The sequence below is a fragment of the Oncorhynchus masou genome, chromosome 5 (assembly GCF_036934945.1).
Source record: "Oncorhynchus masou masou isolate Uvic2021 chromosome 5, UVic_Omas_1.1, whole genome shotgun sequence".
NCBI lineage: Eukaryota > Metazoa > Chordata > Actinopteri > Salmoniformes > Salmonidae > Oncorhynchus > Oncorhynchus masou.
The window spans coordinates 57,231,613-57,472,943 of NC_088216.1; the positions used below are offsets into that span (position 1 = coordinate 57,231,613).

General features: G+C 43.2%; 5 protein-coding genes, 2 long non-coding RNA genes and 1 pseudogene across 7 annotated transcripts; 2 read left to right on the forward strand and 6 right to left on the reverse strand.

Moving 5' to 3' along the window:
* Positions 1 to 50,569: 50,569 nt before the first annotated feature.
* LOC135527452 (uncharacterized) lies at positions 50,570 to 51,963 on the reverse strand. Its single transcript, XR_010453436.1, has 4 exons — positions 51,720 to 51,963; positions 51,292 to 51,366; positions 51,023 to 51,094; positions 50,570 to 50,817 (listed from the first exon to the last, which is right to left on the reverse strand). It is a non-coding gene; the product is annotated as an uncharacterized LOC135527452 (long non-coding RNA).
* A 2,245-nt stretch (positions 51,964 to 54,208) lies between these two features.
* LOC135539931 (isotocin receptor-like) lies at positions 54,209 to 77,923 on the forward strand. The gene is made up of 3 exons (XM_064966201.1): positions 54,209 to 54,284; positions 54,773 to 55,941; positions 77,557 to 77,923. The coding sequence occupies exons 2-3, from the start codon at positions 55,020 to 55,022 to the stop codon at positions 77,808 to 77,810; spliced, it is 1,176 nt and encodes a 391-aa protein (XP_064822273.1). The 5' UTR covers positions 54,209 to 54,284; positions 54,773 to 55,019; the 3' UTR covers positions 77,811 to 77,923.
* Positions 77,924 to 79,842: 1,919 nt separating this feature from the next.
* LOC135527460 (caveolin-3-like) lies at positions 79,843 to 82,653 on the reverse strand. The gene is made up of 2 exons (XM_064955983.1): positions 82,370 to 82,653; positions 79,843 to 80,833 (listed from the first exon to the last, which is right to left on the reverse strand). Exons 1-2 carry the CDS (start codon positions 82,484 to 82,486, stop codon positions 80,492 to 80,494), a joined length of 459 nt encoding a protein of 152 aa, XP_064812055.1. The 5' UTR covers positions 82,487 to 82,653; the 3' UTR covers positions 79,843 to 80,491.
* Positions 82,654 to 111,865: 29,212 nt separating this feature from the next.
* Positions 111,866 to 115,392, reverse strand: LOC135529453 (caveolin-2-like). Its single transcript, XM_064958182.1, has 3 exons — positions 115,177 to 115,392; positions 112,389 to 112,576; positions 111,866 to 112,016 (listed from the first exon to the last, which is right to left on the reverse strand). The coding sequence occupies exons 1-3, from the start codon at positions 115,390 to 115,392 to the stop codon at positions 111,866 to 111,868; spliced, it is 555 nt and encodes a 184-aa protein (XP_064814254.1).
* A 9,290-nt stretch (positions 115,393 to 124,682) lies between these two features.
* On the reverse strand, positions 124,683 to 138,776 carry LOC135539933 (probable G-protein coupled receptor). The gene is made up of 2 exons (XM_064966202.1): positions 138,361 to 138,776; positions 124,683 to 128,214 (listed from the first exon to the last, which is right to left on the reverse strand). The coding sequence occupies exon 2, from the start codon at positions 128,134 to 128,136 to the stop codon at positions 126,841 to 126,843; it is 1,296 nt and encodes a 431-aa protein (XP_064822274.1). The 5' UTR covers positions 128,137 to 128,214; positions 138,361 to 138,776; the 3' UTR covers positions 124,683 to 126,840.
* A 9,223-nt stretch (positions 138,777 to 147,999) lies between these two features.
* On the reverse strand, positions 148,000 to 163,130 carry LOC135529469 (protein mono-ADP-ribosyltransferase PARP3-like; annotated as a pseudogene).
* Positions 163,131 to 175,888: 12,758 nt separating this feature from the next.
* LOC135539934 (metabotropic glutamate receptor 2-like) lies at positions 175,889 to 235,793 on the reverse strand. Its single transcript, XM_064966203.1, has 5 exons — positions 235,260 to 235,793; positions 193,130 to 193,970; positions 185,065 to 186,128; positions 176,598 to 176,775; positions 175,889 to 176,286 (listed from the first exon to the last, which is right to left on the reverse strand). The coding sequence occupies exons 1-5, from the start codon at positions 235,791 to 235,793 to the stop codon at positions 176,213 to 176,215; spliced, it is 2,691 nt and encodes an 896-aa protein (XP_064822275.1). The 3' UTR covers positions 175,889 to 176,212.
* Positions 187,558 to 189,021, forward strand: LOC135539935 (uncharacterized). Its single transcript, XR_010455682.1, has 2 exons — positions 187,558 to 187,814; positions 188,682 to 189,021. It is a non-coding gene; the product is annotated as an uncharacterized LOC135539935 (long non-coding RNA).
* Positions 235,794 to 241,331: the final 5,538 nt, after the last annotated feature.

Sequence of the window (241,331 nt, forward strand, 5' to 3'; positions counted from 1 at the left end):
CAAGGAACTTGAAGCTCTCAACCTGCTCCACTGCAGCCCCGTCGATGACAATGGGGGCGTGCTCGGTCCTCTTTTTCCTGTAGTCCACAATCATCTCCTTTGTCTTGATCACGGCCTGGTCTCTGACCTCCTTCCTATAGGCTGTCTCATCGTTGTTGGTGATCAGGCCTACCACTGTTGTGTCATTTGCAAATTTAATGATGGTGTTGGAGTCGTGCCTGGCTGTGCAATCATGAGTGAACAGGGAGTACAGGATGGGACTGAGCACGCATCCCTAAGGATGTTGAGGATCAGTGTGGCGGATGTGTTGTTACCTACCCTTACCACCTGGGAGCGGCCCGTCAGAAAGTCCAGGATCCAGTTGCAGAGAGAGGTGTTTAGTCCCAGGGTCCTTAGCTTAGTGATGAGCTTTGAGGGCACTATGGTATTGAAAGCTGAGCTCTAGTCAATGAATAGCATTCTCACATAGGTGTTCCCTTTGTCCAGATGGGAAAGGGCAGTGTGGAGTGCAATAGAGATTGCATCATCTGTGGATCTGTTGGGGAAGTATGCAAATTGGAGTGGGTCTAGGGTTTCTGGGATAATGGTGTTGATGTGAGCCATGACCAGCCTTTCAAAGCACTTCATGGCTACAGACGTGAGTACTACGGGTTGGTAGTCATGTAGGCAGGTTATCTTAGTGTTCCTGGCCACAGGCACTATCGTGGTCTGCTTAAAATATGTTGGTATTACAGACTCGGACTTTGAGAGGTTGAAAATGTCAGTGAAGATACATGCCGGTTGGTCAGCGAAATCTCGCAGTGCACGTCCTGGTAATACATCTGGTCCTGCGACCTTTTGAATGTTGACCTGTTTAAAGGTCTTACTCACAAGGTCTTAGTCACCCCCTTACTGAAGAAGCCCAACCTTGACCAACACATCCTATCCAACTACAGGCCCATTGTCAAAGCTAAAATACCACCTCTGCAGGATTAACAATTAAACTCACCCCTGCCTACCCAATACCAGGTCAGTTATCAGTCCTCATTAATCCCTACAGATCTGATAGAATATTTTCCGGTCAGCCTCAGAGAACAACATTGACCTATACGCTGACTCAGTGAATGTGTTTATAAATAAGTGCATTGGAGATGATGTACCCACTGTGACTATTAAAACCTACCCTAACCAGAAACTGTGGAAGACAACAAAAACAAAAACAGCCACCTCACGGACACCGACGTCATGCTTCCAGACAAACTAAACACCTTCTTTGCCCGCTTTGAGGTTAATACAGTGCCACTGTCGCGGCTTGCGAACAAAGACTGAGCCCTCCCCCCTTGCCTTCTCTGTGGTTGATGTGAGTAAAACATTTAAACGTGTTAACCCTCGCAAGGCTGTTGGCCCAGGCGGCATCCCTAGACATCGATCATACCGGCCACCCTAGACCCACCTCAGTTTGCATATGGCACCAACAGATTCACAGATGACGCAATTGCCATCACACTGCACTCTGTCCTATCCCATCTGGACAAAAATAATGCCAATGTCAGAATGCTGTTTATTGACTACAGCTCAACATTCAACACCATAGTACCCTCCAAACTCATAATCAAGCTGGAGGCTCAAACCCGCCCTGTACAACTGGGTCCTGGACTTTCTGACAGGCTGCCCCCAGGTGGTGAAGGTAGGAAGCAACATCTCCACTTCGCTGACGCTCAACACTGGGGCCCCACAAGGGTGTGTGCTCAGCCCTCTCCTGTACTCCCTGTACTCCCTGTTCACCCACGACTGCGTAGCCATGCACGCCTCCAACTCAATCATCAAGTTTGCAGAAGACACAACAGTAGTGGGCCTGATCACCAACAGCGACGAGACAGCCTACAGGGAGGAGGTGAGGGCACTCGGAGTGTGGTGTCAGGACAACAACCTCTCTCTGTACGTCAACAAAACAAAGGAGTTGATCGTGGACTTCAGGAAACAGCAGAGAGATCACCCCTCTATCCGCATCGAAGGGACAGCAGTGGAGAAGGTGGAAAGTTTTAAGTTCCTGGGCGTACACATCACAGACAATCTGAAATGGTCCACACACACAGACAGTGTGGTGAAGAAGGCGCAACAGTGCCTCTTCAACCTCAGGAGGCTGAAGAAATTTGGCTTGTCAATGAAAATCCTGACAAACTTTTACAGATGCACAATTGAGAGCATCCTGTCGGACTGTATCACAGCCTGGTACTGCAACTGTACCAGCCTCAACCGCAAGACTTTCCACATGGTGGTGTGGTCTGCACAACGCATCACCGGGGGCAAACTACCTGCCCTACATGACACCTACAGCACCCGATGTCACAGGAAGGTAAAAAAGATCATCAAGGACAACAGCCACCTGAGCCACTGCCTGTTCACCCTGCTATCATCCAGAAGGTGAGGTCAGTACAGGTGCATCAAAGTTGTGACCAAGAGACTGAAAAACAGCTTCTATCTCAAGGCCATCAGACCCCTAAACAGCAATAACTAACTCAGAGAGGCTGCTGCCTACATTGAGACCCAATCACTGGACACTTTAATAATCAATCACTAGTCACTTTAAACAATTCCACTTTAAGTAATGCCACTTTAATCATGTTTACATATCTTACATTACTCATAGCACATGTATATACTGTATCTTATGCCATCTATTGCACTTTGCCTATGCCGCTCAGCCATCGCTCATCCATATGCTTACAGTATATGTACATATTCTCATTCACCCCTTTAGACTTGTGTGTATTAGGTAGCTGTTTGGGAATTGTTGGATTACTTGTTAGATATTACTGCATTACTGTCGGAACTAGAAGCACAAGCATTTCACTACACTCGCATTAACACCTGCTAACCATGTGTATGTGACCAATACAATTTGATTTGATTTGATATAGTCTACAGGTATGGACTGTCCCTCAAGCTCAACAGTAAGGGCCTTACAGTAACGTGTGCAATCCCAGAAGTCAAGTGCCTACGCTCCCTCACCCTGAACCTTATAAACCCAGCGCCTTCTCAGGATGGTCCGGACCAGAGTTTCAACCTCGGCACACCATGAGAGGGACGCGCTCCTCTGGTTTTGCTTTAGCCCAAAGACACCCCTCCATGCAACTCATACCAATGCACTCAGTAACTATAGTTGGGTCTTAGATTAGGTTCCTTTACACCAGCTACTCGGGTTCCCGATTTTATGAATTACCAAGAAAATTAGCTGGAGAGCCTATTTAAGAAACGACTATTTAAGAAACGAGTAAAACGACATGTATGATGACATAGGGTTTCCGAACAAAAAAGCAATTATTCAAAATTCCAGAAACAGGCATAAAAAATCCCAAACCAATCAATCACAAATCAATCACAAATCAATGATTAGCATAAATTGACAGTATATTTATTTTATAGACAAATTTCAGCACCCTTAATTAAACCCATGTTGGGGTGTGCCAATAAAATTTTGTCTGTTACAATTTTATGGAAGCACAATATTGAATAACAAAAAATATGGTTTATTACCTTCCACAACTCTACAAACTGTTTTGTGTGCTCCCACCTCAGGATGATCAGTTTTTCAGATGGCATCTAAAACTAACAACCTCACACTTCTATCAATGAGGTATCCTTAAGGATTCCCCCAAGAATTTTACTTTAGTGTAATAGAAATCTAAATCTAAGTATAATGCTCAAAGAAGATTTTTGCTGTACCTTTTTAGCTTAAAGTATATTCTACAGAAAAAATCTTCTTCCAGCAGTGGACAGGTTCTTCTAGCAAGTTCAAAGAGAGATTTTTTTCTCCCAAAAATCATATCCCTTTTATACCCTCCGTTTTCCTTTCTGCTAGCTCATTGTGGTTAACGCCTACCCTAATGATGCATCTAGTGGTTAACACCTAATGCGGCCCTCATTCAAAAAGGTACATCTTCAGCTGCCTTAACCCCTAATCGTTCTAACCTGGGGATTTCCAGATCAAGCTAACATCCTTTATTAATGTGCCTTATTATTAACCTTAACTTTTAAACATTCATTCTTAAAGATTAATCTTCCTTACCCCACTCAATTACAATCTTACTCCAACCAAATGTATCACTCTCATTACATCTTAAACATTCACCAACTTAAAAATTTCATCAATACAACATTTCAACATTATCACCTTCCATTATTAACCTCCTACAGACCCTAACGACTTGGTCCCCTAAGCTTAACAAGCGTAGTCTATATCAGTGGTTCCCAAACTTTTTATAGTCCCATACCCCTTCAAACATTAAACCTCCAGCTGCGTACCCCCTCGAGCACCAGGGTCAACGCACTCTCAAATGTTGTTTTTTGCCGTCATTGTAAGCCTGCCACACACTATACGATACATTTATTAAACATAAGAATGAGTGTGAGTTTTTGTCACAACACGGCTCGTTGGAAGTGACAATGAGCTCTTATAGAACCAGGGCACAAATAATAATATATTAATAATCAATCATTTTGCTTTTTATTTAACCATCTTACATATAAAACCTTATTTGTTCTTCGAAAATTGTGAATAACTCACCACAGGTTAATGAGAAGGGTGTGCTTGAAATGATGCACATAACGCTGCAATGTTGTGTTGTATTGGAGAGAGTCTCAGTCTTAAATCATTTTCCACACACAGTCTGTGCCTGTATTTAGATTTCATGCTAGTGAGTGCTGAGAATCCACTCTCACATAGGTATGTGGTTGCAAAGGGCATCGGTGTCTTAACAGTGTGATTTGCCAAGGCAGAATACTCTGAGCACTGCCCAATCCAGAAATCTATTTTCGCAGAACCGCTGATTGCAATTTCAATGAGTTTCTCTTGTTCAGATATCAGTAAGTGGACTGGAGGCAGGGCATGAAAGGGATAACGATTCCAGTTGTTTGTGTCATCTGTTTCGGGAAGGTAATTACACATCCAACTTACTCAGATGCTTCGCTATATCACATTTGACATTGTCCGTAAGCTTGAGTTCATTTGCACACAAAAAAATCGTACAATGATGGAAAGACCTGTCTATTGTCCTTGTTAATGCAGACAGAGAAGAACTCTAACTTCTTAATCATAGCCTCAATTTTGGCCCACACATTGAATATAGCTGTGGAAAGTCCCTGTAATCCTAGATTCAGATCATTCAGGTGAGAAAAAAACATCACCAGTCGTGTGAGAAACTCGTCATCATGCAAGCGGTCAGACAAGTGAAAATTATGGTCAGTAAAGAAAACATTAAGCTCATCCTTCAATTTAAAAAAAAACGTGTCAATATGTTGCCCCTAGATAACCAGCGCGCACATATGTTGTAAAAGCGTTACATGGTCGCTGCCAATATCATTGCATAGTGCAGAAAATACACGAGAGTTCAGGGGCTTTGATTTAATAAAGTTGACAATTTTCACTGGAGTGTCCACAACGTCTTTCAAGCTGTCAGGCATTCCCTTGGCAGCAAAAGCCTCTCGGTGGATGCTGCAGTGTACCCAAGTGGCGTCGGGAGCAACTGCTTGCACGCGCGTTACCACTCCACTATGTCTCCCTGTAACGTCTTTTGCTCCATCAGTACAGATACCATCATGAGCAGCAGCTACGTTTGGCTACATACGGACCGTTACGGTCTGGAGAGTAACTGTTAATGAGATTGGATGCTAATTATTTGACCTTGTGTTGTTATTTTGCTGAACACTAGATGGTTTCATTTCATTTTTGGCAGTGAAACGAGGCTTCTCAGGCGAGAAAAATACCTCACCCAAATGTGTAGCCCCGTTGCAAAATATAAATGGACTGTTTGAAGATGTGAAGAATTTTAAAAAGCATGTATATATATATTTTTTACATGTGAATCACATTTTTGGGGGCGTACCCTCAACAGCATTGCGCGTACCCCAGTTTGGAATACCTGGTCTATATGAATCATACCTTAAAGCAAACAACATTATAACATTGTTATCTATTTCACTAAATTACTTTAATCACACATTGTTACCCCTTTACTTTATTACTCTAATCACTCTTTAATCGCATCTTCCCTTATACATGTCCCTCTGCTTTCAAACTTTAACATTTAACATATTTAACCTTTAATCATTATTTTAATAAATTCTAGTCCCAATTCATTTATTTGACTTATTTTTTTTTCCTTAGTCAATGTTAATGCTCTCTCGATGTTCATTCTTCTTTGTGCTCCGTGTGTGTGAAAGTGAAACTTCTTCATAATTGTGTGTGTGGGTGTATGCAAATTAGTCTATAAAATGTCACAGAGAACTGGGCCTCAGCCTACTACTCTTGACACCATCTCCATCCTCCCCTTCCTATCAAAAGTGCTGCAGAAAGTGGTTGCAAACCAGCTCCAATCCCATGTGTCTTCCAATCAGCTGTACAAAGTTTTCCTGTCTGGCTTCTGACCCTTGCACTGCACTGAAACAGCTCTGTTGAAAGCTTCCAATGACCTACTGATGGATGCAGATTCTGGATTCCCTCCTCTTAGCCTCCTCCTCCTCTTAGATCACAGTGCTGCTCTTGACACCACAACATCCTCCTGGGGTGTCTCAGAAAGAACAGTGATGTCTCTTGAACTGCTCTGAACTGGTTCTCCTCCTAACTCGCCAATAGGAAGCAATAAATCACAATTGGAGAGTCTAAAGTCATATGCGGTGTCCCAAAGGGGTCAGTGCCGGGGCCTATTCTGTTCCTAATCTACAGTACATCTGGAAAGTATTCAGACCCCATTGACTTTTTCCACATTTTGTTATGTTACAGCCTTATTATAAAATAAAACAGGAGCTCCGGTGGATCCTGTTTTCATTGATCATACTGATTTTTACAACTTGATTGGAGTCCAATTGTGGCAAATTCAATTGATTGGACATGATTTTGAAAGGCACACACACCTGTCTATATAAGGTCCCACAATTTACAGTGCATGTTAGAGAAAAAACCAAGCCATGAGGTTGAAGGAATTATCTGTGGAGCACAGAGACAGGATTGTGTTGAGGCATAGATCTGGGGAAGGGTACCAAAAAATGTCTGCAGCATTGAAGGTTCCCACGAACACAACGGTCTCCATCATTCTTAAATGGAAGAAGTTTGGAACCACCAAGACTCTTCCTAGAGCTAGCCACCCGGCCAATCTGAGCAATCGACGGGAGAAGGAACTTGGTCAGGGAGTTGACCAATAACCCGATGGTCACTCTGACAGAGTTCCTCTGTGGAGATGGGAGAACCTTCAAGAAACCTTCCAGAAAGACAATCGTCTCTGCAGCACTCTACTAATCAGGCCTTTATGGTAGAGTGGCCAGACGGAGGCACTCCTCAGTAATAGGCCTATGACAGCCCACTTGAAGTTTGCCAAAAGGCTCCTAAAGGACTATTAGACCATTAGAAACAAGATTCTCTGGTCTGATGAAACCAAGATCTCTTTGGTCTGAATGCCAAGTGTCACGTCTGGAGAAAACCTGGCACCATCCCTACGGTGAAGCATGGTGGTGGCAGGATCATGCTGTGGGGATGTGGTCTCACTCATCAGAGGGGTTTTGTAACTGGAAGAAATGCTTTAGAATTGACTCACAGACCCCATTGATGTCATCCAAAAAGTTAATTTCATTGTGAATGGTTTCTGTTCCCTTTGAATGCAGTCTAGTGCCAGGGATGTTTGGAGTGCCTCTCCAATCAGCCACTAGACAGCCTGTAATGGACTTTGATTCCCAATAGCCACAAAGCAGGAAGCGTTCCCTCATTTCCCCTGAGCAGATCAAAGCTCTGCTCGAGTCCACTGTCGCCATGTTCACTGGGTGAAAGTGATAATGATAGAGAAGAAAGAATTTCTTTTCCCTCATTAGAGAAACTTCATTTTGGCTGCTTGGCACAGCGAGGGAGCAAGAAACTGGATTATTAAAGTAGTTGATGATTGCAGTTGGTGATTAAACTTTAAAGTAGGCCTAGTTGATGATTAGAGTTGGTGATTAAATATTTAACCCCTGTATTCTCAATCCCAGATCTATCTTATTGTTAGCACAACAACTGCGTAATAACACATCAACATAGATTCATAAGCAGATTCCCATAGATAGGGGTCCCTCAAAGACTTTCTTTGCTGACATAAGCTTTATAAAAGGCTATGTGACAGCTGGTAGAGAGGTGATTCAGGAAGACATTATGAAGCCAGACATTGTCCCTAAACTCAGATGGATAACATGAGCAGTAAAAAGACTGAATCTCTCTGCTCCAGAACTTAAATTCAGCCCCCCTGTCAGCCCTCCTTCTCCTCCCATGGCTAGTTAGCGGCAGCAGGTAGCCTGGCAAGTAAGAGCGTTGGGCCATTAACCGAAAGGATGTTGGATCTAATCCCAAAGCCAACAAGGTAAAAATCTGTCATTCTGCCCTTGAGCAAGGCAGTTAACACACTGTTCCCTAGGCGCCAATGACGTGAATGTCAATTAAGGCAGCCCCCCCCCACACCTCTAATTCAGAGGGATTGGGTTAAATGCTGAAGAAACATTTCAGTTGAATGCATTCAGTTGTACAACTGACTAGGTACCCCCATTTATTAACTAAGGTGGGGGGAGGGGTCTGGGGAACCAAAGCGAGACACCTGCTAATGAAATAGGCAGGAGGTTAATTGGCAGATAAAATAACTCCTTCAACGCCTCTTCAACCCTCCTTTTACAAACACGATCATCGCTTCATCCACTTTCATCATAATTAATTTTGAGGGGAGCCCTATATCTGGTGACATTAGTACATGTTGAATATGAAATATGAAATCCAATGGATTCTACTTTACACATGTACAAAAACTGTAACATCTTATGCTTCACGGAGTCGTGGCTGAACGACGACAATATCAACATACAGCTGGCTGGTTATACGATGTACCGGCAGGATAGAACAGTGGTGTTTGGTAAGTCAAGGGGTGGCGGTCTATGTATTTTTGTAAACAACAGCTGGTGCACAATATCTAAGGAAGTATTGAGCCATTGATCGCCTGAGTTTCTCATGATAAGCTGCAGACCACATTACCTACCGAGAGAGTTTTCATCTATATTCTTTGTAGCTGGAGGACCGAGCACACCCCCAACGGGGCTGTAGTGGAGCAGGTTGAGAGCTTCAAGTTCCTTTCTGTCCACATCAACAACAAACTAGAATGGTCCAAACACACCAAGACAGTCGTGAAGAGGTCACGACAAAGCCTATTCCCCCTCAGGAGACTGGAAATATTTGGCATGGGTCCTCAGATCCTCAAAAGGTTCTACAGCTGCACCATCAAGATAATCCTGACTGGTTGCATCACTGCCTGGTACGGCAATTGCTCGGCCTCTGACCTCAAGGCACTACAGAGGGTAGTGCGAACGGCCCAGTACATCACTGGGGCTAAGCTGCCTGCCATCCAGGACCTCTACACCAGGCGGTGTCAGAGGAAGGCCCTAAATATTGTCAAAGACCCCAGCCACCCCAGTCATAGACCGTTCTCTCCACTACCACATGGCAAGCGGTACCGGAGTGCCAAGTCTAGGACAAAAAGGCTTCTCAACAGTTTTTACCCCCAAGCCATAAGACTCCTGAACAGGTAATCAAATGGCTACCCGGACCATTTGCAATGTGTGCCTCCCCCAACCCCTCTTTTTACGCTGCTGCTAGTCTCTAATTATCATATATGCATAGTCACTGTAACTATACATTCGTGTACATACTACCTCAATTGGGCCGACCAACCAGTGCTCCCGCACATTGGCTAACCAGGCTATCTGCATTGTGTCCCACCCACCACCCGCCAACCCCTCTTTTACGCTACTGCTACTCTATGTTCATCATAAATGCATAGTCACTTTAACCATATCTACATGTACATACTACCTCAATCAGTCTGTCTAACCGGTGTCTGTATGTAGCCTCGCTACTTCTATAGCCTCGCTACTGTATATAGCCTGTCTTTTTACTGTTGTTTTATTTCTTTACTTACCTATTGTTCAGCTAATACCTTATTTGCAATATTGGTTAGAGCCTGTAAGTAAGCATTTCACTGTAAGGTCTACTACACCTGTTGTATTCAGCGCATGTGACAAATAAACTTTGATATGATTTGATTTGTTTACATACCACCACAGTCAGAGACTGGCACCAAGATAGCATCGAATGAGCTGAAATCCGCCATAAGCAAACAAGAAAACGCTCACCCAGAGGCGGTGCTCCTAGTAGCCGGGGACATTAATGCAGGGAAACAAAATTCTATCAACATGTTAAATGTGCAACCAGAGGGAAAATAACTCTGGACCACATATAGTCCACACACAGAGATGCATACAAAGCTCTCCCTCACCCTCCATTTGGCAAATCTGACCATAATTATATCCTGTTCATTCCTGCTTACAAGCTCAAATTAAAGCAGGAGGCACCAGTGACTAGATCAATAAAAAAGTGGTCAGATGAAGTAGATGCTAAACTACAGGACTGCTTTGCTAGCACAGACTGGAATATGTTCCGTAATTCATCCAATGGCATTGAGGATTGCACCACATCTGTCATTGACTTCGTCAATAAGTGCATCAATGATGTCGTCCCCACAGTGACCATACGTACATACCCCAAACAGAAACCATGGATTACAGGCAGCATCTGCATTGAGCGAATGGCTAGAACTGCTGCTTTCAAGGAGCGGGTCTCTAACTCGGAAGCTTCTAAGAAATCCCGCTATGCCCTCCGACAAACCATCAAACAGGCAAAGAGTCAATACAGAACTAAGATCGAGTTGTAGTACACCAGCTCTGACGCTCGTCGGATGTGGTAGGGCCTGCAAACCATTACAGACTACAAAGGGAAGCACAGCCGAGAGCTGCCCAGTGACACGAGCTTACTGGATGAGCTAAACTAGTTCTATGCTCGCTTCAAGGAAAATAACACTGAAACATACATGAGAGCACCAACTGTACCGGAAGACTGTGTGATTACACTCTCCACAGCCAATGTGAGTCAGACATTTAGACAGGTTAATATTCACAAGGCCGCAGGGACAGACTAATTACCAGGACGTGTACTGCGAGCATGCGCTGACAAACTAGCAAGTGTCTTCACTGACATTTTCAACCTCTCCGTGTCTGAGTCTGTAATACCAACATGACTACCGACCCGGAACACTCACGTCTGTAGCTGTGAAGTGCTTTGAAAGGCTGGTCATGGCTCACATCAACACCATCACCCCAGAGACCCTAGACCCACTCCAATTTGCATACCGCCCCAACAGATCCACAGATGATGCAATCTCTATTGCACTCCACACTGCCCTTTCACACCTGGACAATTGGAACACCTATATGAGAATGCTATTCATTGACTAGAGCTCAGCGTTCAACACCATAGTACCCTCAAAGCTCATCAATAAGCTAAGGACCCTGGTACTAAACACCTCCCTCTGTAACTGGACCCTGGACTTCCTGACGGGCCACCCCCAGGTGGTAAGGGTAGGTAACAACACATCCGCCACGCTGATCCTCAACACAGGGGCCACACAGGTGTGTGCTCAGCCTCCTCCTGTACTCCTTGTTCACTCATGACTGCACAGCCAGGCACGACTCCAACACCATCATTAATTTGCAGATGACACAACAGTGGTAGGCCTGAACACCAAAAACAACGAGACAGCTTATAGGGAGGAGGTCAGAGACCTTGCCGTGTGGTGCCAGGACAACAACCTCTCCCTCAATGTGATCAAGACAAAGGAGATAATTGTGGAAAAAGAGGACTGAGCATGCCCCCATTCTCATAGACGGGGCTGCAGTGGAGCAGGTTGAGAGTTTCAAGTTCTTTGGTGTCCACATCACCAACAACCTAACATGGTCCAAGCACACCATGACAGTCTTGAAGCGGGCACGACAAAACCAATCCCCCTCAGGAGACTGAAAAGATTTGGAATGGGTCCTTGGATCTTCAAAAGGTTCTACAGCTGCACCTTCGAGAGCATCCTGACTGGTTGCATCACTGCCTGGTATGGCAACTGCTCGGCCTCCCCAACTGCAAGGCACTACAGAGGGTAGTGCGAACGGCCCAGTATATCACTGGGGCCAAGCTTCCTGCCATCCAGTACCTCTGTACCAGGCGGTATTAGAGGAAGGCCCTAAAAATTGTCAAAGACTCCTGCCACCCTAGTCATAGACTGCTCTCTACTACCACACTGCAAGCGGTACCCGGAGTGCCAAGTCTAGTACCAAAAGGCTTCTAAACAGCTTCTACCCCCAAGCCATAAGACTTCTGAACATCTTGTCAAATGGCTACCCAGACTATTCACATTGCCCCCGCTCCCCTCTCCACACCACTGCCACTCTCTGTTGTCATCTATGCATAGTCACTTTAATTAACTCTACCTACATGTACATACTACCTCAACTAACTGGTGCCCCCGCACATTGACTCTGTACCGGCACCCCCCTGTATATATTGTTATTTTTTTACTGCTCCTCTTGAATTACTTGTTACTTTTATCTCTTATTCTTATCTGTATTTTTTTTAACTGCACTGTCGGTTAGGGGCTTGAAAGTAAGCATTTCACTGTAAGGTCTACACCTGCTGTATTTAACGCATGTGACTAATAAAATTTGATTTGATAAAGCATTAGAATGGCCATATAATTAGGTTATAGCCTCTAAATGTCTGTACAAGTCGGCAGTGCAAGTGAGTCATTCGAGCCTTACTTAGCGAGAAAAGGTGATGTGATTACATTTTGATCTCTGTTTTACAGCATCGTATTTTTTTATATGTATTTTTTTATTTCAACTTTATTCAACAAGGTAGGACAGTTGAGAACAAGTTCTTATTTACAACAGCGACCTGGCCAAGATAAAGCAAAGCAGTGCGACAAAAACAACAACACAGAGTTACACATGGGATAAACAAATATACAGTCAATAACACAATAGAAAAATCTATATACAGTGTGTACAAATGTAGTAAGATTAGGTAGGTAAGCCCTCTCCTGTACTCCCTGTTCACCCACGACTGCGCGGCCACGCACGCCTCCAACTCAATCATCAAGTTTGCGGACGACACAACAGTGGTAGGCTTGATTACCAACAACGACGAGACGGCCTACAGGGAGGAGGTGAGGGCCCTCGGAGTGTGGTGTCAGGACAATAACCTCACACTCAACGTCAACAAAACTAAGGAGATGATTGTGGACTTCAGGAAACAGCAGAGGGAACACCCCCCTATCCACATCGATGGAACAGTAGTGGAGAGGGTAGTAAGTTTTAAGTTCCTCGGCATACACATCAGAGACAAACTGAATTGGTCCACTCACACAGACAGCATCGTGAAGAAGGCGCAGCAGCGCCTCTTCAACCTCAGGAGGCTGAAGAAATTTGGCTTGTCACCAAAAGCACTCACAAACTTCTACAGATGCACAATCGAGAGCATCCTGGCGGGCTGTATCACCGCCTGGTACGGCAACTGCTCCGCCCACAACCGTAAGGCTCTCCAGAGGGTAGTGAGGTCTGCACAACGCATCACCGGGGGCAAACTACCTGCCCTCCAGGACACCTACACCACCCGATGTTACAGGAAGGCCATAAAGATCATCAAGGACAACACCCACCCGAGCCACTGCCTGTTCACCCCGCTATCATCCAGAAGGCGAGGTCAGTACAAGTGCATCAAAGCTGGGACTGAGAGACTGAAAAACAGCTTCTATCTCAAGGCCATCAGACTGTTAAACAGCAACCACTAACATTGAGTGGCTGCTGCCAACACACTGACTCAACTCCAGCCACTTTAATAATGGGAATTGATGGGAAATGATGTAAAATATATCACAAGCCACTTTAAACAATGCTACCTAATATAATGTTTACATACCCTACATTATTCATCGCATATGTATACGTATATACTGTACTCTATATAATCTACTGCATCCTTATGTAATACATGTATCACTAGCCACTTTAACTATGCCACTTTGTTTACATACTCATCTCATATGTATATACTGTACTCGATACCATCTACTGTATCTTGCCTATGCTGCTCTGCACCACCACTCATTCATATCTTTATGTACATATTCTTTATCCCCTTACACTGTGTATAAGAAATTAGTTTAGGAATTGTTAGTTAGATTACTTGTTGGTTATTACTGCATTGTCGGAACTAGAAGCACAAGCATTTCGCTACACTCGCATTAACATCTGCTAACCATGTGTATGTGACAAATAAAATTTGATTTGATTTGATTTGATAAAGCAATAAATAGGTCATAATGGTGAAATAATTACAATTTAGCATTAACACTGGAGTGATAGATGTGCAGATGATGATGTGCAAATAGAGATACTGGGGTGCAAAAGAGCAAAAATAAATAACAATATGGGGATGAGGTAGTTGGATAGGTGCAGTGATAGGTAAGCTGCTCTGACAACTGATGCTTAAAGTTAGTGAGGGAGATATGTCTCCAGCTTCAGTGATTTTTGCCATTTGTTCCAGTCATTGGCAGCAGAGAACTGGAAGGAAAGGCTGCCAAAACAGGAGATGGTTTTGGGGATGACTAGTGAAATATACCTGCTGGAGCGCGTGCTACGGGTGGGTGTTGCTATGGTGACCAGTGAGCTGAGATAAGGCGGGGCTTTACCTAGAAAAGACTTATATGATGACCTTGAGCCAGTGGGTTTGGCGACGAATATGAAGCGAGGGCCAGCCAACAAGAGCATACAGGTCGCAGTGGTGGGTAGTAGATGGGGCTTTGGTGACAAAACGGATGGCACTGTGATAGACTACATCTAATTTGCTGAGTAGAGTGTTGGATGTTTTTGTTAAATGACATCTCCGAAGTCAAGGATCGGTAGGATAGTCAGTTTTACAAGGGTATGTTTAGCAGCATGATTGAAGGAGGCTTTGTTGCGAAACAGTAAGCCGATTCCAGATTTAATTTTGGATTGGAGATGCTTAATGTAAGTCAGGTGCGGTGCGAGCAGCAATTGGTTGAAAAGCATGAATTTAGTTTTACTAGCGTTTAAGAGCAGTTGGAGGCCATGGAAGGAGTGTTGTATGGCATTGAAGCTCGTCTGGTCGTCTGCGTAGAGGTGTATCAGAGAATCACCAGCAGCAAGATCGACATCATTGATATATATCCATAGAAAAAAGTCAGCCCGAGGATTGAACCCTGTGGCACCCCCATAGAGACTGCAAGAGGTCCGGACAACAGGCCCTCCGATTTGACACACTGAACTCTATCTGAGAAGTAGTTGGTGAACCAGACGAGGCAGTCATTTGAGAAACCAAGGCTGTTGAGTCTGCCAATAAAAATGTGGTGATTGAAGGCCTTGGTCAGGTCAATGAAGACGGCTGCACAGTACTGTCTTTTTTTGATGGCGGTTATGATATTGTTTATGACCTTGGTGGTGGACCCATGGCCAGCTCAGAAACCAGATTGCATAGCGGAGAAGGTACGGCTGGATTTGATAACTGTGTGATCACTCTGTGATCTGTTTGATAACTTGGCTTTCGAAGACTTTCGAAAGGCAGGGCAGGATGGATATACTGTAGGTCTATAAACATTTGGGTTTAGAGTGTCCCCCCCTTTGAAGAGGGGGATGACCTCGGCAGCTTTCCAATCTGTAGGGATTACAGACTTTACGAAAGAGAGGTTGAACAGGCTGGTAATAGGGGTTGCAACAATTTTGGCGGATAATTTTACAAAGAGAGGGTCCAGATTGTCTAGCCCAGTTGATTTGTAGGGGTCCAGATTTTTCTGGATTTGGGTGAAGGAGAAATGGGGGAGGGAGTGTCGGGTAATTTCTGCTTGGGCAATTTGCTGTGGGTGGTGCAGAGCTGCTGGCCGGGGTAGGGGTAGCCTGGTGGAAAGCATGGCCAGCTGTAGAAAAAAACTTATTGAAATTCTCGATTATCGTGGATTTACCTGTGGTGACAGTGTTTCCTAGCCTCAGTGCAGTGGGCGGCTGGGAGGAGGTGTTCTTGTTCTCCATGGACTTTACAGTGTCCCAAACTTTTGGGAATTTGTGCTACAGGATGCACATTTCTGTTTGAATAAGCTAGCCTTTGCTTTCCTAACTTCCCTGAAAAGTTGCATTTTGCGGGGGCTATTCGATGCTAATGCAGTACGCCACAGGATGTTTTGTGCTGGTCAATGGCAGTCAAGTCTGGAGTGAATTTAGTTCTTAGTTCTACATTTTTTGAATGGGGCGCTTATTTAAGATGTTAAGGAAATAATTTTAAAAGAATAACCATGCATCCTCTACTGACGGGATGAGGTCAATATCCTTCCAGGATACTTGGGCCAGGTCAATTTGAAATGCCTGCTCTCTGAAGTGTTTTAGGGAGCATTTGACAGTGATGAGGGGTGGTCGTTTGACCGCGGACCTATTACGGAACTGGTAATGAGGCAGGGATGGCTGAGATCCAGGTTGAAGACAGCAGAGGTGTATTTAGAGGGCAGGTTGGTCAGGATTATATCTATGAGGATGCCCGTGTTTACGGATTTTGGGTTGTACCTGGCAGTTTCCTTGATAATTTGTGTGTGATTGAGGGCATCTAGCTTAGATTGTAGGATGGTCGGGGTGTTAAGCATATCCCAGTTTAGGTCACCTAACAGCATGAACTCTGAAGATAAATGTGGGGCAATCAATTCTCATATGCAGTCCAGGGCATTAGGTTGCATCCCAGCCCCCTTTGGCAGTTCTATCTTGGCGGAAAATGTTGTAGTTGGGGATGGAAATTTCTGAATTTTTGGTGGCCTTGCTAAGCCAGGATTCAGACACGGCTAGGACATCAGGGTTGGCGGAGTGTGCTAAAGCAGTGAATTAAACACACTTAGGGAGGAGGCTTCTGATGTTAACATGCATGAAACCAAAGCTTTTATAGTTACAGAAGTCAACAAATGAGAGCGCCTGGGGAATAGGAGTGGTAGTGGGGTCTATAGGGCCTGGGTTAACCTCTACATCACCAGAGGAACAGAGGATGAGTAGGATAACGGTACAGGTAAAGGCTATAAGAACTGGTAGTCTAGTGTGTTGGGAGCAGAGAATTAAAGGAACAGATTTCAGGGTGTGGTAGAATAGATTCAGGGCATAATGTACAGACAAGGGTATGGTTGGATGTGAGTATAGTAGAGGTAAACCTAGATGATGAGTGACGATGAGCGAGGTTTCGTCTCTGGTGGGACCAGTTACGCCAGGTGAGAGCTCTGCATGTGTATTGCGTAGATAATACAGATATTACCTCAGTGCATAATGAAATACAGTGCAGCTCATCTTTTCTTCTCCAGTTGGAGAGGAAATTCAATTAGGAAGTGGAGAGAGAGCGAGTGTCTGAGAAGCGTGTTGATAAACAGAGACAGCCATCATGGGGTGATGATTCCGAGCCTCCCCACTCTGCTCTCCCTAGCTCACACATCTGAACATACTCTACTTTTTCCTCCTTTTGTATATAATTGTCGTTTCGTTTGGAGGAAGCAGGGAAGCGCACCCACCGTCCTTTCCATCCTAGACCCGTCTGTCTATTTTCATTCCTGCAATCATCACACTTCAAGTTAATTAATGTTCTGTTTTTGTTAGACAATGGCAACAAAGAAAGCAAGATGACGAATATAAAACCATAAATGGACATGTAAATTATCAAGTGGGTGACACTCACCAATCATTGCTGTTTTAAGTAAATCATATCTAATGTAAGCTTTGTGCCTAGCAAAAGTAAACTGCGACCTTCTATACTGCATTTTGATTAGGCGAGGTGGGCCTTTTTAGGTATTGACTGCACACCTTATATAGCCTAGCTATACATTCAGACCATGCTATCTGCTGACTCAATGCAATTGGTTGGGTGATCTGCTCTTCAAATGCATTCATTTGTGAGGTTCAACTAACCATTAGAACTGGCCACTTAAGAAGTATTGATTGAGCCTACTTTCCTAGAAACAAGAACATACAGTGCATTCGGAAAGTATTCAGACCCCTTGACTTTTTTCCACATTTTGTTACGTTACAGCCGTATTCTAAAATGCATTAAATAAATGTTTTCTCCTTCATCAATCTACACACAATACCCCATAATGACCAAACAAAACAGGTTTTTAATTACAGCCTCGAGTCTTCTTAGGTATGACACTACAAGCTTGGCACACCTGTATTTGGGGAGTTTCTCCCATTCTTCAGATCCTCTCAAACTCTGTCAGGTTGGATGTGGTGCATCGCTGCACAGCTATATTAAAGTCCAACCAGAGATGTTCGATTGGGTGATAGGACTGCGTTGTCTAGGCTGTGTGCTTAGGTTTGTTATCCCGTTGGAAGGTGAACCTTCGCCCCAGTCTGAGGTCCTAAGCACTCTGTCATGTGCCTTTTACAGAGGAGTGGCTTCCGTCTGGCCACTCTACCATGAAGGCCTGATTGGTGGAGTGCTACAGAGATGGTTGTCCTTCTGGAAGGTTCTCCCATCTCCACAGAGGAACTCTGGAGCTCTGTCAGAGTGACCATTGGGCTCTTGGTCACCTCCCTGACCAAGGTCATTCTCCCCCAATTGCTCAGATTGGCTGGATGGCCAGCTCTATGAAGAGTCTTGGTGATTCTAAACTTCTTCGATTTAAGAATGATGAAGACCACTGTGTTCTTTGCGACCTTCAATGCTGTAAAACTGTTTTGGTACCCTTCCCCAGATCTCTGCCTTGACACAATCCTGTCTAAGGAGCTCTACAGATAATTCCTTTTACCTCATGGCCTGGTTTTTGTGCTGACATGCACTGTCAACTTTGGAACCTTCTATAGATAGGTGTGTGCCTTTCCAACTCATGTCAAATCAATTGAATTTGCCACTGGTGGACTCCAATCAAGTTGTAGAAACATCTCAAGGATGATCAATGGAAACAGGATGCTCTCAACCAGCTTCACCTGTCTGACCGCTAGGTTTTATGGGTATTTTGAAACCTCTTGGAGATTTATTTACGTGTGGCTGTGCGTTTTGTTGCCAACCTTACTTTGCTACCTGACAACTTTACGTTTTTACTTTTTAATTACTGTTTATATTTTTGGTTTTTCCCTCACTCAAATTTTTTTTTCATTCAACCTATTCACTCCGGACGCTTTATCTGGACATGGTTTGTCAGGACTTCCAACAGCCGAAGCTAAGTAGTAACATTAACATGATGCCTTCTAATTGCAGTCGCTGTACTCATAATATACAGGAGAACGATCGCTGATATGGCGAGGATAGCGTTAGTCAAGGGTAATTTCAGTGTAGGAAAGTATGAAACAGCGTCTGTGCCACCAGTAAGTATAGATAGTAACATTAGTATAAATCCCCTCGCACGGTCCCCGCAGCCGGACAACTTTCTCATGGCTTCTGGTGGGAAATGCTGTAGGAATGCTCAACCGGTGTCGCTCATTCAGCCGACAGAAACTTTCAACCGGTTTCCCCATTAAGCAGAGAGTCGGAGTCTGAGGCCAAGCCTTCTCTTGTCTCTACTCCTCCCGTTACGAGGTCTGAGACGCCAAAGCTTCCCACCATTAGCTCTGACAAATTGAAAACCCAAGTCATTGGCGACTCCATTACCCGCAGTATTAGACTTAAAACTAATCATCCAGCGATCATACACTGTTTACCAGGGGGCAGAGCTACCGACGTTAAGGCTATTCTGAAGATAGTGCTGGCTAAAGCTAAAACTTGCGAGTGTAAAGAGTATAGAGATATTGTTATCCACGTCGGCACCAACGATGTTAGGATGAAACAGTCAGAAGTCACCAAGTGCAACATAGCTTCAGCGTGTAAATCAGCTGGAAAGATGTGTCGGCATCGAGTAATTGTCTCTGGCCCCCTCCCAGTTAGGGGGAGTGATGAGCTCTACAGCAGAGTCTCACAACTCATTCGCTGGTTGAAAACTGTTTTCTTGCCCCTCCCAAAAGATAGAATTTGTAGATAATTGGCACTCTTTCTGGGACTCACCCACAAACAGGACTAAGCCTGGCCTGCTGAGGAGTGACGGACTCCATCCTAGCTGGAGGGGTGCTCTCATCTTATCTACCGACATAGACAGGGCTCTAACTCCTCTAGCTCCACAATGAAATAGGGTGCAGGCCAGGGAGCAGGCTGGCTAAGTGGAGTCTGCCACGAGCACAGAGGATGTAGTCTGCTCAGCTATCCCCATTGAGACCGTGTCTGTGCCTCGACCTAGGTTGGGCAAAACTAAACATGGCGGTGTTCGTCTTAGCAATCTCACTAGAATAAAGACCTACTCCATTCCTGACATTATTGAAAGAAATCGTGATACCTCACATCTCAAAATAGGGCTACTTAATGTTATATCCCTCACTTCAAAGGCAGTTATAGTCAATGAACTATCACGGATCATAATCTTGATGTGATTGGCCTGACTGAAACATTGCTTAAGCCTGATGAATTTACTGGGTTAAATGAGGCCTCACCTCCTGGTTACAATAGTGACCATATCCCCCGTGCATCCCGCCAAGGTGGAGGTGTTGCTAACATTTACAATAGCTAATTTCAATTTACAAAATAAATAATTTTTTTGAGCTTCTAGTCATGAAATCTATGCAGCCTACTCAATCACTTTTTATAGCTACTGTTTACAGGCCTCCTGGGCCATATACAGCGTAACTCACTGAATTCCTATCGGACCTTGTAGTCATAGCAGATAATATTCTAATTTTTGGTGATTTTAATATTCATATGGAAAGGTCCACAGACCCACTCCAAAAGGCTTTCGGAGCCATCATCGACTCAGTGGGTTTTGTCCAACATGTCTCTGGACCTCCTCACTGTCACAGTCATACTCTGGACTTAGTTTTGTCCCATGGAATAAATGTTGTGGATCTTAATGTTTTTCCTCATAATCCTGGACTATCGGACCACCATTTTATTACGTTTGCAATCTCAACAAATAATCTGCTCAGACCCCAACTAAGGAGCATCAAAAGTCGTGCTATAAATTCTCAGACAACCCAAAGATTCCTTGATGCCCTTCCAGACTCCCTCTGCCTACCCAAGGACATCAGAGGACAAAAATCACCTAACTGAGGAACTCAATTTAATCTTGTGTAATACCCTAGATGTAGTTGCACCCCTAAAAACTAAAAACATTTGTCATAAGAAACTAGCTCCCTGGTATACAGAAAATACCCGAGCTCTGAAGCAAGCTTCCAGAAAATTGGAACGGAAATGGCGCCACACCAAACTGGAAGTCTTCCGACTAACATGGAAAGACAGTACCGTGCAGTATCGAAGAGCCCTCACTGCTGCTCGATCATCCTATTTTTTCAGCTTTATTGAGGAAAATAAGAACAATCCGAAATGTATTTTTGATACTGTTGCAAAGCTAACTAAAAAGCAACATTCCCCACGAGAGGATGGCTTTCACTTCAGCAGTGATAAATTCATGAACTTATTTGAGGAAAAACAATGTATACGAAAGGCTTCAGTCTGGTTTTAGACCCCATCATAGACTGCACTTGTGAAGGTGATAAATGACCTATGAATGGCGTCAGACAGGGGCTCTGCATCTGTCCTCGTGCTCGTAGACCTTAGTGCTGCTTTTGATACCATCGAACACCACATTCTTTTGGAGAGATTGGAAACCCAAATTGGTCGACATGGACAAGTTCTGGCCTGGTTTAGATCTTATATGTCGGAAAGATATCAGTTTGTCTCTGTGAATGGTTTATCCTCTGACAAATCAACTATACATTTCGGTGTTCCTCAAGGTTCCGTTTTTGGACCACTATTGTTTTCACTATTCACTATATTTTACCTCTTGGAGATGTCAATCGAAAACATAATGTTAACTATCACTGCTATGCGGATGACACACAGCTGTACATTTCAATGAAACATGGTGAAGCCCAAAAATTGCCATCGCTAGAAGCCTGTGTTTCAGACATAAGGAAGTGGATGGCTGCAAACTTTCTACATTTGAAGTCAGACAAAACAGAGATGCTTGTTCTAGGTCCCAAGAAACAAAGAGATCTTCTGTTGAATCTGACAATTAATCTTGATGGTTGTACAGTCGTCTCAAATAAAACTGTGAAGGACCTCGGCGTTACTCTGGACCCTGATCTCTTTTGTAACGAACATATCAAGACTGTTTCAAGGACAGCTTTTTTTCCATCTACGTAACATTGCAAAAATCAGAAACTTTCTGTCCGAAACTGATGCAGAAAATGAATCCATGCTTTTGTTACTTCCAGGTTAGACTACTACAATGCTCTACTTTCCGGCTACCCGGATAAAGCACTAAAATAAACTTCCGTTAGTGCTAAATACGGCTGCTAGAATCCTGACTAGAACCAAACAATTTGATCATATTACTCCAGTGCTAGCCTCCCTACATTGGCTTCCTGATAAGGCAAGGGCTCATTTCAAGGTTTTACTGCTAACCTACAAAGCATTACATGGGCTTGCTCCTACCTATCTTTACGATTTCGTCCTGCCGTACATACCTACACGTACGCTATGGTCACAAGACGCAGGCCTCCTAATTGTCCCTAGAATTTCAAAGCAAACAGCTGGAGGCAGGGCTTTCTCCTATAGAGCTCCATTTTTATGGAATGGTCTGCCTACCCATGTGAGAGACGCAGACTCGGTCTCAACCAACCTTTAAGTCTTTACTGAAGACTCATCTCTTCAGTGGGTCATATGATTGAGTGTAGTCTGGCCCAGGAGTGTGAAGGTGAATGCAAAGGCTCTGGAGCAACGAACCGCCCTTGCTGTCTCTGCCTGGCCGGTTCCCCTCTCTCCACTGGGATTCTCTGCCTCTAACCCCATTACAGGGGCTCAGTCACTGACTTACTGGTGCTTTTCCATGCCGTCCCTAGATGGGGTGCGTCACTTGAGTGGGTTGAGTCACTGACGTGATCTTCCTGTCTGGGTTGGCGCCACTCCCTTGGGTTGTGCCATGGTGGAGATCTTTGTGGCCTATACTCGGCCTTGTCTCAGGATGGTAAGTTGGTGGTTGAAGATATCCCTCTAGTGGTGTGGGGGCTGTGCTTTGTCAAAGTGGCTGGGGTTATATCCTGCCTGTTTGGCCCTGTCCGGGGGTATCATTGAATGGGGCCACAGTGTCTCCTGACCCCTCCTGTCTCAGCCTCCAGTATTTATGCTGCAGTAGTTTATGTGTCGGGGGGCTAGGGTCAGTCTGTTATATCTGGAGTACTTCTCCTGTCTCATCCGGTGTCCTGTGTGAACTTAAGTATGCTCTCTCTAATTCTCTCTTTCTTTCTCTCTCTCGGAGGACCTGAGCCCTAGGACCATGCCTCAGGACTACCTGGCATGATGACTCCTTGCTGTCCCCAGTCCACCTGGCCGTGCTGCTGCTCCAGTTTCAACTGTTCTGCCTGCGGCTATGGAACCCTGACATGTTCACCGGACGTGCTACCTGTCCCAGACCTGCGGTTTTCAACTCTCTAGAGACAGCAGGAGCGGTAGAGATACTCTTAATGATCGGCTTTGAAAAGCCAACTGACATTTACTCCTGAGGTGCTGACTTACTGCACCCTCGACAACTACTGTGATTATTATTATTTGACCATGCTGGTCATTTATGAACATTTGAACATCTTGGCCATGTTCTGTTATAATCTCCACCCGGCACATCCAGAAGAGGACTAGCCACCCCTCATAGCCCGGTTCCTCTCTAGGTTTCTTCCTAGGTTTTGGCCTTTCTAGGGAGTTTTTACTGGCCACTGTGCTTCTACACCTGCATTGCTTGCTGTTTTGGGGTTTTAGGCTGGGTTTCTGTGCAGCACTTTGAGATATCAGCTGATGTAAGAAGGGCAATATAAATACATTTGATTTGAAATTTGATTTGATGCACCTGAGCTCCATTTAGTGTGTCATAGCAAAGGGTCTGAATACTTATGTATATAATGTATTTCTGTTGTTTATTTTAAATAAATTTGCAAACATTTCTAAAAACCTGTTGTTACTTTTTTATTATGGGGTATTGTGTGTAGATTGAGGATATTTATTTTTATTTTTGTATCTATGTTAGAATAAGGCTGAAACGTTACAAAATGTGGAAAAAGTCAAGGGGTCTGAATACTTTCGGAATGCACTGTACATCTAGTAGCAGCAAACCTTTTTCTTTTAAATTAAGCTTTCAGCATCATAGGAAATTTTCCCAGGACTTTTCCCACGTTCTTCCCACGTTTCATGTATTTGTTTCATTAACTAGTTCCTCTATCAATGTATTCACTCTCATATTTTATGTCTTTAGAATGTAGCAGAAATCCTTCATCAATATAGAATGTTGAATTCATATCATTAAATGTTCAAGGCCAAGACAACCAATAGACTCATCTGAGCCGTTCAAAGATGACATACAGGTAGTGTTTATGTTTTGTGGCGGTCATTATAGAGACTAGTACATACAGAACCATAGAAGACAGCGGGGACTCTCAGTGGGGACATGTTGTTTTTTGTTGCACTAATCATATATCTCTGAGAGTGAGGCAAGTAGGCAGACCAGAGGAGGAGAGCCAGTAGAGGGGGAACTAATTAAATGCCATGTGAATTTCAACCCATGGACCCATATAGACACTGGCCCAGTGTTACATTTAAACGCTCGCAGTGTTGATTTAACACTGGATCATTTGCCGTGTAAGTAAGCTGGACCTTCAGTGGATAGCAATTATGTAATCAGATTATGTCAGTGACTTTATTTTATATCAGGTAATTTGATGCCAACACAATGTTATTTAATTTATTAAAATGAAATACTACATATTCAACTAACTGACAAAATAAAGGAAACATTTGAGTAAGTGTGTAACGGCTTTCTTCTACCTCCTTCTCTGACGAAGAGGTGGAATAAGGATTGGACCAAAATGCAACGTGGTTCATTCGATACATCTTTAATTATGACGAAACACGAACAATACAAAACAAAACAAACAAACGTCGAAAACCGAAACAGCCCTGACTGGTGCAACAAACACAGAGACAGGAACAATCACCCACAAACACACAGTGAAACCCAGGCTACCTAAATATGGTTCCCAATCAGAGACAACGATAATCACCTGACTCTGATTGAGAACCGCCTCAGGCAGCCATAGACTAATCTATACACCCCACACAACCCCAAGACGAAACACACTACAAATAAACCCATGTCACACCCTGGCCTGACTCAATAATTGAAGATAACATAATAAATATAGACCAGGGCATGACAAAGTGAGGGATACAAAGTATATTGAAAGCAGGTGTTTCCACACAGGTGTGGTTCCTGGGTTAATTAAGCATTAACATCCCAGTATCCTTAGGGTCATGTATAAAATGCCCAGTTGCCCATTATTTTGTCTACCATGGCTAGAAGAAATCTCAGTGACTTTGAAAGAGGGGTCTCAAAAGAGCATAGGGGGTTTAACTTCTTACGACTAGGGGTTCCGCTAGTGGTTTACGGCTAGGGGTTCCGCTGAAAATGCTGCTCCCCATCCCAAACAGGTTAATGTGTGTGTGTGTGTGTGTGTGTGTGTGTGTGTGTGTGTGTGTGTGTGTGTGTGTGTGTGTGTGTGTGTGTGTGTGTGTGTGTGTGTGTGTGTGTGTGTGTGTGTGTGTGTGTGTGTGTGTGTGTGTGTGTGTATCACCAGATCTCAACCCAATTGAACACTTATGGGAGATTCTGGAGCAGTGCCAGCGATTTCCATAAAAATAACCCACTAAACGATGGAATTTCATAGACTAAGATACAGTACAATAGAATACAGTATGGTGTCGCATCCCTCCAATAGAGTTCCAGACACTTGTAGAATCCATGTACACTGAAGCTGTTCTGGCGGCTCTAGGGGAACCAACGCTTTATGTTGATGTTTCCTTTATTTTGGTTACTTGTACATTACACCAATCAAAGAGAAGAAAAACAGAGTAAAGCCTGAAAATATCATAGAATGAAACACAACAGGATTTACAGTATGTGAAATGTATTTTGTTAATTCATTAATATTTTTACTTTAGCACTTGAGTGTGCATTCTATTGTAGATATTGTCACCCTGATGGCACATCTGTGTTTACCATGCTAATTTGGGGGGCTGGAGGGCATGTAGAATGTAGCAGCCTGTTACCACCTGCAGGACAAATCTGCAAATATGTGCTCCAGTGCACGGTGTTTTATGTTGGCATGTCTGGAGCTTGCTCAGTGGATGATTGATTTCCACCCTGGCTCTTTGATTATCCACGGTGGCATCATGAAGCCCTGGCAGCACGTACTTCTGCTTCCTTGAGGATGGAAAGGTGGATTTAGAAAATTCCAGACATTACGAAAACACAATTGTTTGGACGAGCTGAAATACTCTATTGAATGCAAAAGTTTATCTTTAGCTTTCTTGTTGGCGAAATGGAAGTTGTTCATTGCAGTATTTTCATTACGAGGAGCTAATTAAACAGAGGCAGAATTGGGGTCATCTGTAGACTTAAACTATAAAGTAATAGTGCTTTTCTTTAATAGTCTGAATATAGGAATTTAAACCGAGTGCTATTTATAGACTAGTAATGGAAAAAGCTGGATGATTTTATGATTTTTATGACCCAAGAATGTGAGACTATGCTAAAATACGTTCACTGGCAGCATTATTGGACTACTATTGTGTTACTGCCACAGTGTGATGTGATAATCATACGGAAGCCACCTCTCCCTACTTGTGTTTACAATGTGAAACGGTTTGTGTAAATATGTGCAAGGAGAATCCTGCCGGCTGAATAGAGAGTCAGCACTGACAGTCCTGCCACAGTCCTGCACTCGACTTGTAAGTGGGTATGTGTATTCTGTGTTATTATTTAGTTAGCTAGTAAATAAATAATTCAACCAATTTGTGTAGTACTGAATAATGCTCACGGCTGGGGTTTTGCGCATCCAAGAAGGTTGCAACCGTTCAGATTATTATTAAAGTGACCAGTGATTTCAAGTCTATGTATATATGGCAGCAGCCTCTAAGGTTCTGACCTGGCCTTGAGATATAAGCTGTTTTTCAGTCTCTCGGTCCCAGCTTTGATGTATCTGTACTGACCTCGACTTCTGGATGATAGCGGGGTGAACAGGCAGTGGCTCGGGTGGTTGTTGTCCTTGATGATATTTTTGGCTTTCCTGTGACATTGGGTGCTGTAGGTGTCTCAGAGGGCAGTTTGCCCCCGGTGCTGTAGGTGTCTCAGAGGGTAGTTTGCCCCCTGTGATGTGTTGGGAAGACCGCACAACCCTCTGGAGAGCCCTGCATTTGAGGGTGGGGCAGTTGCCGTACAAGGCGGTGATACAGACCGACAGGATGCTCTCAGTTGTGCATCTGTAAAAGTTTGGAAGGATTTTAGGTGCCAAGCTGAATTTCTTCAGCCTCCTTAGGTTGAATAGACGCTTTTGCGCCTTCTTCACTACACTGTCTGTGTGGGTGGACCATTTCAGTTTGTCTGTGATGTGTACTCCAAGGAACTTGAAGCTTTCCACCTTCTCCACTTGAGGATCAGCAAAGTGGAGATGCTGTTTCCTACCTTCACCACTGGGAGAGGCCCATCAGGAAGTCCAGGACACAGTTGCGCAGGGCGGGGTTCAGACTCAAGGCCCCAAGCTTAATGATGAGCTTTGAGGGTACTATGGTGTTGAATGCTGAGCTATAGTCACTGAACAGCATTCTTACATAGGTATTCCTCTTGTCCAGATGGGATAGGGAAGTGTGCAGTGCGATGGCTATTGCATCGTCTTGGGGCGGCAAGCAAATTGAAGTGGGTCTAGGGTGTCAGGTAAGGTAGAAGTGATATGTTCCTTGACTAGTCTCCCAAAGCACTTCATGATGACAGAAGTGAGTGCTACGAAGGTCATTTAGTTCAGTTACCTTTGATTTTTTGGCTACAGGAACAATGGTCGACATCATGAAGTGAATATGTCCGAAAACACTCCAGCCAGCTGGTCTGTGCAGCTAGGAATGCAGTCTGGGCTGGCAGCCTTGCGAGGGTTAACACGCTTGAATGTCTTACTCAACATCGGCCACGGAGAAGGAGTTCCCACAGTCCTTGGTAGCGAGCCGCGTCCGTGGCACTGGGTTATCCTCAAAGGAGGCAAAGAAGGAGTTTAGCTTGTCCGGAAGCAAGACGTCGGTGTTCGCAACGTGGCTGGTTTTCTCCATGCTGATGTTTTGCTTGTTTGATTGCCTTACGGAGGAAATAACTACACTGTTCGTATTCAGTCACCTTGCCATGGTTAAATGTGGTGGGTCGGGCTTTCAGTTTTCTGCTAATGCTGCCATCTATCCATGGTTTCTGGTTAGGGTAGGTTTAAATTGTCACAGTGGGTACAACATCTCCTATATACTTCCCTGTCCCGTTGGTGCCGGCCGCGATTGAACAACTCTGAGCACCTACAATTTGATCCGCATCCGGGAAGAGGATGAATAGAAGATGGCCTTCAGCACAATATCTGGTCAATACGAATACTTGGTGGGGCCTTTTGGATTAGCCAATGCTCCATCAGTGTTCCAGGCATTTGTCAACGAGGTGTTCCGGGACATGCTTGAATCCCAGGTGGTCATGTATATCAACGACCTGGAATGCCTCCTGGCCAACCACCTGTACGTCAAGGCGCAGAAGTGCAAATTCAATTAGGAGGAGGTCTCCTTTTTGGGTAACCAGATCGGCCTGCAAGGAGTCATGATGGATGAGATGAAGGTTGATGTTGTCGGGTCATGGCCAGTCCCAACCACTATAATGGGGTTACAATGTTTTTTGACATTTTCCAACTTCTACCCCCGATTGATTAAGAACTTTAGCTCGATCGTCTCTCTTCTCACTTCTCTCCTCAAGCCTTTCAACTGCTGAAGGGTTGTTACACCTCCGCCCCATTGCTTACACATCCAGATCCTATGCTGCCCTTCATGGTGGAGGTGGACGCATTAGAAGTAGGTGTAAGGACTGTTCTGTCCCAACGTAAAGGTAATCCACAGAAATTGTATCCATGTGCATATTATTCAAAAAAGCTGTCTCCTGCAGAAAGGAACTATGATGTTGACGATCGGGAGCATCTTACGGAGAAGTTGGCATTAGAGGAGTGGAGGCACTGGCTAGAGTGCACTGAGGACCATTTCTCATCCTCACTGACCATCGGAACCTGGAATACATACGGACAGCGAGGTGACTGAACCCGCACCAAGCCAGGTGAGCCCTTTTCTTCACCAGATTTAATTTCAAGCTGACATATCGCCCAGGTTCAAAAAACATCAAAGCCGATGCCCTGTCCCTTCTTTATGATTCGGGAGAGGTTCTTGTCTTTAGTGCACCCATAATTCCACCCTCTCGAGTCGTAGCCCCCGTGTTCTGGGACTTAGATGTGGACATTTGCCAGGCCCGGGAGAGGGAACCTGCACCTACTGTATCACTTGTCCTCCTGAGTGGGAAGTTTATATACACCTTAGCAAAATACATTTAAATTGTTTTTCAGAATTCCTGACATTTAATCCGAGTACAAATTACGTCTTAGGTCAGTTAGGATCACCACTTTATTTTAAGAACCTGAAATGTCAGAATCATAGTAGAGAGAATTATTTTTTTCAGTTTTTATTTCTTGCATCACATTCCCAGTGGGTCAGAAGTTTACATACACTCAATTCGTATTTGGTAGCATTGCCTTTAAATTGTTTAACTTGGGTGAAACATTTTGGGTAGCCTTCCACAAGCTTCCGACAATAACTTGGGTGAATATTGGCCCATTCCTCCTGACAACTGGTGTAGCTGGGTCAGGTTTGTAGGCCTCCTTGCTTGCACACGGTTTTTCAGTTCTGCCCACACATTTTCTATAGGATTGATGTCAAGGCTTTGTGATGGCCACTCCAATACCTTGACTTTGTTGTCCTTAAGCCATTTTGCCACAACTTTGGAAGTAGGCTTGGAGTCACTGTCCATTTGGAAGATCCATTTGCGACCAAGCTTTAACTTCCTGACTGATGTCTTGAGATGTTGCTTCAATATATCCACATAATTCTCTTGCCTCACGATGCCAGCTATTTTGTGAAGTGCACCAGTCCTTCCTGCAGCAAAACACCCAATGATGCTGCCAGCCCGGTGCTTCACGGTTAGGATGGTGTTCTTCGGCTTTTAAGCCTCCCCCTTAATCCTCCAAACATAACGATGGTCATTATGGCCAAACAGTTCTATTTTTGTTTCATCAGACCAGAGTCTTAATGACTCCAACCTAAGTGTATTTAAACTTTCAACTTCAATTGTACTTTCCCACGGGGATAAGGGATTGGCTATTGACCAGGACACACACAGCTGTTGTCGCTGGACATCCAGGTATCACCCGCACCATTCAGTCCATCTCTGGAAAGTATTGGTGGCCTACCTTGGCGCAGGACAACACTCGTTATGTCAACTCCTGTTCCTTATGTGCCCAATCCAAATCCCCCTGGAATGCTCCAGCAGGTAAAACGCCTTCCCCTTCCTGTGCCTCAGCGTCCCTGGTCTCATCTGTCCATTGACTTTGTCATTGATCTCCCCTCTTCTGACCGGTTGACCGATTTATGTGTGGATTAATTGGCGGAGTAGAGGACCTTGTGCCTTTCAGGTAAAATATCAACTCAATGTTTATATCCCAGGACAAATTAGCTAGCAACAGCAAGCTGGCTAAATAGGACAAATTAGCTAGAAAGTGCAAGCCAGCTAGCTAAATTGCCATAAATGTTTAATGCTTATCGCCCTGTCCCCAATTTAATATAATTGGTTCAGAGTTTGTTTTGATATTTTAACCTGAGTGTCGTGATCACGTTTGGTGTGGGGGGACAAAATATATGTATGCAAGATGGCGCACGCGCACAGCCGGTTTGGGTTCTGTGTCAGTCTAATGGGCAGGTGGAGAGGATGAACCAGGAGCTGGGGAGGTTCCTGAGGGGCCACTTCCAGGTCCGGCAGGGGTAGTGGAACCAATTCCTTCGCCGGGTTGACTCCATTCCAGTCTGTTCTGGGTTATCAGTGAGCCCTGGCTCCATGGACTCCGAGCCAGACCGAAACTCCTGTGGTGGACGAGTGGTTCAGGCACACAGATATGAAACGATTCCCATTTGAGACTCCAAGAGCAGGCGGATTGCCACCACTGTCACATTCACTTCTGTTTGGTCCTGGCAACCCATCTTTACGCATACCTGGCAACCTTTATTTCTCACACCTGTGTCTCATTATCAATCATACCTGGACTTCATTACTCCTTTGATTACTTACCCTTTATACAGCATTCTGTTGTTATGAGTCATCAGGTAGTATTGTTTGTTTCCATATCAGACTCAACTCTTGTTTTGTATTGTTCCATGTTCATTGTTATTAAACTCACTAACTAACTGCACCTGCTTTCTGACTCCCTGCGTCTACGTTACATGCAGAGAGGAACACACAGACCCTCCCAGAGGTTCAAAGGGCAGGAATGTATCAACAGTACTTCCAGACCATATAGAATTACATTTACATGTTATGATGTTTATCTTTTGTGTATTGAGGGGCAGTCGGCACTGATCCCTCTCCACTGCTATTAAACAGTGTGGGGAGATTTACTAGATGATTCAAGTGCACGGAACATTGAGGTTCACATTTCTCTCTTGGGTTTGGAGATCACGCAACCACAACTTAATTCGGAGAAACACAGATCCTATATGCACATCTGTCCAGAGTGAAAGTATTAATTTGTGTACTGCTATATTCCTATAGCCAGACTGAGATGTACATAGTGATTAGGTCGAGGTTTAATAAGGTTTATGAGTGTGAGATGGATGCAATAAAAAATCTGTCAAGTGGCGTGCTTGTCTGTTCTGCTTGTTGGAATGGCTGAGCGCTAAGCTGAGCACCTCTCTGAATCACCCCCAGTTGTCATGGGGATTGTAAAGGAGCATAATAAGATGAGGGTAGAAAAGAAGCCATCAGAACTATTGTTAATCAGTTCAGAACATCGAGTCTTTAATGATTCCAATGTTTGGGAAATTAAATGGGTCCGTAGCGACAGCAAATTATATTCACAATGTCGAAGCTGTTTAACTGGAAGGCTGCTCAGCTCACCAAAGACATGCTCTTATAATGCTGTGTGTTGTGACTATGTAATTGTTCACAACCACTTAGGCTCCTTAACATGTTATTTACTGGATTGGTTGCCATAATTAGTTTATGCCAGACGAGGGAAAGAGATGGGCCAGGGGAGATTGAATTCCCAAGTCTGCATTTACTGACAGTCATGCATGTGGTAGAGGTATAATTTCCAACTGCAAATGACTACTATATCTTCCTACCTACAACATAATATGGTGTGGTCACGTCCATAAATCCTCTGAACCATATGCATCTACCAACATGCCGATGCATCAACACAGACCTACCATTCAAAGCATGTAATTCACCGACCCCAAACCTTCACTATGTGATCTCCTTCCCCTGTGCTTACATAGTTATATTTAACTTCGGCCCTCTCTTCGGCATTGCGTCACATTTTCCACTGAATATTTTAGAACAAATTGTCCATTCCACCAAGCAGGTTGCACACTGGGAGCTGTCCTCTTGTGGGAGGTTCCAATATTCCAACAATATTCCAATCAGAACTCAGAGGAATGCTTGGAGCATGCTTTTAGCATGTAAATCTTGGTGGGGCCCAAAAAAGAAAATGTGGGATGAATGCCAGCAAAGCCACTACACAACACAACACAAAACAATACATGATCTGCACTATAACGGTGACAAACGGTGCCCACCAACAGTTAGGGCCTACATAAAGCTGTCTCAACAGCAGAGTCCCAACAACAGTCCCAACACCTTACCACTGCTACACCTGGCTTTCAGTGAGCCTTGTCTGGCAGTGAAACAGTTCATTCAGCCTCATTTACTGCCTTTACAAAAAACATAGCTAATATGGATGACTTGCTTAAACAAATGTGGTTTCTACTAACAATTAAGATGTACAAACTATGGCATAAGGGGACGACGAGTGGATAAGAGGCAATCCGTAATTTCGATTAAGACATTAATGACCGATCGATGACGGACGTAGTCAATATAACTATTTGTTCAGCACTTTTGAAATGCACAGCGACAGAATTCAGAACATGGGCCGTTCTTACAGTGTACTACTATCAGTAGCACTGTCAAAGCTACACACAAAAAGTTTGCAAACAAGCACACACCGGTCACAAACGATGTGTTAACATGTTGAGTTCGTGAAAATTAAAATTAAAATAGATTAAATTATTAGGGTGAGGCACATGGGCTACACAATTTTGAAAATGTATTTAACCTTTATTTACCAAGGCAAGTCAGTTAAGAACAAATTCTTATTTACAATGACGACATACCCCAGTAGCTATTATAGTAGCTATTACAGACGACGCTGGGGCAATTCTGCGCCGCCTTATGGGACTTGCAACCACGGTTAGCTGTGATACAGCTTGGATTCAAACCAGGAACTGTAGTGACAGCTCTTGCACTGAGATGTAGTGCCTTAGACCGCTGTGCCACTAGGGAGCTTAGTATTACTGTCTTAGCTACAGTATACATATCTCTCTGGCATCCTACAAAATTTATGAAGCAGCATAAGAAATGTTTGGACTCACATTGCTGTGATGTGCTTGAACAGAAAAGTGTGGCGGTGGTCCTTCGTGGGGAAATTTTGTCATCAAAGAGGAAGATGCCAGATTAACAATTCCAAGTTGAATGTCCGTTCAAAACGTATTATTCCCGACATGCCAGTTGCAATGCTTGCAGTTAGCCACTGTCACTGATTCCTTACAAACCACTCATTGCTGAATTTGCGATCTCCAAATTGTCCAATGGCCGATGAACACCGATACTTTTTATCTATATTTTCTCTTCATTATTTCTCTACATATGCCAGGATTAAAAAGGATTTGCCATTAGATTTGATTCATGATGATGACTGCTAGCTAAGTTTGTGAAGGTAAGATGTTGACATGATCAGCGCAAAGCTACTGTACATATAACGCGATTTGACGTAATTTCTGTGGCCACGTTTTTTAAAAACTTCTTCAGAATCGGTGTCCCTTTCACTGGACGGTTGAGCTAACGTAGGCTAATGCAATTAGTATGAGGTTGCAAGTAACAAGAACATTTCCCAGGACATAGACATATCTGATATTGGCTTAAATTCTTGTTAATCTAACTGCGCTGTCCAATTTATAGTAGCTATTACAGTGAAAGAATGGCTTGCTATTGTTTGAGGAGATTGTCACGAATATTCTGAAGGTGACTCCCCTTCTTGTTCGGGTGGCGCTCGGCGGTCGTCGTCGCCGGTCTACTAGCTATCACCGATCCGTTGTTCTGTGTTCCTTTGGTTTTGTCTGATTGGTATCACCTGTTTCTTGTTTGGTTGTTAGGAATAATTTTGCACGCCCATTTTTTCAGTTTTTGATTTGTTAAAAAAGTTTGAAATATCCAATAAATGTCGTTCCACTTCATGATTGTGTCCCACTTGTTGTTGATTCTTCACAAAAAAATACAGTTTTATATCTTTATGTTTGAAGCCTGAAATGTGGCAAAAGGTCGCAAAGTTCAAGGGGGCCGAATACTTTCGCAAGGCACTGTACATTATGGCATTTCTCTTGCATTTCAAAGATGATGGTACAAAAAAAATACAAAAGAATGGTTGTTTTTTTCTTTGTATTATCTTTAACCAGATCTTTTATGTTATATTCTCCTACATTCCCTTCACATTTCCACACAGTTAAAAGTGTTTCCTTTCAAATGGTACCAAGCATATGCATATCCTTGCTTCAGGGCCTGAGCTACAGGCAGTTAGATTTGGGTATGTCATTTTAGGCAAAAGTTGAAAAAAAAGACATATCCTTAAAAAGGGCCTCATTAGCACCTATCAAATGAGCTCCATTACCTGGGAGCTAGGACCACCATGTCAATCACCCTCTGCTGCGTCACCACGGAGATAGACAGACCTGGCCCAGCTGTGCCAAAGTCATCTTAAACAGAAATACTAAACAGAACCCCCCTCCCCCCCGCCCGCCCTGTCTGGTGGGATTGATATTTACTCAGAGTGCAGACTAGACTGCATGATTGGGTCCTGCTGTGAGTCATGGCTGGATAGAGGTGAGTATGCAAGAGTGTCAACCCTGTGGAGTGGTCACCTCTATGGAAATGTGCAGCATGTTAATGTGGGTATATGTGGGTCTCTCACAAAACTGGGACTCACACAAAACTCTATCTTTCTCTTTCTCTTTCTCTATCTCGTACACACATACACATTTTCTCTCTCCCTCAGGGACTCTCTTTGTCACATAACTCTTTTTGTCTCTCTATCTCCCTTGCTCTCCCTCTCTCCCTGTCGCTTTCTGATAGGATACATATCACCTCCCTCTCTGCCCCTGGGGCTGCGTATTCCATACCTGCAGCCAGCTCCGTGCTAGACTAGCCGACTATGCAGGGGTACGCTGACTGTCGACATGGCTCTCTGGTTACTGAGTGTGGATGATGTCAGACTGTGACATCCACAGGACCCCAACCCCAACTTGTCATTGTAGTGCTATATCATCCCATTCTCACAGGCAGAATGTGACAGAGAACACACAGTGTGAGAAAATAGCAGGGATAATATCCATGATCTGAACCACATGGGATGAAGTACAGGTATGTGCAAATTTCAATAGGACAAGCACCACATTGGCACAAAACATCAAAATGAAAGGAATTGGCATGAAGTCTTTCTAAATTCAAACATTTAACGCCTGCAATCCAATATGCCAAAGATGTCTCACTTTCTTGTATTCGTTTATGCAGCAAGACGTTTCCATTAATCACAGATAACATTCAAAGTTTTATTTTTATTTTACAACAACCAGATTTCTATCAGATTAGCAGTGTAGTGGATTCACGAGCGGTATTACTGCTCTAAGCATTTTAGTGTTTTTGAAAAAGCTATCATTTTCAAGCCAAGCCCAATTAAATTTTGACTCAACTGTTGTAAATAATTAAATGTGTAGTGATTCTTGAAATATGTTGAATTCTCCCATATAATGGAAATGTCATGGGTTAGAAAGCAGGAGGTTTTGAAAAACAAATTTCCTGCAGAACAGAAATGTATCCTTTCTTTCCATCAATTTCTCAAGACATTGCTTTCCATGTCAGATATGTATTTTATGTCAGCAGAATGTTAACACTGGTTTTGAACTTCCTATCCTCTGCCTGGTCATTCAAGTATCAATGGAAGAGAGATTTTGCCATCCATCCAGTTGTCACACAGTATTATGTTAACCACTTTTAAACTAGAGTAAGAGACCTTGTTCTGAGTCTGACACTTGTTCTGTTCTATCTTGTCCTCTAGAGATTGCATGTAGTTGATTGGGATCCATAATGTTCTCTATCAAGAGTTATCGCACATCTTTAGGTGAATTTCACTTCACTACTATATCACTTGTTTATGCTTATATATGTGTCAAAACAATTTTTGATAACTCACTTATAAACCAGATATTCCATTAAAAATATGGCCTGAGAAATTAAAGAACACCAAGTCTAATTGATTTAATTAAGTGCTCTTCGTAACCCTGGCATGACATAAAGCAAAATTCTGCACTGAAAGTCCATTAACAATTCCCCATTGTGTAAACAGTATCAATGTAGATGATACACTGAATACCCTTCATATTTGAGTATGCAATGCACCACGCTTATCTGTTTTCTACATGTGGGTGAGGTATTCTGACAGTTTAGTTATTATCAGCAATACTAACTTTCAAGGTAATGCTTGCTTTATGTTTCAGGTAAACCACTACGTTTGGTTTGCCTGGAATTAATCCCAAATAATCTAATCTCGTATAATCTTTTTTCTTCTTCTTTAAAAAAAACCATGAACCCCTCTACACCTTATCCAATCTAGTATAATCTTATTTGAGATCCATTTTATAGATTCTACAGTGAATTAAAATGATCTGGTAAGCCACAAATCAGATACAGGAACAAAGATTTGCTTTATAAAATCACAATTACACTGAAATACACTTTTAGATCTCCTTTGGGCTCTTAGATATCTAACTCTTAGATTCTTAGATACCACCTACTGTACTGTAGCTCTTACAGTGCCTTCGGAAAGTATTCACACCACTTTACTTTTTCCACATTTTGTTGTGTTATAGCCTGAATTTAAAATAATTTAAATTTAAATTTTGTGTCACTGGCCTAGGCACAATAGCCCATAATGTCAAAGTGGACTTGTGCTTTTAGAAATGTTTACAAATTAATTAAACATGATAAGCTGAAATGTCTTGAGTCAATAAGTATTCAACCCCTTTGTTATGGCAAGCCTACATAAATTAAGGAGTCACATAATAAGTTGTACGGACTTTAACATGACTACCTCTTCTCTGTACTCCACACATACAATATATTATCTGTAAGGTCCCTCAGTCGAGCAGTGAACACAGATTCAACACAGATTCCACCACATAGACCAGGGAGGCTTTCCAATGCCTCGCAAAAATGGTAGATGGGTAAAAAAGCAGACATTTAATATTCTTTTGAGCATGGTAAAGTTATTAATGACACTTTTTTGTGTTAATATTTTCAAGCATGGTGGTGGCTGCATCATGTTATGGTTATGCTTGTCATTGGCAATGCCTAGTGAGGTTTTTAGGATTAAAACCCCCTGATCTATTTCACCTGCTCTTGTGATTGTCTCCACCTCCTACAGGTGTCGCTTATTTTCCCCAGTGTATTTATCCCTGTGTTTCCTGTCTCCCTGTGCCAGTTTGTCTTGTATGTTTCCAAGTCAACTAGCATTTTTCCCGTTCGCCTGCTTTTTGCATTCTCCTTTTTCTAGTCCTCCCGGTTTTGACCCTTGCCTGTTTCTGGACTTTGTACCCACCTGCCTGACCATTCTGCCTGCCTTGACCACGAGCCTGTCTGCCACTCTGTACCTCCTGGACTCTGATCTGGTTTTGACCTTTTTGCCTGTCCACGACCATTCTCTTGTCTACCCCTTCGGATTAATAAACATTGTAAGACTCCAACCATCTGCCTCCTGTGTCTGCATTTGGGGCTCACCTTGTGCCTTGATAAAACCTGATTCAGTTTGCTTTCCAACAGACATTGAGAGACAAATGCACCTTACAGCAGGACAATAACCTAAAACATAAAGCCAAATATACACTGGAGTTGCTTACCAAGACAACATTGAAAGTTCCTGAGTGGCCTAGTTACAATTTTGACTTAAATTGACTTAAAAATCTAAGGCAAGACTTGAAATGGTCTGTTTAGCAATGATCAACAACCAACTTGACAGAGCTTGAATTTTTTTTAAAGAATAATGTGCAAATATTTTACAATCCAGATGTGCAAATCTCTTTGAGACTTGCTCAGAAAGACTCAGCAGTAATCGCTGCCAAAGGTGATCCTAACATGTATTGCTAACATGTATTGACTCAGGGGTAATTTACTTGTTACCTCTTAGATACCTAGGAGATATAACTGGAAATTATGTATCTGATCTTGGCAATGGTGATCACAATGCAGCAGGGAATATATATTAGGACCTTTCAGGAATAGTTTTATCGTGACACAGCACACACAGTTCAGTACAGTACAACATGAGTAGCAATAAGATATTCATTTCATGGCCAATATTTTCTTACTTTAATTTCCGTCAGATGTTAGCTCAATAGCTGACTTTCATAGTATTTGATGGAATTCAGTGATAAATTAAAGGAGGGACTCTAGAGTGTCAGCATTTTCTCCTGCTAATTCCTCCAATTACTTTATTTGAGTCCCTGACCCGTATTCCATCCAAGCAGGATATTACAGAAAGTTCATTTGTTCATCTCTAACATCAGTGCATGCGCTTTATTGCATTCTTATTTGATGGGACCCTCTTCCTTGAACTGATATCGTGTCCAGTAATTGGAGAGGCGCTCAATCGAGGTTATTTCTATGGTGACCGACGGGCTAAGCAACCAAGACAAGTACTGTGCGATAACAAACATGGCCTCTGATGAGACCCGGTGTAGAGAAGGAACGAATAAACAAATGAAACAGAGTAATAATAGGAGGAGAGGGAAGTGAGACGGGATTAATAAACCAGCCAGGAATGTGGGGTGAAACTGAAGATGAAGAGAAGACACTGTGAAGGATTAAATACAGACAAATTTAAAGCATCACCTTGGCTGGGACTTCGTGCCAAACCGTCAGCTATCTTCTTCACCTGAAGTATCCTCTCCTTATCCAGAATCAATTACCCCATGACTCTTTGTAAAGCTTGAAGGAGGAGCTGAGGTGAAAATGGACTGACTGGAGTTGCCTTCCCTGTTGTGCTCTAGTCAGATGACTGCCCATCTAGAACATTGTCTTTGAGGTACAGTCAGCTTCAGGCATGTAATAAACCACTGATTCTCTCTCACTATGTGGTCATTCAGCAGCAGGCAATTAAAAAATGTTTTGCAATGTGTATTATTATTTTCTCTCACCTATAAACTGTGAATGAAGTGAGAATGTCAAACTATCCCGACAAATGTTTGTAGGCTGACCAACAACCAGTCAATAGTGAACAAAAGAGCAAGGTGAGTTTTAACCCTCACTCAGTTCGCTAAAGGTCCAATGCAGCTGTTTTTCTTAATATCAAAACAATTCTGGGTAACATTGAAATACCTTACTCTGATTGTTTTCAATTAAATTGGTCAAAAAGAAACAAAAATAGCTTTTTAGCAAAGAGCAAGTCCTCAAGCAATAATTTAGCTAGGACTGTGGTCTGAGTGGAAAAGGGAAAACTTAAAAACTAGCTGTTATTGGCACAGAGGTTGGGAACTCTCTTTTTTATTGGTCATGTCACCTGGCAGGCCAAAACTCCATCCCACAAAAACATTCTGAAATGTCAGGTGGTCTTTCAAACAGCTCTTACACTAAATTGGCATTAACATCACTTTTACAAATTCACTTTATTATTCCAACATCACAGTGTGAAAATATATATAAAACATGGGAAAGCTACATTTCATGAGTTGAGAGGATTATGTTTTGTTTCAAGCAAATGAGATTTACCAGACTATGATTTCATGCTCTTTGGTGCTGAGATGGGGATGAGTGGGGCAAAAGTTCACTTGTGTAATTCCCACCCTCTGCCCAACAATAACATAATTAAACTCTTATGACTTCTGACACATGAGGTTGGGAGCTAAGGTACTTTCTTAAAGGGCTATTCCACCACTTTTCAACTTCATTTTCATTATCTCCAGCACAATACTAGTGTCATCATATGAAAACGATGCATTTGTAAGTTTTGTTGAAAAAAATATAAAGTTAGAAAGTTCTACCCGATGACATCGTTGAAAGTTAAAACTTGAAAAAAACAAGGATTTTCAAACACCATGAGATTCACAGTGACGTGGGGAGCAAGAAAATAACTTCCCTCTGGCTAGAAACTCATTACAGGTTTTCTTTAAGTTTTAATCCTACCCCGTGATGTCATAGAGAAGCATTTTTTAGGACCTTTCTTTTTATATTTTTTAGCACGCTGTTTTTACATATGTGGACACTGGTTTGGTGCTGGAGCGTAAAAAGTGGCGGAATTGCCCTTTAAAGCTAGAAAGAGCCTGCATGCTATGACTTTCTGCAACTGTATGAGTGTTACGCAAGCTTCCACAATCTCCCCACAATCCCTCACTTGTCTTCTATTCTCACCTATGCTAGGCAGACGTCATTAATCCACAAGAGCCCATGGCTTATTCAAAATAGCTTTTTTGGATGCAGCTTTATTGTTCAGTCTCATTCATAACATTACAATCTGGAGAGAAAAACAATGTTTTATTTGGGCCTATACATCTTCATATTTCCCCTTATCTGACATTTATCAACAGGCTATTTGTCTCTTATCTCTTAGTCCAGAGTTTCCCAACCCTTGTCCTCGAGTACCCCCAACAGTACAAATTTTCTTTGTAGCCCTTGTCAAAAACACTTCATTCAACTCATTAAAGGATTGATGATTAGTTGACAAGTTGAATCAAGTGTGTTTGTCCAGGGTTACAATAGAAATGTGTACTGTTGGGGGTACTCGAGGACAAGGGTTGGAAACACTGTCTTAGTCTATTCAATCCATCTACAGTATGGCTGATCGATCAGAATCTGTCAACAATCCAATGGCTTTTTGTTTGGTTGAAATGAGAGAATAGAGTGTACTGTGTTTCTTATGTTCTCTCTGTTATTTGATTTTGCCTCCAAAGTCAGTGAAGTGAGAAACGTCTTTACCCCATGACGATGCCTCATACCAAATGTTGCCTGCTGGGATACGACTGCTGGGTGACTAACACTCACTGACATTGTGACCAACATCACTCCCATCCACTCAAAAATAAACACGACTGGAGTTGTTTTCCTGACCATGAGCTTCCTTGTGGTATGTTATCTCACTATTTAATTAATCAGACAAGTCAGTTAAGAACAAATTCTTATTTTCAATAACAGCCTAGGAACAGTGGGTTAACTGCCTGTTCAGGGGCTTAACGACAGATGTGTACCTTGTCAGCTTGGGGATTTGAACTTACAGCCTTTCGGTTACTAGTCCAACGCTCTAACCACTAGGCTAACCTGCCTCCTATGTCACACAATGCCACTGTGACATTGTGACTGATAGCAGAGGTGGTCTGACATAAACTACATCTGAAATGAGAGTCAGAAGCGCAACCCCGGCCCAGTAAAGATCCGGGCCGTGTAAGCCGTTCCTCTGGTGTGAAATATGAGATCCCCAAATAACCCCCCCCAGTCCAGACACACTCCTAACCTCACACCACAGTCAATAGTGGATAGCCAACAGCCAACCGTCGACCAAGATCAGGTACCAGCTGTATCAGAAGTAATGGTCAGGGAAATCACAATACTTCTGGGAAGGATGATTATCCTCCCATGCACACACACACACACACACACACACACACACACACACACACACACACACACACACACACACACACACACACACACACACACACACACACACACACACACACACACACACACACACACTTCTTTGTTAGGTCTGAATCCAATAACCCGTTTCTTGTCATCCTCTCTACATTACCTGAGAGGTGATGGAGAGCAATCTTACCTTGGTGACATGGACACTGCAGCATCACATTGGTCCCCATCTCAGTTCAGTTGAGGTGAGAGCAAGGAGATCAGTCAGCCAATCGGGAATCTCTAAATTAGTCCGAAAAATGTAAACAAAATTCAGTAATCATAATTCATTTTTGTTTTTCCACATCAATGAACAACACATAGCAATTATTGCTATGATGATTATGTTTTTGACTGGTCAATTTTCATAACCATTTATTTCTATTTAAGAAACCTTGATTTCCTATCATTAAACGTGAGTGAACGTGAAATCTCCATCAGTTGTTCCCAGTGCGTTTCTCTCTGCTGCCTGTCAGTTTGCTGTGAGTGTGACATTAACAACCCACTGGTGGTGAGTCAGACTCTGTATTCTGTGACTTTAGAAGGGTGTCCAGTCTTCCACTCCATCAGGACCACAGTGCCCTTGGCTCAGCCTGGAGTTTCCGGTCTCCCCAGCCCTCTCAGGCCCACTCTCTGTCCATTAGCCAGCATTACAGCCCTTCATTGCTCTGGCATCTCCCTCCCAGCTCCCAGCCTGTCCTTGCATCAGCTTTGGCTTCAAGGTCAACCCGCACTTCATTGATTTTCAATTTTTTATTGCACTGGATGGATTCTAAATTTTGAACGCCGGTCCATTCCAGAAAAAAAACTACAATCTCTCGGAAGTAAATATTTGAGAGTATACGTCGCTCTAACGGAAACAATTCATTTAATTCATTAATTTAAATGTATAATCTCATAGTGGCAATGGGAAAGAATTCAGTTGAGGAATTATTGTGGAAGTAGACCAATAGAGCTGCGTGTGGTTGTCGATAAAGACAAACAACATTGACCTGCCAGGTTTTTGATAGCATGTTCCCTGGCTAATGTTGATCCTAGACTGGTAGACGACCAGTTGCTGAGACATGTGCAGTTAATCGAGGGGACATCAGCAGTGCAGAAACAGGATGAGTCATCAGTTGTAACCTGGTTTCCACGGGACGGCTTGTCGGCTGGTTGACTTTCTAGGTGAAACTAGACAATAAAATGTCCCTCTCGTGCAGATCCATATTGTCTGGACAATGAAGCAGGATGTTTAAACAAGTGCTAGGAACAGGGGCTGAATCATGCGTGCTTTCATCTCATCTCTATAGGTCCTAGTCCTACACATGAGTGGTGTTTGGTTAATGGTAAGATTTAGGACAGGAAATGAGACCTTTATTGCAGGGGTCTGTTTAGGCTCAGTTCTAGATATTTTACACTGTAAGGATGCATTTTCAATCTCAAATATATATATTTTCTTCTTAAGAATAAAAGTATACATATTTTTTAAAGGGGCAGTCTGCAGTTGCTGCAGCCACTTTTGGACATTTAAGTGTTTGATATGTATCCATTCATTCTTGGAGAATATAACTTATAAATGTCTCATGGGCTGTGTTCAACTGTCATACCACATCAGAAACCAAAATATACGCTTTTTTTAACAAAGTAAATGTAAACAAACAATGTATAGCGTAAAAACATGGTTTCAGCTATAATGTTGATATCATGGGATGGTCAGTCTTGCATCCATAGCTCTGTATGAATTTGAGAGTGGTTACATTTCTCAAGCCCCATCCCTGAGCTTTTTACAGAAACAGTGGTGGGTACAGTCTGTGTTATTTTTTTCAACTGTGGATTGCCCCTTTAAATATAATATAACAAAGTTAGTAAAATACCTATAAAGAAGCTGAATCACTGCTGCAAGAAAAAAGGGACTGGCCTACATGTACTGATTCTTGTTGAATATTATTGAAACGAGAACAGGCATACCTCTGTGTATTCTCTGGTCACACTAATGGGGGGGCAGAAAAAAACAATTGTTCGATTTGTGAATTCAGATTTGTCTTTTATTCCGGTCTGATATTGTCTATACTTATAATTAAAAGTGGATGATAATAACACATCTTTAATTACTGTGTTTTAACTGCTTCCAATCTTTACTCTTCCTAAAAAAATGGAGAAGCATGCATGACTCATCCACCTATTATGATAATGGTTTGTTTTCATCAAGAAGACAGACAAAAGGTGAATTACCAGTTGTTCAGTTAACACTGGATCCAACTACAGTACAGCAGCACTCTTTGTTGTATTGTGTTCCGAACAGGACATATCCTCTTGAATGAGAGACGGATATTGTTGGACATACTTTGTTTCATTTTCCACCCTTGCCCAAGCCGTGACCCTCAGACTGGGCTAGCCCAAATAAACACCTGCACAGACACTGTGGGAGGCCCAATCCTGCTATTGTTTAGGAGAGAGAGGGCTGGGGTCCTGACTTTACAAACAGACTGAGTCATGAGGAAGCTCTGGGAAAGGAGCCTGGTCAGAGTGGGATACTCTCTGAAAGGACCAGCTAAACCTCTGCAGGATGGGAGGTCAGGCAGGTCAGTAGCCACTAAGCCTTAGTTCTGCTATCCAGGTGTCTGGATGTTACATGTCCCAACAACCCGCCCTAGACACTTGTAATTTATAGCTCTTTGAGGCCTGGGTGGGATATGTCCCGGGCTGATGTGACTGTTACTTCACTTCGCTTGATAACCCACTCCTACATCAGTGGGCTGGCAGACCTCTGACACCCACAGCCTTCATCAGAGAATCAACTGATACCAGCCCTTACTTTGAGCTAAATGGGCTGGTTGGTTTGTGCCCAAGGCCAAATGCATGTACCTGCATAAATAATTGGGGAAACAGAAGGTGTCCCAGTGTGGTTCAAAAGGGTAGAATCACAGTACACTCCCTGTTAGAGAGTGTAACCTGTGTCTAATGGCTATGTGCCTCATATTACCCCAGCTGCCTCCACTAGAACAGAGTGGAGGAGGAGAAGAGAATAGTCTGAGCCTCGGGTTGAGCTTATGCAACCGGTGATCCTTTTGTCTGTGATTTGTCATATACTTCGTAAACAACAGGTGTAGACTAACAGTGAAATCATTACTTATGGTTCGTTTTCAACAATGCAGAATTAAAGATAAACAATTAAATAATAATTGAAATACTGAGATGAGGAATAAATACACAGTGAATAATGAATAACAATAACAATAACAAAAACGAGTAAAATATAACATAACTATATACAGGGAGTGCCAGTACCAAGTCAATGTGCAGAGGTCCGAGGTAATTGAGATAGCTATTGTACAGTGCATTTGGAAATTATTCAGCACCCTTCACTTTTTCCACATTTTGTTATGTTACAGCCTTATTCTAAAATGTATTAAATAGTTTTTATCCCACATCAATCTACACACAATATCCCATAATGACAAAGAACAAACAGTTTTTTAGACATTTTTGCAAATGTATATAAAAAAAACTGAAATATCACATTTACATAAGCATTCAGACCATTTACTCAGTACTTTGTTGAAGCCCCTTTGGCAGCGATAACAGCCTCGAGTCTTCCTGGGTATGACGTTACAAGCTTGGCACACCTGTATTTGGAGCGTTTCTCCCATTCTTCTCTGCAGATCCACTCAAGCTCTGTCAGGTTGGATGGGGAGTGTCGCTGCACAGCTATTTTCAGGTCTCTCCAGAGATGTTCTATCTGGTTCAATCCCGGGCTCTGGCTGGGACACTCAAGGACATTCAGAGACGTGTCACAAGCCACTTGGCTGTGTAGTTAGGTTTGTTGTCCTGTTGGAAGGTGAACCTTCGCCCCAGTCTGATGTCCTGAGTTCTCTGGAGCAGGTTTTCATCAAGGATGTCTCTGTACTTTTCTCCGTTCATTTTTCCATCGATCCTGTAACTAGTCTCCCAGTCCCTGCCACTGAAAAACATCCCCACAGCACGATGCTGTCACCACCATGCTTCACCGTGTGGATGGTGCCAGGTTTCCTTCAGACGTGACACTTGGCATTCAGGTTAAAGAGTTCAATCTTGGTTTCATCAGACCAGAGAATCTTGTTTCTCATGGTCTGAGAGTCCTTTAGGTGGCTTTTGGCAAACTCCAAGCAGGCTGTCATGTGCCTTTTACTGAGTGACTTTCGTCTGGCCACTCTACCATAAATGCGTGATTGGTGTAGTGCTGCAGAGATGGTTGTCCTATTGGAAAGTTCTCCCATCTCCACAGAGGAACTCTGGAGCGCTGTCAGAGTGACTATCGGGTTCTTGGTCACCACCCTGACCAAGGCCCTTCTCCCCCGATTGCTCAGTTTGGCCAGGCGGCCAGCTCTAAGAAGAGTCTTGGTGGTTACAAACTTCTTACATTTAAGAATGATGGAGGCCACTGTGTTCTTGGGAACCTTCAATGCTGCCGAAATGTTTTGGTACCCTTCCTCAGATCTGTGCCTCGACACAATTCTGTCTCAGAGCTCTACGGACAATTCCTTTGACCTCATGGCTTGGTTTCTGCTCAGACATGCACTGTCACCTGTGGGACCTTATATAGACAGGTATCTGCATTTCCAAATCATGTCCAATCAATTGATTTTACGCCAGGTGGACTCCAATCAAGTTGTAAAAACATTTCAAGGATGATCAATGGAAACAGAATGCATCTGAGCTCAATTTCAAGCCTCATAGCAAAGGGTCTGAATACTTATGTAAATAAGGTATTTCTGTTTTTTATGTTTAATAAATTTGCAAAACATTCTACAAAACTGTTTTTGCTTTGTCATTATGAGGTGTTGTGTAGAGAATTATGAGGAAAAAATTAATTTAATCCATTTCAGAATAAGGCTGTAACATAACAAAATATGGGAAAAGGGAAGGGGTCTGAATACTTTCCGAATGCACTGTACATATAGCCTATAGATACATATATCACTATCCTCATCATCAGGGCCAGTGGGAATTCCACAGCCCCTGGAATCTGTGGGAGAATGGAGAAGTGACTGGAGTGAGGATCAGCTTTGGATGGGTTAGGGGGATGTGGGATGTAGATGTTGGGAGTGATTTACAGTGCCTTCAGAAAGTAGTCCACATTTTGATGTGTTGCAAATTGGAATTAAAATGGATTTATTGTATTTTTTTTGTCAACAATTTACACAACATACTCTGTAATGTCAAAGGAAAAGAAAAATGCTATTTTTTATTAATGGAAAAAAACAATAATCTTGATTAGTTAATACATGTTAGAATCACCTTTGGCAGCGATGCGATTATAGTTGTGAGTCTTTCAGGGTAAGTCTCTAAAAGCTTGCACACCTGGATTGTACAATATTTGCACATTATTCTTTAAAAAAAAATATTAAATTGGTTGTTAATCATTGCTAGTCTTGTCATAGATTTTGTCATAGATGTTCAAGCAGATTTAATTCAAAACTGTAACTAGGCAATCAGGAACATTCAATGTCTTCTTGGTAAGCAACTCCAGTGTAAATTTGGCCTTGTATTTTAGGTAATTCTCCTGCTGAAAGGTGCATTTATCTCCCACTGTCTGTTGAAAAGCAGACTGAAACACGTTTTCCTCTAGGATTTTGCCTGTGCTTAGCTCTATTCTGTTTCTGTTTATCCTAAAATCTCCCCAGTCCTTGCCGATGACAAGAATACCCATAACAAGTGCACCCATCAACGTTCTTGAAAATATGAAGAGTGGTACTCAGTGACGTGTTGTGTTGGATTTACTTCGCAAACCGTGTTTTTTTTTTACCCAACTACCAATAGCTGCCCATCTTTGTGAACCATTGGAAAACCTCCCTGGCCTTTGTGGTTGAATCTGTGCTTGAAATGTATTGCTCGACTGAGGGACCTTACAGATAATTGTATGTGTGGCGTACAGAGGTGTGGTAGTAATTTAAAAATAGTGTTAAACACTATTATTACACAGAGTGAGTCCATGCAAGTTATTATGTGACTTATTAAGCACATTTTTACTCCTGAACTTAATTAGGCTTGCCATAACAAAAGGGTTGAATACTTATCAACTCAAGACATTTCAGCTTTTCATTTTTTATGAATTCCACTTTGGCATTATAGGGTATTGTGTGTAAATCAGTGACACAAAATCTAAAATACATTTTAAATGCAGGTTGTAACACAACAACATGTGGAAAAAGGGAAGGGGTGTGAATAATTTCTGAAGGCTCTGTATGTCACAGTCAAGTGTTCTTGAAGTCGACCTTCTGACGCCTGGAGACTCAATGAGGATTCTACAGTGGGGTGTGAGGTCGGGAGATCCAAGTAGAGGGTTTATGTAAGGTCCACCATAATTCATTACCACTATACTATTATTACTATAATAAACATTTGTACATTTACATTTTAGTCATTTAGCAGATGCTCTTATCCAGAGCTACTTACAGGAGCAATTAGGGTTAAGTGCCTTGCTCAAGGACACATTGACAGATTTGTCACCGAGGTGGCTCTGTGATTCGAACGAGCAACCTTTTGGTTACTGGTCCAACGCTCTAAACCGGTAGGTTAAGAATCTTAAAAAATGTGAGCTATAAGGAGTTAATGAAAAAAATTATGTTTGAGGGGGTGGAAAACATGATTACTTTACAGAAAAATAATAGTTTTAAGAGTCAACTTAAATGTGAGAACTACAAAGGGGATCTCCTAATTTTGTTCTGTTCTACAATCTACACCATTAATTGTCTATTTAGGAAAACAAGCCCTTGAACCTTTGACATGTTTCAAAATGACATGAGTGACATGAATTGCAGAACTTGTTGTCTTTCAGAATTCAGACGTCAGTACTCCAGTCCGGGGGACTCGGATGCAGACGAGCCCATTCCGTTGAAGGGAGCGCAGTGAAACACCGCTTCCCATTCATTTTCAATGGAATTAAAGCGATGAGAACTGGAGTGGGCGGGAGAGCGTTGGGCGGTGCAAACCTGGCTTGGGAGGCGGTGAAAAAGTTGAGCGTTTTCCAACTTTATACGAATCACCAGCGGCGACAGCTGGGCGATGACCAATCATATCGAGTGGTTCCCATGACGAATTTGACACTATCCTACCAAACGCTGGAGACATTCTTCAGCAAAGATGGTTGACAAAAATACTAGGATGGAAGCAAATGTAAGAAATGATGAAGTCAGAACGAATCGTGCAAAAAAAATGTACAGTTGAGAGGAATATGTGAGTTAATGTAGAGGCAAGCGATTATGCATAGTTTTTGTCATCATGTACATTTACGAAAATTGCTATTTATCAAGCTAGCTTTATGAGTGTTGTGACACGAGTATGAAATTGTAATTTGTGTTGTTTAATGCCGTCGTGTGAAACAGTGGATGTACAGAATCTAGCTAGCTGAAGCATTTACTGAAAAATTAATGTACAATTTTGTAAGCGTGCCTCGCTGAAATTTGCCATGCAATGCAGCTGAAGTAATGTAGCTAGCTAACTATATTTTTGTTCATTGTGTAGTGGAGGATAAAAATACCTGTATGCCTATGGATGTTTAGCTAGCTATGTAGCCAATATGTGTTTGGACCCTAAAACGTTTGATATAAATATTTTTTTATTAAGTAATTTCTTTAAGGGTTGGATCAGCTTTAATATTGCAGAAAGATTGTTTTTTTCAATCAATGTAATTGCATCATTTCCAATCCCCCATATATTACATATATATGTACATACATGCGCGTACATACCCATTTATATGTATATGCATACATAAACATTCATACATTACTTATTTTAGAATATACCTTTATTATTCCCGCAAACCCTACCACCCTTCCCTCAATTGGAGTAAACTAATAAGCAATAACACTTAGGCTTCTACCTTCAGTATATACATCTTATACACATTTTACAGACACAATTTTACAAGTTGTTTGTTTTTAGTCCTTCCTCTTTCTCCAATGTGCATCCAGTTTGATTTCTATTTGTAACTGTGCCATTTCACAAAATTTCTGAACCTATATACATTTTACAGATCCCGTATGTTTTACAATGGTGATCTTGGTATTAGTCCCACCCTTCAGCTCTATTCAACCACTCCCATCTAGCTCTTAAAACCACCCATTTTGGATTTCTATTTGCTATATATATTTTTCAACTGTGCTGTGATTCTTCACAAAAGTACTGAACCTTTATATTCTCATAGCTGCTACAGATTGTAAATTAAAGATAAATATTTTTGCTAAAATAATTATATTACTGATTGATTGACTATCGCTTTTCAAATCACCCAGTTTTGCTGTCTGCAAAGTTAGTTCGAGGCAAATGTTGCAATTCATCAGCCATTCCTGGACCTGTGACCAAAAACATTCAGAAGCTAGCTATGATTTTTTTAATTCATAAACAGAATTTAAAAACCAGTACACCACACTTCCTATGAATCATGTAAATACTCTAAAACCTGTTCATCTCAATATCTAACACTGATCTGAGGACCCAGGATATGTATAGTATTTCATCAAGTGAGGGACAATTTCAACCAGTTGAGAATGTGAAACACTTTATTGAAAAGGTTCATTATCCAAGTGTTATAAATACATAATACAATACATGCATTATATTATAATTGTAATATTATATTATAAACACAAGTTAAATCTGTATTTCAATGCACATCTGGTGTGCATTATAAAACACAGTGAGGAAGAAAGAAGGTGTGAGAGTAAGGGAGAGAAACAGAAATAGGTAAGAGGAGCAGGGAAGACAGCATAATATTAATGAATTACAGTGCTACTCTAATATTCTCTCAGTTCATCACAATTACATAATAGTGTATCTAGCGGTGTCTCCTAACCAGCCTTGGGCCCCCAGTTGGCCCGAAGGTTATCTTATTAAGAGCGGGTGAGGTGGCGATGACGGGACTGGACGTTGGCTTCCTCTCATCAAAACATACCTGCAGACGAGACACAGATGGATACAAAGATAGAATAAAAAAAACACAAGGCTTAATCATGCGAACACTGTCAGTCATCATAATCAGCATGTGAAATACAAAACTGACCTTGGATCATTAACTCTGGGACTACTACATCTCTATATGTACTTCAATGTAAAGCATATCTTTAATAATACTTCCTGTTGACCCAACCAAGTCTCACCTCTGATCATGCTGTGCCCACTATGTAAGCAGTTCAGATGCGGGAGGGGTTTACCGACACAGCTGATATAACCTAGAGGATTTAGGGAGAAGAAGTCTGAAGTGAAGGAGAGAGACTGATATTGAGAAAAGGTAATTAAAAATCATCTGTGATGATGTGTCCTGGTGTCCACACTATGTGGCAGCAGAGTTATTTATACTTAAAAACATGCAGACACATGAGGACAAACTATAACATAGAGTAGTTATATAAATAATGAAGTGTCTTACTATTCTCCATGGTTGGTCCTCTTTCCTATTCTTTGAAGATGGAAGGAGCCACAGTTATACACCAGAGCCTGCTTGCTGCATAACACAATCCATCAATCAGATTGATACACGAGTGTGTAGGTGTGGGTTGTAGGGTGTCTAATTGTATTTGTATTTTTTTAAATCAATGGGTGACTCTTAAAAGATCCTGTTTTGATTTTGTACAGACAAACAGAGCCCTTACCTGAGAAGTAGAAATCAAAGGGAGATAAACTGGGAATTGAATAACTGCAGTAGACATAGCTAAGTAAATGGAAGAATACTCTTATATCAATGTGGATGGCTCTTAAAAGAGCCTTTGGTTGTGCATAGTGTAGTCTATGGTGTTGCCAGGGAACAGCACCCTCTTCAAAGAAGTAGGAGATGAAGATCTCCCGCACATGGATTACCTCCCGTGATGCGTTGTTGGCCCCCATCCTTGAAACAGTCTGCAGAGAGCAGACCTCTCCTCTGGCACACGGTGACGAGCTGCAGATCCCCTCCTGGTCCTCGTGTCCATCCTCATGAAGTTATGCAGGAAACAGGTAGCCTTCACATGCTAAATTGCCCCAGGAGGCAGTCCCAGATGGCCCTGGTCACCCAGCCTTGCATGGCAACTGTAGGGTAGTTATATACATTTGTTTTGAAGGAATCTTCAATTGCAAGGTATCTGTAGGAATATGGAAGATGGTATTATTAGACACCAGGTAATTGTGGATTACTAAAGTATAATTAAGCAATAAGGCCTGAGGGGTGTGGTATATGGCCAATATACCACGGCTAAGGGCTGTTCTTAGGCACAACGCAACGTATGGTGTCTGGATATAGGCCTTAGCTGTGTTTTTTTGGCCATATACCACAAACCCCCAAGATGCTTTATTGCTATTATAAACTGGTTAGCAACGTAATTAGAGCAGTAAAAATAAATGTTTTGTCATACCCGTGGTATACGGTCTGAAATACTATGGCTGTCAGCCAATCAGCATTCAGGGCTCGATCCACACAGTTTATAATATCTCTAATAACAAATCATGATAACATAGATGCATATGCACAAACATGTGCACGTGTAGCATGTGACAACAGCAGGATCATAACATGGATAGCATCACAAATTAATACATAAATACCACTTGAAGCTTGATGAAGAGTTGGTCATTTGAATCAGCTGTGTACAATACTGCCCTACCAAGCAAAAAGGCAGTAACTGCTAATTTGGTCTAAAATTGGTCATTTTTACTACATTAAAATACATGCTTAATCATGTGGACAAGTATCCTGCCTCTATTGTATTGTGTTTTGGTGAAAATGGGGGTCATGTTAGCAGTAACTGCATAAAATTACTGTGAAACCAAGGTAAATAAAAACAGTTTCTCAGTTCCACGCTATGAACAGTTAGCCTTTTTGCTTGGTAGGGCAGAATAGTGCTAAGGATAAAACAAAAATGTGCACCCCTTCGAGTCCCCAGGACCGCGAACCACTGCTCTTCATTTGGACCTCTTCATCTGCAGACAGGCCTTTGCAGCTCTGTATCTGAGGACAGAAAACATCACAAGAAACAGACTTCATTATACTCAAAATAGACAGCACTGAATATTATGTTACTATTATCTCTGTACTCACTTCTAGGGACTGGAATTACACAAAAGTATTTGCCCTATCCAGAATAGCCACTGACAGTTGGGACTGCTATCCTTTCACCCTCCTGCATGGCTGTTAGCTAGCTACCTACATAAATGCATTTGGAGTTAGTTTTTTACAATGATAAACGCGTCAATATGGCTAGCTAATATGAAGTTAGGTAGCTGGTGATATTTAATTAACTTAACTAGCTAGCTATACAGTATGTAAAGTTGGCTAGATAGCTACGTTGGCAGCTCATTTGAGGTAGCCTGCACTGTAGCTAGTTAGCTAATAACACATAGTTTTTATTTCGTTTTCGAAATATATTTACTTCATTGAATAGGTTCTCCGAGCCATGTGGACGATTGGAAACAGGGAAGCAAAGTGTGTTTGTCACCAGAGCGGTTTAGAGAATATTAGTGTAACGACCCTGTTCCATTACATTACTATTTACCGGTGAATAAATTCATGAAATAGAGATTTACCAATGTAAGAACCAAACCTTCATACAAACTTGCTATCTTGAATTGACGCACAATCAAAAAGCTGCTATATGCTGCCAGCACACCCACAAGCGAGCCACTGTGTGCGGCCAAGCAGCACGCCGCCATTTATCGCGTACTAATATACACGTACTCTGGTGCAGTTCATCACAGGCATACAAAATAGGTTTCTCTGCCGAAAGGCTTTATAAAACATGTCACTGCACAGTAGCAGTCAGTGAGGCAAATATGCTATTTTAAGGTTAAATATGGATCTAGTCGACATTTGTAACAACATAACTTGCCTAAATTCGGTTAATGATTCACATTGGCAACCTTGAGCAGCAGGCTGGCGAGGAAAGGTAACATTTCAGTGTTTCAGAGGCATTGATGGAATATAATTAAATGCTGCACTAGCCAAGCCTTGTTGTAGCCGAATCAACTAATGCTGTCAACTAGTGTCCATATATTTAGATACCTATATAGTGTAATTACCCATTTATTTGTGAATATTTCATTATGATGTCTTTATTTGCATATCGTTGACTAAGGTAGCCTACATGATGATGACCACTTCATTTAAAAAAAAACAGATCACTATCTATATAAAAAAATATATCATTTTGGATGTAGTGAATGGTTAGACATTAGGCCTTCCTCTATTAGAGTGCGCACATGGACACCTAGTGGAAATAATGTGGAAATCAATTTCTCATGCATAATCTTGGCCAGGGATATACAGGTGGTATAAATATCATGATGCTGGCCAATCCGATCCCTACTAGTGAGGGAGGCTGGATGCTTCACTTTCAGGTCTCACTGCGTTTAGTTCCAGTACTCAATTTACAAGACGGTAAAGCAGATGCACATGTAAGTAGGCCTAGATTTATATTCGGAAACCCCATCATGCTATTACTTGTAGGCAATGTTAAAATATTATTTAGATGGCTGGAGACTATCCATAGACCATGTGCTGCTGAATTTTTAGTTACTTTCAATAGTTTCTTAAATTATATGTTGTGGTTCTGTTTATGTTTTTCATTCAAACGGGCAATCTGCCGTTCAAACAATAAAAATGATCAGGAAAAAATCTGGTTTTAACCGTTTTGAGACTATACAATGTTTGTTTACAATTACATTGTTTACAAACAATTGAGTAAAATAAGCTTATCTTTTGGGTTCTGATGGGGTATGAGGCATTTACTGTAGAATGTATATAATGGTTAGGTCTATATATAATTAATTTAAAATTAAATAAATTTAATCGCAGATTTCCCATTTAATGTAGTATTATATAATTTAATTGTTTTTAATTGAAACAAGACGTTAATGTGTTTTCTATATTTCCTGCTCACCAGTGTCTGGTCCTATTTGGCTATGAATAAGAAATAAAGCTTCAGCGCAAAATTGGGATTCCGTTTTCCCATCGTGTGTAAATGGTAACAACCCAGCTCCACAATGGATGCTTTGTCTTGTCTTGACACCTGTTAGACGAAGAGCCAAAGAAGACGTTTAAAACAACTGTCCAATGTAAGGTGGCTGAACGTTGCTGCTATTGCATGATTTTTCGTCGCGGTTGGACTGAGAGAGGATACGGTCAACACAATGGAAAGTAGTACACTAAATGAGCAGAACTTTTGGCCATTTAACGAATCATTGGGGAACTCAACCCTTGGCAACGGGACCATCGGGGGAAATCAAACAAACCCCCTGAAACGGAATGAGGAGGTGGCTAAAGTGGAGGTGACTGTGCTCGCCCTGGTCCTGCTCCTGGCGCTGGCGGGGAATCTGTGCGTCCTGGTGGCCATTCACACCACCAAGCACACACAGTCCCGAATGTACTACTTCATGAAACACCTCAGCATCGCGGATCTTGTTGTGGCTATATTTCAGGTCTTGCCACAACTTATCTGGGACATTACTTTCCGTTTCTATGGACCCGATATCCTGTGCAGGTTGGTGAAATACTTCCAGATCGTCGGGATGTTCGCATCTACCTATATGCTTGTTTTGATGTCTATAGACAGGTGCTTGGCGATTTGTCAGCCGCTTCGGTCTCTGCACAAGCGAAAAGACCGTTTCTACGTGATTATCTCCTGGGTCCTCAGCCTAGTGTTCAGCAGCCCACAAATGTACATTTTTTCCCTGAAGGACGTTGGCTCTGGAGTGTATGATTGTTGGGGTGACTTCGTGGAGCCCTGGGGTGCCAAAGCGTATATAACTTGGATTAGCCTTACAATCTACATCATACCAGTGGCCATCCTGAGCCTATGCTATGGACTAATAAGCTTTAAGATCTGGCAAAACTTTAGAATGAAAACCAAGAGGGAGCAGTGCATAAGCCTCACCCCGAAGACTTCGAAAGGTCTTGCGCTCGCCCGGGTGAGCAGTGTAAAGCTCATCTCCAAAGCGAAGATAACTACAGTTAAAATGACATTTGTCATAGTTCTGGCGTATATCGTTTGCTGGACTCCTTTCTTCACCGTGCAGATGTGGACGGCTTGGGATCCAACGGCGCCTCGAGAAGGTAAGTTCAAACTCCATCTCGAAAATAACCTTGCAAATTATTTCTTCAGTTTGAGATTCCGTGCGTAATATGAAATACTTTAACCAGGTCGTTTCGCAATTCTAGACTGTTGCCATTAATATATCCATCTTGAAATTAAATGTCCATGTTTACTTTAAAACGCTCGGAAGGTATTCTGCCTCGGGACTTATAATGCGGTGTGCGTAATGTTAGGTGCATTTTCACCAAATAGCCATGATAATACAAATATATTTCAACAGCCTTTATCATTGACAGTCAATTGAAATTCGCATAGGTTGGACATTGCACTTTTACGCATTACATTTTGGCCAACCTGAGGAACATCAAAGGATGTATGCCATTGTACCGGAAAATTAGACGCATCATATAAAGTAATATCCTACCCACATGCAGTGGATGAAATGACAAAATAAACTTAAATAAATCCGCAGCCCTTCATAGGCTATGGTGTGCCTCCAGCCAACAAAAATACTATGATGCAAATGAAGCTCTGCCCACCTATAGAATGTTATGGTGACTTGTGGAGATACGCGTGGAGCGATCCGAACAAATATGTATGAAAAATATTATCTCGTTATATTCGTTTCATATAGGTCTATATAGGGCATACGCCGTCAAAATATCCTTAATTGGAGAAGTGGCCTGAATATTACAATGGTTGTCCAGAATTGTTACAGACCTTTTACGAATAATAAAAACACCACCTCCACCTCCATTTGACTCACTCGCCATAACGAACAGCAACAACATTGAGAGGGTCGTTTAATTGCAATACCCCTCCACTGAAGCGAAGCAAAGTAGGCATAGGCTACCGCCGCAAATGTCCATGCAACTAAAAATAACTTAAGTCACTGAAAGCAGTCTTTCCGGACTGTAACCTCCATGGTTTGTGCACACCTCTGCGTGGATGTGTTTTTGAGGCCCAACCATTGAGCCTTCCTGCAGTGAATCATTAATCAGATTATGCGTGTGGGCTGCATGCTGGGCTCTTCTGTTGTTACCTGGGAGGCACGTCGGAGTGCAAGAGTGACAGGTAATATTGGGGCCACGCGTGTCATCTCCTCAGTCAAGCCCACGAGGGTACCACGTGCTTCAATGGAGCAGACAGCCCACCGGTGCAATTCATTTCTTAATGACCCCACACCCTATATAGTATGGCCAGGGGTCGATACCCGGTCAATCACACTTTACATACTTAGCCAGGCCTATTTACATCAGGCTATATACTGGCTTGGACTGGAGGGGGATTGAGCAATCTATGCTAAACCAAATACAGTAGATGGCCTTCTGGTTGGGGTTGGCATTTTGTTTATGTTCTATCCTTTGAAGACGATTCATATATTACTGAAGCTGTAAACAGATTAATATGAGATGTAAATCAAAGTGAGACTATCTATACATTTGAAAGTGTTATATAAATATTCATACACATGGCTCATATATTATACAGCACTAAGCTGATCTGCCTGACTCAAGTCATTTCTTGTACCCCTGCTAAAACTGTCCCCCAGGACACATACCCAGCAATAAACTGCCCCCTCAGCTCTGTTATCTCAGCTCTCTGTGTTTCAAGACCCCTCTGATCTCCGGTCTCACTGTCCCCTGACACACACATACCCAGCAATAAACTACCCCCCTCAGCTATGTTATTTCACGACCCCATTTGCTCCCTTATCTCACGACTCCGGGACACACACGGACATTCCATCACACGAACACACACACCTGGCCATAATGGGACACACAAACATCTTCTTGCATAAACACACACACACACACTCCACTCCCCTTTCTACTGGGCAGGAGCCAGGATGGGACGACTTCACGGGGCACCAATAAGGCTCCTGCACAGGCTCGGTCAGGACCCGCCTCCAACCTTCACCAACCAGTCAGAAGACAGAACTACAAGAATCAACCTACGTCATTCTATGTACAAAATCTGTTGCACACTCTGTTTAGGGATCCTTGTCAGCTGCCTCCTTCTGAGCCATATGACTAGGTCCGTGCACGCTTAATTAGAGGACAACATATCTTTTACATAATAAACTGCCTTTTTGCTATACTTGATTCCACTCTGTCCAGCGTCTTGATTTGGTCTCTCTCTCCGGTAGCTAATCATCAACAAAAGACACCAGAGTTAGACCACAGCACTATGTATCCTGAGTGGCGCAGTGGTCTAAGGCACAGCATCTCAGTGCTAGAGGTAGCACTACAGACCCTGGTTTGATCCCAGGCTGTATCACAACCCGGCTGTGATTGGGAGTCCCATAGGGCAGCGCACAATTGGCCCAGCGTCGTCCAGGTTAGGGGAGGGTTTGGCCGGAGTAGGCCGTCATTGAATATAAGAATTTCTTCTTACCTATTCAAACGCAACTGTTCTGTGCTGTCCCCTCCTGATCCCCACAGCAGCTCTATCACATATGAGTTATATTTCCCAACATCCCAAGACAAACACCAGGAAATTGAACAAGTTGGTAAACAGTCATTATATTCCCCAAACAATTTTGCATTACACGTGTATGGAAAAGTATGGAAAATAATATTCTCAGCCAAAGTTCCCATGAAGTTTGCAGGATGATCCAAGATGAGTAACTATACTTATTAAGCAATAAGGCACGAGGAGGTGTGGTATATGGCTAATATACCATGGCTTAGGGCTGTCCTTACGTACGATGCAACATGGAGTGCCTGGATATAGCACTTAGCCGTGGTATATTGGCCATATACCATGAACCCCCAAGGTGCCTTATTGCTATTATAAACTGGTTACCAACTAAATTAGAGCAGTAAAAATACATATTTTGTCATACCTGTGGTATACGGTCTGATATACCATGGCTGTCAGCCAATCAGCATTCAGGGCTCGAACCACCCAGTTTATAATGTAGGCTTTGTCCCTGTAAGCCTGTTGGGGTGTGTCAGGTTCAAGCAGGCAGGCTGTTGTTCCCTGCTAGAAAATTGTGTTTATTTACAGTGCTTTTATTATCATCATTGAACAGACATACACAGCCTGTGATCTCCCAAAGACAACCTCTTAGGGGTGCAGCATCCACTGGAGACTTTTTAACCCTTTTGAGGACAACACACAATCAGTGGATTTGCCCAATTAAACAGCTTTTTTTTTACTACATAGGTGTTGCTTTTGTCCAGGTGGGAAAGGCGGCCCATCTATAAACTGTGTCCATACCCTTGTCCATTCCTGAGTGCACAGCCTCCATTTTCCCTACGCTGACTCACCCTCTGCTCTGTGTGATGCTGACTGGCACTGACTATATTAATTGGCAGTCTGCCCAGTCCCCATGGAATCCTTTTGTCTATGGCCACTGTATGTTCTTCTCTGCATTTTACAGAATGTTTATTAAACAGACACCAAGCCTCATTGTTGTTACAGTCATTTTAAAGTACAGCATTATACATAATGATAGATGCATCTTTTATTAAAACAGGGAAGCCCTTTTCAGCTGTGCCGACTCAAACAACACACGTGATCAGAGAAAGCTAAAAGAGAGCTATTGTACCAGCTTCCATTGAAATAATAGTATGGAGCATCTGATAGCCAGGTCAGTGGTTGGCTGAGAGCCAAAATAAAATGTGAGAAAAGCAAGGCCCCTCTCTTGTACAGTCTTCTTTAGGAATTCTACTACTCAGCTGCTTTGGCATAGTAAATCCTCTGAAATAGTGTTGATATTAAACTCAGATGATCGTGCCAGTCAGGCTGTGGTCATTAGTCAGTACAGAACCTGATAGTTGAGCAGATTTCCCAATGAGGGGAAGCATTTTCTGCATTCAAATTTGTGAGTTTGTGTGATTTATCATCTCCTGTGAACGACACCATGAGCTAATTGTTATTTTGATCATAATTCCTTCCTTCAAATCACATATTGGCCCCATTCTCACCCACGCTCCTTCCTTTTTCAAAGCCATAAGAATGTTTAATAGTCATGATATGTGATCTGGCTATGCTGTGTGAAGACATTTAGCATATGTATTGAATGCACCGTAGCCTACACAGAACATTAATTTACATTTTGACTTCCGTTTAATGGAACCATTATTTGCTGGTAAATAATATCCAAACAAGGAAGCACTGCATGGCACTGCCTAACAGAGTTAGATCAAATAAATGTTGTGTCAGTGTTAGTCTGTGTATGTCCGTTTGACTGCTGCTTAGTACCCCTTGATCTCACTAACCACCTTTCATGCCTCAGTGAAAAGATAAATGATCTAATGCCAAGCTGCATTAATTCAAATTCCTCCCTCCCTCACGAGAGCAAGGTTATACATTTTAGAGGAAATTTATTGAGTTATTCATTCATCTATCATACTGCCTTGTGTTCCTTTGAGATTGAAGTTGTGTAACTTTGTGGCTGAAAGTTATAAAGCAATGGTATTACAGTGTAACTACTTTATGGAGTTTACTCTTTTCTATATTACATTTTTTATTTGAGTTATCTAGTAGATCAATTTCCGCTTTACTTTTGCACCACTGCAAGCCCCCCCCCCCCCCCCCCACACATTAATTAGAGTTAGGAAACTGTGTAGGCCCTAGGCCTATCCCCGGTCCAGTCTAAGCATGTGTCCTCCCTGCCCTGACACTGTCAAAGCCAGACAGTAGAATGATTTACATTGTTCACATTGGGACACTTGTGCACCTATAACTCACAGCCTTAATGACTGATGAATCAATTAGCTCCAAATCACTTGGTGCGGCTGCTGTAACATTCCGCCGATTGTCCCCAGTGATTTCAATTTGAGCAACCTTCATATCAGAGCTGGAGGGCCAGCCATTAAAGATGATGCAAGCGGAACACGGGGTGGAGAGAGACGTAGGGAGAGAGATTAGCAATCAGAATAGGTTAATTGAATACAGGACATGGGCCCATTCCATTAATCTCAAACTAATTTACCATATGTCAATTCGCCGGTGTACATACAGATGGAGGATCTTCATTTGATCACCCTGTTTCAGGAGAACTCTACTGCAATGCAGGAATTGAACTTACAGTGTGTTTGAGGCTTAAAAAGGCTTATGAAGTGTGTCATTTCCATTTTGAAATGTCATATTTGATTTTCCCTTATGAAAAATGTATCAACCCCTACAAAAATGTCCATTAATTATAATCCACATCAGCTGTAGCCAACTGACTCAAATTAAGATCCTACATCTGGGGCATAAATGTCAACCTACGCATCACTGCTGTCTGTCTCCCCGGTAGCTTTATTACCATTTCGGTTGTGAATGCTGTCTGGGTGTGCCTATTGTGTTGGTGTGTATGTGTTTATGTGTGTGTGTATTTGTGAATTTGTGTTTGTGTCAAGAACAATCCAATCAGGGATGTCATTAATGAGTAGTAGAGATAGAACGGGGTAATTAATTAGGATGAAAGTGGTTTCCTCATGCTGGTCCTCAGAAGATCCATAGGATAAGAACATATTGAGACAGGCTGGCATTTCACCACAACCATGTTTATACGACTTTAAGGTTAAATGTAGATTATTACAACATGTGAATGAGATCAACAGAAACAAACCATTCCATCAGATGTCATCTTAAAAAATTACCTTTATATCTTCAAACAAATGAATGTCTACAACAAAAAGGGTTGCAAACGGTGGGTACTGGAAACTTTGTAAGTTTACCAATAAACTACCAGTTTGGTAACTTTCAAGGATTTTATGTGGCCCTTTTGGGTACTTTAGATTATCAAAGGTGTCTGTAATTATCTCTGGCCCTCTGTTTGGCATGATCACATGTAAAAATATATAACATAATCAAATATGATTTAGTAAAATAAATAATAGAATGACAAAGCAGTAAAACAATATCCTAAATATAGTGCTTTCAGAAAGTATTCAGACCCGTGGACTTTTTCCACATTTTGTTATGTTACAGCCTTATTCTAAAATTGATAAAATAAATACAAATCCTCATCAATCTACACACAATACCCCATAATGAAAAAGTGAAGTTAGGTTTTTAGAAATGTTTGCAAATGTATTCGAAATAAAAAACAGAAATACCTTATTTACATAAGTATTCAGAACCTTGGTGTGACGATCGTCGTTGGTGGAATTAGACCAAGATGCAGTGTGGGGTAGGTTAATCATATTCTTTAATGATAACCCGCAAAACAAGAAAGAGAGAACCAACGAAACGTACAGCCTTGTAGGGCTCAACAACAACAATACAAGGACAAGATCCCACAACATAGGTGGGAAAACAAAGAAATACAACACATAGAATGCCCACCCAAATCACACCCTGACCAAACCAAATAGAGACATAAAAAGGCTCTCTAAGCTCAGGACGTGAAACTTGGCTATGAGACTCGAGCTCAGGTGCATCCTGTTTCAGTTCATCATCCTTGAGATATTTCTACAACTTGATTGGAGTCCACCTGGGTTAAATTCAGTTGACTGGACAGGATTTGGAAAGGCACACAACTGTCTATAAAAGGTCCCACAGGGGCACCAAAACATTTCTCCAGAATTGAAGTTCCCCAAGAACACATTGGCCTACATCATTCTTAAATGGAAGAAGTTTGGAACAACAAAGACTCTTCCTAACGCTGGCCACGATCGAACATCTCTGGAGAGACCTTAAAATAGCTGTGCAGTGACGCTCCCCATCCAATTTGACAGAGCTTGAGAGGATCTACAGAGATGAATGGGAGAAACTCCCCAAATAGGTGTGCCAAGCTTATAGCGTCATACCCAAGAAGACTCAATGCTGTAATCGGTGCTTCAACAAAGTAATAAATGTGCCAAAAAAACAACAATTTAAACCTGTTTTTGCTTTGTCATTATGGGGTATTGTATGTCGATTGATTAGGGAAAAACACACTTTTAACCATTTTAGTACAAGGCTGTATTGTAACAAAAGGTGAAAAAATGAAACGGTTCTAAATACTTTCCAAATGCACTGTAACCCTGGATCCACAATATGGCAGAGGTTGAAAAGCACTGTAACCCTGGATCCACAATATGGCAGAGGTTTAAAAGCACTGTAACCCTGGATCCACAATATGGCAGATGTTGAAAAGCACTGTAACCCTGGATCCACAATATGGCAGAGGTTTAAAAGCACTGTAACCCTGGATCCACAATATGGCAGATGTTGAAAAGCACTGTAACCCTGGATCCACAATATGGCAGATGTTGAAAAGCACTGTAACCCTGGATCCACAATATGGCAGATGTTGAAAAGCACTGTAACCCTGGATCCACAATATGGCAGAGGTTGAAAAGCACTGTAACCCTGGATCCACAATATGGCAGATGTTGAAAAGCACTGTAACCCTGGATCCACAATATGGCAGATGTTGAAAAGCACTGTAACCCTGGATCCACAATATGGCAGAGGTTGAAAAGCACTGTAACCCTGGATCCACAATATGGCAGATGTTGAAAAGCACTGTAACCCTGGATCCACAATATGGCAGAGGTTGAAAAGCACTGTAACCCTGGATCCACAATATGGCAGAGGTTTAAAAGCACTGTAACCCTGGATCCACAATATGGCAGAGGTTGAAAAGCACTGTAACCCTGGATCCACAATATGGCAGAGGTTGAAAAGCACTGTAACCCTGGATCCACAATATGGCAGAGGTTGAAAAGCACTGTAACCCTAGATCCACAATATGGCAGAGGTTGAAAAGCACTGTAACCCTGGATCCACAATATGGCAGAGGTTGAAAAGCACTGTAACCCTGGATCCACAATATGGCAGAGGTTGAAAAGCACTGTAACCCTGGATCCACAATATGGCAGAGGTTGAAAAGCACTGTAACCCTGGATCCACAATATGGCAGAGGTTGAAAAGCACTGTAACCCTGGATCCACAATATGGCAGAGGTTGAAAAGCACTGTAACCCTGGATCCACAATATGGCAGAGGTTGAAAAGCACTGTAACCCTGGATCCACAATATGGCAGATGTTGAAAAGCACTGTAACCCTGGATCCACAATATGGCAAAGGTTGAAAAGCACTGTAACCCTGGATCTGCAATATGGCAGAGGTTGAAAAGCCATAACACATACGTTTCCTTAACAGCAGGTTATGGTCAATAATGTCAACGGCTGCACTGAAATCCAGCGGTATAGCTCCCACAATCTTCTTATTATCAATTTCTCCAGACATTTGTGTCAGTGCAGTACATGTTGAGTGCCCTTCTGTATAAGCATGCTGAAAGTCTGTTGTTAATTTGTTGACAGAGAAATAGCATTGTATTTGGGCTTTTTCCCAACAGTTTGCCAAGAGCTGGTAGCAAGCTGATAGGTCTGCTGTTACAACCAGTAAAGGACACTTTACCACTCTTGGGTAGTGGAATTACTTTGGCTTCCCTCCAGGCCTGAGGACAAGGACTTTCCTCTTGGCTCAGATTAAATATACCATCCATCTTTTTATTGCCCGGAGGTTTGTTATTATTCATCGATAACAATAACTTTACAGAATTCAAACCCGCAATGCTTTTCTTTCGCTATTAGTTTATTTTGTGCATGAGTACGACGCTTCCCTATTTTAGGCACAGTTTTCGTAAACTTTGGCTTTCCTGGATATAGCCACAATATTGTGATCACTACATCCAATGGGTTCAGATACAGCTTCAGAACAAAGTTCTACAGTAATAGTAAAAATGTGATCAATACATGTGGATGTTCTTGTTCCTGTAGTGTTTGTAAACACCCTGGTAGGTTGATTAATAACCTGAACCAGATTACAGGCACTGGTTACAGTGAGAAGCTGCCTCTTGAGTTGACAGCTTAATGAAAACCAGTCGACAATCAGATCTCCAAGAAAGTAGAACTCTCTGTTAACATCACATACACTATCAAGCATTTCACACATATTATTTAGGTACGAACCATTAGCACTTGGTGGCCTATAGCAATACCCCAAAAGAAAAGGCTTTAGATGTGCCAAGTGAACACACAACCACAACACTTCAATAACACTTAAATAACCTTCAATAACCCTCAATAACTTCAATAGTCATCAAAGTAGTTGTCAGTGAATCTCAGAAATGGCTAATATATTAATATTATCTAATGATAGCAAGTTATTGATTTCATGAACCTTATTTCTAAGGCTACATGTCACATTCTGACCTTAGTTCCTTTTTTATGTCTCTATTTTGGTTTGGTCAGGGGGTGGGCATTCTATGTTTTGTTCTGTGTGTTGTATTTCTATGTGTTTGGCCTGGTATGGGTCCCAATCAGAGGCAGCTGTCAATCGTTGTCTTTGATTGAGTACCATACTTAGGTAGCCTGTTCCCACCTGGTGTTTGTGGGTAGGTATTTCCTGTTAAGTGTGTGTTGCACCTGACAGAGCTGTTTCGGTTGTCTCTTTGTTGTTTGCATTTTTAGTGTTCAGTTTCTAATAAACATGACGAACACGTACCATACTGCGCTTTGGTCCTCACCTTCTTCCACCAACGACCGTTACACTACATATATTCATATGGGAATTTTCAGCCCTTTCCTGGCTAGACTATCAGAGATAGACAGACATAATATGGAAAAGAGCAAACAAAGCAAAATAAAACTATATAGTACGTTCCTCTCAAGCTCTTGGCTCTTTCCAGAACAGCTACCTTGTCCTTGAACCTCAGGAACTTGACCTCAATCTTCATGTGGTCCATCCTCAGTTTCTCCGAGATCATTTCCCTCAACATTGTATTCAGACTCCGTCCAGGTCTCATGTGGAGATTCTGTGGTTCCGTCCACAACCATGTTGTTCCGCCTTGATTGTCCCTTGATAATCTGATTTCAAACCAAATGTTATTTGTCGCATACACATATTTACCAGATGCTTTTGCAGGTGTAGAAAAATGCCTGTGTTCCTAGCTCCAACAGTGCAGTAGTATCTGACAATTCAAAACAATACACCCAAATCTAAATGTAAAATAATGGAATTAAGACGAGCAATGTCGGAGTGGTATTGACTACAATTGTCACGCCTTGACCTTAGAGCCTTATGTCTCTATTTGGTTTGGTCAGGGTGTGATTTGGGTGGGCATTCTATGTTCTGATTTCTATGTTTTGGCCGGGTATGGTTCTCAATCAGGGACAGCTGTCTATCGTTGTCTCTGATTGGGAATCATACTGAGGCAGCCTTTTTTCCTTTCTATTTTGTGGGAAGTTGTCTTTGTTAGTGGCACTGTAGCCCTCGTAAGCTTCACGGTCGGTTTGTTGTTTTTTGTTTTGTTGGCGACATTATAAATACAGAAATGTACGCTCACCACGCTGCGCTTTGGTCCACTTCTTCAGATGATCGTGACAACAATACAGTACAATATAGTATATATATATATATATATATGTATGAAATGAGTAAAACAGTATGTAAATATTTTTAAAGTGACCAGTGATTCCATGTCTATGTACATAGGGCAGCAGCCTCTAAGGTCCAGTGTTGAGTAACCCGGGTGGTTGTTGGCTAGTGACAGTGACTAAGTTCAGGGACTGGGTGGAGGCCGGCTAGTGATCACTATTTAACAGTCTGATGATATTGAGATAGAAGCTGCTTTTCAGTCTCTCAGTCCCAGCTTTGATGCACCTGTACTGATCTCAACTTCTGGAATAGAGCGGGGTGAACAGGCCGTGGCTCAGGTGGTTATTGTCCTTGATGATCTTTTTGGCCTTCCTGGGACGTCGGTGTTGCAGATGTCCTGGAGGGCAGGCAGTGTGCCACCAGTGATGCGTTGGACACCCTCTGGAGAACCCTGCTTTTGCGGGCGATGCAGTTGCTGTTCCAGGCTGTGATACAGCCTGACAGGATGCTCTCAATGGTGCATCTGTAAAAGTTTGTGAGGCTCTTAGATGCCAAACCAAATTTCTTCAATCTCCTAAAGGTTGAAGAGGCGCTGTTGCGCCTTCTTCACCACACTGTCTGTGTGGGTGGACCATTTCAGATTGTCAGTGATGTGTACGCCGAGGATCTTGAAGTTTTTCACCTTCTTCACTGCGGTCCCATTGATGTGGATTGGGGCTTGCTTCCTTTGCTGTCTCCTGAAGTGCACGATTAGCTCCAGTTGACGTTAAAGAAGAGGTTATTTTCCACCCCTCCATCAGGGCCCTCAACTCCTCCCTGTATGCTGTCTCGTAATTATTGGTATTCAGGCCAAACTTGATGATTGAGTTTATGATTGAGTTTAATGTAGGAAAACTTAAATCAGTTTTAACCAAATGTATATTAGCATGTTAAATGTGCAACCAGAGGGAAAAAAACTCGGGACAGCCTTTACTCCACACACAGAGACACACAAAGCTCAAAGCTGTTCATTGACGACAGCTCAGCGTTAAACACCATAGTGCCCTCAAAGCTCATCAATAAGCTGCTCTGCCTACGACCGCATGGCACTACAGAAGGTAGTGCGAACGGCCCAGTACATTACTGGGCCCAAGCTACCTGCCATCCAGGACCTCTATACCAGGCGGTGTCAGAGGAAGGCTCTAAAAATGGTCAAATACTCTAGCCACCCTAGTCATAGACTGTTCGCTCTGCTGCCACAGCGGTACCTGAGCAGTACCTGAGTGCCAAGTCTAGGTCCAAGAGGCTTCTAACAGCTTCGACCCCCAAGCCATAAGTCTCCTGAACATCAAATCAAATGGCTTCCCAGACTATTTGCATTGACCCTCCCCCTTTTACATCGCTGCTGCTCTCTGTTGTTGTCATCTATGCATAGTCACTTTAAAAACTCTCCCTACATATACATATTACCTCAACTAACCGGTGCCACCGCACATTGACTCTGTACCGGCACCTCCCTGTATATAGTCTCGCTATTGTTATTTTACTGCTGCTCCTAAATGACTTGTTACTTTTATTTCTTATTGTTATCCATATCTTTTTAAACTGCATTGTTGGTTAGGGGCTTGTAAGTAAGCATTTCACTGTTCACCTGTTGTAATTGGCGCATGTGACTAATAAAACTAGATTTGATTTGATTTTGAAAGGTGTGCGTGGCCATACAGTTATGGGTGAACAGGCAGTACAAGAGGGGGCTGAGCACACACACTTGTGGGGACCCTGTGTTGAGGATCAGCGTAGTTGAGGTGTTGTTTCTTACCTTCAGCATCTGGGGTGGCCTGTCAGGAAGTCCAGGACCCAGCTTCACAGGGCGGGGTTCAGACCCAGGGCCCCGAGCTTAATGATATTCTTGGAGGAGACTATCGTATTGAATGCTGAGCTGTACTCAATGAACAGCATTCTTACATAAGTATTCCTTTTGTTCAGATGGGATAGAGCAGTGTGCAGTGCGATGGCGATTGCATCGTCTGTGGATCTATTGGGATGGTATGAATTGAAGCGGGTCTTGGCTGTCAGGTAGGGTGGAGGTGGTATGATCCTTAATTAGCATATCAAAGCACTTCATGATAAGAAAAGTGAGTGCTACAGGGCAATAGTAATTGAGTTAATTTACATTTGCTTTCCTGGATAAAGGAAAAATGATGGACATCTTGAAGCAAGTGGGGACAGCAGACTGGGATAGGGAGAGATTGAGTACAGTTGAAGTCACCAGCTGATTGTGATAAAAAAATATATGCACCTATAATTAACCCTAAAGTATTCTATGGAATCAAAAATAGATATCAAAATTATTTGATGTTTAAAGTTGGTGAGGGAAATAAAAGTCTCCAACTTCAGCGATTTTTGCAATTCGTTCCAGCCACAGGCAGCAGAGAACTGAAAGGAAAGGCGGCCAAATGAGGTGTTGGCTTTAGAGATGATCAGTGAGATCAGCGCGTGCTACGGGTGGGTGTTGCCATCGTGACCAGTGAACTGAGATAAGGTGGAGCTTTACCTAGCATGAACTTGTAGATGACCTGGAGCCAGTGGGTCTGGCGACAAATATGTAGCGAGGGCCAGCCGACTAGAGCATACAGGTTGCAGTGGTGGGTGGTATAAGGTGCTTTAGTAACAACACGGATGGCACTGTGATAAACTGCATCCAGTTTGCTGAGTAGAGTATTGGAAGCTATTTTGTAGATGACATCGCCGAAGTCGAGGATCGGTAGGATTGTCAGTTTTACTAGGGTAAGTTTGGCAGCGTGAGTGAGGGAGGCTTTGTTGCGAAATAGAAAGTCGACTATAGATTTGATTTTGGATTGGAGATGTTTGATATGAGTCTGGAAGGAGAGTTTACAGTCTAGCCAGACACCTAGGTACTTATTTAATTTTTTAAAATTTAATTTAACTAGGCAAGTCAGTTAAGAACAAATTCTTATTTTCAATGACTGCCAGTTCAGTGGCAGAACGACAGATTTGTACCTTGTCAGCTCGGGGATTCGAACTTGCAACCTTTCAGTTACTAGTCCAACGCTCAAACCACTAGGCTTCCCTGCCGACGACTTATAGATGTCCACATATTCTAGGTCGGAACCATCCAGGGTGGTGATGCTAGTCGGGAGTGCGGGTGCAGGCAGCGAACGGTTGAAAAGCATGCATTTGGTTTTACTAGCGTTTAAGAGCAGTTGGATGCCACGGAAGGAGTGTTGTATGGCATTAAAGCTCGTTTGGAGGTTAGATAGCACAGTGTCCAAGGAGGGTCCAGAAGTATACAGAATGGTGTCGTCTGCGTAGAGGTGGATCAGGGAATCGCCCGCAGCAAGAGCAACATCATTGATATATACAGAGAAAAGAGTCGGCCTGAGAATTGAACCCTGTGGTACCCCCATAGAGACTGCCAGAGGACCGGACAACATGCCCTCTGAGTCTGGTTCATCCTTGGGAGCAATTTCCAAATGCCTGAATGTACCGCATTCATCTGTACAAACAATAGTACGCAAGTATAAACACCATGTGACCACACAGCCGTCTTACTGCTCAGGAAGGAGACACGTTCTGTCTCCTAGAGATGAATATACTTTGTTGAGAAAAGTGCAAATCAATCCTAGAACAACAGAAAATGACCTTGTGAAGATACTGGAGGAAACAGGTACAAAAGTATCTATATCCACAGTAAAACGAGTCCTATATCGACATAACCTGAAAGGCCGTTCAGCATGGAAGAAGCCACTGTTTCAAAACCGCCATTAAAAAAACAGACTGTGGTTTGCAACTGCACATGGGGACAAAGATCATACTTTTGGGGAAAATGTCCTCTGGTCTGATGAAACAAAAATAGAACTGTTTGACCATAATGACCATCGTTATGTTTGGAGGATATAGGGGGAGGCTTGCAAGCCGAAGAACACCATCTCAACCGTGAGGCACAAGGGTGACAGCATCATGTTGTGGGGGTGCTGTACTGCAGGAGGGACTGGTACACTTCACAAAATAGATGGCATCATGAGGGAGGAAAATTATGTGAATGTATTGAAGCAACATCTCAAGACATCAGTCAGGAAGTTAAAACTTGTTCTCAAATGGGTCTGGACAATGACCACAAGCATACTTCAAAAGTTGTGGAAAATTGTCTTAAGGACAACTAAGTCAAGGTATTGGAGTGGCCATCACAAAGCCCTGACCTCAATCCTGTAGAACATTTGTGGGCAGACCTGAAAAAGTGTGTGCAAGCAAGGAGGCCTACAAACCTGACTCAGTTACACCAGCCCTGTCAGGAGGAATGGGCCAAAATTCACCCAATTTATTGTGGGAAACTTGTGGATCGTTTGACTCAAGTTCAACAACTGAAAGGCAATGCTACCAAATACTAATTGAGTGTATATAAACTTCTGACCCACTAGGAATGTGATAAAAACTGAAATAAATAATTCTTTCTACTATTATTTTGACATTTCACAATCTTAAAATAAAGTGGTGATCCTAACTGGCCTAAGACAGGGAATTTTTACTACGATTAAATGTCAGCATTTGTGAAAAACTGGGTTTAAATGTATTTGGCTAAGGTGTATGTAAACTTCCAACTTCAACTGTACATAACTGATGTCGTCACTCAATGACTTACAGATTGCTGTCATCTTGCTGTTCTCCTGTTTATTCTCACTGAGCTGACCCTGGGAGAACTGCAAACTGTTCTTCATGTCCTGGACCTCTCTATTCAGGTCTTCCATTATTTTATTAGTTGACTCCACCAGTATTTGGACAAAACACTTGAAGCAATTTTTGTTGTTGTTGTAACAACTGCTTGTAGAACTATTTTTCTTCCGTTAAAATATCCTTCTCCTGTGATAAACACCACAGTCCTCAACGGTACTCCCGCCGGTTTTGGTTTTTGTCATGGTAGCAACGAACAGTGCATTGGGTATGTATTCAGACCCTTTCCCTTTACCCACATTTATTTTACCTTTATCTAAAACTGATTAAACCATTTACCCCCATCAATCTACACATAATACCCCATAATGACAAAGTGAAAACAGGTTTTTAGAAATGTCAGAAATTTTATAAAAAATAATACCAGTCAAAAGTTTGGATACACCTACTCATATCAGGGTTTTTCTTTATTAAAAAAAACAATTTTCTACATTGTAGAATATTAGGGAAGACATCACCACTATGAAATAACACATATACCAAACAAGTGTTCAACAAATCAAAATATATTTTACATTTGAGATTCTTCAAACTAGCCAACTTTTGCATTGATGACAGCTTTGCACACACTTGGCATTCGCTCAACCAGCTTCACCTGGAAGGTTTTCCAACAATCGCAGGCTGCGTTTTTAGCCCTCAAGAAAACGCAGCTGGCTTGATAGGCGATAGACAGCTAACTAGTAGCTAGGCTAACTGCTATGCCAAACAGCTTCTCAGACACGGCGTTGGTGGGCAGAATCACTGGACAGATAGTAGCAATCCCAGTAACTGATGCCAACCGCATTGCGGGATCCAAACTCAACAGGTAGCTAGCTACATAGCTAGCACAGTGGATCTCAAAATCAAATCAAATTTTATTTGTCACATATACATGGTTAGCAGATGTTAATGCAAGTGTAGTGAAATGCTTGTGCTTCTAGTTCCGACTATGCAGTAATATCTAACAAGTAATCTAACAATTTCATAACAACTACCTTATACACACAAGTGTAAAGGAATGAATAAGAATATGTACATAAAATATATATGGATGAGCGGTGGCCAAACGACATAGGCAAGATGCAGTAGATGGTATAGAGTATAGTATATACATATGAGATGAGTAATGTAGGGTATGTAAACATTATATAAAGTAGCATGGTTTAAAGTGACTAGTGATACATTTATTACATCCTATTTTTAATTATTAAAGTGCCTAGAGATTGAGTCAGTATGTTGGTAGCAGCCACTCAAAGTGATGGCTGTTTAACAGTCTGATGGCATTGAGATAGAAGCTGTTTTTCAGTCTCTCGGTCCCAGCTTTGATGCATCTGTACTGACCTCGCCTTCTGGATGATAGCGGGGTGAACAGGCAGTGGCTCAGGTGGTTGTTGTCCTTGATGATCTTTTTGGCCTTCCTGTGACTTCGTGTGGTGTAGGTGTCCTGGAGAGCAGGTAGTTTGCCCCCGGGGATGCGTTGTGCAGACCTCACTACTCTCTGGAGAGCCTTACGGTTGTGGGTGGAGCAGCTGCTGTACCAGGCAGTGATACAGCCCGACATGATGCTCTCGATTGTGTATATGTAAAAGTTTGTGAGTGTTTTTAATGACAAGCCAAATTTCTTCAGCCTCATGAGGTTGAAGAGGCACTGCTTCACCACACTGTCTGTGTGGGTGGACCATTTCAGTTTGTCCGTGATGTGTACGCCGAGGAACTAAACATTTTCCACCTGAGCCACTACTGTCCCTTCTATGTGGATAGGGGGGTGCTCCTTCTGCTGTTTCCTGAAGTCCACAATCATCTACTTTGTTTTGTTGACGTTGAGTGTGAGGTTATTTTCCTGACACCACACTCCGAGGGCCCTCATCTCCTCCCTGTAGGCCGTCTCGTCATTGTTGGCAATCAAGCCTACCACTGTAGTGTTTTCTGCAAACTTGATGATTGAGTTGGAGGCGTGCATGGCCACGCAGTCATGGATGAACAGGGAGTACAGGAGAGGGCTGAGAACGCACCCTTGTGGGGCCCCAGTGTTGAGGAGTGATGGAGATGTTGTTTCCTACCCTCACCACCTGGGGACAGCCCGTCAGGAAGTCCAGGACCCAGTTGCACAGGGCGGGGTCGAGACCCAGCTTAATGACGAGTTTGGAGGTTACGATGGTGTTAAATGCTGAGCTGTAGACAATGAACAAGCATTCTTACCTAGGTATTCCTCTTGTCCAGATGGGTTAGGGCAGTTTGCAGTGTGATTGCCAGATGGGTTAGGGCAGTGTGATTGCGATTGTGTCGTCTGTGGACGTATTGGGGCAGTAAGCAAATTGGAGTGGGTCTAGGGTGTCAGGTAGGGTAGAGGTGATATGATCCTTGACTAGTCTCTCAAAGCACTTCATGATGACGGAGGTGAGTGTTACAAGGCAATAGTCATTTAGCTCAGTTACCTTAGCTTTCTTGGGAGCTGGAACAATGGTGGCCCTCTTGAAGCATTTGGGAACAGCAGCCTGGGATAAGGATGAATATGTCCTTAAACACACCAGCCAGCTTGTCTGTGCATGCTCTGTGGACGCGGCTAGGAATGCCGTCTGGGCCTGCAGCCTTGCGAGGGTTAACATGTTTAAATGCTTTACTCACGTTGGCTGCGGTGAAGGAGAGCCCGCAGGTTTTGGTAGCGGGCCGTGTCATTGGCACTGTATTGTCCTCAAAGCGAGCAAAGAAGTTGTTTAGTTTGTCTGGGAGCGGGACTTTGTAGTCCGCGACAGGGCTGGATTTCTTTTTGTAGTCCGTGATTGACTGTAGACCATGCCACTTACCTCTCGTGTCTGAGCCGTTGAATTGCTACTCTACTTTGTCTCTATACTGACGCTTAGGTTGTTTGATTGCCTTGCGGAGGGAATAGCTACACTGTTTGTATTTGGTCATGTTTCTGGTCGCCTTGCCCTGATTCAAAGCAGTGGTTCGCACTTTTTGTTTTACACGAATGCTGCCATCAATCCACGGTTTCTAGTTGGGGAAGGTTTTAACAGTTGCTGTGGGTATAACATCACCAATGCACTTAGTAATAAACTCGCTCACCGAATCAGCGCATTCATCAATGTTGTTATCCGACGCTATGCGGAACATACTTCAGTCCACGTGATTGAAGCAATCTTGAAGCGTGGAATCAGATTGGACGGAACAGCGTTGAACAGACCTGAGCACGGGCATTTCCTGTTTTAGTTTCTGTCTATAGGCTGGGAGCAATAAAATGGAGTCATGGTCAGATTTTCTGAAAGGAGGGTGGTGCAGGGCTTTGTATGCATTGCGGAAGTTAGATTAACAATGGTCCAGGATTTTTTCTGCCCGGGTAGCGCATTCGATATGCTGATAAAATTGAGGGAGTCTTGCTTTCATATTAGCCTTCTTAAAATCCCCAGCTACAATGAATGCAGCCTCAGGATATGTGGTTTCTAGTTTACATAGAGTCCAATGATGTTCATTCAGGGCCATTGATGTGTCTGCTTGGGGGGTATCTATACGGCTGTGATTATAAGATAATTATTTTGGTAGTTAATGCGGTCGACATTTGATTGTTAGGAATTATAGGTCAGGTGAGCAAAAGGACTTGAGTTCCTGTATGTTGGTATGATCACACCATGTCTCATTAATTATAAGGCATACCCTAACCGCCCTCCTTCTTACCAGAGAGATGTTTGTTTCTGTCAGTGCGATGTGTGAAGAAACCAGGTGGCTGTACCGACTCCCATAGCGTGTCTCGAGTGAGCCACGTTTTCGTGAAACAAAGACTGTTACAATCTATGATGTCTCTCTGGAAGGCAACCCTTGCTCGGATTCCGTCTAGCTTGTTGTCAAGAGCTTGGACGTTGGATGAGTTGTAAACTCGGAAGCGGTGCGCGATTTACCCATCTATGGAGCCTGACCAGAAGACCGCTTCTTCTGCCCCTTCTGCGGCCCCGTTGTTTTGGGTCGCCGGCTGGGATCCGATCCATTGTCCTGTGTGGTAGACCAAATAGAGGATCCGCTTCGGAAAAGTCGTATTCCTGGTCTTAATGTTTGTAAGTTGACATTGCTCTTATATTCAATAGTTCCTCCCGGCTGTATGTAAGAGAACTTAAGATTTCCTGGGGTAACTATGTAAGAAATAATACATAAAAAACAAAATACTGCATAGTTTCCTGAGAACGCGAAGCGATGCGGCCATATCTGTCGGCGCCGGAAGTTCAATGGGCCGATTCCTGCTGAGACTCAGGGCACTCGGCTGAGAGTCAGACTCAGCCGATGTCGTGTGCCCCGAATCTGTGCTGCCTCCGGCAGTATTACTGGATGCGGGGATTGAGCTCGGGCCGATTCTGTTGTGAGTTATCTGGCCCAAATGTATTACTTGGGGCTTGAGCCGATTGTGGCTACTCTCTGGCAGATGATTACACGAGCTGCTTTATATAATTAAGGTTTCATTGTTATTTTTTCCATATTTCTCATTGTTTCTCTGATCAAATAATGTAATTTACATTTAAATTAAATTCTTTAAGAGTCCTGTTTAAGTAGGATTTTAGTATTTTGATGCTTTGTGCAAGGCAATTGATAAGCATTAAAAACTTTGTGGATGGGGCCTCCCGAGTGACGCAGAGGTCTAAGACACTGCATCGCTGCGCAAACTGCATTGTTACAGATACTGGTTCAATACCTGTGCCGGCCGCGACCGGGAGACCCATAAGGTGACGCACAATTGGCCCAGCGTCGTCCTGGTTAGGGGAGGGTTTGGCCGGCCGGGATGTTCACTCCTGTGGCGGGCCAGGTGCATGCACGCTGACACGGTCACCAGGTGTATGGTGTTTCCTCCGACATATTGGTGCGGTTGGCTTCCCGGGTTAAGCATGCATTATGTCAAGAAGCAGTGCGGCTTAGCGGGGTTGTGTTTCGGGTGACGCACGGCTCTCGACCTTCGCCTCTCCCAAGTCCGTATGGGAGTTGCAGAGTCAAGACAATTGGGTATGACGAAAAGGGGGTAAAATATTAATAAATAAAATTATTCTTAAAAATGGTGGATTATTTAACTAGGCAAATTCTAATTTACAATGACGGCCTACACCGGTCAAACCCGAACGACGCTGGGCCAATTGTGCACCTGGATTCGATCCAGGGTGTCTGTAGTGACGCCTCAAGCACTGAGATGCAGTGCCTTAGACCACTGCGCCACTCGGGAGCCCATGGATGGGTATAATTTATGTAAATGACAATTGGACCACTTCTGGGGGATTCTGGTAAGATGCTGGCAAAGTCGGCTGAATTCCAGTAGGGAATGATTCAGGCTGATTCATCATTCATTTTGATTCCGGCCGAGTCCAACACCCGATTTCGGACCGATTCAATCAGTTCCGGCCCCCCGGAAAAGAGGGACACTTTTGGGCCGATTCCCCATTGCTAGCTGAGTACTAAGAAACGTTTCACTTTCCAAAACAACAAACCGAGCTTTCCCTCATTGAACAGGATTTCTGATTACCTCTAGTGCATTTTCTGATTAGATTAAATCCCCCCAGAGAGTGTGTGTCAGCTGTTGGTAGCCAAGCTCTGACTATGTTTAGGCTCTGTGGAACAGGAGAGAGATTGTCAGTAGTTGTTGGGTTAGTAGTTGTGAAGGGGAAGGGAATACCTAGTCAGTTGCACAACTGAATGCATTCAACTGAAATGTGTCTCCCGCATTTAAACCAACCCCTTTGCATCAGAGAGGTGCGGTGGTCTGCCTTAATCGACATCCACATCATTGGTGCAGTTGTTGTTGGGCGGTAACTGTCTTGCTCAAGGGCAGAACGACAGATTTTTTCCACCTTGTTGGCTTGTGGATTTGGACCAGCAACCTTTTGTTACTGGCCCAACACTCTTAACTGCTAGGCTGCCTGCCGCCCTGTGGTCAGCAGTTATAGGGTTGTGGTCAGTAGTTGTGTGGTTCAGTATTTGTGTGGTCAGCAGTTGTGGTTGAGTGGTTGAGTATTTTTGTGGTCAATAGTTGTGGTCAGTCGTTTTGGTAAGTAGCTGTGTGGTTCAGTAGTTGTGGTCAGTGGTTGTGGTCAGTAGTTGGGAAGTAGACAAAGATTTCATAAGCTCTAACTTTTTGTCTACATTGTTGGCAAAGGGGTAGCTGATTTGTGTCAACTTCCATTGCTGCATTTACAGTGAATGGAATGTTGGAGGTGATGACGTCACAATGGGGCCTTTTATAATGTTGAGGAAATCACATTAAAGTGGATGAAAATGGACAAAGAAATACTAAAAGCTTAATCATTTTTAAAGAATAAAATATATCAAAAACGTGTATACAAGCACATCGATCAGCACGTTTTAAAGTTTGAATTACGTTTCTTGCTTAGAAGAAGAAGTATGACGAAGATTTAAAATGGGACGTTTGCTTTGCAAGTCCCACTAATTACCAAAGTTACCATAGATTGCCATAGATTACCAGTTAATTAACAAAATGACTGAAGATTTGGGTAACTTTGGTAAATTAGCTTTGTAAACCTAACTACAAAACATTAGAACACACTTCTAGCACCAGTTGTCAATTTGCAATCATGTGTGATTGATGTATCAGTAAAAATGTAATGTGTGTGTTTGTCTTGTTTCCCCAGCCATGCCCTTCATCATCTCCATGCTGCTGGCCAGTCTGAACAGCTGCTGTAACCCATGGATCTACATGTGCTTTGCAGGCCACTTGTTCTCAGACCTGAAGCAGAATTTCCTGTGCTGCTCGGCCCGCTATCTCAAGTCCTCCCAATGCCACTGCGAACGTGACCATGACTCCAGCCGCAAGAGTAACTCCTCCACCTACGTCATCAAGAGCACCAGCAGCCAGAGGAGCATTACACAGACCTCCACCACATGAGACGCCCCGCAGGTCTCCCCCGCAGGTCCCCCCCCGCAGGTCAGAACTGTGAATCCCCCTTCCCAAACCTTCACCGCCGCCCCAAACCCAGACTTGTCCTTCCCCTTCTCTTGTCCCGCTCCAGGGGAGACTCATCTAATACTATTGCACTGCTTTTTTGTGTGTATCAGACACAGTTGGTCAAGAATAGAATGAACAATTGATTGTTGTACAGATGAAGCAGATTTATTTGGTGACATTTTGTTGAATGTCTCCTCTCACAGCCAAATGTCCTGTCGCAGATCAGAGTGAGTCATCCATTGATTGTGTTTTCAGACTGATGGATTTACGTATTTGGTCTGCGGAGGAGGACAGTAGGTGGTGAATGTAAAATGAAGGACTGACTGTCTGTCACTCCAAACCAAGGAAAGGAGAGGAGAGAGCTGTGTTCTCCTCACCATAGACTTAAAGGCGATTAACATGCCAAAGACTCTGTGTCAAAAAGTTCTGTAATAGTGGTTTGGGTTGTGAATACTGACCAATCCAGAGGGACATTTTAACTTTGTCAATCTGAAGGTTAAGCTACTCTCCTGTTGCTTATGTCTTGCTGCATCGCACCATGTGTCAGTTCACACAGACACAGTACGTTTCAACTATCCAGTTTGTGAAATGTCCTGGCTTTATGACAATGGCGATATCTGTCAAGTTGTTAAAGCGGCAATCAGCAGTTGAAACAATGACAAAGAGTTCTGCCTGCCCCTGTTTCGGTAAAAAGCTGAAATGTAACCACTCTCAAATTCATAGACAGCTATGGAAACACGGACTGACCATCCATGATATCAAAAGTATAATTTGAGGCTATAAAGTGTGTGTTTACATTTACTTTGTTTCCAAACATTGGAGTAAAACAAGCTTATATTTTGGGTTCTGATTGTGTACGACAGTTTATTTAAGCTTGAGTCATTTATAATTATATTCTTTAAGAATCAATGTGTACATATCATTAATTTATAAGTCAAAAAATGGATGTAGCAACTGCAGATTGCCCCTTTAAGGTTAACTTACTTATTCTTACAAAAAGCAACTCAACAAACTAGCCACCATTTCCCCCTAGGAGGAACACACACGTCCAAATGTACTTCTATGAAAATTGTGGTGTATTTTGGCACGCATTTGTTTTTCTACATAATTACTCTGTCTGTACTTTTTGAGTGTTAGGCTGGCGTCTTCTATGTTGCTAAATATGATTGAGAAATGGATTGCACACACTCAGAACACTCAGAATTGGGGGAGAAACCTCATTGTATTCAATGCATTTTAGAAACTATTGCATAAAGAGGGTGACCTGCCTTAATATTGAATCTACCTGACACACCGTTCCTTGAAAACATCAAAAATGTCAGTATTAAAAGGCAGAAGTTGGCTTCTCCTTTTACTATAAATGTTTTGGTTTTCAACTTATGGCTACTGAACATTAAGGCTACTGAACATTTTGTAGAAAACATAATTGTCTTATTTGTATTTAGAGTGTTGTATTTTGGAAAGGTATCTCTTATTTATTTGAAATAAATTGTATGTGTTCTATCAAGTGAGTCTGAATTTATTTTTTTGCATCAAATGGAGTTGAGGCTCATGTTGAGCCTCTGTAACTCTAATTTAACCATTCAAATTTATTAGAGGCTGATTCATGCACATACATTTCTTAGAAAGAAGGAGACAAAGCAATTCTACTTTTCTTGGTATGGTTTTCAGTATTGTCAATCACAACCTGCCATGTTAGGATCCAGACCGGTGGTTCGCAATTGGCTTTTCTATCCCTACCTTCCAATGAGCAGAACTGTTCTTGGTTCCACCTGGTGACAAATCGAAGGAATGACAGGGCAATGGAGACCTGAACAGGGGTACGCACTTGGCTGAATTGTAGGACCTGCGACTAGAACATTCCACTTGTAATTTTAAAACCTGGGTCTCCTTTTTTCCTAATATTCTTACAGTTTGTACACCCACACAGTCAAGTTATTGGAAGCTTATGTGAAAGAAATGTGAAGCAAAATTGACAATTTAGGATGTGTTTAATCAAAATGATTCAGTAAAGAAACTGCATCTTATTCATTTTGTAAAACATGATATAATCTTGTTCAAGCACTACAATTATCTTTTCCATTGCACAACATCGACTAGTTTACCATTAGGAACAAAACATACACACACACAGACACACATCTGACTGTTTAATATAGTATATCAATTCAGAATTGGCCAATATAGTAGAGATTGTATATTGTCCTACGGGTGCTGCAATGCCGTTAGTGTCACTGGGGTGTTTATGTCATGTGACCGAAGAGGCACTTTCCTCAGCATCGCAAAATACATTCACTCTGGGACACAAGTCCTGCCCATGCCATGGCTGCCAGCCCTATATTCCCTCAATGAACAGACAGCTCTCTGCCTTCCAACAGAGCCAGAGCTGTCACCCAACCATGCTGCAGCTGTCACAGAGCCTCTTGTGGCACTGGTCTCTCTGTGCATGTCAGGACTCAAAGGGCTGAGACGGGCGAGGCCCTGGGCTTTGGGCTGGGTAAGGGTAGCGGGGGGGTGTCTTGGGAAATATGAGGACACCAGGACTGGTCATCTGGTCTGGTGGATAAAAAGGGTGTAGCGTTTCAACCAAACATGTGTAAACACTGCGGTGGTGTGAGTGTCTAGACCTCTTTGCGCAGGGCCACTTTCACACTGCTGAAGATCTTGCCCAGGGATTCAAAGAAGGGGTCACAGAAGGTCTGGATGCAGAGGGAGTAGATGTGACTGATGCACTGGGACTCGATCAGGCAGCTCTTGATACAGGGTACCACAGCCCAGATGTGACAGAATGAGATGCAGGCGAAGAGGAAGCCCCAGAGCACAGCCATAGGGATGCCAAAGATGGCTGAGAGGATGCGATAGCACCAGTACTTGGACACGGTGAAGGTGGTGTAGCTGAGCTTCCACACCCCATCCAGACTGTGTGTGCCGTCGGGTTCTGCGATCACATCCTCAAACTCCACCTGCAGGGAGGGAATACCATGGACACCGTTAGTGGAACCTCACTGAGGAGAGAGTTGAGGGTTGTCTGAGGACCCAACACCAGAGCCACGATTCAATCAACGGCATGTTGTCATTCAGGCCCGTTGCACTGCTGACAATATGCCTTTTAAAGGTAACTTCCGCAATGTTCACGAAGCAGTCACGGTAAATGCTGTGGATGTCGGCTCAAGTGTCAATTCCCTTTTAAAGTCAAGAGCAATGTGCTTGGTGACAATGCACTTAAATCCCTTCACAGTTTTTTCACTAATCAATGTGATCGATGTGATATGTAAACATACATGTGTTATTGTGACTCAGCACCATGACTGTTATCATCGATAATGCCTGGGGTACATAGTAATGAAATAAACACAGTTTACGTAAAACTATGTCCCTCAGTTTTGCACACTTGATGAATACTTATAGTCCGAACTTATCTCGGATCACGATTTGGATCAAGTTTCCGGAAACTAAGAGTTCCATCATGTAAAATGCATGAGGCTTACGATGGCCCAGTTTGTAATTGCTTGTTGTATTCAGTATCCAATACCTGGTCCTTACAAAATCCTGGCCCACTGTTGCATAGACATCTGCAACTCAACCCTGAATGGTAATGAACTTGTCAGTGATCGTGACAGGGGATGTTACATGCAACAGATTCCTAACAAAGCTAAACCAATTTTCATCATTTTAAATATTATAAGAAGTTCTACTTCTGAATCCCAGTCTATTCATTTTAACACACCTTTAAAATTGTAGACATGCTTTCCATACTTAGAAGTTTAATATAACATTTCTTAGTACAATTTAGATGAGCAGTTGAAATTGACAAAACAGAAAAAACAAGCTAAATTTTAAATGAATGATTTGACAACAGGAAAATGTCATTCTGTACAGTTCTTTAAAACTGCAAGCTCATACTGTAACTTAAACTACTAAGATTGTGTAGATAATACTGGATTATAGAACGTGTTCCATTCGATATAAATCCTGTCATCTACTTAACATGTACAAAACTTTTCACAATATAATCCAGAGAAGTAGTGCTATTGGCCCTCACATGCAAGAAACATGCTTAACATGGCTCACTCAAGTAAATGAAAGTTTTGCCATACGCCCTGTTTTATCTCCTTCCATGCTCTCCTGAGCTCTGGGGAAATATAGCACCGTGATTCCTGCTAATGTATGTAAATGTGAAAAACACAAGAAAAGCAGTGATGAAGCTCCAAAAAGAAACAGCCTCATAATTTCCCCTTCTGTCACACCCCTTCAGTCCCATTCCAGAAATAAACCCTGAGTGCCGTGCAGAGGCACAAGGCCTTGGGGCTATTTTGGGACCTTCCTGGCAGGAACACAGCAACATACTACAGTGTACTGTGTTTACTTTAAGTTTAGACTTTAGAGTTACGTTTTAAACTAACGTTTAAAACTTGTCTTTCCTGACTTTAGGCAAAAAGGAGTTAAACCTGTAAATTCAGTGTGTGTGTGAGTGGATGGCATCATCATGGTTCACCTACCTTGATCACATCCTCATTTATCAATTTGGGGTCTCTGTTGATCAGATCGATCTCCTTGGTGTGGCTGTCCTTCACAATCTTCTCCTCGTTGGTGTTGTACTGGTACTGGTCGGCCATGGTGGGGCCGTGAGACTAGACTTGGGCAGAGTCAGGGAGAGTAGTGAGGCGTGGAGGGCTGGGGCCAAGGACAGCGAGAGTGAACCCACAAAAGTAGACTGCAGGCAGCCCCCTCAGTCTCACTGATCCCCCCCTCTCACTACTGTGATGACACGGCTGAAATGCCAGTGGACAGCTGCTGCAGACGTCCTGCTGAAAATGGGGACCTAACGCCACACGACACACCACACACACACTATAGCTCACACAGAGCAAAAGTATGTCATAAAGGGGACCCCAGAGCCGTGTCAAATTTCACACTGGGCTGTGGGGTCAGCTGGGCAGGGTTCACATGGTGGCATGAATTTCCACCGCAGTGAAGACTCTCCTACTCCTGCTCCGACTAACACCAACAGTTCACTACTGTACGATCCACACTAACCCAAAACTTCCAGAAAGGAAGAATGTAGGTCTTTGTCATAAACAGTAATCCACTGAATATACTGTATGCTTAGTTAGCAAAGTCCAAATGTAGGAACTTCATTTGATCACCCCGTTGTTGCAGGAAGGTTCCTGCACAGAAAAACATTCAAATTTGCAGTGTACTCTAGATTTAAAAAGGCTTCTAAAGTTTGTAATTTCCACTTTAACATTTCAGAATTGATTTACCCTAACAAAACATTTATCAACCCCTACAAAAATGTCTATTGACTATTATCCACACAATAATTCACTTTTCCTGTTGCAGCAGGATTATCTTCCTTTAATTAATATCCTACATCTGTGTAAGTAAATGTCTACATTTTTTTCTAAATGAGTGACAACTGATAAAGGGATTAAGTAAAGGATGAGAAGCATCATACATTGAATTTTCCAGATCAGTCATCATTCAACAATTTTTTTGTTGAATGATTTGATTTTGTTTTGATTCTCCGTTTCTTTCAGGCAAGTGATGGAAAGGAACAGAGGCCAAAAGTCATTGAATGTTGTTTAGCTGTGTAACCCTCTGGTCACTAGCACAGGGTTCATGTTGTAATCCCAGCTCGGTGTCTTCATCTCTTCCCTTCATTCATAAAAGGCAAACGTGATCCTCTCTCTGTATACTTACCGGTCATTGACTCGTCCACCTCTACTCATCCATGCACTAATGAAAGCACAAGTGATACTGCAGGTCAGCAGGTGTTGATGCATACAGTTGAAGTTGGAAGTTTACATACACTTAGATTGGAGTCATTGAAACTAGTTCTTCAACCACTCCAAAAAGGTCTTGCTAACAAACTATCGTTTTGGCAAGTCGGTTAGGACATCTACTTCGTGCATGACATGAAGTAATTTTCCAACAATTGTTTACAGACAGATTATTTCACTTAAAATTCACTGCATCACAATTCCAGTGGGTCAGAAGTTTACATACACCATGTTGACTGCGCCTTTAAACAGCTTGGAAAATTCCAGAAAATTATGTCATGGCTTTAGAAGCTTCTGAGAGGCTAATTGACATCATTTGAGTCAATTGGAGGTGTACCTGTAGATGTATTTCAAGGCCTACCTTTGAACTCAGTGCCTCTTTGCTTGACATCATGGGAAAATCAAAATAAATCAGCCAAGAAAAAGAATTGTAGACCTCCACAAGTCTCGTTCATCCTTGGGAGCAATTTCCAAATGCCTGAAGATACCCCATTCATCTGTACAAACAATAGTACACAAGTATAAACACCATGGGACCACACAGCCATCATACCGCTCAGGAAGGAGACACGTTCTGTCTCCTACAGATTAATGTACTTGGTCGCGAAAAGTGCAAATCAATCCCAGAACAACAGCAAAGGACCTTGTGAAGAAGCTGGAGGAAACAGGTACAAAAGTATCTATATCCACAGAAAAATGAGTTCTATGTCGACGTAACCTGAAAGGCCGCTCAGCAAGGAAGAAGCCACTGCTCCAAAACTGCCACAAAAAAACAGACTACGGAAATGTCCTCCGGTCTGATGAAACAAAAATAGAACTGTTTGGCCGTTATGTTTGGAGGAAAAAGGGGAGGCTTGCAAGCCGAAGAACACTATCCCAACAGTGAAGCACGGGGGTGTCACGACTTCTACCGAAGGTAACCCCTCTCCCTGTTCGGGCGGCGCTCGGCGTCGCCGGTTTACTAGCCGCTACCGATCCCTTTTTCCTTTTCTGGTTGTTTTGTCTGTGTTCCTTTTCACACCTGGTTTCAATTGCTTTTATTTCTGTGTGTATATAGGGCACCTGCTGCCTTCCATAATTCGTGCAGTATTAAGCTTGTGAGTATTTGCGTTCGATTATCTATGCTGTTTATTGTTTTCGCTATTACGTACGTGTATGTAGTGGTCGGAACTGTGGTTGTTCCTCCGTGTATTGACACGAGTTTCTGTTCCTTCGAGAGCGTAGTTTTGGATTTTCATCTGTGCCAATTTTGTATTGGTGGACTATGTGTGCATATATGTATACATATATCTATATTAAACATGCTTCTCAGAAATCCCTGCTCTCCTGCGTCTGACTCCTACACCTCTCACCGAGACGCACCTAATCACAGGGGGTGGCAGCATCATGTTGTGGCCCTGCTTTGCTGTAGGAGGGACTGGTGCACTTCACAAAATAGATAGCCTCATGAGGGATGAAAATTATGTGGATATAACTGAAGCAAAATCTCAAGACATCTGTCAGGAAGTTAAAGCTTGGTCGCAAATCGGTCTACCAAACGAACAATGACCCCAAGCATACTTCCAAAGTTGTGGTAAAATGGCTCAAGGACAACAAAGTCAAGGTATTGGAGTGGCCATCACAAAGCCCTGACATCAATCCTATAGAACATTTGTGGGTAGAACTGAAAAAGCGTGTGCGAGCAAGGAGGACTACAAACCTGACTCAGTTACATCAGCTCTGTCGGGAGGAATGGGCCAAAATTCACCCAACTTATTGCGGGAAGCTTGTGGAAGGCTACCTGAAACATTTGACTTGGGTTCAACAATTTAAAGGCAATGCTACCAAATACTAATTGAGTGTATGTACATTTCTGACCCACTGGAAATGTGATGAAAGAAATAAAAACTGAAATAAATCATTCTCTCTACTATTGTTCTGACATTTCACAATCTTAAAATGAAGTGGTGATCCTAACTGACCTAAAACAGGTAATTTTTACTTGGATTAAATGTCAGGAATTGTGAAACATGTACAAACGTTTAAATGTACTTGGTTAAGGTGTACTGTATGTAAACTTTCGACTTGAACTGTACATACATTAACAATTAGGAAAATAGATTACAAGGTTAACTTACAAGGCAAAGCATGGACAAAAATACGCTTACTAGGCCAGAGGCCTCGAAGCCTAGGAAATGAAGGCATGTAATTCCATTTGCAACATCTGAAGGTGTAACCTTTCAAGCCAAAACCAACCAACAAAATGATACCAAGTGTACAGTGCAAACTGACCACCAAAGCCCAATCTCCACAAGGAGTTGAAGCATCTAAGAACTTGTGTGGAGGATGAGACCAGTGTAAATTTAGAGTTCACCCTGTGAACCACAGAGAAAATAATTCCATATAGACAGCACCAGACTTATCGTCAGCTACCAAACATGGATACTAAATCATTATTCTATCATAGTCAGTCCTCTAGATGTTGTAACAAAGATATATTTTGTCCCCTCAGAGTGGGGAAGTGCTGATTAGTCCTTTGGCATTGTCCTTTGTCTTCCTTGTGCTCCTGGAGCATAAATTAGGGCTGAGCCTACATATACTGTGTCTGTACATGCCACCGACATATCTCTGTATGGTTAGGTTTAAGATTCTCTTCTTTTACATAGGAGGAAACATTTGGACACGCCTACTTATTATTGTTTTACTATTTTCTACATTGTAGAATAATAGTGAAGACATCAACACATTGAAATAACACATATGGAATCATGTAGTAAGCAAACAAGTGTTAAACAAATCAACATTTATTTTATATTTGACATTCTTCAAAGTAGCCACTCTTTGCCTTGATGACAGCTTTGCACTCTCTTGGTATTCTGTCAACCAGCTTCAACTGGAATGCCTTTCCAACCGTCTTGAAGGAGTTCCCACATATGCTGAGCACTCGTTGGTTGCTTTTCCTTCACACTACCATCCAACTAATCCCAAACCATCTCAATTTGGTTGAGGTTGGGTGATTGTGGAGAACAGGTCATCTGATGCAGCACTCCATCACTCTCATTGTTTGTCAAATAGCCCTTAAACAGCCTGGAGGTGTGTTGGGACATTGTCCTGTTGAAAAACAAATGATAGTCCCACTAAGTGCAAACCAAATGGGATGGCGTATTGCTGCAGAATGCTGTGGTAGCCATGCTGGTTAAGTGTGCATTGAATACTAAATAAATCACCGACAGTGCCACCAGCAAAGCACCCCACACCATCACACTTCCTCCTCCTCCATTCTTCACGGTGGGAACCACACATGCGAATATCATCTGTTCACCTAATGTGTCTCACGAAGACAAGGCGGTTGGAACCAAAAATGTCAAATTTGGACTCAGACCAAGGGTTGGATTCTCACCGGTCTAATGTCCATTGCTCGTGTTTCTTGGCCCAAGCAAGTCTCTTCTTATTATTGATGTCCTTTAGTAGTGGCCTCCTGGGAGCTTTATGGGCCCTGTATGGCTGGTGAGCAATCAGCCCCATGATTACTCCCCAACTTCAATCAATGTAAGTCGATGTACGTCTCCCTTCTCAATAAGGCATCCTAGTTCCCATTCTTTTCCACTGACCTGTGGACAACAGAAAAAGAGAAGTGTTGAAGGGACAAGAACCAGCTGGTGACTCGGTCGTTCATGTCCTTTCCCCTGGCCATCCAGACCAGGGGAGCATGGTCTGTGACCCTTCACCGCTAAACACTCTTAATCGACAATCGAGTAGGTTTTTTCTCAAACTATTAACTTCCATCTTATGTATATGATGGGGTGTTCCTACCCATTGTTTACCATGGTCAGGGCGGCCCCTACATTTACATTTAGTCCTGTGTCACAGGCATCCGTCTGCACCAGCATTGGTACCTGTAAATTGGGCGTCACAAGAATCAGATGGGAGCACGGGGGTTCCTTCAGGTGCCTGAATGCCACTTCGGCCTCATCTGACCACCTCACTGTTTTCGGGAAGTGGGCCCTGGTCACATCGATAAGAGAGAAGGCTATAGCCACAAAGTTGGGGATAAACTGGCTATACTATCCCGCCTGCCCCAGGAAGGACTTGATTTGTGTCTTGGTGTGACGGGCCAGCCAGTTACGAACTGCCTGGACCTTTCGCTCCTGGTGCTTGACGTTCCCCCGTCTGATCAAATACCCCAGGTACGCAGAAACGCAGACTGCCGTCTGGGGCTGCACTGTTCTTTGTGGGACTCCTCAATGACTCCTCACATACAAATCATTAAAATCCAGACAGAAAATATTTACACAAGAAGCAATCTAATATCACACAGTCAAAACTCTCCGTCGTTTAGTTAAGTTCACCATTCTGCGATTCTCACTGTTAATAACTAAACGCCTGATGTTTAAGTTCACCATCCTCAGCATAGCCTCCACCTCCTGCTTCCCGGCCTTCCTTCAGGCCTCGGGATCTGGTATGGCCTCTTTAGTATCTTTCACCGTGCCAGGTGCGGCAGTAGTGTTCATTTCTCGGGACCACCACTGGTCCCGTTGACATCTCGTGTTTTTACCACAACACAGCCAAGACTGTCCTCACATGCCATCTCTCCATGTGGTAAATCTGTTGGGGTTTCGTTGTAATTTACAGGGTTCCAGCTTCTCTGCCACCTCGTAAGGCCCATGCCATGTTGCCAGGGACTTACTTTCTGAGGTGGGGATTTAAACTAGCACATTGTCACACACATGGAACTCACGGGCTGGGTACCCGATTGTAGACCTTGGTTTGGGCGTTCTGGACCTTCTCCACATGTTCACTTACCACTGGCCATATGGCTGTCATCCTCTCCTGCATCATCTATACATGTTCCATCACACTGCGTAAGGGGGTCTGCTGGGCTTCCCACATCTCCTTGGCGTGATCCAGTAGGCTGCGTGGTCTCCTCCCGTAGAGGAGTTCAGAAGGGGAAAACCCAGTGGAGGCCTGGGGCACTTCTCGGATCGAGAACATTAGGTCGGGTAGTAGCTGGTCCCATTTCTTCCCGTCCCACTCGATGACCTTCCTCATCATTTGTTTGAGCGTCTTATTGAACTGTTCTACGAGCCCATCCGTCTGTGGATGAAGGACAGAGGTCCGGACTGCTTTATCTGTAGGCAAGCACACAAATCTTTCATTTGACAGGACATGAACTTGGTATTCCCAGGTGCACCCCCAGCAAAAGGGTGTGGGCCAGCTGAAGAACGATTCTGATGTACCGGAAGGCAGCAACAGCACCTCTCGAAGTACCCCTGTTTGTTCAACACTTGTGTTGGTTATATTTTATTTGGAAATAGGATATCTCCAGTCACTCACCCCCGGAAGAAGCTAACCATCCACCGCTATCACTCAGGCTGCGGCGACTTTCAAGTTCAGATCCTCCCACTAGGCGGTCCCAAACTGTCCTCTCAGGGGGCTCAGGGCAGGTGTCTCAGCAGGTCCCTCGAAATCGAGGAGGTGGAGCTTGGGCTCCTCCTCCGGTTTTTCACCAGTTGAAGTTGGTTCCTGCGTTCCCTCGAACCCCGACTCCGGGTGCGTAGACACAGGGTTGGCAATTGCTTGCTTCCATGCCGCGCAGGCGACGGTCCTTCCCCGCTCTCATTTGTCACCGGCCCATACTCTTTTTCCCAGCTCCTGCCGCCACAGTGCCCGCAAACAGCAGACAATCTCATCCCACAATCTAGTCCCACGAGGAGAGCATCTCAGGTACGGCACCCACCACCATCTGACAGCTTTCTTGTGGGGTAACGATGACGAGCAGGTCTACTCGTACAAGCGTGCCTACTCTTACAAGTGCGCCTGCTGGCCCATCCGATCTCACCACGGTCGGTCGGATGGGCCAGCAGGCGGTCTTGTACGAGCATTAATACACACCCAGAATCCAACAGAGCGTGGGTGTCGTGACCGTCGACCCCGGGTGCCAAACTCAAAACACCTCCCTTGGTCTCCATCAACCCGGGGTCGTTAGCAGCAGGTCGACTCTCCCCGGCTGCAGTCCTGTAGCCCAGGTGACTGTCAGATAGGGGAGCATTTCCTTCCATCCCCTCCCACGGCTCTCAGACTTGGCATGCATCTCCGTGAACAGTAGTATTCTGGTCCATCTCCACGGCTCCCATGAGGTCCTCCAAGGTCTACCTCCAACCCTCCTGTGTGCTGCCCTGCTGGCTGGTGAACAATCAGCCCCTTGATTACTCACCAACCTCAATTAGCCTCAATTAGGAGGACCCGTCGAGACCTGGCACATCCAACAGAGGTTGCCATCACTGTGTGATGTAGATTCTGTCTGTCACCAGGCCTTCACGAGTTTCTCCCAGGTGGCTTGTGCGCCACAATATAAATATATATCTGTACAGTTGAAGTCGGAAGTTTACATACACCTTAACCAAAGACGTTTACATACACTCAATTAGTATTTGGTAGCATTGCCTTTAAATTGTTTAACTTGGGTCAAATGTTTCAGGTAGCCTTCCACAAGCTTCCAGCAATAAGTTGGGTGAATTTTGGCCCATTCCTCCTGACAGAGCTGATGTAACTGAGTCAGGTTTGTAGGCCTCCTTGCTTGCACATGCTTTTTCAGTTCTGCCCACAAATGTTCTATATTCTCTAGGATTGAGGTCAGGGTTTTGTGATGGCCACTCCAATACCTTGACTTTGTTGTTCTTAAACCATTTTACCACAACTTTGGAAGTATGCTTGGAGTCATTGTCCATTTTGAAGACCCATTTGCGACCAAGCTTTAACTTCCTGAATGATGTCTTTAGATGTTGCCTCAATATATCCACATCATTTTCATCCCTCATGAGGCCATCTATTTTGTGAAGTGCACCAGTCCCTCCTGTAGCAAAGCAGGCCCACAATATGATGCTGTTCTTCGGCTTTACAAGCCTCCCCCTTTTTCCTCCAAACATAACGATGGTCATTTTTGCCGAACAGTTCTATTTTTGTTTCATCAGACCAGAGGGCATTTGTCCCAAAAGTATGATTTTTGTCCCCATGTGCAGTTGCAAACCGCAGTCTGACTTTTTTATGGCAGTTTTGGAGTTGTGGCTTCTTCCTTGCTGAGCGGCCTTTCAGGTTATGTCGATATAGGACTCTTTTTTACTGTTGATATAGATACTTTTGTACCTGTTTCCGCCAGCTTCTTCACAAGGTCCTTTGCTGTTGTTCTGGGATTGATTTGCACTTTTCGCACCAAAGTACGTAAATCTCTAGGAGACAGAACGTGTCTCCTTCCTGAGCGGTATGACGTCTGCGTGGTCCTATGGTGTTTATACTTGCGTACTATTGTTTGTACAGATGAACATGGTACCTTCAGGTGTTTGGAAATTGCTCCTATGGATGAACCAGACTTGTGGAGGTCTACAATTGTTTAAGGTCTTGGCTGATTTCTTTTGATGTTCCCATGATGTCAAGCAAAGAAGGAGTTTGAAGGTAGGCCTTGAACACCTCCAATCGACTCAAATGATGTCAATTAGCCTATCAGCAGCTTCTAAAGCCATGACATATTTTCTGGAATTTTCCAAGCTGTTTAAAGGCACAGTCAACTTAGAGTATGTAAACCTCTGACCCACTGGAATTGTAATGCAGTGAATCATAAGTGAAATGTGTCATGCACAAAGTAGATGTCCTAATCGACTAGCCAAAACCATAGTGTGTTAAACAAGAAATTTGTGGAGTGGTTGAAAAACGAGTTTTAATGACTTAAGTGTATGTAAACTTTCGACTTCAACTGTAAATGGTTGTTACTGAATCTTAACTTCCAGAATTCTGATGTAAGACCTTAATTAGAGCCAGTTTGTTACAGCAGGAAAATTATCCTGGAGCAACAGGAAATGTTAATTATTATGTGGATTATAATTAATGGCCATTTTTGTAGGGGTTGATACATATTTTTTTAGGGCTAATCAAGTCTGACATTTTAAAGTGGAACACAAGTTGCATTTCTTCAGCAAGAAAATAATGATCAAATTCAGATCCCACATCTGTACAATTCCATTGCAAAACCTGACAATCATTTTCAATAAAAAAAAGACCACCCAAAATATAATTGAATCAAAATATGATTATGTATTGAAAGGAATTACCTACATAAAGTATCTTAACAAGGTGTTGGACCACCACGAGCCACCATGAGCTTCAATGCACCTTGGCATAGATTCTACAAGTGTCTGGAACTCTATTGGAGGGATGCGACATCATTCTTCCATGAGAATTTACATCAGTTTTTGTTTTGTTGATGGTGGTGGAAAAAATACGTCTCAGGCACCGCTCCCAAATCTCCAATAAGTGTTCAGTTGCGTTGAGATCTGTTGACTGTGACAGCCATGACATATGGTTTATATCGTTTTCATGTTCATCAAACGATTCAGTGACCATTCGTGCCCTGTGGATTCTATGGGGACATAACCATGGTAGCCAAATTAATGGCCTGCCCAGCATTTTATACATGACCCTAACCATGATGGGATGTTAATTGCTTAATTAACCACACCTGTGTGGAAGCACGTGCTTTCAAATATTCTTTGTATCCCTTGTTTAATCAAGTATTTACTCTGCTTTCAAAAATACAATTGAATCAATGTATCATTATGTATGTATCTGTAGCCATTGCATCACCTTTCATTATATTGTCTCAAAGTACTCAACTTAAATCAAACTCAGAACAATTTTGTACAATACTAGAAAAAGAAAATCAGAGAGTATTGGCAAAATTGCAGAAGTGACGATACTGGAACAGCTCATGTCATCAAATCCTGCTTCACCTGTAGGGGAGAATGTCCTTGTGAGTTGAAGGGCAAGACAGAACAAAGGTACATCTGTTTACCCTTCACTGAAAGCGGCCAATGAAAATGACAGAATTGTCTATGTCTGTATTTAACCAGAGCTCCTCTACATCTATAAACCCTACGATGGAGTGTATTGACATTCAATTGTACTCCTGCTCACCCAACATCTACAGACCACACAGATCATTATACTTGGGGTTCCAGAAAGGTTGTACAGTATATTTGTCCAGACCGTTGTGAGTTTGTGTTACTGACCATTGATTTTCAGCAGTGCCAATCAGTCCTCACTCTGTCCATTTATATTACGATGAGAACCTCGTATCCAGTTCTTCTGGGAAAATCCAGACTGTCAGGGAGAAAAGGGAAAAGTCAATGTCAGCATCTACTTGGTGGTCAGTAGTAGCTAAGGTCCTTGACTAATAAAAATGAATATTAAATTAGAGTACTCCAGGAATAAGGAATAACTGTTGTCGAAAAGGTAGCAAGTTCACCAGTAACGGTTGGGTCGAGAAAACCCTGGAGGACATGGGTTCTGATTGGGCCATGGTGGGGGCCTTCTGGCAAATCTCTCCACTGGTGCAGCTAATCCCAGATACCCTGGTGGAGACCTCCCTGAGAAGAAGACAGATATTTCACATCCCTGCAAGCTGTATGTTGCATGAATAATTACCACAATAAACCAAACAAAATCTTGAGTAAATTATGGAAAAATGCTCTATGTGTTTGGAAAGGAAATGTGATTGAGTTCAAGCATGGCTGTCACTCACCAGTCACCTCGGTCCCCAGGAAGGTGAGGAGGACACAGAAAAGAACAGACACAGTCATGACTCCCATGATGACCTGGACAATGGTGGTGCTCTGGTGGTCTCACTGCAGTTCTTTTCATGTACAGAGTTATACCAACAGTGTGTTCTCAGAAACTAAATAACTATGTATAAATCAGTCCATACCAAAGATATGCATTATTATTTCACTTCTACATCATTTTAATGAGTGACAAGTACAAATCAAGTTTATCTGGCATTCATAGCTTTGTTATGAGTAAAACACCAAAATCATAAATATCCTTACCAAAGTCAGCAGAGAGAAAATGACCTCTGCCTTCCTCAAAAAGTATTCAGAAAGTTCAGGTGTCTTCTCAGTCAAAATGTAGGGCCTTATAAACAGATATGTTGAGAAGTTCTGCTGGAGATATCATCTGCAAGTCATGTCAAGTCCTTTTTGTGTTCATTTCCATCAGATTTTGCAACACTAAGCAGTCAATGGGATCTGTAATGTTGTTGTGTACAACAGTGACTTATATATAATATTTAGAATGCAATGTGTTACTTGACTGAACAAAGCATTTTGTATCTATACTGCCTGCACAAATAATCTCTGCTTCTTATGAAAATGATCGTGTTTAATGGGTATTATATAGTGGGTATTAAGGCCCAAGATGTTGGACAATATAACATATTTTGTTCTTGTTCTCGTTGTGAGAACTGAGCCCATAAACTCAATGGAATCAATCATCGATAATCATTCAATAATTAGCTAGGTTCACAGATTTCAAATAGTAAGCACCCATCAGTTTCCTGTTCTTACATTGTTCCTCTCATTGCTTCGCATGTTCACCTGCATTTGTACTGTAGCACCTTTCCAGACTTGCATGGATAGTTATGTAATATTACACAGAATGAACAGTAGCCTAAGAGACCAAATATGACCACTAGTGTCCCCGAAAACTTCTTCAAAGTTAAAACCTTAGTTTTACCTACCTTAATGAACAAATATAGGACGATACATTGAATAATGTTCAAAGATGATAAAAAAATTATACAGATACTGTATAGTAATGCTAAAACAATGCTGAAACACAAGCAACTAAAGTCATAGCAACCAATGTCCTTAACGTGTTCAGAAAAATAATTCACTAACCTTTTGAAAATCTTCGTCAGATGACAGTAATAGGACATGTTACACAGTACATTTATGTTTTTTTCAATAATATGCAATTTATATCCATAAAACTCCGTTTACATTGACGCCATGTTCAGAAAATGCTAAAAAATGTCCGGAGAAATTATAGATAACTCCGCCAGATAACGCCAGATAACAGCAATACACATCATAAACTTTGACTAAATATACATGTTCTACATATAGTTAGAAAGATACACTGCTTCTTAATGCAATCGCTTTGTCACGTTTCTTTTTAACGTTACAGAAATCGTTTACTATTCAATAATCTGAGACGGCGCTCAGACATAAGCAATATAATATTTCTCCACTATGTTGGAGTCAACAGAAACACAAAATTACAACATAAATATTCCCTTACCTTTGATGGTCTTCGATCAGAATGTAGTGGAAGGAGTCATACTTACCCAAAACATTGTTTGGTTTCAAGTCGTGTGTCTTTGTATTAGCATATGCGACAAGTTCCAGCTGAAATGCATCCAAAATGACTTCTGGTCCCTAACAGTTGCGCATCAAAACTTCAAAATTACATATTATATGTTGACTAAACTGGTCAAACTAAGTGCAGAATCAAGCTTTAGGATGTTATTAACATACAAAACAATTGGCGATTCAACCGGACAAAAGCAATTCCTCTCAGACAATCTGGAACGGAGGAATGACTGTGTACAATTCGCGCCAGAATGCGCATCTATTTTCTGACGACACCCACTATTTTGCCTGCCAAAGGGTCAAAGCTCGCGGGATTTGCACAATTAAACGCTCTACTGATAGAAGACATCTCGTGGAAGACATAGAAACTGTTTCCCAGAACCATAGCTGGTTGGGAAGGGTGGGGGCGATGACGTCAAAGTTGGCCCAACTTTCTGAATGAGAAAACTAGTTTGGGAGATTGGCTGCCCTGTGACTTCTGCTATACATACAGACATAATTCAAACGGTTTTAGAAGCTTTAGAGTGTTTTTTATTCAATAATAATTATTATATGCATATATTAGCAATTTTGGACAGATTTGTTTTCAGTTTACTATGGGCACACAATTCATCCAAAGGGGGCAGTATTGTCCCGAGCCTTAACAGGTTTTAACTGACCTGTGATCAGGTGCAGATAAGGTTATGAAGTTAAGCAACCCTGTAATGTTGACATGCACACTGTGACTATTGGAAATGTACAGTAAAACCCCTGGCACAATTCTTACATTTTGTTGCCTTTTATGGAATTGAACCTTTTTCCACTGATCTAATACAAAACCTAGCCTCCACTGATCATACTTCCCAATTTCAAGGTTAAGAATAGAATAGAATATGTAGAAATACATTTTTACTAACTAGTTAAAAATGAAACATTTAAAAGTATTTAATTGACTAGCTACCACGAGTAAGCAGATTTGACACTGAACAAAAATATAGACGCAACATGTAAAGTGATATAAAAAAATCCCAGAAATGTTCCATACACACAAAAAACGTATTTATCTCAAATTGTATGCACAAATGTGTTCATATCCCTGTTAGTGAGCATTCTTCCTAAACCAAGATAATCCATCCACCTGACAGGTGTGGCATATCAAGAAGCTGATTAAACAGCATGATCATTACACAGTTGCACCTTGTGCTGGGGACAAATAAAGGCCACTCTAAAATGTGCAGCTCTGTCACACAACACCACAGATATCTCAAGTTTTAAGAGAGTGTGCAATTGCAATGCTGACTGCGGGAATGTCCATCAGAGTTGTTGAAAGAGAACTGAATGTTAATTTCTCTACCAAAACCCGCCTCCAATGTCGTTTTAGAGAATTTGGCAGTACATCCAACAGGGACGCTCAAAAAGTATTATATGTTATGTTTGGTATGTATGTATTAATTTGTGGATGTACATCATACATTTTGTATAATATGTTAAGAATTACAATTTGTATGATCTGTTACGAATTACGTATCATGTTATATGTTACGAATTACAATTTGTAAAATATGTTACGAATTCCAATTTGTTGTGGTTAACTTTAGCTGGATGGCTAGGTGGCTAATGCTAACGTTAACTAGATGACTGACATTAGCTGGGCTAGAGGTTAAGGTTAGGGTTTAGATTAAGGGTAGAGTTAGGTTAAAGGGTTCAAGTTAAGGGGAGGGGAGGGTTAGCTAACTTTCTAAGTAGTTGAAAAGTAGTTAAAAAGTAGTAAGTAGTTGCAAAATTGCTAATTCGCTAAAACGCTAAAGTTGTCCATGATGAGATTCAAACACGCAACAAATGAGTACCTAGGTGAATGCTATCATTAAAATGTAACTCTACAACATTACAACACATATATCATCAGAACTTACGTTGATGGCCTAATTTTACCCTACCACAGTGGTTTTAGGAAACTCCTGCTTTACAGTCCACATCAGGCCTGCAAGTCACATTATACTGGCTTGCAAAGTGAAGTGTAATTCCTATTGGAATCCGGCCAAGGTTAGGACGTCCAATAGTTTGAATTTTTATTCACCTGCATTTGGAATGACTGTCAGGGTTAGGAAAGTTGATGAGGAGACTACCTAAACCATTTAAACTGGAACAACCATTTCAGTAACAGGTGCAATAAATCAAACCAACTGATTGGATTTGTTTAGAAAAATGTATGCTATTTATCTGTGTGTAGCATAAGATTAATAAATCAATCAATGTACATGCAAGAACACAGATATTAAAAACAATCATAACACTTTATAATAATGTTAACAAATATGATCAATAAAATATGAATAGATAGTGCACATACTATTTATGTAAGTACTGCTGGTTGAGATGACCCTACTGATTGATGTTGTTTATTTTACAGTGATATAAGTTGATCATGCTGAGACAGGGTGATGCTGAATGTTTTTATTCAAAAAGATATGCAAGGAAGCAAGGAGGGATGTACATGGCACAACAATTTCACAAATTCAATAGATATTCCAGATATAATGGATATAGACTATTTCCACTGTTAGAGTAAGTATTGAGAATAACTGTATGTTTTCATAATTATATAATTCATCTTGAAATGGGATTGTAAGGGAATCAAACCTTTTTGTATGTACCCACATGTTTGGTACAGTATCTTAAATCTAGCTTCCAGAATACTACAGTGACAATTCCATTGCAAAACCAGACTATTAATTTCAGTAGAAAAAAGGCCATGTGAAATACAATTGAATCAATGTATCATTATGTATGAATCTGTAGCCATTACATCACTTTTCGTGATATTGTCTCTGAGTATTAGACTTAAAGTCAATTCCGAACAATTTGGTGCGATAGTAGAAAAAGAAAATCAGAGAGTATTGGCAAAATCCACTCTCTGTTTGGCCTTCTTACACGAAGAATTAAGACGTTTCTATCTCGCAGAGAGCGAACGCGGTGTTGTCCATTCTGGAACAGCTGATATCATCAAAACCTGTTTTTTCTGTAAAGGAGAATGTCCTTGTGAGTTTCAGGGCAAGGCAGAACAGAAGAACAAAGACCATGGACAACAGGTACGTACGGCTGTTGACCCTTCACTGAATGGGACTGATGAAAATGACAGAACTTTCCCATTCTGTATTTAACCAGAGGAGCTCCTCTACCACTATAAAAACCCACTATGGAGTGAATCGACATTGCACTCCTGCTCACCGTATCGTGGAAGTATCGTGGAACGTATCGCAGAACATCCGAGTTAAAATGTAAAGGTAATTTCTGATTGAGATGACATATGCAGCATTTACCATGAATGCATTCTCTGCGAACAAGGGAACATTGAGTTTAAATTTAAATAGAGTTTTAACGCAGATGTTCCTCTGCATGTTTGCGATACGGATTTAATCCAGCCCTTAGATCAATCTACTTGGGGTTCCACGAAGTGGGGTTCCAGAGCACATTTGTCTAGACAGTTGTGGCACAACTATATGAACACAGTTAATCTGTGGTCCCTATAAAAGTAATTTTACCAAACCCCTATTGTTTACTGTTACCAAATCAAGAATAAGTTTGCGATACTGACCACCAAATTTCACCAATGCCAAGCAGCCCTCATGCTTTCCATTCTGGTCACGCACAGAGCCTTTCAACCAGTTCTTCTGGGGAAATCCAGACTGCCAGGGAGAAAAGGGAAAAGTTAACATCAGTATTTAATTGGTAGTCAGTATTAACCAAAATAAATATTAAATTAGAGTGCTTTGGGGACTAGGAATAGGGTATTTTACCTCATGGCTCCCCTCAACCCAGATATATCCATCTTCTACCAGGGAAAGAGCATACTCGTACACCTTACTGTTAGTGATAGATGCAAGGGATCCACCTCTTTGACGGCATGCATTCTGTACGAGGAAGCAAGAGCATGACATTGACTTCTCATATTCATTCATTGTCTTTATTTGTATCATCCATAATGCTGAATTGATATAGGCGTTCCATCGCATTCATATTCATATATTGAGGATGAACAATACAACAAACTATCTTCCACCTCACGTATCATCACTCTAATTGGGATGCATGTCAGTAAACATCAGTCATGAAACTTACATTTGCCGCCGATATTGACTTCAAACTGCTGTCGAAACGGTAGCAAGTGCGCCAGAACCGGTTGGGTCGAGAAAACCCAGATGGACACTGGTACAGATCTGCAATTGGTTCAGATCTTCTTGCAAATCTCTCCACTGGTTGGGGTAAATTGGGATACCATGGGGGAGACCTCCCTGAGAAGACAAATATTTCAGATCCCTGCAAGCTGTATGTTCCATGCAAAATTACCACAATAACAGATTGAAAAATCCTGAGAGTAAATTATGTAAAAACGTTTCTATGTACACTGTATCTGGAGTGGAGACGGGATTAAGCTCAAGCATGGCTGTCACTCACCAGTCACCTCGGTCCCCAGGAAGGTGAGGAGGACACAGAAAAGAACAGACACAGTCATGACTCCCATGATGACCTGGACAATGGTGGTGCTCTGGTGGTCTCACTGCAGTTCTTTTCATGTACAGAGTTATACCAACACAGTGTGTTACTCAGAATATACAGAATATCACAGATTTATGCACAATAAAATAAGTCCACACAAAATATATGCATTATTATTTCACTTCTACAATGTTTTGAGGGCGACGGGTACAAATCTATTTGATCTATTTGTGGCATACATAGCTTTGTTACGAGTAAAACACCAAAATCATAAATATCCTTACCAAAGTCAGCAGAGAGAAGATGACCTCTGCCTTCCTCAAAAAGTATTCAGAAAGTTCAGGTGTCTTCTCAGTCAAAATGTAGGGCCTTATAAACAGAGATGTTGAGAAGTTCTGCTGGAGATATCATCTGCAAGTCATGTCAAGTCATGTTTGTGTTCATTTCCATCAGATTTTGCAACACTGATCAGTCATTGGGATCTGTAATGTCACTGTGTGCAATGTGAGATTACTGTTGAGAACGCAACGTGTTACTTGAGTGAACCCAGCATTTTGTATCTATACTGTACTATAATCCTGCACAAATTATCTCTGCTTTCCTAGGACAATTATGGGTGTTAATGGGTGCATATGAAAGATGCTACAGTACAGTTCATGTCATTATATTATGTAAACTGAATGAAAATACAAACGCAACCTACAATAATTTCAAAGATTTTACTGGTTACAGTTCATATAAAGAAATCCGTCAATTGAAATAATAAATAAATTATGCCCTAATTATGCCCTAATCAGGGATCTGTTGGTCACAGATCCCTGAATAAAATTGATCAGAAAACCCGTTAGTATCAGCTGTAACCACCATTTGCCACATGCAGCATGACACATCTCCTTCGCTGTTGATTGTGGCCTGTGGATTGCAAAACTTGAAATATCTGTGGCATTGTGTTGTGTGACAAAACTGCACATGTCAGAATGGCCTTTTATTGTCCCCAGCGTAAGGTGCACCTGTGTGATGATCATGGTGTTTAATCAGCTTGTTAATCGGCCACACCTGTGAGGTGGATGGATTATCTTGGCAAAGGAAAAATTATACCTAACAGGGATGTAATCAAATTTGTTCACAAAATGTGAGATAAATAAGCTTTTTGTGCATATGGAACATTTCTGGGATATTTTATTTCAGCTCATGAAACATGGGACCATGAATTTACATGTTGCATTTATATTTTTGTTTCGTGCATATTATATACAGTACCAGTCAAAGGTTTGGACACACCTACTCATTACAGGGTTTATTTGTAAAATGTTCTACATTGTAGAATAGTGGTGAAGACATCAAAACTATGAAATAACACATATGGAATCATGTAGTAAACAAATCAAAATATATTTCATATTTGAGATTCTTCAAAGTAGCCACCCTTTGCCTTGATGACAGCTTTGCACACGCTTGGCATTCTCTCAAACAGCTTCATGTGGTAGTCATCTGGAATGCATTTCAATTAACAGGTGTGCCTTGTTTAAAGTACATTTAAGAAATCTTTCCTTCTTAAATGCATTTGAGACAATCAGTTGTGTTGTGAGGTACAGTATGTGTGGTATACAGAAGATAGCCGTACTTGGTAAAAGGCCAAGTCCATATTATGTCAAGAACAGCTCAAATTAGCAAAGAGAAATGACAGTCTATCATTACTTTAAGACATGAAGGTCAGTCAATATGGAAAATGTCAAGAACTTTGAAAGTTTCTTCAAGTGCAGTCGCAAAAACCATCAAGCGCTATGAGGAAACTGGCTCTCATGAGAACCGTCACCGGAAAGGCAGACCCAGAGTTACCTCTGCTGCAGAGGATAAGTCAATTAGAGTTACCAGCCTCAGAAATTGCAGCCCAAATAAATGCTTCACAGAGTTCAAGTAACAGACTCATCTCAACATCAACTGTTCAGGAGACTGCGTGAATCAGGCCTTCATGGTTGAATTGATGCAAAGAAAACACTACTAAAGGACACCAATAATAAGAAGAGACTTGCTTGGGCCAAGAAACACGAGCAATGGACATTAAACCACTGGAAATCTGTCCACATTTGAGATTTTTGGTTCCAACCACCTTGTCTTTGTGAGACGCTGAGTCGGTGAACGGATGATCTCTGCATGTGTGGTTCCCACCTTGAAGCATGGAGGAGGAGGTGTGATGGTGTGGTGGTGCGAGTGCTGGAGTGCTGCATCAGATGACCTGGCCTCCACAATCACCTGACCTCAACCCAATTGAGAGGGTTTGGGATGAGTTGGATGGCAGAGTGAATGAAAAGCATTCCAGGTGAAGCTGGTTGAGATAATGCCAAGAGTTTGCCAAGCTGTCATCAAGGCAAAGGGTGGCTACTTTGAAGAATATAAAATCTAAAATATATTTTCATTTGTTTAGCGCTTTTTTGGTTACTACATGATTCCGTATGTGTGATTTCGTAGTTTTGATGTCTTCACTATTATTATACAATATAGCAAATAGTAAACATAAAGAAAAACCCTTGAATGAGAAGGTGTGTCCAGACTTTTCACTGGTGTGTATTATGGCCTCAAGATGTTTGACCATATGGCATATTTTGTTGTTTTGTTGGGCCCATAAACTTAACCGGACCAAGAATTTTGATGATCAATCAATGATTGGCAATGGTTACGAAATCAAATAGTAACCAATTGGATGTTAATCTGATGTCCGCCCGATGAGGTGTTACAATAACTATTTATTGACCCTTGTGTGGTGTTCCGGTCTGTGGGACACATTTTCAATGTATATTAGAAGAAAATTATACAATTAATACTTCTTTCAACCCGAGACTCATTGGCCTTGGCTCATTTTCTGTGAAGAACATGTAAAATAACATATTTTCATTGAGTGCACAGTGTGCACCCCCCTACATATTTATATTACATAGGTGGTGTTCGAGTCCACTGAATCCGAGGGTAATAAAATTGTGGGAAAGTGTGTGTAGGTGTAAACAAGTTCAAATGTAACAAAAAGGTTTGCTGTGTGCCTTCACTCTGTCTTCCTCCTCCCTGGGCCTGCTGTTTCAACATAGCACCAAGAACCTGCCTGTCTCCTGCTTTTCTCACACTCTTTACCCTTTGTAGTGTGTGAAACTACACAATGTCTTGCAGGAACCTGCACAATGTTTTTACAATACATTATTTTGATACATTATTTCAATACATTTTTAAAAATTCAGTATTCACCAGCCCAGCCAGGAACAAATTGAGGGAGGGACACAACAAATAAACAGCTTTGCATGTGTGGCTCCTTACCAATAAATAAATTAGTATGGCAAAAAGAATCTCTGCTCAGAGAGCCTTAGAATTTTTTTTGCAGAGAAACTAGTGTGAAAGGAATGTCTTCCACTTTGGAAAATTAAGAATTTTCCAAATATGAGGATCATGTCTGTCAATTCGGAGACTGACAGTGAGGTGGAAGAAGAGGATGAGATTGACCCTCAGCCAGCCCCAGGACCAGCCTGTCAGAACCAGCTAATCAGCAGCCTGCAGGAGAAATATGGATGTCGAAACATTGTGAAATTTAATGGTCTTCTTGCCCAAGGAATTAGCCACCCTGCATGGCTGCTAATATGATAAGGATGCAACCAGGGCCGAAGCGGATGGCTGTTACTCATGTTACTCATGTTACTCATGTTACTCATGTTACTCATGTTACTCATGTACAGGACATAAAGTCTTCTTTTGAACTGTTCATCCCAGACACCATCCAGAAAATCATTCTGCACTGCACTAATCTGGAGGGAAGGTGTGTTTTTGGAGAGAGATGGAAGGTGTTATGTACTTGAGTGAAGACCCAAAAGCAGTTTTAACAGAAAACAGAGTTCTTTAATGAAAAACAGGAATGGCATAAATCCTCTTCCAACGTTGACAATGGAACAAAAAGAACGTAGTATAGTGCAGGATGCACCTGCCAGGCAGACTCCGACAGGATAGGACAATGTGGAAGCAAACGAGACGACAGCTTGCTTCTGGCATCAAAAACACAAACAAGAATCAGACACTGAAAGTAGCAGGAACAGAGAGAGAAATAGAGACCTAATCAGAGGGGGAAGAGAGAACAGGTGTGAAAGAGTGAATGAGCTAGTTAGGGGAGATGTAGAACAGCTGAAGAATGAGAGACAGAGAAGGTAACCTAAAAAGACCAGCAGAGAGAGACAGAGTGAAGAGAAAGGACAGGAACAGACATAACAAGACATGACAGTACCCCCCCCCACTCACCGAGCGCCTCCTGGCGCACTCGAGGAGGAAACCTGGCGGCAACGGAGGAAATCATCGATCAGCGAACGGTCCAGCACGTCCCGAGAGGGAACCCAACTCCTCTCCTCAGGACCGTACCCCTCCCAATCCACTAGGTACTGATGACCACGGCCCCGAGGGCGCATGTCCAAAATCTTACGAACCCTGTAGATGGGTGCGCCTCGACAAGGATGGGGGGAGGGACGAGCGGGGGCGCGAAGAACGGGCTTAACACAGGAGACATGGAAGACCGGGTGAACGCGACGAAGATATGGAGAAGAAGTCGCACTGCGACAGGATTAATGACCTGGGAAATACGGAACGGACCAATGAACCGCGGGGCCAACTTGCGAGAAGCTGTCTTAAGGGGAAGGTTCTGAGTGGAGAGCCATACTCTCTGACCGCAACAATATCTAGGACTCTTGGTCCTACGCTTATTAGCGGCCCTCACAGTCTGCGCCCTATTACGGCAAAGTGCCGACCTGACCCCTTCCAGGTGCGCTCGCAACGCTGGACAAAAGCCTGAGCGGAGGGGACGCAGGACTCGGCGAGCTGAGATGAGAACAGCGGAGGCTGGTACCCGAGGCTACTCTGAAAAGGAGATAGACCGGTAGCAGACGAGGGAAGCGAGTTGTGGGCGACTCTGCCCAGGGGAGCTGTTCTGACCAAGACGCAGGGTTACGAAAAGAAAGACTGCGTAAAATGCGACCAACAGTCTGATTGGCCCGTTCGGCTTGACCGTTAGACTGGGGATGAAAGCCGGACGAGAGACTGACGGAAGCCCCAATCAAACGGCAAAACTCCCTCCAAAATTGAGACGTGAACTGCGGGCCTCTGTCGGAAACGACGTCAGACGGAAGGCCATGAATTCGGAAAACATTCTCGATAATGATCTGAGCCGTCTCCTTAGCAGAAGGGAGCTTAGCGAGAGGAATGAAATGAGCCGCCTTAGAGAATCTATCGACAACCGTAAGAATAACTGTCTTCCCCGCTGATGAAGGCAGTCCGGTGATGAAATCTAAAGCGATGTGAGACCACGGTCGAGAGGGAATGGGAAGCGGTCTGAGACGGCCGGCAGGAGGAGAGTTCCCAGATTTAGTCTGCGCGCAGACCGAACAAGCGGCGACAAATCGACGCGCGTCACGTTCCCGAGTGGGCCACCAGAAACGCTGGCGAATGGAAGCGAGCGTACCCGAACGCCGGGGTGGCCGGCTAACTTGGCAGAGTGGGCCCACTGAAGAACGGCCGGACGAGTAGGAACGGGAACGAACAGAAGGTTCCTAGGACAAGCTCGCGGCGACGGAGTGTGAGCGAGTGCTTGCTTTACCTGCCTCTCAATTCCCCAGACAGTCAACCCGACAACACGCCCTTCAGGGAGAATCCCCTCGGGGTCGGTGGAGACCTCAGAAGAACTGAAGAGACGAGATAAAGCATCAGGCTTGGTGTTTTTTGAGCCCGGACGATAAGAAATAACAAACTCGAAACGAGCGAAAAACAGAGCCCAACGAGCCTGACGCGCATTAAGTCGTTTGGCTGAACGGATGTACTCAAGGTTCCTATGGTCAGTCCAAACGACAAAAGGAACGGTCGCCCCTCCAACCACTGTCGCCATTCGCCTAGGGCTAAGCGGATGGCGAGCAGTTCGCGATTACCAACATCATAGTAACGTTCTGACGGCGATAAGCGATGAGAGAAAAACGCACAAGGATGGACCTTGCCGTCAGAGAGAGAGCGCTGAGAAAGAATGGCTCCCACGCCCACCTCTGACGCGTCAACCTCAACAACAAACTGACTAGAGATGTCAGGTGTAACAAGAATAGGTGCGGATGTAAAACGATTCTTAAGAAGATCAAAAGCTCCCTGGGCGGAAACGGACCACTTAAAGCACGTCTTAACAGAAGTAAGGGCTGTGAGGGGAGCTGCCACCTGACCGAAATTACGGATGAAACGACGATAGAAATTAGCGAAGCCCAGAAAGCGCTGCAGTTTGACGCGTGACTTAGGAACGGGCCAATCAATGACAGCCTGGACCTTAGCGGGATCCATCTTAATGCCCTCAGCGGAAATAACGGAACCGAGAAAAGGGACAGAGGCGGCATGAAAAGTGCACTTCTCAGCCTTCACATAAAGACAGTTCTCCAAAAGGCGCTGGAGGACGCGTCGCACGTGCTGAACATGAATCGAGAGAGACGGTGAAAAAATCAGGATATCGTCCATGTAAACGAAAACAAAAATGTTCAGCATGTCTCTCAGGACGTCGTTAACTAGTGCCTGAAAGACAGCTGGAGCGTTAACGAGGCCGAAAGGAAGAACCCGGTATTCAAAGTGCCCTAACGGAGTGTTAAACGCCGTCTTCCACTCGTCCCCCTCCCTAATGCGCACGAGATGGTAGGCGTTACGAAGGTCCAATTTGGTGAAAAACCTGGCTCCCTGCAGGATCTCGAAGGCTGAAGACATAAGAGGAAGCGGATAACGATTCTTAACTGTTATGTCATTCAGCCCTCGATAATCCACGCATGGGCGCAGGGACCCGTCCTTCTTCTGAACAAAAAAAAACCCCGCTCCGGCGGGAGAGGAGGAGGAGACTATGGTACCGGCGTCGAGCGAAACCGACAAATAATCCTCGAGAGCCTTACGTTCGGGAGCCGACAGAGAGTATAATCTACCCCGGGGGGAGTAGTTCCCGGAAGGAGATCAATACTACAGTCATACGACCGGTGTGGAGGGAGAGAAGTGGCCTTGGAACGACTGAACACCGTGCGCAGATCGTGATACTCCTCCGGCACCCCTGTCAAATCGCCAGGCTCCTCCTGTGAAGAAGAGACAGAGGAAACAGGAGGGATAGCAGACATTAAACAGGTCACATGACAAGAAACATTCCAGGATAGGATAGTATTACTAGACCAATTAATAGAAGGGTTATGGCGCACTAGCCAGGGATGACCCAAAACAACAGGTGTAAAAGGTGAACGAAAAATTAAAAAAGAAATGGTTTCGCTATGATTACCAGAGACAGTGAGGGTTAAAGGCAGCGTCTCACGCTGAATCTTGGGGAGAGAACTACCATCTAAAGCGAACAAGGCCGTGGGCTCCCTAACTGTCTGAGAGGAATGTCATGTTCCCGAGCCCAGGTCTCGTCCATAAAACAGCCCTCCGCCCCAGAGTCTATCAAGGCACTGCAGGAAGCAGATGAACCGGGCCAGCGGAGATGGACCGGAAAGGTAGTGCGTGATCCAGAAGGAGAGGCCTGAGTAGTTGCGCTCACCAGTAGCCCTCCCCTTACTGATGAGCTCTGGCTTTTACTGGACATGAGGTGACAAAATGACCAGCGGAGCCGCAGTAGAGACAGAGGCGATTGGTGATTCTCCGTTCCTTCTCCTTGGCCGAGATGCGGATACCCCCCAGCTGCATAGGCTCAGCATCCGAGCCGGCGGAGGAGGGTGGCAGTGATGCGGCAGGTGGCAGTGATGTGGAGAGGGGAGCAACGGAGAACGAGAGCTCCTTTCCACGAGCTCGGCGACGAAGATCAAACCGTCGCTCTATGCGAATAGCGAGGGCTATTAAGGAGTCCAGACTGGAAGGAACCTCCCGGGAGAGGATCTCATCCTTAACCTCGACGAGGAGACCCTCCAGAAAACGAGCGAGCAAAGCCGGCTCGTTCCAGTCACTAGAGGCAGCGAGAGTGCGAAACTCAATAGAATAATCCGTTATGGATCGATTCCCCTGACATAGGGAAGACAGGGCCCTGGAAGCCTCCTCCCCAAAAACAGAACGGTCAAAAACCCGTATCATCTCCTCCTTAAAGTCCTGAAACTGGTTAATACACTCAGCCCTCGCCTCCCAGATTGCCGTGCCCCACTCACGCGCCCGTCCGGTAAGGAGAGAAATGACGTAGGCGATGCGGGCTGCGCTCCTGGAGTAAGTGTTGGGCTGGAGAGAGAACACCACATCACACTGAGTGAGGAATGAGCGGCACTCAGTGGGCTCCCCAGAGTAACAGGGCGGGTTGTTGATCCTGGGCTCCGGAGACTCGGAAACCCTGGAAGTGGGCGGTGGATCGAGGTGGAGTTGGTGAACCTGTCTTGTGAGGTCGGAGACTTGGACGGCCAGGGTCTCAACGGCATGTCGAGCAGCAGACAATTCCTCCTCGTGTCTGCCTAGCATCGCTCCCTGGATCTCGACGGCGGAGTGAAAAGGGTCCGGAGCCGCTGGGTCCATTCTTGGTCTGATTCTTCTGTTATGTACTTGAGTGAAGACCCAAAAGCGGTTTTAACAGAAAACAGAGTTCTTTAATGAAAAACAGGAATGGCATAAATCCTCTTCCAACGTTGACAATGGAACAAAAAGAACGTAGTATAGTGCAGGATGCACCTGCCAGGCAGACTCCGACAGGATAGGACAAGGTGGAAGCAAACGAGACGACAGCTTGCTTCTGGCATCAAAAACACAAACAAGAATCAGACACTGAAAGTAGCAGGAACAGAGAGAGAAATAGAGACCTAATCAGAGGGGGAAGAGAGAACAGGTGTGAAAGAGTGAATGAGCTAGTTAGGGGAGATGTAGAACAGCTGAAGAATGAGAGACAGAGAAGGTAACCTAAAAAGACCAGCAGAGAGAGACAGAGTGAAGAGAAAGGACAGGAACAGACATAACAAGACATGACAGAAGGAGATGGACCAAACTCATTTACATGCATACTTTGGGGGTCCTTATCCTTGCTGGTGTTTTCAGATCCAAAGGGGAATCCACAGAATCCCTGTGGGATGCAGAAAATGGCAGATAACTTTTCCATGCAACAATGTCTCTGGAAAACGTTCACATGGATTATCCAGGATTATCCGCTTCGCCTGTTTTACAACCCTGGGCCCAACGTTACTGTTGATGAGCAGCTTGCCATTTAGGGGCCGCTGCCCCTTCAGACAGTACATACCGTCTAAATCCACAACATTTGGAATATAGATCTGGACTGCCTGTGATGCTGCTTCATCATGTGCGTGGAACTTGCAAGTGTATATGGGGAAGCCAGATTGCAGAGCCCCTGACAAGAATCAAGGGATGCGGGTTGTCCTGAACATGACACAGGGACCCAGTGGCCACAACATCACATGCGCTAACTTTTTTACTTCGCACAAGCTGGGACAGGAGCTCCTCAAGAGGAAGCTGACGATGGTTGGAACAGTGCGAAAAAACAAGCCAGAGCTCCAACCTCAGCTGTTGTCTTCTTGCTTTCTTCCTCCCATTGCTTCTCTTATTCACCTGCATTTGTACTGCAGCACATTACCTAACTTACATGGATAGTTACGTAATATTATACAGAATGACCAGTAGGCTAAGAGACCAAATATGACAACTAGTGTCCCAGAAAACATGCTGGTTACTCTCCTCACTACAAACGTTTTGTATAGTCACTTCTTCAAAGTTAAAACCTCAGTTTTACCTGCCTTAATCAACAAATGTAGGAAGATACATTGAATAACTTTCAAATATGATAAATAACAATAAAGATACAGTAATGTTGTTCGAAAAACAAGCAACTAATGTCATAGCAACCACTGTCCTTAACTGACCCGTGATAAGGTTCTGAAGTGAAACAACCCTGTGATGTTGACATGCACACTGTGACTATTGGAAATGTACAGTACAACCCCTGGCACAAGTCTCACATTTTGCTGCCTTATATGGAATTTAAATGCATGACTACGTTTTTTCTCACTGATCTACTATAAAACCTAGCCTACATCCCAATTGTAACTACTTCCCAATTTCAAGGTGAAGAAAATAATATGTTGAAATAAATGCAAATGTTTTGATTAACTAGTTCAAGATGACCATGAGTAAGCAGATTTGACCCCATAAAATGAACAATAAGCCTATTTATAAACTAGTTGGTTCAAGCCCTGAATGCTGATTGGCTGAAAGAATACCACCGGTATGACATTTACATTGGTAATCAGTTTATAATAGCAATAAGGTATCTCTGGGGTTTGTGGTATATGGACAATATACCACGGCTAAGAGCTGTATCCCTGCACTCCGCATTGCATTGTGCATAAGAACAGCCCTTAGCCATAGTTTATTGGCCATACTCCACCCCCCCGGGCCTTATGACCCACAGTGGACCCCAAAAAATAGTGGTCACTCTCACATGCACATTATTTGAAATTATGACATCATTACACAAGAAAGAATTTCAAGTGGCATCTATCATCATTTACTGAGTCAGATGTGTCCAACTGTCTACATTCCCCTATAAAAGTCAATACTCTCTCAAAATAAATGGATTATCTGATTTACTGTAGGATTCCTTGTTACAGTTGTCCCAATTAGTCATTACATTCTATATTTGCTTGTTGCATAAACAAGACCATAGAGACATTATGATGATATGGAAAATAGGGAGGAAGAGGAGGGGGGAAAGAAGAGGAAGCTAAGCAAGTAACAGTAATAGCAGATTATCACTATTGTAAACCTGTTGCTATTTATCTACATAACAGACACTGTCCAGTAGTATGCAAAAAAGACTGCATGGATGAAGTGTGACTTTACAGCAGAGCAGTGGCTTGATAATGTTCCCTGCCCCAGTTCCCTTTGGACAGAGAGACAGAGAGAGGGAGAAAGGGAGAGAAGGAGCGAGAGTGGTGGAATGGGATCAGAGTGCGTGTGAGCAGGAGCCAACCCAATTAGAGGAGTATTTTCTCAGCGTGGTGTGAGAGGAGGAGTGGGGCTGGGGGCCGGGGTCTGGGGGTCGGGGCACATAGGAGTAGAAGGGATAGAAATAGATCCCTGAGTGTCACAGTGCACCTGTCTGTGTCTCCTGTGTGTCAGTACTGTAAACTGACTGCAGCAGGTCCTGCCCGACAGACAGATAGACAGCTGGCACACCACAGACCTACAGGCAGGCAGACAAGCGAGAGACAGACAGACGGACGGGCGGGCGGGCAGGTAGGTAGGTAGGTAGATATATAAATAGACAGACAGACAGACAGACAGACAGACAGACAGACAGACAGACAGACAGACAGACAGATGCCAAAGGAGAAAACACTAAGCAAAGCAGTACAATTGGTCATCTAAGATTCCTAGATGTTTTGACATTGCTGTTGACTTCTTTACAGAACAGTACGGTCCATCAGATAACTAAAGTTTTTTATTGCAATCCCAGTTGAAGTTGAAGAATGTATCCCCGGGGTATATGTACGTGTCAGTGCAATTTCCCTTGAAAATGAACCAAATGTATCACAAAAGGAGTTGCTTCACAAGTTTGGCCCTTTCGCCTACTATATCTCCAAACAGATCCATGCTCCAGAGAATTGCAGTGTTTGCGAAAGGCTAGAAATCCCAATGAGTGCATACGGTAGTGTGCATTTGCATAATTTGAACTGCTAGATCAATTTGCAGGTATAATTGCCTAAGCATATACTGTAGGTCCAGAAACAAATTAGTAGCTCAGTTTGAGCCAATTTTAGAACCTGCAACTATGCTCTTACTTCTGTTCTACTAAACATGGGCAGATAGATTTTAATCCCAAACTGAGCTTTGAATCTACCTGGATTCTAAATTCTAACAGGCACAACTCGATCACATAACCAGTAATTACGGCACCTCGGTTAAGAGGATGCATCAGATCAGCAGAATTTACACAATCTCTTGACAACCACTCTGGAACAAAGAAATAGCATTCATTTTTAGAGCCTGAACCATTATTTTCCTAAGACAGAAAAATAATTGGCCAGTCAGTGGAGGAAATGTAATTCCATACCCCTATTTTACTGGGGAAAAACATGCATCACTGGCCACATAATCTGTTCTGTCAGGAGGACTTTTTCCTTTACACCAGCATGTGGAATTTGTGTGTGTGTGTGGGTGTGTGCATGTACGTGTGTGTGCGCGTGCACGTGTCTGTGCTGCATTATGTTTAATCTAAATTGCTAACAACTTTCTTTCAAGTTGTGGTTTAGAGATTAAATTGAGTACGATAGTACATTACCATAACAGTTCTGAATGTACTAAGCAAAATAGAAAACACATAAATTACATAATTTTTTAGATACTGTCTAATTCACGTAACTTCCTTTCACATATTTACTAAAAAATGACAAGTTCTACTTTTTTCAATTTGTTCTTTGCAGAGTAGAAGGCAGCAACATTATTTTTCTTAGAGATTGAGACATGATTGCAAACAACCAGTTCATATGTAGTGTGCATCAACCCAACCCAGCCCACTCCATCCACACTCCCTCCACACTCCCATAGAAGGTGGCAGAGCCCAACATCAGTCCCTGGCCAGTCGGACATTGATGCTACTGCAGCACTTCCCCATACTCTTAAAGAAGGGAGCGATGGCGATGTCCAACACACTGCCCCACACAGTCTGAACCCAGTGCATGTTGATCAGGAAGAGCTGAATAAAGGGCATGATCAGCCTGGAAACAGACAAACAGACAAAGAGTGAGCATAAACAGGCTAGGTCAATGTCACTTTAAGATAATTTAGGGCTATATTCAATCTGTAAAGCTGAATACAGATTCCACGATAGAAATGTAAAGGTAATTTCCGATTGAGCCGACATATTGTATGCAGTGTTTACCATGAATGCAGTATCTGCTAAAGTGGCAACATTGCACTTTAAATTTAAATCTCGCTGTAAAGCTGAACATCCACAATACGGATTGAATAGAGCCCTTATACTATACACCATGCATTGAAACCCCAAGTACATCGTTCAACTCCATCAAGCACTAACTGAAAACATTGAGTAGATCACGTCAAAGGAGTTCAAAGGTGAGAGGACCCACCAGATATGTAGGCAGCTGAAGACAGCGAAGAGGATCCCTGCTACCAGAGAGACGGGCACAGCCAGGAGGAGGGAGATGAGCCGGTAGCACCAGAGACGGGACACCTCAAATAGGGCGTGGCTCCACAGCCACACCTTATCGAAGCTCCGCACCGAGGGGGGCTCTGCTATCACGTCCTCAAAGGTCACCTCAGGAGACACAGAGTCTACAGTCAGTCTGGGCACGGCCTGGTGGAAGCTCTCTTTAGCATGGGGCTTTAGTGAAGGTCTATGTATAGGTATGGTCAGAAAAAGGAGGTTCTCCATAAAAACTGTATTTACTCACCAATAACATTCAGAACTTGGATGTAGGGGAACCATAGAACCATTGTAGCACTTACTGAAGTAACCACATTACAATGAGACTTAAGGCTCTATTCAATCTGTATCACTGAAGTTCAGCATTACTGTGTGATTCAAATTTAAAGTCCACGTTCCCATTTTAGCAGAGACGGCATTCACAGTAAACGCTGCATATGTCAGCTCAATCGGCAATTACCTTTACATTTCTATTGCCCAATCTGTAACACTTCAGCGATACAGGAGTACTGATCTTTGAGATGACATACAAGGCACTGTTCTAACTGTGGCCACACAAGGTCAGCATCGCTCAACACACTGCTTTCCAACATCAGATTCCACTTCGTTGGATGGCAGATCTCCCTTCATATTGCCTCCAGATGTATGTCCAGTGTTCCATTAAAGATGTGGGAATTAAGATAAACGAGTGCTCATCTCAATAAAATCCTAGGCAGTTAATCCATACCACTGCACAATGTATACATTATACAGACATTACATAACAAGTCGACCATTAACGGCTCATGGTGTACACAGCACTATGTATGCGACCAAAATCTTTCCAAATTAGTTCCTATCTCAACTATAACATTTCCAGAGTATGTCAGAACATCATTATGTGATTGTTTCCATAGTGTCTCTCTTACTTTGTCCCTGTGTTTAAACCTCCCCTTCCGTTATCTGGAGTCAACAGACAGAGGATGTGTGGTACTGTATGTGGAGTATGTGCAAACACATGTAGTGCTTTTATCTCCCACAGAGTACAATTTGTCTAAACCTCCACTTTACATTGGCTTGCGAAAGTATTCACCTCCTTGGCATTTTTCCTATTTTGTTGCCTTACAACCTGTAATGAAAATAGATTTTTTGAGAGGATTGTATCATTTGATTTACACAACATGTCTAACACTTTGAGGATGAAAAATATTTTTCATTGTGAAACAAACAAGAAATCAGACAAAAACACAGAAAACTTGAGCGTGCATAACTCTCCCAAAGTCAATACTTTGTAGAGCCACCTTTTGCAGCAATTACAGCTGCAAGTATATTGGGGTATGTCTCTATAAGCTTGGCACATCTAGCCACTGGGATCTTTGCCCATTCTTCAAGGCAAAACTGCTCCAGCTCCTTCAATTTGGATGGGTTCCGCTGGTGTACAGCAATCTTTAAGTCATACCACAGATTCTCAATTGGATTGAGGTCTGAGCTTTGACTAGGCCATTCCAAGACATTTAAATGTTTCCCCTTAAACCACTCTAGTGTTGCTTTAGCAGTATGCTTAGGGTCATTGTACTGCTGGAAGGTGAACCTCCGTCCCAGTCTCAAATCTCTGGGAGACTGAAACAGGTTTCCCTCAAGAATTTCCCTGTATTCAGCGCCATCCATCAATCCTTCTATTCCAACCAGTTTTCCCAGTCCCTAACGGTGAAAAACATCCCCACAGCAAGATTGATGCTGCCACCACCATGCTTCACTGTGTGAATGTTATTCTCAGGGTGATGGGAGATGTTGGGTTTGCGCCAGACATAGCGTTTTCCTTGATGGACAAAAAGCAAAATTTTAGTCTCATCTGACCAGAGTACCTTCTTCCATATGTTTGGGGAGTCTCCCACATGCCTTTTGGCAAATACCAAACGTGTTTGCTTATTTTATTCTTTAAGCAATGACTTTTTTTCTGGCCACTCTTTCATAAAGCCCAGCTCTGTGGAGTGTGTGGCTTAACGTGGTCCTATGGACAGATACTCTAATCTCTGCTGTGGAGCTTTTCAGCTCGTTTAGGGTTATCATTTGTCTCTTTGTTGCCTCTCTGATTGAAGCCCTTCTTGCCTGGTCCATGAGTTTTGGTGGGCGGCCCTCTCTTGGCAGGTTTGTTGTGGTGCCATATTCTTTAACATTTTTTATAATGGAGTAAATGGTGCTCAAGGGGATGATCAAAGTTGTAGATATTTTTTATAACCCAACCCTGATCTGTACTTCTCCACAACTTTGTCCTTGGGCTTCATGGTGCCGCTAGCTTGGTGGTGCCCCTTGCTGAGCGGTGTTGCAGACTCTGGGGCCTTTCAGAACAGCTGTATATATACTGAGATTATGTGACACTTAGATTGCACACAGGTGGACTGTATTTAACTAATTATGTGACTTCTGAAGGTAATTGGTTGCACCAGATCTTATTTAGGGGCTACATAGCAAAGGGGGTGAATACATATGCACGTCCCACTTTTCCATTTATTTACTTTTTTACTTTTTTGAACCAAGTATTTTTTTTAAATTTCACTTCACCAATTTGGACTATTTTGTGTATGTCCATTACATGAAATCCAGATAAAAATCCATTTAAATTACAGGTTTTAATGCAACAAAATAGGAAAAAATGCCAAAGGGGATGAATACTTTTGTAAGGCACTGTACCTCACTGTTTACCGGGCTGTGCTGCTGTGTATGTCAGTTACCTTTAGATACTTGTTGACTCCCCTTGGGTCCCTGTTCTTGACCAGAGACCTGATGTCACTGTGGGTGGAGTCCTCCTCCTGAGCTGGTTCCTCTGCCTCTACCTCCACTACTTCCTCTAGTAGTCCCTCTGTAGTGTGTCTGCCTGGAGGGATCCCCTGCTCCTCTATGTCCTCCAGGTCTAGCCTGGTCTCAGCTGGTGTACGCCCCGTGGTCATGGTGTGTGTGCCTCAGTGGCATGCACCCTCACTGGGCTGGGAGAGCGGATGAAAGGGGGTCGACCACCATAGACCAATCCCACTCCTCTCGCCTCAGCAGCCCAGTCACTGGCACCTCGGTGGGACATAGTGGATGGGTGACTGCATCAGTGCATACTCCCTCAGTGTGGAATGCCCAAATTGGCTTTCACAGGCCCATAACTTATGACATTCTACAGCTAATTTGACCTGTGTGATAACTTTCCTAAACAAGGAGCTGTTCACCACATTGTAAAATTTGCGAAAGATATACCAAAAATATCTGAGGCATACGTGTTGATATGAGTGAGTCCATTGACAGCACTGCGCTAATCACAATGCTGCTTTGACCTGTAAATCATTACAAAATACAAAATACATGGTGAGACAATGATGTCTTAAGGGCATAAACAAATCAGTCAATTAATTGGTTCAATATATCCACACCTAATAGATCCACACCCAGCAGGTTTCATATGAATGTGCTGTTATTGTGTTGTCAGTGGCAGATGTCTTGCCGTGGATGTAATCTGCATCACCTGGTTGAACAGCACAGGAGACAGAGCTGACGCAGTTTGTCCATCAGTCTGCAGCTAGACATGGAGCGCCAGCAAGCTACCTGTTCAGAGCCTTGTGATAGAGCTGTTGTATGGCTCCATAGCGCTCTCTGTTGGCCAAGACTTTGTACTCCGTTTTTTCTATTTAGAGGCCTATGAAACATGATTGCCAAAAATGCAAGCTGACAGGGTGAATTATAATTTATGCACATCAATATTTGTTTAACTGTATGACTACCAATTGCTAGTTACTGTAAAGACTGCTCAAAGAGCAGCTAAATATACAGACAACAATAATCATCAAACAAGCTTTGACTTGATGATTTAGTGTACTGAATGGAGTTTCTCCCCCTGGTATTGATGGGTGGATCGGTTTTACAGCAGCCATTCTGGAGGAGGGTATTGCGACTGGATGTGATGATTGATGTCTGGGGAAACCATGGTGATGGAGTGCACCAGGCAGCTTGGTGGGTAAGTAGCACAGGCAGAGGCTTTGCTTTCAGTGCCTGCTATTTCTCTCTGCGGCAGAGAAAAATGATGTAGCCGAACTCAATCCGTCGTGGCTTGGTTTATCTGTCATATTATTTAATCAAATCATGTGTTTAGCATGATAGAAACATTGAATTACTATTAACCAAGCAGGCAGCCCTTTGTGGCCCACACCTTTGCCAGACACTACTTCATATTATCTATGTACTGTAGATCATCAAAGAGAGGGGCTGTGGGTAAGTACCAACAGGGCTAAATAGACAACTGTCTGAATTCTCTCTGAGCACATTTTCCCCTACCAGCTCTGGATTCCCAGGGAGCTTTAAGGGGAAAATCTGTTTTCTCCGACCTTTGGACCCATTAGCAGATCGTCTGTGTGTGTGTGTGTGTGTGTCTGTGTGATTTCCCCCTTGTCCCTGATCCCCTCAGTGATTGCACCCAATAGATGTAACAAACCAGACAGAGCAAATTATTTCCACGCTCTGATTCGTTCATGGACACTATTCCCCTCCTTCCACCCACTGTTTGGCCATAATTATATCAACAGACACATAGAAGTGTGCATCAAAAGAAAGAGGTGTTTGTGTGTGTTTGTGTGCGGGTGCGTGCATGCGTGATGGTGTTTGTACAAGTCCGTCTGTCCATGCATCAGTCTGTGATTCTACGTCTAATGACCTGTTGACAGTTGTTTTCTACATGCCGCCTCCCGACTCAGGCCTGATTGGCTAGCGATCAACTCTAACAGAACCACTCTGAGGTCAAACCCCCTCCTCCCTGTGACCCCTCCATGGGGTTATGGATTAATACCCTTGGACCTTATAGAGACCCACATGAAAAAATACTATAGTATACTATGGTATAAATACTATAGCATTCACTGTAGTGGTTTTTCCGCAGACTTTACCGTAGTATACTGTTGTATTTACAGTTAACTATAGTATAAATACTGTAGTAAAAGAAAACTGTAGTATATACTATAGTAATTAATGTAGTGTTTTTGCAGACTGTAATGTTTTTGCAGACATTACTGTAGTATTTACTATTGTGTTTTTATTGTATTATCTTTGACCTAGAAGTGGAGACTTTCTCCTTGGAGAAATAATGAAAGAGCACATTTTCCTTAACTTGTACGTAGGTAGTACGGTTGCCTAAACAGATAGTTCAGCACTTCTGCTCTTTTCTATAACTTGTATGGAAAACAATATGGTCTTTACATGGCATGTAGGTTTCTCACAAATTTGGATATGGGGGAGGGGAATGTGCAGGATCTATGCAAATTAAATACTGTCGTATTTATTATAGTAAAAAAAGTGTTGTGTTTTGGATATTTACTATAGTATTCTACACTATACGACAATATTCTATAGTATGCACTACACTTGATCGACGGATACTACAGTGTGTAGTATAGTATTATACAGTATACTACAGTTTACTACATACAGTAAGTACTGTAGTATTTTATAGTGAACTTTAATTTGGGGACATTAATTTGTCCCCAAATTAATATAATTGGTTCAGAGTTTGTCTTGATATTTTAACCTGCGTGTCGTGATTGCTTTTGGTGTCCATAAATGTATGCACGATGGCGCATGCGCGCAGCCGGTTTGGTTTCCGTGCTAGCCGAATGAATACATTTAAACTCAGATATTCACAATTCCTGACATTTAATCCTAGTAAAAAGTCCCTGTCTTATGTCAGTTAGGATCACCACTTTATTTTAAGATTGTGAAATGTCAGAATAATAGTACACAGAAGGATTTATTTCAGCTCTTATTTATTTCATCACATTCCCAGTGGGTCAGAAGTTTACATACACTCAATTAGTATTTGGTAGCATTGCCTTCAAATTGTTTAACTTGGGTCAAATGTTTCGGTTAGCCTTCTACAAGCATCCCGCAATAAGTTGGGTGAATTTTGGCCCATTCCTCCTGACAGAGCTGGTGTAACTGAGTCAGGTTTGTAGGCCTCCTTGCTCGCACACACTTTTTCAGTTCTGTCTATAGGATTGAGGTCAGGGCTTAGTGATTTCCACTTCAATACCTTGACTTTGTTGTCCTTAAGCCTGAAGCCATTTTGCCACAACTTTGGAAGTATACTTGGGGTCATAGTCCATTTGGAAGACCCATTTGCGACCAAGTTTTAACTTCCTGAGATGTTGCTTCAATATATCCACATACTTTTCCTGCCTCAGTCCTTCCTGCACCCCACAACATGATGCTGCCACCCCCGTGCTTCACGTTTGGATGGTGTTCTTCAGCATGCAAGCCTCACCCTTTTTCCTCCGAACGTAATGATGGTCATTATGGCCTAAAAGTTCTATTTTTGTTTCATCAGACCAGAGGACATTTCTCCAAAAAGTATGATCTTTGTTCCCATGTGCAGTTGCAAACCGTAGTCTGGCTTTTTTTATGGCGGTTTTGGAGCTGTGGCTTCTTCCTTGCTGAGCGACCTTTTAGGTTATCTCGATATAGGACTCGTTTTTCTGTGGATATAGATACTTCTGTACCTGTTTCCTCCAGCATCTTCACAAGGTCCTTTGCTTTTGTTCTGGGGTTGATTTGTACTTTTTGCACAAAAGTACATTTATCTCTAGGAGACAAAAGGCGTCTCCTTCCTGAGCGGTATGACAGCTGCGTGGTCCCATGGTGTTTATACTTGCGTACTATTATTGTTTGTACAGATGAACATGCTACCTTCAGGCGCTTGGAAATTGCTCCCAAGGATGAACCAAACTTGTGGAGATCTGGCTGATTTCTTTTGATTTTCCAATGATGTCTAGCAAAGAGGCACTGAGTTTGAAGGTAGGTCTTGAAATACATCCACAGGTACACCTCCAATTGACTCGTATTGTCAATTAGCCTGTCAGAAGCTTCTAAAGCCATGACATTGTTTCTGGAATTTTTCGAGCTGTTTAGAGGCACAGTCAACTTCGTGTTTGTAAACTTCTGACCCACTGGAATTGTGATACAGTGAATTATAAGTGAAATAATCTGTCTGCAAACAATTGTTGGAAAAATTACTAATGTCATGCACAAAGTAGATGTCCAAAATTACTTGCCAAAGTTATAGTTTGTTAAGAAGAAATTTGTGGAGTAGTTGAAAATTAGTTTTAATGACTCCAACCTAAGTGTATGTGAATTTCCAACTCCAACTGTACATATGTTAGCCGAGTGAAAATACTTGTGTGAGTGTGTTTGATGATCTTCCGCCCTGTTCTTCCTAATACATCTACTGGTCATTCATACAACCCATGTTACATGATAATAAGCTAATTCTCCCGTTCTATGGCGATGCCAGACAACATGCTGTTTTTCATTATTTGGGAACAAACTGCCCTGAGTCTTCCCTTGTTTGTGATAGCCCCAATCCAGATAGGGAGCTGTCATAAAATGACACTGTGTCATCACTCCCAGACCGTTAATATCACTCGGTAATGATTTTCCATTGGACATTCACTATTTCTCTCTCACTGGAACTGTCACTATAGTGGTCCACATCTTCAGGTATAGGTTAAATCGCCTTCTGAGTCTTATCCTGGCCTGTTTTTCCACTCTATTTGGATGGTAATAAGGCTCTGTCTGTCTGTCTGTCTGTCTGTCTGTCTGTCTGTCTGTCTGTCTGTCTGTCTGTCTGTCTGTCTGTCTGTCTGTCTGTCTGTCTGTCGCTTTAGGCTGTGGAGCTGATTCATACTTAGGAACAGGCTTTGCAGGTGTGGTTCCATTGCACACACTGAATACGTTTAATTCAACTGCTGAAAACCCTCCTACTTGCTGGGCAACAGAATATCTCCTGGAGTTTTCATTCAACTGGGTTTTCATTTAAAAAGTTCCCTTTAAATACGTGTACCTTTAATTCAAATTTTCTCGACAGACTCATTAGATTAAATCGAGAGAACGGGTTCATAATATTAGGGATCAATTAAATAAAGCCATCTAAATAAATGCATATTCGTCTCTTTTTCAACACCAATTGGTAGATTTAAAAATACTCTGATCTTGTAGATTATTTAGGGTTAAAAAACAGGTAAGAGAGACTTTACACACAAAATAAATTGATGAATCCAAAATACAGTTATAAGTTGCTATATTTAATTGTTTAATCCGTTAAATATTGGAAGGTGAGAAAAATGTAAATCAGGGGTTGAACAATTGTCAAATCTACCCTAATACTCACTAATCATTGAACTGTGATGACAACGCCCAGTCCTCTTGACAACAGCAGTCACCGCGTTCCATGATGTTTCAAAAATGTCTCAAATTATTGCACAACTTGTAATATGTTAGCCTAATATGATCCCCTATTGATAGTGATCCTCGGGAGACCAACCACGTGAACGTGACAGAGGAAAGAAAGGTACACTAATAATGTAATGGGAATTATGCAAAATTGAAGGAAATTAAAAACGAAATTGACAGTTATAAATGTATGTGGGCATTACTGACGGTGGCTTCCGAAAGTGGCTAAAATTTAACACAATTCAAATTGTACTTTTTTTAACAGAAGCCTATAGTTTGAGTCTCCAAATTTCATCTCTGCAAGTTATAAGGACATACAATTTAAAATCTGCATAAAGGCACAGAATTTCATACTTCACTATGGCAAAAGGGCATACATTTCTGTTATGTTGATATGCTTTCAGTTTGATGAAATATGACTGGTTTCACATTTGTCTCCAATGATCATGATGTAAAATAGATCTAAAACTATTTTCATTTTTATTTACAATCGCAAAAAAAATTAAGCAGATGTTTTTCCACTTGGAACCGACCGGCTGTTCGACCTTATTGATGGTTTCCTCGTCCTTAAAAGTGGTTGAATTATTAGGGAATGAAGTCAAAGTCAGAATATGCATATCCGTAAACACACCTCTGCCACACTTCCATTTCTGTGATCTCCAACCAAAACAAATAGCTGGCTGGCACAACCTTTTCCCCATGCTTAAGTTCAAGGTCAGAATACTGTATGTGTAAAGAGAAAAATGCATAAAAAAGGAATTAAGTTCCATTTCCTCACACCTAACTCGGTTCTGAATTCCTCCCTATATGAAGAGCATGCTCCTCTCTCTCTCCCTCTGCTCTCCCAATCTGGATCTGAAGCCAAGCATCAGCACTGCAGCAGAGGACCTTCTTGCTATGTGTTCCTGCCTCACTGCATTTCCATGGTGACAAGATATGGCTGGGGGGCAGTATTGAGTAGCTTGGATGAATAAGGTGCCCAGAGTAAACTGCCTGCTACTCAGGCCCAGAAGATAAGATATGCATATTATTAGTATATTTGGATAGAAACCACTTTTAAGTTTCCAAAACGGTTTGAATGATGTCTGTGAGTATAACAGAACTCATATGGCAGGCAAAAACCTGAGAATAAATCCAACCAGGAAGTGGGAAATCTGAGGTTTGTCGTTTTTCAACTCATTGCCTATTGAATATACCGTGTCTATGGGGTCATATTGCACTTCCAAAGGCTTCCACTAGATTTCAACAATTTTTAGAACCTTGTTTCAGGCATCTACTGTGAAGGAGGAGGGAATGAGAGCTCTTTCAATCATTCCTTTCTAAAGACAAAGGAATTCTCCGGTTGAAACATTATTGAAGATTTATGTTAAAAACATCCTAAAGATTGATTCTATACATCGTTTGACATGTTTATGTGAAATGTAATGGTATATTTTGACTTTTTGTTTGACCTGCACGTAATGAATTTGGATTTGAAGGCGTGAACAAAAAGGAGGTATTTGGACATAAATTATGGACTTTATCGAACAAAACAAACATTTATTGTGGATCTGGGATTACTGGGAGTGCATTCTGATGAAGATCATCAAAGGTAATTGAATATTTATAACGCTATATCTGACTTTTACTGACTCCACATTATGACGGATATCTGTATGGCTTGTTTTGTGTCAGAGCGCCGTACTCAGATAATTGCATGGTGTGCTTTTTCGGTAAAGTTTAAAAAAAAATCTGACACAGCGGTTGCATTAAGGAGAAGTTTATCTAAAGTTCCATGCATAACACTTGTATTTTCATCAACATTTATGATGAGTATTTCTGTAAATTGATATGGCTCTCTGCAAAATCACCGCATGTTTTGGAAGCAAAACATTACTGAACGTAAACGCGCCAATGTAAACTGAGATTTTTGGATATAAATATGAACTTTATCGAACAAAACATACATGTATTGTGTAACATGAAGTCCTATGAGTGTCATCTGATGAAGATCATCAAAGGTTAGTGATTCATTTTATCTCTATTTCTGCTTTTTGTGACTCCTCTCTTTGGCTGGAAAAATGACTGTGTTTTTCTGTGACTAGGTACTGACATAACATAATCGATTGGTGTGGTTTCGCCGTAAAGCCTTTTTGAAATCGGACACTGTGGTGGGATTAACAACAAGTTTATCTTTAAAATTGTATAAAATACTTGTATGTTTGAGGAATTTTAATTATGAGATTTCTGTTGTTTGAATTTGGCACCCTGCACTTTCACTGACTGTTATCATATCGAGCCACAACAATTAAGGCTATATCAGTATCCCTTTTTGATGAACCTGTCTAGGACACAGGTTCCGCTAACGCAACCCCCCCCCCCCCCCCCAACATTCCACTGAAAAGGCAGCGTGGGAAGTACAAAAATATTTTTTAGAAATATTCAACTTTCGCACATTAACATGTCCAATAAAGGAAATGAAAGATAAAAATCTTGTTAATCTACCAATCGTGTCCGATTTTTAAAATGTTTTACAGCGAAAACACAACATATATTTATGTTAGATCACCACCAAATCCAAATATACAGACAGCCATTTTTCCCAGCCAAAGATAGAGTCACAAAAGCAGAAAAGCAGAATTAGAGATAAAATTAATCACTAACCTTTGATAATCTTCATCAGATGACACTCATATGACATCATGTTACACAATACATTTATGTTTTGTTCGATAATATGCATATTTATATCCACAAATCTCGGTTTACATTGGTGCCATGTTCAGAAATGCCTCCAAAATATCCGGAGTAATTATAGTCAGTTAACAGAAATACTCATCATAAACTTTGACGAAAGATACATGTTTTACATATAATTAAAGATACACTGGTTCTTAATGCAACCGCTTTGTCAGATTTTTTAAAAACGTTACAAAAAAAGCATACCATGCAATAATCAGAGACGGCGCTCAGACGTAAATATATTTCTCCTCCATGTTGGAGTCAACAGAAATACGAAATTACATCATAAATATTCCCTTACCTTTGATGATCTTTCATCAGAATGCAGTGCAAGGAATCCTAGTTCTGTAATAAATGGTTGTTTTGTTCAATAATGTCCATTACTAGTGTCCAATTAGCTACTTTTGCTAGCACGTTTAGCTCACGTGTCCAAAAGCTGGCGCCGGTCCAGGCGAACTCGGACAAAAACTTCAAAAAGCTATATTCCACGTCGAATAGAGGTAGAGAATCAATCTTCAGGATGTTATTATCATATATATCCAATAACGTTCCAATCGGAGCATTCGTTTTTGTCTACAGAGTAATGGAACGCAAGGCGATATAATAAGTACTGTGCGTAACCAGGAACTGGCATTCTGCCAGACCAGTGACTCAAATAGCTCCCATCCGGCCCCACATCAGTCTAGAGGCTTCATTCCACGTTCTACTGACTGTTGACATCTAGTGGAAGGCGTGGGAAGTGCGAACAGATCCATATCTTATTTGGATGTGAATAGGCAATGAGTTGAAAATCAACCAGCCCCAGAATTTCCACTTCCCGTTTGGAAGTTTGCCTGCCCTATGAGTTCTGTTAAACTCACAGACATAATTCAAACCTTTTTAGAAACTTCAGAGTGTTTTCTATCCAATAGTAATAATAATATGCATATATTAGCAACTGGGACAGAGTAGGAGGCAGTTCACTACGGGGACGCAATTCATTCAAAGTGAAAATGCTGCCCCCTATCCCTAAAAGGATGTATTAATGGTGGATGCTTCCATCTCCATGTTGCTGTTTTGATGATGTATACTAGTTTTGCCTCTAATCCCTTGCATTTATATACACAGTTGAAGTCGGAAGTTTACATACACCTTAGACAAATACATTGAAATTCAGTTTTTCACAAATCCTGACATTTAATCCAAGTAACAATTGTGCATTAAAAGTCTGTCTTTGGTCACCCCTTTATTATAAGAATGTGAAATGTCAGAACAATAGTAGAGAGAATGATTTATTTCAGTTTTTATTTCTTTCATCACATTCCGGGGCGGCAGGGTAGCCTAGTGGTTAGAGCATTGGACTAGTAACCGGAAGGTTGTGAGTTCAAACCCCCGAGCTGACAAGGTACAAATCTGTCGTTCTGCCCCTGAACAGGCAGTTAACCCACTGTTCCCAGGCCATCATTGAAAATAAGAATGTGTTCTTAACTGGTTAAATAAAGGTAAAATTAAAATTCCCAGTGAGTCAGAAGTTTACATACACTCGGTAGCATTGCCTTTAAATTGTTTAACGTTTCTGGTAGCCTTCCACAAGCTTCCCACAATAAGTTGGGAGAATTTTGGCCCATTCCTCCTGACAGAGCTGGTGTAACTGAGTCAGGTTTGTTGGCCTCCTTGTTCGCACGCGCTTTTTCAGTTCTGCCCACAAATTTTCTATAGGATTGAGGTCAGGGTTTTGTGATGGCCACTCCAATACCTTGACTTTGTTGTCCTTAAGCCATTTTGCCACAACTTTGGAAGTATGCTTGGGGTCATTGATGCCATCTCATGATGCCATCTATTTTGCAAAGGGCACCAGTCCCTCCTGCAGCAAAGCACCTCAACAACATGATTCTGCCACCCCCGTGCTTAACGGTTGGGATGAGGTTCTTTGGCTTGCAAGCCTCCCCCTATTTCCTCCAAACATAACGATGGTCATTATGACTTAACAGTTCTATTTGTTTCATCAGATCAGAGGATATTTTTCCAAAATGTACGCTCTTTGTCACCATGTGCAGTTGCAAACCGTAGTCTGGCTTTTTTATGGTGGTTTTTGAGCAGTGGCTTCTTCCTTGCTGAGCGGCCTTTCAGGTTATGCCGATATAGAACTCATTTTTCTGTGGATATAGATACTTTTGGACCTGTTTCCTCCAGCATCTTCACAAGGTCCTTTGCTTTTGTTCTGGCATTGATTTGTACTTTTCGTACATTTAGTAGTACATGTATCTCTAGGAGACAAGGCATTTCCTTCCTGAGTGGTATGACAGCTGCGTGGTCCAATGGTGTTTATACTTGAATACGATTAATGTTTGTGCAGATGAACGTGGCACCTTCAGGCATTTGGAAATGGCTCCCGAGGATGAACCAGACTTATGCAGGTCTACAATTTTTTTTCTGAGGTCTTGATTTCTTTGGATTTTCCCATGATGTCAAGCAAAGAGGCACTGGGTTTGATGGTAGGCCTTGAAATACATACACAGGTACACCACCAATTGACTCACATTATGTAAATTAGCCTAACAGAAGCTTCTAAAAGCCATAACATAATTTTCTGGAATTTCCCAAGCTGTTTAAAGGCACAGATACAGTGCATTTTAAATTAAGTGAAATAATCTCTTTGTAAACAATTGTTGGAGCAATTACTTGTGTCCTGCACAAAGTAGATGTCCTAACCGACTTGCCAAAGCTATAGTTTGTTAACAAGAAATTTGTGGAGTGGTTGAAAAGGAGTTTTAATGACTCCAACCTAAGTGTATGTAAACTTCCCGACTTCAGCTGTATATACTTACACATGACACATTGTTTTTCATGGTAAGATGGATAGAATTATTAGAAAAGATGAATTGATTTTGTTACTATTGTACCGATGCTTGTCACTTTATTTAAATAATGTGTTATCAATAGAACGTTAATAAGAACCTTTACATGGCCGCTGTAAAAGGTGAAAATATCAGTATTCCTACAGCATTCCTCACTGTTCATTGGAAACATCAGTAAACTCAAATAAATGTTATTTCACAACATACAATTCATACAAACTAATCATCAAATAATCATACATTTTTACATAAAGTTTTGTAATGAAACAACAGTAAAGGGTAATGTCAATGAAATTCTGCAACAATAATTATATATTTCACATTAAAACAACAACACTATGATCTTGTGTTGGAGACATTACCTGAATAAATCCCATTATACCAATAAATAATAAGCCCCTACTCAGAGGCATACATGAAGTATAGTATTTTTTCTGAGCATGTAACCGGATCAGAAAAACCACAGGGCCATTTCGACGTTAACTAGGCCCCAGAGTTTGCCTTGGTCAGGTCACAAACTCTGGGTGCTACGAGAATAGAGGGCTGTCAATATTAATAGTCCATATTGAAGTGTGTTGTCCATTGTGTTTAGCCATGCTCCTCTGGTATCTGTCCAGGGATCCTGACCCCCTGGTCCAGAGTGTTCCTGGGGCTGGAGTTGGCGCCGCTGGAGCGCGTGTCGGCCATGTTGCTGGACCTCTGAATGAACTGGAGGAAGTTCTCCTGCAGGGAGCCCTCGTGGCTGGAGGTACCCAGCTCCACCGGCCTGGAGGAACAGCAGCGCCGGAACTTGACCAGCTCCTCCCTGATCTGCCTGTTGAGCAGGCCATAGAAGAAAGGGTTGACAGCAAAGGAGGAGTAGGCCAGCCAGGTAACAGCCTCCTCCACATCTCCGGGGCTCTGCAGGGATGAGCTGAAGGACAGGTGCAAGTGGACGGAGAAGTAAGGTAGCCAGCAGAGCAGGAACTGACCCACAATGATCACCAGGGTGAGGGCAGCCTTACCCCCGCTGAAGGCCATCTCAGGGGATAGTCTCTGGGGCAGGCTGCGGGTGGTTGTGATGATGGTTGTCTGGCTGTTGATGGAGTCAGAACGGTTGGGACGTTTGGCCGGGTTGGACGAGGCCCATGTGGTAGGTGTGGGTGTGTGCTGCAGGGCGGCCGAGCGTGCAACCTTGTACACGTTACAGTAGACTGCGAAGATGACCACGGCGGGTAGCAGGAAACACATCACGCTGAAGAGCACAGCGAACACCTTCCTCAGCCGACTGTGGCTCCAGTGGAGGGAGCAGTGGTTGGCAGCGATGGAGCTGTGGGCCCCGTAGGCAGGCCAGCCAAACAGGGTGACCAGGGCCAGCAGGATGGACTTTACCCAGATGAAGAGCATGACGCCAATGGCCAGGTTGATGCTCATCTTCACCTCGTAGCGCATAGGATGGACGATGTAGTAGTAACGCTCCACACTGATGGCGGTGATGGTGAGGATGGAGGCACAGATGAGGAACACGTTGAGGAAGATGTAGACCTGGCACTCCAGCACGGTGAACACCACAGTGCCGAAGAAGGGTGAGTTAGAGATAATGCCCAGAGGCATGAGGAGGATGGCACACAGCAGGTCCACTGCACACAGGTGGCACACAAAGGCAAACCTCTTCAGGTGAGGGGCGCGGGCTATGGCCACCATGACTCCAGTGTTAGCCAATAGGGCGATGAGGTTAAGGGTCACCATTGCAAACAGCCCAATCAGATCCTTGATCTGAGACTGGGAGCCGGTGACCACTCCCACCTCTGCAGGAACTGTGGGGTTGGGTCCCCATAGGCTGGTTGTGAGGTTGGCCCCTGTGCGATTGGGAATAGAAGCCAGCATCGGACCAGACTTCTCCATAGTTCACAGAAGACTAGTCATCATTACAGCAGAAGGCCCCATTGCAATGTTTACTTTCTCCTCTTTTTAGGATATGTCCTGTTAGAGAGACAAAAACACAATTACAAAAATTATATGATCTTGAAATGTCACCAAACATATACAGAACATGGTTGCCATATTCTCAGAATATGATATGTTAATATTCTAGACACGTTTCATGGGAATGTTGCAAGAATATTCCTGTGTATCAGGCATCAGGACGTCGCCTGACGGTCCCACAGAAACGTTCTACCCCCAAAATAATTTTCATCATTATCATCACACCTTGTTACTGTGGCTGAGCCAATCAACACTCTGATTGGTGAAGCACTGATCCATTCACAGCCCTTTGTTTGTTGGCAAGGTTAGTGACACACACAAACAATGCTTTTAACATTGTGTTTTCAACCTAGTGTGTTTGACTCACTGTGACATACATGATTACATTGCGCATGTTCATTAATACAGTAAATATTATTCAACATGTCCTCACTTGGGATTTGAATCCACAACCTCTTGGTTCACGGCATTCTGATCATCCTGCTACACCACCATGTCTGTGTCCATTATCAGTTAATCTGACTATTCTCTCATCATTGATTTGGTTGACTGGGGGTGGCAGCGTAGCCTAGTGGTTAGAGCATTGGACTAGCAACTGAAAGGTTGCAAGTTCAAATCCCCAAGCTGACAAGGTACAAAATCTGTTGTTCTGCCCCTGAACAGGCACTGTTCCTAGGCTGTCATTGAAAATAATAATTTGTTCTTAACTGACTTGCCTAGTTAAATAAAGATTTAAAAAACTAAAATTCTGCAATTTTATGGATTTTTGTATAGTTGTCTAATGTTGGTGGGGTATATAACCCTGTTTTAATGCAACTCCTGAATCACTATGATCAATAAAAGTGTGTATTTTTGTGTACTTTAACAGGGCTGAGACTAACATTTAGGATAAAAGTAAGAATAGCTGCGTCTATGTTAAAGCAACTATCTCCGATTCAGGCCAATCCTACACTACACTACAGTATGTGTGTGTACTGAAGATAAGAGAGGGAAAACAAAGAGTTTTGGTAAGCCTGAGGGTTTCAGTTGCTCACTACCTTTGTTCATGTCCAACAGCATGTCACAACACTTACCAATAAATGTACCTGAGTCATCTCTCAAGTCTACATTTATTGATATTCTTTCTCAATTATATAATTTCACTTTGATTAGAAAAACTTCTCCAAACACATCAGTCAGATATAATAGAATATAATAACAACGTTTAGCCAAAAAGAAAACAAAGCAAATTAGTTTGTAAAATGTTGGATATGATTACATTTCTAGAGCATTATAGTCGTAAGGGGATCCCTGCCCTGGCCTGAAGCTGCTTGGAGGTTATTGGACAAGCCAAACTACCAGATCACATGGACGTAAAACCATTAAGAACTGAGAATACATGCATTTTTACTGTTTTGATAAGAAAAACAGATGTACAAGTTGATTCAGATAAATGCACTTACAACAGTTTGTCTGATACATATAATCCTTACTCCTTGCTACATGGTGTGTTTGTATAGCATGGATTTGGGGAACACAAAATAGATCATAGTAATGGGCACATTAGATACGGTGTGGGGCACCAGGCCAATTGAGTGAATGTGATGTTGTTACCCATAAATGCAGGGTTATGTAAGTCTGCTCTCCTTTCGATCCAAACACTGACCAACATCAACCTTCCACTCACATAGGAAATCTATCCTTGCCTTTTGACTTACTAAAGTCGTTGTTTTTTTTCTCTCAGAACGGTGTGTTTACTTTAGACAGGAGAAAGAGTGAAACACTTCTCAGAATTTCTCCCTCGTCCCATTTCCCAGTAACATGGTCGGAGACACGCTTGAGTCCTTTACTTTCGGTTTTGAACCACCAACTTCAAACAGCTGAAAATACATTATATTTTTGTTGTTGAAAATATATTTCACAGCGATTTAGATGGTACAATGACTCTCTACACTATAAAGTGCTTATATTCTCACATAAACTCAAATTGAGGGAACTGTAACATTTTGGCAACCAGGAAATGACAGAGCAGCATTCCCATTCTGACAACAAATGCCATCCTGGCAGGAGAAATCAATATGCAAATATCATAGTCAATCACAACACTGGTGGGTAAGAAATACTGTGAAACATTATAATTCCACTATTACTGCAGATATATTATGGACATTTTCTAAAATTACAATGCAAAAAAAAAAATCCTTGAAGAAAATAAATCAAATCAAATTGTATTTGTCACATGCGCCGAATACAACAGACCTTACAGTGAAATGCTTACTTACAAGTCCTTAACCAACCATGCAGTTTAAAGAAAAACCTAAAAAAAGTCAGAGATTAGAAAAACAAATAATTAAAGAGCAGCAGTAAATAACAATAGCGTGGCAATATACAGGGTCTATATACAGGGGCTATATACAGGGGGTACAGTGTCAATGTGCGGGAGCAACGGTGTCAAGGCAATTGAGGTAATTGTGTACATGCAGGTAGTGTTATTAAAGTTTCTATGCATAGATAATAACAGAGAGTAGCTGCAGCGTATGGGAGGGGGGTTGGGGTGGGGGCAGTGAGGTACTGGGCCGTACACACTACCCTCTGTAGTGCCTTGCGGTCGGCGCAGATGCCATACCAGTCAGTAATGCAACCCGTCAGGATGCTCTCGATGGTGCAACTGTAAAACCTTTTGAGGATCTGAGGACCCATGCCAAATCTTTTCAGTCTCCTAAGGGAGAATACGTTATGTCGTGCACTCTTCATGACTGTGTTGGTGTGCTTGGACCATGTTAGTTTGTTGGTGATGTGGATGCCAAGGAACTTGAAGCTCTCAACCTGCTCCACTACAGCCCTGTCCACAATCATCTCCTTTGTCTTGATCATGTTGAGGGAGAGGTTGTTGTCCTTGAACCACACAGTCAGGTCTCTGACCTCCTCCCTATAGGCTATCTCATCGTTGTCGGTGATCAGGCCTACTACTGTTGTGTCATCAGCGAACTTAATGATGGTGTTGGCCGTGCAGTCATGAGTGACAGGGAGTACAGGAGGGGACTGAGCACACACCCCTGAGGGGCCCTCGTGTTGAAGATCAGCATGGTGGATGTGTTGTTACCTACCCTCACCACCTGGGGGTAGCCCGTCAGGAAGTCCAGGATTCAGTTGCAGAGGGAGGTGTTTAGTCCCAGGGTCCTTAGCTTATTGATGAGCATTGAGGGCACTTTGGTGTTGAATGCTGAGCTGTAGTCAATGAATAGCATTCTCACATATGTGTTCATTTTGTCCAGGTGGGAAAGGGTAGTGTGGAGTGTAATATAGATTGTATCATCTGTAGATTTGTTGGTGCAGTATGCAAATTGGAGTGGGTTTTGGGATAATAATGGTGTTAATGTGAGCCATGACCAGCCTTTCAAAGCACAGCTACAGACGTGAGTGCTATGGGTTGGTAGTCATTTATGCAGGTTATCTTAGTGTTCTTGGGCACAGGGACTATGGTGGTCTGCTTGAAACATGTTGGTATTACAGACTCAGTGAAGACACTTGCTAGTTTGTCAGTGCGTGATTGCAGTACACGTCCTGGTAATACGTCTGGCCCTGCGGCCTTGTGGATGTTGACCTGTTAACCTCTTACATCTATGGGGGCGCTATTTCATTTTTGGATGAAAAACGTTCCCGTTTTAAACAAGATATTTTGTCACAAAAAGATGCTCGACTATGCATATAATTGCTACCGTTCTAAAGAAAACACTCTGACGTGTCCAGAAATACAAATATTCTCTGTGCGTCCCCTAGAACGTGAGCTTCAGGCAAAACCAAGATGAGATGGCATCCAGGAAATGACAAGGATTTTTGAGGCTCTGTTTTCCATGGTCTCCTTATATGGCTGTGAATGCAAGAGGAGTGAGTCAACCCTTTCTGTCGTTTCCCCAAGGTGTCTGCAGCATTGTGACGTATTTGTGGGCAGATCATTGGAAGATTGACCATAAGAGACCACATTTACCACGTGTCCGCCCGGTGTCCTGCGCCGAAATTGGTGCGCAAAAGTCACCTGCCAGTATTTTTCCATGCGATACAGAGAGGAAAGCAAGCTTCCACGAACTGCATGTCAATGAAGAGATATGTGAAAAAACACCTTGAGGACTGATTCCAAACAACGTTTGCCATGTTTCGGTCGATATTATGTAGTTAATCCGGAAAAAGTTTTACGTTGTAGGTGACTGAATTTTCGGTTCGTTTCGGTAGCCAGACGCAATGTAGAAAACGGAACGATTTCTCCTACACACAGACGCTTTCAGGAAACACATTTACATTTTACATTTAAGTCATTTAGCAGACGCTCTTATCCAGAGCGACTTACAAATTGGTGAATTCACCTTCTGACATCCAGTGGAACAGCCACTTTACAATAGTGCATCTAAATCATTAAGGGGGGGTGGTGAGAAGGATTACTTATCTTATCCTAGGTATTCCTTGAAGAGGTGGGGTTTCAGGTGTCTCCGGAAGGTGGTGATTGACTCCGCTGTCCTGGCGTCGTGAGGGAGTTTGTTCCACCATTGGGGGGCCAGAGCAGCGAACAGTTTTGACTGGGCTGAGCGGGAAGAACACTGCGCATTTGGTATGTAACTGAGAGTCTCCTCATTGAAAACATCAGAAGCTCTTCAAAGGTAAATGATTTTATTTATTTTATTTTATATTTATTATTTTATCTGGTTTTTGTGAAAATGTTGCGTGCTACATGCTACTCAAAATGCTATGCTAGCTTTGCATACTGTAACACAAATTAGTCAATTTCTATGGTTCAAAAGCATATTTTGAAAATCTGAGATGACAGTGTTGTTAAGAAAAGGCTAAGCTTGAGAGCAGACGCATTATTTTCATTTTATTTGCGATTTTCAGAAATCGTTAACGTTGCGTTATGCTAATGAGCCTGAGGCTTTAGTCACAAACCCGGATCCGGGATGGGGAGTTTCAAGAAGTTAAAAGGTCTTACTCACATTGGCTGTGGAGAGCGTGATCACACAGTCATCCAGAACAGCTGATGCTCTCATGCATGTTTCAGTGTTACTTGCCTCAAAGCGAGCATAGAAGTTATTTAGCTCGTCTGGTAGGCTCGTGTCACTGGACAGCTCTTGGCTGTGCTTCCCTTTGTAGACTGTAATAGTTTGCAAGCCCTGCCACATCCGACGAGCGTCGGAGCTGGTGTAATACGATTCGATCTTGGTCCTGTATTGACGCTTTGCCTGTTTGATGGTTTGTCGGAGGGCATAGCGGGATTTCTTATAAACTTACAGGTTAGAGTCCCGCTCCTTGAAAGCGGCAGCTCTACCCTTTAGCTCAGTGCAAATGTTGCCTGTAATCCATGGCTTCTGGTTCGGGTATGTACGTACAGTCAATGTGGGGACGACGTCCTCAATGCACTAATTGATAAAGCCAGTGACTGATGTGGTGTACTCCTCAATGCCATTGGAAGAATCCCGGTACACATTCCAGTCTGTGCTAGCAAAACAGGCCTGTAGTTCAGTAATGCTTGCTTGTAAAGGTAGTTTAGAATTATTTTCCCCCTGGTTGCACATTTTACATGCTGATAGAAATTCGTTAAACTGATTTATGTTTCCCTGCATTAAAGTCACCAGCCACTAGGAGCACCGCATCTGGATGAGGGTTTTCCTGTTTGCTTATGGCGGAATACAGCTAATTTTGTGACATTTTAGTGCCAACCTCACTCTGTGGTGGTATGTAAAACAGCTACAAAAATACAGATGAAAACTCTTTAGGTAGATAGTGTGGTCTACAGCTTATCATGAGATACTCTACCTCAGGCGAGCAAAACTTTGAGACTTCTTTAGATATCATGCACCAGCTGTTGTTTACATAAATGCCTAGGCCTCCACCCCATGCCTTACCAGAGGCTGCTGTACTGTCTTGCCGATAGAGTGTCTGTTCTGTTCCAGCTGTAAGTTCTTAATGTCGTCTTTCAGCCACGACTCTGTGAAACATATTACAGTTTTTAATGTCCCGTTAGTAAGATATACGTGCTTTCAATTCGTCCCATTTATTTTCCAGTGATTGAATGTTAGCTAGCAGAATGGAAGGCAAGGGCAGATTAGCCACTCATTGCCTGATCCTCGAGGGCACCCCGATCTTTTGCCTCAAACTCTCCGTTTCCTTCTGCAGTGAATCACGGGGATCGGGTCCTGGTAGGGTGTCTGCAGTATATCCCGACTCATTTAAGAAGAACTCCTCGTCCAATTTGAGGTGAATAATCCCCGTTCTGATGTCCAGGAGCTCTTTTCTGGTCATAAGAGACAGTAGCAGCAACATTATGTACAAAACAAGTTATGAACAATGCAAAAACACAAACAAAATAGCATGATTGGTTGAGAGCTGATAAGACGGCAGCCCTACCCTTCGGCGCCAGTATGTTTTACACTGAAGGCCCAGTGAACTGTGTTCAATGGCTCTTACAGACAAGCACTTTTTTTTGAGAGACGTGAGTCACCCATGCTTGTCCTTCCGATGTCCCCCTCACTATCCCTCCATGTCAGCTCGATATGTCACTGCACAGCTACTGTGTCACGCCTTGGTCTTAGTATTTTGTGTTTTCGTTAATTAGTTGGTCAGGCCAGGGTGTGACATGGGTTTATGTTGTTGTATTTCATGGTGGGGTTTTTGTAGTATTTGGGATTGCGGCTGAGTAGGGGTGTTGTATAGGCTTGGCTGCCTGAGGCGGTTCTCAATCAGAGTCAGGTGATTCTCGTTGTCTCTGATTGGGAACCGTATTTAGGTAGCCAGGGTTTCACTTTGTATTTCGTGGGTGATTGTTCCTGTCTCTGTGTAGTGTTCACCAGATAGGCTGTAATAGGTTTCACGTTCCGTTTTGTTGTTTTTGTATTTATAAGTTATTTCGTGTATCGTCATTTGTTCCATTAAAGAACATGAGTAACCAACACACTGCATTTCGGTCTGACTTTCTTTCGACAAACGAAGAACGCTGTTACAGAATCACCCACCACACACGGACCGAGCAGCGTGTTAACAGGCAGATGGAGCAGCGAAGGGAGGACGTTATGGACAGCAGAGGATTGGAATATACGACGTGGGAAGAAATAGACAGGTGGGCGGCCGACCCAGAGAGAGTGCCGGAGTCCGCCTGGGATTCGCTGGAGCAGTGCGAAGAGGGCTATAGGAAAATGGAGTCGAAAAGAGTGACACGGCGGCGCAGAGCGAAACCAGAAAATCAGCCCCAAAAATTTCTTGGGGGGGGGACTCAGAGGGAGAGTGGCTGAGTCAGGAGACAGACCTGAGCCAACTCTCCCTGTTTATTGTGAGGAGCCAAGAAGGAGACCAGAACCGGTGTTGGAGGTGAGCGAAGCAGAGACTGTGAAGGAGTTAATGGGGAAATTGGAGGAGAGAGTAATGAGGGAGTTGCTAGTTTGGTGCTTTAGGTATAAGATTCGTCCGACGGAGCGTGTCGGGGATTTAATGGCACCTGGGTCAGCGCTCCATGCTAATCCTGAGGTGCGTGTTAGTCGGCTGGTGACAAATGTGCCAGCCTCACGCACTAGGCCTCCTGTGTACCTACCTAGCCTTGCACGTCCTGTGCCAGTCCTGCTCTCAGGCTCTCCAGTACACCTTCACAGTCCAGTCCATCCTGTGCCACCTTCACACACCAGTCCTCCGATGGTAGCTCCCCGCACCAGGCTTCCTATGCGTGTCCTCGATCCAGTACCACCAGTTCCAGTACCACGCACCAGGCCTTCAGTGCGCCTCGCCTGTTCAGCGCAGCCAGTGCTTTCTCCCTCTCCTGCGCTGTCGGAGTCTCCCGCCTGTTCAGCGTTTCTAGAGCCTTCCTCCTCTACAGCGCTGCCGGAGCCTCCTGCCTGTTCGGAGCAGCCTGAGCTGCCAGTCTGCATGGAGCAGCTAGAGCTGCCAGTCTGCATGGAGCAGCCAGAGCTGCCAGTCTGCATGGAGCAGCTAGAGCTGCCAGTCTGCATGGAGCAGCCAGAGCTGCCAGTCTGCATGGAGCAGCTAGAGCTGCCAGTCTGCATGGAGCAGCCAGAGTTGCCAGTCTGCATGGAGCAGCTAGAGCTGCCAGTCTGCATGGGGCAGCCAGAGCTGTCAGTCTGCTTGGAGCAGCCAGAGTTGCCAGTCTGCATGGAGTTGCCAGTCAGCCAGACTCTTCCAGATCTGCCAGTCAGCCAGACTCTTCCAGATCTGCCAGTCAGCCAGACTCTTCCAGATCTGCCAGTCAGCCAGACTCTTCCAGATCTGCCAGTCAGCCATACTCTTCCAGATCTGCCAGTCAGCCAGACTCTTCCAGATCTGCCAGACAGCCAGACTCTTCCAGATCTGCCAGTCAGCCAGAATCTTCCAGATCTGCCAGTCAGCCAGACTCTTCCAGATCTGCCAGTCAGCCAGACTCTTCCAGATCTGCCATTCAACCAGACTCTTCCAGATCTGCTATTCAGCCAGACTCTTCCAGATCTGCCAGTCAGCCAGACTCTTCCAGATCTGCCAGTCAGCCAGACTCTTCCAGATCTGCCAGTCAGCCAGACTCTTCCAGATCTGCCAGTCAGCCAGACTCTTCCAGATCTGCCAGTCAACCAGACTCTTCCAGATCTGCTATTCAGCCAGACTCTTCCAGATCTGCCAGTCAACCAGACTCTTCCAGATCTGCTATTCAGCCAGACTCTTCCAGATCTGCCAGTCAACCAAACTCTTCCAGATCTGCTAGTCAACCAGACTCTTCCAGATCCGCCAGTCAGCCAGGATCTGCCGGATTCAACTGCCTGGCTGGGCTTCATCTCAGTACTGGGCTTCCTCTCAGTACTGGGCTTTCTCTCAGTACTGGGCTTCCTCTCAGTACTGGGCTTCCTCTCAGTCCCGAGCTGCCCCTCAGTCCCGAGCTGCCCCTCAGTCACGAGCTGCCCCTCAGTCACGAGCTGCTCCTCAGGTCAGTGGGGTTCTGGGTGAGGACTATTCGGCCATGGTCGGCGGCGAGGGTGGATCATCCCAGGACGCGAAGGGGAGGAACTATGACATTTATGGAGTGGGGTCCACGTCCCGAGCCGGAACCGCCACCATGGACAGACGCCCACCCGGACCCTCCCTATGGTTTTGAGGTGCGTCCGGGAGTCCGCACCTTAGGGGGGGGTTCTGTCACACCTTGGTCTTAGTATTTTGTGTTTTCGTTAATTAGTTGGTCAGGCCAGTGTGTGACATGGGTTTATGTTGTTGTATTTCATGGTGGGGTTTTTGTGGTATTTGGGATTGCGGCTGAGTAGGGGTGTTGTATAGGCTTGGCTGTCTGAGGCGGTTCTCAATCAGAGTCAGGTGATTCTCGTTGTCTCTGATTGGGAACCGTATTTAGGTAGCCAGGGTTTCACTTTGTATTTCGTGGGTGATTGTTCCTGTCTCTGTGTAGTGTTCACCATATAGGCTGTAATAGGTTTCACGTTCCGTTTTGTTGTTTTTGTATTTATAAGTTATTTCGTGTATCGTCATTTGTTCCATTAAAGAAGTTCAGTGTCTACATGAGTAACCAACACGCTGCATTTCGGTCCGACTTTCTTTCGACAAACGAAGAACGCCGTTACATACTGTCAACTGGGAAACACACTGAGATGAAGTCAGTTAAATCTGCTTCAATGTGAATAAATTAAAAAGCCTTTTCTTAAAATTAACATTTTGTACATGGATATTTGACTAGAAATGTTGCTAAATATGGATGTATAGGCACACTTTTGGTAAGGCTGTGTATTATGAGTGATAATAGATGGAATAGAAGAAACATTTGTTATATTTCCCTTCAGGATAATTATATTTTACTGAAAAGATGAGACGTAATTTCTTAAGAGCACATCTCATAAGACATACATTGGACATTTACATTACCTTCACTTTGAAACACATAACTGCAGTATGCATGGACCTGAAGCAGAAAACCCATTCCCCCAAAAAACAATAACTTAAAATAGTTTGTTCCCTCAACTCTCAGCCCGTCAATGACAATGTGATGAAACGTTCAAGTGATCACAATGTATGTAAAAGTGCACAGTGCATCTAACAGAATGTACACCTGTTAGCTATGCATCCTGTGGCGGATGTACTGTATGTTATGGAGATGGAAAAATGAATGAAAATGTGTAAAATGATCAAATAAATCTCAGAACCTACCCATAATATTAGATGATATGTCCAGTCCAATTCAAAGAAATAATAATTTTTTGAGTCGTACTTTCTGGATATCCCAAGGGTTGTTTTAGTGAGGAAACCTCAGATGAGTAGACCTGAAAAAGTCCTAGTAGACCAGTTACAGTGGGTATTTCCACTGGATGAGCAGGACAAGTTCCACACTGGTCAGGGTTCCAGGTAGAGGTAGCCAGAGTGGGTTGTCCAGAGGTTTTGAAGTTCAGTGTCTATTATAGGTGTACTCCAGAGGGAATATCCCTGATCCAAACCAGGCTGTGGTAACAGAGGGAAACTAGTGTAAGAGATGGTGTGTAGAAGCTGTTGATCACTTCACTTCCCTCAGGATAGTGTCTAAGTCCCTGATAGATGTGAGAGGATGCCCTTTATCTCTCTCAACCCTCCTCCTTTCACTCTATCACTGTGTATGGCAGTGACTGTCACACATTGTGAGCTGTGTGATTTTTTTTCAGACAGACACACACTCCACTGTCCCCTCAGAAGTCAGGTCTTCCCAGGGTCCTAGAGCTCACCAAATCACAAGACTGGCACCAGCTGTGTGGTAACAACTGCAACTGGAATGTACAGTACATGTTGACATGGCCTTTTCAAAAAATGTGTTATTTATTGTATTATTTAGAGTTGAATTATTATTATTTTTTACCAAATGTCACATTACGCAGAGTGAAGGTTAGTTAAAACAATTTGGCATCATCTTTTCCTGAACTATCATCTATTAATTTAGTAATTGAACCAGCTGTGGTGATGACAATTATATTATTCTCTAGATGACAATGTTCAAAATTAAGTGTTAGGAAGAAACTGTAATGGCAACTTTGTGTGTTGGTGTTGCTGTTTAATGAAATGCTGTAAGTGTTGTGTGAAGAATGGGATCACCAGATCCAACTGAGCATATACAGTGTATTGCAAACATGTTGGGCAACAACCACTAAACAGTGTCAATCAACAGTGACATCAAACGCGTTGAAGGTATAACCTTAGTTATTTTGCACAAAACACTGGGAGCAGGGCACAATAATATAACTAAGAAAAATCTAGATGAAAACCTGCAGAGAGAGAGATATGCAACAGACAGAGGTCTGACAGCTAGCTTGAGGGTCATTTTGTTTATTGAGCCTGTATCATGGGTTCAAGTAAATAGATCACATACAAAAAGGCTGAGAGGTGACTACATTCAACAGGGTCTGAGGCAGTGCTCACTAGTGACACCTCCTGGTGGCGATGCAGAAGGACATTCTCTCAACAGGCTGCTGTGTGTAATGAATAGGACCCGTATTCGTAGTGTCTCAGAGTAGGAGAGCTGATATAGAATCACTTATTCTTTACGATTTAAAAAGCAAAAATTGTCCTAGATCAGCACTCCTAATCCGAGACGCTTTGTGAATCTGGGCCCAGGCCACTGAATAAACTGAGACAAGCACATTGATCACCACAGGCACTTTCAACAATTGATAGGCAACACATAAACAATAACAGTGTACTGAGATTATAGATTGGCAAAGCTGCATCTTCTCGTTCATAGACACGCACTAATGTATAGTCAAATCAAACTTCTGTGGACATATACAGAACATGGAGATCATCTCTACAGTTATTCCCTCAATCAGGCAATTTACTCCATGCCGATACAACATATATCTTCCGTATTGAATTATGTTGCATGCACTCACATTCATATGGTAACTGAAGAGGTATGTTTTCACCAAAGGTAGGTGAGTGAAAATAAAAAGCTTATTACAAGTAAACTCAGCAAAAAAAGAAACGTCCTCTCACTGTCAACTGTGTTTATTTTCAGCAAACTTAACATGTGTAAATATTTGTATTAACATAACCTGATTCAACAACTGAGACATAAGCTGAACAAGTTCCACAGACATGTGACTAACAGAAATTGAATCATGTGATCCTGAACAAAGGGAGGGTCAAAATCAAAAGTAACAGTCAGTATCTGGTGTGGCCACCAGCTGCATTAATTACTGCAGTGCATCTCCTCCTCATGGACTGCACCAGATTTGCCAGTTCTTGCTGTGAGATGTTACCCCACTCTTTCACCAAGGCACCTGCAAGTTCCCAGCCTGCAGGAAGGGTACCACATGAGGGAGGAGGATGTCTTCCCTGTTACGCACAGCGTTGAGATTGCCTGCAATGACAACATGCTCAGTCCGATGATGCTGTGACACACCGCCCCAGACCATTACGGATCCCGCTCCAGAGTACATGCTTTGGTGTAATGCTCATCCCTTCGACGATAAACGCGAATCCAACCATCACCCCTGGTGAGACAAAACCTTGACTCTTTTTGCCAGTCCTGCCTGGTCCAGCGACGGTGGGTTTGTGCCCATAGCTGATGTTGTTGCCTACAAGCCCTCAGTCCAGCCTCTCTCAGCCTATTGCAGACAGTCTGAGCCCTGATGGAGGGATTGTGCGTTCCTGGCGTAACTCAGGCAGTTGTTGTTGCCATCCTGTACCTGTAATGCAGGTGTGATGTTCGAATGTACAGATCCTGTGCAGGTGTTGTTACACGTGGTCACTGCGAGGACGATCAGTCGTCCGTCCTGTCTGCCTGTAGCGCTGTCTTAGGCATATCACAGTACGGACATTGCAATTTATTGCCCTGGCCACATCTGCAGTCCTCATGTCTCCTTGCAGCATGCCTAAGGCACATTCATACAGATGAGCAGGGACCCTGGGCATCTTTCCTTTGGTGATTTTCAGAGTCAGTAGAAAGGCCTCTTTAGTGTTCTTATTTTTCATAACTGTGACGTGACCTTAATTGCATACCGTCTGTACGCTGTTAGTGTCTTAACGACCGTTCCACAGGTGCATGTTCATTAATTGTTTATGGTTCATTGAACAAGCATGGGAAACAGTGTTTAAACCTTTTACAATGAAGATCTGTGAAGTTATTTGGATTTTTATGAATTATCTTTGAAAGACAGGGTCCTGAGTTTATGTTCAGAGTCAGAAATACAGAGCAAAATTAAAACAATAATGTCCAGAATGAAGACACAGGTAGGTACTGTATTGCATTAGTAAAGGTACAGTATTCACACTTTATATCCAGTAAAGGTAAATAGAACAGTCTCCCATAACAACAATTACAGTGGGCAAATAGCACAATTACTGTACATTGAAAATCTAGCCACAGTTTTTGTCTGTTCAAAGTAAATATTCTAGACTAATAGATTTACAATAAGGATTGTAATTTTCAGAGAGTACAGTATATATTTATTTTTACAATTTAGTCATTACAGTAGTGAGCGCATACATTTTCATTTGTACTGGTCCCCCGTGGGAATCAAACCCACAACCCTGGCATTGCAAGTTCCATGTTCTACAAACTGAGCTCAGGTTACGAGTAAAACTGCCAACAGCCAAATACAATAGACCAGCTATTCCCCCAGGGGTACGCGCAATGCCATCAGGGCTACACCAAATAAAAACGTGATTCACATTTTCAAATTTTCATTTGCATTTAGATTTTCCAATGGGGCTATACAAAAAATGTACTTAAACCATCTAGTGTTCAGCAAATTAACAAGTAAAAGCCATGACAGGGAGACATAGTGGAGTGGTAATGCGTGTGCAAGCAGCTGCTCCTGAAGCCACTTGGGTACAATGCAGCATCCACCGAGAGGCTCTTGCTGCCAAGGGAATGCCTAACAGCTTGAAAGATGTTTTGGACACTACAGTGAAAATGTTTAGCTTTGTTAAAGCAAGGCCCCTGAACTCTCGTGTATTTTCTGTTTATGCAATGATATGGTCAGCGACCATGTAACGCTTTTACAACATACAGAAGTGCGCTGGTTATCAAGGGGCAAAGTATTGACACGTTTAAAAAAATGAGAGACGAGCTTAAAGTTTTCTTTACTGACAATAATTGTCACTTGTCTGACAGCTTGCATGATTACGAGTTTCTCACACGACTGGCCTATCTGGGTGATGTTTTTCCTCGCCTGAATAATTTGAATCTAGAATTACAGGGACTCTCCGCAACTATATTCAATGTGCGGGACTAAATTGAGGCTATGATTAAGAAGCTGGAGGTCTTCTCTGTCTGCATTAACAAGGACAACTCACAGGTTTTTCCATCATTGTATGATTTTTTGTGTGCCAATTAACTTACGGATGTCAAATGTGATTTAGTGAAGCATCTGAGTGAGCTGGGTGCGCATTTACGCAGGTACTTTCCAGAAACGGACGACACAAACAACTGGATTCGTTATCCCTTTCATGCCCTGCCTTCAGTCCACTTACCGATATCTGAACAAGAGAGCCTCATGGAAATTGCAACAAGCTGTTCTGTCAAAATTGAATTTAATCAGAAGCCACTGCCAGATTTCTGTCAGGGCTGCGCTCAGAGTATCCTGTCTTGGAAAATCGTGCTGAATTTATGTATTTTTTGTGAAGAATCAACAACAAGACAGATTTGATGTGGGGTATCCTGTCTTTGCAACAGTGAGGTTGGATGCATTTTAAGACAGTGAGCCCTTTACATATGTGAGAGTGGATTCCCGGCCCTCACGAGCATGAAAACTAAATACAGGCACAGACTGTGTGTGGAAAATGATTTAAGACTGAGACTCTCCAATAAACAACATTGCAGATAACATGTATTGCATCCTTTCAAGCACACCCTTCTCATTAACCTGTGGTGGGTTTTTCACAATTTGATGAACAAATACATTTTATATGTACAGTAAGATGGCTAAATAAAAAGCTAAATGATTGATTATTGTAATTATATTATTATTTGTGCCCTGGTCCTATAAGAGCTCTTGGTCACTTCCCACGAGCCGGGCTGTGACAAAAACACACTCAATCTTATGTTTAAAAAATGTATCGTATAGCGTGTGTGTAGCAGGCTTACAATGATGGCAAAAAACAACATTTGAGAGTGCGCTGATCCTGGTGCTAGAAGGGGTACGCAGCTGGAGGTTAAATATTTGAAGGGGTACTGGACAATAAAAAGTTTGGGAACCACTGCAGTAGACCATGGAAGACTGTTCACTCAAAGCCTGTTAGGATACTATAAAGGATAAGGCACAGAGTATATACAGTGCTTTGCGAAAGTATTTGCCCCTTGAACTTTGCGACCTTTTGCCACATTTCAGGCTTCAAACATGAAGATATAAAACTGTACGGTTTTTTTGTGAAGAATCAACAACAAGTGGGACACAATCATGAAGTGGAATGATATTTATTGGATATTTCAAACTTTTTTAACAAATCAAAAACTGAAAAATTGGGCGTGCAAAATTATTCAGCCCCCTTAAGTTAATACTTTGTAGCGCCACCTTTTGCTGCAATTACAGCTGTAAGTCGCTTGGGGTATGTCTCTATCAGTTTTGCACATCGAGAGACTAAATTTCTTTTCCCATTCCTCCTTGCAAAACAGCTCGAGCTCAGTGAGGTTGGATGGAGAGCATTTGTGAACAGCAGTTTTCAGTTCTTTCCACAGATTCTCGATTGGATTCAGTGCTGGACTTTGACTTGGCCATTCTAACACCTGGATATGTTTATTTTTGAACCATTCTATTGTAGATTTTGCTTTATGTTTTGGATCATTGTCTTGTTGGAAGACAAATCTCCGTCCAAGTCTCAGGTCTTTTGCAGACTCCATCAGTTTTTCTTCCAGAATGGTCCTGTATTTGGCTCCATCCATCTGCCCATCAATTTTAACCATCTTCCCTGTCCCTGCTGAAGAAAAGCAGGCCCAAAACATGATGCTGCCACCACCATGTTTGACAGTGGGGATGGTGTGTTCAGGGTGATGAGCTGTGTTGCTTTTACGCCAAACATAACGTTTTGCATTGTTGCCAAAAAGTTCAATTTTGGTTTCATCTGACCAGAGCACCTTCTTCCACATGTTTGGTGTGTCTCCCAGGTGGCTTGTGGCAAACTTTAAACAACACTTTTTATGGATATCATTAAGAAATGGCTTTCTTCTTGCCACTCTTCCATAAAGGCCAGATTTGTGCAATATACGACTGATTGTTGTCCTATGGACAGAGTCTCCCACCTCAGCTGTAGATCTCTGCAGTTCATCCAGAGTGATCATGGGCCTCTTGGCTGCATCTCTGATCAGTCTTCTCCTTGTACGAGCTGAAAGTTTAGAGGGACGGCCAAGGCCTTGGTAGACTTGCAGTGGTCTGAAACTCCTTCCATTTCAATATTATCACTTGCACAGTGCTCCTTGGGATGTTTAAAGCTTGGGAAATCTTTTTGTATCCAAATCCGGCTTTAAACTTCTTCACAACAGTATCTCGGACCTGCCTGGTGTGTTCCTTGTTCTTCATGATGCTCTCTGCACTTTTAACGGACCTCTGAGACTATCACAGTGCAGGTGCATTTATACGGAGACTTGATTACACACAGGTGGATTGTATTTATCATCATTAGTCATTTAGGTCAACATTGGATCATTCAGAGATCCTCACTGAACTTCTGGAGAGAGTTTGCTGCACTGAAAGTAAAGGGGCTGAATAATTTTGCACGCCCAATTTTTCAGTTTTTGATTTGTTAAAAAAGTTTGAAATATCCAATAAATGTCATTCCACTTCATGATTGTGCCCCACTTGTTGTTGATCCTTCACAAAAAAATACAGTTTTATATCTTTATGTTTGAAGCCTGAAATGTGGCAAAAGGTCGCAAAGTTCAAGGGGGCCGAATACTTTCGCAAGGCACTGTATATAGAGTACAGGGAGGTTGAATATATAAGGTTGAATATATTATTATATACCTGCTAGATCTACTGTCTCATTTATATTATGACAGACCAGCTAGATCTACTGTCTATTTTATATTATGACATTTCAGCTAGATCTACTGTCTCTATTATATTATGACAGACCAGCTATGTCTACTGTCTTTATTATATTACAGCAGACCAGCTGTATCTTCTGTCTCCATTTCACTTTGGCCATTGTTGTGGGCCTGCCCTCCCCTCAACAGCCTCAAATAGGCTATTTCATGTGGGGGTGGGGTGGGGTGGCAGACACGCATCTCGGCTATGCACCCTCTAATCCACAATATGTAAATACACAAACATAGGATATGGGTCAGTACATACAAACATACCCCCACCCACAATGTATAGCCAACGTGTACTTTACACATTTCATTACATTTATATATATTGCTACAAAAAATCACAAATAATATTTTATATTATTAATTTCAATCAACGGCATTAGCATGAGAAGAACTTACCAGTCCAAAACGATGTCCTCTCCGTTCAAAAAATATTCCTCCATTTGGGAATGAATCGTCCTCCAACAATCTCTGTCTCACTTTCCCGATCAATTTCTTCTAAAATTGTGTGTACATCTGTATATCTAGACTTTAGACTGTATATATAGGCTTTCCCTGACTTAGTCGCCATACTGATTGATATATAAACAGCTGAAGATGCGCTTTACCAAAATAATGCTGTGCGTAACATGCGTGGCTCCTTCCGGTATGAATCTTCAATGGCGAATGACCCTCTTTACGCCGGAGTTTACTACATGGGATGGTCTTCCAACACATAAACATTACATATTGCCGTTTAGGTCATTGGCTATCTACCCGTTTAGGTCATTGGCTATCTACCCAGCTAGATTTCAAGACGATCAGTGGTCATTGGGTTAAAATACAGTCAATCAACGAAACAGCGGTCATATCATTGGTGCACAAATCGGTCTTCAAATCGGTTTCTTTCAGTCAATACGTCAGGCGAAGTTACCCATCACGTTTGGTTGTGTTACAAACAAACCAGTTGATTGCAATGAAACCAAACATGACTGGATAAAGTCACATTTAGTGTGTGTATTGACATCGAATGTGTCGTCGAAAATGGAATTAGACGGAATTCACGACACAAGCGTTTCACAAAATGTTTCGTGTTAGGCTATAAAAATTGATTTTATCAAACAAAAGACCATTCATTGTGTAACAATGAGCATTGGGATTGCAAACAGAGGAAGATCGTCAAAGGTAAACTATTTATTCTATTGCAATTTGTGATGTTGTTACGCCTGTGTTGAATTTTTTTTTTATGGGGCTTTGTTCTCAGATAATTGCATCGTATTCTTTCGCAGTAAATCCTTTTTTAAATCTGACAACGCAGTTGGATTAGCAAGATTCTAGGCTTTCTACCAATGTGAGACACTTGTATTTTCATGAATGTTTAATATGACTATTTATGTAACGATCACCGTATGTTGTTGAATTTAATCCGGCTAACGGTTAATGAGTTTGACCCAGTCAGTTGTGTTGTAACAAGGTCGGTGTGGTATACAGAAGATAGCCCTATTTGGTAAAAGACCAAGTCCATATTATGTTAAGAACAGCTCAAATAAGTAAAGTGAAACATCAGTCCATCACTACTTTAAGACATGAAGGTCAATCAATACATAACGTTTCAAGAACTTTGAAAGTTCTTCAAGTGCAGTCGTTCAAAATCCATCAAGCGCTATGATGAAACTGGCTCTCATGACGATCACCACAGGAAAGGATGACCCAGGGTTACCTCTGCTGCAGAGGATAAGTTCTCCAGAGTTGACTGCTCCTCAGATTCGGCCCAAATAAATGCTTCACATAGTTCAAGTAACAGACACATCTCAACATCAACTGTTCAGAGGAGACTGTGTGAATCCGGCCTTGGTTGTCGAATTGCTGCAAAGAAACCACTACTAAAGGACACAAATAATAAGAAGAGACTAGCTTGGGCCAAGAAACATGAGGAACGGACATTAGACTGGAGGATATCTGTCCTTTGATTTGATGAGTCCAAATTTAGAGATTTTTGGCTCCAACCACCGTGTCTTTGTGAGACGCAGAGTAGATGATCTATGCATGTGTGGTTTCCACTGTGAAGCATGGTGGAGGAGGTGTGATGGTGTGAGGGTGCTTTGCTGATGACACTGTCAGTGATTTATTTAGAATTCAGTATGGCTACCACAGCATTCTGCAGTGATATGCAATCCCATTTGTTTTGCACATAGCGGGACTATCATTTGTTTTTCAACAGGACAATGACCCAAAACACACCTCCAGGCTATTTGACCAAGAAGGAGATTGATGGAGTGCTGCATCAGATGACCTGGCCTCCACAATCACCCAACCTCAACCAAATTGAGGTGGGTTGGGATGAGTGAAGGAAAAACAGCCAACAAGTGCTCAGCAAATGTGGGAACTCAATCAATACGGTTGGAAAAGCATTCCTCATGAAGCTGGTTGTGATAATGCCAAGAGTGTACAATGCTGTCATCAAGGCAAAGGGTGACTACTTTGAAGAATCTCAAATAAAATATATATATTTTGATTTGTTTAACACTTTTTTGGTTACTACATGATTCCATGTGTGTTTTTTCATAGTTTTGATGTCTTCAGTATTATTCTACAATGTAGAATATAGTAAAAATAAAGAAAATCCCTGGAATGAGTAGGTGTGTCCAAACTTTTGACTGGTTATGACAGTTGTTTTGCTCTAGGACACCCACAAGCTTCACAAGACTCGTCTGAAGCTACCAGGTAAGAGTTAATGAAAGTATATATAGAAGTAGCTAAATGTGTCCTCCTCCCAAAAAAGGGGTTAAATATGTATCCCCAGCCACAGCAGGTCAGCCACTAGGGTGAGACTCATTGAGGCCTGGTGACAGGAGTATACAGGTGCTTCAACAAGTACTGAGTAAAGGGTCTGAATACTTATGTAAATGTATTATTTCAGTTTTTTTTTATATATTGCAAAAATAAATAAAAAACAGTTTTTGCTTCTTCATTTTGGGGTATAGAGTGTGGCTAGATGAGCAAAATGCTTTAAAAAAAATCTATTTTAGAATAAGGCTGTAACATAACAAAATGTGAAGAAAGTCAAGGGGTCTGAATACTTTCCAAATGCCCTATAACACAGGGGTAGAACCTCACCGTAATTAGCAGAGTTGCTGATCTCCGAGGCAAAGTAGATGCCCCTGCCTGCGCAGCCCCCTGACTGGGGCATAAAGTGACTATATAGGCCACCGTTCAAGATGACCGCAACCATTGCCAAGTTGGTGCCGTGCCACAGCAGACGCCGGTTCTCCAGGTTGTCATTCTCCCTGAACCGCTCCGCCTGCCGAAAACAATGCCCTCAGATATGCAGATAGTGCGTTAAGTCAAGGATTCTGTTCTCCTATGATAGAGGAACCTGTGTGTACATTTAAGCCACAAAAAAAGAGATTCTGAACTTCATTACAACAATCAAGCTCACAACAAATAAGTAATGAATCAATACAAATTCATTCTGTATTACATGCTAACATTATTTTCCTGAAGTAGTGTCATGTGTTACTCACCTCAGTCTCACTCGACCTCCCAGACATCTATAATCTTTGGCTGGCTGTGGCTATGTGCAGTGGCCTTCAGGTATTTCTCAATTACCTTTAAATTAGACAAGAACAAAAATAGAATGGAAGCTCAACATTTACTTTCGACTACAGAGAAGAATATTGTATACCATTTTGTCTCAGTAAATAGTCCCCTATAATGCATATATGTCACAAAATATGACCAAATCAAATTTTATTAGTCACATGTGCCGAATACAACAGGTGTAGACCTTACAGTGAAATACTTACTCACAAGCCCCCGACCAACAATGCAGTTTAAAAAATATGAATAAGAAATAAAAGTAACTAGTAGTTAAAGAGCAGCAGTAAAATAACAGTAGCGAGACTATATACAGGAGGTAACGGTACAGAGTCAATGTGCGGGGGCACCGGTTAGTCAAGGTAACTCAGGTAATATGTACATGTAGATAGAGTTATTAAGGTGACTATGCATAGATAATAATAGAGTAGCAGTGGCGTAAAAGGGGGAGGCGGTGCAATGCAAATAGTCTTAGTAGCCATTTGATTAGATGTTGAGGAGTATTATGGCTTGGGGGTAGATGCTGTTTAGCAGCCACATGCACCTAGACTTTGAGCTCCGGTACCGCTTGCCATGCGGTAGCAGAGAGAACAGTTTATGATTGGAGTCTGACAGTTTTTAGGGCCTTCCTCTGACACCGCCTGCTATAGAGGTCCTAGATGGCAGGAAGCTTGGCCCCAGTGATGTACTGGGCCATACGCACTACCCTCTGTTGTGCCTTGCGGTCAGAGGCAGAGCAGTTGCCATACCAGGTAGTGATGCAACCAGTCAGGATGCTCTCGATGGTGCAGCTGTAGAACCTCTTAGTCCTGTATTGACGCTTTGCCTGTTTGATGGTACGTCGGAAGGCATAGTGGGATTTCTTATAAGCTTCCGGGTTAGAGTCACGCTCCTTGAAAGCGGCAGTGCGGATGTTGCCCGTAATCCATGGCCTCTGGTTGGGGTATGTACTGGAATATGTTGGGACGATGTCATCGATGCACTTATTGATGAAGCCAATGACTGATGTGGTGTACTCCTCAATGCCATAGGAAGAATCCCGGAACATATTCCAGTCTGTGCTAGCAAAACAGTTCTGTAGCTTAACATCTGCTTCATCTGACCACTTTTTTACTGACCGAGTCACTGGTGCTTCCTGCTTTAATTTGTGCTTGTACGCAGGAAGATAGAATTATGGTCAGATTTGCCAAATGGAGGGCGAGGGAGAGCTTTGTACTCGTCTCTCTGTGTGGAGTAAAGGTGGTCTAGAGTTTTTTTCTCTCTGGTTGCACATTTAACATGCTGATAGAAATTTGGAAAAACAGATTTAAGTTTCCCTGCATTAATGTCCCCTGCCACTAGGAGTGTTTGCTTATGGCGGAATACAGCTCATTGAGTGCGGTCTCAGTGCCAGCATCGGTCTGTGGTGGTATGTAGACAGCTACAAAAAATACAGATGAAAACTTAGCTTATCATGAGTTTCCACCTCAAGCGAGCAAAACGTTGAGACTTCCTTCTATATCGTGTTGTTTACATATTTGAATAGTCCGCCACCCAAACATAAGATATTGCCGTTTTTAATGTCCCATTGGTAGTTTAATCTTCCTCGTAGGTCATCAATTTTATTTTCCAATGATTGCACGTTAGCTCGTAGAACAGAAGGCAGGGGGTTTATTCGATCGCCTACAAATTTTCAGAAATTCTCCGACCTCCGTCCTCTTTTTCAGTGTTGTCTCTTCAAGCAAATGGTGGGATTTGGGCCTGTTCCTCGGAAAGCAGTATGACGTTCACGTCGGGCTCGTCGGACTCGTTAAAGGAAAAAAAAACTTCTGCCAGTTCGTGGTGAGTAATCACTGTTCTGATGTCCAGAAGTTATTTTTGGTCATAAGAGACAGTAGCACCAACATTAAGTAAATAAACAAGTTACAAATAACGCAAAAAAAAACAAACAAAAACAAAAACGGTTAGGAGCACGTAAAACGTCAGCCATCTTCTCCGTTTCCGTCTTACAATCAGTATCACTAAAGAGTTGTATGACTATGATTTTTACATCTACAACAATACAGCCGTGTTTGTATTAAATTAGACTTCCATTAGAGGCCACAGTACCTTGAATTCCTGTGTTTCTCTTTCTAGTAGACAGAGTTTGCTGTTGAGAGACAGATAGTTCTGGTCCAGTGAATGAGGTACTTTCTCTACCTCCATCAGCTCCTGGGTCTTCTCAGTCTCAGCCTTCAGGTCTTGGGCTATCTCTATATCAGCCAGCACCTGCAGGGAACAGCAGAAGGAGGGAGAGATGGGACCAGGCCTGGAAAAAAACGACTCAAACGAGTTTTACCTACAGTGGGGCAAAAAAGTATTTAGTCAGCCACCAATTGTGCAAGTTCTCATCATAGGTACACTTCAACTATGACAGACAAAACGAGAAAAGAAAATCCAGAAAATCACATTGTAAGATTTTTAATGAATTTATTTGCAAATTATGGTGGAAAATAAGTATTTGGTCAATAAAAAAAGTTTATCTCAATACTTTTTTATATACCCTTTGTTGGAAATTACAGAGATCAAATGTTTTCTGTAAGTCTTCACAAGGTTTTCACACACTGTTGCTGGTATTTTGGCCCATTCCTCCATGCAGATCTCCTCTAGAGCAGTGATGTTTTGGGGCTGTTGCTGAGCAACACGGACTTTCAACTCCCTCCAAAGATTTTCTATGGGGTTGAGATCTGGAGACTGGCTAGGCATTCCAGGACCTTGAAATGCTTGTTACGAAGCCACCCCTTCGTTGCCCGGGCAGTGTGTTTGGGATCATTGTCATGCTGAAAGATCCAGCCACGTTTCATCTTCAATGCCCTTGCTGATGGAAGGAGGTTTTCACTCAAAATCTCATGATACATGGCCCCATTCATTCTTTCCTTTACACGGATCAGTCATCCTGGTCCCTTTGCAGAAAAACAGCCCCAAAGCATGATGTTTCCACCCCCATGCTTCACAGTAGGTATGGTGTTCTTTGGATGCAATTCAGCATTCTTTGTCCTCCAAACAGGACGAGTTGAGGTTTTACCAAAAAGTTATATTTTGGTTTTATCTGACCATATGACATTCTCCCAATCTCCTTCTGGATCATTCAAATGCTCTCAAGCAAACTTCAGACGGGCCTGGACATGTACTGGCTTAAGCAGGGGGACACGTCTGGCACTGCAGGATTTGAGTCCCTGGCGGCATAGTGTGTTACTGATGGTATGCTTTGTTACTTTGGTCCCAGCTCTCTGCAGGTCATTCACTAGGTCCCCTGTGTGGTTCTGGGATTTTTGCTCACCGTTCTTGTGATCATTTTGACCCCACGGGGTGAGATCTTGCGTGGAGCCCCAGATCAAGGGAGATTATTAGTGGTCTTGTATGTCTTCCATTTCCTAATATTTGCTCCCACAGTTGATTTCTTCATACCAAGCTGCTTACCTATTGCAGATTCAGTCTTCCCAGCCTGGTGCAGGTCTACAATTTTGTTTCTGGTGTCCTTTGACAGCTCTTTGGTCTTGACCATAGTGGAGTTTGGAGTGTGACTGTTTGAGGTTATGGACAGGTGTCTTTTATACTGATTACAAGTTCAAACAGGTGCCATTAATACAGGTAACGAGTGGAGGACAGAGGAGCCTCTTAAAGAAGAAGTTACAGGTCTGTGAGAGCCAGAAATCTTGCTTGTTTGTAGGTGACCAAATACTTATTTTCCACCATAATTTGCAAATAAATTCATTAAAAATCCTACAATGTGATTTTCTGGAGAAAACAAATTCATTTTGTCTGTCATAGTTGAAGTGTATCTATGATGAAGATTACCGGCCTCTCTCATCTTTTTAAGTGGGAGAACTTGCACAATTGGTGGCTGACTAAATACTTTTTTGCCCCACTGTATTACCAAAACTCTGTGTCTTTGTCGGCTATAAAAAAAACTTTTAGCCCTAAATAGTACTGACCAATATCAATGTGATTCCACAAAGTACAAGTTGATTAAGTAGATCTCACCAGAAGCATCTCCTTCTTCTTCTCTATGATCTCAGAGCTGTACATGACCGGGGGCCTTTTGCGTCCAAAGATGTGTGGGATGATGGTGAAGAACTTGGAGGAGAGCTCCTCCAGTTTGGATCTGCTGGTCTGGCTGGCGTTCATAGCTCCCTCAATCTCCTCCATCACTTTAAAGCCCTTGGTGATCTGCAGCTTGCTCAGCTTCCCCAAGGGTATCTTCTTTATGTCTGGTGGGAAGAACCAGGGAAGAGATGATGATTATACACATATTACCGCTCTGTCTGAGTTCATATGTTAGACACGTTTTTCTAGCTCTGTGTTGACTGCTTTCCTCTACATTGGTCAATGTGGTTGTTGGGGAACTCACAATACAGCTGAATAAGCTTCGGTCCAAATCAATCAATTGTACAGTCAGGCGCCATTTACATTATTGATCAGGCAGACTGGGTTTTAGATGGATTAGACATTTATCTCCAGATCGCCAGGCTTTACCCTCTACTTAAATTACTCTAGTTAATGATTTAGGATACCTCTTTGATCACAGAGACTTCAGTTGAACAGCCAAGTACTGTATATACTTCCACTGAGGGTAGAATACAATACAACAAGCAGTCCAGTCAAACAGGTATGTTACTTAATAGAACATGTGTACATAGACAGACCCCACCCAGGCTTAATGACTGAGGAACAGAGGATTGTTTCAGTGCTGTAGCGTTAAAGGTGGTGTGTTGGACTAAGATTGACACCCACGCAGGTCCATGCACTCCATGGCCTTTTTGAACATGTTTTTGCTAAAAATTAGATGGATGATCTTCTGTGTGGGGTTATTCAGGGTGCAAGGCAGAATGTTTTGGGGCCCCTTGACAATCTTCCCATCAACATTGTCCACCTGCAAAAGCCAGACGAGAGCATGCTATAATTGACACAGCGAAGCAATAATGAGTGAGAGTCAAAGAAGCAGTCTGACTATCTATCAGAGTCCTTAGCATTTAGTCCCTAGCACACCACTGTTACCTTGACCCTGGCCTCTATCCACCTTTATCAGGGTGTACTTCCACGGGTGAGACACAAAGTTGTCCCGCTACTTCCAGCTGTTCTTCGTCTTGTCTGTGAACTTCTTCTCAAAGTCTTTGATGGCTTTGTCTGGGCTGACATAGGGGTCTGATAGTTTTGACTGGCCTATTTCCCCCTGTAGGTGAGGAGAAAGGATTTTGTGCTTCAATCCCAGATGCTCAACCGATGAATAGTTTAGTATATTAATTAAAGTAATCAACAAAAATGTAGATTTACTAAAGTTGACACAGGAATGTGTAGCAAACTACCATATTGTCCTTGTGTAACGGCTTTCTGCTGTTGAAGGAGGAGCGGACCAAAATGCAGCGTGGTGGTTACTCGTATTTATTAATGGAAAATGACTAGACATGAAAATATTTAGATGTACAAAAACAACAGACGGAAACGTGAAAAAACTATACAGCCTGTCTGGTGAAACTAAACACAGAGACAGGAACAATCACCCACGAGACACTCAAAGAATATGGTTGCCTAAATATGGTTCCCAATCAGAGACAACGATAATCACCTGACTCTGATTGAGAACCGCCTCAGGCAGCCATAGTCTACGCTAGACATCCCACAAAACCCCAAGACAAAAACACACCACAATAACCCATGTCACACCCTGGCCTGACCGAATAAATGAAGAATAAACATAATATATTTCGACCAGGGCGTGACAGAACCCCCCCCCCCCTAAGGTGCGGACTCCCGGACACACATCAAAACAATAGGGAGGATCCGGGAGGGCGTCTGTCCATGGTGGAGGCTCCGGCGCGGGACCCCACTCTATTAATGTCTTAGTCCCACTTCCTCGCGTCCTAGGATAGTCCACCCTCGCCGCCGACCATGGCCTAGTAGTCCTCACCCGAAACCCCACTGGACTGAGGATCAGCTCTGGACTGAGGGGCAGCTCGGGACTGAGGGGCAGCTCGGGACTGAGGGGCAGCTCGGGACTGAGGGGCAGCTCGGGACTGAGGGGCAGCTCGGGACTGAGAGTTAGCCCAGCACTGAGAGGAAGCCCAGCACTGAGAGGAAGCTCAGCCAGGTAGTTGGATCCGGCAGATCCTGGCTGGCTGGCGGTTCTGGCAGATCCTGGCTGGCTGGTGGTTCTGGCAGATCCTGGCTGACTGGCGGATCTGGAAGAGTCTGGTTGACAGGCGGATCTGGAAGAGTCTGGCTGACTGGCGGATCTGGAAGAGTCTGGCTGACTGGCGGATCTGGAAGAGTCTGGCTGACTGGCGGATCTGGAAGAGTCTGGCTGACTGGCGGATCTGGAAGAGTCTGGCTGACTGGCAGATCTGGAAGAATCTGGCTGACTGGCAGATCTGGAAGAATCTGGCTGACTGACAGATCTGGCTGCTCCATGCTGACTGGCGGCTCTGGCTGCTCCATGTAGACTGACAGCTCTGGCGGCTTCTTGCAGACTGACAGCTCTGGCTGCTCCATGCAGACTGGCAGCTCCATGCAGACTGGCAGCTCCATGCAGACTGGCAGCTCCTTGCAGACTGGCAGCTCCTTGCAGAATGGCAGCTCCTTGCAGACTGACAGCTCCATGCAGACTGGCAGCTCCGGCTGCTCCATGCAGACTGACAGCTCTGGCTGTTCCATGAAGACTGACAGCTCTGGCTGCTCCATGTAGACTGACAACTCTGGCTGCTCCATGTAGACTGACAGCTCTGGCTGCTCCATGCAGACTGACAGCTCTGGCTGCTCCATGCAGACAGGCGGCTCTGGCTGCTCCATGCAGACTGGCAGCTCCATGTAGACTGACAGCTCTGGTGGCTTCTTGCAGACTGGCAGCTACTTTCAGACTGGCAGCTCTGGCTGCTCCATGCAGACTGACAGCTCCTTGCAGACTGACAGCTCCTTGCAGACGGGAGACTCCGGCAGCGCAGGACAGGAGAAAGGCTCTGGCAGCGCTGACCATGCGGGAGACTCCGGCAGCGCAGGTGAGGAGAAAGGCTCCGACAGCGCTGAACAGGCGGGAGACTCCGGCAGCGCAGGAGAGGAGGAAGGCTCGGGCAGCGCTGAACAGGCAGGAGACTGCCGCAGCGCAGGAGAGGAGAAAGGCTCCGGTAGCGCTGGAGAGGCGAGGCGCACTGTAGGCCTGATGCGTGGTGCTGGCACTGGTGGTACTGGGCCGAGGACACGCACAGGAAGTCTGGTGCGGGGAGCTGCCACCGGAGGGCTGGTGTGTGGAGGTGGCACAGGATGGACTAGACCGTGAAGGCGTACTGGAGATCTTGAGAGCAGTGTTGGCACAGGACGTGCAAGGCTAGGGATGTGCACAGGAGGCCTGGTGCGTGAGGCTGGCACCAACTTCACCAGCCGACTAACACGCACCTCAGGACGAGTATGGAGCGCTGACCCAGGTGCCATCAAATCCCTGACACATTCCGTCGGGCGAATTCCATGCAAAAAGCACCAACACAGCAACTCCCTCATTTCTCTCTCCTCCAATTTCCCCATTAACTCCTTCACAGTCTCTGCTTCGCTCACCTCCAACACCAGTTCTGGTTCTGGTCTCCTCCTTGGCTCCTCACGATAAACAGGGAGAGTTGGCTCAGGTCTGACTCCTGACTCTGCCACACTCTCCCTGAGACCCCCCCCCCCCCCCAAGAAAGTTTTGGGGCTGACTCTCGGGCTTCCTAGCCAACCGTGTTCCCTCATATCGCCGGCTCCTCTCTCCGGCTGCCTCTGCTCTCCTAAGTGCCTCCACCTGTTCCCATGGGAGGCGATCTCTTCCAGCCAGTATCTCCTCCCAAGTGTAACAACCCTTGCCTTCCAAAACGTCTTCCCATGTCCATTCCTCCTTTCGCTGCTCCTGCTGCCGCTGCTTGTCACCACTCCACTTGATCCTGTTGTGGTGGGTGATTCTGTAACGGCTTTCTTCTGTTGAAGGAGGAGCGGACCAAAATGCAGCGTGGTGGTTACTCATATTTATTAATGGAAAATGACTAGACATGAAAATATTTAGATGTACAAAAACAACAGACGGAAACGCCTGTCTGGTGAAACTAAACACAGAGACAGGAACAATCACCCACAAAACACTCAAAGAATATGGCTGCCTAAATATGGTTCCCAATCAGAGACAACGATAATCACCTGACTCTGATTGAGAACCGCCTCAGGCAGCCATAGTCTACGCTAGACATCCCACAAAACCCCAAGACAAAAACACACCACAATAACCCATGTCACACCCTGGCCTGACCGAATAAATGAAGAATAAACATAATATATTTCGACCAGGGCGTGACACTTTGTCTGAAATTAAGCTTACCACTCTCCCCCATTTGGTCCAGCAGTAGTAACAGGCACCTGTATTCAACACTTGAATGACATAAAACTTATTGCTGTTATTTTCAATGTTGGTCTGATTCAGCATACAGTCATAATCTTCATACACCTGTTGGGGAGGAACATGATTTAGGTCATGTTGGCACATTAGATTTTATTAGACACCCCTATATCAAGAGCAACTTACAGGAGCAATTATGATTAAGGGATGTACTCAAGGGCATGTCTGGACGACTCCGGGATACAAACCAGCAGCCTTACGGTTACAGCCCGGCGCTCTTAATCGCTAGGCTACCTGACTACCCATTCATCTACTGCACTGCACAGTCTGTCCTACTGATGTGACTGCAAGGCTGATCAAACAAATCATTAAGTCAAATGCCTATAGCTAGTGACAGTTTCTCAGAATCTGCTACATATGAATGAGTAACACACACAGCAGTACATTGGTCTTTTGAAACCTCTATAACTGTATGCAGCATCTACAGTCCAGAAGATGTAAGTGACCTCACTTACAGCATTACAACGGAGCAAAGTGTTTTATTTGTATTTATTTGGGATCCCCATTAGCTGTTGCCAAGACAGCAGAAATTATTCCTGAGGTCCAAATGAGACTTACATCACACATAAAGCGAAAGATAAAACAGTACATCATATAACATTATTACACCACTACATATCTACAATACAACATGTATAATACCACCATACAACAATATTATAATGTACGTATGTGTAAAGTGTGTGTGCTAGCGTGTGTGTGTGTGTGTGTGTATGCATGTGTCTCTACCTGCGTGTGTGTGTCTCTTCACAGTACCCGCTGTTCCATAAGGTGTATTTAAAAAAAATCAGATTCTACTTCTTGCTTCAGATACCTGATGTGGAATAGAGTTCCATGTAGTCATGGCTCTATGTAGTACTGTGCACTTCCCATAGTCTGTTCTGGACTTGTGAAGAGACCTCTGGTGGCCTGTCTTGTGGAGTATGCATGGCTGTCCGAGCTATGTGCCAGCAGTTTAAACAGACCGCTCGGTGCATTCAGCTTGTCAACACCTATTACAAAAACAAGTAGTGATGAAGTCAATCTCTCCTCCACTTTGAGACATGAGATTGACATGCATATTATTAATGTTAGCACTCCATGTACATTTAACCTCACAAGGGGGTGTGGGACGCTCCCACCTGGCCAACATCCAGTGATGTTGGCCATTCTGGGTGGTAGCTGTAGTAGCTGACTTTACTCAAAGCCAGTGGCATGTCGTTAGTAAAGATTGAAAAAGGTAAAGGGCCTAGACAGCTGCCCTGAGGAATTCCTGATTCTCCTTGGATTATGCTAGAGACGTTTCCATTAAAGTGTTCTGTTAGACAGGTAACTCTTTATCCACAATATAGCAGGAGGTGTAAAGCCATAACACATACATTTTTCCAACAGCAGACTATGATTGATAACGTCCGAAGCCGCACTGAAGTCTAACAAAACAGCCCACACAATCTTTTAATCATAAATTTCTCTCAGCCAACCATCAGTCATTTGTGTAAGTGCTGTGTTTGTTGAATGTCCTTCCCCATGAGCGTGCTGAAAGTCTGTTGTCAATTTATTTACTGTAAAATGTAATTGTATCTGGTCAAACACAGTTTTTCCAAAAGTTTACTAAGGGTTAGTAACAGGCTGATTGGTTGGTTATTTGAGCCAGTAAAGGGGGCTTAATATTCTTAAATAGCAGAATGACTTTAGCTTCCCTCTCAGCCTGAGGGCACACACTTTCTAGTAGGCTTAGATTGAAGATATGGCAAGTAGGAGTGGCAATATCATCTGCTATTATCCTCCAAATCTTTCCATCCAAGTTGTCAGACCCCGGTGGCATGGCATTTTTTGATAGACAACAAAGCTTTTTCACCTCTTCCATACTTAATTTACGCAATTCAAAATTACAATGCTGGTTTTTCATAAGTTTGTCAATTATACTTCGATGTGTAGCGTTGTTGTTTGTTGCTGGAATGTAATGGCTAAGTTTGATGAAAAAATAATTAAAGTAGTTGGCTATATCAGTGGGTTTTGAGCCATCTGATTCAATGAATAATGGAGCCCAAAATTTCATTTAAGGTGGTCCAAAGCTTTTTAATTATCATTCTTTATGTAATTTATCTTTGTTTCATAGAATAGTTTATTATTTTTATTCAGTTTAGTCACATGATTTCTCAATTTGCAGTAAGTTTGCCAATCGGTTGTGCAGCCACACTTATTTTCCTTTTTTTTGCCTCAACATCTCAACCATACACATTTGTCAAGTCCTCATCAATCCAAGGGGATTTAACAGTTTCTACAGACACTTTCTTAATGTGTGCATGCTTATTAGTAACTGGAATAAGCAATTTCATAAACACACCACAGACCAGCAAATATTGTTACATCGTCAGCATAGGAATCAAAACAAAACTTATGACCTCATGCACTCTATTAGGCCCAGCCTTTTTACTTGAACTCTGTGAAGCATTTATTTGGGCTGCAATTTCTGAGGCTGGAAACTCCAATGAACTGATCCTCCGCAGCAGAGGTAACTCTTGGTCTTCCATTCCTGTGGCGGTCCACATTAGAGCCAGTTTCATCATAGCGCTTGATGGATTTTGCGACTGCACTTGAACTTTCAAAGTTCTTGAAATGTTCCATATTGACTGACCTTCATGTCTTAAAGTAATGATGGACTGTTGTTTCTCTTTGCTTATTTGAGCTGTTCTTTCCATATTATGGACTTGGTCTTTAACCAAATCCAGCTAACTTCTGCATACCACCCCTATATTGTTACAACACAACTGATTGGCTCAAACGCATTGAAAAGGAAAGAAATTCCACAAATGAACTTTTAACAAGACACACCTGTTAATTGAAATGCATTCCAGGTGACTACCTCATGAAGCTGGTTGAGAGAATGCCAAGAGTGTGCAAAGCTGTCATCAAGGCAAAGGGTGGCTACTTATAAATATCTAAAACAAAAATATATTCTGATTTGTTTAACACTTTTTCGGTTAATACATGATTCCAAATGTGTAATTTCATAGTTGTGATGCCTTCACTATTATTCTACAATGTAGAAAATAGTAAAAAAATAAAGAAAATCCCTTGAATGAGTAGACGTGTCCAAAAATGTCTAAAAACCTGTTTTTGGTTCATCTGTCACGTTCTGACCATAGTTCTTGTGTGTTTTCCTTGTTTTAGTGTTGGTCAGGACGTGAACTGGGTGGGCATTCTATGTTGTGTGTCTAGTTTGTCTATTTCTGTGGCCTGATATTTGGCCTGATATGGTTCTCAATCAGAGGCAGGTGTTAGTCATTGTCTCTGATTGGGAACCATATTGAGGTAGCCTATTTTAAGTTGGGTTTTGTGGGTGGTTGTTTCCTGTCTGTGTGTTCTCTGCACCAGATAGGACTGTTTCGGCTTTGCCACATTTGTTATTTTGTATTTGTGTTCATGTTAAGTTTTCTTATTAAAAAACATGAACTCTAACCACGTTGCATTTTGGTCCTCCTCTCCTTCGACGGAAGAAAGCTGTTACAGAACCACCCACCACAACAGGACCAAGCGGCGAGGTGACAGGCAGCGGCAGCAGGAGCAGCGCAAGGAGGAATGGACATGGGAGGACGAGTTGGACGGTAAAGGACCCTGGGAACAGCCAGGAGAATATCGCCGCCCCAAAGAAGAGCTGGAGGCGAGAAGGCGGAGAGGCGCTGGTATAAGGAGGCAGCATGGCGGTGCGGATGGAAGCCCGAGAGTCAGCACCAAAAATGTATTGGGGGAGGGACACAGGAAATGTGGCGAAGCCAGGTAGGAGACCTGCGCCAACTTCCTGTGCTTACCGGATGGCGAGAGAGACCGGGCAAGCACCGTGTTATGCTGTGGAGCGCACAGTGTCCCCAGTGCGGCTCCTCGTATCGGCCGGGCTAGAGTGGGCATCGAGCCAGGTGCCATGAGGCCAGCTCTACGCATCTGGTCTCCAGTGCGTCTCCTTGGGCCGGTGTACATGGCACCAGCCTTTACACATGGTGTCCCCGGTTCGCCTGCATAGCCCAGTGCAGGCTATTCCACCTCGCCGCACTGGCAGGGCGACCGGGAGCATTCAACCAGGTAAGGTTGGGCAGGCACGGTGCTCAAGGGCTCCAGTGTGCCTGCACGGTCCGGTCTATCCAGTGCCACCTACACGCACCAGCCCTCCGGTGGCAGCCCCCCGCACCAGGCTTCCTGTGCGTGTCCAGAGCCCAGTACTCCCTGTTTCTCCTCCCCGCACTCGCCCTGAGGTGCGTGTCCTCGGCCCAGTACCATCAGTGCCGGAACCACGCACCAGGCCTACAGTGTGCCTCGCCTGTCCAGCGCCGCCAGAGTCTCCCGCCTGTCCAGCGCCGCCAGAGTCTCCCGCCTGTCCAGCGCCGCCAGAGTCTCCCGCCTGTCCAGCGCCGCCAGAGTCTCCCGCCTGTCCAGCGCCGCCAGAGTCTCCCGCCTGTCCAGCGCCGCCAGAGTCTCCCGCCTGTCCAGCGCCGCCAGAGTCTCCCGCCTGTCCAGCGCCGCCAGAGTCTCGCCCGTCCAGCGCCGCCAGAGTCTCCCGCCAGTCTGCAAGGAGCCGCCAGTCTGCAAGGAGCCGCCAGAGCCGCCAGGATCCGCCAGGATCCGCCAGAGCCGCCAGTCAGCCAGGATCCGCCAGAGCCGCCATTCAGCCAGGAGCCGCAAGAGCCGTCAGTCAGCCAGAAGCCGCCAGAGCCATCAACCAGCCTGAGCTATCTCTCAGTCCTGAGCTACCCCTCGGTCCTGAGCTACCCCTCGGTCCTGAGCTACCCCTCGGTCATGAGCTACCCTTCGGTCATGAGCTACCCCTCGGTCCCGAGCTACCCCTCGGTCCCGAGCTTCCCCTCGGTCCCGAGCTTCCCCTCGGTCCCGAGCTTCCCCTCAGTCCAGTGGGGTCCTTTGTTAGGATTCCTAGGCCAAGGTCGGCGGCGAGGGTCGCCACTCAAAGGACGCTAAGGAGGTGGACTAAGACAATGATGGAGTGGGGTCCACGTCCAGCGCCAGAGCCGCCACCGCGGACAGATGCCCACCCAGACCCTCCCCTATAGGTTTAGGTTGTGCGGTCAGAGTCCGCACCTTGGGGGTGGTACTGTGACGTTCTGACCATAGTTCTTGTGTGTTTTCCTTGTTTTAGTGTTGGTCAGGACGTGAGCTGGGTGGGCATTTTATGTTGTTTGTCTATTTCTATGTTTGGCCTGATATGGTTCTCAATCAGAGGCAGGTGTTAGTCATTGTCTCTGATTGGGAACCATATTTAGGTAGCCTGTTTTGTGTTGGGTTTTGTGGGTGGTTGTTTCCTGTCTTTGTGTTCTCTGCACCAGATAGGGCTGTTTCGGTTTTGCCACATTTGTTATTTTGTATTTGTGTTCATGTTTAGTTTTCTTATTAAAAAACATGAACTCTAACCACGCTGCATTTTGGTCCTCCTCTCCTTCGACGGAAGAAAGCCGTAACATCATCATTATTGTGTCTTGTATGTAGATTGATTAGGGGAAAAAAATATTTAATTCCTTTTAGAATAAGGTTGTAACGTAACAAATGTGGAAAAAGTCAATACTTTCCGAATTCACTGTATGTGGATGGAAACATCTTCTAAATGACTAAAATGTCAAATATTGTCTCCACAGGAGGACATTTGAGTTGAAATAGTACCCAATACATTTGTCTGATAGGTGGTACAGGCAGCCCAAGAAATTGTCTACTTTGTGCCTTGATATGACATGATGTCCAACTCACCTCTCCTGAATGCTGTTCTGACCGCAAGCATTGCTCATCAGCCTTACTTCTGCCCTTAAGGTGTGGCCCTGCAACATTCAGAGCCTCTATGGCAGAGGAAAAGGCATCCTTTGATGTGTCAGGCTCTTGCTTCACCTTATTTCCACCCGCTTCAGTGACTTTGGTGGAAGAGGCAGCACTTCTCTTTGGTGCCATCCTTTCTCTGTATCTCAAATCACTGCAAAAAAATAGATACAACGTTATGAATCAACACACTAAAATGAAAGATGATGGATAATCCTCATGCACTTGAGTCAGCAGGTGCTTTTCACTTCATCCTTTTCACTTCATTGTTCATTAGGCAATGGACAATGCCCATAGCAGTGATGTTTTGATGCAGCTAAGTGAGGGAATGGGTACTTCTAGTATCAGAGACGTAGCAGCAGCAGACACAGTAGAAGCTGCACAGAGGCGCTCAAGGTTGAAGGGCCACGCGTTAAGGGCAAAGTAAATTCATCAGTTATTCTGTGCTCTGGCACAATCAAACGAGAGTGCTCTGAAATCGGAGTAGATATCCAGAGTGAATTATGAACGGACAATCTGACAACGCTCTGAATTTACGAACGCCAAGTACGCACTCTGGCACTTGTGGTGGTTCATTTCTTTACTATCAAATGATGAGAGACAAACTTATCACACAAGTAAGAGTAATACTTAAACTAAATCCTTAATCACCTATTAATAAGGGAGCAGGTCTATACAACGCACAAATATAAAGTGAATTGATTGAGTGCTCTACGATAATGATGGCTGGTCATGGCTGGTCGACGATTCACGCTCAGATGATTCGTTGAGAGCCCCGAAACAAAAGTACAAAGGTATTTTATAGCCAAGATACACCCCTTTCAACCTATATGATGAACAGATAAATAGAATGGGGAACAGGGTTAAGATTTGTATGAAAGATACCTATAATACATAGCAGACAGTATCTGCTGTGTCAACAGTTTTCATTGTGTAGAGACCAGTGTCTGGCCCCGTATAGAAAAGAAACATTAACTCATGCTCTGGAATGCTCTTTAGGTTTTATCACCCAAATTACATGTAAATCTCCTGTCAGTGTTATCACCCAGAGGCCCATCCTCAGTAGAACGCACACACAATAGTTAACAGAATACTCTATTCCGTTGCATAAAACAACCATTTGATGCAATAAAAGTATTATAACATAATCTTGAAATTTTCCACCACACACTCCAGATTGAATTTACGAACACACCCACAGTAGAAGCAGCAGATACAGTAGAAGCAGCTACACAGACAAGCCCTGGCATGCCCGTATATTCCCTGACATGGCAAAGGATGCACTGAGGTGGTTGAGAGTGCTAACTAACTTGCTAGCTAGCTAAAGCAGCTGGCCTAGCATAAATTTCCATGTACAACCCCTCAGTAATATTTTAGCTAGGTAGTTAAATTAGCTTGGTGCAAAGTCCAATAACTAGATTGTGTGGGTTTGTGTAGCTGAACCAGCTGAACACTGTTGCTAGCGAGAAGTTCACACACTAATAGTTATGAGGCTATGGATGTAGCTACAGCTGATACATTTGAAGCTATCTAAACAATTTGCCATCCTTCATCGACTTGCTACTTACCTTACAGCGCAGGTGATCGGCAGCTCGAGCTGTCACTGTCAGAAGTAGCATGAACATCTCTCACTGAGTGCCCCATCCACTTTTAAAGGAGCCGTTCACTATTTTACAACTGAATGTTAAATGGTTCCTCACCCTGAAAGTAGTCTATGGGCCAGGAGAAACTCTAATCCATGGTTCAGTATTCTTTAAATCAGCTACTACAAACTCTCAACTCTAATTTCATGCATTTCCCAACCCTTTCAAATTAAAAAAATAAATGCATTCAGGTGAGAAGTTGTGGGTGGTAAATGTAGTTTGCCTTGATCCTGACTAGTCTCCCAGTCCCAACCACAGCATGATGCTACCACACAGCCTGTTAAATAACAAATACAATTACAATTACATCCCTTGATAACTCCATCTTAACTTAATTGTATCCCATAAGGTAATTCAAGGAATAGTAAAATAGACTAGAGACAGGTGTCCCTCATTCAGGGGCAGCTCTCTCTGTCCTTCTCGTAGTCCGAATCACACATAGGACTATTGCTAAATTATATACGCCTTCCTAATTATTAGTGTTTACATAGCCCACTTAAACCTCACCTAATGTCTCTAGTCTTTCTAGTGTGGGTGATCAGGCATCAGCAGAATGTCAGAACAGAGGTCAGAGGTCAGTCAACCCTATTAAGTGAGTGTTTCTTTCCCTGTACCTCAGATATTATTTAAAGATATTTTGAACATTTCAAATATTTTGTGTATCAGGTTTACATTGTGTTTTTCAGTACATTTCTCATCAAGAGAATGTACATGTGTGCAACAGACACTTCAAAGATGTTTATTTATGTGCCCTTTAAGTTGCATCCTTTCTAACCCATGAAAAAAATACTAAATCAAAATAAAAAAGACCCCACACAATAAATCAGTATTGACACCACAAACAAATATTCATAACATGTAAAAACAAACAAAATGGCTAGGCCTTACTTAATTTGGGAGCTCCCTTAACAACCGGATCCCGGTACCTTTATAATAACTGTTCTCTCAAGGCACCTGCCTCAGAAAGCATTTCAAGGGGAGAGATAGAGAATCATTGATAAACATGTAATTAAAACGTTCCATCAGTCCTGGAAGAAGGAAAATAAATATGTACTTATTTTTCACATCTTAATCAGTCCTAAAAATTCTTAATCTTAATTAAGTTTACTGCATCTTGGGAAGGAAGTCTTGATAAAACCATACGTATACAGAATTATACTTCAGAAACAGATTAAACAGTGTTCCGTCAAGTGGAATTGGCACCCTCTAAAGTAATGAATCCCGTAGCCCCTCTCTTGTAATCTTATCATTTTGACCTGTTGCATTGACATATGCCCCTGTATAGATTGTCCCATCAACTAGTCAAAATATACAGCCTGTTCTTTAACAAATCTGTTAGAACCTTCAAAAGGTTGGTGCTGGCTTATCAACTCAGTATTCGGTACTTAAAACATTTACTTGGATCTACTTTAATTCTGGACACAGATTGTTTTAGGTGACATTACCTTCTTACTTAAATCACTGGTGCTACCCAAACTATAGAATTGAGTAATAATAATTTGAAAATGTCAAAAACGTTTCTAACCCTTATTATTCATACCTCTGTCTCAAATTTCCCCACTGTCTCCCTTACAGCCTGTTTGAGTTCACTGAGTACTGGCGGCTATCTATTGTTCCGCAGTAAACTTATCTCTAACTCAAACACCAGATTGCGGGCTCTAAATTAATATCAGTCCCAATGCTCAATCCCTCTGTTCATCATGTGACCTTGTATTGAAATATCTACTTCTTCAAATTGCTAAGATATTGCATTATTAGAGTTATATCTAAAAGCCACTATAAGGGCACAAGGCAGGACCCAAATGCAGACGCACGCAGGAGGCAGATGGTTGAGCTCTGATATTTATTATACCAAAAGGTGTAAGCAAAAGGCAGGTCGGGGACAGGCGAGAGTTCATAAACTAGGTCAGAGTCCAAACAGTACCAGGCGATAGGCAGGCTTGAGGTCAGAAGAGGCAGAGTGGTCAGGCAGGCGGATTCGGCGTCAGGACAGGCAAGGGTCAAAACCAGGAGGGCTAGGAAAAAAACAGAGACTGGGAAAATAGGAGCAAGGAGAAATGCTGCTTGACTTGGCAAAACAAGACGAACTGGCACAGAGAGACAGGAAACAGGGATAAATACACCAGGGACAAAAGGGGAAAACAGGAGACACCTGGAGGTGGTTGAAGACAGTCACAAAGACAGGTGAAACAGATCAGGGTGTGACAGCCACTAATATTACCATTCACTTTGTTGCTTTCACTAGTCTGAAATCGGAGAATAAAACACAATTTCTCCACCAAATGACATGAATACAAAAAACAATCCCGCACAAAACAAGGGCGGGACAACCTACTACATATAAGGACACTGATTAAACTAAAATACACACTGGTGAAACTAATAAAACAAAACCAACAGACAAACGAAAAAGGGATCGGTAGTGGCTAGAAGGACGGTGACGACGACCGACGAGCACCGCCCGAACAGGCAGGAGAGCCAACTTCGGCGGAATGCGTGACAGTACCCCCCCCCCCCCTCCCCCCTGTAGTGCAGCCCCCGCAGCGTGCCGCCACCGTCCTCGAGGACGACCCGGAGGACGAGGTGCTGGGCGATCCGGGTGGAGGAGGTGGAAATCTCTCAGGGGAGAAGGGTCCAAAATGTCCCCCACCGGAACCCAGCATCTCTCCTCCGGACCGTACCCCTCCCAGTTCACGAGGTACTGTAGGCCCCCCACCCGGCGTCTCGAATCCAGAATGAACTGTGTACGCCGGGGACCCCTCGATGTCCAGGCACCTCACCGACCAGCCACCACCGGCCTGAGGAGAGACACATGAAACGAGGAGTTCATACGGTAATACCTAGGAAGTTGTAATCTGTAACACACCTCGTTTATTCTCCTCAGGACTTTGAACGGCCCCACACACTGCGGCCCCAGCTTCCGACAGGGCAGGCGGAGGGGCAGGTTTCGGGTTGAGAGCCAGACCCTGTCCCCCGGTGCAAACACGGGGGCCTCACTGCGGTGCTGGTCAGCGCTCCTCTTCTGCCGTTCTCCCGCTAACCGTAGTGAGTCCTGAACGGCTTTCCAGGTGTCCTTGGAGCGCTGTACCCATTCCTCCACCGCAGGAGCCTCGGTCTGGCTCTGATGCCATGGGGCCAGGACCGGCTGGTAACCTAACACACACTCAAAAGGGGACAAGTTAGTTGAGGAGTGGCGTAGGGAGTTCTGAGCTAGTTCAGCCCAGGGAACATACCTTGCCCACTCACCAGGCCGGTCCCGGCAATAGGACCGCAGAAACCTGCCCACATCCTAGTTTACGTGCTCCACCTGCCCATTACTCTCGGGGTGAAAACCTGAGGTTAAGCTGACCGAGACCCCCAGTCTCTCCATAAACACCCTCCACACTCTGGACGTGAATTGGGGACCCTGATCAGAAATAGTGCCGGAAGACATGGGTAAACAAGGCCTCCGCAGTCTGCAAGGCCGTAGGGAGACCGGGCAACGGGATGAGACGACAGGACTTAGAAAACCGATCCACAACGACCAGGATCATAGTACTTCCCTGGGACGGGGGAAGGTCGGTAAGAAAATCCACCAATAAGTGTGTCCACGGCCGTTGTGGAACAGGGAGGGGTTGTAATTTCCCTCTAGGCAGGTGCCGAGGAACCTTGCTCTGAGCACACACTGAGCAGGAGGAGACATAAAATCTCACGTCTTTAGCCAGCGTGGGCCACCAGTATCTCCCTCTCAGACTCCGCACTGTCCTCTCGATGCCCGGATGACCCGAGGAGGGGAGAGTATGAGCCCACCGGATCAGCTTGTCCCGGACCCCCCTCGGCACGTACTGAGTCCCCACTGGACAGTTTGGGGGGGCCGGCTCTGACCGTGAGGCCTCCTCTATCTCCGCGTCCACCTCCCATACCACCGGTGCCACGAGACATGACGGTAAAATGATGGGAGTTGGCTCAACGGACCGCTCCTCGGTATCATAGAGGCAGGACAGCGCGTCGGCTTTGGTGTTTTGGGAGCCTGGCCGGTATGAGAGGGTAAACCGGAACCTGGTAAAAAACATGGCCCATCTAGCCTGACGTGGTTTTAGTCTCCTCGCTGCCCGGATATACTCAAGATTACGATGGTCAGTCCAGATGAGAAAAGGGTGTTTAGCCCCCTCAAGCCAATGTCTCCACACCTTCAGAGCCTTGAATACAGCTAACAACTCCTGGTCCCCCACATCATAGTTTCGCTCCGCTGGGCTGAGCTTGCTCGAAAAGAAAGCACATGGGTGGAGCTTGGGTGGCACGCCCGAGCGCTGGGACAGCACGGCTCCGACCCCAGCCTCGGACATATCCACCTCCACTATGAACGCTAAAGAGGGGTCCGGATGCGCCAACACGGGCGCATTGGTGAACAGCTCCTTCAAACGACTGAAAGCTCTGCCCGCCTCTGCTGACCAACGCAAGCGCACCGGTCCTCCCTTCAGCAGTGAGGTGATGGGAGCAGCCACCTGACCAAAACCCCGGATAAACCTCCGGTAGTAATTGGCAAACCCTAAAAACCACTGCACTTCTTGCACCGTGGTCGGAGTCGGCCAATTACGCACGGCTGTAACGCAGTCATCCTCCATCACCACCCCGGAGGTGAAAATACGATACCCCAGGAAGGAAACGGACTGTTTGAAAAACTCACATTTCTCCACCTTGCAATACAGGTCATGCTCCAGCAGTTGCCCAAGTACCTTACGCACCAGAGACACATGCGCCGCGCGTGTGGCAGAATAGATCAAGATGTCATCGATGTACACTACCACTCCCTGGCCGAGCAGGTCTCGGAGAATCTCATCTACGAAGGATTGGAAGATGGCTGGAGCATTCTTCAACCCGTATGGCATGACGCGGTACTCATAATGACCAGATGTAGTACTAAATGTGGTTTTCCACTCATCTCCTCCCCGGATACGCACCAGAAGAAGAAGCGCGCCTCGTGAAATGATTCCACCGCTGTAGCGATGAGAGGTAGTGGGTAACTAAACCCCACTGTGATGGAATTTAGACCTCTATAATCAATGCACGGACGCAGACCTCCATCCTTCTTCTTCACAAAAAAGAAGCTAGAGGAGACGGGTGATGCGGAGGGCCGAATGTACCGCTGTCCCAGCGATTCAGCAACATATGTCTCCATCGCTACCGTCTCCTCCTGGGACAATGGATACACATGACTCCTAGGAAGTGCAGCGTTCTCCAGAAGGTTTATCGCGCAGTCCTCTCGACGATGGGGTGGTAATTGGGTCGCCCTCTTTTTACTGAAGGCGATAGCCAAATCGGCATATTCAGAGGGAATGCGTGTAACGGATGTGAAACGGCTAGCTTAGTTAGCGGTGCGCGCTAAATAGCGTTTCCATCGGTGACGTCACTTGCTCTGAGACCTTGAAGTAGTAGTTCCCCTTGCTCTGCAAGGGCCGCGGCTTTTGTGGAGCGATGGGTAACGATGCTTTGTGGGTGACTGTTGTTGATGTGTGCAGAAGGTCCCTGGTTCGCGCCCGGGTATGGGCGAGGGGACCGTTTAAAATTATACTGTTACATTGATGCTGTTGACCCGGATCACTGGTTGCTGCGGAAAAGGAGGAAGGTCAAAAGGGGGGTGAGTGTAACGGATGTGAAACGAGATGGATAGCCAAGCTAGCTTAGTTAGCGGTGCGCGCTAAATAGCGTTTCAATCGGTGACGTCACTTGCTATGAGACCTTGAAGTAGTAGTTCCCCTTGCTCTGCAAGGGCCGAACGGCTTTTGTGGAGCGATGGGTAACGTATGATGGAGGACCCTCTCCTCCACGCTGCCCCTGCGTGGGTGTCAGTTGTTGATGTGTGCAGAGGTATATCGTGATTTATTCTCCGGCCAAACAACGGTCACGCCAACATACAGGGCGCATAGAACAGACCAGCCCAAACACAGGACAAAACAGTCCGGAGAATACACACATGAAAACCACATCCAACAGAGTAACAAAAAACAATCCCGCACAAAACAAGGGCGGGACAACCTACTACATATAGGGAAGCTAATTAAACTAAAACGAAAAAGGGATCGGTAGCGGCTAGTAGGACGGTGACGACGACCACCGAGCACCACCCGAACAGGCAGGGGACATACAGTCCTCTTTCATCTTTTTAAGTGGGGGAACTTGCAACTTTTTTGCCCCACTGTACATATTCTTAATTTCTTTACACTTGTGTGTATAAGGTAGTTGTTGTGAAATTGTTAGGTTAGATTACTCGTTGGTTATTACTGCATTGTCGGAACTAGAAGCACAAGCTTTTCGCTACACTCGCATTAACATCTGCTAACCATGTGTATGTGACAAATACAATTTGATTTGATTTGACTGAAAGATGAATGAGGTCAGTGGAGGTAATGCACCTAATTTCTGAAAGTTGCCAATCGCAATATTACGTCAAGAGAAGAAAAAGCCTGGAAGGAAGAGCGATGACTAGAAATTATTTGGTTGACCAATTTATATGTGAATTAATTGGCGGAGGACCTTGTGCATTTCATGTAAAATAACAACTCAATGTTTATATCCCAGGACAAATTATCTAGCAACAGCAAGCTAGCTAAATAGGACAAATTAGCTAGCAAGTGCAAGCTAACTAGCTAAATTGCCATAAATGTTTAATGCTTTTTGACCTGTCCCAAAATTAATATAATTGGTTCAGAGTTTTGATATTTTAACCTAATCGCGTTTGGTGTGGGGGGACAAAATACATGTATGCACAATGGCGCACGCGCTCAGCTGGTTTGGGTTCCTTGTAAGCCGTTTTAAGATGGTCGTAACATCCACATTGATGGGGCTGTTGTGGAGCAGGTCGAGAGCTTCAAGTTCATTGGCGTCCACATCACTAAGGACTTAACATGGTCCACACACACCCCCACAGTCATGAATATAGCACTGCAAGTTCTACAGCTGCACCATTGAGAGTATCTTGACTGGCTGCATCACCACTTGGTATGGCAAATGCACCGCCCTTGACAAGAATGCGCTACAGAGAGTGGTGCAGTCAACCAGGTACATCACTAGGGCCGAGCTCCCTGCCATCCAGGATCTCTATATCAGGCGGTGTCAGAGGAAGGGCCAAAAAATTGCTGAAAACTCCAGCCACCCAAACCATGGACTGTTCACTTTGCTACCATCCGGCAAATGGTACCGGTGCATCAGCTCTTGTACCAACAGGCCCGAGATAGTTTCTACGCCAAAGCAATGACTGCTAAATAGACAGACTGCTAAATAGTAAATTAATGGTACAGAAATGTCTGCACTGACCCTACACACACTCACTAGATTGTGTGTACAAAACATTAAGAACACCTTCGGTGCACCTTGCACCTACTACCATACCCCGTTCAGGGCACTTAAATATTTTTATCTTGCCCATTCACCCTCTGAATGGCACATATACACAATACTGTACATGTCTCAATTCTCTCAAAGTTTAAAATCCATATTAGCCTGTTAACCTGTCACCCCTTTATCTACACTGATTGAAGTTGATTTAACAAATGACTTCAATAAGGGATCATAGCTTTCACCTGGATTCACCTGGTCAGTGTGTGTCTTGGAAGGAGCAGATGTTTGTTCACTCAATGTACCAACCCTATACCCACTCACACTATATTGGCACTCCCACACACATTTACATACACTACATACGCCCACACACACATATAACACACAGAGACCGACACAACACACACACACACACACACACACACACACACACACACACACACACACACACACACACACACACACACACACACACACACACACACACACACACACACAAGCATGTGCTGCTGGTACTCTGTTTTTATTTTTGAAAAAGAGCTGATGTGAAAGGTTCTGATGTGATTGGTCAAAAGAGCAATTAGTGGGAAAAATATCAGTATTGAGCTGCCTGTGTAACTGCAACCAGTATGGCTACTGATGTAGGAAATTATCAATTTGTAATGCAGCCATGTGCCCCTAAAATGGAAGATCCCTTTGTGGTATGTTATGCAAATGTCCTTATCTCAAATATTGGCATGTCCACTTAGAGCTACAATTGACTGTGACTAGCTGATAGATGAATAGTCTATGATAAGAGGAACTAAGAGAGGAACTAAGCTTTACTGTGGGAACGTTGATATACTTCAGTTTGCTGCTATATGACTGATTTCACATTTGTCTCCAGAGATTATAAGTAAAAATATATCTAAAGTGTCATCTATATTTACAATTCCCTTATCCAAACAAATTATTAATTTACCTAGCTCTTAGCGTTTATCAAGTTGTAAATTACACTGAATGGAGAATGCTGTTATTACTATCTGAAAAAATGTAATAGATGCTTTTTCCACTTGGAACCGGTACATTTCGCAAGACCTTAGGAATGCTTTCCTGGCCCGTAAAGTTGATGGAATAATAAGGGAAATAAGTCAAGGTCAGAATACGGCGTATCTGTAGACACACCTCCACCACACCTTCATTTATTTGATCTCCACCCAATACAAATAGCAAGTGAATAGTACACTATTCTCATGGTTAAGTTCGTCAGAATACGCATAGAGAGAAAAGTGCATAAAAAGTTAATTACGTTCTTTGGACATATGCTTAACTTGGGTTGGACTTGGGCCCATGGAGTGGCATGGCCAGAGATTTGCTAACTCAGGACTGTTACAGCAGACACTTTAATCTAGAGCGACTTACAGTACATTCATCTTAAGATAGCAAGGGAAGAGCCACATTCACAGGCATAGAAAGTACATTTTTCCTCAACAACGTAGCTTTCAGCAAAGTCAAGTGCAAGTCCTGTTTTTTTTTGGGGGGGGGGGGGGCTGGTTCCACCATTGGGATGCCAGGACCAAGAAGAACTTGGACTAGGCTGAGGGGTGAGAGTGCCAAGAGATCTGAGGTGGCAGAGCGGAGTGCTCGGGTTGGGGTGTAGGGTTTGAACATAGCCTGAAGGTAGGGAGGGGTTTTGCTCTCTTACAAAGTGCCTGTATATTGTATTTCTAGGCTACCTCACCAGCAACTCTATATTTTATTTTATTAAAGTTAGTCCTGATGTTGAAAAGCATAAATGATACCCTCCTCTTGGAAATGTTGCACCTGTAGGAAATTGCAGTTGTCCTTTGAGAATATAGGGGTTGACATGATAAAGGCTACATTAGTGCTTTAAAAAAACAGTTTTATATTTTTGATTGAGAGGGACTGGCTGGTAGTAGAGGAATAGAGGTCTGGGCCTCAGTCCCATCCACATGTCTCTGTGGTCGGCTTGGCTACACCCCATTACTCCAACACTGAATGACTCATCTGAGCTTGTCAGAAATGGATCAGCCTTGTGAGGAGCCAACTACTCATCGGTTTTATGAAAAATAGAATAGGCTGTCATATTAGGCCATAATGAAGTGTGCATGGTCTGTGTTGAACCTAGCCATTACAACACATGGCCTCATCTATGGCACATTAGATTGTGTTAATCGTCTGTTCTTTATCTGGGATTAATATAATGTAGGTACTGTCTGGGATTGTACCAGTTAAATGTATCAGCATCAATAATGTCATATCACTCAAATTAGAATCGTAATTTGTGATAACAATCATGTAAATGTAGTAGATGTACCAGCTGGATTTTGCCTTTGTGGAGAAAGTTCACTTCATGCCCACATGATGGCAGTGTTGAATCATGGTTGTGGTCCATCATTCTTTGAAGAATCTGGCTCGTTCTCTTTCAACTCTTCCACAGTACAACTTTTGTTTGGTGTATTTTCAAAGGCACCTGCAGAGGATTTTCTCTCATATAAAGTAATGTAGATGCTCCAGCTAATTTTCACTGAGAGGCTGTGGTCTGTTTGGTCTGCATGCTTTGCAGATGGTGAATTAAATATACAAATATTTGGCAGCTTCCCATTTACTCTACACTTACCAACTTACACTGAATGTACAAAACATTAAGAACACCTTCCTAATATTGAGTTGCATCCCCCTTTTGCCCTCAGAACAGCCTCGATTTGCCAGTGCATGGAGTCAAGATGGTGTTAAAAGCGTTCCACAGGGATGCTAGTCCATTTTGAATCCATTGCTTCCCAAGATGGCTGAATGTCCTTTTAGGTGGTAGACCATTCTTGATACACACGGAAAACTGTTGACCATGAAGAACCCAGCAGCGTTGCAATTCTTGACACAAACTGGTGCGCCTGGGACCTACTACCATACCCCACTCAAAGGCACTTACATCTTTTGACTCGCCCATTCGCCCTCTGAATGGCACACATACACAATCCATGTCTCAATTGTCTCTAGGCTTAAAAATCCTTCTTTAACCTGTCTCTTCCCTTTAATTTACACTGATTGAAGTGGATTTAATAAGTGACATCAATAAGGGATCAATACTTTCACCTGGATTCACCTGGTCAGTCTGTCTTGGAAATAGCATGTGTCCTCAATGTTTTGAACACTCCATGAAACTAAAGTGAGGAATTGCACAAGGAATTGCACAAGCAAATAGTATTTTAGAGGGGGATTGTATGATAAATATTTGAATCAATTTGCATACAATTATATTTGCTTATGCTTCTCGTCTCAAGGTGATTTGCATTATTTCTCCTGATGTTAGAGTTTAGAGTTAGAATGTTAGAGCATTCAAGAGTTGAAGAGGCTCATTACGTGGCAATTGGAGGTGGGTCAAGGTATGCCACTGGGAATTAAGGTACGCTTTGTCTGGCTGGGAGTGGCATTTGTAAGCTGCTGGTATATTTTGTATCAGTAATGGGATCCTGTGATGTGGCTATGCCAGTTATCAGGTCGCCTGAAAATGCCACGGTGTTAGATACTTGAGAATGCCAACTGTTGATGTAGTTTGAGTTTGAAGTTCTTGGAGGTGTTTCTGAGGGTTACTCATGCCGAGGCTCCAGGGTGATACAATTCTGTAATGACATTAATTTTATTCACCTTTCCCCAAATGCTCTGTGGAATTCAAGAGCAGCGGTAACACGTAGGAGAATGGTTTCTATGCAATATAATACTTTAACTAAAACACACACACTAGCGTTTGATCACCTCCTTGGTGACTGTGTTAAGTAATGTGTCTTCTGATTGAATGACAGTTTAACTACAATACATTTTGTTTCAGCCAGACAGCCTGTGTATGAGAGTTATAAAATATTCAACACATCTGTAGTTTCCATATTAATAAAAAAAAACGTTTTATTTACATAAATTACAAGAAAGCACAAACTGGTTCACCAAAATCTACATTAAAAACATCTTGTATATATTACATTTAACAGATTTACTATAATTTACTCCATGTCTGAAGTAAAATCTTCAATAAAAAGAAGGGCTATAATACTGAATCTTTGACATCTCTTTTTAAAATCGCTACCAGTCAGAGAATGAAAACAGAATCGGGACATTGTACTCACAGCACTAAGAGGATAACAAAATCTGGACAATCTTCTGTGTGACCTCTTTATTATCTGAAACAGCTGATTCTTGACTAGTGGTTATAGAAGTGTATACAATGGCAGCAGAGGAACATGAGGCTCAGTCGGTCAGTCTTCACAAAGATGAAGTCGTGGAGTCCACCACTTCTCGACCATTACACACCGTTGGTACAATATTGGAGGCTGAAGCTGCAGAAAGAGAATAGACCATTTTCTACGACACTTCGATCAGATTACAATCCACTGGAAGTCAGATTAGAGGTGAGAGAAGAAGATGGAGTAGAAAAGAACACCTCATTCTAAACTATAGAGACGCTGGTCTGACAGCTCACCACAGGAGTGTTCTCAAGTGACGGGCTGTATCACGTAATGTGTTGAAACATCTCAGTGATTAATAATGATAATGTAAAATTACTTTAACGACCACAATGGAAATAATAATGATGATGATGGTAATGCTGATGATGAAGGTTGTGTTCGCCTGCCGGCGGGGTTTGTACCTTGAGAGAAGCTGGATCCGGGGCCGGTGGTGACGCCGAAGCGGGTGGTGGCCACCCGGAGCGAGGTAACATTCTTCTGGGGCTGGAAGAGGATGATGTGGGTCTTAGGGGCGAAGAGGCAGCCCAGCACCACCGAGCCACTCAGACTGACAGAGATGCACATGGTGGTAGTTTGCACCTGAAGGGGGAGAGGGATAAATAGAGAGGATGGGACCAGAGACAGCGATTACTCATCTGATAAAGCCAATACATACCATATTACGGACAGGGTTGGGGAGTAACTGATTACATGTAATCTGATTACAAGAAAACTAACTCCAATCAGTACTTTTGTAAACCTAGATGATTGCTTTTTGGATACCTATACATTTCCCAATGACATTCAATTCAGCAATAAAAAAAGGAGCAAGTTTAAGTTTGTTCCGCCTGAGCGAGTCTGACCCCTAATCAAAGGGCTACCCAGACCCCTCTTTTACTCTGCTGCTACTCTCTGTTTATTATCTATGCATAGTCACTTTAACTCTACCTGCATGTACATATTACCTCAATTACCTCGACTAACCGGTGCCCCCTCACATTGACTCTGTACCGGTACCCCCTGTATATAGCCCCGCTATAGTTATTTTACTGCTGCTCTTGAATTATTTGTTACTTTTATTTTACATTTTTTACTTAGCTATTTTTTACTTAACTCTTATTTTTCTTAAAACTGCATAGTTGGTTAGGGGCTTGTAAGTAAACATTTTACTGTAATGTCTACACCTGTTGTATTCGGCACATGTGACAAATAACATTTTATTTTATTTGACCACAAGTCAGAGACCACTATGATGGCACAGCAAATGCGTTTGATGGATAATTTGTCTTCTTCTAATGCCTTTTAAGAGAAAAGCAATCTCCAAAAAATCTGATTACGTTAATGATGCAAATTTTGGACAGGTAATTCGTAATTGTAACGGATTACATTTAGAAATAACCTACCCAACCCTGATTACGGAACACAATACACCATGGAGACTGAGGAATGTCAAAAAGCAAACAGATAGTAAGCAGACAATCTCAGGAAATAGGTTACATGTGTGCTTGTGTGGTGCTACCAGCAGTATCTGAGAGGAGAGGGGTGTGAGTGAGTGAGCTGTTCACCTGTCAGTCCCTCAAATCATCCTAACCCCCCGTCATCTCCTTCCATCCGCCCACATGCAGTTGTGTGTCATCAGCCAGTCCTTTTATATACAGCCAAGCTTTGTTTTTGTCTCTTCCCAGATTACTGTTTAGTTATAGTGCAGTGCTACATGGTGGGTGGGTGCTGGGTGGATCTTACCAGTCTGCCATCCACACACTTCCAAGGTGTCTGTCCATGTCTCCCTGAATACTAATATCAGCATTAGAATGAGCTGGGTTGGCAGGCAGAGAGCACCCAGCGGTGGACATGCTGTTCAAGCTGTGCTGTGGCCGTTCACTCACTGCTGTCACTGAATGCAAATTCACCATAAAATGACACAAGTGAATCTTTGAGTTGTATAGTTCAATTTGAAATAAATAATTGATTTGTTGACCGTCTCAACTATCAGTCCCTTTGTTGAGCTGTACATTATGTTAAAAAGTTAATCCATCGGTTTAAATCGGGTTTAAAATACAACTAAATGGTGGTAAACGGATGTCATCCTCATGTAAATAGCTGGATATGATCAAATAGCACACAGGTCCTATATCCCACACTTTTCATTCAAAAATAGTTTTAATAACACGGCAATACTATGTAATAAAGTGTTAAGCAAATACATTTCTTAGGAAGAGCTGAGAGATGAGAATCTGTCTTCTCAGTGTGGGATTTAATTGTTCATTATGAAAACTCACATACAGTAGATACAGATTGTTGTAAGTACTTTCGATAAGACTTTTAGATACAACCCACTGGGCACAGACGTCAATTCAACGTCTATTTGACATTGGTTCAACAAAATGTAATTGAATTGACGTGGAAACAACATTGATTCAACCAGTGTGTGCCCAGTGGGAAGTGTCTGTTTTTAAAAAGCTGTGTAGCCTGTGGTAGCCATAAACACTGTCTATTCAGGTGTGGTTTTCCACCTAGAGGAAGCCAGCACAGGAAGTGTGAGCTCATCCTACATTTTCAGCCTAGTAACAGGATGTGAAGGTAGAGCATAAATGGATGATTTCAGTGTTTCTGTTGGATTGTAGAATATGAGTATATGAAATAAATGTCACCAATAAAACCTAAAGATACAGGCAACTGTCAAAATACAGTGTTCAATTGGGTTGAGATCTGGTGGCTGAAAAACACACACACACACACACACACTTTAAACCCCCTATGGTCATTTGAGACCCCTTTTTCAAAGTCAATGAGATCTTTTCTTCTAGCCATGGTAGCCAAAATATTGGGCAACTGGACAATTTTATACATGACAATAAGGATGATGGGATGTCAATTGCATAATTAACTCAGGAACAGGGGTGAAAGTAAGGCGGTATGTTCCGGTAAGGCGTCCTGGTAAAAGACACAGTGGGGGTACGCCGTACCAGTAAAACATGAGCCTATCACAATAATTAAAACAAAATGTCAAGAGTAGGCTATTACACCATTATTAATCATTACCTCATATCATGAAACATTTGCGAATGGACTTGAAAACATTTGGTATAACTACATTCCAAAATGCGATGTGGTTAGACAAAAAAAATACATTTTGTGAAGGCAGGGATGAGTGGCCAACACTGAGACGCGTGTGGATGAATAAATTCTTCCCTCCTGTCAAATGTCATTACACTTTTTGGTGTTTTGTGTAACAAATGTCTCTTTCCATTCACCACTGTTTGGAGGTTGTAGATATGTTGCGAGTGGATGAACGTGCAAGGGTAGCCTAGTAAAGGAGCCCTTAAAACGATTGTTTGACAATCAGATAAAAACATCATGACTGGTTGTGTTTATGCCACAATAAAATATGAACAAATTTGAGATAAATATGCTTTTTTATGTATATGGAACATTTCTGGGTTCATGAAACATGGGACCAACACTTTACATGTTGCATTTATATTTTCTTCAGTGTACTTTCTATCCCTCATTTACTCAAGTGTTTCCTTTATTTTGGCAGTTACCTGTACATCTGATCGTTGTACAACCATGTACAAGCCGGGCTGCAGAGATTTGTAACAGCGTGGGGTAAGATAGCTGATGATGCCTTTGATTTGTTGAACCACATTTTTGGCATCCATGATTTAAAAGAAATCTTGAGGAATCAAATGTAGATATTTCTGATCTATGGGTTACATGAAACACGGGCACTCTTAGCCTTTTGGATATGACTGATGTTTCATCACCTTTGTTAACCTATGTCACAGAGGTTGGAGAAAAAGCTGCTTGTCCCCTTCAGGGATGACATCTTTAATATTTCATTTGGTAATCGTGTTGTAATTCATGCCTCAGTACACCATATTTTGCCTGCTTAAACATTTCATGGATGACATATGCAAATTACTGTTTGATTATTCAAGCAGAGATTTCTGAAATCTCAGGGTGTGAGGACAACCATCTCATAGCAAGAGTGTAGCAGAAAGAACACAGCACAGTGACACAGTGGCTTGCGAAAGTATTCACCCCCTCAGCATTTTTCATATTTTGTTGCCTTACAACCTTGAATTAAAATGGACTTTTGGGGGGTTTGTATCATTTGATTTACACAACATGCCGACCACTTTGAAGATGTCAATTGTATTTATTTATTGTGAAGCAAACAAGAAATAAGACAAAAAAAACAGAAAACTTGCGTGTGCATGACTATTCACCCCCCCACCCCCGCTCTGGGGTTTTTGCACATTCTTCAAGTTGGATGGGTTCTGCTGGGGTACAGCAATCTGTATTGGATTAAGGTCTGGGCTTTGACTAGGCCATTCCAAGACATTTAAATGTTTCCCCTTAAACCTCTCGAGTGTTGCTTTAGCAGTATGCTTAGGGTATTATACTGCTGGAAGGTGAACCTCTGTCCCAGTCTCAAATCTCTGGAAGACTAAATCAGGTTTCCCTCAAGAATTTCCCTGTATTCAGCGCCATCCATCAATCCTTCTATTCTGACCAGTTTTCCCAGTCCCTGCCAATGAAAAACATCCCCACAGCATGATTGATGGTGTTCTCGGGGTGATGAGAGGTGTTGGGATTGCGCCAGACATTTTCCTTGATGGATAAAAAAAAAATTGTCTCATCTGACCAAAGTACCTTCTTCCATATGTTTGGGGAGTCTCCCACATGCCTTTTGGCGAATACCAAACGTGTTCGCTTAATTTTTCTTTAAGCAATGGCTTTTTTGGCCACTCTTTCGTGAAGCCCAGCTCTGTGGAGGGAATGACCTAAAGTGGTCCTATGGACAGATACTCCCATCTCTGCTGTGGAGCTTTGCTGCTCCTTCAGGATTATCTTTGGTCTCTTTGTTGCCTCTCTGATTAATGCCCTTCTTGGCTGGTCCATGGGTTTTGGTGGGCAGCCCTCTCTGTGCAGGTTTGTTGTGGTGCCATATTCTTTCATTTTTTTATAATGGATTTAATGGTGCTCCGTGGGATGTTCAAAGTTTCAGATATTTTTTATAACCCAACCCTGATCTGTACTTCTCCACAACTTTGTCCCTGACCTGTTTAGAGAGCTCCTTGACCTTCATGGTGCCGTTAGCTTGGTGGTGCCCCTTGCTTAGTGGTGCTGCAGACTCTGGGGCCTTTTGGAACAGCTGTAATACATGGGGCAAAAAAGTATTTAGTCAGCCACCAATTGTGCAAGTTCTCCCACTTAAAAAGATGAGAGAGGCCTGTAATTTTCATCATAGGTACACTTCAACTATGACAGACAAAATGAACAAAAAAATCCAGAAAATCACATTGTAGGATTTTTAATGAATTTATTTGCAAATTATGGTGGAAAATAAGTATTTGGTCAATAACAAAAGTTTATCTCAATACTTTGTTATATACCCTTTGTTGGCAATGACAGAGGTCAAATGTTTTCTGTAAGTCTTCACAAGGTTTTCACACACTGTTGCTGGTATTTTGGCCCATTCCTCCATGCTGATCTCCTCTAGAGCAATGATGTTTTGGGGCTGTTGTTGGGCAACACTGATTTTCAACTCCCTCCAAAGATTTTCTATGGGGTTGAGATCTGGAGACTGGCTAGGCCACTCCAGGACCTTGAAATGCTTCTTACGAAGCCACTCCTTTGTTGCCCGGGCGGTGTGTTTGGGATCATTGTCATGCTGAAAGATCCAGCCACGTTTCATCTTCAATGCCCTTGCTGATGGAAGGAGGTTTTCACTCAAAATCTCATGATACATGGCCCCATTCATTCTTTCCTTTACACGGATCAGTTGTCCTGGTCCCTTTGCAGAAAAACAGCCCCAAAGCATGATGTTTCCACCCCCATGCTTCACAGTAGGTATGGTGTTCTTTGGATGCAACTCAGCATTCTTTGTCCTCAAAATACGACGAGTTGAGTTTTTACCAAAAAGTTCTATTTTAGTTTCGTCTGACCATATGACATTCTTCCAATCGTCTTCTGGATCATCCAAATGCTCTCTAGGAAACTTCAGACGGGCCGGGACATGTACTGGCTTAAGCAGGGGGACACGTCTGGCACTGCAGGATTTGAGTCCCTGGCGGCATAGTGTGTTACTGATGGTAAGCTTTGTTACTTTGCGTTGGACTAGTAACCGGAAGGTTGCAAGTTCAAATCCCCGAGCTGACAAGGTACATATCTATCGCTCTGCCCCTGAACAGGCAGTTAACCCACTGTCCCTAGCGGTCATTGAAAATAAGAATTTGTTCTTAATTGACTTGCCTAGTTAAATAAAGGTAAAATAAAAACTTTGGTCCCAGCTCTCTGCAGGTCATTCACTAGGTCCCCCCGTGTGGTTTTTGCTCACCGTTCTTGTGATAATTTTGACCCCACGAGGTGAGATCTTGTGTGGAGCCCCGGATCAAGGGAGATTATCAGTCATCTTGTATGTCTTCCATTTCCTAATAATTGCTCCCACAGTTGATTTCTTCAAACCAAGCTGCTTACCTATTGCAGATTCAGTCTTTCCAACCTGGTGCAGGTCTACAATTTTGTTTCTGGTGTCCTTTGACAGCTCCTTTGTCTTGGCCATAGTGGAGTTTGGAGTGTGACTGTTTGTGGTTGTGGCCAGGTGTCTTTTATACTGATAACAAGTTCAAACAGGTGCCATTAATACAGGTAACGAGTGGAGGACAGAGGAGCCTCTTAAAGAAGAAGTTACAGGTCTGTGAGAGCCAGAAATCTTGCTTGTTTGTAGGTGACCAAATACTTATTTTCCACCATAATTTGCAAATAAATTCATTAAAAATCCTACAATGTGATTTTCTGGATTTTTTTTCTCATTTTGTCTTTCATAGTTGAAGTGTACCTATGATGGAAATTACAGGCCTCTCTCATCTTTTTAAGTGGGAGAACTTGCACAATTGGTGGCTGACTAAATACTTTTTTGCACCACTGTATACTGAGATCATGTGACACTTAGATTGTACACAGGTGGACTTTATTTAACTAATTATGTGAGTTCTGAAGGTAATTGGTTGCACCAGATCTTATTTAGGGGCTTCATAGCAAAGAGGGTGAATGCAAATGCACGCACCACTTTTCCAATTTTTGTTTTTTAGAATTTTTTGAAACAAGTTATTTTTTTTCATTTCACTTCACCAATTTGGATTATTTTGTGTATGTCCATTACATGAAATCCAAATAAAAATCAATTTAAATTACAGGTTGTAATACAGCAAAATAGGAAAAATGCCAAGGGGGTTGAATACTTTTGCAAGGCACTGTATATCCCTCACAGCAGACAAAACAAATCACATGAGCCACTGTTTCAGTTCAGTTGCACCAGAGATAATCAGAGTGGTCAGATTAGATATCTGTGTTGATCTGACACTCTGTTCTGTCCGTGTCCCACTCTTTCCCTTCCCCCTTCTGCCATGAGGTAGGTTCCCTCTGAAGCCCTGGGAGACATACCATAATCCCAGCGAACGGGACACAGCTGGGACTCAACGTCCTGCTCTTTCACACTCCATTCCACACAACTACGCACAGGGATGTTCTGTCCCACCTCCAGACCTCATGCTCTCCAGCCTGCCCATCTGTGTCTGCAGAGGTATAGGGTCACCAGGGGACCTCTCTCTGCCTCTCTCCCCAGCTCCAGTCCACAGAGGGATCCCAGAGGGAACCAAACACCACAGAGCTCAGTATGTCTTTCTGGAACTCTCTCTCTCAGTCATCAGATCTTTAGGTTCAAGACTTAACAATACAAGTATGATTAGGTCACTTGGCCACAGAAATATTTTTCAGGCTGTTATGCTTTTTGCTCTGCTGTCCACACACCACATACACACTTGTGTAAAGTATACACATACAATATTAACGCAATGTTGGAGAGCATTACTTAATCAATCCATTGACTAATCGTTTGCTCTATGCTAATTGTCATTCAGTAGCTGATTTCAAGTGTGTTTTCAGTCCAAATCCATCCCACCTATTAAAACATATATGATATGATCTCCTCTGAGCCTTTGTTCTCATCTGGAGCAGATTTTTCAGCCACATGAAAAGAGAGCTGCTGCTTTTATCAAAGTTGAAGAGAAGTGTTCAAAGGGATTTGATATCTCTCATCTCAACTCGCAGGTGCTTTAGAAAAGATTCAATGCGCCAAACTCACATTCCCTGACTTATGACTATTAGGACACAGGAAAAACACAAGTAGAATTAACATCAAAGGGATCCATTTTGTGTGTCTTCAACCTCAGCTTGTAAAGTAGATATATGTTAGGCAGTGTGTTGATGTTGTGGTGTTATTCTTTGGAAAAGCAGTGACTATTTATACCAGAATAACAAAATTTCTGGGCTCTATTCAGACTTGAGATAAGTTGACTTAACAAGGACTTGAGTCTTTTATGTTTTACTTAAATCCATATTTTATTGACGTAGCCCTTTAACATACATACCCGTATACGGGTTTAACTGACAGACATTCTGAACTTGAGCACCGTGCCTGACAAGAAGTTGCTCCCATCCCGGTAATTGGGCAACATTTGCAAATGTTTTGTTTTCTGAGTGAGGGAAATGTTGTAAATTAAGATGACTCAATGTATTTTGAAAGATGAGATATCGAGGATTATAATAAATACAGCTTTGATGTCATACAAACAAGCCAAACACCCGTGAGTCCAAATGTGAACTTCACATCTCCAAATCATAAAACACATGTAATATCAGTGTCAACATCTATGATCACTGTGTTTGATGTGCAGTTACAAGATGTATGTATTTTCATATTTATTATGTAAGAAACATTTCAATTTGGCCCTATCCATATATATGCCAATTCCCATGAGTGTAAAGAGTTAAAACTACATATCTCAAGTCTGAATCTGGCCCATAGAGTTGGTAACTCACCCTGTAGTCGCTGGCCGTGACGTAGAAGATGGGCTGGAAGGCCAGCCAGATGATACAGGTGGTGTACATGGTGAACCCAATGAACTTGGCCTCGTTGAAGTTCTCTGGACACTTCCTGGTCTTGAAGGCGTACACGGTGCAGAGGATGATGAGGATGCAGTTGTAGGTGAGGGACATGAGCATGCTGGAGTCTTTGCTGTTGCACTTGAGGGTAACTATGTCCCTCCTCTCTGGGCTCACCTCCTTCCTGACCCCCGGGGTCTCCACCAGCAGCCAGACCACCACCACCACCAGTTGGCAAGAGATCAGACCCCCGCAGATGGCCACCTGGGAGGCAGGGCTGATGAACCTCGGCCGCTGGGCTCCGTCCTTCACTCCGCTGAAGATGCGTGCGATGCGGTTGGTCTTGGTGAGGAGCGCTGAGTAGCAAACAGCGAAGGAGGTGCCCAGGCCAAGTCGACGTAGGGTACACACAGCCATGGAGGGCTTTGCGATATAGATGAAAGTCATGCTGTAGCACATCAGAACACCCAGCAGGAGAATGTAGGACACTTCCCGCCCACTGGCCTTCACCACGGGGGTGTCGTTGTGCTTGAGGAAGAGGCCAATGATGAAGAGTGTACACATCATGCCCAGGCAGGAGATGGTAACTGGGCCTATAGCCCAGGCGTCCTCCCAGCGGATGTACTCCTCAGGCAGGTTGTAGCAGCCCGTCAAGTTGGCCAGGGGCCATTCGCCAAACTTGCAGTCGGCGCAGGTGAACTCATCCATCAGGTACTGGTAGGACTGGCAAGGGATGCAGATCCAGCAGCACACGTCTCCAGGCTGCATGCTTTTCACCTCGTTCTTCCTGCAGGGGTCACTACACTGGGAGGTGGGTACAGCATGACCCTCCCAGGGGATCTGGCTGGTGTTGAAGGTCAGACTCTGGGCCCAGTAGCCCACCTTATGGTAGACATAGCGCCCGTCCTCTTTGTGGTAGTGGAATATGTTGTAGCGGCCCAGGCTGTCTCCAAAGGCATCGAACCTCACCATGTTCTCTGTGTCTGCTGGACGGAATGGAGCTGAAAGAGACGTTGTGAAAGAGAAGACCATGGACATGTTATGATAGTTGAAAGTCAAATAAGCAAATTAATGTCTATCCATAACAATACAATATATGATCAACCCTTTGAACTCTGACTAAGATTGGTATTTTGAATGAATTGTGTTTTTCTTTCCTAGAATTATGTGTACAATGAACCAGAGATCTTGGCGTCGACATGTTTTTTTTGATGGAATGAGCTTGTTTCTGCTTCATCACTTCACCTCTCTGTATCTCCCCTCTGACATTCCATTCCTTCCACATGGGATTGAACAGTGGCTGATGCATCGGGGACACAGGTGCAAACCCAGCATTTACATAATTGAAGCCAGAAGGTTGACTCTGTTTTCTTTGACACGGGTTTATTGCACTTGAATGTGAATGCGATTCAGAAGTCTGTTTTACTATTCAGGTGCCAAAAACTATGGGTTTACAGCAGATTATTCCATGGCATTGTTGAATACTCGTTTCTTATTGGCTTGAAGGGAATGATTTCCCTATAACGCATAGCATATTGCCATGGTGGAATTCAATGGCTATAATTCATTCTTACATGTTTTGTTTGAATTGCTTTATAAAGCAAAAGTCGATTTCAAAACATTATTGGTATTGTTGAATTTGATTTTCGTAATAGCAAGCTAGGACTAATGGTTGGTTAGCTAAACAAGCACATCTGTTTGTTTAGTTACCACAGCAACTACTGTAGCGATCAAGTAACAAGGCTATATACAGGGGGAACTGGTACTAAGTCAATGTGCGGGGCTACAGGTTAGTCAAGGTAATTGAGTAAATATGTACATGTATGTAGGGGTAAAGTGACTATGCATAGATAACATATAACAAACATTAGCAGCAACATAAAAAGGGGGGGTCATTGCAAATAGTCCAGGTAGCAATTTGATTAACTGTTTAAGCCTTTTGGACCTTGACTTGGCGCTCCGGTACCACTTACCATGCGGTAGCAGAGAGAACAGTCTATGACTCGGGTGGCTACTATTTGGTTTGCAACAGTTGGGGGTTTTATAAACCTACCAGTCTCCCTCCTCTATGACCTGTGCAACAATGTATCATTTTACAAATGTCATCTCTCCCGTGCGAGTAGGCTAGCCAGCCTACGATTGAACAATGAACGTGAAACGAATAATTCACAAGGGAAACCGGCGCAAGGCAGCATATGTAGGCCTAATGGATATTTATTAAATCCTTATTTGTTGAAGTTATTGTCTCTCATCATCATTTAATCTGAGATAGATAGCTACATGCCAATTATATAGCAAAGTCGAATTAATAGAATGATTAGAATGAACGACTGGGTCAAAACATGAGAAAATAACTAACGACCAGCCCACTTGGGTAGCAACTTCAGAATGCAAAAGTTATCCGATGCGGGCCTGGAGGCAAGGGAAATATCTGTGAGGGGCCATCGGTGTGAGAGCTCACTCAATAGTTATTGGCAGCCCCTAACATGGAAAACATAAAGTGCTGGCGCGCCATTTTAGCTGGCAACGATGTGAGAGGGAAGTCCCATTCTCCGCCAAAGAAGAGGAAATCACTGGCCGTCACTAACCAGTTCCAGGACCATGGAGAGTTCTTCTAATGGCGTGCCATCAACGGAAATTTCACTATTAACGGAAACTTCACTATTCTCCCAGAAATCGCCAGCAAGGTTGGTTCGCTCGGACTCGCCAACCATAAATTGTTGCCTATGTAGGAATATTGGATATTTATTGTATAATTCTTTATTCTAATTCTTGTCTCTCAGCTAACTACATGCCAATGATTTGTTTAGCATAGCAACGTCGAATGAATAGAATGATTAGAATGAACGACTGGGTCAAAACATGAGAAAATACAGTATATCCATAAAAATTATGCTGATTCATGATTTCGACTGGTTTAAAAAGCTGCCAGCCTGTCTGTCTCATCCCGACTCCCGAAACGTTCATTACCATAGGACAGCTAGAGATCGAATTTCACTATTGAAACAATGTTGCAAATGTGTGCAAATTTGTGTTTTTTTTGGAATACGGTTTTAACCAATCAGCATCCGGGATTAGACTCACCCGTAGTATAACACACGACAATCTCCGGGTTCAAGGGCGGTATTGCTTAATTATAGCCATGGTATAAAAGGGATAATTAAATCGGGCTCCATGTGTTCTCTGGAAAATAATGCAACTCCTTGGAAGGTCAGTTCCACTCACCTAGCGCGTCATGGAATACACCTTCCACGTTGTTTATTATTTCCCTAGAACGCATAGCCTCTTGTTAATTATCCATTACTTCATCACCCTGGAATAAACCGTTTCAATCACTTTGTACCATGTCAAAAAGATTGAAAATGAATAAATCCATAATGTCTATCTATGGAAAAACTATTTGCAAGCCATGTATAGAAATATCAATGTATTTATTGGATTTTTTTAGAACCATTCTTAGCTGAATAGGCCCGTTTCTTTTAACTAGAGGAAACAGGGCTTTACTATGGATGAAGGATCATTTGTGACCCTGCTGTACTGCCTTCTCCCCACAGATGTCCATACACTTCAGGCCATTGGACGATTGTAGTCTTGTAGTCCAATCTGATGTCTTCTGACAGCAAGATCCCCTGGGGATCCATCTAAAATCCATGAACGGCTGAGATGGATTGCTTGGGTAAAGCAACCCTCATGGACTTCAAACCACCCACCATTACTCATGCATGAAAATATTATTGCCTTTTACTCCATCAATACTTTAAGACTACTTACTCAGTCAATGGTTTAGTAATTAGATAGTCAGAGCATTTGGCTTGGTGGTGTTGTACAGATGTGTTGATGCTATAGGGTTTTAAATAAATGATCTGTTACACTTGCTAACTATCTCTGCTCACCACATGAATGAGAGTCGATTCCTGATGAAAGTGTTTATGTACAGTAATTCCTATTTGTGATAACCAGGTTCTGGGCCAAATCACTGTCCTCACACTCCAGGCAGATGAGATGTGTGACAAAATGAGCCTCAGAGAGTGAGGCTGGACATGGATGTTTCATCTTTGGAAATTGAATCGTTGCAAGCTGTTATCTTCAGCAGTATTATAAACAACAACTTGAATAAGTCATAGCACTGTTCCTATGTTTAGGTAGGAATTGATACAATGGATCTAATTTGATGTAATCAAATTTGTCACCAAGCAGGGCACTCATGGGTAGAGTATGATTGCAAGATATCATGCAGTGTAGTTTTAATTTTCAACATTATGTGGTAAGAGGATAATTAGAGAAAAGGATAATATAGGTAGACCAAATTAAGTACTAAAAAACCGAATTGAATATGGTCTTTTTGTTCTCTGGCAATAATCTAAAGAGAAATCACATTCTTAGGATACAGTTAGACTACGGAGGTCATGAAATGTTGTCAGCCACTGGTGATTGTCATGCAAATCACTGCAGGTCTCACAGTAATTGACCTTTATTTAACATAAACACGTTTAGCATCTCCGGCTTCCACACTTAGCGGACCTTTGGAACATGTACAGTTTTAAAAAGTCTAATAAACCCATTTAATATAGCCTACACTGTCACAATAAACCCATTTAATATAGCCTACACTATCATAATAAATCCATTTAATATAACCTACACTATCATAATAAATCCATGATTTATTTTAGGCAGGTCTAAAGAAACATTATGGTATGAAGAAAATGTAGCCTATTTCAGAAAAACAGAATAGCATATTCTGAGCCATCAATATGTTATGCCCTGATCTGGCTATGCCATATAGCTGTAGGCTACACTAGTTCATTAGGCGAGATTTGCTTATAATTCCCGTGGCATTATTTTATATTATTTTATAGTAAGAACAATACAATTGAACATAGCTGAATAACATAAAAAGGATATTTCATCCAAACGATTAACGAAGGAGTGAACACATGCGGCTATTCTGTGTTGAGTGGTTGACAAAGAAACAGGTCCCCCTTCATGCTTCATTTAGAGTTATTCATGCAGATTTAGTTGTGATACAAACGTTAGGCTATATGTTTTGATTTCTAATATATTCTAAGGCTGCATGATGCAACTCTAATGAAATTGAGTTGCATTAAAGGCAGGCTGCACACACTTCATCAGTATCTCATTCACAATTTGGCAAAGCACTGGATAATATTCTCACCCATATCAGACTACTCTCAATTTATTATCTGCTATTTACGTATATCCTACTAATGCTGTATATGTTTGGAATATTTTTTATTTAGAATGACCCACAAAATAACAGACGTCATCAGTAGCCTGCACTTGAATAGCGAATGGAGGTTACGTTTTAAATATACCAGGTATGCTACACCGTTCATAAAACAGATTAATGTGCATAATTATTATTATTTTTTTTTTTTTTTCCATTAAGAACATTCAAAACAAAAGTGAAAAGATATTAGACAACGATGGGACAAAGTGACAGTAACAGACGAGCGTAACAAAAAAATAATAATAATGATAATTATATATACAAACATACAATAAGAAAAAAATAATAACGAGACATTGGATCACCTGCCGTAGGCTAAATATTATACATTACGTGTGAAACATTATGTGAGGATTATATATAGATTCAATCAATGAGATGCGGGGGGAGATTCTCCATATAGTCAATAAAAGGTTCCCAAATTCTGTAAAAGCAGTAAGTGATTTTCTTCAAAGGGATACAACTATTAACTTCCGATAGCCACATTGCAACTGGCAGGGAGGAATCCAATTTCCATTTCAAGGCAATACATTTCTTGTTAATCGCTAGCAATATTTCTGTTAGCTTTATAGTATGGCTTTGCCTAAGATTGGTGTTAGTAAAGTTACCCAGTAGACAGACCTCTAGGTCTAAAGGGAATGCAACCCCGTGAATTGAGGATATGGTATCGCATACCCCCTGCCAGAAACTGTGTAGTTTTGAACACTGCCAGGTGGAATGGAGGAATGTTCCTTCATCTGAGCCACATCTAAAACATAGGGAGGAGATATCTGGGTTGAACTTGTGCAGTCTAGATGGGGTGATATAGAGCTGATGGAGGAAATTAAACTGGATCAGTCTGTATCTGGAGTTCAATGTGGATGTAACACCATCCCTGCATAGGTCACTCCATAGACCCTCATCAAGATCAATACCCAGATCTTTTTCCCATCTAAGTCGGGGTTTATCTACCCCAGGCAGTGTTAGTCCTGACATAAGAGCATCGTATACACGGGAAATGGTCTTGAACAGCAGTTGGTCTGCGTGGCAGAGTTGTTCAATAGGTGACATCTTAGGTAGGTTCCACTGTCCCTTGACAGAAGTTTCGTAGTTGTAGGTAGCTAAAGAAGTCCCTGTTAGGCAAGTGGTATTTCTGTTTCAGCTGATCAAAAGACATAAGAACTCCCTCCTCGTAACAATGTTCCAGAAGAGTGATCCCCTTATCAGACCATGGTCTAAAATTACTATTCTGGAAAAACATTGGAATCAATCTATTGTTCTATAAAGGGGTTTTGGGGGAAAGGAATCCCTCTCGTCCGAACAGTTCATGCAGTTTGCACAATGCCAGGACAGAATGTATGATTAAAGGGTTGTCTGTGATGGTTTTTATAGATTTTCTGTCCCATTTGTAAAACAATTCTGCCCCAGTTTCATAATTTACCTCAAGCTTTTCAATGTTCAACCATGAGGGAGAGGGACCATGTGCATAATTTTAAGAATTTAGCAATAAATATAGCTAAACGAGAAAACTGGGATCCTCTTTAAAAAAATATCCAGTCAAAACTCACACGATTCCGCAATAACTGGGCTTATAAGAACATGTTTCTCTAGGCTCTGTAGGCTATGGACTCTGGACTCTCCAAAACGTATAGGCTTACAGCCTATGGGCTTTCTAAAACATATAGGCCTATGGGCTTGGCTACATGATACATGCGACTGATTTGAAAAAGCATACACTGTTCCTTGCCTTTTAGACTGCACACACTGGGCATCATTCACAAGTGATAATATTCTCACCCATCAGACTATTCTCAATTTAATCTGGTCTTTACATATACTACATTTTTTATGTGTGAAATTAGTTTTGATTTAGAAAGGCCATTATCATACATCTTTCGGAACAAGAGTAGTGGAAAAAAGACATGTCATCTGTATGCATTTCAATAGCAAATGGAGGATGCTTTTCTGGTGGTTCATTTTCATGCCAGCCAGGTAGGCTACTCCAGGTGTAAAGCAAAGCAATGTGCTTAATGTTAGGAAGTGTGTGAAATAAATATTGTAAGCCTATAGAAATATGATTGGGTCCTCCTCTTTTTAATAGATGCCATCAAAACTCTGTTTTCTCACGCAATTGCATAGCCTATAGAAATGTTGTACAACATGGGCTTAAAGGAACACATTTCTTTCCATGCATCAACCAGCTATAAGGAGCTGGCTCTCACTGACCAACAGGTGATCATATTCCTCTCAAACTGTGAATGGCAGGGCTCCCATGAAGTGTTTGATTTGATTTTCGATTTCATTTGCATTGATGACAGAGTGATTAGAGGGACAATAGAGTGCAGAGTATTGGCGTCGCAGGAGGTTGGTGGCACCTTAATCGGGTTGGACAGGCTCCTGGTAATGGCTGGAGCGTCAAAAGTGGAATGGTACCAAATATAGCAAACGTATGCTTTCCATGTGTTTCACGCCATTTCATTTGCACCGTTCTGACCATTATTTTGAGCCATCCTTCCCTCAGCAGCCTGCTGCTGTTTGGTAGGTTACTAATGACCATCAGCATCATAAGAGCGCAGTTACCGCGGCATGACCCAGCGGTCACGTGGAATTTGACTTGGAATTTGACTCGTGACTGCCGGTGTGGTGGTAATATGGTCACGGTAACAATCCTAGATATAGTATTTTTTTAGGATATAGAACATCTCATTTCTCTGTATACAGTATAGTCATGTAGCCTTGTCATAGCCATACACATCAATCTTCTTAACTCACCATCAAACTTGGTCTTGAGAATATACTCCCTGTAGAACCTCCTGCCATTGCCTGGCTTCAGAGCATCACAGACCTTGGTGGTGGAGTTGGGACACAGTGTCTGCCTCATGTTGTGCAGGGCATGAGCCATGGCATAGACAGCATTCACCACAAACATGATCTTCGACTCCGGCTCAAACAGGCCATCGCGCAGTGAGTGCTTCCCACAGCCCAGGTCATGGAGGCTACACTGGAAACGATTCTCCCAGAACTCCCTGAACCAGGGGTTACGTGTGTTGTTGTAGGGGTTCAGGCCTGTGAAGTACTCAGCAAACTGAAGGATTGGGTAGGAGGCCAGCTCGATGGTGAAGGCCCCATCTGCCACAGCCTCGCTGCCTCTCACCACGCTATCTTGTCTCCCCCAGCCGTCGCTGGCCACCCAGATGAAGGACACGTTCATGCGGTTGGCGGCTACCAGCAGTTCCCGGGCGTCCTCACTGCGTGTGAAGAGGATGACCACCTTGGCGTTGGACTTCTGCTGTAGTGAGCGGATCACCTGGTCGTAGCTGTAGCGGTTCATCGAGCGGCTCACCTTAGCTGAAGTGGCGATGCAGATCTGGCTGGCGCGGGCTTCCTGCTGGAAGGCATCGATACCTGTCTCACCGTAGTCGCCCTCCGATGCCACGGTGGACACGTAGGTCCAATTGAAGTAGCGCAGGATCTCTGCCATGGCCTTGGCCTGATAGAAGTCAGGGGGCACCGTGCGGGCAAAGTAGTCATAGCGGCTCTTGTCACTGAGCTTGGCGCTGGTGGAGGCGTAGCTGATCTGAGGAATCTGGAAAAGACGAAGGAGGTTGGCCACCTGGAGAGGGAGAGAGGTACCATGAGACCATGATCAAGATTTCAACAATACTGTAGGTATTTACTGTACCTAGACTTTACACCGGGGTTCCCCAACTGGCAGCCCACAGGCCAAATTTGGCTCATATTAGTTGCCCCCCTGAGTTCTTAACTAAATCTAGTTGATGATGCCTGCTTTACACCCTCATAATAGTACTGGTAAAGTTTAGTACTATCTGTTATACATGTATTACAATTCACTGCATTAATGGTATCTCTGATATTTTATTGAATCAAAACAGATATTGCGTGTGGGTCATTTCTTTATAACTCATAATTTCGTAAGTTGATGACATGAGCCATATCTGATACAGAATACTGTAGTCTCACTAGCATTTTGGCCAACAGGGACAATCAGTCTCACTCCAATCTGTAGCCTCTCATCTCCCTCTGAGTCCCAGCAGTGTATTTCACAAATCTCCTTTCTGCTGATTGTGTGACAACATCCTGGGGATGCCACGGGCTCCAGGGATGCCCACATAGCCTACTACCCAGATATGTCATATCTGATCTACCACACTGTCAACAACATCCACCAATAGAGCCATGCAATATCAGATGATTCATTGGCTTGATATGGAAACACACGATATGAACTACATTTAGATATAGATTCTTTATAGATTTCATTTAACTATAAAGAAATACACAGAAAAAGACAGACACTGTAACGATCGTTGTTGGAAAGATTGGACCAAGGTGCAGCGTGGAAGGCGTTCATCATAGTAATTAATGTGAACCAGCAACAAAACAAATAAAGAGTAACAAAACGAACATGCAACTTTGAAGGGCTAAAAAGCAACAATACAAAATCAAGATCCCACACCAAACAGGTGGGAAAAGGCTGCCTAAATATGATCCCCAATCAGAGACAACGATAGACAGCTGCCTCTGATTGGGAACCATACCAGGCCAACATAGAAATAAAAAAACTAGAATACGCACCCTAGTCACACCCTGACCTAACCAAAATAGAGAATAAAAAGTCTCTCTAAGGTCAGGGCGTGACAGACACAGAGAGACAGACAGAAGGGGAGTCTGGTCTGATCATGCCGAAGAATATGCCACGCCACATGTATTCTCTTCTAATTCAGGGTCTCACTCTCATAGCATAATGTCCTGAATTCCAGCAAACCTTTCCTTTAATGAAATTTGATAGCACATCATGATTTACGTAGGCATTCAATACATTGTTTGACATTTAATTTGTGCAATTTTAAGATACAAGTCAAGAATAAGAAAATAGATTTCTAGGTGTTCTGAAATTATGTTGAAATAGTATGCACAGCCATATATAGATGATCAGGGTTATTTGACCAAGACCTCTATGAGATATCTAATTAATTCTGTATATCATAATAATTAACAATTATTGCTAGTTGAAAATGCAGCGTAAATGAAGCCAAACATTGGGAGATGTCAAGGGAAATCTGTTGTGATGTGCCTAAATGAGTCTTAATCACAGGACTCTTTATTACTTTTTCTGTTTTGCAGACGCTCTTATCCAGAGTGACTTACAGGAACAATTAGTGTTAAGTGCCTTTCTCAAGGGCACATCGGCATATTTTTCACCAAGTCTGATCTGGGATTCAATCCAGCAACCTTTTGGATATTTATTTATTCATATTTATTCAAATGAATGCATTAATATTATACAATACATTCTACAATAGCTAAATCAGAATCTGCTGGAATTGAACCCAAGACCTCAATTGTCCAGATACAAACTAGTCATCCATCTAGACTCTAAACCTCAGAATGTCATATATGGTGATTTGTATTGCCACGGTATGCGTCACAGGAATTATTGCTACACTATTACAGTAATATGTAACTAAAACATATTGTTCTTTAAACAAGAGAAGGTGGCAGTCAAATAATATTCAAAATAGTTCTTACGTTTTATGCATGTTGCTATAGAAACTGTTTATAACATATGAGTAGTTGTCTGTTTAATATTTGAAAAGTGTGTTTCCCTGGAGGCTTCCTGCCTGGCTGACTAGAGATTCCCTGACTGGGAGCCCTAGTTATTATTGCCATGAAACATTCTCCAAAAACCTCTCCTTCCCTAACCCACCTCGACAGGCTTTTTAAACACATGTTCAGACAGCTAGCAGCAGCCAGTTTTTTCTCCTAGGAGAATTCGAGGACCAACTTAAGTGCCAACTGACACAAGATTCAGAAAGTACAAAATCTATGTCTAACTTTAATCTAAAAATAGAACTTCCTAGATTAGCACTACCAACAACATTTACCCACTGGGCACAGAAGTCAATTCAATGTCTATTACAAGTTGGTTCAATGTAATTTCATTCAAATGACGTGGAAACAATGTTGATTCAACATGTGTGTATCTAGTGGGTAGTTTGCTCAACTGTAATGCAACAACGATTTTAATTGGGATGCATGTAGCCCTGAAATCATAGACAAGCACTGGCGTGTATTCATGGAAGCCAGGCTTCCCCAGAAAATTGACAGAGAAAAAAAGAAAAATAAATAAAATAATGTATCTTTCGCTTCTCACCTGAGAAGGCTTCTGAGCGCGTGAAACAGCGCCCCTCTGTATGTGTAGGCCATCTTTCTGATGCTGTCAGGTCCAAAAGAGTATGACATTGTTGTCGCCCGTTGCATTTTTTTGTTTTTACATTTATTTAACTAGGCAAGTCAGTATAACAAATTCTTATATACAATGACGGCTTACCCTGGAAAAACCCTGACGACATTGGGCCAATTGTGCGCCACCCTATGGGACTCCCAATCACGGCCGGGTGTGATACAGCCTGATTTGAACCAGGTACTGCAGTGACACCTCTTGCACTGAGATGCAGGGCCTTAGATCGCTGCGCCATTCGGGAGCATTGAACACAAGGGAAGGGAGCATTTGGCCACCCTTGATAAAAAAATAAAAATAGTAATAGCCAATCAGCATTGAGCTAAACTGATTGAGCTCAACTGTGAATGGTCCTGGCGCACCAAAAGAAAGTCGAGAGAAGCCCGTTTGTATTTGGCTTCACTCCAATCACATCGCATCAAGAGCATACGTCATTGACAGAAACTCGTTCTGCATCTCATTGTGTTGTTGTCCTCTGGTGGCTAATTAGCTCAAATTGACCCATTCCTAAATTAGTCATGGATAGAGATAAGAATTTGGACTTTTACTAAATGTTCTGTAATGGCCAATGATTAAAACGGTAATTATGATCCAACCATAAATTCATACATTGTGCACCTGGGCTGAGAAAATGGAAGTTCAATATGTAGCTAGATGTAGAAGGCAAATGTTCACAAGCTAACCATGCCCTTGAAAGGAAATTAGGCTAGTGAGCAAGCATTTTAGCCAGGTAGCCTAGAACAACAAAATATACAAGTGTGTACTGTATGACAGAGTGATGAAAGATGAAAAAGAGGAGGATTCTCGTTTCTCTGCAAGTAGGGTGAGTCAAAATGTTTTTCTACTTGCATGGACACGCATGCACACACACACACTCACAGAAATCAGAACCATGGACAGCCACATCATATTTACAGTTGAAGTCGGAAGTTTACATACACCTTAGCTAAATACATTTAAACTCAGTTTTTCACAATTCCTGACATTTAATCCAAGTAAAAATTCCCTGTTTTAGGTCAGTTAGGATCACCACTTTATTTTAAGAATGTGAAATGTCAGAATAATAGTAGAGAGAATGATTTATTTCAGCTTTAATTTCTTTCATCACATCCCCAGTGAGTCAGAAGTTTACATACATATTGTTTAATTTGGGTCAACGTTTCAGGTAGCCTTCCATAAGCTTCCCACAATATGTTGGGTGAATTTTGGCCCATTCCTCCTGACAGAGCTGGTGTAACTGAGTCAGGTTTGTAGGCCTCCTTGCTCGCACATGCTTTTTCAGTTCTGCCCACAAATGTTCTATAGGATTGAGGTCAGGGCTTTGTGACGGTCACTCCAATACCTTGACTTTGTTGTCCTTAAGCCATTTTGCCACAACTTTGGAAGTGTGCTTGGGGTCATTGTTCATTTGGAAGACCTATTTGCGACCAAGCTTTAACTTCCTGACCGATGTCTTGAGATGTTGCTTCAATATATCCACATAATTTTCCTCCCTCGTCATGCCATCAATTTTGTGAAGTGCACGAGTTCCTCCTGCAGCAAAGCACCCCCACAACATGATGCTGCCACCCCCGTGCTTCACAGTTGGGATGGTGTTCTTTGGCTTGCAAGCCTCCCCCATTTTCCTCCAAACATAACGATGGTCATTATGGCCATCGTGGTTATGGAGCAGTGGCTTCTTCCTTGCTGAGCGGCCTTTCAGGTTATGTCGATATAGGACTCGTTTTACTGTGGATATAGATACTTTTGTACCTATTTCCTCCAGCATCTTCACAAGGTCCTTTGCTGTTGTTCTGGGATTGACTTGCACTTTTCGCACCAAAGTACCATTCATCTCTAGGAGACAGAACACGTTTCCTTCCTGAGCGGTATGACGGCTGCGTGGGCCCATGGTGTTTATACTTGCATACTATTGTTTGTACAGATTAACGTGATACCTTCAGGCATTTGGAAATTACTCCCAAGGATGAACCAGACTTGTGGAGGTCTACACCTGTTTTTCTGGGTTCTTGGCTGATTTCTTTTTATTTTCACATGATATCAAGCAAGGATGCACTGAGTTTGAAGGTCGGACTTGAAATACATCCACATGTACACCTCCAATTGACTCAAATGATGTGAATCAGAAGCTTCTAAAGCCATGACATTCTCTGGAATTTTCCAAGCTGTTTAAAGACACAGTCAACTTAGTGTATGTAAACTTCTGACCCACTGGAATTGTGATACATTGATACATAAGTGAAATAATCTGTCTGTAAAAAAATGTTGGAAAAATTACTTGTGTGATGCACAAAGTAGATGTCCTAACCAACTTGCCAAAACTATAGTTTGTTAACAAGAAATGTGTGGAGTGGTTGAAAAATAAGATTTAATGACGCCAACCTAAGTGTATGTAAACTTCCGACCTCAACTGTAGCTTATGTTGATTGTACAATTGTTTTTGATATCTTTTAGTTGTCGCTGTATTAGACTAAGCATAGGTGACTTGATTATGTTGAAATGTTGAAGTTAAAATGTTGCTGGAATAGTGGAGGCAGCTCCTGTTCTGTTTTCTTTGCGACTTGTTTTCTTTGCGACTAATTAAGTCCAGGAAAGGCATCTAGTTTACAACGTCTTAGCACTCAGACTAAATTTGACAGATTTCACTTTTTCAAAAACACTCAAATTATAGAGAGAAAATAATATTGGGTCCGAAAAATTGAACTGCTGGATGGCGCAAACTATTTCATTTGTTGAGTCAGCTGTCAGTGTTGATGAATTAATGCAGAGCCATACCTGATTGTGACAGGCAGCTTGATGGTATACTATTGACATGGGACTTGTGTAGCAGACCCATTAAGTGTCACCTAAGTATGTCCACACATCAACATGTACGAGTTGACACATCACTGAGCTTACTATGACTTGGAATGGAAAAGTCTGAGTTCAGCATCACAAGAAAATGGTACACACATTTATACGATAGTCTTCTCTGCTAAACTAAACACTAAACATTTCTCAACAATAGTAAATAACTGCCAATCAATATTTAGTTTCTCCTCCATCAAGAATCTTAAGTGTAATTCCCCATGCCCCAGGATGTATCTTATGTTTGTTTTTATTCATCCATACACAGTCCCAGATGAGATAAAGCGTAACCCAGAGGCCATGTCACGGGTACAGTGGTGTTGTGGGCAATGATTAAAACCATGTATCTGACTTACTTGTCATTGTCAGGCTTCCTCACCACTCAAATGATGTGAATGCTCTCAGGCCCAGTGATACCTATAACAAATTGTTGCCAGTTCCTTGGGGAATGACATGATCCACCCATCCCTCACTCCTCAAGCAATTAGATTTATTTGCTCAAAGGCAACTCTTAACTTTTGGTCAAATTACTGATCTTTCAGTCTGGTAGACAGAAATCAAATATACTTCAAGCAGAATACTCCCATGTATTGAGAAACAAAAATCTTTCACACTGTTTATCTTTCTTGAATCACTATTATTGATTAACTTCTAGTTCCATATTCACTTTGTACTGCAGCCTAGCTGACTTAAACATATTAGACATGCAGTTCATACTATTCCCGGCACGCGGAGACTCCTCCTCCGTGAGAGAGCTCTGTATTTAATTAAGAAAATTAGGGAGCAGGCAAGGAGAGGATTTGTATAGGAAGAGTTTGCTATAGAGCAGATTACTTGGAACAAGGTTCTCTCTGGAGCACACAGCTTGAGTGTGGAAAGGGAGATTTCAGACAGAGACATGACCGTAGCAAACAGCGCTCTGACAGTTTTTTCAGCTCTTATGTATTCTTCACACCGACAAGAAACCCAGCATAGTGGAAGAACAGAGTGCCGAAAGACAAAAGCACAGCCGAGCACCATGTCCATGGCTCAGTATCAAAACACAGTAACCTGACACAGAAACAGAGTAAAAGTACAGGAGTTGAAATAGTGCTAAAGCTAATAGAGGCTAGAGTGGTGCAGCACTCATTATTGCATTAATAATAGAAAGCTCCAGGGTGGTGAAATGTTATGTCGTAATAGTGGTACAGCAGTAGTGTATTGATTATGTTGGTGCAGAAGATATTCATCTATGGCTAGTTTGGACTTTAGTAGCTAAATGACTCTCCCCATGCAGAGAAAACAATTATTGAATTTACACTTGGTGGGTTTCAGAAATAGAAAACCTGAGGTTGCTGTGCAAGTTCCCCAGTGCAATATTAGAGGGAAGAGTCAGATTTCCTAAAGAGGTGCTCAGGTTTTCTGGTGAAACTTTACAGTGAGAATGATTATACAGTATGTTCAAAACTTATTGATGATACCGTGTGAAGAATCTGATTTTATTTTGCGCTCACAAGCACACATCTCTATTCCATTTGATCAATTCCATTGATTAATGGTTTATGGAAATCATTTTCAAACTGGTTTCTACAAGTTAATGAGTGAGAAGGATCAACAGCAGCAGCCAGCGCAGCCACCAGTTCTGTATGGACCTGTCTTTGTGCACGGGGGCATTGTCATGCTGAAACAGGAAAGGGCCTCCCCAAACTGTTGCCACAAAGTTGGAAGCACAGAATCGTCTAGAATGTCGCTGTATGCTGTAGAGTTAGGATTTCCCTTCACTGGAACTAAAGGGCCATGCCCATAGCATGAAAAACATCCCCAGACCATTATTCCTCCTCCACCAAACGTTATAGTTTGCACTATGCATTCGGGCATGTAGCGTTCTCCTGGCATCCTCCAAACCCAGATTTGTCCATCAGACTGACAGATGGTGAAGCGTGATTCATCACTCCAGAGAATGGGTTTCCACTGCTCCTCCAACACCACCCCAACCGCGGCTGCTCGGCCATGGAAACGAATTTCATGAAGCTCCCAAAGAACAGTTATTGTGCTGACGTTGCTGCCAAAGGCAGTTTGGAACTCGGTAGTGAGTGTTGCAACCAATGACAGGCGATGTTTACGCGCTGCGTGCTTTAGCACTCGGGGGTCTGTGAGCTTGTGTGGCCTACCACTTCGCGGCTGAGCCATTGTTGATCCTAGACATTTCCACTTGACAATAAAAGCAATTACAGTTGACTGGGGCAGCTCTAGCTGGGTAGAAATTTGAAGAAACTGACTTGTTGGAAAAGTGGCATGCTATGACGGTGCCACGTTGAAAGTCACTGAGCTCTTCAGTAAGGCCATTCTACTGTCAATGTTTGTCTGTGGAGATTGCATGGCTGTGTGCTCGATTTTATACACCTGTCAGCAATGGATGTGACTGAAATAGCCGAATCCACTCATTTGAAGGGGTGTCCACATACTTTTATATCTATAGTGTAGCGAGAGGAAGAAGGGAGAGAGAGAGGAAGAAGAGAGAGGGAGGGGTAGAGAGTGAGGCCAGATAAAGAGAGAGAAAGAGAAGAGAAATAGAGAGAAGAGAAGAGAAACAGAGAGAGGAGAAGAGAGGTAGAGGCTGTCCTTATTCAGGCCACAGCAGCACAGCCTCATGGAAATGCCCATCTGCTCTTCCAATAAGGTTGTTTCAGTGTGCTTCTGCAGCAATAACACAGTATTCCCACCGTGCCAGTCCTGTGCCATGCACACTATCACACATGCACAGCTGCACACTCATACACTCTCAAACATATATGTGCCCTCAGGGGCGTCATGCACCCCAAAAATCTGAAGGGACACAAAGTATGTGAGGAAGGTTGGATGGTAGTCCAAATGGGGATTAGGCCCCCTGTCCATAAATAGGAGAATTTTGCATTTTTCAAACACCTGAAACAGCTTTTCGCTGCAATCTAGAGCCATCCTCATTATGTATAATTCTATGTAAAAATATATATATTGTCCTCTGACAAATCAACTGTAGATTTCTGTGTTCCTCAAGGCTCCGTTTTAGGACCACTATTGTTTTCACTATATATTTTACCTCTTGGGGATGTCATTTGGAAACATAACTTTCACTGCTATGCGGATGACACACAGTCGTACATTTCGATGAAATATTGTGAAGCCCCATTATTGCCCTGAGCTCCTATGTCAGCCACACTAGAAGTTGTGAATGGCTGGGGCTCCTTCGGGACCTGTGCATCATTACAAGACGTTTACTAACATCCATCGTCACTGTAATTAATTGAACACACTATGGCGAGAGAAGAGGCAATACAAGTACCAGTCCATCTCAATGTCTCCTCTATGGCATCTAAGATTGTCATCTGAGCGTATAAAACTCCCCGAGATAATTCCTTGCCCCCACTACCTTAGACCAAAACAGAAGAGTCTTTTTAACACTTTCACACTCTGATCTACTCATCATTTGCGCTATTCCTTCTTTGGATGTTATTTTTATGGAGTGGTCTGCCTATCCATGTGAGAGACGCAGACTCGGTCTCGACCTTTAAGTCTTTATTGAAGACTTATCTCTTCAGTAGGTCCTATGATTGAGTGTTGTCTGGCCCAGGAGTGTGAAGGTGAATGGAAAGGCACTGGAGCAATGAACCGCCCTTGCTGTCTGTCTGGCCGGTTCCCCTCTCTCCACTGGGATTCTCTGCCTCAAACCCTATTACAGGGGCTGAGTCACTGGCTTACTGGTGCTCTTCCATGCCGTCCCAAGGACAGGTGCGTCACTTGAGTGGGTTGAGTCACTAACATGATCTTCCTGTCCGGGTTGGCGCCCCCCCCTTGGGATGTGCCATGGGGGAGATCTTCATGGGCTATACTCGGCCTTGTCTCAGGATGGAAAGTTGGTGGTTGAAGATATCCCTCTCGTGGGGTGGGGGCTGTGCTTTGGCAAAGTGGGTGGGGTTATATCCTGCCTGTTTGGCCCTGTCTGGGGGTATCGTCAGACGGGGCCACAGTTTCTCCCGACCCCTCCTGTCACAGCCTCCAATATTTATGCTGCAGTAGTTTGTGTCAGGGGGCTAGGGTCAGTCTGTTATATCTGAAGTATTTCTCCTGCCTTTTCCGGTGTCCTGTGTGAATTTAAGTATGCTCTTTCTCTTTTTCTTTCTTTCTTTCTCTCTCTCTGAGGACCTGAGCCCTAGGACCATGCCTCAGGACTACCTGGCTTGATGACTCCTTGCTGTCCCCAGTCCACCTGGTCGTGCTTCTGCTCCAGTTTCAACTGTTCTGCCTGCGGCTATGGAACCCTGACCTGTTCACTGGGTGTGCTACCTGTCCCAAAACTGCTCTCTAGAGACAGTAGGAGCAGTAAAGATACTTTGAATGATCGGCTATGAACAGCCAACTGACATTTACTACTGAGATGTTGACCTGTTGCACCATCTACAACCACATTGGTTATTATTATTTGACCCTGCTGGTCATCTATGAACATTTGAACATCTTGGCCATGTTCTGTTATAATCTCCACCCGGCACAGCCAGAAGAGGACTGGCCACCCATCATAGCCTGTTCCTCTCTAGGTTTCTTCCTAGGTTCTGGCCTTTCTAGGTAGTTTTTCCTAGCCACCGTCCTTCTACACCTGCATTGCTTGCTGTTTGGGGTTTTAGGCTGGGTTTCTGTACAGCACTTTGTGACATCAGCTGACATCATAACCTCTCTGCGTGCACATATACACACACACTTAATACTGAGGAAGGTGATGTTCAAAGAAGATGTAATATATTGTGGTCAGTGTGTGTTGTTGAACTATCTCCTTCCCCAGGTGTAGATAGCAGACTATAGTACGAGATTCCATACTTAGAATCAATAGCAGTTCACTTCTCAAGAGTTTAGTTGCTTAGCAACCAGGTGAAAATGTGACCCGATTAGACAATAGAGGACTGGATCTCTCTCATCAGAGCTCCCCTCTCACCTTGCCGAGCGATATTGGCCCCCATACTGTAATGGGTCCAGAGGTGGCTAGTGGGAGGAGCTATAGGAGGATGGGCTCATTGTAACGGCTGGAATGGAATAAATGGAACGGTATCAAACATATAAAATATATGGAAACCACATTTATTTTATTCCAGCCATTACAATTACACCGTCCTCCTATAACTCCTCCCACCAGCCCCCTCTGAATGGGTCACTTAAATATGCTCTGCCAGGGACCCCACAGTCACCACAGCAGACAACATACACTCCTGCTGTGATTCGAAGGAAGGAAATAGTTAATGTATTAGAATGCATGCATATTTTAAATTGTGTTGGCACTTCATCTTGGCAGTTTTGTCTTCTGAAGCCCTTTTAATTCTCTCACTCAGCTCTTGTCCATCTTCATCACACAACCAATTCCCATCCTTTCTGTCTCAGATGGAGCATTGTACAAAATGGTCATGACATCACGTGTGTCCGATCCAAGTGTTCAGGAGGTCCTTCATCCTTCCAACTGAGATTGACTTCTCGCCCCCATTTTCTCTCTTGTCTCAATAGTATGGCCAAGCAAACTGGGAGTGGGCTAAAATGTTGCTGCACAGGATCGTAAGGATGACAGGGGACACACTCATTCAGTGGTGCAGAGGATGATATGGATTTTGAGACTGCATGAATAGTGAGTTCTGCCGAGCCACTGAATAACCAAATTACGTGAATTATTTATTATTTGGGGGGGGAACATGTTCCTTACTTTTTCCCTATGAATTATGCATTTGCACTGCATTGCTTTACTGATATCTTTCATCATTATTGTACTTTCTGGCATGAATTCCACCATGTGTGTGCATCCATGTAAGATCCACTGGGTGAGTCATGTGTGCTCCAAGAGATCGGCACTGTCTAGAACCAGATGAAAACCGCTGAGGACTAAAAATAACCATTGTCTTTAAAATAAGAATGAGATGTTAGAGCTCTCTGTTACCACAGCCCAGAACCTCATTAATATAGTATACATTAGGAGAATTATTCTAGTCTAGTAAATGTCAACCAATGTTTCCATAAGTGTGTGTGTGTGTGTGTGTGTGTGTGTGTGTGTGTGTGTGTGTGTGTGTGTGTGTGTGTGTGTGTGTGTGTGTGTGTGTGTGTGTGTGTGTGTGTGTGTGTGTGTGTGTGTGTGTGTGTGTGTGTGTGTGTGTGTGTGTGTGTGTGTGTGTGTGTGTGTTATCATTAGACAGAAGAGGCAATTGCCCCAGGACTCACATAATCAAGAGGCCTCATGAGCTGGGCTTTTATATATATATATATATATATATATAATGTTTAAATATTTCTCAGCTCGTGGCAACAAAAGAAACACACAAAAAAATCCCCATTAAAATCTGTCTGTTTCAGCTAGAGCTATCTGGGGGGGTTGTATACGATGTGACTAAATCCAAAGCATCCGCCAGTGTCGGCCTTCCGGATCTGCGGTGGATGGTGGCCGAACTACAGCGGTGTTTGTAAGACCGGGAGAAACCCCCCGAAAATCGGTCTACTCTCGAAAACATCTATAACATCCGAGCGGTTTGGACTACACACTAATTGTTATGTACTTGAGTGAAGACCCAAAAGCGGTTTTAACAGAAAACAGAGTTCTTTAATGAAAAACAGGAATGGCATAAATCCTCTTCCAACGTTGACAATGGAACAAAAAGAACGTAGTATAGTGCAGGATGCACCTGCCAGGCAGACTCCGACAGGATAGGACAAGGTGGAAGCAAACGAGACGACAGCTTGCTTCTGGCATCAAAAACACAAACAAGAATCAGACACTGAAAGTAGCAGGAACAGAGAGAGAAATAGAGACCTAATCAGAGGGGAAGAGAGAACAGGTGTGAAAGAGTGAATGAGCTAGTTAGGGGAGATGTAGAACAGCTGAAGAATGAGAGACAGAGAAGGTAACCTAAAAAGACCAGCAGAGAGAGACAGAGTGAAGAGAAAGGACAGGAACAGACATAACAAGACATGACAGTACCCCCCCACTCACCGAGCGCCTCCTGGCGCACTCGAGGAGGAAACCTGGCGGCAACGGAGGAAATCATCGATCAGCGAACGGTCCAGCACGTCCCGAGAGGGAACCCAACTCCTCTCCTCAGGACCGTACCCCTCCCAATCCACTAGGTACTGATGACCACGACCCCGAGGGCGCATGTCCAAAATCTTACGAACCCTGTAGATGGGTGCGCCCTCGACAAGGATGGGGGGGGGAGGGACGAGCGGGGCGCGAAGAACGGGCTTAACACAGGAGACATGGAAGACCGGGTGAACGCGACGAAGATAGCGGGAGAAGAAGTCGCACTGCGACAGGATTAATGACCTGGGAAATACGGAACGGACCAATGAACCGCGGGGCCAACTTGCGAGAAGCTGTCTTAAGGGGAAGGTTCTGAGTGGAGAGCCATACTCTCTGACCGCAACAATATCTAGGACTCTTGGTCCTACGCTTATTAGCGGCCCTCACAGTCTGCGCCCTATTACGGCAAAGTGCCGACCTGACCCCCTTCCAGGTGCGCTCGCAACGCTGGACAAAAGCCTGAGCGGAGGGGACGCAGGACTCGGCGAGCTGAGATGAGAACAGCGGAGGCTGGTACCCGAGGCTACTCTGAAAAGGAGATAGACCGGTAGCAGACGAGGGAAGCGAGTTGTGGGCGTACTCTGCCCAGGGGAGCTGTTCTGACCAAGACGCAGGGTTACGAAAAGAAAGACTGCGTAAAATGCGACCGACAGTCTGATTGGCCCGTTCGGCTTGACCGTTAGACTGGGGATGAAAGCCGGACGAGAGACTGACGGAAGCCCCAATCAAACGGCAAAACTCCCTCCAAAATTGAGACGTGAACTGCGGGCCTCTGTCGGAAACGACGTCAGACGGAAGGCCATGAATTCGGAAAACATTCTCGATAATGATCTGAGCCGTCTCCTTAGCAGAAGGGAGCTTAGCGAGAGGAATGAAATGAGCCGCCTTAGAGAATCTATCGACAACCGTAAGAATAACTGTCTTCCCCGCTGATGAAGGCAGTCCGGTGATGAAATCTAAAGCGATGTGAGACCACGGTCGAGAGGGAATGGGAAGCGGTCTGAGACGGCCGGCAGGAGGAGAGTTCCCAGATTTAGTCTGCGAGCAGACCGAACAAGCGGCGACAAATCGACGCGCGTCACGTTCCCGAGTGGGCCACCAGAAACGCTGGCGAATGGAAGCGAGCGTACCCCGAACGCCGGGGTGGCCGGCTAACTTGGCAGAGTGGGCCCACTGAAGAACGGCCGGACGAGTAGGAACGGGAACGAACAGAAGGTTCCTAGGACAAGCTCGCGGCGACGGAGTGTGAGCGAGTGCTTGCTTTACCTGCCTCTCAATTCCCCAGACAGTCAACCCGACAACACGCCCTTCAGGGAGAATCCCCTCGGGGTCGGTGGAGACCTCAGAAGAACTGAAGAGACGAGATAAAGCATCAGGCTTGGTGTTCTTTGAGCCCGGACGATAAGAAATAACAAACTCGAAACGAGCGAAAAACAGAGCCCAACGAGCCTGACGCGCATTAAGTCGTTTGGCTGAACGGATGTACTCAAGGTTCCTATGGTCAGTCCAAACGACAAAAGGAACGGTCGCCCTCCAACCACTGTCGCCATTCGCCTAGGGCTAAGCGGATGGCGAGCAGTTCGCGATTACCAACATCATAGTTACGTTCTGACGGCGATAAGCGATGAGAGAAAAACGCGCAAGGATGGACCTTACCGTCAGAGAGAGCGCTGAGAAAGAATGGCTCCCACGCCCACCTCTGACGCGTCAACCTCAACAACAAACTGACTAGAGATGTCAGGTGTAACAAGAATAGGTGCGGATGTAAAACGATTCTTAAGAAGATCAAAAGCTCCCTGGGCGGAAACGGACCACTTAAAGCACGTCTTAACAGAAGTAAGGGCTGTGAGGGGAGCTGCCACCTGACCGAAATTACGGATGAAACGACGATAGAAATTAGCGAAGCCCAGAAAGCGCTGCAGCTCGACGCGTGACTTAGGAACGGGCCAATCAATGACAGCCTGGACCTTAGCGGGATCCATCTTAATGCCCTCAGCGGAAATAACGGAACCGAAAAAGGGACAGAGGCGGCATGAAAAGTGCACTTCTCAGCCTTCACATAAAGACAGTTCTCCAAAAGGCGCTGGAGGACGCGTCGCACGTGCTGAACATGAATCGAGAGAGACGGTGAAAAAATCAGGATATCGTCCATGTAAACGAAAACAAAAATGTTCAGCATGTCTCTCAGGACGTCGTTAACTAGTGCCTGAAAGACAGCTGGAGCGTTAACGAGGCCGAAAGGAAGAACCCGGTATTCAAAGTGCCCTAACGGAGTGTTAAACGCCGTCTTCCACTCGTCCCCTCCCTGATGCGCACGAGATGGTAGGCGTTACGAAGGTCCAATTTGGTGAAAAACTTGGCTCCCTGCAGGATCTCGAAGGCTGAAGACATAAGAGGAAGCGGATAACGATTCTTAACTGTTATGTCATTCAGCCCTCGATAATCCACGCATGGGCGCAGGGACCCGTCCTTCTTCTGAACAAAAAAAAACCCCGCTCCGGCGGGAGAGGAGGAGGAGACTATGGTACCGGCGTCGAGCGAAACCGACAAATAATCCTCGAGAGCCTTACGTTCGGGAGCCGACAGAGAGTATAATCTACCCCGGGGGGAGTAGTTCCCGGAAGGAGATCAATACTACAGTCATACGACCGGTGTGGAGGGAGAGAAGTGGCCTTGGAACGACTGAACACCGTGCGCAGATCGTGATACTCCTCCGGCACCCCTGTCAAATCGCCAGGCTCCTCCTGTGAAGAAGAGACAGAGGAAACAGGAGGGATAGCAGACATTAAACAGGTCACATGACAAGAAACATTCCAGGATAGGATAGTATTACTAGACCAATTAATAGAAGGGTTATGGCGCACTAGCCAGGGATGACCCAAAACAACAGGTGTAAAAGGTGAACGAAAAATTAAAAAAGAAATGGTTTCGCTATGATTACCAGAGACAGTGAGGGTTAAAGGCAGCGTCTCACGCTGAATCTTGGGGAGAGAACTACCATCTAAAGCGAACAAGGCCGTGGTCTCCCTAACTGTCTGAGAGGAATGTCATGTTCCCGAGCCCAGGTCTCGTCCATAAAACAGCCCTCCGCCCCAGAGTCTATCAAGGCACTGCAGGAAGCAGATGAACCGGGCCAGCGGAGATGGACCGGAAAGGTAGTGCGTGATCCAGAAGGAGAGGCCTGAGTAGTTGCGCTCACCAGTAGCCCTCCCCTTACTGATGAGCTCTGGCTTTTACTGGACATGAGGTGACAAAATGACCAGCGGAGCCGCAGTAGAGACAGAGGATAACATTCATAATATCTAAATGCGATTGGTGATTCTCCGTTCCTTCTCCTTGGCCGAGATGCGGATACCCCCCAGCTGCATAGGCTCAGCATCCGAGCCGGCGGAGGAGGGTGGCAGTGATGCGGCAGGTGGCAGTGATGTGGAGAGGGGAGCAACGGAGAACGCGAGCTCCTTTCCACGAGCTCGGCGACGAAGATCAAACCGTCGCTCTATGCGAATAGCGAGGGCTATTAAGGAGTCCAGACTGGAAGGAACCTCCGGGAGAGGATCTCATCCTTAACCTCGACGAGGAGACCCTCCAGAAAACGAGCGAGCAAAGCCGGCTCGTTCCAGTCACTAGAGGCAGCGAGAGTGCGAAACTCAATAGAATAATCCGTTATGGATCGATTCCCCTGACATAGGGAAGACAGGGCCCTGGAAGCCTCCTCCCCAAAAACAGAACGGTCAAAAACCCGTATCATCTCCTCCTTAAAGTCCTGAAACTGGTTAATACACTCAGCCCTCGCCTCCCAGATTGCCGTGCCCCACTCACGCGCCCGTCCGGTAAGGAGAGAAATGACGTAGGCGATGCGGGCTGCGCTCCTGGAGTAAGTGTTGGGCTGGAGAGAGAACACCACATCACACTGAGTGAGGAATGAGTGGCACTCAGTGGGCTCCCCAGAGTAACAGGGCGGGTTGTTGATCCTGGGCTCCGGAGACTCGGAAACCCTGGAAGTGGGCGGTGGATCGAGGTGGAGTTGGTGAACCTGTCTTGTGAGGTCGGAGACTTGGACGGCCAGGGTCTCAACGGCATGTCGAGCAGCAGACAATTCCTCCTCGTGTCTGCCTAGCATCGCTCCCTGGATCTCGACGGCGGAGTGAAAAGGGTCCGGAGCCGCTGGGTCCATTCTTGGTCTGATTCTTCTGTTATGTACTTGAGTGAAGACCCAAAAGCGGTTTTAACAGAAAACAGAGTTCTTTAATGAAAAACAGGAATGGCATAAATCCTCTTCCAACGTTGACAATGGAACAAAAGAACGTAGTATAGTGCAGGATGCACCTGCCAGGCAGACTCCGACAGGATAGGACAAGGTGGAAGCAAACGAGACGACAGCTTGCTTCTGGCATCAAAAACACAAACAAGAATCAGACACTGAAAGTAGCAGGAACAGAGAGAGAAATAGAGACCTAATCAGAGGGGAAGAGAGAACAGGTGTGAAAGAGTGAATGAGCTAGTTAGGGGAGATGTAGAACAGCTGAAGAATGAGAGACAGAGAAGGTAACCTAAAAAGACCAGCAGAGAGAGACAGAGTGAAGAGAAAGGACAGGAACAGACATAACAAGACATGACACTAATATGACCACTCTATTGAAATATTAGAAACTCACAAACACAATCAATTTTCTACGACCCCCACAAGTGTCATGGGGCTTGTCTGAAGGTAACCCGGTTCCGGGTCGAAAAATTTGTGGACGTGACAACAGCATTTCAATGTAAAAGCTATACAGATAATTCCACTCTTAAAAAATAAAATCCAGAGCATTCTAAAATATCTCAGATATAGGACAGACACTTCAAAACATACTTCCTTTTGATTACAGTTTTGACTATCTGTTTTCCATGTATGAATCTGTCATTCAAAGTATTTCTATGGGCTAATAGCAGTAAGGCCAAATTTTACGTTTCTTGAAATAATCTTTAAACCTACAGAAGTTCTAAAATTCTAAATCAAATAGCTAATTGATCCTTGGTATGGCCATCTTAAAACAATTCCATATGTTAGCTTACTAGAAACCCAGCCCAGACTCAATACACATTTCTTTAGTAATAAGACAGGTGCTACTGATAATACTGCCATCAGCGTTGAGGCAGAGGACATGTACAGTGCCTTCGGAAAGTATTCAAACCCCTTGACTTTTTCCACATTTTGTTACGTTACAGCCTTTTTCTAAAATTGATTTTTTTTATGTACTCAGCAATCTACACACAATACCCAATATTGACAAAGCAAAGACAGTTTGTTAGACATTTTTGCAAATGTATTATTTACCTTATTTACATAAGTATTCAGACCCTTTGCTATGAGACTCGAAGTTGAGCTCAGGTGAATCTTGTTTCCATTGATCATCCTAAAGATGTTTTTACAAATTGATTGGGGTCCCCCTGTGGTAAATTCAATTGATTGGACAGGATTTGGAAAGGCACACACCTGTCTATATAAGGTCCCACAGTTGACAGTGCATGTCAGAGCAAAAACCAAGCCATGAGTTCGAAATAATTGTCTGTAGAGCTCTGAGACAGGATTGTGTTGAGGCACAGATCTAGGGAAGGGTGCAAAAGGTCCAAAAGAACACAGTGACCTTCATCATTCTTAAATGGAAGAAGTTTGGAACCACCAAGACTCTTCCTAGATTTGGCCACCCAGCCAAACTGAGCAATCGGGGAAGAAGAGCCTTGGTCAGGGAGGCAGCCAAGAACCCGATGGTAACTCTGACAAAGCCCTAGAGTTCCTCTATGGAGATGGGACAACCTTCCAGAAGGACAACCATCTCTGCAACACTCCACCAACCAGGCCTTTATGGTAGAGTGGCCAGACGGAAGCCACTCTTCAGTAAAAGGCACATGACAGCCCACTTGGAGTTTGCCAAAAGTCACATAAAGACTCTCAGAACATGAGAAACAAGATTCTCTGGTCTGATGAAACCAAGATTGAACTCTTTGGCCTGAATTCCAAGCGTCACGTCTGGAGGAAACCTGGCACCATCCCTACGGTGAAGCATGGTGGTGGCAGCATCATGTGGGGATGTTTTTCAGAGGCAGGCACTGGGAGACTAGTCAGGATCGAGGCAAAGATGAACAGAGCAAAGTATAAAGAGATCCTTGATGAAAACCTGCTCCAGAGCCTTCAGGACCTCAGACTGGGGCGAAGGTTCAACTTCCAACAGGACAACGACCCTAAGCACACAGCCAAGACAACGCAGGAGTGGCTTCCGAATAAGTCTCTGAAAATCCTTGAGTGGCCCAGCCAGAACCCGGAATTGAACCCGATTGAACATCTCTGGAGAGACCTGAAAATAGCTGTGGAGCAACGCTCCTCAACCAACCTGACAGAGCTTTAGAGGATCTGCAGAGAAGAATGGGAGAAACTCCCCAAATACAGGTGTGCCAAGCTTGTAGCGTTATACCCAAGAAGACTCTATGCTGTAATCGCTGCCTAAGATGCTTCAATAAAGTACTGAGTAAAGGGTCTGAATACTTTTAATACATTTGCAAACATTTGCAAACCTGTTTTCGGTTGTAATTTTGGGTTATTGTGTGTAGATTGTTAAGGGAAAAAATGTCAAGTGGTCTGAATACTTTCTGAAGGCACTGAATGTGCAGCTCATGTATCGGATGGTGTCTGGCCAAAAATATAATGGTATATGATACTCTTTTTGGCCAGACAGCATCAGATACATGGGCTATATATAGTAAGACAGAGGAGCGGTGTTTTGCTCGCCTGGATGCTTTCTCCAGTGGGTTTCAGCCACTTGCGAATTGAAGAAAATTTGACGGGTGCACAGCGCGCTGTTTGGATGCTGGAATTGTTTTGGATGAACGTGCAAATGTAACCTACTTTTTTAATTGATTTGTTTGACAATCAAATGAAAACATCGTGACTGTTTGTTATTAGGTGTGTTGCTTTGACCGTATTACCGCCACACCTGTAGTCAAGAATGAAGTCAAAATCCACATGACCGTTTAGTCATGGTAACCTTCGCCTCTCCCGAGTCCATACGGGAGTTGCAGCAATGGGACAAGACTTTAACTACCAAATGGGGAAAAAAATGTTTACAAATAAATAAAAACAAATAAACACTTCAAGAGAGCCCAGAGCTCAGTCAGCTTTCTATAGGCTAGGCATGCTATATTTATCTCTCAACTCATATTAAGCACATTGCTTATCTTCACAAGAGAAGTATAGCCTACTGGGCGGGCATGAAAATGAAGCACAGGAAATGCGTCCTCCATTCGCTATTTAATTGCATACTGAAGCACAGGAAATGCGTCCTCCATTCACTATTTAATTGCAGTGTTGTAGTGTATATGACGTATTTTCTTCAAGACAGGTGCATGATAATGGTCCATTCTAAATCCAAACTAATTTTACATAAAGTATTTAGTTTACCCTGCCAGTTAAAAGTTTTAGAACACCTACTCATTCAAGTGTTTTTCTTTATTTGTACTATTTTCTACATTGTAGAATAATAGTGAAGATATCAAAACCAAAAAATTGTCTAACAAATCAAAATATATTTTATATTTGAGATTCTTCAAATAGCCACCCTTTGCCTTGATGACAGCTTTGCAATCTTTTGGCATTGTGTGGAAACCAGGAGACACTAAATGTGTTTATGTTAATTCACAACAATTACCATGAGACCTACAGTTATTTGCTTGACAATTTTACTTGGCTGACGAAATAGTGACCGCCACAGCCCTAGTTGTGTTCATTGCAAATTAAAGGTAATACATTTTTACAGTTCAATTATACTGAACAAAAATATAAACACAACATTAAAGTGCTGGTCCCATGATTAATGCGCTGAAATAAAAGATCCCAGAAATGTTCCATATGCACAAATAGCTTATTTCTCTAAAATGTTGCGCACAAATTTGTTCACATCACTGTTAGTGAGCATTTCTCCTTTACCAAGATAATCCATCCACCTGACCGGTGTGGTATATCAATAAGATGAATTAAACAGCATGATCATTACACACGTGCACCTTGTGCTGGGGACAATAAAAGGCCACTCTAAAATAGCATGCATTTGGCATGCTGACTGCAGGAATGTCCACCAAAGCTGTTGTCAGAGAGCTGAATATACATTTCTCTACCATAAGCCACCTCCAATGTTGTTTTAGACAATTTGGCAGCATGTACAACCGGCCTCACAACCTCAGACCACGTGTATGGCGTCCTCTGGGCAAGCGGTTTGCTGATGTCAACATTGTGAACAGAGTGCCCCATGGTGGCAGTGGGGTTATGGTATGGGCAGGCATAAGCTACAGACAACGAACACAATTGTATTTTTATCGATGGCAATTTGAATGCACAGAGATACCATGATAAGATCCTGAGGCCCATTGACGTGCCATTCATCCGCCGACATCCTCTCATGTTTCAGCATGATAATGCATGGCCCCATGTTCCAAGGATCTGTTCTCGCTAATATTCAGCAACTTCGCACAGCCATTGATGAGGAGTGGGATAACATTCACAATCAACAGCCTAAACAACTAAATGCGAAGGAGATGTGTCGCACTGCATGAGGCAAATGGTTGTCACACCCGATACTGACTGGTTTTCTGATTCACGCCCCTACCTTTTTCTTTAAGGTATCTGTGACCAACAGATGCATATCTGTATTCCCAGTCATGTGAAATCCATAGATTATGGACAAAGTCACTCAGTAAAATCTTTGAAATTGCTGCATGTTACGTTTATATTTTTTGTTCAGTATACAGGTACGTCTTTCCTATAAATCCCATAAAATTGTTTTAGGATTGGCAGGTAGGATGGGCTCAAAATGACCTCTGCCTGGGGCCTTGAAATCACTGTGTGCATGCATTTGTGCGTGCATACATGTGTGTACATGCCTGCATGTGTGTAAGTATGTGGCTCTTCTCCTATCAGATGTTGTTACCTCATCCACCTCTAAAAGGCGCCCTGTCGGATTAATTACGGAGTCCCAGCGCTGCGTCTGGAGAATGTGCTAAACATTCCTCTTTAAATAACAGGAGGATTCTGGCATGCGCAGCAGGAACAAAAAAGTGCACCCTCTCTCGCAAAGAGCATGGCAAGAAGTGCCTTTGTTTTTACATTCAGACACTATCTTTCCACGCTGTTAGGAATAATCAATACGTATTCTAGTCTATACTACTATGTCTGTTTAATAAACCATCATGGATATTTCCCCACACAGGGTAAATTCTCTGTGAACCTTCTCTCTGTGTGTCTGAGTATTTCAGCTTCTGACATTGTCTCAGATCTGTTGCCATGCAGCTGATGCGCCTAGGTGTTTATAGCTTGGTTACCGTTAAGGACGGTTTCATAGCAGTGTCAGTGAGTCACGTTTAACAGGACTGTTGTCGGGGGTAACACTGCTGGAGACCCTGCGATGCATTAATTAGATGTTCCTCGCTGTAATTGTGGAATATAGTGCATCACTAATTAACACACAGCACCCGCATGGCTTGTGATGAGAAATAGCTCGAATGCTCCCTTAACTACTCACTGAAATGTCGATGTCTCTGAAGGCAGCATGAGTATGCAAAATGTCATCAAGTGGTTACTACATGATTCCATATGTGTTATTTCATAGTTTTGATGTCTTCACTGTTATTCTACAATGTAGAAAATAGTACAAATAAAGAAAATCCCTGTAATGAGTGGGTGTCTTTTGACTGGTATATATATACAGTGGCTTTGGAAAGAATTCAGACTCATTGACTTTTTCCACATTTTGTTAAGTAACAGCTTTATTCTAAAATGTATTAAATCGTTTTTTTCCTCTATCTACACAAAATACCCCATAATGATGAAGCAAAAACAGCTTTTTATTTATTTTTGTCAATTTATTTAAAAAATAAAAACAACTGAAATATCACATTTACATAAGTATTCAGACCCAATACTCAGAACTTTGTTGAAGCAGCTTTGTCAGCGATTACAGCCTTTAGCCTTCTTGGGTTTGATGCTACAAGCTTGGTATACCTGTATTTGGGGAGTGTTCCCATTCTTCTCTACAGATCCTCTCAAGCTTTCTCAGGTTAGATGGGGAGCTTTACTGCACAGCTATTTTCAGGGCTCTCCAGAGATGTTCGATTGGGTTCAAGTCCGGACTCTGGCTGGGCCACTCAAGGACATTCAGAGACTTGTCCCAAAGCCACTCCTGCGTTGTCTTGGCTATGTGCTTAGGGTCGTTGTCCTGTTGTAAGGTGAACCTTCGCCCCAGTCTGAGGTCCTGAGTGATCTGGAGCAGGTTTTCATCAAGGATCTCTTTGTACTTAGCTCCAATCATCTTTGCCTCGATCCTGGCTAGTCTCCCAGACCCTGCCGCTGAAAAACATCCCCAGGGCATGATGTTGCAACCCCCATGCTTCACCGTAGGGATGGTGCCAGGTTTCCTCCAGATGTGACGCTTGGCATTCAGGCCAAAGAGTTCAATCTTGGTTTCATCAGACCAGAGAATCTTGTTTCTCATGGTCTGAGTGTCACACCCTGTTCTGTTTCACCTGTCATCGTTATTGTCTCCACCCCCTCCAGGTGTCGCTTGTTTTCCGCAGTGTATCTATCACTGTGTTTCCTGTCTCTCTGTGCCAGTTTGTCTTGTATGTTTCCAAGTCAACCAGCATTTTTCCCGTTCTCCTGCTTTTTGCATTCTCCTTTTTCTAGTCCTCCCGGTTTTGACCCTTGCCTGTTTCTGGACTTTGTACCCACCCGCCTGCCTGACCATTCTGCCTGCCCTGACCACGAGCCTGTCTGTCACTCTGTAGTCTGATCTGGTTTTGACCTTTTTTGCCTGTCCACAACCATTCTCTTGTCTACCCCTTCGGATTAATAAACATTGTAAGACTCCAACCATCTGCCTCCTGTGTCTGCATCTGGGTCTCGCCTTGTGCCTTGATACTGAGAGTCTTTAGGTACCTTTTGGCAAACTCCAAGTGGGCTGTCATGTGCCTTTTACTGATGATTGGCTTCCGTCTGGCCGCTCTACCACAACGGCCTGATTGGTGGAGTGCTCCAGAGATGATTGTCCTTCTGTAAGGTTCTCCCATCTCCACAGAGGATCTCCGAAGCTCTGTCAGAGTGACCATCGGGTTCTTGGTCACCTCCCTAACCAAGGCCCTTCTCACCCGATTGATCAGTTTGGACGGGCAGCCAGCTCTAGGAAGATTCTTGGTGTTTCCAAACTTCTTTCATTTAAGAATGATGAAGGCCACTGTATTCTTGGGGACTTCAATGCTGCAGATAGTTTTTGGTATCCTTCCCCAGATCTGGGCCTCAACTCAATCCTGTCTCGGAGCCCTACTGACAATTCCTTCGACCTCGTGGCTTGATTTTGCTTTGACATGCACTGTCAACTGTGGGACCTAATAAAGACAGGTGTGTGTATTTCCAAATCCTGTTCAATCAATTGAATTTACCACAGGTGGACTCCAATCAAGTTGTAGAAACATCTCAAGGATGACCAATGGTAACAGGATGCACCTGAGCTCAATTTCGAGTCTCAAAGTTAAGTGTCTGAATACGTATGTAAATAAGGTATCTGTTTTTTATTTGTAATAAATATGCAAGAATTCTAAAAACCTTTTTCGCTTTGTCATTATGGGGTATTGTGTGTAGATTACTTAAGATTTTTATTAACTGAATCAATTTTAGAATAAGGCTGTAATGTCACAAAATGTGGAAAAAGTCAAGGGGTCTGAATATTTTTCGAAGGCACTGTATATATTTATATACAGTACCAGTGAATAGTTTGGACTCACCTACTCATTCAAGGGTTTTTCTTTATTTTTACTATTTTCTACATTGTAGAATAATAGTGAAGACATCAAAACCTTGAAATAACACATATGGAATCATGTAGTAACCATTTATTTTAAATTAGACATTTTTTTAAATAGCCACCACCCTTTGCCTTGATGACAGCTTTGCACAGTCTTGGCATTCTCTCAACCAGCTTCACCTGGAATTATTTTCCAACAGTCTTAAGGGGGTTCCCACATATGCTGAACACTTGTTGGCTGCTTTTCCTTCACTCTGTGGTCAAATTCATCCCAAACCATCTCAATTGGGTTGAGGTTGGGTGATTGTGGAGGCCAGGTCATCTGATGCAGCACTCCATCATTCTCCTTCTTGGTCTAATAACCTTTACACAGCCTGGAGGTGTTTGTGTGTCATTGTCCTGTTGAAAAACAAATGATAGTCCCACTAAGCGCAAACCAGATGGGATTGTGTATCGCTGCAGAATGCGGTGGTAGCCATGCTGGTTAAGTGTGCCTTGAATTCTAAATAAATCACAGACAATTGTAGGCCTTTAGAAGCTACGCGCTTCAGCACTTTGCGGTCCCGTTCTGCGAGCTTATATTGCCTACCACTTTGCGGCTGAGCCGTTGTTGCTCCTAGACGTTTGCACTTCACAATAACAGCAATTACAGTCGACCGGGGAAGCTGTAGCAGGGAAGAGGCATCCTATTACAGAGCCACGCTAAAATTCACTGAGCTCTTAAGGCCATTTTACTACCAATGTGTGCCTATGGAGATTGAATGTCTGTGTGCTTGATTTTATACATCTGCCAGCAATGGGTGTTGCTGAAATAGCCAAATCCATTCATTTGAAGTGGTGTCTGCATAATTGTGTGTATTTATAGTGTAATTCTGTGGACCAGACCAAGTTGAATTAATACTACAGTTATTTTTTTCCACAGAAAACCAGCCTAGCTGCTTAAAATGCTTGACCTCCAGATGAGATAGAGGGGCAAGTTCATTTAGTACAATTCTTAAAAGCTTGTTTTGACTTTTCTGTTGCTTATTCTTTAGATGTTTGGGGCTGCTGGTGAACTATTATGTGCAGGCATAATCAGAGTCTTTATGGTGTCTGTAGCTAGGTTTCCATCCAATTTTCAGGCGAATATTCTAAAATCTGCATAAAAACAACATACTAATTTTCCCATCAGAGTTGTGTTTCCATCAAATTGACTTGTTCACTAAATATGTAGTGCACATAAAAATAACTTTTGCAGTTAAATTCCCATGTACTGTATAATAAATACAAGTTAAATGGGTTTTCATCGCATTTTCAACTCTAGGGCTACTGATGGTTTTGTCATAAATGTTCCATAGGTATAGGAAATGTGCCCACTCTGGTATTGGCACGTGCACTTTAGCCAACAGCTCACAGATACAGTGTGGGTATAGCCTACATGATGAGATTATTATGGACAAAAGTGCAAGACAGCAAATCAAATCAAATCAAAAAATTCATTTGTCACGCTCGCCAAATACAACAACCTTACAGTGAAATGCTTACTTACAGGCTCTAACAAATTGTGCGGAAAAAAAGGTATGTGTGTGTGTGTGTGTGTGTGTGTGTGTGTGTGTGTGTGTGTGTGTGTGTGTGTGTGTGTGTGTGTGTGTGTGTGTGTGTGTGTGTGTGTGTGTGTGTGTGTGTGTGTGTGTGTGTGTGTGTGTGTGCGTGTGTGTTTAGGCTATATTATATATTTAGGCTATATTGAAGCGTTCTAGGTGTGCGAGGAATAGCCACTCGAATTGGAGAAAAGGTAGAGCACACGTTATGCTTTCAAGAAGAACTGGGCCTGCCAGGAGCTGTGGCCAAATTATTATAGGATGACTTGGGCGAATGATGATCCATAACAGACAGCACATCTAAGTCAAATATAGAATAAAAGTACAAATACTTCCAGACTGGCCTGCTACTATGTCTTTCCCACAAACAACTGATCCAAATGGAATGAAACATCCAAATTACAGGGCTTGTATGCCATTATTCAAATTAGCATAGAGTAGAATTTTGCAATTATTCATTGCATTGTGGTGTTGTAGGCTAGTCTAAGGAGGATAATTGTATTGTCCCTAAACACTATAAATAGGGGATCTTTTTGAGCTGCATGTCTCAAGTCTTCACTGTACGTTGGTGTGCAATGTTACACCTGGCATTTCAGCTTTCTATCAACTATTCCTATTTGTTCTTGTGGATTCAATTGATGTAGCTTTGAATGCTTTTATGTGTGGTATGATTGCTAGTTAGCCTATTGCAGATCTGGACAAACGATCCACCAACCAGTATTGTCAACATAGACGGATAGACTGGTCGACCGTACTGACCTGTGGCATAGTAACAATTAGCGTGCGGAAAGCGTAGTGCACAAGGATCGAAGCAAATCACATTGATTTAGGGGAGGCGCATGCAAGCAGATGAGGAAATTTGAAATTTGATAGTGCCAATACAATACTGAAATATTCACGGTAACTTGATGCCAGAGCAATGAAACATAGTACAATACAATGAGTGACTACTAAACTGTAAGAAAGTTATTTATACAGTATTTTACTGTAATTACAAGAGATTAGAGTAAGCAGAATGGCTGTAGTCATTTGCATATTATATCATATTCATGAATACTAGGGTTTTTTTAATGGCCAAGATAAAGCAAAGCAGTGCGACAAAAAACAACAACAGTTACATTTGGGATAAACAAAAGGACAGTCAATAACACAATAGAAAAATCTATATACAGTGTGTGCAAATGGAGTAAGGAGGTAAGGCAATAAATAGGCCAATAGCAGTGAAGTAATTACAATTTAGCAAATGAACACTGGAGTGATAGATGTGCAGATGATGATGTGCAAGCAGAAATATTGGTGTGCAAAAGAGCAAAAAAAGTATATAAAAACAATATGGGGATGAGGTAGGTAGTTGGATGGGCTATTTACAGATGGGCTATGTACAGCTGCAGCGAAGCTGCTCAGAAAGCTGAAGTTAGACTTCAGCGATTTTTGGAATTTGTTCCAGTCATTGTCAGCAGAGAACTGGAAGGAAAGGCAGCCAATTGAGGTGTTGGCTTTGGGGATGACCCGTGAGAAATACATGCTGGAGCACGTGCTACGGGTGGGTGTTGTTATGGTGACCAGTGAGCTGAGATAAGGTGGAGCTTTACCTAGCAAAGACTTATAGATGACCTGGAGCCAGTGGGTCTGGTGACAAATATGTAGCGAGGGCCAGCCGACGAGAGAATGCAGGTCGCAGTTGTGGTTGGTATATGGGGCTTTGGTGACAAAACGGATGGCACTGTGATAGACTGAATCCAGTTTGCTGAGTAGAGTGTTGGATGATATTTTGTAAATGACATCGCCGAAGTCGAGGATCGGTAGGATAGTCAGTTTTATGAGGGTATGTTTGGCAGTGTGAGTGAAGGAGGCTTTGTTGCGAAATAGGAAGCCGATTCTAAATTACATTTTGGATTGGAGATGCTTAAAACTAGTTAGGGATAGGCGGGACGCAAATGTCTCAACTGGCCAATTGCCAGGGAAAATGCAGAGCGCCAGATTCAAATTAAATACTATAACATTCAAACTTTCATTAAATCACATATGTAAGATACTCAATTAAAGCTACACTCGTTGTGAATCCAGCCAACATGTCAGATTTAAAAAATGCTTTTCGGCGAAAGCATAAGAAGCTATTATCTGATAGCCTGCACCATCTGCACCAGCAGTAAACAAATGAATTAGCATATTTCAACCCTGCAGGCGCTACACAAAACGCTTAAATAAAATATAAAACATGCATTACCTTTGACAAGCTTCTTTTGTTGGCACTCCAATATGTCCCATAAACATCACAATTGGTCCTTTTGTTCGATTAATTCCGTCCATATATATCCAAAATGTCCATTTATAAAGTGTGTTTGATCCAGAAAAAAACAGCTTACAAAAAACACAACGTCACTACAAAATATTTCAAAGGTTGCCTATAAACTTTGCCAAAATATTTCAAACTACTTTTGTAATACAACTTTAGGTATTTTTAAACGTTAATAATCGATCAAATTGTAGACGGGGCAATCTGTGTTCAATACAGGAATGAAAACAAACCAGCGGCACTTTTCACAAAAGTGTACCCAGTTCCTAGTTGGCCTACTTCTTCATTGCACAAAGGAATAACCTCAACTAAATTCCAAAGACTGGTGACATCCGGTGGAAGTGGTAGGAACTGAAAACACGTCCCTAAGAAATATCCCTTGGCAATAACATGTCAGGGAACAGAGAGAGGGAAAGAAAATCTGAACAGTTAGTCCTCGGGATTTTGACTGCTACATAAGTTCTGTTATACTCACAGACATGATTCAAACAGTTTTAGAAACTTCAGAGTGTTTTCTATCCAATCTATGAATAATATGCATATCTTATATTCTTGGCATGAGGACCAGGAAGTTGAAATTGGGCATGCTATTTATCCAAAAGTGAATGTTCTGCCCCCTAGCCCCAAGAGGTTTTAATGAGTCTGGAAGGAGAGTTTACAATCTAGCCAGACACCTAGGTATTTGTAGTTGTCCACAGAACCATCCAGAGTAGTAATGCTAGTTTGGCAGGCGGATGTGGGCAGCGATCGTTTGAAGAGCATGAATTTAGTTTTACTAGCGTTTAAGAGCAGTTGGAGGCCATGGAAGGAGTGTTGTATGACATTGAAGCTCGTTTGGAGGTTTGCTAACAAAGTGTCCAAAGAAGGGCCAGATGTATACAGAATGGTCTCGTCTGCATAGAGGTGAGTCAAGGAATCACCCGCAGCAAGAGCGACATCATTGATATGTACAGAGAAAAGAGTCAGCTTGAGAATTGAACCCTGTGGCACCCTCATAGAGACTGCCAGATGTCCGGACAACAGACCCTCCGATTTGACACACTGAACTCTATCTGAGAAGTAGTTGGTATACCAGGCGAGGCAGTCATTTGAGAAACCAAGGCTGTTGAGTGTGCCGATAAGAATATAGTGATTGACAGAGTTGAAAGCCTTGGCCAAATCGATGAAGACTGCTGAACAGTACTGTCTTTTATTGATGGCGGTTATGATATCGTTTAGTACCTTGAGCGTGTCTGAGGTGCACCCGTGACCAGCTCGGAAACCGGATTGCATATCGGAGAAGGTACAGTGGGATATGAAATGGTCAGTGATCTGTTTGTTAACTTGGCGTTCGAAGACTTTAGAAAGGCAGGGCAGGATGGATATAGGTCTGTAACAGTTTGGGTCTAGAGTGTCACCCCCATTGAAGACGGGGATGTCTGCGGCAGCTTTCCAATCTTTAGGAATCTCGGACGATATGAAAGAGAGGTAGAACAGAATAGGGGTTGCAACACTGGCGGCAGATCATTTTAGAAAGGGAGGTTCCAGATTGTCTAGCCCAGCTGATTTGTACGGGTCCAGGTTTGGCAGCTCCTTTCGGATACTAGTCCAATGCTCTAACCACTAGGCTACCCTGCCGCCTTCTCGCAGAATTGTGAGGGGTATTCGTTTGACCGCGGACACATAATGGATGCAGGCAAAGAGGCAATGATCGCTGAGATCCTGATTGAAAACAGCAGAGGTTTATTTTGAGGGCAAGTTGGTTAGGATAATATCTATGAGGGTGCCCATGTTTCTCGGATTTGGGGTTGTACCTGGTGGGTTCCTTGATACTTTGTGTATCACATACGGTATCCAGGGCACAGCTGGGAGCTGAGGTGGGTCTATAACATGCGGCAAACGTGAGAGACTTATTTCTGGAGAGATTAATTTCTAAAATTAGAAGCTCGTACTGTTTGGGCATAGACCTGGAATGTATGACAGAACTTTGCAGGCTAACTCCTCCTCCTTTGGCAGTTCTATCTGGACTGAAAATATTGTAGTTGGGGATGGAAATCTCAGAATTTTGGGGGGCCTTCCTAAGCCAGGATTCAGACACAGCAAGGACATTAGGGTTGGCAGAGTGTGCTAAAGTAGTGAGTAAAACAAACTTGGGGAGGAGGCTTCTGATGTTTACATGCATGAAACCAAGGCTTTTACAGGTACAGAAGTCAACAAATGAGAGCGCCTGTGTTATATCACTTGCACATCTATAGGACTAAACAAAGGCTTCCAAACTGGCCTTATTATAGGGCAAAACAGGTGGGTGCTAGATCTGTAGAATCGTGTAGGCTTGCTGTGCATTCCCGGTAATACACGGTGTGCAACCACTCTGATCTGTTCCCAACTTTCATTTAATTGTTAGAGAACTACTACCATATATCACTTAAATTGGTACAGGACTCTCACTATTGGGTGCAACAAATATAACAACTTACAAGGCATCCGTAGCCCTTTCCTGCAGTCAAATTACCTAATGGCCTCATTGGATGGAATGTTATTAATATTTTTCATGATTTCATAATTAATAAAAGTGCTTTTCTTTTCAACGCCAACAAATCTGGTGTTTCTATGTCAAGTGGTTTTGTTATAGCCTACCACCGTAGCTTAGTGGTTAGAGCATTAGACTAGTAACCGAAAGGTTTCAAGATCAAATCCCCAAGCTGACCAGGTAAAAAGCTGTCATTCTAAACAAAGCAGTTAACCCACTGTCCCTAGGCTGTCATTGTAACAGTTTTCTTTTGTTGAAGGAGAGGCGGACCAAAGCGCAGCATGGCTATTTAGATTCATGTTTACTAAAACAAATAAACACAAACACTACAAAACAAGAACCGTGAAAACCTGAACAGCCTATTCTGGTGCAAACTAACACAGAGACAGGAACAATCACCCACAAAACCCAACACCAAACAGGCTACCTAAATATGGTTCCCAATCAGAGACAATGACTAACACCTGCCTCTGATTGAGAACCATATCAGGCCAGACATAGAAATAGACAAACAAGACATCCAACATAGAATGCCCACTCATATCACACCCTGACCAAACAAAACATAGAAACATACAAAGCAAACTATGGTCAGGGTCATTCTAAACAAAGCAGTTAACCCACTGTTCCTAGGCTGCCATTCTAAACAGGGCCGTTAACCCACTGTTCCTAGGCTGCCAATCTAAACAAGGCCGTTAACCCACTGTTCCTAGGCTGTCATTCTAAGAAAAAGCAGTTAACCCACTGTTCCTAGGCTGTCATTCTAAGAAAAAGCAGTTAACCCACTGTTCCTAGGCTGCCATTCTAAACAGGGCCGTTAACCCACTGTTCCTAGGCTGCCATTCTAAACAAGGCCGTTAACCCACTGTTCCTAGGCTGCCATTCTAAACAAAGCAGTTAACCCACTGTTCCTAAGCTGCCATTCTAAACAAAGCAGTTAACCCACTGTTCCTAGGCTGTCATTCTAAACAAAGCAGTTAACCCACTGTTCCTAGGCTGCCATTCTAAACAAAGCAGTTAACCCACTGTTCCTAAGCTGCCATTCTAAACAAAGCAGTTAACCCACTGTTCCGAGGCTGTCATTCTGAACAAAGCATTGAACCCACTGTTCCTAGGCTGTCATTCTAAACAAAGCAGTTAACCCACTGTTCCTAGGCTGTCATTCTAAACAAAGCAGTTAACCCACTGTTCCTAGGCTGTCATTCGAAACAAGGCAGTTAACCCACTGTTCCTAGGCTGCCATTCTAAACAAAACAGTTAACCCACTGTTCCTAGGCTGCCATTCTAAACAGGGCCGTTAACCCACTGTTCCTAGGCTGCCATTCTAAACAAAGCAGTTAACCCACTGTTCCTAGGCTGCCATTCTAAACAAAGCAGTTAACCCACTGTTCCTAGGCTGTCATTCGAAACAAGGCAGTTAACCCACGGTTCCTAGGCTGCCATTCTAAACAAAACAGTTAACCCACTGTTCCTAGGCTGCCATTCTAAACAGGGCCGTTAACCCACTGTTCCTAGGCTGCCATTCTAAACAGGGCCGTTAACCCACTGTTCCTAGGCTGCCAATCTAAACAAGGCCGTTAACCCACTGTTCCTAGGCTGCCATTCTAAACAAGGCAGTTAACCCACTGTTCCAAGGCTGTCATTCTAAACAAAGCAGTTAACCCACTGTTCCTAGGCTGTCATTCTAAACAAAGCAGTTAACCCACTCTTCCTAGGCTGCCATTCTAAACAAAGCAGTTAAAACACTGTTCCTAGGATGTCATTCTAAACAAAGCAGTTAACCCACTGTTCCTAGGCTGCCATTCTAAACAAAGCAGTTAACCCACTGTTCCTAGGCTGTCATTCTAAACAAAGCAGTTAACCCACTGTTCCTAGGCTGTCATTATAAACAAATCAGTTAACCCACTGTACCTAGGCTGTCATTCTAAACAAAGCAGTTAACCCACTGTTCCTAGGCTGCCATTCTAAACAAAGCAGTTAACCCACTGTTCCTAGGCTGCCATTCTAAACAAGGCAGTTAACCCACTGTTCCAAGGCTGTCATTCTAAACAAAGCAGTTAACCCACTGTTCCTAGGCTGCCATTCTAAACAAAGCAGTTAAACCACTGTTCCTAGGATGTCATTATAAACAAAGCAGATAACCCACTGTTCCTAGGCTGTCATTCTAAACAAAGCAGTTAACCCACTGTTCCTAGGCTGTCATTCTGAACAAAGCAGTTAACCCACTGTTCCTAGGCTGTCATTCTGAACAAAGCAGTTAACCCACTGTTCCTAGGCTGTCATTCTAAACAAGGTCATTAACCCACTGTTCCTAGGCTGCCATTCTAAACAAGGCAGTTAACCCACTCTTCCTAGGCTGTCATTCTAAACAAAGCAGTTAACCCACTGTCCCTAGGCTGTCATTCTAAACAAAGCAGTTAACCCACTGTTCCTAGGCTGCCATTCTAAACAAAGCAGTTAACCCACTGTTCCTAGGCTGCCATTCTAAACAAAGCAGTTAACCCACTGTTCCTAGGCTGTCATTCTAAACAAAGCAGTTAACCCACTGTTACTAGGCTGGCATTCTAAACAAAGCAGTTAACCCACTTTCCTATGGTTCCTGTCATTCTAAACAAAGCAGTTAACCCACCGTTCCTAGGCTGCCATTCTAAACAAAGCAGTTAATCCACTGTTCCTAGGCTGCCATTCTAAACAAAGCAGTTAACAAAGCAGTTAACACACTGTTCCTAGGCTGTCATTCTAAACAAAGCAGTTAACCCACTGTTACTAGGCTGGCATTCTAAACAAAGCAGTTAACCCACTGTTCCTAGGCTGTCATTCTAAACAAAGCAGTTAACCCACCGTTCCTAGGCTGCCATTCTAAACAAAGCAGTTAATCCACTGTTCCTAGGCTGCCATTCTAAACAAAGCAGTTAACCCTGCTGCCATTCTAAACAAAGCAGTTAACCCACTGTTCCTAGGCTGTCATTCTAAACAAAGCAGTTAACCCACTGTTCCTAGGCTGCCATTCTAAACAAGGCAGTTAACCCACTGTTCCTAGGCTGTCATTGAAAATAAGAATATGTTCTTAACTGACTTGCCTAGTAAAATAAATATTTTAGTCTTCTATGGTGTATATAACGTGTAATATTGGGATGCAAAATGTAATACATTTCAACTCTATATCTGACATGGTTCAGGTGTCTTCTTTTTTTAAGGTCATAACAATGTGTGTGAGGTGTATACAGTTGAAGTTTACATTCACATAGGTTGGAGTCATTAAAACTTGTTTTTCAACCGCTCCACACATTTCTTGTTAATAACAAACTATAGTTTTGGCAAGTCTGTTAGGACATCTACTTTGTGCATGACACAAGTAATTTTTCCAACAGAATATTTCACTTATAACTCACTGTATCACCATTCAAATGAGTCAGAAGTTTACATACACTACGTTGACTGTGCCTTTAAATAGCTTGGAAAATTCCAGAAAAGGATGTCATGGTTTTAGAAGCTTCTGATAGGCTAATTGAAGTTTTGAGACTTTCTGCTACTCTGATCTGTCCCCTATATATATTTAATTGTTAGGGAACCACTACCACATATCACTTAAATTGGTACAGCACTCTCACTAACGGGTGCAACACTATAGCCACCTACAAGACATCCCTTAGAATATGCTACTGCGTGAGAAACAATAATACCATGCATTAGTGCTGAGCGCTTCGTTTTTTTATGAGGTCGGTTCAGTTTGAGTTCAATTTCAGATCGATTATAAAAAAATTATCACAGTTTTCGATTTTCCTTAGAATTTGTTTTTACAAGAATTGAATGATGATTAGACAATTAGGCACACAATGGATTTTAGTCATTGTAGTTAATTACCAGGTTTTCTGCACTAAATTATGTAGAATATTGGTCTGTTGGAAACTCACTACTACATTGCACAGTATGGGCTTGATCTGATTTATCTCTAGAGAAACAGTGGAATGTGTGCATTGAGCTCACAGAAAATTCAAATAATTGAACCGACATTGGTCAATTAGTTGTTTTAAAAACTGAAAATAACATTAAATTTCAGTTAATTGCTCAGCACTACCAAGCACCCACTAGTGTTCAAAAAGGTTTTGGTGCTCCAAAAATGTCGTATGGTACTGTATTCTGAATTACTATAATGATGTGCGCTGAGAATCAGGAAGCAAGTTCAGGAAGTGAGCGTTTTAATAAATAAATTCAAAATTATACAAAATAAGAAACACGAATAGCACACAGACATGACACAGGAACAGAAACAATAACGCCTGGGGAAGGAACCAAAGGGAGTGACATATATAGGGAAGGTAATCAGGGAAGTGATGGAGTCCAGGTGAGTCTGATGATGCGCAGGTGCGCGTAACGATGGTGACAGGTGTGCGCCATAACGAGCAGCCTGGTGACCTAGAGGCAGGAGAGGGAGCACACGTAACAGTACCCCCTCCCTGACGCGCGGCTCCAGCTGCAGGACAGCGACCAAAATGACGATCCCGGGGATCAGGAGCGGACCGGTCACCTCTGCTAAGGCGCGGGAAACCTCTCAGTCCAGTTGAGACACGAGAGCATGGCGACCTAGAGCGCTGGAGAGAGAGCATACGTGATGGTACCCCCTCCCCGGCGCATTTCGGCTCCAGCCACAGGACGCCAACCAAAGGGACGATCCCGGGGATCAGGAGAGGACCAGTCACCCCTGCTGATGTGCGGGAACCTGTCGCTGGCTGGAGCGCGGGAACCTGACAGACCGGCTGAGGCAGGGGAACCTGGCGATCCGGCTGAGGCATGAAAGCCTGACGAGCCGGTGGAAGTAGGGGATCCTGGCGATCTGTCTGAGGCATGAGAGGCTGTAGCGGCTCCCGGACCCGAGGTCATTCCCACCGAAACAAAAACAAAAAACACTCCCTGATGCTTCCCTTAGGTGAGGCGTTATTCTATAATGATGTGCGCTGAGAGTTGGGAAGCAAGTTCAGGGAGTGAGTGTTTTGATAAATAAACACAAAAGTACACAAAATAAAAAACACGAATAACACACAGACATGACACAGGAACAGAAACAATAATGCCTGGGGAAGGAACCAAAGGGAGTGACATACAGTGGGGCAGAAAAGTATTTAGTCTCCCACTTAAAATGATGAGAGAGGCCTGTAATTTTCATCATAGGTACACTTCAACAATGACAGACAAAATGAGAAGAAAAAAATCCAGAAAATCACATTGTAGGATTTTTAATGAATTTATTTGCAAATTATGGTGGAAAATAAGTATTTGGTCAATAACAAAAGTTTATCTCAATACTTTGTTATAAAGCCTTTGTTGGCAACGACAGTGGTCAAACGTTTTCTGTAAGTCTTCACAAGATTTTCACACACTGTTGCTGGTATTTTGGCCCATTCCTCCATGCAGATCTCCTCTGGAGCAGTGATGATTTGGGGCTGTTGCTGGGCAACACGGACTTTCAACTCCCTCCAAAGATTTTATATGGGGTTGAGATCTGGAGACTGGCTAGGCCACTCCAGGACCTTGAAATGCTTCTTACGAAGCCACTCCTTTGTTGCCACGTTTCATCTTCAATGCCCTTGCTGATGGAAGGAGGAGGAATGGCCCCATTCATTCTTTCCTTTACATGGATCAGTCTTCCTGGTCCCTTTGCAGAAAAACAGCCCCAAAGCATGATGTTTCCACCCCCATGCTTCACAGTAGGTATGGTGTTCTTTGGATGCAACTCAGCATTCTTTGTCCTCCAAACACGACGAGTTGAGTTTTTACCAAAATGTTCTATTTTGGTTTCATCTTACTATATGACATTCTCCCAATCTTCTTCTGGATCATTCAAATGCTCTCGAGCAAACTTCAGACGGGCCTGGACATTGACTGGCTTAAGCAGGGGGACACGTCTGGCACTGCATGATTTGAGTCCCTGGCGGCGTAGTGTGTTACTGATGGTAGGCTTTGTTACTTTGGTCCCAGCTCTCTGCAGGTCTTTCACTAGGTCCCCCCATGTGGTTCTGGGATTTTTGCTCACCGTTCTTGTGATCATTTTGACCCCACGGGGTGAGATCTTGCGTTGAGCCCCAAATCGAGGGAGATTATCAGTGGTCTTGTATGTCTTCCATTTCCTAATAATTGCTCCCACAGTTGATTTCTTCAAACCAAGCTGCTTACCTATTGCAGATTCAGTCTTCCCAGCCTGGTGCAGGTCTACAATTTTGTTTCTGGTGTCCTTTGACAGCTCTTTGGTCTTGGCCATAGTGGAGTTTGGAGTGTGACTGTTTGAGGGTGTGTCTTTTATACTGATAACAAGTTCAAACAGGTGCCATTAATACAGGTAACGAGTGGAGGACAGAGGAGCCTCTTAAAGAAGAAGTTACAGGTCTGTGAGAGCCAGAAATCTTGCTTGTTTGTAGGTGACCAAATACTTATTTTCCACCATAATTTGCAAATAAATTCATTAAAAATCCTACAATGTGATTTTCTAGATTTTTTTTCCTAATTTTGTCTTTCATAGTTGAAGTGTACCTATTATGAAAACTACACGCCTCTCTCATCTTTTTAAGTGGGAGAACTTGCACAATTGGTGGCTGACTAAATACTTTTTTGCCCCACTGTATATAGGGAAGGTAATCAGGGAAGTGATGGAGTCCAGGTGAGTCTGATGACGCATAGGTGCGCGTAACGATGGTGACAGGTGTGCGCCATAACGAGCAGCCTGGTGACCTAGAGGCCGGAGAGGGAGCACACATGACAATTACAGTAAATTACTGTCAGCAATTTGCCAGTAAGTTACTGTAAAGTTTCAGGACAAGGTTTATAGAATTCCTATAACACAATATATTAACGTATTCTGTGCGGTACAGCATTCTCACTCAAGGGTGCAACAAATAAAGTCTCTTACAAAGCATGCCTTAAATAAGTTAATGACACAGACTATCTTTCCCCGCTCACAACATTTTCCCACAATGCACCCTTTACAGTATTTTACTGTGCATTCTACAGTGTTTTAGTGTTTTAATTATAGAAAGGTGTGCTGTGCAGTGTGCTGTAAAACAAATAGATAGTATTTTACTGTGCATTATACGGTAATCTACTGTATCCAGTTATACAGTATCATACTATTGATTAATATGCTGTATTTAGTGATAAAATTACAAAAACAGTTAACAGTGTGGGTAAGCCTGTGTGGAGCCTTCAATGGCGTCACAGGCCCTCGCCTCCACACTACCTCCCAATCTGTGTCTGTGGAACACCATGACACCCATTGGCAAGTCCCTGGGCCAGATCCACCCACAGATCACATCGGACTCTGGGACACACCAACACCACCATGCGTCTGGCAGGCTGCAGCAGCACCAACCTTCTCATTGTGACCAATCCAGTCCAGACTCCCAGACCAAAACTCCCCAGTCCCATACCTCCAGTGGGGTGGAGGCAGCCATGTTCCGGTGCATCTCCATGGTAATGGGGACCTTTAGAAGGGGATTGTGAGGTGTCCTGTGGCCTGCCCATCTCCCTGGAGGCTTCACACACATCAGACGTGACCACCTGGGGGTTCACACAGGGGGGTCAGATACAGTGACCTTTCACACGGCCTGGACGGCCCAGACATGGCCTCTAGTCTGACTCATCAGGATTATACAGGGAGTGCAGGACAGACAGACATAAGAGGAGAGGGCTGAGGAGCCAAAGGCTGCAGAGTAGTAGAACATGCAGCTCGTGTGAACGATGCCCACACACACTCAATACTCACTTTACCTGCATATCTCTGAATAACATCATTTCAACCAATGACTGGCTGCTACACTTCATCCATCACCATTGTCTGTCTGGCTCAATTTGACAGCCTATTAGGAGCACAGGAAATCATTGTTTATGTGGCCATCACTCGGTGTTTATGAATTAGACACCGCAGTCCGCACCACAATATGAGCCTTTGCAGGAATTACAGTAGCGGTAGTTGTGATGACAGTACAGTATGTTTGCCAAGCGCTGTTCCACAAACCCAAAGTGCTTAAAAATACATGAATGATAAAGGAAGTGCAATACAAGGGAAGATTAGCCTTAATAATGCAGGGCTAGTTTGCTCAGCACACAAAAAGGAAGGCTGAACAAAGCACTCAATAAAGCACAGACAGTAGAGTCAGAGTGAAGGGAATGACAGATTCACACTCCCTGGGACCCTATGTAGAGTGGTCCAAGACAAGTTCAATCAGTCCTAATAGACTGGGTTTGTTCATCAGACAGACACCCACAGGCCCACCGGCTCAGCACTACAACACAGAAAGTGAGAAAGCGCTCCTTCAGCAGCACAAACAAAGCACAAACAGATCAGTTACCAGGCTACCCCCTTCCTCCTCTGAGACTGTGTGTAGTCTAAGTACAGGGTAGAGGTCGTGTGGTTAAAAAAAGTGTTATCCAAAGGCAGGGGGCACCGTCAGGCAGGCAGGTGGGTCTATTCAACCCGCTGATAGATTCCGTGAAGCCACTGTGGGAGAAGCTGGGGCAACCCTGAGAACAGAAACGGGTAATAGCAGCTCTATAATTTACCACAGGACAAGGGCATGCTCCCTGAGAGGAGACAGAAGCCCCAGATAGTCTTTACCAAAATTATACCTTGTTCATTAAACCTACGTATGTTTGCATGTTCTTTTTATCCCATACCTCCTCGCAGGCCCTATGAGGTATTTATGTTTGTTTTGGAGGAATACACAGAACAATAGATTGGAGTTAGTTAGTAATCGCACATTGCTGTATTCAGTCTATTTTCTAAATGAATTACTTGTAGTGGAGTCTCCAATTCTGCTCTGGTGTTTAGATAACGGCTGATCAGTGCATGAACGTCGCAGTCGCTGGATCCCCTCTCTCAGCACGAAACTCATCATTAAGGAATAGTTCAAATATTGCTCAAATCATGAGCACCTTTTCAACTATGGGGATTCCCGGCGATGTCATCAGTATCTACAATTACGCACTGTGACGCACTCACTAAGGCACCCCAGAGAATGAGCCTTCCCAAGCGTTTTACATACCTTCATGACATACTTTTATCCTGACATATGGGCATATCTCATGCAGAGAGCAAACCCTCCCCCTCTGGGTAGAATGGTCCAATCTATTATTCATCCAGCCCTCCCTGTCTCCCAAGCAGCATAGGATGAAGTCATTCTGCCTATGAAGCAGAGGAGAGGGAAGGAAGCCACCACAGTAACTGGCTGGACCCCAGCATACTGAAGTACACCCACTGGAGGAAATATCCATGCAGGCTGCACTGATTAAATCTGCTATTTTAATAATGACTTGGACCCTAATTGAAATATATTGGTGGTCTGTGGATGCCCATAAGGTATAATGTCATGTGTGATGACACGCCTGTTATACTACTGTGGGCTAGCCAGAAGGTAACTACAGTATAATCATTGAGTATGGGGAGGTGTCACCTTAGGCTAGAGAAGTTCCTCTGACAGAGCTGGGAGTTAGCTGATGTGTGTATGTGAGCATGTAAATATGGGTGATTGTGTGTAGAGTGTGCAAGTGAATGTCCAAAATTATCTATGACATGCACGCACGCACACACTCTCTCTCTCTCTCCCAGTCTGGGTGCTACGGAGCATCTCCTCTCACAAGGCAGTGGCTTTATTAAGTCCCAATAAACGTGGGCCCAATTAGTCAGGCAGGTCACTCAAGATTGACTTTGAAATTGGATGTCCATCCATGTCCCAAGGAAGTCGGGAGATGCCTTCAAAACCCGCAACTAGGGGCAACGTTGAGCGCTACTAACATCAAATAAGCTTGGATTTTGCTAGGGCAAATTGGTCAAACCGTGAGATCTTGTTGCAATTAGTAGGCCTTTCATCACGTCAGTGTGAGGAGCTCGCCTTGCTTCACCTCACCAGTCAGCCGTTACTGATACTATTGTTACTACTACTGAGAGTAATCATGATGTCACTCGTCATCCTGTCAGCCCGTCCTCCTCAACCCAACATCTGTGGCGTGTTTGCATCTGACAGGCCCACTGCTGGAGTTTGAATTACCAGGAAAGAGTGGAGCTCCTCCAAATGAGATCAGCCAAGCATACGGGCAAACAGGTAAACAGATCTGGCATGCGGAACCCATACTCATTAAAGCTACTGTGTTAACATCTCACTAAACATGGAGCACCGTAATTGCATGCCAGTACTTTAAATAAAGAGAGATAGTTATATGATCATCAATCATTCTGTCCCTTCTCTATTCTATGGAGTGAAACGACAGCTATCTGGACTGTAACATATATTTATAGAACAGTCAGTGCATCAGTATTTACCAAGCATGGATTGCTCAAAACCAGAGACTGGGAGATACTAAATAAACTAGGAGCAATTCAGAGTTAAAAAAAAAACGTATCACCTTTAGAAAGTATCTTTAACAAGAATCTAGAAAACTCTCAGTACTCATATCAGCAACCATAGTTAAGATCCAAGTTCGAGCCTATAGAATAGAGCAACATAAACAAATATCGTTAGAGTGTAGAGTCAGTGCTGTACCTGTATGGAGACGTCGCTGTAGGAGCCTCCTATCACCCCAGAGATGGCCAGAGGGACGTCGTCATGGATGGCGTAGGAGCCATCAGGGCAGGTGTACTCGCTATCATCCACCTTGGTGAGGGAGGCACGGACAAACTCCAGGGACTGCTCCAGGGCGTAGGTATCCTTAGAGCAGGTGTCCAGGATGTGGGCTCCCAGCCGTATCCCCGGCAATAGGCGCTCGTCCTTGTTGATCTCGTCCAGGGCTAACAACATGGCCTCCAATCTCTGGATCCCTCTCTGAGCGTTGATTTTCCCACAGTCCTCGGCACCCTCGCCCTTCTGGTGCACAGGGAACAGCCCTCCTATGATCAGGTCCCCGTCCACTGTGATCTCCCTCTTGGTGTCCGTATTGAAGCCTGACATGGGGAGACCCAGTGGGGCTTGGGCCAGGAGGGACACACACACACACAACAGACAGAGGTGGGAGAGGTGGAGGTGGAGGGGTTGGGGCAGGGTGTACAGCCCCAACCCAGGAGACCTCCCTGGTGACATGGCCCTGGGCCCTGGGTGAGTCTGATTACTGCTGTCGGGTGTTTCTCTTCCTCTGGTTCTCTCTGTTCTCTCTGGAGCTGGGGAGGGTACAGTAGGCTAGCAAGGAACAGAGCAGCGTGGCACGGCGGCACCAGATCTCAAAGAGCCAGTGTTTTTGTCCTGGCTGAGGCCATCTCCTGCATCAGGTTCTGGAGAGTACGGCCTGTGGATCAAACAGAGGGGGAGTCAGTCAATGCTACAATACAACGAGACCTTTGTTTCACACACATACATTCCAAGAACATCAAGGTGCCTGGGACACATTCTCATTTCCATAAACATCATCTTTACGAGACATATATGATTCCAATCCCAGTAAAATTAGTGTTGTAAGATTCCAGTAAAATTTGCGTTGTTGTATGATTCCAGTAAAATTAGTGTTGTAAGATTCCAGTAAAATTAGTGTTGTAGGATTCCAGTGAAATTAGTGTTGTAAGATTCCAGTGAAATTAGTGTTGTATGATTCCAGTGAAATTTGTGTTGTAAGATTCCAGTGAAATTTTTGTTGTATGATTCCAGTGAAATGTGTGCCATGTGATTCCAATGAAATTAGTGTTGTATGATTCCAGTGAAATGTGTGCCATGTGATTCCAGTGAAATTCGTGTCTTATGATTCCAGTGAAATTTGTGTTGATAATAACTGCTGTATGATGCAGGGATAGTCACTGGATAATGACACATTGACATAAAAGTGATAATAGAACATTTCTAATAGTTACACATGTACAATACTACATAGGCTAATGTATATTAACTTACTACTTCCATTCTCTTGTGACATGCAACTATATTCATAATGCAGCATGCTGGCCCTTTTCCCATTCTTCATATTTAATATTCAACAACATATCTTTTTTTAAATAACTAGGGGTCTGTCAAGTCATATAGCAAGATAATGTGACATAATCATCGGTTTCAAAGCCAGAAGGCGACTATACAAATAGGAAATACCACTAAACATGCTGATGTAGGACGCGACAGAAGTCCCTGGTTTTACATATAGTACCCTATATTAGGAAGAAATGTCATTCTAGTTTCTTTGCACAGGTGTATAACATGCATATATAGGGTGTGATGTGAGAGTGAGTGAGAACAGTGGAGGACGCTGGCTGGATTCTCCAGAGTGTTTTCTCATGTCTGAGTTCTTAAGCAGCTCGCTAGCGACCGACCGCATCACTCCCCCATGGTGAATGGCTTCCTCTGGAATAGAATGTGTTTGTCTTCAACTGTGCCTGAGGGCCCATGTGACTGTTCTGGTGCGAAACTCTCTCCATCTCTCCATTTCTAATCTTCCTCGCTTTCTCTCTCTCTTTCCCTCTCTCCATCTCGTTTCCTGTTTGACCGCATGCCTCTCATTGCAGGGAAACGAGTCCACAGCTGTTTGTTGCACACGCAGGCAGGCGCGCACACACACACACACACACACACACACACACACACACACACACACACACACACACACACACACACACACACACAGAGAGAGAGAGATGCATGCACAAACGCAAATTGTATAAAAAGGTATCCCTTGGGGAACACTGTCAAAGCAAATGATGCAAATGAGACAGATTTATCAAACACAAACACATACATTGTCATACGCACACTCACAAAGAGCTGTTGAAATGTCCCTGCAGCAGTAGCTGAAGACTTATTTTCCCCTGATGGATTGAATCTAAACACTGTTTCTACTGCATAAGATTATTCCTACTTCCTGCAGACAATTTTGCATAAATATCATGATATTTACATTGAGAAAGTACTGTAGTGGCAAATTTATAACAACTACAATGACAGTGTTATTACTAATTCACAGCTTTGTTTCAGTTCTTTCTATTTTTGTCCAACTGAAACCAATGAAAACCAAGACTGCATTCAAATAAATGTAACCAATAGTTGCACAGAGAGGCTGGACTGAGGGCTTATAGGCCTGTTGTAAGGCAAGTCCTCACCAGACATCACCTGCAACAACGTCGCCTATTGGCACAAACCCACCATCGCTGGACCAAACAGGACTGGCAAAAAGTGCTCTTCACTGACATGTCACAGTTTTGTCTCACCAGGGGTGATGGTCGGATTTGTGTTTATCGTCGGAGGAATGAGCGTTACATCGAGGCCTGTATGCTGGAGCGGGATCGATTTGGAGGTGGAGGGTCCGTCATGGTTTTAGGCAGTGTGTCACAGCATCATCAGACTGAGCTTGTTGTCATTGCAGGCAATCTCAACGCTGTGCGTTACAGGGAAGACATCCTCCTCCCTCATGTGGTACCCTTCCTGCAGGCTCATCCTGACATGAACCTCCAGCATGACAATGCCACCAGCCATACTGCTCGTTCTGTGCGTGATTTCCTGCAAGACAGGAATGTCAGTGTTCTGCCATAGCCAGCGAAGAGCCCGGATCTCAATCCCATTGAGCACGTCTGGGACGAAATGTCCGGGAAGTAGCAGGTGCCTTGGTGGAAGAGTGGGGTAACATCTTACAGCAAGAACCCCCCCCCCCCCCCCCCACCCTCCTACCACCCCCACCCCCTTTGTTCAGGGACACATTATTCCATTTCTGTTGGTCGCATATCTGTGGAACCTGTTCAGTTTATGTTTCAGTTGTTGAATCTTGTTATGTTCATACAAATATTTACACATGTTAAGTTTGCTGAAAATAAACACAGTTGACAGTGAGAGGACATTTCTTTTTCGCTTTGTTTATATCCCTACTAATTACTAACATGTTTCCCCAATTCAACTCAAAGGTGAACTGGTTGACCATGCTGATCCAAATTCTTATGTCCACTGTCCCTCCCCTCTGGTCAGTAGGGAGGCAGAGCCAGACCCTGGTTGCATCCCAAATGGCTATTCCATACATAGTGCACTACTTTTGACCAGAGCCCTATGGACCCAGGTCAAAAGTAGTGCACTAGGGAATAGCCTTCCATTTGGGAGGCAACCCCTGTAGAGCAGCAAGGCCCTGGGTGTGGAGCTGTGTGAGGACCCGGACCCAGAGTGGTTCCAGTAGAGATGGATGGATGGGGCCAGAGGAGGGGCAGCAGCCAGCATCATGTCACTCTTCTCCTCCATCCTCCCCTGGGTTTAATTAGCCACACTACAGAGGAGGGAAGGGAGCAGTTTATTGGAGCAGGATATTGAGCCAGTATCATCTGCATGAGCCACTGCCACTAGCTGCCTCTGCCAGTCAAATCCGCTCACTGAGAAAGCTAAAGATTATGAAAATGAGTCATAAAAAAGGCCGTCTGGCTTTGTACTCATTTCATTTGGATTTCTCAAAGTGTTTCCTTGTTTTGAGGGTCTGGGAGAACGCTATTGAATTGAAGTACTCTTTCATGTTATCCATCACTATGGCCATCGACCATCTCATGTTGCATACGGCTCTGTATGGCAGGATATTTACTATCTAAATTAAGTAGAGTACCATTTCCTGAAATCAAAAGGTCTAAAAGTGCAGTTTTTCAGTCATTGCTGTAGATCTTCCCTGCTCGCCTGTGTTTGCATGCAAAGGTGTGTCTATGTGTGTGTGTGTGTGTGTGTGTGTGTGTGTGTGTGTGTGTGTGTGTGTGTGTGTGTGTGTGTGTGTGTGTGTGTGTGTGTGTGTGTGTGTGTGTGTGTGTGTGTGTGTGTGTGTGTGTGTGTGTGTGTGTGTGTGTGTGTGTGTGTGTGTGTGTGTGTGTGCATGTCCACTCAGAGATATATATGCTCATCTCACCGACACATATTCTCCCACCTCTCTATACTCTTTGTTTCCATGGAAACTTGCCCAGAGACATGAAGGGTTGGGACGAGGCGGGCGAGGCCGAGGAGAGGACAAGTGGACCAATCTGACCATAGAGTAACGTCCTGTGGGAGCACTGGGAAAGAAGCCTGCTGTAAACTGGCCCCATCCTCTCACTCACACACACATTCATACTTCATCCACCACATCCATCAACCAATGCATGGCTCTATTTCACACTTTACTGCCAGGTATTCTATTCTACCTGTAACTTACAAATAAATAACCAGCCTATCTTCAATTCACCAATACACCCTAACCGCCAATGTTATTTCTGCTCTGCAGATACTTTAGAGGCAAATGCCTGTGGGTTTTGTGGATGTATGTATGCTAGAAGTGACACGTTGCATTTTATTTTACAGCACCTCTCTGCTGCAGCGTTTTGTGGGCTGACAGGTCTTTTTTTCTCCAATACCAAATGAGAGTGGGAATGTCAGGCGTTTGGCTTGGCCCCGGAGAGTCAGATAAACACAGTGAAACTGTACAGCACCACTCCACACAACCACTGTCTGACAGCTAAAGATAATGCGTATAATGCCATGTCTTCTTTACGGTCAACAGGCTTACAATGATTTCCCCGTCCAAAATTGTTTTTGTGCACTGCTGCTACTCGCTGTTTATTATCTATGCATAGTCACTTTACCCCTACCTCTATGTACATATTACCTCAATTACCTCGACTAACCTGTACCCCCGTAAATTGACTCGTTACCGGTAAGCCCTGTATATAGTCTTGTTATTGTTATTTTATTGTGTTACTTAATTTTACTTAATTTTATTTAGTAAATATTTTTTTAACTCTAATTTATTACAACTGGTTTGTTGGCATTGTTGGTTAAGGGCTTGTAAGTAAGCATTTCACAGTAAGGTCTACACCTGTTGTATTCAGCACATGTGACAAATACAATTTGATTTGTATTAACTTCAAAGAGGACCCAGCCTCATTTCATCCTCTCTCCTCCCATGCAGCCATCTCCCTTCTCTTCCCTCTAGTTTCTGCTTTCCGCTTCACCAGATGGCCTTTTTAATTCAAGTGTGTGGAGACTGCCAGACTCTTACACTCTTCAAGCCAGGTGGTGTGAAGGAATGGGAAGGTTTTGGAAAGCAGGCAAGGATGGAAGAGGGGGAGGAGAAGGAGGGAGGGCGGAGAAGAAGGAGGGAGGGCGGAGAAGAGGAAAGAGGGGGAAGAGCTTCACAAGGTGTTATTTTGTCTCCGATTTTTTCAATCACCTCCTCAGACAGGAGTGGAGAGCTGCAGCATTAACATGATAATAGGAAGGCAGGTAGGTTGGGGAGTGGGCATCTATATGCAGGCTGGAGCCCTGGGAAGACCAGGGAGGAGATTCCCTGTGGAATAATTGCCTGGGAGCACAACACCAACAGGAGAGGAGAGGAGGGTGATGGGAGCCAGGCTTCCCCCAAAATCAAATTTCCAGCTAACAACGAGAATGGGCCTGGGTGGAGGAAGACTTGGGAATGGTCTGCTAATGGGAAAGGGAGGGGTCATTGAGTGCTCTGAGCTCTCACATCACCCAACCCAAACAATCCATCAACCTCCTGCCCTGCAATCAGAGCACCACCTGTGGCAACCCCCTTTATGAGAAAATGCCATCAGCATCTTTGAGAAACTGAACAAACTTTTTTTTAAAGCAGCAATCTTAATTTCCAATTCCCATACAACTACATTTGAGTAATGGATTTATAAGTATGTATGAAAA

Bases quoted from the DNA above. Each gene is read 5' to 3' on its own strand.
- LOC135529453 (XM_064958182.1), bottom strand. From the start codon at position 115,392: ATGACCACGGGGCGTACACCAGCTGAGACCAGGCTAGACCTGGAGGAC. The intron at 112,577-115,176 runs GTAACTGACATA...GTGTCTCCTGAG, and splicing joins GAGTCAACAAGTATCTAAAG to GTGACCTTTGAGGACGTGAT. The intron at 112,017-112,388 runs GTGGGTCCTCTC...GTCTGTTTCCAG, and splicing joins TTCAGCTGCCTACATATCTG to GCTGATCATGCCCTTTATTC.
- LOC135539934 (XM_064966203.1), bottom strand. From the start codon at position 235,793: ATGTCACCAGGGAGGTCTCCTGGGTTGGGGCTGTACACCCTGCCCCAA. The intron at 176,776-185,064 runs GTGAGTTACCAA...CTCCCCCTTCAG, and splicing joins TCACGGCCAGCGACTACAGG to GTGCAAACTACCACCATGTG. The intron at 176,287-176,597 runs GTACAAACCCCG...CTCTTTCTGCAG, and splicing joins CGGATCCAGCTTCTCTCAAG to CTTCAGCCTCCAATATTGTA.
- LOC135527460 (XM_064955983.1), bottom strand. From the start codon at position 82,486: ATGGCCGACCAGTACCAGTACAACACCAACGAGGAGAAGATTGTGAAG. The intron at 80,834-82,369 runs GTAGGTGAACCA...CCCTCCCTGCAG, and splicing joins TAAATGAGGATGTGATCAAG to GTGGAGTTTGAGGATGTGAT.
- LOC135539933 (XM_064966202.1), bottom strand. From the start codon at position 128,136: ATGGAGAAGTCTGGTCCGATGCTGGCTTCTATTCCCAATCGCACAGGG.
- LOC135539931 (XM_064966201.1), top strand. From the start codon at position 55,020: ATGGAAAGTAGTACACTAAATGAGCAGAACTTTTGGCCATTTAACGAA. The intron at 55,942-77,556 runs GTAAGTTCAAAC...TTGTTTCCCCAG, and splicing joins TCCAACGGCGCCTCGAGAAG to CCATGCCCTTCATCATCTCC.